This window comes from Tursiops truncatus, chromosome X, assembly GCF_011762595.2.
Source record: "Tursiops truncatus isolate mTurTru1 chromosome X, mTurTru1.mat.Y, whole genome shotgun sequence".
Taxonomy (NCBI): Eukaryota; Metazoa; Chordata; class Mammalia; order Artiodactyla; family Delphinidae; genus Tursiops; species Tursiops truncatus.
This window is the reverse complement of record NC_047055.1, coordinates 57532657-57746475: the sequence shown is the minus strand read 5'-3', so window position 1 is coordinate 57746475 and position 213819 is coordinate 57532657. Positions and strand designations below refer to the sequence as shown.

At 36.7% G+C, this 213819-nt stretch overlaps 2 protein-coding genes, 1 non-coding gene and 2 pseudogenes across 12 annotated transcripts; 4 read left to right on the top strand and 1 right to left on the bottom strand.

Annotated features, from left to right (window-relative positions):
* The first annotated feature begins 12611 nt into the window (after positions 1-12611).
* Positions 12612-37537, top strand: ZNF711 (zinc finger protein 711). 5 transcript variants are annotated; one of them, XM_073798989.1, is made up of 11 exons: positions 12612-12737; positions 14488-14615; positions 15563-15824; positions 16190-16294; positions 22808-23371; positions 28592-28747; positions 29447-29584; positions 31721-31858; positions 32725-32772; positions 34192-34335; positions 34862-37537. In XM_073798989.1, exons 4-11 carry the CDS (start codon positions 16216-16218, stop codon positions 36037-36039), a joined length of 2445 nt encoding a protein of 814 aa, XP_073655090.1. In that variant the 5' UTR covers positions 12612-12737; positions 14488-14615; positions 15563-15824; positions 16190-16215; the 3' UTR covers positions 36040-37537. The 5 variants fall into 5 exon arrangements, with proteins under 5 accessions (XP_073655090.1, XP_033705820.1, XP_019787774.1 ...); XM_033849929.2 differs by lacking the exon at positions 15563-15824; XM_019932215.3 differs by lacking the exons at positions 15563-15824; positions 31721-31858 and having other exon boundaries at positions 29447-29470.
* Positions 37538-40110: 2573 nt separating this feature from the next.
* On the bottom strand, positions 40111-143053 carry POF1B (POF1B actin binding protein). Of its 6 annotated transcripts, XM_033849924.2 has the most exons (17): positions 142666-143047; positions 123745-123819; positions 121366-121446; positions 118842-119018; positions 104442-104543; positions 83246-83376; positions 78602-78629; positions 77349-77423; positions 71526-71618; positions 70583-70696; positions 69406-69558; positions 68936-69055; positions 67156-67284; positions 66258-66340; positions 50614-50655; positions 44027-44141; positions 40111-42519 (listed from the first exon to the last, which is right to left on the bottom strand). In XM_033849924.2, exons 1-17 carry the CDS (start codon positions 142948-142950, stop codon positions 42514-42516), a joined length of 1809 nt encoding a protein of 602 aa, XP_033705815.1. In that variant the 5' UTR covers positions 142951-143047; the 3' UTR covers positions 40111-42513. The 6 variants fall into 6 exon arrangements, with proteins under 6 accessions (XP_033705815.1, XP_033705817.1, XP_033705816.1 ...); XM_033849926.2 differs by lacking the exon at positions 69406-69558 and having other exon boundaries at positions 142666-143053; XM_033849925.2 differs by lacking the exon at positions 123745-123819.
* LOC117310523 (U6 spliceosomal RNA) lies at positions 88764-88868 on the top strand. Its single transcript, XR_004524667.1, has one exon. It is a non-coding gene; the product is annotated as a U6 spliceosomal RNA (small nuclear RNA).
* Positions 93041-93904, top strand: LOC101333433 (small ribosomal subunit protein eS1-like; annotated as a pseudogene).
* On the top strand, positions 110701-111756 carry LOC109549481 (etoposide-induced protein 2.4 homolog pseudogene; annotated as a pseudogene).
* Positions 143054-213819: the final 70766 nt, after the last annotated feature.

Sequence of the window (213819 nt, the reverse complement as noted above, 5' to 3'; positions counted from 1 at the left end):
TTTTAAAATTTTGTCCTTAGTCTCTAAAATGGTAAGTGGTTCATATGAGTTCACTCCTTCTTTGGCTTAAATATTAGATCTTTAGGAGCATGTAAGCTCCATGAAGGCAGAGACTTTCTTGTTCATATCTCTATTGCCAGTGTCTAGAAGTGCCCGGTACTAAATCTTTATTGAATAAATAGGTGAATGAATGCGTGAATAACTGCTTGACTGAATGAATGACTAATACTAAGCCTCTATGCCTCAGGTTGATAAAGCCTTAACTTAGTAATCCAAGAGTTGTCCTTAGTCATTATATTTACTTTTTCTTATCTAATTCTCTCTTGAACCCATTCTAACTAGGCTTTTGTTCTCACCACTCTCCAAAAGACGTTTGGTTGAGATCACCAATAACTTTCATATTGCTCAATCCAATCATCAAATATTAGCTGTTATCATACTCAAAGTGTCTGTCAAGAGCATTTGATATTGATACAGTTGATCATTCCTTGCATTTTTGGTAAAATTTTTTTAAATTAATTTTGAATAAATTTCAAACAATTGAAAAGTTTACTTTCAAGCTTCTTCTCCCAGGTAAGATGGAGTAAACACATGCTTCCCTTTATCTCCTACTGAATTAAAATATAAAACGTGGACAGACTGCACAGAAAGCTGTTTGAGAGCTCTGAAAAGTAAACAACAACAAGAGGATCAGGGAAGAAAATCAGAAATCAAAGTACCAGTGAACCAGTGATTAAGTTTACCCTTTTTTACCCCGTCCAGTATTCCCTGGCCTGAAGTTGATATAACTTGAAACCCAAAAGTGAGAACTGGGAGTGCAGAGATAGAGAGCCATGAGAAATCCACTAGCTCTAGCTTGAGAGAGAAAAAGAGAATTCTTAAAGCTCAAAGAGAGTAAGGTAAAACACCATTTGTTTTTTTCTCTCTCTCATTTTCTTCATTCTTCATTGACCTAACCAAAACAAGTCTTTGTTAAAACAAAAATGTCAACATACTCCATAGGATATAAACAAGACCCAGAGTCTCAATGTATTACTCAAAATGTACAGGACACAAACCAAATTATTCAGCATATGAAGATCCATGAAAATCTCAATGTACCTGGGAAAAGACAATCAACATGTGCTAATGATGAGATGAAGAAGATGTTGGAATTATCTAACAAGGACTTGAAAGTGTCTTTGACAAAAATGTTCAAATAAGCAATCATAACACTCCTGAATCCAATATTAAAATAAAGTATCATCAAAGAAATAGAATATACAAAGGAGAATCAAATGGAAATTTTAGAACTGAAGAACACAATAACCAAAACAATTACAAACCCACGAAAAACTCAGTTTCTGGATTCAATAGCAGAATAGAGATGACAGGGGAAGGAATCAGTGAACTTGATGTTAGACCAGTAGAAATTATCCAGTCTTAACAACAAAAAGAAAAAAGATTGAAAGAAATGAACAAAGCCTTAGGGACCTGTGGGATAACAACAAAGTGTCTAAACTTTATATAATCCAAGTCTCAAAGGACTAGAAAAAGTTGATGGTGCTGAAAGAGTATTCAAAGAAATAATGGCTGAAAATGTCTCAAAGCTGAGTGGACTCCAAACAGGACAAACCCAAAGAAATCCAAGCCCAGTCACATTATAATCAAAGTGCTTAAAGCTAAACACAACTAACAATTGGAAACCAAATTTAAAAAAGAAGCAACAGTTACCCCAAAATGAAATATTTAAGTGTGTATCTAACAAAACATGTACAGAAGCTGAATTCTGAAAAATACAAAATGCTAATGAAATAACCCAAGAAGATCTAAAGAAACAAACATACTGTGTTATATGAACTAGAAGAATTGACAAAGTAAAGATGTCTATTTTCCTCAGAGATCTACAGATTCACAAATATCAATCAAAATCCCAGCAGGTTTTTTTATAGATATAGACATGGTGATATTAAAATAAAGGAGAATAGTTAATACCATTTTGAAAAAGAAAAAGTTGGAAAAATTACACTACCCAACTTTAGGACATACTAAAAAAGCTAAAGTAATCAGGTCTGTGTTGTGAAGGGTTAGATATACACAGATCTATGGAACCTAATAAATAAGACAGATATATACCTACATAAATATGGCCATTTGATTATTTACAAATGTGTAAAATTTCTTTGGAGAAAGGATAGACTTTTTAACAAATGTTGTTGGACTCTTTACTCATCGATATATGTAAAAATGAACCACAACTTAAATCTCACACTTTATGCAAAAACTAACCCAAAATAGATCATAGATATAAATGTAAGGCCCAAACAATAAAACTTCTGGGAAAACACATAGGAGAACATGGTTGTGAGCTGAAACTGGAAAAGAATTCTTAGAATTCACACCAAAGTGCAATCTATACAAGAAAAAGTTGATAAATTGGACTTCATCAAACTTAAGAACTTTTGCTCTGCCAAAGACACTTTGAGAAAACAAAAAGACCAGGTGACAATGGAGAGAAAATATCTGCAAATCACAAACCTTATAAAGGACTTGTTTTCACAATATATATATTTAAAACTATGAAACTCAGCAATAAGGAAACAATCACATTAAAAGATGGGCAAAAAACTTGAAAAGACACTTCACTGAAGAGATTATGACAAATGAGCATACGAAAGATGTTTAACAATATTAGCTACCACACAAAGGCAAATTAACACCACAATGAGGTATCACTACACATATAATAGACCAGCTGAAATAAAAAATAGTGATAATACCAACTGCCGGCAAGGATGGGGAGAAACTGATTAGAGGGTCCAGGTTATGACAGCCTGAACTCCTTTATAAAGTTTTCCATCAGCACTTCATCTAATGTTTCACCCACTGATGATTACTGCCTGGATCTGTTACTTCATTAAAGGTTGTAAAATGGTGAATTGCTATATTTATTTCTATGTTTATTCCATAGTTACTATATTTCTTGTGAAAAAAGAACTTTCCCTCATCAACCTAGATTTATTTGGTTGTAATAAAATAGTGTGTACAGGAAAAGCAGAATAAAATACTGAGTTATTTTCTTTTAATTGTTAATTGTCAGAGAAAGGAGTTGATGTTTTCTTTATTTCAAATGGTATCCAATGAGGTTTATCTTTGGTGGGCATAGGGGGGTGACCTCTATTTCTCTTCCAGTATCCTTAATAAACTCATGATTTTTTTACATATTCAATGTGTTTCAATCACTTAATAATCATGCAGTTACTATTATTTTTTGATGCTCCTGTATATTTTTTTAACATCTTTATTGGAGTATAATTGTTTAACAATGGTGTGTTAGTTTCTGCTTTATAACAAAGTGAATCAGCTATATGTGTACATATATCCCTATATCACCTCCCTCTTGCACCTGCCTCCCACCTTCCCTATCCCACCCCTCTTGGTGGTCACAAAGCAAAGAGCTGATCACCCTTTGCTATGTGGCTGCTTCCCACTAGCTATCTATTTTACATTTAATAGTGTATATATGTCCATGCCACTCTCTCACTTCTTCCCAGCTTATCCTTCCCCCTCCCCGTGTCCACAAGTCCATTCTCCATCTCTGCGTCTTTATTCCTGTCCTGCGCCTAGGTTCTTCAGAAAAAAAAATTTTTTTTAGATTCCATATATATGTGTTAGCATACGGTATTTGTTTTTCTCTTTCTGACATACTTCACTCTGTATGACAGACTCTAGGTCCATCCACCTCACTACAAATAAATCAATTTTGTTTCTTTTTATGGCTGAGTAATATTCCATTGTATACACGTGCCACATTCTCTTTATCCATTCATCTGTCGATGGACACTTAGGTTGCTTCCATGTCCTGGCTATTGTAAATAGAGCTGCAATGAACATTGTGGTACATGACTCTTCTTGAATTATGTTTCTCTCTGGTATATGCCCAGTAGTGGGATTGCTGGGTTGTATGGTAGCTCTATTTTTAGTTTTTTAAGGAAACTTCATACTGTTTTCCATAGTGGCTGTATCAATTTACATTCCCACCAAAAGTGCAAAAGGGTTCCCTTTTCTCCACACCCTCTCCAGCATTTATTGTTTGAAGAAATTTTTATGATGGCCATTCTGACCGGTGTAAGGTGAACACTCATTGTAATTTTGATTTGCATTTCTCAGATGATTAGTGACGTTGAGCATCTTTTCATGTGTTTGTTGGCAATCTGTATATCTTCTTTGGAGAAATGTCTATTTAGGTCTTCTGCCCATTTTTGTATTGGGTTTTCTCTTTTCTTGATATTGTGCTGCATGAGCTGCTTGTAAGTTTTGGAGATTAATCTTTGTCAGTTGCTTCATTTGAAAATATTTTCTCCCATTCTGAGGGTTGTCTTTTCGTCTTCTTTACGCTTTCCTCTGCTGTGCAAAAGCTTTTAAGTTTCAGTAAGTCCCATTAGTTTATTTTTGTTTTTATTCCCATTTCTCTAGGAGGTGGGACAAAAAAGATCTTGCTGTGATGTATGTCATAGAGTGTTCAGCCTATGTTTTTCGCTAAGAGTTTGATAGTGTCTGGCCTTACATTTAGGTATTTAATCCATTTTGAGTTTATTTTTATATATGTTATTAGGGAGTGTTCTAATTTCACTCTTTTACATGTAACTGTCCAGTTTTCCCAGCACCACTTATTGAAGAGGCTGTCTTTTCTCCAGTGTATATTCTTGCCCCCTTTATCAAAAACAAGGTGGCCATATGTGCGTGAGTTTATCTCCAGGCTTTCTATCCTGTTCCACTGATCTATATTTCTGTTTTTGTGCCAGTACCATACTGTCTTGATGACTGTACCTTGTAGTATAGTCTGAAGACCAGGAGCCTGATTCCTCCAGCTCCATTTTTCTTTCTCAGTATTGCTTTGGCTATTCGGGGTATTTTGTGTTTCCATACAAATTATGAATTTTTTTGTTCTAGTTCTGTGGAAAATGCCATTGGTAGTTTGCTAGGGATTGCCTTGAATATGTAGATTGCTTTGGGTAGTATAGTCATTTACAAAATGTTGATTCTTCCCATCCAAGAATATGGTACATCTCTCCATCTATTTGGATCATCTTTAATTTCTTTCATCAGTGTCTTATAGTTTTCTGCACACAGGTGTTTTATCACCTTAGGTAGGTTTATTCGTAGATATTTTTTTTCTTACAATGGTAAATAGGAGTGTTTTCTTAATTTCACTTTCAGATTTTTCATCATTAGTGTATAGGAATGCCAGAGATTTCTGTGCATTAATTTTGTATCCTGCTACTTTACCAAATTCATTGATTAGCTCTAGTAGGTTTCTGGTAGAATCTTTAGCATTCTCTATGTACAGTATCATGTCATCTGTAAACAGTGACAGCTTTACTTCTTTTCCGATTTGGATTCCTTTTATTTCTTTTTCTTCTCTGATTTCTGTGGCTAAAACTTCCAAAACTATGTTGAATAATAGTGGTGAGAATGGACAACCTTGTCTTGTCCCTGATCTTAGGGGAAATGGTTTCAGTTTTTAAACATTGAGAATGATGTTGGCTGTGGGTTTGTCATATGTAGCCTTTACTAGGTTGAGGTAAGTTCTCTCTATGCTTACTTTCTTCAGGATTTTTTATCATAAATGATGTTGAAGTTTGTTGGAAGTTTTTTCTACATCTATTGAGATGATCATATGGTTTTTCTCCTTCAATTTGTTAATATGGTGTATCACATTGATTGATTTGTGTATATTGAAGAATCCTTGCATTCCTGGGATAAGCCACACTTGATCATGGTGTATGATCCTTTTAATGTGATGCTGGATTCTGTTTGCTAGTATTTTGTGAGTATTTGCTAGTATTTCATCTGTGTTCCTCAGTGATATTGGCCTTTAGTATTCTTTCTTTGTGACATCTTTACCTTGTTTTGGTATCAGGGTGATGGTGGCCTCATAGAATGAGTTTGGGAGTGTTCCTCCCTCTGCTATATTTTGGAAGAGTTTGAGAAGGATAGGTGTTAGCTCTTCTCTAAATATTTAATAGAATTCTCCTGTGAAGCCATCTCGCCCTGGGCTTTTGTTTTTTGGAAGATTTTTAATCACAGTCCCAATTTCAGTACTTGTGATTAGTGTGTTTATATTTTCTCTTTCTTCCTGGTTAGTCTCGGAAGGTTGTGCATTTCTAAGAATTTGTCCATTCCTTCCAGGTCGTCCATTTTACTGGCATGTAGTTGCTTGTAGTAATCTCTCATGATCCTTTGTATTTCTGAAGTGTCAGTTTTTACTTCTCCTTTTTCGCTCCTAACTCTATTGATTTGAGTTTCTCCCTTTTTTTCTTGATGAGTATGGCTAATGGCTTATCAATTTCTTTTATCTCAAAGAACCAGCTTTTAGTTTTATTGATCTTTGCTATTGTTTCCTTCATTTCTTTTTCTTTTATTTCTGATCTGAATTTTTTTATTTCTTTCCTTCTGCTAACTTTGGGGATTTTTTGTTCTTCTTTCTCTAATTGCTTTAGGTGTAAGATTAGGTTGTTTATTTGAGATGCTTATTGTGTCTTGAGGAAGGATTTTATTGCTATAAACTTCCCTCTTAGAACTGTTTTTGCTGCATCCCATAGGATTTGGGTTGTCGTGTTTTCATTGTCATTTGTTTCTAGGTATTTTTTGATTTCCTCTTTCATTTCTTCAGTGACTTCTTGGTTATTTAGTAGTGTACTGTTTAGCCTCCATGTACTTTTATTTTTTACATATTTTTTTCCTGTAGTTGATATCTAGTCTCACAGTGTTGTGGTCAGAAAAGATACTTGATGTGATTTCAATATTCTTAAATTTACCAAGGCTTGATTTGTGACCCAAGATATGATCTATCCTGGAAAATGTGCCATGGGCACTTGAGAAGAAAGTTTATTCTCTTGTTTTTGGGTGGAGTGTCTGATAAATATCAATTAATTTCATCTTGTTGAATGTGTCATTTAAATCTTGTGTTTCCTTATTTATTTTCATTTTGGATGATCTGTCCATTGGTGAAAGTGGAGTGTTAAAGTTCCCTACTTGATTGTGCTACTGTCGATTTCCCCTATTATGGCTGTTAGCATTTGCATTAAGTATTGAGGTGCTCCTATGTTGGCTGCATAAACATTTACAATTGTTGTACCTTCTTCTTCGGTTGATCCCTTGATCATTATGCAGTGTCCTTCTTTGTTTCTTGTAATAATCTTTATTTTAAAGTCTATGTTGTCTGATATGAGAATTGCTACTCCAGCTTTCTTTTGATTTCCATTGGCATGGAGTGTCTTTTTCCATCCTCTCAATTTCATGCTGTATGTGTCCCTAGGTCTGAAGTGGGTCTCTTTTAGACAGCATATATACAGGTCTTGTTTTTGTATCCATTCAGCCAGTCTATGTCTTTTGGTTGGAGCATTTAATTCACTTACATTTAAATTAGTTATCGATATGTATGTTCCTATTAACATTTTCTAAATTGTTTTGGGTTTGTTATTGTAGGTCTTTTCCTTCTCTTGTGTTTCCTGCCTAGAGAAGTTCCTTTAGCATTTGTTGTAAAGCTGGTTTGCTGGTGCTGAATTCTCTTAGCTTTTGCTTGTCTGTAAAGGTTTTGATTTCTCCGTCGAATCTGAATGAGATCCTTTCTGGGTAGAAGAGTCTTGGTTGTAGATTTTTCCCTTTCATCCCTTTAAATATGTTCTGCCACTCCCTTCTGGCTTGCAGAGTTTCTGATGAAAGATCAGCTGTTAACCTTATGGGGTTCCCTTGTATGTTATTTGTTGTTCTTCCCTTGGTGCTTTTAATATTTTTCTTTGTATTTAATTTTTGATAGTGTGATTAATATGTGTCTTCGTGTGTTTCTCCTTGGATTTATCCTGTATGGGAGTCTCTGTGCTTCCTGGACTTGACTATTTCCTTTTCCATGTTAGAGAAGTTTTCAACTATAATCCCTTCAAATATTTTCTCAGTCCCTTTCTTTCTCTCTTCTGCTGGGATCCCTGTAATTCTCATGTTTATGCACTTAATGTTGTCCCAGAAGTCTCTGAGACCATCCTCAATTCTTTTCATTCTTTTTTCTTTATTCTGCTCTGTGGTGGTTATTTCCACTATTTTATCTTCCAGGTCACTTACCCATTCTTCTGCCTCAGTTATTGTGCTATTGATTCCTTCCAGAGAATTTTCAATTTCATTTATTTTGTTCTTTATCATTGTTTGTTTGCTCTTTAATTCTTCTAGGTCCTTGTTAAATGTTTCTTGTATTTTCTCCATTGTATGCACAAGATTTTGGATCATCTTTACTATCATTACTCTGAATTCTTTTTCAGATAGACTGCCTATTTCCTCTTCATTTGTTTGGTCTGGTGGGTTTTTACCTTGCTCCTTCATCTGCTGTGTTTTTCTCTGTCTTCTCATTTTGCTTAACTTATTGTGTTTGGGGTCTCCTTTTTGCAGGTTGCAGGTTCGTAGTTCCTGTTGTTTTTGATGTCTGCCCCCAGTGGCTAAGGTTGGTTCAGTGGGTTGTGTAGGCTTCCTGGTGGAGGGGACTAGTGCCTGTGTTCTGGGAGATGAGGTTGGATCTTGTCTCTCTGGTGAGCAGGACCACATCCGGTGGTATGTTTTGGGGTGTCTGTGACCTTATTATGATTTTAGGCAGCCTCTTTGCTAATGAGTGAGGTTGTGTTCTTGTCTTACTAGTTGTTTGGCATAAGGTGTCCAGCACTTTAGCTTGCTGGTCACTGAGTGGAGCTGGGTCTTAGCGTTGAGATGGAGATCTCTGGGAAAGTTTCGCCATTTGATATTATGTGGAGCAGGGAGGTCTCTGGTGGACCAGTTTCCTGAACTCGGCTCTCCCACCTCAGAGGCACAGACCTGACACCTGGCCGGAGCACCAAGACTTTGTCAGCCACACGGCTGCTAGTGTTGGAGGGTCTCCTGCAGAGGCGGGGGGTGGCTGTGGCTTACCATGGGGACAAGGACATTGGCAGCAGAATTTCTGTGATGTACTCTTGGCGTGAGCCCTCCCAGAGTCTGCCATTAGCCCTCTCTGACCTAGGTTTTTGTCTTATGGGGTAAAATTTTCAACATGTAGTTAAAGCTGGTCTTCCTAAAGCTGGGCCGCCTTCAGCAGCAACTTTTTCCAGCCCCTCTTGCTCTTGTGTACTTTTGACATGATCTCACTGTCTTTGATGGTTGTTTTGCTCATTGACACAACAGTATAACACAATTTCATCTTGTTTATTTCCTATCTCAAACCTGGAATTAGCTATTACCCCCAGTAAGTCCTCATACTTTTTCTGTGGAATAGTATTTAGAGAACTTTTTGTGCATCATTTTGTATATTTTTATCATAGACTAAAGGAAAAATATTTGTAGTCAATGTTGATTTAAGCTAGCTTTATTATAATGTTACTTAAACATAAATAACAGTAGAGCTATGTATAAATAAATATCATAGGCTTATGGTGCTTATACAATTAGAAAACCAAAACAATAAACAACAAAACTAATAAATTAACAGCATTAATGCTATGCATTATATTGTTTTCCTGAAAGTAAATTACATTTCATAACATGAATATGGCTCCACAATAGCATATTGAGCAAAGCTTATCTTATTGTATACTATGGGATGACTCACTTGCCCCACCACTTTATTCCAACTACCAAGAAATTATACTATGTACAGCACACCTGGTATATGACCAGACCATACAATTTACAAAGTCTGACTCCTTCATTTCATATCAACCTAAAATAATTAAAGTGGTACTCTCTGGTGTTGATGTGCTTGTAAATACAAAAACAAATGTGAGTGTTGCTAATGTATGACAGTGTTCAGTTACAAAGCAGTCTTCCAGATGATTCTGAATATGCTTATGTTAATTTATTTTAGATTATTTCCTTGGGAGATGGCCAGGTGCTGGTTAAAGCAAGAAGTCTAAGAGTTTTCAGAGAACAGGTTGAAGTTAAAGGGAATATATCTGATGACAAACTGTGACTTCGGAAGTACATGAGGAAGGAGGGACAGCAACATGTGGTTTCTAAATGTACCATAGCAAAACACTATTAGTTAGCCAAGACTATCAAGGGAAGTAGAGGGAGTGAAGTGAGAAAGCTACAAAACAAAGCAAGCTACAAACTACAAAGAGTTTATAGCACCTAACTAATATTGGTCTAGGGGCTATAGGGTCTCTGTCACAACTATTCAATCTGCAGCTGTAGCCCCAGTGCAGCCATAAACAGTATGTACACAAATGAGCATGGCTGTGCTCCGTAGAACTTTATTTATGGGCACTGACATTTGAATTTTGTCATTTTAAAGTGTCTTGAAAAATTATTTTTCTTTGAATGTTTAAAAACTATTTAAAAATGTAAAAAACATTCTTAGTCTCAGGCCATTAAAAATGCTGAAGCATGACTATAAAAGCAACACTTACTAATTAAAATAATAGCACAAACAGCCATCCTTAACATAGTAGTTAATTTACCCTTCAAATAAATATTGACCAAATATCTAAAAGATGTATGTTGGATCGTCTTCCACATGGTTGCCCAGCTGGGAGTCCTACAAGTCTCCTTCATTCCTTGCCTGAATATCATCCTTGACTTCCAGTGGGAATTGACAGTAATGTTTAAGCAGGGGAATGAGGTATCAGTTTTGTTTGGTTTGTTATGCAAAGTGATCTTTGTGGTGGTGTAGACTCTACACAGTAAAAGATATCAAGTGGAGTAAAGAGAGACTTGTAGCCGAGAAATGAGTTAGGAGGCTATTGCACAGACCTATTTGCTGAGGGCCTCAACTGAAATGAAATTGAAGTCAGGAAGCTTTATTTGAGATATTTTTCTGATCTGGTGATTTTTGATTTCAGGATTTGATGGCAAATGGACCAGATGAACAAGTTAGGAAGGTGTTGCAGTAATCCAGGTAAGAAGGGATATGAACCCAAATAGGGTAATGATATTAGGAATGGAAAAAATTGGATGAATTACACAGATATTAAGGAAGTAGAAGTCTCAGGACAATTTGATGGAAGAGGTGTTTGGAGAAAGAGAGAAGAGCAAGGATGATCTTCAGGTTTTAAAAATTATCTACCACAATGTACTGTTCACAAAGGTTTTTAATGTAGAAACCCCACATCTTTCTCAGATTTTTCCATGTCGCCTATTGGAATTGTCACTGGGAGAAGACCTTTCAAATAGTATTTGCCAGGGTATCCAATGCAGAAACACAGCATGGATGGGAATATACTCATAAAAATACCTTTCTTCATCTAGGAGGGAAAATAAAAGTGTAAACAAGTAATACCTACAGGGGTCAGCAAACTATTGTGCACAGGCCAAATCTGGACGGCTGCCTGTATTTTTAATGGCCTGAGACTAAGAATGTTTTTTACATTTTTAAAATTTACATTTTAAAAATAGTTTTTAAACATTCAAAGAAAAATAATTTTTCAAGACACTTTAAAATGACAAAATTCAAATGTCAGTGCCCATAAATAAAGTTCTACGGAGCACAGCCATGCTCATTTGTGTACATACTGTTTATGGCTGCACTGGGGCTACAGCTGCAGATTGAATAGTTGTGACAGAGACCCTATAGCCCTCAAAGCCTAAAATATTTACTACTTGGCTCTGTACGTAGACAGTTTGCAGACTCCCGGTCTTCTATAAGCCAGATACTGTTCCAGGGCTTTCACACCGTGTCTCTTACTTTTCTCAAAACCTTTAGTGGTATATTAGGTTATAGAGACATGGAGAAAATATCTAGCTGATGGAGAAAAATAACGTTTTATTTGTAAAATATTCAAATTATTTAGGCAAAGGTAATGTTACTTTTTCTTTTTCTTTTTTTTAAGGATCATACCCTTTCCCTCCTTAAACTCTGCTATTCATTCCAAATGCTCATAGTACTAAAGCTAAATTTCCAGAACATAAGGCCCTTTGCAAATGCAACCTTTTAGTCACATCGCATCACTCTTTTCCCCACCTTTCACCACTGAACTTCTCACTGTTCTCCCATTTTGTTCAGACACAAGCTGAAAGTGACACATTCAAGATATTTAATATTCACTTCATTTAGGTCCTTTGTCCACCTTTCCCTTCTATGCTTTTCTTCACTTTACTTTCTTTATCGAATTGTCTACCATTACGAAATATAAAAGAAATGAAGGAGGGAAACTGCAAAACACACAAGGGTTTCATTTGGGGAGGTAAACCTCTTATCACTCTGGTCAGCCTAATTGGTCAAATCCTCGAGGGTAGGGCCGATTTTTTCTTAACGGTATCCAACATCTATGAGAGGTTCAGTGAGTGGCCATTCAGATATTAATTCTCCCCCTCCCCCTCTTCCTCTCCTTTGAGAAACCTGGAAAATAGAAAATCTTCCCACGGAAACTCCTCAGGGTCGCGCCAAGATCGAGGCTTGCGCACTGGGTCTCGGCCGGTGGCACAGCCCCGGCTTGCAAGTCCGCGGGGTCTCCGGGCAGAAACCCAGCGCGGGCTTCTGGATCGACCGCGCGCGCGTGCGCGCTCCTCCCTCGGCCCCCTACCCTGCAGCAAGGGGAGCGTGACGTAATGCAACCTCAGCAAGTCAGCCGCTATATAAAGGAGGACTAGGCGGCGCGCCTCCCAGACGCAGAGTAGCTTGTGATTGGCTCGAGCTGCGGAACCTCGGAAACCCGAATGTGAGGAGCTTACGGATCCACAGCTGCCGCCCCCCGCAGAAATCCGGAGCGCGGTCAGAAGCCAACTGGCGGTAGCGGCTGCAGGTAAGGAGACTCCTGAGGAGAAAGTAGAGGGACTCGGGTCCGCTGCGCTCAGTGTCGTTAGCGTGAGTTGAGGAGAGGCTCCCACCCAGCGTGTAGTGTAGGACGAAGGGAACAATGGAAGTGGCGTCTAGTCCCTAAGCGTTCCCTCCCCCTCGGGCAGACAGTGTTTCTCCTCAGCAGCAGCGGGTGGCTGGAGGAATTGAGAGAATTACTTCCCCCTCAGCCGATCCGTTCTTCCCCAAGGCCAGAGCCCCCGGGGGCGAGAGCCGTCGTGGAGGCCGTCGGTGGTTTAGGGTGACGGGAAAATGGCGGAAAACAAAACAGTGAAGTGAAGAATGCGGCGGCCCCCTGGCATTTTCTCTCGGCGACCCCCGCCCCGCAATATTCCTCTCGGTTGCACTGCCCCTACCTCGCCCCCGCCCCGCTTCTGCCGCGAATGGTAACCTTGGAACGCGCGAGGGATGGCGGCGTTTGCGAGAAGGTGGCACCGAATCGGGCATTTTAGGGGCTAGGGAGCCGTCAGAGCCTGGGGTGGGGGTGGGGGGCCGTGTGCGGCAACTGTCGCCTCCGTTAAAACACCACCATTTTGGTTCCCAGCCGCCGTCTCCCGTGTAGCGGGGCAGAGGTAGCAGGAGGAGGATGAGGGGTTGGGCAGCACGGCGTGGGTAGCAGCGGTGGCGACCGCTGCACCAAGTGCGGGAGGAGGGGTAAGGGTATTCTTGTTTCTTCGCTCTCTTGACTTTCCACTGCGAAGGTTCTCTTGTTTGGTTGAAGATCCAGGCAGATGGGTAATATATGGGAGGGCACATGTGTGCATTCTGCTCAAAATGATTGAAACTTGGCATGATCATGAGAAAGGGAGACTTCTGCGGGAAGAGGGCTGCGTCCAAAGCTGCAATACTGCTACTTGCCAGGGCTCCTTTGTCTCCTATCTCTGCTAATACTACTTTCACATTCTCTTGCTCTGCCGCCTTAGGATTTCTCTCCTGTCCTTCACCCTATTTACATTATTGAGAAGCTAGGTCCTGAGTGAACTATGTTTAGAGGAGACGAGGAGACAAATGAGAGTAAAATGTGGGGGTGGGGTTGTCTTGTTTTGATTTGTGATTTCTGCTCCCCACATATTTATGGAAAGATGTTTACTTGAAGAGTGCTTGGTGGGTACCTCCATTCAATAAGGATGGGAGATACACTCTTGAGAAGACTGAGAAGCCTAGCTATCTATTGGCTGCTGAATCCTTAACACACTGCTGTTCTCATACCTCATTCATTATTGATCTTATTGAAACTTCCTATATGGGAAAAAGGTGCTCCAATTTATTTATTTGGTATTCTTGCAGTGTGATACTTCCCGTAATAGTTGCACTGTGTGTTAAAATTTTTACACTTCATTGAGCACTAGTGCAGATTTTTCTCTATGAATTTGGCAAGGGTAACGCTTGCCCTTGGTTGGTTCTCTTTTACTTTCCAAAATAAGGTATTGCTAGTGATTATTAAAATATGCTTTAGGGAAGATTTTGGTTTAATCAGGTGGTCGAATTCTAAGTGAAATAACGTTGCTTATGTCGTTTTAGGTAGTTGTTTCTGTTGCAATCCCTTCGGTTGCTTTTTGGATTAGCAGTTTTGAGCATATGAACCCTTCCTAATCTCACCCTGAACATTAAAGTGTAAAGAAAAATTCTTAAGTTGTGTAAGAGATTTGGTTTAAAATGTTTTAAAATATCTAATTGTGAATGTATTTTTACAATAGGTAAAAAGAACGTTTTTCCAAAGAAAGTAATGTAGTTCAGAAGGAAAAATAACAAAAAGAAAGTGCTGCAGATTTTGTTTTACAATATGTAAGAAAATCAACAGTTTCTTCAGGATACTCATATTAAGGTGATTAACAAATTACTTAATGTTTTATCTTTAATAATTAAACAAAATTAAGTGTTAAAACATTTTAAAGACATCTATAATTGTTCTATTAGTTATGTGATAAAGAAAGCAATTACTCTAATTAAATTTGGAATAGTACACTGTTTTAAATGTTAAAAATAAGTCCTTATGGCATTTTAATTTATCTCTCTGAAGCCCCAGGTAGTTTATTGTGAACTCTCTTGGCCCCTCTTGACTTCATTTTGAAGGCAGAAAATAATGTGGTATTTGAAAAAATATAGAGAAATATAGCTAAGAGTTTCTAAAAATTTGTAATTTTGCTCACACATGAAGTAATTTTGTTAGAATCATTTTAATATACAGATAAATAACCTACTGCTGTAGAATTTTGATATACATGACTCAAATGTTAATAAAGATTACTCTGTGAGACTTTCTTGCCTCTTTTACACCTATCAAATTTTGAGACAAGGGAAAAAATCTTAGTGATCTCTGGTACTTAAGGATAGATTAAGTTGTCTTACATGGCAGCTTTCTAAAAGTTTCTAAAACTTAATGATGCAACCTCATCTTTTGTGTGGTATAGCCCAATTTATTAAACATTCCTAACTAAAAATGAGGAAATGTTTTATAAAATTGACAGACTTTTTGGTTGATTTACTTAGAATCTTATGTTTGAAAGCAAAGTATACATGTAGTTGTAAGAAATACGTTGAGTTACAGAACCTGACTTTAGGTTCCATACGATCTGGTGATCTTAAATATAGGATAAGTCATTTGAAATGAAATAGGTTGAGCCCTTGCTTTCAAAACTAGCATGAGGCTAGTGTGACTTTATTAATCATTAATGAAAAAAATTAGTCATACAATTACAAGTAAAAGATATTCTGAAAGAACCAATTTACTAAATGTTTGTATGTGATTGATCTTATCTCCACTATATTTAGGAAGCAGTCATGTTTCATGAGTCCTCAAAACTGTGAGACAAGAGAATGTAGTAGAATAAGGCCAGACGTCCTTACTGGCTCAAAGAACTCCAGGGAAACTGGGATAGAACATTTTACATTATAAGTAGAACCCCGGGAGCCAGAGGTGAAACACACGTTTATCTGCAGAACTACGCTGCAGAGCTGAGCTGGGTCTGGAAGAAATGGATGAGAGCCACTGGATGAAATTCACTAATACTAGACACCTGAGTCCTCTAGTAATGTATAAATATCCCAACTATTGCCTGTTGTCATCTTGTTCTCTTTTTTCTTCTTATTTAATAACATTTTAAGTGGAACCTCAGTGCTACAGTTTTGTTCTTTTGCTTGCTTCTTTCACTTCCCTATGGCTCATCACCCTTACTGTGCTTATTCTCCATTATCTTTGGTTTACTTCCATTTGACCCTTCTTTTATTTATGGTTGTCACGTAAAGCATCTAATCAAGGTTTTTGCTTGTTTTGTTTTCCTTTGTAATAAGATTTGCACACCTGGTTGAGAGGCACATTTTCAATTGCATCATTTTCTCAAAGCAACTGACTTTGGCCTAAATGTATTTAAACTATTTTTAAAACCGTTTCTTTTACAGAGATTTGTGAATGAACTTTGCTAAGTATGGATTCAGGTGGTGGAAGTCTTGGATTGCACACATCAGACTCTAGAATGGCACATACCATGATTATGCAGGATTTTGGTAAAGCATTTTCTTTGTTATATTTTTTCTTTCTTTTTTAAAAGTCAGAACATACTAAATATCAAAACTGTATTGGGGAAGGGGAGAAATTACAATGAAAAATTGTTCTTTTGCCAGGAAAATACATTTGTAGGGCTTATTTTCTTAAAGTAAGGCGATTTGTCAGTAGTCTAGATAAAATCATTCTTATAATTTTGTGGGAAGGTTGAGGTAAGGAAACTTGGAATATAGTGGTAATATGTCATTGGAAATGAAAAACTCAGTTTGCATAAATACCTGCATCAGTTCTCATGTGTAGGAAATATTAAAATATAAAATACATTTTAAGTTGCATTGTTAATAAAGCTGAAAAAGGAAGTACTTCAGTCATTTCAAAGAAGTTAGTTAGATGCTTATATAGTGATAGAGGAATATCTTGCATTATGTGATTAATTATATTCTGATGCCATATCCTCAGAAAGTTGTTACTAATAGCATTACCTTTTTATTTTTTTTGAAAAAAAAATTACCTACTTTTGTGGCCAAGTTTTTCAGTAGCCTCTTAACAGTAGTCATTTTGATGAAGATGATAAGACTCGCTTGACAGTCAACAAAGAAACTGAATTTGGACAGGTTCAGTCTGAATGATAGAAGAGAGAGGTATCTGAAGTGTAAGAGGCGGGCATAGAGTGGTAAGAATTAAAGAAAAGATCAGAATGAGAGTAAAAAAGATAAATGGTAAATTGGGACCAAAAGTAAACAGAAACATGAGATACTGTGGAATTGTTAAAGATGAAATTAGGAATGGGGGATTACAACAAGTGATACTTTACTCAGTTAAGAAAATGCTCCTACTGTTTTCAGATAATATGGTTGAATATGTTATTTTGTCCTCTGTTGTAAAGCCCACAGTAATGAGAGCCAGAAGAACTAGATTCTAGTCTTGGCAGGCCTATTAAATTATCTGTGTAAATGGGCAAATTACATATTTCACTTTTATGAAGGGGTTGGACTAGAAAACATTTAATGTCCTCCCCAGTTCTCTGATTCCTTGACCTTTCTGTCTGATGGTAAAGGTGCAATGCGTAGATTAAGATTTAATATGGTGGGAATCGAGATGACTGTGTAGTTCATGAAATAGAAAGGAATTATGGATTTATTCTGCTGAAAGAGTCAGAAGTGAGTTGTGTTGATTATTGATGACTTAGAAGTGATTTTATGTGAAAAAAAAGTATAGGAATAAACTCTAGAAGAAGGACAAAAGGCTGAAGCATAAGAGATTTCACAAATAATTTTGTGAATTCTTTACTAGAGATAGTTTTTCAAATTCTGGAACACTTGAAATTCAGTGTGATAAATTAAGTTTTGGTTGAAATTTCAACTTTAATTTTTTACCTTTTAAAAGTAAGATATTTTTAAATGGAAGAAAGGCAGTATTTTCTCCATTTAATACAAAATATTACCTACCCTGTAGTATCTGGTAAAGTGCCAGAACCACCCTCACTCCTGAAGAAGTTGCCCATTGGCAAGTAAAACTTGATTCATTTCAAAGAGTGAAAAAAATGTCTGATTGGTGCTGGTGAATATTTGCTTGGTGTTCCTCTTACCTTTCTTTCCACTGTTCCTCCTCAATGTCTTGAGGTTTAATTAATCCCTTATTTATCTAATACTAAGCTTTCCAAATTCTAAAAATTGATTAGAAATTAGATACATTCTCTTTAAATTTTTGCTAACATCAAAACTTAGATATCTGCAATGCCATAAATTAATTATACTTGTGAAACATAAGAGTTTAGCATACATAGGTAGACCTAGCCAAGTAAACACATTGTGTGGCTCAGGATCTCTAAATTCTGTAAGGTTTTTGGTTAATATGAAATGGCTACTATATTAAGACTCTAGAAACAATAAATGCCGGGGAGGGTGTGGAGAAAAGGGAACACTCTTGCACTGCTGGTGGGAATGTGAATTAGTACAGCCACTATGGAGAACGGTATGGAGGTTCCTTAAAAAACTACAAATAGAACTACTATATGACCCAGCAATCCCACTGTTGGGCATATACCCTGAGAAAACCATAGTTCAAAGAGAGTCATGTACCAAAATGTTCATTGCAGCTCTATTTACAATAGCCAGGAGATGGAAGCAACCTAAGTGTCCATCATCGGATAAATGGATAAAGAAGATGTGGCACATATATACAATGGAATATTACTCAGCCATAAAAAGAAACGAAATTGAGTTATTTGTAGTGAGGTGGATGGACCTAGAGTCTATCATACAGAGTGAAGTAAGTCAGAAAGAGAAAGACAAATACCGTATGCTAACACATATATATGGAATCTAAGAAAAAAAAATGTCATGAAGAACCTAGGGGTAAGATGGGAATAAAGACACAGACCTACTAGAGAATGGATTTGAGGATATGGGGAGGGGGAAGGGTAAGCTGTGACAAAGTGAGAGAGTGGCATGGACATATATACACTACCAAACGTAAAATAGATAGCTAGTGGGAAGCAGCCACATAGCACAGGGAGATCATCTCGGTGCTTTGTGACCACCTAGAGGGGTGGGATAGGGAGAGTGGGAGGGAGGGAGACGCAAGAGGGAAGAGATATGGGAACATATGTATATGTATAACTGATTCACTTTGTTATAAAGCAGAAACTAACACACCATTGTAAAGCAATTATACTCCAATAAAGATGTAAAAAAAAGAAAAAGAATCTGAACTATTAATTTAATTGAGAAGTTTATTGGACCAGTTTCTTTTGAAGGATACTTTAGAGTTTAAATTTTACAGTAGTATGATTTATGTAATAACTTGTGCGTGTCTCAGTGTAATAGTTGCCCTTGGAATCTGTGCCATTGAATTTAATTGTTGTTTAAGTTTTTATTGCTGAAAAGAGTCCATATTGCTTTGGGACTTAAGTAGCAGAAAACCTTAGATGGTGGCCCAAGATGGACCCAACAAATACCAAATTTTATGCTGTCCTGGTGAAATTCCAGGTATTCACATTTAAATTAAATAACTTTAGTAAAAAAGGAAATGCTTGAAATAATGACTTGTTTCTTACTGTTATCTGGTTATCTAATTGATTTCACACTTTTTAAAAGTTCTTCATATCATTTATAATTTGCTACCTAGTGAGATAAATTTTAATGCCCTTTAATGTTGCTTACTAAATGCCTTAAATTTTAAACGAGTGACTCTATGGTAGGTCTTCTTATTCTTTCTCTTTCAAACTCTTCCTTTAGTAGTTACTCACTTGATTAGCCCTATAAATTCCTTAAAAAATAGTCTCTAGAATAAGTAAATTCTATTCTCCTCATTTAGGCAAGTTTAAAAAAAAAGCCAGTCTGGAGTAAAACAATGAGTTCAGTTCCCAGCTTGAACCTTGGGCAAGGTTATTTATTTATTTATTTATTTATTCATTTATTTATTTATTAACGTCTTTATTGGAGTATAATTGCTTTACAATGGTGTGTTAGTTTCTGCTTTATAACAAAGTGAATCAGTTATACATATACATATACCTCCATATCTCTTCCCTCTTGCGTCTCCCTCACTCCCACCCTCCCTATCCCACCCCTCTAGGTGGTCACAAAGCACGGAGCTGATCTCCCTGTCTGTGCTATGCGGCTGCTTCCCACAGCTATCTATTTTACGTTTGATAGTGTATGTATTTCCATGCCACTCTCTCACTTTGTCCCAGCTTACCCTTCCCCCTCCCCGTATCCTCAAGTCCATTCTCTAGTAGGTCTGCGTCTTTATTCCTGTCTGGGCAAGGTTATTTAATCTCTCTAAACCATAGTTTGTTCATATTTAAAATGGGGATAATAACACTCACCTTATTACAGAGTTCTGAGGCTTAAATGAGATAATATATGTAAAAGTATTAGGTTGCTTGGTGCATAGTACTCAATAAATATAGCTAGAGTATAGCTAAAATAAGTGACTTTGTTTAGAAAGTCAGTGAAATCTAACAGATGAGTTGATAAGAGGAAAGTGCAAAATTTAATAAAAGACATCTTGGATCTTGGTCTGAGTAATGTGCCAATACCCTGTGAGGAACCCATTAATTCTTGGTCTAAGATCCTTAAATTATTTAGTTCAGGGCAAACAAGGATGTTTGGATTTTTTTTGGTTTAGATCTGATTTATTTTGACCTGTAATTTCCTGCTAGAGTTAAAGACTAGGTAAACTAAAAAACACTTATTCCTTCTTCTTAGAACCCTCCCAAACAGATTAATCTGAACCCAAGCCAGCACTAGCATTATTCTATCCTTCCATCCTTCCCTAGTGTCTATTCTCAGAAACCAAACTACTCTCCAGCAGTGTTCTAAAATAAATGAGATTTCCCATATTTTACGTCTAACTTATGAAAAGATTTTATAAAATACTAATTTCATTGTTCATATACATAGAATTGCAATCCTGTGAATTTTATAGGGTTAACATTTAACTTTTCCCTGGTAAAAACCATATTTCCAGTCTGGTTGAATACTAAATTTGAACCCTCACCTTCTCCCTGTCTCCAAAAATGGCCAGTGGAGTAACAAGTGAATAGAAAGTACTTGTTCTGTACGTATTCCCTTTGTCTACCAGATTTTCAAGGTTGAGGCTGTGTCCTTTTGGGTAATATGGTGGTTTAGGTGAGAGTTTGAGAATAGTGAGAAGGCTACAGAAGGGTTGAAAGGAATATAATTCTGAAAGGCAGCTTTTCCCTTCTCACCTTATTTTTTGGTGTGTTAGGGTATTAGTAGTGTTTACTGGTCTCCATCCTAACTTGCTAACAAACTTCCATAATGAATTGGTTAATAATAGTGAACAGTGTATAACAAATGGTACTCTTTCAGGTATTACTGTATAGAAAGTGATCATTATGAAGAAAAGGCTTTGTACTGGATTATTTCATGTAGGTAATTTTGTTGTAACCTGGTCCACAAACTCTGTTAATTTGTTTACTATACCACCTCAGGGAGAATGTAACAGAATTACTTATGAAGGAATTTTACACTCTTACAGTATTTACAAGGGGGGTAGGAGTTGGTGTTTACCGTGCTGCTCAAGAAAAACGTTATTTAAAACTTTATTCCTGCAGATTTACTAATTTAGAATTTAATGCAATTTAGAGTTTGTATGTATGTTTTTTAAATAAACCAAATCTTTGCCTAAAATGAGTTGGTTCTTTTTCTCCTCAAATCAGATGTTAAAGGATGCTTTCCATTTTTGAATATAGTAATTCTTGTACAATAAAGAAGTTCAGGGACTTTTATGTTTATAATATGTATTTCTAATGTATTAAGCTTGTCATATTTTATTAACTCAATTTAACATATTAGCAACCTTTTATGTTTGTGTGCCCTTTTTATTTTAATTTTAATTTTTTGAAATGTTAAACTCACAGGAAGTAGAAAAAATAGTATATAGGGTCCTGTATACCCTTTACTCATCTTCCTCCAATGGTGACATCTTTATAATAACTGTAGTACAGTATCAAAAGCAGGAAATTAACATTGGTACATTATTGTTAATGGGACTACAGATCTCATTCAGTTTTCGCCATTTGTGTGTGTGAGAGTGTATATAGTTCTATGCAGTTTTATTTCATATATAGATTTGTGTAGACACCACCACAATGAAGATACAGAATGGCTCCATCTCCATATATATGCTATGCCAAAATAGTCACACACACCCCAACCCTTGGCAACTGCTAATCTGTTCTCCATCTCTATAGTTTTAGAATTTTGAGAATGTTATATAGATGATTCCATTTATACATTATACAGTACAGTAACCTTTGGTAATTGACTTTTTTCATGCAGCATAATTTTCTAGCAGTTGATTCAGGTTGTTGAATGTATCAATAGTTTTGTCCCTTTCTTTATTGCTGAGTAGTATTGCATAGTAAGGATGTGCCAGAGTTGGCTTAACCAACCATTTACCTGCTAAAGGACATTTGAGTTGTTGTATTTTTGTTTTTTGCTACTAGAAATAATAGCTACTATGCACTGTTATGGATATTTATGTATAGCTTTTTGTGTAAACATATTTTAATATCTGTGGGAGAAATGCCACAGAGTACAGTTGTTAGGTTGTATTGGTAAGCACATGTTTTTATAAGAAACTGGGCAAATTATTTTCCAGAGTGGCTGCTGCCATCACGTATGAGAGATCCAGTTTCTCTGCATCCTCACCAACCTGTGGTGTTATTGTTTTTTATTTTAGTTATTCTAATTGGTGTGTAGTGATATCTCATTGTAGCTTTTTTTTTACTTGAAAATAAAGTACATTATTTTTAAGGTCTTAATTTAGATTTTACTAATATTGTTTTCACCCATCTCCACCCCAGTTCCTGGTTGGTGATGATTTTTATTACAGTTAAATTGTCAGTGGTTCTTTAAAATGATAGTTTGCCCAGGACTGTTTCATATTTAAAAACTATTTTATGTCATCTGATATATACATACAGTACTTTTAATTAATAAAATAACTTTACTTTTTTTGGATAATTGTTTGTATTGTAGTGGCTGGAATGGCTGGTACTGCACATATCGATGGAGACCATATTGTTGTTTCAGTTCCTGAGGCTGTATTAGTTTCTGATGTTGTCACAGACGATGGGATAACTCTTGATCATGGCCTCGCAGCTGAAGTTGTCCATGGGCCTGATATCATCACCGAGACTGATGTAGTAACAGAAGGTGTAATTGTTCCTGAAGCCGTACTTGAGGCTGATGTTGCTATTGAAGAAGATTTAGAGGAAGATGACGGTGATCACATCTTGACGTCTGAGCTAATTACAGAAACTGTTAGAGTACCTGAGCAGGTTTTTGTGGCTGACCTTGTTACTGGTCCTGATGGACACTTAGAACATGTGGTCCAAGATTGTGTCTCAGGAGTTGACTCTCCCACAATGGTATCAGAGGAGGTTCTTGTAACTAATTCAGATACAGAAACTGTGATTCAAGCAGCTGGCGGTGTTCCTGGTTCTACAGTTACTATTAAAACTGAAGATGATGATGATGATGATGATGATGATGATGATGATGATGTCAAGAGCACTTCTGAAGACTACTTAATGATATCTTGTAAGTGAAACTTAAAGTCCATAATTACTTGGTAGAAACTGATTTATGTATAACACCGACAGGTTTTCTAAGATGGGGATCTATTCAATAAAAGTCATGGGGGTGATCTTTTTGAAAAATAATTTTTTTCAAAGCTGTGTTGTTGAGATGCTTTTTTGAATTTGTTCATGTTTTTAATTTATGAAAATTTATACCCACAATGGAGTAAAATAATGCAATTTATTAATATCTTAGAACAAAAATACAGATTTGGAAGGTTCAAAAAGAACATTAAGTGATGCAATATTTTAATGGTAAATATATATATTTCAAAATGGGAAGTTTATTTCATGCAACCACTGCTTTCTTTTTAATATGACAGGTACTGGAGATGTCAGTTCAGTTTTGCTTAGGAGTTTAAGCATAGTATGTTAAGAAATGTGTGATTAGTTTTTTGAATTAAATACTTGAAAAGTAAATAATCAACTCAGATTGTGTTCTACAGTTCTGCCTATGTTTGTTTTCTGTTGTCTATATATGTGTCTTTATAGTCCATGCAAAAATACTTTAAACATATTTATTTCAGACTGCTTTACGATGTCCTTAAGACATTCTATCTGAATGAGGAAGATAGAAATATCTTATTCTCATTTTAAGTGGTAAGTTTGCCTGAACAGCAACAATAATAAAAATCTCACGATAAGTTACTGATGGAGCTTGAGGAAGAAGTGGGTCTATTCTTTATAAAATTTGAAGGCATTCCTTTATTTAAAAAATCCCTTTAAAACTTAAATAATTTTTTATTTTAGAAAATAGAATATACAAAAATTAAATATTTTTTATATCATTCATTCTCTTGCCACCCAGATCCCTAACTTTTTATAATGGTTAGAATATTCAAATTGAGACTAGTTACTCTTTTTAACCATTTTCATTTATTTTATTTTATTTAGTTTTTCCCTTTTTTTCTTCATCACTTAATCTTTAATTCATTTTTTTACCTCTTGGTTTCTGTTGACCATTGAATCTTTCAGGAGTTAGAGAATAAATTGCCTTGAAATGTCTCAATGGTAATTTTAAAAGTCCTCTGTTTTTTCCCCAAGATATCTTCAAACTACTCAAGGGATAAAATTGAAGACTTAAAACAGACTGTTATCTTATTCCTAAATCCCTAACTATTCCTGTAAGGAAATCTTATCAGCAGCTGAGTTTGTCTTCTCTCAGTCTCTGAGGTGCATCTGAGATTTTTCCACTTTCAGACCAAATGTCACAATTTCTTTATCTTAGCAGTTGGTTAGGCTCTTCCACTTGTGCTAAGTAACTTGGAAATTAATATAGGATAACTGTATCTGTCTAAAGTTATCCCAGGTGTGCTTTTCTTTAAAAATACCTAACACCCTCAAAACATTTCTGGGTGATGATTTGCTTTATGAAAAGCTTCACCGGAGAAGGGAGGTTCCTTTAAATAATGAACCAATATAATGCATTCAAATTATTTTTTTTACCTATAAAATCAGTTTTTATTTCTTCCAGGAAAATAATTTTGTATAAAGCAAAACATATTGGTAGGGTCATTATGGGAGCGGTCATGAAACCTCACCAATTTCAGGGGTAAAAGAGAAAAGTTAACACCTTTGTATTTTTTTTTTTAGTATAATAGCTTTATTGAGATATAATTCACATGCCATACAATTCATTCATTAAAGGTGTGCAATTCAGTGGTTTTTCATATATTCACAGAATTGTATCACCATCACCATAATCAATTCTAGAATTTTTCTTCCCCCCAAAAGAAACCCCCATACCCTTGAGCAATCACCCCTGCCACTCCATTCACCCCTCAGGCAACCACTAATCCAAATTCTTTCTCTATAATTTGCCGGTTCTCAACATTTCATGTAAATGGAATCATATAATATATGGCCTTTTGTGTCTGGCTTCTTTCTCTTAGTATAATGCTTTCAAGGATCATCCATGTTGTAGCATGCATCAGTCCTTCATTCCTTTTTATTAATGAGTAATATTTCATTATATGGATATACAGTTTATTTATCAGTTCATCAGTCGATGGACATTTAGGTTGTTTCCACTTTTTGGCTGTTATGAATAATGCTGCTCTGAACATTCATGTACAAGTTTTTGTGCACATAGGTTTTCAAATGTCTTGGATATATACAGCTGGGAATGGAATACCTTTGTAATTTAAATATTACTAATTTTTGTTTGTTTCATCATTGCATAATACGGATCCATTACACATTGCCTCACCCCATCCCTGTGGTACATCAATACAGAGTTGACCCTTGAACAATACAGGTTTGAACTGTGTGGGTCCACTAATATAAAGATATTTTTCAATAAATATATACTACAGTGTCACATAATCTGAGGTTAATTGAGTCTGCAGATGCGGAACTACGGATACGGAGGGGCAACTGTAAAGGTATACATGGATTTTCGACTATGTGGAGAGTCAGTGCCCCTAAGCCCTGCATTATTCAAGGGTCAGCTGTAGTCTATACTGATGTCATATTCACCATATAATTTTGGTAGATGTAACATGAAAGGGGTACAGTAAAAAGCCTACTTAGTGTTTAAAAGAAATATTATACTGTACATTTTGCTAAAATGAAATTTTAATCAAATTGTACCAATGGGCTATAGAAGAATATTGAACGATAGCAAACTTTGTAGGGTTGGCAAATAATGCACCTTACTGTTTTTTTTTTTTTAAATTTTTATTGGAGTATAGTTGCTTTACAATGTTGTGTTAGTTTCTGCTGTACAGTAGAGTGAATCAGTTATACGTATACCTATATCCCCTCTTTTTTAGATTTCCTTCCCATTTAGATCACCACAGAGCACTGAGTAGAGTTCCCTGTGCTATACAGTAGGTTCTCATTAGTTATCTATTTTATACACAGTAGTGTATATATGTCAATCCCAATCTCCCAATTCATCCCACCCCCGCACCTTACTGTTTTAATGTTATATTTAGCACCAGTAGAATTCTGCGTTTTATATACTATTACCCACCTATCACTGGCTGGGATGTCATGTGGGTTGGGAAACAACACCGTGGGACTTGAATGTTGTAAGCCTTATAACAAAAAGGTTAAGCTTGAATTTTGGGTATTTTGAGTATTATCTGTGTAAAGAAGAGTCTTTGAGGATCTATTTCTAAAATCTGTTGATTGCCTGTTAAATCTTTGTTAACTTTGTACTTTCTATAACAAAGGGTATAGAATAAATCTTGGTGAAGTTGATGGTTTATCTCTTAAAACTGTACACTAACATATTTAATAACTTTATCATCTTCTATGAACTTAAAATACAAAACAAGTTTAATTACTCAATACATTTCAAAATTGTTCATTCTGAGGAATCTAATTAAGTAGAAAATAATGGATGCATTAAACTGTGGACCTCGAGGAAAGGTGTAAATGGAATCAGAATAGCACCAGTAATTTCAATACTTAAAGCAAAAATTATGGTACAAAACTTTTGAGAAATGACCAAACAAATGTCTATTTCATTTCATGAGCTTTAGTTTTGTGAATTACAGTTTTAATTCAGTTTATCCCAGGAGGAACTCTGATTACTTTTAACCATTGAAGTGTAATAAAGTAGTATTTATCAGATGAGAGTATTTTTTTCATTAATTTACTGTTAGTCCAACCTAAGAAATTCATATTTTGGACACTTTTTGAGTGTTTTATATCCTATGTCTTTATTTCCAAGAATGAGAAAGTACTTTTTTTCTGAAGACTTAACTTGCCTCTTAATTTTTTTAATGATCTCATTGTTTTATTCAACGTATTTTAAAAGAGAGGCTGTTAAAAACCAGTAATATCAGATTCTTCCTCATCCTTTTTTCTTTCATTTTAATCTGTCCCATTGTGAAAAAAATATTTGCCAAAAAAGTACTAACAGAATTAGGTTTATGATGGAATGAAAATATTTTTTTCTGTTTATTTTGATCATTTAGGTACTCTCTTTCATAGACAATAAACTATTTGAACTCTTAAATAATGTGGAATCATTTATATTTAACCACAAAGTTAAAGTAGTTTTACATTGTAAGAAGAATTTCTGAAATTCTGGTGTTTTCACCATTTTGAAAGGCCAAAGGAATATTTTTGAATTTGCATGTATCAAATTTGAAACTGAGGTAGAGAAAATCTAGACTTTGACCCATTTAGATCTTACTGAAATTCATATTTTAAGAGTACTGAGTTAAAAACTTTTTAATGTCACTTTATTCTGTTTTCAGTAGCTCTGGAATTGTTTAGATATAGTCAAGTCTTCATGATTTTGTTTCATATATGATACTATGATACATATAGTAGGGAGGAGCAGATTTTCAGTTTAGGTTACATTTCAGTTTTTATGGGGACAGGACAAGCATTGAAATAAAAAATGGTAGGCATATAATCTTTGGGGGAGTATATTGTTTAATATTTATGTTCAAAGAGCAAACTTTATGAATATAATGTATTCATTGCATAGTTTATGCACAGTATTCACTTGAAACTAAATGCTATTCTTAAAGAATCAAATTTTTAAGTATACTTAAAATGTAAGTAATTATTGTTTCTTTATTTTATATATGATTTGAAGCAAATCATACAATGGTAAACCTGGAAGTATACAAAATTTCTGATTTGAAGTAGCCTTCCATTGACTCAACAAGAATTAAAAGTATTTACTAAGATTTTATTTTCATGATTTCTGAAAAGCCCTTTTTATAAAATAATTCAAGTGTTTTCTATTTTCTCTTTTTTAAATACTAGATTTTATATGTTAATTGGTTTTAGATATACTGCTATTTAATTTGGGAATTGTTTATGTCAGCTTATTTCATGAGTACTATATATTTTATGTTGTAATTTTTGTTATTAATTTTGGTGTTAGGATTTAGCTTAAAATGTTGAATGTAATGGAAGATTATTTAATCTTTTCCCAAACCACTTTAATTAAAGCTGTATGGTTAAGAGTATTTCATATACATAAATTGAAATCTGTGATTATGTCTTTTATATAATTACGATCATGTAGTATATCTGTCTTGTATACATTTTTTCATGAAATATACCACTCTTAATGGTTGCATAATAGGTCATTAATTGAATATAGTGGGTAGGTGGTTAACACATTATTTCACATTGCACTAATACTTAACACCGACTAAATGTCAATGGTACTTTTTGACTGAAACAGTTTCCCGTTTATATTTTACAGTGGATGATGTTGGGGAAAAATTAGAGCATATGGGGAACACACCATTAAAAATCAGCAGTGATGGTTCACAAGAAGATGTTAAAGAAGATGGATTTGGTTCAGAAGTAATAAAAGTGTATATATTTAAAGCTGAGGCTGAAGATGACGTTGAAATAGGTACAAATAATAATTTTAATTTATTGCTATAATGGTTAGGAATTAGAACTTCTCTTTTCTGGAGACTAAGTTCTAATATTGCCTTCAAAGTGCAACTCTTATAAAAGGTTTCTTTGGGGATGGAATATTTAAAAATTATATATAAATATAAATCACGGATAGAGAACAAGTCATCTTAGATATTTTTAAACTTGAGTAGAAGATTCCAGTTGAAATTTCAAAACATATGAGTGGAGGGGATTTGGTTTAGAGAAGGAAATTATGAGTATTTAAGGGCAGGCTAGAGGCAGGGTGCTTTGGATTTTAATCCTAGTTCTTCCATTTAGCTGAGTGGTCTTTGGTGAATTACTTAACCTTCTTCTGCCTCAGTTTCCTCATCCATAAAATGGCCATAATGGTAGTAACTACCTTATAATGCTATTGTGAGGATTAAATGGGTAAATACATGTAAAAGACTTAAATAGTGCTTGGCATATACAAGTGTAATGTAAGTGTTAACATTTGTTGTTATTTCTTAGTGATGACTGAAAATTTAAAGTGCAATTTATAAGAAAATTCTCTTGACACTTAGAACTTTATGTTTGAATATTTGAGGGGGAATATTTTTCTAAAGGAAAATATTTTTATGTATCCTTCTTATTAATTTAGGGAATTATTCCATGATACTTACTGATTTTGATACATGTTTTAACTTTTAAGGTGGAACGGAAATTGTCACAGAGAGTGAGTACACCAATGGGCATTCTGTAGCTGGAGTGCTTGACCAGAGCCGAATGCAGCGGGAGAAGATGGTTTACATGGCAGTTAAAGATTCTTCTCAAGAAGAAGATGATATCAGTAAGGAAAAAAGGCACTGTAGTGACTTATCAGTAGTCATCATGCATTCTTAAAAAAAAACAATCTCATATTCAAGCACTACATAGGAACAAAGTTCAATAAAATAAATCTGACCCTTCTCTATAATTAATTTAAAGGAAAAGGGTCCTTTTGACAATCCGTGCATGCATGTATTGTTCAAATGAGCAAACGTAAAATACTGTGTCTGAGATACTAGGGATACAGAGATCAGCTAAATATGGTTCCTGACTTTAGGATAGCCCACAAATATGTAGGGAATTACTGAGAATCTACTTTGTGTGTGTTATTGAATATGTTGCATATGTATTATCTCATTTAATTCTCATAATTCATCTCTGAGGTAGGTGGTATTAGCCCTGTTTTATGGAAGGAAAAAGTGCTCAGGGAAATTAAGCAGTTGCCCAAGGCCATTCCAGTATTAAATGAGGAAGATAGGATTTGAACTCATGTCTGCCTAACTCTGCTGTCAGTAATCTTTGTACATGGCAGTGAACACTGTTGAACTCTCTGAATTTAGCAGTAGAAGGGCTAGCTGTTTGTTTTCCTTCTGCCACTGAGAGATTAGCTGAGTAAGTATTCTTCCAAGTCAAGCCACCAGGATTTTTACTTATTATGCCGTTGATGGTCTCCAAGTAGTTGCTGTTTAAGGTTTCTTGCGGCTGAGTACCACAGGGAGTAAAAAGCTCCTCACATTTCCTTTCCTGCCATGGTACACATTTCCTTATGAAGATGTTTTACTTTCTTCCTACTTTCTCCTCACCTCAGTGTAGGAATGCAGCCCTTCCTTAAGGTTTTTTCTGTCTTCTTGCCATGCTGAGACAAAAACGACTTTGTTTTGCCCTAGAAGAGCAAGAGCCTCCACTTCAGTGCATTACCTTGATAATAGTTAGCTTTATCTATACTGCACTATGATCCCCACTCCTCAAATTTCCTCCCCTAGAAGTCATAGGGAGCTGAATTCCAATCCCAAACAAACATGAATAATATACCACAGCTGAAAATGTCAAAACAAATGAGTCTAGAGAATTTGGTTAGAGAGAAAAAGAATTAATTTCTATTTGGTCTCTAGATTATTTCTTTTCTGTTTTGCTCATTGGTCAGGAGACTGAAGGTTAGGTTAGCTGATGCCAGAATTCCATAAGGATGTGCAAAACTTAGACCAATGTTTCCTTCTGGTTAATTGAAAGAAGGGAAACCTAGGAGAAAAGGGATACTTTTTCCCCACATTTTTTCCACATTTTTCAGTAGTGAGTAGGGAATTCCCTAGTGGTCCAGTGGTTAAGACTCCATGCGTCCACTGCAGGGGGCATGGGTTTGAGCCCTGGTTGGGGAAGTTCCGCATGCCGCACCTCGCGGCGCGGCCAAAAAAAGAAAAAAAAATTTAGTAGAAAATCCCAGTATGTGAATCAAAGGAAAAGCATAAATTCAAGCCAATTTTCTACTTAACACTTCAAATCCAAATGGATTATTTCACATAAAATATACTTACTGACCTTCTAGGTTTAAATTCTTTTATACTAATACTATGTTTTTTTAAATGTCTCACTTAACGCTTTTGTCTTCAGTAGGGTCTCTGAAAATCCTGCCTCTTAATGGGTGTCCACATAGCCTTGAGCCACCAGCATTTTATATTATAACCATATATTATGGTTTTACTTTCATTTTTAATTCTTTTTCAATTACTAATATTTTTGACAATTTTTCACTGCACGTACAGTACTGCATTTAATTTACATGTGGGATAGCATGGACCGCTTTTTAGTACTGATTCTATGGGAAATGCCTTCTGAGTTCTGAAGAACTGTCAGGCAGAATTATGGAATACAGCTTTTCTTATAAATTCCTAATGCCCAATGGACTGTGAAATCAGTCAATATATTTCAAGCGCACGTTTTATATAATCTAGAAGTCATTTTCGTAGGACTAGGTTTTAAGAGGAGGATAAGAACTTTGATAAATTACTGTTTCCTAGTGGCACCAGCCTGCGAAGTGCCTAATGTAATTTTTAAATTAACCAAATTGAAATCTTGAAAGTTGAAATATAATCGTTTGGAAATTTTTACCCATTTATTAAATACTTGGGGTTATAAACAAGCAATTATTTCTAAAATTTAGGTTGCGCTGAAATAGCAGATGAAGTTTACATGGAAGTCATTGTAGGGGAAGAGGAAGGAACTTCTCTCCCTGAGACTCAGCTTGAGGACTCTGATGTTAATAAAACAATTGTCCCTGTTGTCTGGGCTGCGACATATGGTAGGACACTGGCATTTTTTCACCTGATAAGTACATAACATATCTATTTGATCAGCCTTTAGGTCATTAAATATGCTGTGCTAATGCCCCCATGAGTTGGCTAATACTATAAAATGTTTTGCTGTGGACTGATTCATCTCTAGTTACTTACATAATTTTTGTACCACATATCTTGTGTTATTTACAATGAACCTTGCTTAATGCATTTTGTTTTTCAGTAGGATTTATTTTAAATCCTACATGTATAAGTGAGTGCCATAAAAAGTTTTATTTTTCTAAAATAGGAATATCCTTTGAAAATTGATCCTTCCCCTTTTGGAAAAACTTATTTTATGTTTTAACACCACAAATAATAAGATATTGGGGTTTTGAAAAGGAACAGAAATCCAAGTGTGCTCTTCTAGGAAGTACGTAATGAAAGGTAAATTTATCAAGTTATTTTTTCCCTTTCTATTTTATCTCATTCTTACTTAATTTACAAGATGGTCCAGGTATACTCTTTACTTTGAAAAATTTTGTTGTTCAAATGCATTAATTTATCTTTACTTGGTTTTTCCAAAGGTTCATTCATTCAACAGTCATTTATTGAGCATCTTCAATTTTGAGGGTATTCTGCAGAAATATCTACCCAGGTTTTATTTGAAAAGTAAGGTTGTCCTAGATGTTAGTAGTTCAAAGGATGCTGACAGCAGCCCTTATTTTCAGTGTGTGATATTATCTAATCTATGGGAGTGGAAGAACTCAACAACAAAAAAGTTTAATCCAAGGAACGGTGATCAAAGTAAGATTTTGTAGATTTAAGATGTGATCTACTAGTAATCATTATACTCAGTCTATCAGTTTTTAATTAGCCTTTTTTTTTTAAGGAGATGAAAGAAGAGTTTCTCGAAGGTATGAAGATTGTCAGTCATCAGGTGAGAGAGCATTATATGTGAGATGTAAGTTAAGTAGCTGGTTTTGTGTACTGCTTGGTAGATACAGAGTTATTAGTTTGTGTGTACAGACCCATTTGTTAGACTCTTACTTGCCTGGTCATATCTAGTTAGTTAGAAGAGTTTACCTCCTTGGGAAATTGATTAATTTATATAGAGACATAGCGTGTGTTATTCTGTGAATGCAGTTCATTTTAGATTTACCTCGTGATTTCCCTGGTGGTCCAGTGGTTAAGACTCTGCCCTTCCACTGCAGGGGGGCACGGGTTTGATCCCTGGTTGGGGAACTAAGATCCCATATGCCACATGGCATGGCCAAAAAATAAAAAATTAAAATTAAAAAAATAGATTTACCTCAAGATACAAATATCAGGCCACTTACTACATGGGCCATAAAAAAGTTACTATGGAAAAAATTATAAAATAGAAATTACTCTGACATGAAAGTAAAAGTTGCCCATGATATCAACCACTTGTTAATGTCTTCCTTGGGATGGAACTATTTTTTTAATTTCTATGGCAACCAGTAGATTTATATAGCTGTTACATAAAGCTCATGTGTCAGCGTAAATTTTTCTTTTTTAGTTTTGATACACTTCATATAGTGTTATTTATTCCATGGTTGATAGTTCTTTTTATTTTCTTACACAAGGAGACTTTTTCTAATGATAAAGTGTCTATTTTGTTTCTATCTTTAGGAGGTATTTGACTCTCTAACTGTAGATTTCAGGGGAATTAATGAGAGGCATATATATCACAGCATTTAAGCTAAACAGTTTCTTAGGGCTACATTTTTAAACTAAATTGCATAACACAAGAGACTGTGAGAACTGAGATTTTATTAAGTACTTTATTCCATATACACTGATCCCACTGAAATTGCAGTAGATTGCCTGCCACTTTTATCTTAACACTTAAAAAAATCAATCTTAATACTTTTAACATTAAGTAAACTATTCTAAAGCATAAATACAAGAAATCTGTTGTTTGTCATGTATTACAGTTACCATGATTGTACTGGATAACTGACATGTGTAAATTTCTTTGCTAAATCTCTTTAATTTCATCAGCCTTCATCAATGAGAAATTGATCTGATGTCAAGATTTTGTTTAGGATCATAAAATTCAGTTTCTTATGTTTCATTCACCTTATCAGTTTGTTCCTTTAGGATGAATAAATTGGGATATTTTAAAGTTACTTCCACATGGTATCGTATTTAAAGTATTTGCATATACACGTGTGTGTAAGAGTATAAAAGACAGAGAAGGAGAAGATGGGTGTACTTTGTGAAATTTAGTACTGCAATGGCAACTGAATGCCATGTCTTCTCTAATTCCTCTAACTAAAACCAAAAAAGTATAAATATATGTAGTTTAATAGTGTATCGATTTTTTTTCCAGGAAATGCTTTGGACTCAACATTAGAAAACAGAAGTAGTACAGCAGCACAATACCTTCAAATTTGTGATAGCATTAATACAAATAAAGTACTTAAACAAAAAGCTAAGAAGAGGAGAAGGGGAGAAATGAGGCAGTGGCAAACAGGTAAAATACTAATACATTACTCGATGAATATTATAATTACTTGAAATGCAGTAGTATTTTTTGTAACCCAAGAATATGCCAGTTGTTTGTAGTGTAGTTAGTCCTACTCCCATGTACCTACTTGTGTTTGATCTAAATAGTTGGGGTTTTTTAAATGTTCTACTGGTACTTAATAAAACTGTGCTTGTTTGCTTTTTACCCAAATGATGTTTTTAAAGAGAATTTTCAGGTTGATTTAACAATAAAGGGTGCCTATTTCTAGTTTACAAAGTGCATGTGATATAGCATTTTGGCAGGTGAATAGTCTATAGTAGAGTGCTGCTCATTACTTTTTAGTGAGCTACTTTATTATAAATTGCTTTCAATGTGCATTTTATCTTACGGGATCTTATTCTACTAGTACAGTTCTCACATTGTGAATGTCAGCTAATTTTGCCGCCTTTGTGGTAAAACTTTAAAACAGTCTGGCCAAATTTCACAACTTCCCTGTTTTGTTTTGTTGTTGTTGTTGTTGTTTTTAATCTAGCTGTTATAATAGGTCCTGATGGACAGCCCCTGACAGTATACCCTTGCCATATTTGCACGAAAAAGTTTAAATCCAGGGGATTCTTGAAAAGACACATGAAGAATCATCCTGATCATTTGATGAGAAAAAAATATCAGTGTACAGATTGTGACTTTACAACTAACAAGAAAGTGAGTTTCCATAACCACTTAGAAAGCCATAAGCTTATAAACAAAGTTGACAAAACCCATGAATTTACGGAATACACACGAAGATACAGAGAGGCTAGTCCATTGAGTTCAAATAAACTTATATTAAGAGACAAGGAGCCGAAGATGCACAAGTGCAAATACTGCGACTATGAAACTGCAGAACAAGGACTGTTAAACCGACATTTACTGGCTGTTCACAGCAAGAATTTTCCTCATGTTTGTGTTGAGTGTGGGAAGGGCTTTCGACATCCTTCTGAACTCAAGAAGCATATGAGAACCCATACTGGTGAGAAGCCATATCAATGTCAGTATTGTGTCTTCAGGTGTGCAGATCAATCAAATTTGAAAACTCACATTAAGTCTAAGCATGGTAACAATTTGCCATATAAATGTGAGCATTGTCCCCAAGCATTTGGTGATGAGAGGGAACTTCAACGCCATCTGGATTTGTTTCAAGGACATAAGACACACCAGTGTCCTCATTGTGACCATAAGAGCACCAACTCAAGTGACCTTAAGCGGCACATCATATCTGTCCACACTAAGGATTTTCCTCACAAATGTGAGGTCTGTGATAAAGGTTTCCATCGTCCTTCTGAGCTCAAAAAGCATAGTGATATCCATAAGGGTAGGAAGATTCATCAGTGTAGGCACTGTGACTTTAAAACATCAGATCCATTTATTCTTAGTGGTCATATCCTTTCAGTTCATACTAAGGATCAGTCACTGAAGTGTAAAAGGTGCAAAAGAGGGTTCAGACAACAAAATGAGCTCAAAAAGCATATGAAGACTCACACTGGAAGGAAGATTTACCAATGTGAGTATTGTGAATACAGCACTACAGATGCATCTGGCTTTAAACGACATGTGATATCAATACATACAAAAGACTATCCACACAGGTGTGAATTCTGCAAGAAGGGATTCCGAAGACCATCAGAAAAAAATCAGCATATTATGAGGCACCACAAGGAGGCTCTTATGTAATAAGATCAATATAAAGAAAGAAGCTATTTAGAAAATATGACATGCTACATGGAAAGATAATTTCATGAACTGTTTCACCTGGTTACAAAGCTTGATATTAAATCATAAATTTACATTCTTTTTACTAAAGATCTTAAGATATTTGAATTGAGAGGGGATCTCATAGCCCTTTGAAATTAAAGAATTTAAGGAGCACCATAGAATGGTTGCAGAAAACCTTATTGTCTATTTAATAGTATTATAAGCATAATTCAGCTACAGGGGGCAAGAGCAAAGACAACCACTTTATTTGACTGATCATACTAGAGACAGATGTTTCTGAAAAGATCATATCTAATTGAGGAGTTTAGCAATGCTTTGCTATCGCAAGCGTCACTTTTATGCCGTTTTAGAAATGGAGTGGGGAAATAAAATGCAGTCATCCATTAGTCACTTAGTCATTGAGCCTTTATATGGTACCTGGAAATTGAATTCCAGAAATGGCAAAAGTTTTGTGTATTCATCAAAAGAAATTTCACTGGAAAACAGGTTAGATTAATTCAATACTATTTAAAAGAATTTCAGAGCTGCTAAGATTTTAACACAGGATAGGATGTTTAAAATATAGCATTCTGTACTGAAGTCTAAAGATTAAAGTTCCCCTTTTTCTGATGTTCAAGTTGATTGTTGTTCAGTGTGGCATATATGACAGAAGTATATTTGAGTCAAATGTGGCTTTCTAAAATGGATGCAACAGTAATGTTGCAAAGTTAGCACTATATTTCTTAATGATCTAAAGATTACATTGAGAGAACACAGTTTTCTTAAATATTATGTTTAGAGGTTTTTTTAGGACAGTCATAGCAAGTATGATTGTTCTAGTCTTACTTGCTCTAATGTTTAAAGGTGCAATTTTATGCCATTATTGAAAATTTTGATTTTTAAAATCTATATACCATATTATTAACATGAATTTTCAATATGAGGCAGTATTTATGCGGTATTTAACAAAACACTATGCTGCCAATAGAACTTGGAGGTGGATATTCAGTTTACAGTGTATAAATTTAAAATATGCATCCCTTTAACAATGCTTCATGTTAGCATGCTGCAAATCAACATGGCGCTTAAAATAAAAAGCAGGTTTAGGGAAATTTAATGAAAATCCTGTTCATAAATGTAATGCATATGATGTGTATTTTTAAGTTTTAGTTGCTTCATGTTTACACTCATCTGTTAAACATAACTAAAATGTAATTTTACTTCATGCTATATTGTGGCTTTGTGTTTTAAATAATGTTCACCTTTCTGTTTTTGCACCAGATAGGAATCAGTTCCTTGAGAATAAATTTTTTATCTTTCTTAACTTCAGAATATTAAATTTGGAAATCTAAAATTGTGTGTCATGTGATTGTAAATGATGTACACGCTGTAAAATAAGATTGTCACTGTTATGTGGGATTATTATTTCTAAATGTTACTCATTGAAATGAGCATACAATAAAAAGCATTTATTGCACTTCAGGGTTTTATGAGTTTATTTAAAGTTGTGTTGCAGTGTCCCTCATTAAAAGACTTCACTTAAAATTGCTCTTAGGCAATTTTGTCTGCAGTTTAGCGTCTTGTAGGATTTTGTGCATTAACAACATGAGCTAGGAATTTAAACAATTATGATGACTATGGCATGATTATTCCTCAAAATTTTGTGTTTTTGCTAAAACCGTGATGGAATGCTTTAAAGTTGCCCATCTTAAGACTTGAGACTTAGTATTACAGAGGAAACTAAAAATTCTTAACCTGCTTAAGTAACACAATCCTGAAAAATGAATCTAATTATATTCCCAATAGACCAATATACATTCAAAAGGAAAAGTATTAAATCAAGTATTTGGGAAATATTTCTGCAAATGAGCGTAAAAATAACGTGCTGTATTCAAACTAGTCAGCATTCAGTAGAATCCATGTACCTGGATAGAATATATAGCACTATTGCTAAGACTCTTTGTCAATTGGGTTATTCTTTAATGATCACTAAGAGAAAAAGAAGGAATCTGTTAGCCATTACATGTTAGACCGGTGCTTTAAGCTTTAATTCTATAGAGTTCATCTAGGGATCTTGTTAAAATATACTAATTCCATAGGTGCAGGCCGGGGCCTACAATTCTGCATTTCTAGCAAGCCCCCAATGTGTTACCACCATAGAAACAGTAAGGTGTTAGACAAAGCCCCCAGTGTAATTCCCGTACACTTTGCCAACTTTGCTTAAACAAATATCTATGGGTGAGTACATAGAGGAGATCCATACTGAAGACTTGGCATTTGAGCTGAGACATGAGTGGCAGGAAAGAACCAGTCATGAAAATCTTGTGCAAGTGCAAGAGCATTCAAGGCAGAGAAACACACATGCAAATGCGAACAACCTGAAATGGTACCAGCTTTGGCTGGATCATGGTGAAGGGAGACTGATAAGGGATGACACCTGTGAGAATTTGAAATGGGAAGTCATTGGAGGGTTTTAAGGAAAGGAGTGATATGATGTGATTTACGTTTTGAAGATCACTGTAGAGGCTGTGTGAGGAATGTATTGTACAGGGACCAGAGGAAGCAGGCAGCCATGTGAAGAGGTTATTCCAGTTGTTCGTGGTCACAGTGGTGCTGGAGAAAAGCAAATGGATTTTCTTTCTTATAAATTGGGCCTAGAAAACAGCCAAGATGGACACATAAGAATTCAGCCCATGTTACAAACAAAAGAAAAAAACAGCCAAGATAGAACACATGAGAATTCAGCCCATGTTACAAACAAAAGAAAAAAAAGGCACTTTTCCAGGACAGTCCAGGGTCATTAGGGTCATTATGTGCAGATGAATTTGTCTGATTGTCACTTCTATGCGGCCTATACCATGATGGACAGGAAAATATTTAGAATTATTCAGGTAGACCTCTCCAATTCACGTCTCATACAGGACAACCACCAGTTTGAACCTTGGCCTTCCCTTAAAGATATGTATGATAGATGTAGTATGACAGATAACTTTTATTGTAAAATATCTTCAACCACATACAATATAATGAATCCCCATACAGCCATTACCCAGCTTCAGCAATCATCACCTTATGGCCAATTTTGTTTCACTTTTACTCTTCCTCACTCCTGCTTTCACCAACCTGCCTCTCATTGGTTTATTTTGATGCCCCCTTCTCTCACTGGCTTAATTTGAAGTAAATCCCAGACAGCTTTTTAAGAATTTTTGAAGGAAAACAGCAGAGATTAAGAACTGGACTTAACATCTCATCTACAAGAGACCAACCCAAGATTACCAAGACTGCCTGGCTATCATGTATTATAATTATGTCATACAACGATTCCAGTCTTCCTTTGTAGACTCAAAAGCAGTATGTCTTATTTTGTCACTAAAGATGAATGGTTTTATAAGACAGATGTAGTTGTTTATTCCATTCTTTGTTTTTAAAAAATATATTTTATTTATCCTAGGTTGGGCTTGAAATACGTTGCACTTTTTTATTGGACAAAAAAGTACTATGGAAATCCAATAAATTCAGTAATGGTGTGTGGTGGGAGAGAGAGACCTTGTAGGGAAGTCTTTTCATGGCTTATTATTTACTTTCGAGGGAATTATGTCTACATGTTATCTTTGTAGATTATAACAGGAAAGAAGTGAGAATGGCTTTTTGTTAAAAGTGATCTAAATTGGGTGGTGACATGCAATTTTTTGAGCTTTATTTTTTTCCTTTTGTACTGTTTGTGTAAAGACAAAGTATAACAGTTAAAGCCCCATTACAAAGATAGGAAGAATGCTTTATGGCATCTAGTTATGAACTTAGAGAATTACAGAACTTAGAAGACTAGGTTTGTAAGCAAATAAATTCTCATTTAAAGCAGAAACCTGCATCAACCAGAGGTCCAACTATGTTAAACTGCTGTCTCTAGTAGTCCACATCAGGATTATTTTTATAGTGGTGCTTGTTAGCTCTAACATAAACATTCACATGATAATAACTTCCTGACAAAAGTATACAGCTAAGCTAAAACTCCATTCCGCATGTTTCCTACTAGGACTTCCACAAAGACCATACAGATATATATATTTTATTTACACACTTAAACAAATTACTTTGCATGTCATTGCACAGTCTCCATTTTATTCAACATCTAAAGCAAAATATGCTGGGAATAGAAATTAGATAAACAGGCATTCCTCATCCAACAATATCTTTGCAATTTTCAGAGATAAGCTGTGCGAAACTTGTGAGAGGAAAAAATCACTAGTATTTCTATTGAGCTTAATCAAAAATTGGAAAAGAAATACATACATTTAACTTTGTTAAGTATAATAAGCACCTTGTTATGACCCCCATTTCTCACTATGCATGGATCAAGTGAGCCAATGAAGTGCTGACTTCTTAACTATCCCAAATTTTGGACACTTATTTTTATTTAAGAGTATTTTAGGAAAATCACACTTGTTCTAATTTTCAGACAGTTATGGTGGCACTTTTCTATCAAGCTACTAAAAACTTTCACTTATATGCAATGGGTAGATAACATGGCATAATTACAGTTACACATATGAGTAGTTAAAAGAGGAGAAACTACCCTGTTCTTACACCAAGGGAAAAAATGTAAGGACTACATAGCTCATAAAGAATATTAACATTTTCTATCACAAAATAACTAATAAGACTGGAATTGTATCAATCCACATTATAGAGCTTAACATTTAATATTTTTTAATATATTTTCTTTTTTTGGCCACACTGCACGGCATGGAAGATATTAGTTCCCCAACCAGGGATCAAACCCTTGCCCCCTGCAGTGGAAGGGCAGAGTTTTAACCACTGGACCGCCAGGATGTTCTCAAGCTTAACATTTTAGTTGAGGTATTAAAATAAAATAAGGCTTTTAGCTTCATGTCAAAACTTATTTGGATATTTACATAAGTATTAAAAGCATTTTCTCTCTTCATTTGTGGTTTGATTTCATGTAGTGCCTTATATGTTGCTATCTTAACAGTTTCTTAATATAATGGATAATTATTAGAATATAATTATAAGGAATGACAGAATTCTATATAGTTACTTGCAGAGACATTTCAGTGCAAAATCTCATTCACATGTAAACCCAAATTTATTTGTTATCTTAATCTATACTTTGTCAAATGCAAACAGTTTAATTTTTGCTAATTCTTAACTTTAACCAAAGGCCTTGACATTTTAAAAATTTATTCTTATCTACTACTGTATTTAGAAAATACTTTAGTTCACTTTTAGTAAGGTCATTAGAACCCAATTAATCAACCAACTTCTAAGTACATTAAATATTCTACTATAAAGTCTCTCCCAAGTAGAATACACATATCAAGTATTTGTTTTCGTTATTTTTATTCCTTAAGCTTTTACACAGTATTTCAATGTTGTTTTGTCTACTGCTATAAAAAAAAAAAGCCCACCTTCCTTCCACCAGTTACTATAATAGTAGTGTTACAGGTTTTTTGTTTGTTTGTCTGTCTTTTTGCGGTATGTGGGCCTCTCACTGTTCTGGCCTCTCCTGTTGCGGAGCACAGGCTCTGGATGCGCAGGCTCAACGGCCATGGGTCATGGGCCCAGCCGCTCTGCGGCATGTGGGATCTTCCCGGACCAGGGCATGAACCCGTGTCCCCTGTATTGGCAGGTGGACTCTCAACCACTGCACCACCAGGGAAGCCCAGTGTTACAGGTTTTTAAGGAAGTGGGTGGGCTCATTTGGGGATGATATGCTTCAAAAGAACAGATTTGCCAAGCTACTGATATGTACTTAGAACCATAATAGCATAATGTACAATTTAGTGGATTTAGGTATTTTAAAAAATATGCTTCCCACTTCCCTGCTTAATGAAATTAATCATCACCTTTGATTTAGTTCTGTCTCCAAGAGGTATGAATAGCATGTAATAAATCACCTCTTTTATTCACAAAGTCTAATGTGAGAAAAGCAAATATATGCTATATATACCATGCACTAAACTGTTGTTTTTAATTCAATAGTATTGCTTTTTGTTGTTGTTAAAACACAGTATTTACTCTTGTAGCTAAATTGCACATCTAATATCATAGAAAAATCTTCTAATGGAATAACTTGTAAAATCTCTACCCCAACAAAGTTAATTCAGTGTCTAGGAAGCACCCTATTGAAAAATAGTGGATTAAGTCCTACAGTGCCTGTAATTGAGTTTTAAAAGTGGTGTCCCTTGTAAGGCAATTATAGTCCAATAAAGATGTTAAAAAAAAAAGTGGTGTGTTGCTATACTGAATACAAAAATGTGATAGAAAGGATTCAGGCCTTATAAATGGTTGGAGAAACTCTCATCTGTATATCTAATTAATTCCATTAGACTTCCTGGGTAGTAGCTTCATTCAAAATATTGATTGGCTTTAGTTATGGAAAAATAACAAAGTACTAATGAAGACAAAAAAATTTCTTTTGAGTTGGAGATTCATTCACAGCTAGAAAAGAAAAAAAAAGTCAGTTTAGAATGGGTTATAATTAATTTAAAACATTGTAATTGTATGCACACAGTTGTAAAAATGATTTAAATTGATATGAATAATACCAAGGGAAATGTATGGCACAGTTTGGGCAGTTTTTATATGTATATTCAATGAAACAATGGTTTGTCTGACTTTAGCCAAAGTATATGTTTCAAATGATTTTAAGCACAAGGGAGGGAGATGTGAGTAGATTTACTCCTTGGTGTCATAGTTAGAAGTTAAATATGTCCAAAAGTCTCTGTTAATAAGTACAGATCTATCATCTGTGAATTTACTTAAATATATTTTGAATTTGCTATCAGTATCTAGTTCCTTCAGATATTGAGTTTGATGTTCATTGCTGTATGCTGTTAATGAAAGGAGAAGTAATGACTATTATTCTGTAGACCCTTTATTTGGTAGGTCTTCACATTGATGCCACCTCTGAGACACATGTGGTTAGTAGCAGCAATTGCTTCTCAGTATTAAATTTCAGAATCAAATAAACTTTGAGTGACAAATTTTAAATCCTATGCTGACTTTCTCTTGTTGCTCAACTGGTTCTTGGGCCACAAAGCACCCTTTGTCAATTAATAATTAGTAATAAATAATTCTCAACTAATTAATGACCTAAGAAGCACAATATATTTCAAAGCTTAAATTTTTATCTTAGGATTACTAAGTGTTGGTTGCTTTCAGTGATGATAGATAATCATGTATACAAGATTGATGGCTTTATTGTAGTCAGAGAAGTGCTTCAGAGCTATCAACTTTCTGAATTTTTTGGTTTATTCAAATATTTGAGCTTGTTCAACCAAAAGATAATTTTTTAAAAGTGAGTTATTTAACAGATATTTAATTTTATTAACTACATCTGTAGTAATTTATTAGTTATACATCTGTAGTATTTTATTAATGATAAATCTACATTTAAAAATTTCCTCAAAAGGTTGTACAGAATAATTGATTGACATACATTTATCTATTGCTCATCATGATATACTTAAGCATTTTAAGACTTTTATTGAAGTATAATAAACATAGGAAAAGTGCACATATAGGTGTACAACTAAATGAATTTTCCCAAACTGAACATGTATATGCAACTATCACTCAGATCAAGAAACAGCATATTATTAGTACCCCAGTAGTCCTCCTTTTGTTTCCTTCCAATCAGTACCCGACCTTGAGGATAACCAACCACTTCCTGACTTTAATAACCATGGATTAGTTTTACCTGCTTTCAGTACCTAAGAAGTTTTTAACATAACAAGACAAAGACTGTCATTTTCATAGTGTTAAAAGTGAGATTCTACATCATTTTAGAATGTCCTACAATGTGCAGGGAAGTCCCCCCACATCAAATTATCCAGCCCAAAATGTTAATAGTGCTGAGGTTGAGAAACTCTGCTAACACAACACAATGGCCTTAGGATTTTTTTCTCCCTAATTATATACTCGAAAAATGCCCAAGTGAACTTACACAAGTCCATTTGTCTTCTATTTTCTCAATCACAATAGTCTGTGTGTCACTACCTGGTGGTATATATTCATAGTCATCATACAGGAGGCCTAAGATAGGATATTGTGACCTGTACCTATATAGAAAAAAAAAGTTAGTTTACAAGCTGGACAAGAAAATAACTCTCATTACTTTTTAGTCACTCCTAGTTTGATCCTCCTTATTTAATTAATTTGGCTTTGAATGACTTTTAACTCTTTCTAAAAAGAAAATCACCTCTCAGTGGTACAAAGATTTACTATGGCTATTTTCAAGAGAGTAAGAGGGAAGTACTTTTGCTTCTGGCAATAATGGACCACTGGCTGCACAATACAGTGATCCCAGAGAAGGGAAGCAAATGACATGAGCACTACAAGTGCCTAGCTCATGGCCTGGAGTCAGAATATGTGGAGCAGAATACCAGACAGGAGAGAGCTACATAGTTGGAGAGAGGTCATGGGATCTGTAGAGAGTTCCCCCACAAGTCCTTGGGTGAGCACTGATCAGTATAGGCTTGTGAAAAAGCTACTGAGGCTAGGGAAAGAAGCACTGAAAAAGAGCACTCTTCAAATTCCTGGAGTTCACATAGTAAAGGGAACTCCAATCTGTGTTCCACTAACCAGAGTGGAAAGACCTCCTAATACCAGAGGGCATCAGGCAAATACTACAAAAGACTATCACCTTAGTAGTGAGAAAAATTACCAATGGCATTTTTCACAGAACTAGAACAAAATATTTCACAATTTATATGGAAACACAAAAGATCCCAAATAGCCAAAGGAATCTTGAGACAGAAAAACGGAGCTGGACGAATCAGGCTCCCTGACTTCAGACTATACTACAAAGCTACAGTCATCAAGACAGTATGGTACTGGCACAAAAACAGAAAGATAGATCAATGGAACAAGATAGAAAGCCCAGATATGAACCCACACATATGTGGCCTTATCATTGATAAAGGAGGCAATAATATACAATGGAGAAAAGACAGCCTCTTCAATAAGTGGTGCTGGGAAAACTGGACAGTACATGTAAAAGAATGAAATTAGAACACTCCTTAACACCATACACAACAATAAACTCAAAATGGATTAAAGACCTAAAGGTAAGGCCAGACACTATAAAATTCTTAGAGGAAAACATAGGCAGAACATTCTATGCCATACATCACAGCAAGATCTTTTTTGACCCACCACCTAGAGAAATGGAAATAAAAACAAAAATAAACAAATGGGACCTAATGAAACTTCAAAGCTTTTGCACAGCAAAGGAAAACATAACACCAAAAGACAACCCTCAGAATGGGAGAAAATATTTGCTAATGAAGCAACTGACAAAGGATTAATCTCCAATATTTAAAAGCAGCTCATGCAGCTCAATTTCAAAAAACAAACAACCCAATCCAAAAATGGGCAGAAGACCTAAATAGACATTTCTCCAAAGATATACAGATTGCCAACAAACACATGAAAGGATGCTCAACGTCACTAATCATTTGAGAAATGCAAATCAAAACTACAATGAGGTATCACCTCACACCAGTCAGAATGGCCATCATCAAAATAATCTACAAACAATAAATGCTGGAGAGGGTGTGGAGAAAAGGGAACACTCTTGCACTGTTGTTGGGAATGTAAATTGATACAGCCACTATGAAGAAAAGTATGGAGGTTCCTTAAAAACTAAAAATAGAGCTACCATACGACCCAGCAATCCCACTACTGGGCATATACACCAAGAAAACCATAATTCAAAAAGAGTCATGTATCACAATGTTCATTGCAGCTCTGTTTACAATAGCCAGGACATGGAAGCAACCTAAGTGTCCATCAACAGATGAATGGATAAAGAAGATGTGGCATGTATATTCAATGGGATATTACTCAGCCATAAAAAGAAACGAAATTGAGTTATTTGTAGTGAGGTGGATGGACGTAGAGTCTGTCATACAAAGTAAGTCAGAAAGAGGAAAACAAATACCGTATGCTAACACATATATATGGAATCTAAAAAAAAATTGTACTGAAGAACCTAGGAGCAGAACAGGAATAAAGATGCAGAGGTAGAGAATGGACTTGAGGACACGGGGAGGGGGAAGGGTCAGCTGAGACGAAGTGAGAGAGTGGCATGGACATATATACACTACCAAATGTAAAATAGATAGCTAGTAGGAAGCAGCCACATAGCACAGGGAGATCAGCTTGGTGCTTTGTATCCACCTAGAGGGGTGGGATAGGGAGGATAGGAGGGAGATGCAAGAGGGAGGAGATATAGAGATATATGTTTATGTATAGCTGATTCACTTTGTTATACAGCAGAAACTAACACACCATTGTAAAGCAATTATATTCCATTAAAGATGTTAAAAAAATAAAATGAAATAAGCTGTAAGGATATATTGTACAAAACAGGGAATATAGCCAATACTTTATAGTAACTAAAAATAAAATATACTTTAAAATTGTGAATCACTACATAGTGTACTTAAAACTTATTTAATATTGTAGATCAACTATACCTCAATAAAAAAATTTGGACTAAAAAAAGTACATATAAATGAAAAAAATAGCAAAAAATCATGAAGGGGAAATGGAAGTATACTACCATAAAGTTTGTATGCTACATGTGATGAGGTATATTATTTGAAGATAGACTGTGATAAGATAAAAAGGAATACTTTGAAACTTATACCAATTATAAGAAAGTAATATACCCAATAAGCCAATAAAATAGATAAAAACAATAATGAAAGAACATTTAAAATATCACTAAAATTGATATAGTTCTAAGCAGACTAGTTAGCAAAGAAAGAGCACACAATTAACTGATATTAAGAAAGAGAAGCTATCACCTCACACATGTCTTAGAACGGCTATTATCAATAAGACAAGAAATAGCAAGTGTTGGCAAGATGTGGAGAAAAGGGAACACTTGTGCACTGTTGGTGCAAATGCAAACTGGTGCAGCCACTATGGAAAACAGTATGGAGAGTCCTTAAAAAATTAAAAATAGAACTAGTATATGATCCAGCAATGTCACTTCTGGGTATTTATCAAGAGGAAATGAAAACACTATAATATATCTACACCCTCATGTTCACTGTGGCATTATTTACAATAGTCAAGACATGGAATCAATGTAAGTGTCCATCAATATTAGAATGGATAAATAAAATATTATATATATAATAAATGTATAATATATATATACATATATTTACACACATACTGGAATATTCTTTTTAGTTTTTTAAAAATTTTATGTTTATTTTTAAAAAATACAGCCGGTTCTTGTTAGTTATCTATTTTATACATATTAGTGTATATATGTCAATCCCAATCTCCCAATTCATCCCACCACCACCCCGCCCCACACTAGAATATTATTCAGCCAAAAATGAAGGAAATCCTACCATTTATGACAGCATGGACGGACCTTGAGTGCATTAAACAAAGTGAAATAAGTCAGAGAGAGAAAGACAAATACCATATTCTCTCACTTATACATGGAATCTAAAACAAATGAACTCATAGATAAAGAGAATATATTGATGGTTGCTAGAGGTGGGGGGTGAGAGTGGGCAAAATGGGTGAAAGTGGTCAAAAAGTACAAACTTCCAGTTATAAAATAAATAAGTCCTGGGGATGTAATGAACAGTGTGGTGACTATAGTTAATAATACTGTATTGGATAATTGAAAGTTGCTAAAAGATTAGATCTTAAAACGTTCTCATCACAAGAAAAAAATTTGTAATTATGGATGGTGACGGGTGTTAACTAGACTTATTGTGGTGATCATTTAGCAGTATACACATAGTGAATCATTATTTTGTACATCCAAAACTAAAATAATGTTATAAGTTAATTATATCTCAATTTTTAAAATTTTAAAGGAGATACTTTGTCTTGAAAACATGATAAAGGAGTATTATGACAATTTTATGCCAAGAAAACTTGATAACTTAGATGACATGCACCAATTCCTCGAGAGACACAAACTACAAAACAGAGCTGACAGAAGACCTCAAACTTCCGAAAAGACAAGAAAATCTCCACATAACCTGATAAGACAAAAGGAAAAAAAAAAAGGAATCAGGACAGGGAGGGAACTGGGAAAGAAGAAAGATTCCCGCACCTTGGAAAGTCTGCTCACCAGTGGAGAGATCAGACTGGATGAAAGGGGAGTTTCGGAGCCTAAGAGGGGAGAGCAAACAACCAGTTCGTGTAAGGCAAAATGGAGAGTAACCTGCACAGAGGGCTGGAACTGCCACCCTGCACTCCCCAATCTGAAACACTCCTCTGTTGGTGAGGGTGGGAGTTGGGTGCTTAAGCTCAGACTCTGAAGTTCGGTCCCAGGGAGAGGACCAGGGTTAGGTGTGGAAGCAGCCTGAAGAGGTCAGGCAGTGGCAACTGAAGGTATACCATGAAGAAGCCTTGGCCAACCAGAGAAACAAGGCACCATTATTGGGAGGCGCATGAGGAGAGGGATGTGACCACAAGCTTCTTTCCCTATGAGTGCTCCCAGTCAACAGGACACTGCCTAGAGGAGTTCTCAGGGTGGGCGTGAGTCACCACCTCCATCTTGGTCTCCAGAGGCAGGCACTGGCCACCTCTTCCAGACCCACAGGCAGACACTGGAACCCATCTGACTGTCTCAGGAGTGCCCTGATAGCTCTCACTACAAGGAAATCCACCAGTGGGTGCTGGGACTGTCAGCGTGTGCTAGGACTTCACCCGCTGTCCCAGGAGCACACAGAAACCTCTCACTACTAGGAAATTCATCAGCGGGTGCCAGGACCTGCCCCACTATCCAGGGAGCATGTGGATAGCTCTCGCTACAGGGAAATCTGACAGTGGGTGTCCGGACCTGCCCCACTGTCCCAGAAGGAGAGGGATAGCTCCCACCACTAGGAAATCCACCCAGAGTAGGGGCTGAAACCACCACTGAGAGCCAGGGGTTGTGTGACTAAGGAAGAAGAGCTGAAATCTCTCCTCGGAGCTGAACGAACTGTGGAGTTACACCTCTGCTGATGGCTTCCTAAATTCAGCACCTGTGAAACATCCAAAAGGACAACAAGAACTCCTGCACTTGGATGGATATGGCACTAGTAGCTGTGGGATTTGTGGGCATGTACACATGGGGAATGTGCCAGACCAGAGTCTGAGCAGCCTCCATAGCTCCCATGGCAGGTTCAGGTGAATGAATGCTGCAGTCCTAGGAACTGACCTCAGTGGATCTGTGCCAGTGACTGGGTGAAAAGAATGCCTGAGAGTCACCAGGGCCAATTGCTGGCATACCCACAGTTAAGGTGGGACCAAGAGCAGTGCCAACAACAGTGTACTTTGTGAGTCCACACAACGGATGAAAGGGGACACAACAGAGCACATTCACAGTGAACACCTCCAGAGGAGGAACACTCATTAGCTTCTCTCTCAGTGGGAGTCCTCCAATCCCACATACTTCACATCACACCGCAGATCAGAATCACAGCAAAGAAAAAGATCTAGGGACCTCTACTCCAACAAATAGAGAAGACCCCACCCCTCACAGGGCAGTAACAGCCACTGGGAGCAAAGGGGAGGTCCTCTCAATATCCAGGGCAGGCTCTGATCACCACAACACCAATCAAACACCTTACCAACGGGATAACAGCAAAAGCCAATGGACCAACCTCACCCACCAGGCGGCAGACAACAGAAGCAAGAGGAAGTACAATCCTGCAGCCTGTGAAAAGGAGACCACAAACAGAATAAGTCTGACAAAATGAGATGACAAAGAAATATGTTGCAGGCAAAAGAACAAGAAAAAAACCTACAAGAACAACTAGATGAAGAGGAGATAAGCAATCTGTCTAAAAAAGTATTCAAAGTAATGATAGTAAAGATGATCCAAGATCACAGAAAAAGAATGGAGGCATGGATCGAGAAGATACAAGAAAAGTTTAACAAACACCTACAAAAACTAAAGAACAAACAGAGCTGAACAACACAATAATGAAAATAAAAATACACTAGAGGCAGAGGACCTTTAAGAGGGCAGAGGAGTAAAACGTGGAGAACACCTTCCTCCCCACAAATACATCAAAAATACATCTACATGTGAAACAACTCCTACACAACACCTACTGAACACTGGCAGAAGACCTCAGACTTCCCAAAAGGGTGTGTGAGGAGAGAGCATTCAGAGCACCGCCTAAACGAGCTTCAGAGACTGGTGTGAGCCTCAGTTATCAGTGCATACATCACAGACGGGCATGAAACGCTAACACTGCTGCTGCAGGCACCAAGAATCCTGTGTGCAAGCACAAGTCACTATCTACACCACCCATCCCAGGAGGCTGTGCAGCCCGCCACTGCTAGGGTCCTGTGATCCAGGGACAACTTCCTCAAGAGAACACACAGCACACCTCAGGCTGTGGCAATGTCACTGCGGGCCTCTGCCACCACAGGCTCGCCCTGCATTCTGTACCCCTCCCACCCCCTGGCCTGAGTGAGCCAGAGCCCCCTAATCACCTGATCCTTTAACCCCACCCTGCCTGGGCAAACAACAGATGCCAGAGGGTGACCTACATGCAGAGGTGGGGCCAACTCCAAAGCAGAATCCCAGGAGCTCTGTGAACAAAGAAGAGAAAGGGAAATTTCTTCCAGCAGCCTCAGGAGCAGCGGATTAAATCTCCACAATCAACTTGATGTACCCTGCATCAGTGGAACACCTGAATAGACAATGAATTCTCCCAAAACTGAGGTAGTGGACTTTGGGAGCAACTATAGAATTGGGGTTTTCTTTCTACGTCTAATTTGTTTCTAGTATTATGTTTATCTTAGTTTAGTATTTAGAGCTTATTACCATTGGTAGATTCGTTTATTGATTTGGTTTCTCTCTTCCTTATATATATATATATATATATATATATATATATATATATATATGTATTTTGTTTGTTTGTTTTTTCCTTTTTCCATTTTTGTGAGTGTGTATGTATATGCTCCTTTGTGTGATTTTGTCTGTATAGGTTTGCTTTTACCATTTCTCCTAGGGTTCTGTCAGTCTGTTGTTTTTTACTATAGTTTCTAGCACTTCTTATAATTGGTGGATTAGTTTATTGGTTTAGTTGCTGTCTTCCTTCTTTTTATTAATTACTTAATTTTATTATAATAATATTTAAAATTTTTTTTTTACTTTAATAACTTTAGGGTTTTTTTTTCTTTTTTCTTTTCTCACTTTTCTTCTGAGCTGTGTGGCTGACAGGGTCTTGGTTCTCTGGCCGGGTGTCAGACCTGAGCTTCTGAGTTGGGAGAGCCGAGTTCAGGACAATGGTCCACCAGAGACCTAAGAGCCCCTCATAAGATCAATCAGCAAGAGTTCTCCCACTGATTTCCATCTCAATGCTAAGACAAAGTTTCTCTCAATGACCAGGAAGCTCCAGTGCTGGACACCCCATGCAAAACAACCAGTAAGACAGGAACACAGCATTACCCACTAGCAGAGAAGCTGCCTAAAATCATAAAAAGTTCACACACACCCCAAAACACACCACTGGACATAGTCCTTCCCACCAGAAAGAAAAGATCTAGCCTCAGCCACTAGAACACAGCACCAGTCCCCTCCACCAGGAAGCCTACACAACCCATTGAACCAACCTTACCCACTGGGGGCAGACACCAAAAACAAAGGGAACTATGAACCTGCAGCCTGCAAAAAGGAGACCCCAAACACATCCGGTTAAGCAAAATGAGAAGACAGAGAAACACAAAGCAGATGAAGGAGCAAGGTAAAAACCCACCAGACCAAACAAATGAAGAGGAAATAGGCAGTCTACCTGAAAAAGAATTCAGAGTAATGATAGTAAAGATGATCCAAAATCTTGCAAGTACAATGGAGAAAATACAAGAAACATTCAACAAGGACCTAGAAGAACGAAAGAGCAAGCAAACAATGATGAACAACACAATAAATGAAATTAAAAATTCTCTAGAAGAATTAACAGCAGAATAACTGAGGCAGAAGAATGGATAAGTGACCTGGAAGATAAAATAATGGAAATAACAACCACAGAGCAGAAAAAAGAAAAAGGAATGAAAAGAATAGAGGACAGTCTCAGAGACCTCAGGGACATTAAACACACCAACATGCGAATTATAGGGGTAGCAGAAGAAGAGAAAAAGAAATGGACTGAGAAAATATTTGTAGAGATTATAGTTGAAAACTTCCCTAATATGGGAAAGGAAACAATCAAGTCCAGGAAGCGCAGAGAGTCCCATACAGAAAATATCCAAGGAGAAACATGCCAAGACACACAGTATTCAAACTATCAAAAATTAAATACAAAGAAAAAATATTAAAAGCAGCAAGGGAAAAGCAACAAATAACATACAAGGGAATCCCCATAAGGCTAACAGCTGATCTTTCAGCAGAAACTCTGCAAGCCAGAAGGGACTGGAAGGACATACTTAAAGTGATGAAAGGGAAAAATCTACAACCAAGATTACTTGACCCAGCAAAGATCTCATTCAGATTCGAAAGAGAAATTAAAACATTCAGAGACAAGAAAAAGCTAAGAGAATTCAGCACCACCAAACCAGCTTTACAACAAACGCTAAAGGAACTTCTCTAGGCAGGAAACACAAGAGAAGGAAAAGACCTACAATAACAAACCCAAAACAATTTAGAAAATGGTAATAGTAACATACATATCGATAACTAACTTAAATATAAATGGATTAAATGCTCCAACCAAAAGACATAGACTGGCTGAATGGATACAAAAACAAGACCCATATACATGCTGTCTACAAGAGGTCCACTTCAGACCTAGGGACACATACAGACTGAAAGTAAGGGAATGGAAAAAGATATTCTGTGCAAATGGAAATCAAAAGAAAGCTGGAGTAGAAATTCTCGTATCAGACATAATAGACTTTAAAATAAAGACTGTTATAAGAGACAAGGAAGGACACTACATAATGATCAAGGGATCAATCCAAGAAGAAGATATAACAATTGTAAATGTTTATGCACCCAGCATAGGAGCACCTCAACACTTAAGGCAAATGCTAACAGCCATAAGATGGGAAATTGACAGTAACACAATAATAGTAGGAGACATTAACACCCCACTTTCACCAATGGACAGATCATCCAAAATGAAAATAAATAAGGAAACACAAGCTTTATATGATACATTAAACAAGATGGACTTAATTGATATTTATAGGACATTCTGTCCAAAAACAACAGAATACACTTTCTTCGCAAGTGATCATGGAACATTCTGCAAGATAGGCCATATCTTTGGTCACAAATCAAGCCTTGGTTAATTTAAGAAAACTGAAATCGTATGAAATATGTTTTCTGACCACAACACTATGAAACTAGATGTCAATTACAGGAAAAAATCTGTAAAAAATACCAATACATGGAGGCTAAACAATACACTACTAAATAACCAAGAGATCACTGAAGAAATCAAAGAGGAAATCAAAAAATACCTAAAAACAAATGATAATGAAAACACGACGACCCAAAACTCATGGGATGCAGCAAAAGCACTTCTAAATGGGAAGTTTATAGCAATAAAATCCTACCTCAAGAAACAAAAAACACCTCAAATAAACAACCTAACCTTACACCTAAAGCAATTAGAGAAAGAATAAAATAACCCCACAGTTAGCAGAAGGAAAGAAATCATAAAGATCAGATCAGAAATAAATGAAAAAGAAATGAAGGAAACGATAGCAAAGATCAATGAAACTAAAAGCTGCTTGTATGAGAAGATAAACAAAATTGTTAACCATTAGCTGGACTCATGAAGAAAAAAAAGTAGAAGACTCAAATCAACAGAATTAGAAATGAAAAAGGAGAAGTAACAACTGACATTGCAGAAATACAAAGGATCATAAGAGATTACTAGAAGCAAGTGTATGCCAATAAAAAGGGCAACGTGGAAGAAATGGACAAATTCTTAGAAAAGCACAATCTTCCCAGATTGAACCAGGAAGAAACAGAAAATATAAACAGACCAATCACAAGCACTGAAATTGAAACTGTGATTAAAAATCTTCCAACAGGGCTTCCCTGGTGGTGCAGTGATTGGGAGACCACCTTCCAATGCAGGGGACACAGGTTCGTGCCCCAGTCCGGGAATATCCTACATGCCACAGAGTGGCTGGGCCCGTGAGCCATGGACGCTGAGCCTGCGCATCCAGAGCCTGTGCTCCACAATGTGAGAGGCCACAACAGTGAGAGGCCCACGTACAGAAAAAAAAAATCTTCCAATGAACAGAAGCCCAGGACCAGATGGCTTCACAGGTGAATTCTTTCAAACATTTACCGAAGAGCTAACACCTATCCTTCTCAAACTCTTCCAAAATATATCAGACGGTGGAAAACTCCCAAACTCATTCTACAAAGCCACCATCACCCTGATACCAAAACCAGACAAAGAGTTCACAGAGAAAGAAAACTACAGGCCAATATTAGTGATGAACATAGATGCAAAAATCCTCAACAAAATACTAGCAAACAGAATCCAACAGCACCTTAAAAGGATCATACACCATCATCAAGTGAGGTTTATATCAGGAATACAAGGATTCTTCAGTATAGGCAAATCAATCAATGTGATACACCGTATTAACAAACTGAAGGATAAAAAACATATGATAATCTCAATAGATACAGAAAAAGCTTTTGACGAATTTCAACACCCATTTATGATAAAAAATCTCTAGAAAGTAGGCATAGAGGGAACTTACCTCACCATAATAAAGGTGATATATGGCAAACCCACAGGAAACATCATTCTCAATAGTGAAAAACAAACCATTTCCACTAAGATCAGGAAGAAGACAGGGTTCCCCACTCTCACCACTGTTATTCAACATAGTTTTGGGAGTTTCAGCCACAGCAATCACAGAAGAAAAAACAAATGAAAAGAATCCATACCAGAAAAGAAGAAGTAAAGCTGTCACTGTTTGCAGATGACATGATATATACATAAAATATCCTAAAGATTCTACCATTAAACTAGTAAAGCTAATCAGTGAATTTGGAAAAGTTGCAGGATACAAAATACACAGAAGTCTCTTGCATTCCTATACACTAACAATAAAAGATCAGAAAGAGAAATTAAGGAAACAATCCCATTTACCATCACATCAAAAACAATAAAATAGCTAGGAATAAACATACCAAAGGAGGCAAAAGACCTGTACTCAGGAAACTACAAGATGTCGATGAAAGAAAACAAAGATGACACAAACAGCTGGAGATATACCATAGTCTTAGATTGGAAGAATCAATATTGAGAAAATGACTATACTACCCAAAGTAATCTACAGATTCAATGCAATCCTTAACAAATTACCAATGGCATTTTTCAAGGAAGTAGAACAAAAAATTTTACAATTTGTATGGAAACAGAAAAGATCATGAATAGTCACAGGAATCCTGAGACAGAAAAACAGAGCTAGAGGAATCAGGCTTCCTGATTTCAGACTATACTACAAAGCTACAGTCATCAAGACAGTATGGTACCAGCACAAAATAGAAATATAGATCAATGGAACAGGATAGAAAGCCCAGAGATAAACCCACACACCTATGGTCATGTAATCTATGACTAATGAGGCAAGAATATACAATGTAGAAAAAACAGTCTCTTCAAAAAGTGGTGCTGGGAAAACTGGAGAGCTACATGTAAAAGAATGAAGTTAGAACACTCCCTAACACCATACTCAAAAATAAACTCAAAATGGATTAAAGACCTAAATGTAAGGCCAAAAACTATAAAACTCTTAGAATAAAACATAGGTAGAATACTCTTTGATATGAAGCACAGCAAACTGTTTTTCAGTCCACCTCCTAGCATAGTGAAAGTGAAAACAAAAATAAACAAATGGGATCTAATTAAACTTAAAAACTTTTGCACAATGAAGGAAGCCATAAACAAAACAAAAAGAGAATCCACAGAGTGGGAGAAAATATTTCCAACTGAAGCAACCCACAAGGGGTTAATCTCCAAACTATACAAATAGTTCATGAAGCTCAATATCAAAAAAACAAAAAAACCCAATCGAAAAATGGGCTGAAAATCTAAATAGACATTTCTCCAAAGAAGACATACAGGTGGGCAAAAAGCACATGAAAAGATACTTAGCATTGCTAATTATTAGAAAAATGCAAATCAAAACTACAACGAGGGAGGCTTCCAGGAAGATGGCGAAAGAATAAAATGTGGAGATCACCTTCCTCCCCACAGATACACCAGAAATACATCTACACATGGAACAACTCCCACAGAACACCTACTGAATGTTGGCAAAAGGCCTCCGACCTCCCCAAACACAAGAAACCCCCACGTACCTGGATAGGGCAAAAGAAAAAAGAATAAACAGAGACAAAAGGATAGGGACGGGACCTGCACCAGTGTGAGGGAGCTGTGAAGGAGGAAACGTTTACACACACTAGGAAGCCCCTTCGTGGGCGGAGACTATGGGTGGTGGAGGGGAAAGTTTTGGAGCCGCGGAGGAGAGCACAGCCACAGGGATGCAGAGGGCAAAGTGGGGATATTCCCGCACAAAGGATTGGTGCCGACTGGCACTCAGCAGCCCGAGAGGCTTGTCTGCCCACTCGCCCCAGTGGGCACGACTGGGAGCTGAGGCTCGAGCTTCGGTCGGAGCTCCGGGAGAGGACTGGTGTTGGCGCCGTGAACACAGCCTGCAGGGGGTTAGTTCACCACAGCTAGCCAGGAGGGAGTCTGGGGAAAAGTCTGGACCTGCCGAAGAGGCAAGAGACTTTTTCTTCCCTCTTTGTTTCCTGGTGCGTGAGGAGAGGGGATTAAGAGCGCTGCTTAAAGGAGCTCCAGAGACAGGCGTGAGCCACGGCTAAAAACGCGGACCCCAGAGACGGGCATAAGATGCTAAAGCTGTTGCTGCCACCACCAAGAAGCCTGTGTGTGAGCCCAGGTCACTATCCACACCCCCTTTCCAGGGAGCCTGTGCAGCCCGCCACTGCCAGGATCCCAGGATCCAGGGACAACTTCCCTGGGAGAATGCACAGTGCGCCTCAGGCTGGTGCAATGTCACACCGGTGGCAGCGCAGGCTCGCCCGGCATTCCGTGCCCCTCCCTAACCCGCCCCCGCCGGCCTGAGTGAGGCAGAGTCCCTGAAGCAGGGCTCCTTTAACCCCATCCTGTCTGAGCAAAGAACAGACGCCCTCTGGCGACCTACATGCAGAGGTGGGGCCAAATCCAAAGTTGAGCCCCGGGTGTTGTGAGAGCAAAGAACGGAAAAGGAAATCTCTCCCAGCAGCCTCAGAAGCAGCGGATTAAAGCTCCACAATCAACTTGATGTACCCTGCATCTGTGGAATACATGAATAGACAACGAATCATCCCAAATTGAGGAGGTGGACGTTGAGAGCAAGATTTATGATATTTTCCCCTTTTCCTCTTTTTGTGAATGTGTATGTGTATGCTTCTGTGTGAGATTTTGTCTGTATAGCTTTGCTTACACCATTTGTCCTACGGTTCTATCCATCCATTTATTATTTTTCTTAATAATTATTTTAATAACTTTATTTTACCTTACTTTATTCTATTTTACTTTGTCTTCTTTCTTTCTTTTTTCCCTTCCTTCCCTCCTCCCTCCCTCCCTCCCTCCCTCCCTCCCTCCCTGCTTTCTTTCTTTCTTTCTTTCTTCCTTTCTTTCTTTCTTTCTTTCTCTCTTTCTTTCATTCTTCTTCTACTAATTCTTTCTTTCTACTTTTTCTCCCTTTTATTCTGAGAAGTGTGGATGTAAGGCTCTTGTTGCTGCAGCCAAGAGTCACTGCTGTGCCTCTGAGGTGCGCAAGCCAACTTCAGGACACTGGTCCACAAGAGACCTCCCAGCTCCACATAATATCAAACAGCGAAAATCTCCCAGAGATATCCATCTCAACACCAGCAGCCAGCTTCACTCAACAACCAGCAAGCTACAGTGCTGGACACCCTATGCCAAACAACTAGCAAGACAGGAATACAACCCTAACTGTTAGCAGAGAGGCTGCCTAAAATCATAATAAGTCCACAGACACCCCAAAACACACCACCACACGTGGATCTTCCCACCAGAAAGACAAGATAGAGCCTCATTCACCAGAACACAGGCACTAGTCCCCTCCACCACGAAGCCTACACAACCAACAGAACCAACTTTAGACACTGGGGGAAGACACTAAAAACAATGGGAACTACGAACCTGCAGCCTGCAAAAAGGAGACCCCAAACACAGTAAGAAAAGCAAAATGAGAAGACAGAAAAACACACAGCAGTTGAAGGAAAAAGATAAAAACCCACCAGACCTAACAAATGAAGAGTAAATAGGCAACCTACCTGAAAAAGAATTCAGAATAATGATAGTAAAGATGATCCAAAATATTGGAAATACAATAGACAAAAGGCAAGAAACATTTAACAAGGACCTAGAAGAACTAAAGATGAAACAAGCAATGATGAACAACACAATAAATGAAATTAAAAATACTTTAGATGGGATCAGTAGCAGAATAACTGAGGCAGAAGAACGGGAAAGTGATGTGGAAGATAAAATAATGGCAATAACTACTGCAGAGCAGAATAAAGATAAAAGAATGAAAAGAACTGAGGACAGTCTCAGAGACCTCTGGGGCAACATTAAACACACCAACACTCGAATTATAGGGGTTCCAGATTAAGAGAAAAGGAAAGGGACTGAGAAAATATTTGAAGAGATTATAGTTGAAAACTTCCCTAAAATGGGAAAGGAAATAGTTAATCAAGTCCAGGAAGCACAGAGAGTGCTATACAGGATAAATCCAAGGAGAAATATGCCAAGACACATATTAATCAAACTGTCAAAAATTAAATACAAAGAAAACATATTAAAAGCAGCAAGGGAAAAACAACAAATAACACACAAGGGAATCCCCGTAAGGTTAACCGCTGACCTTTCAGCAGAAACTCTGCAAGCCAAAAGGGACTGGCAGGATATATTTAAAGTGATGAAGGAGAAAAACCTGCAACCAAGACTGCTCTACCCAGCAAGGATCTCATTCAGATTTGGTGGAGAAATTACAACCTTTACAGACAAGCAAAAGCTGAAAGAGTTCAGCACCACCAAACCAGCTTTTCAACAAATACTAAAGGAACTTATCTAGGCAAGAAACAGAAGAGAAGGAAAAGACCTACAATAACAAACACAAAACAATTAAGAAAATGGGAATAGGAACATCCGTATCCATAATTACCTTAAATGTAAATTGACTAAATGCTCCCATCACAGAAACAGATTGGCTGAATTGATACAAACACAAGACCCATATATATGCTGTCTACAAGACACCCACTTCAGACCTAGACACACATACAGACTGAAAGTAAGGGGATGGAAAAAGTTATTCCAAGCAAATGGAAACAAAAAGAAAGCTGGAGTAGCAGTTCTCATATCAGACAAAATAGACTTTAAAATAAAGACTATTAGAAGAGACAAAGTAGGACACTACATAATGATCAAGGGATCGATCCAAGAAGAAGATATAACAATTGTAAATATTTATGCACCCAAAATAGGAGTACCTCAATACATAAGGAAAATACTAACAGCAATAAAAGGGGAAATCGACAGTAACACATTCATAGTAGGGGACATAAACACCCCACTTACACCCATGGACAGATCATCCAAAATGAAAATAAATAAGGAAACACAAGCTTTATATGATACATTAAACAAGATGGACTTAATTGATATTTATAGGACATTCCATCCAAAACAACAGAATACACATTTTTCTCAAGTACTCATGGAACATTCTAAAGGATAGATCATATCTTGTGTCACAAATCAAGCCTTGGTAAATTTAAGAAAATTGAAGTTGTATCAAGTATCTTTTCTGATCACATGCTATGAGACTAGATATCAATTACAGGAAAAGATCTCTAAAAAATACAAACACATGGAGGCTAAACAATACACTACTTACTAACGAAGTGATCACTAAAGAAGTAAAAGAGGAAATGAAAAAATACCTAGAAACAAATGATAATGGAGACACGATGACCCAAAACCTATGGGATGCAGCAAAAGCAGTTCTACAAGGGAAGTATTTAGCAATACAATCCTACCTTAAGAAACAGGAAACATCTCGAATAAACAACCTAACCTTGCACCTAAAGCAATTAGAGAAAGAAGAACAAAAAAATCCCGAAGTTAGCAAAAGGAAAGAAAGCATAAAGATCAAATCAGAAATAAATGATAAAGGAATGAAGGAAACGATAGCAAAGATCAATAAAACTAAAAGCTGGTTCTTTGAGAAGATAAACAAAAGTGATAAACCATTAGTCAGACTCATCAGGAAAAAAGGGAGAAGACGCAAATCAATAGAATTAGAAATGAAAAAGGAGAAGTAACAACTGACACTGCAGAAATAAAAGAGATCATGAGAGATTACTACAAGCAACTCTATGCCAATGAAATGGACAACCTGGAAGAAATGGACAAATTCTTAGAAATGCACAGCCTGCCAAGACTGAATCAGGAAGAAATAGAAAATATGAGCAGACCAATCACAAGCACTGAAATTGAAACTGTGATTAAAAATCTTCCAACAAACAAAAGCCCAGGACAAGATGCCTTCACAGGCGAATTCTATCAAACATTTAGAGAAGAGCTAACACCTATCCTTCTCAAACTCTTCCAAAATACAGCAGAGGGAGGAACACTCCCAAACTCATTCTATGAAGCCACCATCACCTCGATACCAAAACCAGACAAGGTTGTAACAAACAAAGAAAACTACAGGCCAATATCACTGATGAATATAGATGCAAAAATCCTCAACAAAATACTAGCAAACAGAATCCAACAGCACATTAAAAGGATCATACAACATGATCAAGTGGGGTTTATTCCAGGAATGCAAGGATTCTTCAATATACGCAAATCAATCACTGCGATACACCATATTAACAAATTGAAGGAAAAAAACCATATGATCATCTCAATAGATGCAGAGAAAGCTTTCGACAAAATTCAACACCTACTTATGATAAAAACTCTGCAGAAAGTAGGCATAGAGGCAACTTTCTTCAACACAATAAAGGCCATATATGACAAACCCACAGCCAACATCGTCCTCAATGGTGAAAAACTAAAACCATTTCCACTAAGATCAGGAACAAGACAAGGTTGCCCATTCTCACCACTCTTATTCAATATAGTTTTGGAAGTTTTAGCCACAGCAATCAGAGAAGAAAAGGAAATAAAAGGAATCCAAATCAGAAAAGAAGTAAATCTGTCACTGTTTGCAGATGACATAATACTATACATAGAGAATCCTAAAGGTGCTACCAGGAAACTACTACAACTAATCAATGAAATTGGTAAAGTAGAAGGATACAAAATTAATGCACAGAAATCTCTGGCATTCCTATACACCAATGATGAAAAATCTGAAAGTGAAATCAAGAAAACACTCTCATCTACCATTGCAACAAAAAGAATAAAATATCTAGGAATAAATCTACCTAAGGAGACAGAAGACCTGTATGCCGAAAATTATAAGACACTGATGAAAGAAATTAAATATGAAACAAATAGATGGAGAGATATACCATGTTCTTGCATTGGAAGAATCAACATTGTGAAAATGACTCTACTACCCAAAGCAATCTACACATTCAATGCAATCCCTATCAAAACACCATTGGCATTTTTCACAGGACTAGAACAAAAAATTTCACAATTTGTATGGAAACACAAAAGACCCCGAATAGCAAAAGCAATCTTGAGAATGAAAAACGGTACTGGAGGAATCTGGCTCCCTGCCTTCAGATTATAGTACAAAGGTACAGTCATCAAGAAAGTATGGTACTGGCACAAAAACAGAAATATAGATCAACGGAGCAGGATAGAAAGCCCAGAGATAAACCCACACACATATGGTCACCTTATCTTTGATAAAGAAGGCAGGAATGTACAGTGGAGAAAGGACACCCTCTTCAATAAGTGGTGCTGGGAAAACTGGACAGGTACATGTAAAAGTATGAGATTTGATCACTCCCTAACACCATACACAAAAATAAGCTCAAAATGGATTAAAGACCTAAATGTAAGGCAAGAAACTATCAAACACTTAGAGGAAAACATAGGCAGGACACTCTATGACATAAATCACAGCAATATCCTTTATGACCCACTTCCTAGAGAAATGGAAATAAAAAGAAAAATAAACAAACGGGATCTAATGAAACTTCAAAGCTTTTGCACAGCAAAGGAAACCATAAACAAGACAAAAAGACAACCCTCAGAATGGGAGAAAATATTTGCAAATGAAGCAACTGACAAAGGATTAATCTCCAAAATTTGTAAGGAGCAAATGCAGCTCAATAACAAAAAAAACAAATAACCCAATCCAAAAATGGGCAGAGGTCCTAAATAGACATTTCTCCAAAGAAGATATACAGACTGCCAACAAACACATGAAAGAATGCTCAACATCATTAATCATTAGAGAAATGAAAATCAAAAGTACAATGAGATATCATCTCACAGCAGTCAGAATGGCCATCATCAAAAAATCTAGAAACAATAAATGCTGGAGAGGGTGTGGAGAAAAGGGAACACTCTTGCACTGCTGGTGGGAATGTGAATTGGTACAGCCACTATGGAGAACAGTATGGAGGTTCCTTAAAAAAGTGCAAGTAGAACTACCATATGACCCAGCAATCCCACTACTGGGCATATACCCTGAGAAAACCATAATTCAAAAAGAGTCATGTACCAAAATGTTCATTGCAGCTCTATATACAATAGCCCAGAGACAGAAACAACCTAAGTGTCCATCATTGGATGAATGGATAAAGAAGATGTGGCCCATATATACAATGGAATATTACTCAGCCATAAAAAGAAACAAAATTGAGCTATTTGTAATGAGGTGGATAGACCTAGAGTCTGTAATATAGAGTGAAGTTAGTCAGAAAGAGAAAGGCAAATACTGTATGCTAACACATATATATGGAATTTAAGAAAAAAATGTCATGAAGAACCTAGGGGTAAGACAGGAATAAAGGCACGGACCTACTAGAGAATGAACTTGAGGATATGGGGAGGGGGAAGGGTAAGCTGTGAGAAAGCGAGAGAGAGGCGTGGACATATATACACTACCAAACGTAAGGTAGATAGCTAGTGGGAAGCAGCCGCATAGCACATGGAGAGCAGCTCGGTGCTTTGTGACCGCCTGGAGGGGTGGGATAGGGAAGTTGGGAGGGAGGGAGATGCAAGAGGGAAGAGATATGGGAACATATGTATATGTATAACTGATTCACTTTGTTATGAAGCAGAAACTAACGCATCATTGTAAAGCAATTATACTCCATTAAAGATGTAAAAACAAAACAAAACCAACAAAAAGACTACAATGAGGTTTCACCTCACACCAGTCAAAATGGCTATCATCAAAAAATTTACATACAATAAATGCTGGAGCGGGTATGGATAAAGGACAACCCTCCTACACTGTTGTTGGGAATGTCAATTGGTACAGCCACTATGGAGAGCAGTATGGAGGTTCCTTAAAAAACTAAAAATAGAACTACCATATTACCCAGCAACCCAACTCCTGGGCATATTTCTGGAGAAAACCATAATTCAAAAAATACATGCAGAACAGTGTTCACTGCATCACTAGTTACAGTAGCTGGGACATGGAAGCAACCTAAATGTTCATCAAAAGAGGAATGGATAAAGAAGATGCAGTACATATACACAGTGGACTCTTGCATAAAATAACAAAATAATGCCATTTGTGGCAACATGGATGGACCTAGAGATTGTCATAGTGAGTAAAGTAAGTCAGACACAGAAAGACAAATACCATATCATATCGCTTATGTGTGGAATCTATAAAAAAGTGTACAAATGAACTTACTTAGAAAACAGAAGTAGAGTCACAGATGTAGAAAACAATCATTGTTACCAGGGGATAAGCGGGGGAGGGATACATTGGGAGGTTGAGATTGACATAAACACACTACTATATATAAAATAGATAACTAATAAGGACCTACTGTATAGCACAGGGAAATCTACTCAGTACTCTGTACTGGCCTGTATGGGAAAAGAATCTAAACAAAGAGTGGATATATGTATATGTATAACTGATTCACTTTGCTGTACACCTGAATGTTAACACAACATTGTAAATCGACTATACTCCAATAAAATTTTTGGAAAAAGAAATTAAAGAGGATCTAAATTGAAAAGGATCCCATGCTTATTGACCAGAAGACAGTTTTGTTTACATGGCAATAATACCTGAAGTGTCCTACATATTCAATGAATTTTCTGTAAAAATTCCAGTGGGATCTTTTTTAACAGAAATTAACAAGCTTAACCTAAATCCCATATGGAAAAGCAAAAGACCACAAACAGCTAAAGCTTTCTTGAAAAGAAAAGTTTAGAGACTCACACTCCTGCTTTCACAACTTCAATAAAATGCTATAATAATCAAGACAGTATGGTACTAGCATAAAGACAGATAAATAGATTAATGGAGTGAAACTGAAAGTCTACATATTTGCCCTTACATTTATGGTAGTTTGATTGACAAGGATGCCAAGTCAATTTAATGGGGGAAAGGATAGCATATTCCATAAATGAGTCTGGGACAACTGGATATCCCCATGCACAAGAATGAACTTGGATACCTAATTTACAATATATAAAAAATTAACTCAAATGGATCCTAAATCTAAATGTAATAGATAAAAATATAAAACTCTTTAGAAGACAATGTGGGTGTAAATATTAATGACCTTGTATTAGTCAATGGTTTCTTACATATGATACCAAAAGCACAAGTGAGTAAAGAAAAAAATAGATGTATTGGACTTTCTCAAAATTAAAAACTTGTGCTACAAATGATACAATCAAGATAGTGAAAAGACAATCCATGGAATGGAAGAAAATGTTTGCAAATCATATCTCTGATAAGGGACTTGTATCCAGAATATATAAATATCTCTTGCAATTCAACAATAAAATAGCAAATAATACAATTTAAAAATGAAGAAAGACTTTAGTCATTTCTTCAAGAAGATATACAAATGCTCAGTAAGCACATGAAAAAATACTATGCAACACTAATTATTGGAGAACTACAAATCAAGAGTGCAATGAGATACCACTTCCCACCCCTTAGAATGGCTACAATCCAACAGATGGACAATAACAAATGTTTGGGAGGATGGAGAGAAATTGGAATCCTCTTACATCACTGGTGGGAATGTAAAATGGTGCAGCTGTTTTGGAAAAGTCTAGCAGTTCTTCAAAAAGTTAAACAGAGTTACCATGTGCTCAGCAATTCTACTCTTCTTTATATACTCAAAGAAATGAACACATATGTCCACACAGATTTGTACCCAGATATTTACAGTAGCATTTTTCAAAATTGAAAACAGCCCCTAAATGTCCATCAGTTGCTGAATGGATAAATAAAAGGTTGTACATCCATAAAATGGACTATTATTTAGTAACAAAAATCAGTGAAGTACTGACACATGCTAAAACATGGATGAATCTTGAAAACATGCAAAGTGAAAGAATTCAGCCACCAAAGACCACATTTTGATTATCCCATTTATGTGAAATGTCAAAAACAGACTTTTGCTGAAACTATTCATAAAGAGTCACTTTCTATTTGGTTTTGCTAAATTGTTGAGATGTAAGCTATGGTCGTACTGCTAACATGAGGAGAGACCCTGCCTAAGAATGACGTCTATCCAGGAAAGAGCAGAGCCAAAAGATATACAGATTTCTGAAGACATATTTTGATCACACAAATCCATCTGGACACCAAGCAATCCCAATTACGTGAATTAACTAATTCCCAGTTTAAGTTGGGTTTCTGGCATGTGCAACTGAAAGAGCCCTGACTAATATGGTTGGTTAAACAACTAATTATTTGCTTTTCACTTTCATTGTATTTACTGTATTGTAAATACAGTAAAAGTGTGCTCTTGAATTTTATTGACCATAATAGCTATGTTTTTTTGTGAACATTCATTCTTCAGTAGAATTATTGGCCAGCAGAAAACACCAAACTCTGTCTAGGGGCATATATATCAGTTAAACATGCTATAACTTGGATTATAACATAACCAAAGTCATATCCAAATTTCATTAAAAATACATTACTTTCTAGTGGTAATAGTTGTCCTTCCACCACTGGAGGGTTGGTTATGAGATGAATATATTTCTTGTCTCAACTTCGAGAGTTCCTTACAAATAAAAGACAATATAATCATTTGAAAACCATAGAAACATGAGGTAAGAGGTATGTTTGATAATTTAACAACGTTACTAAAGAATAATTACTTTTTTCCCTTCCTTTTTAGCCTTGAGGTAAGAATGTTCCAATCCCACTTGTTGAATTCCATATAGTCTTGCTTCATGGTACCTAATCAGTTATATTATAAGTCTCTGCAGGAATCCACTAACTGGTTCTATACTTAAGGGATAACATGAGATAGAATGGGCATGATTCTCAAGATGAAGATGTGAAAATTTTTGTTCCAAAAAGATTTAAATGTGTATCTATAGCAGAAAAATATGAAATTTCAATATGGAAGTAGATATTGTTTCATAACAGAAAATCTATCACTGAATGTTACTACAAATACCATTTGTTCAATAACAGCAATACAACATTAGCCACGATTTGGGTAGTTTCTTCCTTCAGTACCTATTTTATGACAGATCTTGGGCTACATGCTACAGACATAGAAAGGAATATAACACAGTCCCTTGCTGAAGCAGCTCACAGCCTTATTGGGAGTTTGACTGCCAATGAGGTAGAAAATCAATGTCTTAAAATTATTAAAGGCACAATAGCACATATTTTTTGCTTCAATTCTAGCTTTCATTTGAATTATTTCTCCTGAAATGTGAGTCTTCTACTTCTCATAGGCACTCACATTCTACTTCATGAATAAAGTAAGTCTTGGAAACATGTCTTTTTATAGTTTGTGGGAAGTATTTATCCTACAGGGCTGAGTTGTATGGTTTGTCTCCACCTTGACCCCTTCTCTGTTACCTCCGATTGATGCTTTATAAGGGAATCCTTCTCTTCCAGCAAGCTTGTCAGTTCATGAATCTTGAATTGGAAGTCACTGCAACTTCCTTCTCTTCTTGAAACATCTTTTTGGTACTGATTTAATTGAGTCTAAGGATTTAAAAAGAACTAAGAATTATTATAATTCTCATTAACAAAATGGGTAACTGAGTTCCAGAGAGGTTAAGTGACATAAAGTCATACAGCTAGTTATGAAATGAAGAGCAAAATACCAATAGTTATAAACATTTAAAGAGCTTTATGAATGTAATATGTGAACTGAAATGCCAATTAGGAATTTCTCACTTTTTTAAGATTTATTGTTTATTTTTGGCTGTGTCGGATCTTAGTTGCAGTACATGGGATCTTCATTGAGGCTTCTACCTAATTGTGGCATGTGGGGTTTCTCTTCTCTAGTTGTGGCGCGCAGGTTCCAGAGCACATGGGCTCTGTAGTTTGTGGCAACGTGGGCTCTCTAGTTGAGGTGCACGAGCTGAGTAGTTGTAGCATGTGGGCTCTAGCTGCCCCATGGTATGTGGGATCTTAGTTCCCTGACCAGGAATCGAACCCGAGTCCCCTGCATTGTAAGGTGGATTCTTTGTCACTGGACCACCAGGGAAGTCCAATAAATTTCTCATTTTTAAAAGGTGACTTTACTATTTAGGCTTAAGCATTACTTAAGTAAAAGTCCTAGGCAACAAGAATTAAAATAAAGCTAAGAAAACAGGTACTTTATATTCCTTCAAATACTAATTAAGGAAAACTCAATAACAAATATTATATCATAATTTGCAGTTCACAACATATTCCTCCTGCATGACTCATCTCAGTCCTCACAGCAGCCCTCCGAGATAAGTATTATTATAATCTTTATTTACAAAACAGGTAAATGAGATCCAGAGACACGAAGGCACAACAGCTACTAAGCAACATAGCTGCAACTCTATGACAAGTCTTCTGACTGCAAATCCTGTCCATTTCCCTTTTTACTGCATTATGTGTGCACAGATGGCTGTTTAGGTTAAAGTGTTATTAGTAACGTTCAGATGGAAAATAAACCAGTGGAGGACATCTGCAAGAAACATCAGCAGACTTTTGAACAAATTCTATTTTGTTTCATTTTGATTTTTGGTAAAGACTGTACATTATATTTGGAGAGAAAAAACTGTGGTCAGTTTTTCTATTAAAATATTTGAGTTTATATAACTACAATTAGGAATCAGTAAATTAAGGGTTAGTCAATTTGACCTAGAATGACAAAATAAGGCAATGTATATTTATTCTCACAAATATCACCTTAATTTTGATGCCAATTACAGGTATATAATTCAACAATTCTTATCCATGTGCTTGACAAAACTCTTGCTAGCTATCATCCTTCAAAATCAAGTGAGGATATTTATGAAGTCAAATGCGGCTTCACTGGATAATCTTGAAAGTTGCTTGGCTGCATAGAGCAAGCTTTAGGCAAGATCATAAAGTGTTCCCCTGTCACCATAAATAAATAAATAGAAATTAAAAATCAACAACCCTGCACTTAAGGTCTTCTTTTGCTTTCCTAGAAAAGATGAAGCTAAATTACAAGACAATTTAACAATATTCCCTACATAGTGATATGTATTTAAAGAAATGGTTCTATGGCATACTCCTAAAACTCTACCTTTGGTTGATTTTTCTTTGTAGCATTAAACTTGAGACTATCATTATCTTATTAGAAAGTTTGTGCTGAACTGTGTATTTATGCAGTGTAGGATCTACATACCCTTAGTTTGCAGATCTCTCTATCTTTCTCCATTCTTAAGCTTTTTACCATCTCCATGTAATGGTTGCCAATCTCAGCCATTTTAGCCTGCAGCATCGGGCCTGTGCAAGTCTCTGAGAGCTACACAAGACAAAATAAATTTCTGTAGTTAGACTGTTATGAAGGAAACACATATTATATTACAAGACATTAATAGATGAAAACCACTTGATTAAACAAGACATTGAAATAATGAGAGTGATTTTTAGGAACTGCATTATACAGCTCAGATGGCAGTGAGTTAAGACCTAACTGCATGTGAGATCATCAGAAAGCAGTCTACATATTTTCTCGAGATGAATTGGATATATGTATATATATATATAATATATATATATATATATATATATATATATATATATATAGCCAATGCTAGGATTACAACCATATAACTAAGACAATAACACACATTTAAAACAAAATCTGAATACCTGCACTCTAAGATTTTTATTCTCTTGCTCTAAATTACGCTTACAGTATTCCAGTTCTTTTAGTTTATATTCTATGTCTGATAGTGTATGCCGAAGAGAAAGATTGTTTTCTTCCAATGCTTGGCATTTTGAGGTTGAGTCTTGAAGTCCTTGCTGTAAAGACACAGTAAATAAGACAAATGGATTCTACTTTTTGGGAGAGAGTGCTTTTAGTTGATTAATTCAATGAAACAAAGCAAATATTGATATTTTTCCATGCCCAGTTTTCTTATATATTTAACCTTAAAAGGTAAGTTAAGGGCTTCCCTGGTGGCGCAGTGGTTGAGAGTCCACCTGCCGATGCAGGGGACTCGGGTTCATGTCCCAGTCCGGGAAGATCCCACATGCCGTGGAGCGGTTAGGCCCGTGAGACATGGCCACTGAGCCTGCGCGTCTGGAGCCTGTGCTCCGCAACGGGAGAGGCCACAACAGTGAGAGGCCCGTGTACCGCAAAAAAAAAAAAAAAAAAGGTAAGTTAAATCAGCTATGAAAGACATCATTACCCTCACTTGCCTATCTTGAGTGAGAAGGAATCAAGATCAGATGAATTTTCAGTGTACCAATCTAGCAACCTGACTCTTGCTGCTTTTTGACAATACCGTAACCTGCCTTTTAGTAGGCACCAAAATGACCATATGCCTGATTATGTGACAAATGAAAACTCAGCCAAATTTGGGACTGTCATGGGAATGAATTTTAAGAATGGACTGGCCTCAGAGACTCATTACGATTTCCTAAGAATCCTCTCTGCTCAGGTATCTGGAGAAATCTTCTAGAGTTCATTCATTCAGTTATTCATTGCACAAACATGTGTTAAGATCTACAAAAACTTTTTTATTGACACATTAGTAGATTAAATGAACGAGTGAACTTAGATTTTCAATATTTATACAATTTTTGTCACCCAACAAAACAGATAATTGTGGATAGTATATACTTTATATCTAAAATACTTGGGGTTATCTATTTTTCTGAGAGGGCTTCAGTATTTGGAAATACCTAAAGCCACTCAATTCCCATATGAACAAATTGTTCCATCATATTTAATTTTCTGGATTATATCTCATAACTCCAATGTGCTAGTAATTGTGCATATGAAAAACTATCAAATTTATTATCAAAGAAAATGTCAACTTACCTGCTGCTGGCGATTATTTGCTCTCACTGATGCTAAGAGTTCTTCATACTCTTTTATTTGAGTTTCTTTGAATGCCAAGTCTTTCTCAAGTCTTATCTTGTCATTTTCCAGTGACTAGAAGCAAAATTATTTATGACTCAGAATTACAGAATCCTGTCAACAGTTATGTAATACAAAGACCTGTTTACATTGGAAGGTTTAAATAAGCACTTGTTTCATTTGTAATTGTTTAATAAAACGGAATTCTTAAAAGTTAATCAAACTATGGGATACAAAGGATTGAAAATTTAAAAACCTGCATCAATGGACATTTTGATGAATTGACTAATTGTAAGTACAATGAAGCAGAACCTTTTGAATTATTTTAATGTTTTTCTTCAATCTACAAAGACCCTTGTTAATCCCAGCAGGTGGTGAATTTTCAAATTAAGGTCTAAATGTGTTCATCAGAACCCAGAAACAAGAAAGCCCACTCCAAAGTCCCCAAGGAGTTATTCATTGTATGGAAAGTATTCTGAATGTATCTAGCTGATGTCATGAAGAGCACCAATTAAAATAGAAAATGTTAAGTTCTTAGAGAAAGAAGTTTTCAAGTATTCAAATAAATTCAAAGTATGCTTTATTATTACAGAAAAGGGGAAATTATGAATCAGAGTCAGATTATTGTAATTTCACAAACTACTCCCTGGTTTTAAGCATTAAATTACCTTAGCGGTAAACTAAGTAGTAAGTGTTCACCCAACTTTCATTTTCACATTGGATAATTCTTTACTCCTCTCTCCCAACCCCAATTAACTATTTCAGGAAAATAACTATATCTGGGTGAGCACAATGTTGTTGTGTTGTATTAAATTTTAAAAAGGTATACTGAATGCTTTGATTTCTATGTTATGAAGCTAGGATCTAGAAAAGATTTGGAAAGAAAAATCAAAATAAATGTTACTGTCAAGTCATTCTGAAGATTTCCAAGCTCCTCCCGTATGTTGCTGAATGTGGACAGCACTAGCCGGAGTGATTTATCAGACATACCCCTCATCTGGAGGAAGAAAATTATTGATGGTTTATTTTTACTAGCATTTAAAAATAGGCAGTATAAGTAATAATAATCTTATTTTTTCTATTCCTACAAGCAAACTTATTAACAGTTTCATTTTTGATATGGCAATATTAGAATAGTGATGCAGGGCATTTGGTCAATAACATGCATTAGTAATCCAAGCAATATCCCTGAAGAGTACCTGAAGAGATCATAGCTATGCTATTAAAACAAGGGTCTCTTATTTTTTCCATGATAAAGTATCATCTTTCTCATGACAGAAATGTATCATCAAATTCTTAAATTTACTTTTCTTCTCTATTTAAAGATTAGAAAAGATGAGACAGTCAACCTTCAAGTAATAAATTGCATCTCCCTAAGTGTGTTGTCAAATGCATAGATTTTGCCTGAGTTGAGAAGAATCTAATACAAATTAAGTTTAACCTTGAAGTATAGAAATGTCTCAAAATTTAAAGAGGGAGAAAAACCCTTTAACTAGATTAAACTCATTTCTTCAAAGAAAAGTGGTTTTGAAAACAGGCAACTTCTGTTTCTGAAAAGATGGAGCAGAAATACTTTTCTCTATTTTTCCTGCTAAGTCTAACTAAAACCCCTGCACTTTATGTATAAAACAAACATAAAAAGACTCTGAAAGTTAAAAAAGAAGAATGAAGTCTGGTTGAGAACATTGGGAGCTAAGGAATAATACGGAAGTGATTTCCTGGGTTTTCTTTTTGCTTCATATATGAGTGGTATTGGGCAAACCAATAACAAAGAAACACCAGTGGATACAGACAACAAAAGTCCCTAGAAAAGCCTGCTCTTTCTACCCAAAGTACCATGAAAAGGGCAGCCTAGCAAGGCAGATAGCATTTAGATAATAACCAGTCTACTCCAGCCAAACACCACAGAAAAAACCTGCAACTCTATTCTACGCCCACCCAAACCATCAAAAGCCAAGAAGGGAATGTAGACTCTCTCTCTCAACCTCCCTGCTTGGGTGATGTCAGAGAATTCTTAGTGAAGTGTCAAGACTTTCATCATTGCCCAACAGAAATGAGGCCACTCACATTGCAGTGTCAGTAGAGGCCAACAAGGGAACAGTAACACAACACACCTCCCCATCCAAACCAGGGTGTTTTCAGTGGAAGCCTAGTAGAGAGCCACACTTCCTACACCTGCCAAGGAAGAACAAAGAGCTACTCCCCCAACCTGTGTCAACAGAGGCAGAATGGGGAACCTGGACTTCCACCCCCACGTGGCAGTAACAAGTCATGCCCCTACTTCCCCTGTTGCTCAGTATCAGAGGAGGTCTGCTAAAACAGAAGATGTGAATAAGATCCAAAGTCAGAAAACAGTACCCAAAATGTCCAGGTTTCAATTTTAAAAAAGTCACTTATTCTAAGAACCAGGAAATCTCAACTTGGTAAGAAAAAAGGGTTAATACATGCCAACATCAAGATATCAGAAAAGTTAGAATTATCTGATAAGGATTTTAAGGCAGCCATTTTAAAAAGGTTTCAAAGTGACTAAATGTCCATCAACAGAGGAATGGATAAAGAAGATGTGGCACATATATACAAAGGAATATTACTCAGTCATAAAAAGGAACAAAATAGTGCCATTTGCAGAGACGTGGATGGATCTAGAAACAGTCATGCAGAGTGAAGTAAGTCAAAAAGAGAAAAACAAATATCACATAATATCACTTATATGTGGAATCTAGAAAAATGGTAGAGAAGAACTTATTTGCAAAGTAGAAATAGAGTCACAGATGTAGAGAACAAACTTATGGTTACCAAGAGGGGAAGGGAGGGGTGGGATGAACTGAGAGATTGGGACTGACATAAATACACTACTATGTGTAAAATAGATAACGAATGAGAGCCTACTGTGTAGCACAGGGAACTCTACTCAGTGCTCTGTGGTGACCTAAATGGGAAGGAAATCTAAAAAAGAAGGGATATATGTGTATGTAAGACTGATTCACTTTGCTGTACAGCAAGAAACTAACACAACATTGTAAAGCAAAGATACTCTAATAAAAATTAATTTAAAAAACACACCAAATTAAAAAAAGTTTCAACAAGAAATTGCAAAGATTTAAAACAAATAAAAAATAGAAAGTCTCAGCAACAAAACAGAAAATCTCAGAAAACAAACAGAAGCTATAAAGAGTAACTAAATGAAAATTTTAGAACTGAAAACTCAATAATTAAAAAGCAAAACAAAAACAAAAACCTCAGTGGATGGACTAAAAAGCAGAAAGGAAAGCATAGAGCAAAGAATCAGTGAACTTGAAGACAGAACAATAGAAAATACTGAGTTCTGAACATCAGAGAGAAAATAGGTTGGAAAAAAATTGAACAGAGCCTCAGTGTCCAGTGGGAGTATGACATATATCTAACATTCATGTCATCAGAATCCTAGAAGGAAAAAAGAAAGAGGGGGGAGCTGAAAAAGTATATGAAGAAATAATGGCTGTAAACTTCCCCAAATTAGCAAAAAAAATACACAGATTTAAGAAGTTGAGCAAACCCTAAACAGGATAGACCCAAAGAAATCCATGCCTGGACATATGAGGCAAACTTCTTAAAACTGAAGATAAATTTAAAATCTTAAAAGCAGCAAAAGAAACCTTAACTATTGGGAATAGCAATTCAAATGACAGCCGATTTCTCATGAAAAATCATAGAGGCCAGAAGGAAGTGGCATACATTTTTAAAGTGATGAATGAAAAGAATTGTCAACTACAAATTCTGTATGCAATGAAAACAACCTTTAGGAATGAAGGGAAAATCACATTTTCAGAGGAAAAGAAAAAGAATTTTTCACTAGCAGACCTACCCTTAAAAAAATGGCTGAAGGAAGTTCTCTGAAGAAAAAGAAAATGATAAAAGAAGAAATTTGGAATATCAAGAAGGAAGAAGTAACACAATAAGCAAAAATATAGGTAAATACAGTAGGCTTTCCTTCTCCTTTTGAATTTTCTAAATTATATTTGAAGATTGAAGCAAAATATATATATATATATATATATATATAACACTGTGTGATGTGGCTCTCAATGCCTGTAGAGGAAATATTTTAAAAATTATAAATGTGGAGGTTAAAGAAAGATAAAAGAAGCAAAATTTTCTGCAGTTCACTGAAACTGATAAAATGTTGACACCAATACACGGGGATAAGTTATGGGTATATAATGTAATACTTAGAGCAACCCCTAAAAAAGCTATACTACGTGATACACTCAGAAGCACTAGAGGTAAATCAAAATGGAATTCTAAAACATATTCAAGTAATCCACATGAAAGCAAGACAAAGAAAACAGAAACAAAAAACAGAACAAACAGAAAACACAATGGCAGATCTAGCCCTAACATATCAATAATTACAACTTGGTCTAAATACACCAGTTAAAAGACAGATTGACAGAATGATAAGAAAAAACATGACCTCACTATGTGTTTTCTATAAGAAATTCATTTCAAAGATAATGAAAATTAAAATATACATAATGAAATTTAAAAGTTGGGAAAAAAGATATACCATGCAAACATTAATCAAAAGAAAGGAGTGCTATTGATATTAGATAAAAATAACTTCAGAGCAAAGAAAATTACCAGGAACACAGAGGGACATTACATAATAAGAGTCAGTCCACCAAGAAGACATAGCAATCCTAAATGTTTATGCACCAGACAACAGAGCTACAAAATGTATCAAACAAAAACTGATAGAACTGAAAGGAGAAATAGACAAACCCATAGATATAACTGAAGACTTTTATACCCCTCTCTCGGCAACTGATAGTACTGCTTAGAAGAAAATGAGCAAGAATACATAATACAATAATTCAACAATACCATCAACCAAAGGATCTAATCAGCATTTATAGAATACTTCATCCAACAACAGATGCACATTCCTTTCATATACCCATGGAACATATACCAAAATAGATCATATCCTTGACTATCAAACTTAGCCATTTCAAAAAAATTAATCTCATATGGAGTATATTTTCTGCCCACAGTGGAATCAAACTAGAAATGAATAACAGAAAGACAATAGGAAAATCTCTAAACACTTAGAAAGTAAACAATACACTTCTAAATAATCCACCAGTCAAAGCAGAAGTCTAAAGGGAAATAAAAATATATAAAACTGAAAGAAAATGAAAATACATATCATAACTTGTGGGACACAACTAAAGCCATGCTGAGAGGATATTTATAGCACTAAATGCTTACATTAGAAAATAGAAAAGGTGTGAAATCAATAATCTAACTTTCTATATCAAGAAACTAGACAAAGAAGATCAAAATAAACCAAAAGCAAGCAAAGGAAGGAAATAATACAGACGAGAAAAAAAATCAATGGAAGTGTAAACAGGAAAACAATAGAGATCAATAAACTAAAATATAGTTCTTTGAAAAAAATCAATAAAATTGATAAACCTCCAACAAGACTGACAACAAAAAAAGAAAGAAGACACAAATCACTAGTGTCAGGAGTTAAATAGGGAAGAGTAATACAGACCCCACAGACATCAAAAGGATAATAAGGGAATATTGTGAATAGTTACGCACATATAAATTTGATAATTTAGTTGAAATTGACTACTTCCTTGAAAAACACAGATTACCACAACTCACCCAACACGAAACAGATCATTTGACTAGACCTGTAACTACTAAGGAATTGAATTTAGAATTTTTTTAAACTGCTGAAAAATATATATCCATGCCCAGATATTTTCACTGAAGGATTATACCAAATGTTTAACGAAGAGTTAACACTATGTCTATACATTTTCTTCCAGAAAACAGAAAAGGAAGAGACATTTACCAATTCATTTCATGATGCTAGATTATCCTGACACCAAAATCAAAGCAAATACAAGAAAACTACAGACTAATGTTTCTCAGGAACTTAGATGCAAACATTCTCAGAGTTTTTTGAGGAAATAGGCCTTGAATGCACTTTGGATGGACATCCTGCCACCAGAAATAATATCAAGGATGTATCCAAGATTCAGGTTCTGCAGAGCATATGTGTTCCCCATACCACTGTCTCTTTATAATACAGACTGTGTGCCACTAAAAATATTTCATTTAAGTTTCACAGATAAGATGTCAGGTCCAATATCTGGATGATCAACAAAGATTTGAGACCAAATATCAAACTTAGAAATTTGCCTCACTAGACAAAACTAGAGTATCTTTAGAATCCTTTCTTGCAAACACATGTACTCTTCATTTTAGCCTTATTTCTTTAGCACCTATCTTGATCTGTCTTGGTCTGTCTCTCCCTTCAGTGTAGGGGAATTTACTGCTGCAGTGGTCTCTAGCATTCCACAATTCTGGAAAATCAAGTCATTGGCCTTTCCATCTGCCAGGGGTAGGGTAGGGAGGTATAGAAAGTAGAATGGAGAAGAGGAGGGCAAATCCTATAAGTTAGAGTCAGGTTGTGCTACAGCAGTGAGGAGAGAATAAGGGCATTCCACAGCCCGGAATATTTCTATAATGATTTCCTGAATGCTAGTCATTCAATACTAGTGTTTGATAGTCTGACCAAACTATAATGCAACCCTTGTTTAATCAAAATGCAATCAACTCTTGTGAAATAGGAATTTTATTTGGGACTTTCTGTCCTTAATTAAAGGAAACATCCTGGGCTAGTGGTTTGTTAGTGTTGCCTTCACAGCCACTCTTGACCCCATCTCACCTGCAGAATATAGCGAATTTGCTGTTTTGTAAATTCTGACAATCCTTTAGGAATCAACGATTCAGTGTCTTCTGACTGTAAGAAAAGAGAGGCTTATCTTTCAACAGATACATTTTAGTGTTTTAATCAGAGGGTCAGCAGACTTTTGTAGAGAGGGACGTGTTTTTATGGATATCAGAAGATTACTTCACTTTCTGGGTAATAGTTGCCACAAACTTTACTTCTAGCATTATCAGTTCTTACTTTTTAAAAAAATCATTGTACTACATACACCATGGAAAGAACCCTGAATTACAGGAAGTTTAGGGGGAAGTTTGGGGCAATCAATCAGATGTCCCATTTCTATTTTTTAAAAAGAGCAACTTAAAAACAAAAGGGTAGTCACTTAAATCCCATTACCACTTTATTTCCGTGTATTTTTTAACAACTGGAAGTTTAGTTGGGTGGTAGATATGACACTTTAAAGGCTGATTTTTTAAATAATGAAAATTTGAGTAAATAAAATAAAATTAAAGGTTTACTGAGAATTTGCATAGAGCTGTGGTGACTTTTGAAAGATTATGATGTTGCCACAGCAACATTAAGAAGCTTCAACAAATTTTAAGTGAGAAGCTGAATTGAATTCAGTACTTCATAAAGACAATTTAGGGCTTACTGAATTATTGTAACAAATGCAGTACGTCAATACTTTGGAAATAAAGATGAAAATTAACATAAAAGAAGCCATTGTGATTGTTACTTTGAAATCAGTTCTTTCTCTATTTGATGACTTATTCCATTAAAAGTAACTATTACCAAAATGTATATACATAATATTTAGAATTGATACTTGAAAATATTTACTTCAAGTTGCTGGCTATTTGGCATGGGACATACAAGTTTTCGAAATACATTAAAACTAAATTTGCTATTTAATTAGTTAACGTAGATTTCAGTTTTGTAAAACAGAGTATGTAGTCAATGAACTTTTAAATGTTCTCATAAGCAAAGACAAGCTAAATCATAAGGTGACAGCTGATAAAACATTTTTTGTGTGAATGATTATTACTTTTACAATTATCACCTTTAAAGCCATTACAAAGATATAAATGGTTATATCATTTTAAAGGCAAAAGGATCATTATTTCTTTCACTAACCTGTTTCCAGTCTAATAAAAATACCAAACTAAAAACAATATTATTAATGCAAGTATCTGCTTTGTTATCTGCTTTGTTATCAACTGTATTTGATTTTCAACTCTTTTTGCACTTACCTCATCTGTAGACTCAAAGTCCTGTTTGCTGCAAGAATGAAAAAAAGAAACAGACAACCTTAGGAAAATATATACATTGATCATATATAAATGTTAGTGTTCTAAATATTTTACCTTACTTTTTGATATATAACATATCAAGTGAAATTTATAATCCTAATGAAAAATTTAAAGCTAACTAAAATGGCACTTGACAAAAATAAAGTTAATTTTCCTGGAATTAGCTAATCTATTAAAAATGAACAACATCCAAATAACAAGCCAATATAATATTCAGAATTACTACCATTCATTAACACCAGTTTATTTGTGACTAGATGTAGAAGTCTTCAGTTTGGCAAAAAATACTATCTGAGTGAACAAATAACAATAAGTCATTTTCTATTTCCACCTTATTTTTCTCCTTGTATTGCTCCCTTTTAATGCTGATTCCAGCTTCTCCCTACAGTGTCTTTAAGTTATTCATACCCTTTTAGTCAAAACCAAAACTTGTAAGACTTCGCAATCTACACTAATCATTCAATCTACACTACAGTATGTATAGCAATGACAAAGCTTAAAAGGATATTGGAATGTTTACATAGGGACATAGCCTTAAGCAACATCACCAAAATTCTAGTGGGAAAGTAGAATTTCCAGCATCAAAATGAAGGTTTGTCCATGAGGGTTGGAAGGCCCTTTGTGAAGCCATGTTAGGTAGGCAAATGCTGCAAGCGAATTGTTAGTGGTTATACCAGTCCGGCACTGGCTCCTTTGGGGAATGGTGAAAGCTGGGAAGGATACAGTTCTAGCGTTGCCAGTGGCAACAGATATGCCTTTATTTTTGCCTACTTGTTCCCCCTGCACTTCGTGGAAAAATTGGGTCCAAAATACATACGATGAACATACTTCTCAAACAAACAAACAAAAAACTGTACACATGTTCTGACAGCAAGACAAAGTATGTTAAAGTAAGACTATCTTAGGAAATCATAGATATATGACTGCCATATCGTCAGGTACAACAGAAACATATTTTAGAGATATAAGCTAGTACATTAGCTCCTACCTTTACCTTCTAAGTAAGTGCTTATGAGTAATATATTGCTTACAGAGATAAGTGGGTCACTCACTGTGCGAAACCTCTCGCATGCATTTATAGAAATACACAAGCTAATGTGGAGAATGAGAACTGAAGATTTCATTTCCTGAGGCATGACTGCATATGTGCAATTGTCTGTATGTATGTATGTGGTATTTCCTGGGTTGCTCAAAATATAAATTTTGGGGAGGCCCTAGCGAAAAAAAATGAAGTATCTTCTACTTTTTTAGTGTGTTACTGAAGTAACTGCATGCATATATTGGAAGCTAAAAGAAGTTAAAATATGACTCACAATGCAGGTATAGTAGTCTTGCATTACTGTTAACTGGAATTATTATCACAATATTAATAGACCTTTTATGTTTAAAATCCCAATTCCAATGCCAACCTAGTACACATGTCCCTAGCCACTTACTTCTTTCTACAAATAAGAAAACAAAACAAAGAAACAAACAAGGAGCAATCAACAGCACTTAATACTGGAATTTACAAATGTAACCAAAATGGTTTCATAAGACAACCTTTCTTAATTCTGACCTTCCAGTCTACTTATTGCTGAATTGCAATTTAGAAAGAGAAGAAAAGTGGAGACAAAGGGGTGGGAGAGAGAGAGAGAGTGGAAACAAAGAGAGCAGAGGCGGGAGGTGGAAAGACCATTGTGGATTATATCTCTATTCAGTACAAGGTGATGGTGACTATAATTACAGTGGGCAGAAAAAAAAAAAGAGAGGCACTCACTATGTCATCTCACCTCCTAGGAAGGAAGGAATGTAATAAGGAAAAAAACAAAAGAAGAAATAAAAGGCGGGTGGAATGAAGAGAAAGAAACTGACAACCTTCTGACAAACAAAAACTCTTAAGCACCAAAATTTTATGAGACCCTCTCCACTCTGGAGTGTTTACTAATGTGGAGACCCCAGCTTTCTATTTTCTTTTTAGTATTTTTAGCTACTCTAGAAATTAAACTCAATGTTTTTCAGTGCTTAATTACACATTTAGGTCACCCATATACATTTATCAAAACCCTCAATGACAGGGAGTTATTTCAAAACCCCAGATTACATCTCTACCTGGTTGGTCATTATAAAACAATTTAACTTCCCTTGCTCAATTACTTTGTCTACTTCTAATTAGTATGAGACTAATACATTTGGAATATATTTAACTCTCATTCTATAAACCTTTATTGAGTAGCGACTTTGTCAAGGCCATGTGCTCTGAACTGGATTTCAGCAATCCAAACACAAATATTATCTTGTCCTGTACGTGACACAAACATAAGTGATCTAAGGCAAAATTTGAGCAATGTAAAATTGGTCTAAGTCCTCCAACGTTTTCAAATTTGATGATTCAAAAATTGATAATTTCTTTAATGTGTCTGCAATATGTTAAATAATTTAGAGACACATATCTAGTATGAAAGGTTAAGTGATTTGCCTAAGGTAAAAAGGTTCTCCCATAGGTTCTAGTCCCAGATTTGCCACTTTTGTGGCCTTAGGTCAGTGGTTCTCATACTTTAACATGTATCAGAATCCTCCAGAGGGCTTGCTGCTTGGCCTTACCCCAGAGTTTTTGATTCTACAGGTCTGTTTCCAGACCTGCATTTCACATGATGCTCCTGCTGCTTGTAAGTACATGTCTTAAATAAATCATTTATTGCTTATAACAAATCTATGAAATAAGCATTATTATAATCCCTATTTCACAGATGAAGAAACTGAGGTACAGAGAGGTTAAACAGGTTGCCTGATATTACACATCTAGTATGTAACAAAAGCTGGGACATGAACCCAGGGTATGAACCCTGCATCTACAATCAGCGTACTTAAGAATATATGTCTCTATATGCTCTTGATTTTACCATGTGATACTTTAACAGAAATATTCACAAGACATGATTAATACACAGAAGAGGAACATCTAGACAAAACAGTATCTAGAGAAGGCTTTGCAGAAAAGCTGAGTCATGGCTTATAGGTATAAGAGTACTCAAAACTGTTTGAATCCATCTCAAGCACTTAGTAGCTATGTGATCTTAATAACTTATTCTCTTTGGGTGTCCATTTGAAACTTTCTATGGTTACTGTACAAATTAGATAATATTCAAAAAGCACTTAGCACAGTGTCTGGCACAAGAGTGGACACTCAATACATAATAGAGTACTCAGAATGAGGGGAAAGATTTTAAGGTAGTGACATTATGCAAATGAATGAATGTGTGAAATAGTTGTTTGGATAAGGGGAGAGGATATTGATTAGTATAAAACACTGATAAAGGCCTAGCTGAAGATGGAAACCATGCGTTAATAATTACCATGCGCTTTTCTCTGTGCTCAACTGCATGGATGTAGCATAAAGAAGGCATTCATTCATTCATTCAACAAATATTTATTAAGCACCACACTAAATCAGTCACCACACTAGGCACCAAGGAAACCAGGGTAAATGAAACAGCCCTCGGGGGGTAGTGTCTGAATTCTAGGGGTAGTGGGCAGTGAGTACTGGATAGAGGAAAAAAAGAAAACAATAGATAAAGCAGAGAGCTAGACTGATCCAGAGTTGGGATTTTGCTAAGTGGCAGGGACAATATGATAAAGAGGCAAGGCAGTTGAGGGTGATGCTAAGAGAATGGTTGCAATCATGAATAAGAAAGCAAGAAAAGTTGGGGAGGAGGGAGCTAATAAACAGAATTGTAATAAGCAGAGAGAAAAGAGAGAAGAGATTAAAGATCTCTGAGAAGTAGAAGAATCTAGTTGGTGAAGTTTATACTGACTTTCCTTTAACCTCCAGATTTTTCTGAGTTTATGGAGCTTTCCTAAATTTTGCCTGACAGATGACCACATATATGATGTGACTATGTAGTAGAAGGCAACTTTTGGAGTATAGCTTATGAAATTCATTTCATGACATAATGTGCTCTCATCTACACATGAATAGTTGATAAATTGTTTATGTTTATATATTTAAATAAGTATTATATATTATTATATAATATTATTGTATAATATACATATTTACATTAACTTATAAATAGATATTTGTATAATTTATATTTCATACATTATATGTAATATATAATATTAAAATAATACATGACATTTATAATAATACACAACCCTAAATGTATATTAAACTCTGGTCTTCATATGTTGAGCACACATCAATGGAAGATAAACAGTAGTGTGTTGGCAATGGGACTGTATCTTATATCATCAGTGTAATATCTTAAAACAAGTCATCGTATGCCACACATTTTTGGAGCTCCTTGTCTAAGTGGTTGCATTTTTCATCAAAGTACGTTAGAAAAGAAGATCCACGTAATTCTTTACTGACCCCAAAATAGCTGGTAAGATATCTTCAATGATTTTCATTAAGTACATTAACTCTTAAAATGAGATATTTCCTCAGATCTGCTCATACAGTTGCCTGTTTCCCCATTAAAAGTACTCAAGTTTTGCTGTAAACCTAAAATTGCTCTAAAAAATAAAGTCTATTAAAAAATACCAGGGTATTGTAAAATGTTTGAAAGCTACAACGCCAAGCAAATGATATATTTACAGTACCTTCCTCCAATTCTCTGCAAATGTTCTAATAAGCAGTGATATAGATTTGTATTTTTACGGCATAGATCAGCAAGCAACTCTCCAAAATACTTGGGGTCCAATTTTTCAGGGCCATCATCCTGAATTATCACCTGAAGAAAATATCAATCACAATTATAAACAATATTAAGTTCACAGATATTTTGCTGTGAAATGAAAAAAGTGAAATAACCTATTAATACAAGTAACTCATCACAAAGTCATCACATAAATGAAGCCACTAAATTTTCTTTGTAGCTGATGTATACATTTTTCAATATGGGAGGAATTTAAAGGAAAAGCAACATTGTAATGGCATTTTCAGTTTCATTTCACTCAAGCCTAAGTGATCTAATGAATGCAAACCTTGAATAATTTACATAAAAATTCTTGAATATAGATGCTTAAATGAAAAGTAAAACAAGTAAATCAAAATCTCTGAGTTGCTCATTATCATCACATGGCTTATCCATCTGTCAGTGTCATTCCACTGATCCTCAGGTTATCTCATTGCTATAGCTAGCCAGGTAGATAACGCCTTCCTGCCTCACCTCTCTATATGTGTTCCTTCCAAAACCATTAACTTTCCCAAGTAGAAAAGGGCATTTCTTTAGCCAAGGACATTCAAGTACTGAGCTCCCTGTTAGAATCTGCACACAAGTAATTTGATACACTTAGTATTTTGCCTATTTTTCTCTCTTAGCCAATTATAATGCCCTCATAACGCTGTGAAAACCATGGAGTTTTTTTTTTCCTTCCAGTTTAATTTGACAGAGTAATTTTATAGTTTCAAATTATCTTAAAGTATTTATTCCTTTTTTTATTTTTGCACAAATATTCTCCTGTCATTGCACTGTACACTAGTTAACATGTTGGGTATACAATTCTTTGCCCACATTAGTAATTTGTGCCATTACTAAAACTCTTGCTCTTGTGATTTCAGTGTGGCACCCAAATAAAGAGTCACAGAGCCCAGGACGGGGAACGATTTGCATCAGCCTCGTGTCTGTGTTCATAGATAAAAAGAGGTGTTAAAAGTTACCAAAGGAAAAAAAAATAGTTACCAAAGGGAGGTGATTTTATTTTGAGAAATGATAACAATAACTAATATTTATTTAGCTCTTACTATGTGCCAGCCATTGTGCTATGAACTTGACGTAAAGATTAAATGAGGTAATGTTCTCTTGTAACCACTACACAATATTGCCTCCCAGAAGACCTCTTGTGTTTGTTTTCTCAGCAACTTAGGAATTACACTGCCCCTAACTGCATTATTTTGGAGGTTAGCTGGGCTAGGAGTTGAAACAGTCAAGAGTTTGATTTTCTTATTGTGAAACCATGCAAAATATGGCTGAAATTCAGTTAATAAATTTTAATCAGTTAGAGAAAAGGTGAGAGCATTAAAATTGAAGAATGGGTTCTTTTGACCAAACAGCCATCAAGGTAGAATAGCAAGAAACAAAATTTCACTCCTTTGTATATATATTCCTCCTTAGTTGTATACAGTCCACAAGTTACAGTAACATTTGAGTAACACAGTAAAAACCAAAACCCACTTGGGTTCAAAAGTGTGGAGGGGAGAGGACAGACAGAAATCAGATTCTCTTCTGCTGTTAAGTCTTTGACAGGACTACACTCAATAATAAAATGAAATTTCCTAACCATAAGCTATGACGTGCCAGTTAGCAATATTTTCATTACTAAATCACAGGTCGGTAGATTTTAGTTTTATTGGAACTGTTTGTAGGTGTGCTTTGACATTTCTTTTAGAGCTGGCTCAAAACCATGTTCTTGTTGACTTGAAAAAGCCAAGTCAGGGAGCCTCCCAAGGAAACATGAATGTTTTCAGTCAGAATGGTAGCTCTAATGGATGGAGGTTTTCTCTCTGTGACAATATTGAGTTGATAGGATACTTGAAATAAAATTACCTCACATCAGCATTTCTGCCTGATGAATGAGAGCTATCTTGAATGTCAATCTAAGATAATAGCTTTAGCTTTCACATAAAAATAGGGCAGGAATACAAACTGTGCTGAAGAATAGTTGTTCCAAGATACACAAAATGTGATATTTCGCAAAAAATTACAAAAATTATTAAAGATTCTTCAGCATGCATCAATCAAATACCTTTAATCAGATCACTATTTGACCATAATAATGGCTAAGCAGTCCAACTCCTTGCGTCTGATTGATAGTAAAAGCCTCTGATTAGAATTACTGCCACAAACCCAAGGCAAGCAACAATGTTTAAGTGTGAAACCAGAGGCAAAGCAGCAGTCATTTTTCAGAAAATCTATAGAAAGGAAGTACCTTGTAAAGGAAAACCATGGGCTTCACCTCACTACTGCCTTGGAAGTTCTTGTCCTGTTTCTAGTCTGGAGTTTTGTTTCTTATTTGTGGTCTATGAGATTCCAGGTGTGGAATTTCTTTTGTTAGTATCTACATTATATAAACTTTGATATTCAAAGATGATACTTTTGACCAACCATATTTACAAAGTTCAGTGGTAGTGATTATAGAGTCCTACCGATAGTAGACACACAATAGTTGCAGATTTCAGCTGAGCTATCTATATTTTCTTCCCTGGCCCCCTTCAAGCTTAGTGACACACATTTTTGAGAATACTGTTCAGGACTAGGGATAGCCTGTGATGAAGGCACAAATCACAATCTAGTAGTAATCTCGTAGTAGAGGGTACTGGCTTAATTAAATTTATCCCCACTAGGTAACTGGCTTATGTATGCATTTTTCACCTATTTAGAATGGTTGCTTAGTGGATTCAAAAGTGCTTAAAATGCCATATTATATAAAAGCAATTATACATAAATGCCTAACCCTCTAAAAGGTCATGGACATGTTAACTAATAAGGTCTTCTGTGCTTAGACCCTCCTGGGTAGTAACTTTTTGCTACATGACAACAGAAAACATCACTATTAAGGAAAGTTTACAACGTATAGGTTGTAATAATAGGATAGGATAATAGGATTAATAATAATCCTAATAATAGGATAATAGGATTATTATTAATATAATATATATTATATTATATAATATATATTATATAATATATATAATATAATATCCTAATAATAGGAGAATAGGATTATTATCCTGCAAACCTTATATGGTGACACTTGTAGATAAATAAGGTTACTGCTTCATTAATTTTGCTTTGATTTGGGACGTTTAATAGCTGTCAGATAGATTGAAACCATAGTTAATCCAGTTGGCATTAATCCCCATGAAATGAAATGCATTTTATGTACAATGTCATTTAGCTAACAAGGTAAAAAAAAAGCAATAATTGGTCTCTTCCTATTTTGTACCACAAGAAGAAATCCTAGGAGAAAAAGTATCAGAATTTTAGGTTCTGAAAATCCTCAGTGCTATTTTAATCTCCATAGATATTTTAGTAAAGAAATGTTGCACTATACAGTACCTGGTACACAGAAGATTTTCAATAAATGTTGTCACTGAATTGAATGTACTGTACAATTATAATTCTAAAATGAAGACTTGACTCATAACAACAGTCCTGTACTTGAAATAAAGACCTAATTTAATTTCCTGTGAGTAACTCTAGGCAGAAAAGTGTTGCAATGAAGAAAGAATGGAAATTGGAGCCAAAAGTGGAGTGCCCGCTTCCTAGTTGTGGCCTAAGTGTATGTACTGCTTAACCTCTCTGAACCTCGGGTTGCTCAACTGTAAAATGCAGGTAATTTAGTACTTATTTTATAAAGTTGCTGGAGGTATTACTTTGGAGGGGGGCAGGTAAATTATTAAACTGTCATGTAAAAACCATCATATAAATAATGGTTTTATTTAACTTAACACATATGGACAATTGGTTATTTGAATAATGATAGGAGTGGAAGATGGTTATAAATTTTCTACATGACTCTCAGCTACTGGAGAGTAGAGACACTCTTTTTATACATTTCTTTAATTCCAGCACATACCATAGAGTCTGAGTATAGTAGATCCTCAGTAAACATTTGTTGCATGAGGAAGTTGTCATAAAGGATGCAATTTGGGCTAAATGTTAACTATAATAGATGGAAAAGCACTAATTGGAAGAGGTGCTTTAACAAGGCAACTGAAGGGCTTCCCCGGTAGTACAGTGGTTAGGAATCTGCTTGCCAATGCAGGAGACACAGGTTCGAGCCCTGGTCCGGGAAGATCCCTCATGCCTGGAGCAACTAAGCCTGGGCGCCACAACTACTGAGCCCACGTGCCACAACTACTGAAGCCCATGTGCCTAGAGCCCATGCTCCACAACAAGAGGAGCCACCGGAATGAGAAGCCTGCACTCCGCAACGAAGAGTAGCCCCTGCTCACTGCTACTAGAGAAAAGCCCGTGTGCAGCAACGAAGACCCAATGCAGCCATAAATAAATAAGTAAATATTTTTTTTAAAAAAAGCAGCTGAAATTGACTTTATCCGAAACCTAGTCAATGCTGTCCTTGCTCCCTTTTTAGTGTATATGTATAGCTTGTGACATGTTATTATAAAACAAGATGATTCTTCCACTCCTCTAACAACTAAAAATAAGTAGATGGTTTGGATTGTCATTTTATAATGAATCCAGGTGACTAATCTGTAACTGCTTAAATTATTCTCTCTGACTGGAAAATAAAATATATTTTCCTATAACACACGTGACTACTGAAAACTTATGAAGCTTTTTCTCATGAACAATGGGAATTTTGCCACTAATCATGTTTTTCCCCCTTGTGGCTTCCAGAAATCTCAGAGCCAAGTTTTTAGCCCATTTTTACTAATGACATGGAACTCTGTGGCCTGCATTTCTGTGTACTCTATTTTCCTTCTGGTGTTATTGCCCCATTATATTTACACTGTCCTTGACATTTCTTTTTCTGTTCTATTACATCTTATTTGTTCTTTTAAGCCACTCTAAGTACTTTTTGTAATGAAGCAGGAGATATATCCCAATGAAATTAATTTTAAATGAATATGTATTTTTTAATGCATAACTTCTTGGAAACATCTTTGTTGCTACTTTTGTCTCTTCTCCACCTCTCTGCCATTTCTCTATTCTGCCATTCCTTAGTATGTAATTTATTCAAGGAATGGAACCAGTTCTTTATTATGTAAGTAAAGCCAATGGAGGAACTCACTGCACATATGTAGTAGCTCTTTCAGTGTATTGATAATTTATCTTACATTCTAACATTTTTTCTTAACACAAAGGCTAAAATCTATACCCCCAAGCCACATGCAGGATTTAAAAGGTCTCAGTGGCATGATGCTTTCATTCATTCAGCACACATTTACTGAGAACTTACTAAGTACTGCCTTATGGTACAGTTTTAAGCACTACTGGGGGAAAAGACATAAGATACTGTCTCCTCCTCTCTCAAGGACCTTATGGTCTTTTAGAAGAGCTAAGATATGTATCTAAATAACTTTATATGATAGATTGCCCAGTTCATAAGAGATACGAAGAGAAGCACAGATCAAATGGTAAAAGAGTGCTCTCTTCTCTTCGGCAGCACATACACTAAAATCGGAACGATACACAGAATATTAGCATGGCCCCTGCGCAAGGATGACACACAAATTAATGAAGCGTTCCATATTTCTATGGGCGGGATGTGAGCCCCGGAGCCTTCTCCCCGTCCTGTGGTGTCTCCCCAGGTCTTCCACAAGCTGGCCTCCTACAAGGGCTGTTTGTTGTCTAGCCTCAGCACGATGCTGAAGACGTGGGTTAGACTGCAGCCCAGGGCAGTCTCCTGAGAGCCCTTGTTGCCGAGAAAGCCAACTGTGAGACACCTTGCTGGCTGCTTGGAGAAAAAACCCTAAATACCTGCTGGCCGAGTACTGCGAGTGGCTCCCGCAGGCCATGCAGGTTGACCTCGAGAAAGCCTGGCCACCCACCCCTGACTGCTGACCCAGTGCCTGCCTGAGGGGCCAAGGACTGGCCTGCGGTCCCAGGGGGACTGGCAGCGGCCGGTGTCCGGCACAGTCACCCTGACCCCAGACCGCGCCCAGGAGGCAAGTCGAGCCTCTGGACACCCTCGTTCATCATGGCTCGATTCTGCGCACGACGTGCTGCCTTCCCTGAGCAGTCTGACCCAGGGGTGACTTTTGTAACTAGTTATCACAGGGTGGATAATGGTTTTATCTCCCATGCTGGCCCCATTTTAAATGTGCTCTATGTACTACATTAGACCCTGTAGAGCAGCAGGGCTGCTGGGCAAAGGCAACCACAGGCCCTTCCTCTGCTCTCCGTTTCCTGTGAGTGTGGTGCACCCTCCCCACAGCCAGGGAGGGCCCCCAAAGCAACTGCTGGCTCCTGTGGAGTGGGTGTCTCCTCCCCAGGGGTCAGCCCCCCACTGGCTATATTACTGTAATAAACCTTAGCTATGATGACAACAACAAAAATGGTAAAAGAGTTATAGGAAGGAAACCCAACTTTCAGCTATATGAGAGTGGTTTTATGTAGGAAGATTCTTCAGACTATGACAACTGATTAGGTGTGAGGTGGCAAATGAGAGGGAAAGTAAAAAATAATCCTAAGGGACTTCCCTGGTGGTCCAGTGGTAAAGAATCTGCCTTCCAATGCAGAGGATGTGGGTTCAATCCCTCGTCAAGGAACTAAGATTCCACATGCCGCGGGGCAACATGCCAAAACGTGCCCGCATGCCGCAACTACTGAGCTCACGCACCTCAACTAGAGCCTGCGTGCTGCAAACTACAGAGCCTATGCACTCTGGAACCTGGGCGCCACAACTACAGAGGCCATGCGTCCTGGAGCCTGCAAGTCACAACTAGAGAAGAGAAAAACCACTGCCACAACTAGAGAGAGGCCTGTGCACAGCAACAAAGAGCCCACATGCCACAATGAAAGATCACACGCACCTCAACAAAGATCCTGCATGCCACAACTAAGACCTGATGCAGCAAAAATAATAATAATAAAATAAATAAATAAATAATCTAAAAAAAATAATGCTAATTTTTTCTTTTTTTGGCAGTACGCGGGCCTCTCACTGTTGTGGCCTCTCCAGTTGCGGAGCACAGGCTCTGGACGTGCAGGCTCAGCGGCCATGGCTCACGGGCCCAGCTGCTCCGTGGCATGTGGGATCCTCCCGGACCGGGGTACGAACCCGCGTCCCCTGCATCGGCAGGCGGACTGTCAACCACCGCGCCACCAGGGAAGCCCAATAATGCTAAATTTTAAGTCTGGTGATTAGTGCACTGAAGATATCATTAATAGAAATGGAGGGCATAGAATGAAAAGCTGGTATATGGTCAGTTGGAGGTGACTGTGGGACAGCCAAGTAGAGACATCAACTAGTCCATTAAAAATTATGGATTAGGGCTTCCCTGGTGGCACAGTGGTTGGGAGTCCTCCTGCCGATGCAGGGGACGCGGGTTCGTGCTCTGGTCCGGGAGGATCCCGCAAGCCGCGGAGCGGCTGGGCCCGTGAGCCATGGCCGCTGGGCCTGCGTACAGAGCCTGTGCTCCTTGGCAGGAGGGGCCACAGTGGTGAGAGGCCCGCGTCCCACACACACACACAGAATTATAGATTAGAGCTTCGGAGGGAAGTTTGGGGAGTTGTCCATGTAAAGGTGATATGTAAAGGTAATAGAAGTCAAACTTTTACACCATATAGTCAAGGCAGAAGGGGTAGAGAAAGGAGAAGAAGGCCAAGGGGATGTGTCTTTGGGGAAGATCTGATGAAACAAGGAAGAGGAGCCTGAGAAGAATTAGAAGCAGCAGTACAGTATAATGGAAAGAAAGAATATCAAGAATACAATGGATCAACATTATCAACTATTCCATCTTATTCGAACTGGAATAAGATGAAAATGAAGCAAAAAAGGAAGTGGAATTTGCAACTTAGAGGTCAATAAAAGCAGTTTCAGAAGAATGTTGAAACTAGAAACTGGTTTTCAAGGTGTTAAGGAATCTGTGGGTAATGAGGAAATGGCAGCAGTGAGTATGCCTTCCTCCTTCAGGGATTTTGCAAGTGAAGGGAACAAAAATGATTGAGATCATAAGTCAGTAGATTGATAGGGTTGCTAATGGAGTCACCTTGAAGACAAGGTTAGATTATTAATTCTCAAAGATCAGAAGAATCAAAAGTTCACTGAAAGTACGGTGTTGAAGGAGTTCGCATAGTGAACTCAAATTGTGGTCCCTGGACCAAGTAGCATTAGGATAACGAGTGAACTTGGAAATGCAAACTATCAAGTCCCAGCAATCTATATTTAAGCAGGTCAGCCAACTGATTCTGGTACACATTAAAATCTGAGTTCCACTGCCCATTCTTGGTAGAAGGGAAGGCTACCTGCAGAAAGTAAGAGAACAGCAATGGGACCTGGAGTGTGAAGAGGGAAAAATAAAGACTATATACTGAGGACTGGGGTGGCAAGTCAATCAGAATTAACTAAAAGGACTGTCTAGCAACAGAAGGAATCCAGCAAGACAGAGATAATCTGTACTAGACTAAATTGGCCTAGTTTGCGAACTTTCTCTAGCACACGAAGTCAAAATCTAGGTGCAGAGAAAGTGGATGGCAGTCTATCCAAAGTAAGAGATTAGCAAAATGAGGACTAATCAGAGAAGGCAACAATTTTAAGGGTTTCTAGCAAGAGCATTGTTGAATCAGCTGACAGGGGACACCAGCCTGGTTTGGAACTGAGGGCTGGAGAGCTTGTTGAGGGCAAGGCTCAATGGGAATTAGGGAGTAGGAGATGAAGTAAGAAAGTGATGATAAGAGAAAGAGAGATTCGGAATTCCAGATGAAACAGTTTCAAGTGATGTGGAGGTTCAAGGAGTGGCCAAAGTCTATGAGAGCTGAAGATGTAGTAGAAATGAAGAAATTAAAGGTGACGAAGAACCATGAGGACAGAGCATGAGAAAGATCTATCATTTGAGTGGAGAAGTTCTCATAGATGATTCCAGGGCAGGGGTCAGGGGAAAGTGGGGAGAAGATTGTAAGCGTGCCAGTGAAACTGTTGAAGGATGATGAGAGTGACTAGAAGGTCAGTAGTAGTGATAATATGAGCCAAGAGGAGAGGTGTATATGGATTGCAGGGTTTTAAAGAGAGGAAATGGTTGATCAACAAAAACCAGAAGACTTGACTGTATAAAATTGTACTGAGAGGGCTTCCCTGGTGGCGCAGTGGTTGAGAGTCCGCCTGCCGATTCAGGGGACACAGGTTCGTGCCCCGGTCCAGGAAGATCCCACATGCCGCGGAGCGGCTGGGTCCGTGAGCCATGGCTGCTGAGCCTGTGCGTCCGGAGCCTGTGCTGTGCAACAGGAGAGGCCACAACAGTGAGATGCCCGCATACCGAAAAAAAAAAAAATTGTACTCAGAAAATAATTAGCAATAGATACATAGAAAACCAAACAAATGAAAACATTTAGGGAATTATTAACACCAGCAAATAATAGTTATACTAATAAAAGCAGCAAAATAGTACACAAATTGGTTCAGCAGTAAATAATACTTTCATAGCAATAATAATATAAACACTGAATAATGATTTAGCCCAAAATATGGGGATTTAACTATACTGAGATGATGAAAGGGATGTAAACAGGTAGGTGGGTGATTAATAGAACTAAATCCTTATGTACCAGAATTACCAACAGATAATATACAACGTTGATAAATCAAAAAAATAGCAGCATAAGTATACCCATATTATTTAGCTATATGGAAGTAAAGACAAGAAGAAAAAAAGCTGAGTTGAAAATTGTTGCCTCTAACTTCCGCCCTTTTGGCTCTCTGAGCAACACCATGGCAGTCGGCAAGAACAAGCGCCTTACAAAAGGGGGTAAAAAGGGAGCCAAGAAGAAAGTCGTTGACCCATTTTCTAAGAAAGATTGGTATGATGTGAAAGCACCAGCTATGTTCAATATAAGAAATATTGGGAAAACACTATCACAAGAACTCAAGGAACCCAAATCGCATCTGATGGCCTCAAGGGTCGTGTTTTTGAAGTGAGCCTTGTTGATCTGCAGAATGATGAAGTTGCATTTAGAAAATTCAAGCTTATTACTGAGGATGTTCAGGGCAAAAACTGCCTAATTTCCATGGCATGGATCTTACCCATGACAAAATGTGCTCCATGGTAAAAAAATGGCAGACCATGCCTGAAGCTCACGTTGATGTCAAGACTACCGATGGTTATTTGCTTCGTCTATTCTGTGTGGGTTTTACTAAAAAATGCAACAATCAGATTCAGAAGACCTCTTATGTCCAGCACCAGCAGGTCTGCCAGATCTTCAAGAAGATGATGGAAATCATGACCCAAGAGGTGCAGACAAATGACTTGAAAGAGATGCTCAATCAGTTGATTCCAGACAGCACTGGAAAAGACATAGAAAAGGCCTGCCAATCTATTTATCCACTCCATGATGTCTTTGTTAGAAAAGTAAAAATGCTGAAGAGCCCAAGTTTGAATTGGGAAAACTCATGGAGCTACATGGTGAAGGTAGTAGTTCTGGAGAAGCTGCTGGGGATGAGACAGGTGCTAAAGTTGAAAGAGCTAATGGATGTGAGCCACCAGTCCAAGAATCTGTTTAAAAATCAGACTTTTAATGGTGACAAATAAAAGATCTTATTTGTGATAAAACAAAACAAAACAAAAGAGAAAATGGTTTCCTCTGGGCATCAGGCGTGCATGGAAAGGGTTGGGACAGGAACTTGCTGTTTGTTTTATGCCATTTAATAATATTTGACCTTTTATGCTATCTATATGTATTATTTTGATTAAAAAAATAAAAACTTTTTAAAAGAGTAAATAAATAACAATTCTTGTTTGCCACAGAACAAGAGTTCAAAAGGGCACAAGAGCAGGAGGTAGCTGGAGACAGATAAGGGTGGTGTTGGAGAAAAAATGGGTCCAAAACAGATATCAGTTAAATTTGGGGAAAGGATAGCAGGGAATAGAGTTTTGCACAAAAGACACTCATTTTCAATAATGGGGATGGAGAAGGCAATAAAGATGGAGAAGAGGGCTTCACTGGTGGTGCAGTGGTTGAGAGTCCACCTGCCGATGCAGGGGACATGGGTTCGTGCCCTGGTCCGGGAGGATCCCACATGCCGCTGAGCGGCTGGGCCCGTGAGCCATGGCCGCTGAGCCTGCGCGTCCGGAGCCTGTGCTGTGCAATGGGAGAGGCCACAACAGTGAGAGGCCCGCGTACCGAAGGAAAAAAAAAAAAGATGGAGAAGGACTGGAGTCACATGTGACTGAATGAGGGAACAGGCAGAAATGCTGAGTTTATTAAGCTAAGCAGCCCAGAGTTTCCATAATTAGTGAACGACTTATGTTAAATAAACATTGTAACAAGCTTCCTGGATACTTGTCAGAGAAAACACCTGACACTAAGATCTGTGCTGTCTTGATGTTGACAAAAATTAAATTTTCAAATGACAGAAGAAAGGCATCACAAGTTGGAGAATTTTCCATTGGCAATAGCACTATCCAAGTGAGCAGGACTCTTCCCTTGACATCTTCCCATGACTCAAAGTTTTCTTGGAAGCCTCAAGCCAAGTGCAAAAGAGTTGTACATGCAATATATATAATTATTTGAGTCTTTCTTATAAACACCACCTGTATAACAACTTGTAAAACGAGTCCAGCTGAGCTTTTCCCTGTCACTAACATATGTGAAATTATCTGTTCCTTGCTAATGGCAGGAAAATGATCACAGCATGTTATTCTTAATGTCCTCGGGGAAAGAAATGTGATTGGTGCTGTTTCGAATTTGAAACCAAAATAATGATCTTTCTAAGGAGAACCATGGAAAACATACATAAATTAGTTTTATTAGAAATATTTTGGAGCCAGGTTTTTGGACATCTAATTTTCAAAAATATTTTAATGCCTTTTGCTTCTTGGAAAGCACTTTAAAGGTGATTTAGTTTCATTTAAAAATATCATTACAGGGACTTCCCTGGTGGTGCTGTGGTAAAAAAAAATCCGCCTTACAATGCAGGGGACGCGGGTTCAATCCCTGGTCAGGGAACTAAGATCCCACATGCGGAGCAACTAAAGCCCGCGAGCCACAACTGAGCTCTTGCGCTTCAACTAGAGAGCCCGCGTGCCGCAAACTACAGTACCCATGCACCCTGGAGCCCGTGTGCCGCAACTAGAGAAGAGAAAACCCACACACCACAACTAGAGAGAAGCCTTCGTGCCGCAACGAACGATCCCACATGCCTCAACTAAGACCAGATGCAGCCAAAAATAAATAAAATAAGGAAATAAATAATAAATAAATCTTAAAAAGAATATCATTACAATGGAAACCAATTTTTTATTTTGATGCTTTGAAAGATTTGGGGACTGGGGTTGGGGGAGGAAAAGGCAGAGAATCAAACATTCATTTGTGTACCTAGTATGTGCTTGGCACTAAGCTGGATACTTTACATATTTTACCTCATTTAATCCATTGTAGATACACTGCACATTAAGTGTGATTCTCCCCCTCTTTTATAGATGGGGAAATTGAGGTGCAGTCCAGTTAAGTCGATTACCTCAGTCCAGTTAAAGTCAATTACCTAGGATCATGCAACTCAGTAGAATCAGGTTTTATAAACCCAGATAATTGAATTGAAAGTCTGTGTTCTTTCTACCTTATTATACTACCTCTGAATTACAATTTAACTCTAAACACAAACTGAAAATGGGTCATCCTTTAGTTTTAAAGAAGCCTAACTGACATCTGCTCTATTACTCTTCAGAGACTCTTCCACTCATGTGGAAGACACATGTAAACACCAAGGAGCCTAGGTGAGACAACTCATTCTCTGCCCTACTTTGTCCATGGGATCTGCACAATCGGGTTACCCCATCCCTACTCTGACCAGAAATGGATCCAATCCTGTGTAATCCACATAGGTGGAAATTACCAGCTCTAAGCTTCCCAGGGCACTATTCCATTTTCAGAAGCACTTCAACTTTATCCATATAAAATACTGAAAAACCAGAAGAAAAGTATACAAAAAGCCTCCAGCCTTTAACAAAGCTAAGTCGGAATCTCAAACTAAAAGATGAATAATAAAATAGAAAGTAATATATTAGTTACCAATCTCTGCCTATTTTCTAAACAGACAATATCTGGTCTGGTCAAATATATTATTAGTTGCACTAAGCTAATGAAAGGATATCATAGCATTACCATTGTCACTGTACAAGATTCTTAATCCTATGATATTTTTCCCATCTCTGATAATTGTCCCTCACTCCATTCCTACTGTCATTTTCCTAGTTTAAGTTTTACACTTTGACTACTGGAATATTTAGCTTTTAATAATCTCTCTGCAACTTCTTCTCTGTGGTATTTTTTCATGTTGTAGGCTTTATAGTTTATAAAGCATGTCAAACATATATTTTCATTTAGTCTTTACATCAACCCTGTGAGGTAGACATCACTACCAAAATTTATGGATGAGGATATTTCTGAGAGATTTAGTATCTATTAAGAACACAAAGCTTAGAAGGGACATAGCTGGAACTGGAACCCAGGTCTTCCTACCCTGAAGCTAGTCCACTTTCTGTTATAGAATGAATATCTCCCCAGTGGCAGACTATTAATCCACTGTCCTATTCATGTTTACCTTATTGACCAAGGACTCTCCACATTACTGACTCAACTTCCAGAGGGAACTCTCAATAAGCTCTGGAGTCAGGCTACCTATATATGAATCCTGGCTCTACCACATGCTAGAGCTATGCAAGCCTTCACAAGTAACTTAACTTCTCTGAACCTCAGTTTCCTTCTCTTGAACAATAAAGGCAACAATGATACCTTCTTCATCTGATCATTGTGAGAAGAAAACTAATCAATATTTCAATCTATCTTGTGCAAAGCTTCTAGAATTAACCTCCTAAATCATACCTATCAATATTTTCCTACTCAATAACCTTCAACCTTTCTCCATTGTCTGCCAAATAAAGTTCAAAATTTTAAACTTAACATTCGGGAATTCCCTGGTGGTCCAGTGGTCAGGACTCTGTGCTTTCACTGACGAGGGCCTGGGTTCAATCCCTGGTTGGGGAGCTAAGATCCTGCAGTGGGAAGGACCTCATGATCTGGCCTTAAGGTATCATTTTAACCCTACACTCTAGTACTCTTCATCTCATGTCTTCCTTGCCATACAAACCAAACCACTATTCCTGAAACCCAAAGTGTACTTTCCCAAATATATGACTTTTTTCATGTGATTCCCTGTTCTTAGGATGTCCATGCCACACACCACAATACCACGTTTGGAAATTCTGCTCACTCTTCAAAACCCAGGACAATCTCTTCTTCCTCAACAAAGCTTTCCTAGATCTCCCAGCTGAAATTAATTTCTTCTCTCTTCTGTTCCCAAAGCACACTGCATGATCCTCTTTTATAAAAGACAACACTTTGCTTTGTATAATGTTTTATGTGTTTGCGACTTTCCCCTATTAGACAATAAGCACCTAAGAGAAATGTGACAATGTCTTACCCACATTTGTATTTTTCATAGTACCTGGCATGAAGATTTAATGCTTACAAATAATAATTACTACTAAAAATTAGTAATTACCATTTAAGTACTTACCATCAGCACTCAACAATGGTTAAGTGCTTAACATACATGACATAATTTATTCTTACAATAACCCGGTAAGAAATGGATGATGAATCTTTATTTTATGATGAAGAAACTGAAGCGTAATGAAGTTAAGTATTAGACTGAACCGTATGAAACTGTTGCTCTTTGATCAACTTTGACCTATAAAAATGACAATTTCAAATTATTTAACCTAATAAAATGTCTTTCTAATGGCTATTACTAATCCATTTAATTTAAGAAATTCAACACCATCTGGACCATGTTTTAGAGTAATTCTAAAGACCAGTATTTCCATACATGATAATTTAAGGCTTTTTTAGATTGGAAAAACGTGGGTATTAAATTTTTTGTGCTTCTTTTTTACCAATATGGCCAAAGTGTATATTTCAAGTTTCAGTCCTTAGAAATAATCTCTTTCATATTTAATATAAAACAATCATATTCTTATGTGGGCAGGCTCCCTCTTTATTTTTTCTTATTCTTTTTCTTTTGTCTTTCTGTAGGAGTTGCCTATGAGAGCGGTCAATTTGAGCAAGCTATTCTTTATTAGAAAAAAATATGAAAAAATACAAAGGGTGGATTATTCCCCACAGTTCCAGTTATAATTGTTAGTTTTTCCAAGAAACAAGACAATCTTTTTTCCTTTAACACATGTATAACAGAGGTTTACAAGATTCTAAAGTATTCAGAACATAAATTAGTCACTGATGATTGCATCCCAAGATACTTCTTCTTAGCAAGTAAGTTTTAGTTTCTATTTTGTTGATGTAACAAATAATAAAATGTATGCCTATTCTGACTTAATATGCCATATTTTCAAAGAAAACATAAAAAAATAATGGTCACATGGCGACCATTATAATCATCTTAGACAATATCACTTCCAATTCATTATTCACTTAAATATCATACTTCATGAAAATATTTAATGTTGCACAACTGTTGGACCCATTTTAGAACTGAGGATCAGCTAGAAATTAAGTGTTCATTGATCAGTTCTTAACTCCCCTCATAGATTTAATGTATTAATAAACCTGAATTATTTTGTCTTCTGAGAAGAGATGGAAAATTTTGTTTTAAAAATGTCATAATACATATACCCTGAGAAAACCATAATTCAAAAATAGTCATATACCACAAGTTCATTGCAGCACTATTTACAATAGCCAGGACATGGAAGCAACCTAAGTGTCTATCAACAGATGAATGGATAAAGAGGATGTGGCACATATATATAATGGAATATTAGCCATAAAAAGAAACAAAATTGAGTTATTTGTAGTGAGGTGGATGGACCTAGAGTCTGTCGTACAGAGTGAAGTAAGTCAGAAAGAGAAAAACAAATACCGTATGCTAACACATATATATGGAATCTAAAAAAAAGTGGCTCTGATGAACCTAGGGGCAAGACAGGAATAAAGACACAGACGTAGAGAATAGACTTGAGGACACGGGGAGGGGGAAGGGTAAGCTGGGACGAAGTGAGAGAGTAGCACTGACATATATGCACTACCAAATGTAAAATAAATAGCTAGTGGGAAGCAGCTGCATGGCACAGGGAGATCAGCTCAGTGCTTTGTGACCACCTAGAGGGGTGGGAGGGAGACGCAAGAGAGAGGGGATATGGGGATATATGTATGCATATAGCTGATTCACTTTTTATACAGCAGAAACTAACACTACACTGTAGAGCAATTATACTCCAATAAAGATGTTAAAAAATAAATATATAAAAATGCCATAATAAAACATGAATCTTCATGGTATAACTCCTCAATATTTTGATGAAAAAATAATGTGGGTACCTATACAGTGGTGTGAGCAGTGTTTAAGAGATTATTTCAGTTTTACAAGGAATCAGCTCATTAATCTTACCTGCTCATGTGTATGGTTTGAGTCACTATGATACAGTTCAATTCCAGTGTTTGTAGAAATTGAATCACTTCCTGTGATGGTTTGGATTTGCTGGCTAGAATGGGATTGTTGATAGTGTAGAGAGTGGAAGATCTGGGGCTGTTAGACAATGTGATGATGGCACTGAACCTGAGGATAGCATTCCTAAAATACATGCACATGCCAAAAACAGTCACTCAGAATAAAAATAACTAATAAAAGAAAAGCCAACTGAATCCACTTTAAAAAATTTAATGTGTTCTTTCACAAGATAATTCAAGCCCTAGGATTTATAGTTTTAATAAGTGATATATTTTTTTTTCCAATTATTCCATTGCGAAAAATTGTATTGAACTCTATTTTTATTTGACCAGGTGGCTGTAAACATCCAAATACTTACCTAAGTTGGCTAGAGAATTGCATGTTCTGATTAAATTAATATTACAGTTATACTTAACACTAAAACTATAATGAATATTAATATTAATATTTCTTTGATGATTCAACAGGCACTTCAGGATCTAATTACAAAATAATACTGAAGATGTTGATGGATATAAATTAGAAAATAATATAATGTAGTGATTTTCAATGTCAGGAAGCATATTAGAAACACAGTGGGGGCAGGTGAAGTTCTTATGCTTGTGAAAATCAAGCATAAATTTAAAAAGATTGGAAAACAGTGACTAAGCCTTCAGATTCAGAAAACATGGATTTTAACTCTGATTCTACCACTTACTCTGTGATCTTGAGAAACTGTATATGCAACCTTTATAAGCTTCAGTTTCCTCATGTGTAAAAGTGGAGATAGTATGTACCTCACTGGGTTGCTATGAGGAGTAAATTAACTAATGTTTGTTAAGTGCTTAGTACAAAGTAGGTGGGTAATTAACATTTATTATTATTATTATCATATATTATCATTGTCATCATCATCATCAACTTAATAATCATCCACCCCATTAATTCTGCAGGTGAAAAAAAAATAACCATGAGGTCCAGAGAAGTAAGATGATTTACTTATAATGACACAAATAATTAATGGCAAAATTGGGACTGGAACTCACGATTTCTTGCTCAGAGTTCTGTCAGAACATTAAACTGAATTTGTACTGTCTTCAAAATATTTTGGAACTTCTTTTCAAACTAAATCTTTGCTATCTGCTTGCTTATTTACCATGGCTTTTTTCTGGTAAGTGTAGAGCACAGAATAAAAATAGATATCTGGTTATAGTTTGGGGGATTTCAGGTATGCTTGAATTTTCTATATTATTTTGTTATTATCCTACTTTGAAAGCAGGCACCCGAAAGCCAGTTTTCAAAGAAAAACATACTCTATTTGAATCATAATGCTACATTCATGCACGTACAATTAACTTTGAAAGTATAAATTCAATGCTCTATTTCCTTTTGACTGTTGGAAAGGTGACCTATATTAATAAAGTAAGGCACTTCAAATTTTAAGTTTTATATGGAACAATTTTCAAGCTATATTAAATGAAGAAAGCAAGATGCATAAGGATGAATATAATATGCTCCTTTTGTATAATATTTTTAATGTACATACATGTGTATTTACAAATATATACAGCTGCTTTTAAATGCATTAATAGAGCAAAAAACATTTTAAGAGTAACTGCCTCTGGGAGGAAGAACTGAGGGACAAGAGGATCAAGATAAAGAAGCTGTTTTTTCACTATATACATTTTAATTCTCTTTTCACACTCTTTTTGTACCTTTTTATACTTTTTATGCTTTGAAATTTTTTACCATGTATACAAATATCTTTTCATGTATACAAAAATTTTTTGAAAGAAAAAAATATATATATAAAGAAACACATTTTACAAGTAGACACTGCCTTGGTAGACATATAGATAATAAAGGTCATAGAATCAGTTCATAGAATTATTTTCTCTAGGCTCTTTTCAAATATGACCTACTTTACAAATATGCTAGCACTAAGTAAGAGCTCTACAGTTTAGAAGCCTGACTGTGTACTATCAGTAACTTTTGTACAAATTTTGGGGGTGAATGTATCATCTGTTCTTTTATGTTACAAAATACCTTCATACACTAGATTAGGATAAAGTCAGAGTGATAGTCAGAGAACACTTTCACCAGTGGGGAGCTTGTACACTACTGAAGTAGAATTCCTCCTGAAAAAATAAATGTGTCCCTTAAAAAGCAGATTAGGAAAAAACTTGAAAGGACAATAAATAAAACAAAACCCATTTCTTAATCATCTTTCTTTATTAACGCATCAGTTGAATAGAATGCTGACAGTTTCTCCATCTGGGATGTCTTGTGGTTTTCCTGAGCCTATTTGGCATCTGAACCACTCATTGGTACCACTAAAGTCTTAGCAGGTTTTCAGTTTCCATTCCTCACACCTGACTACTAAAATTATTGTTCCAAAGCAAGATATTCATACATTTCTCATACTTTTGAAGTATACCACAAGCTGAGTTTTTAATGTACAAAAGATCAAACATTTCTGATTTACCATATATCTTATCTTTTTTGCTCAAGAAAAATATACACAGAGTACAATTTATATGAATTGGATAATTATCTTGAAACTGACACCACTTTACCACCCTTCTACTATAAATACCTCTTTTTTTGGACAGGTCCCATCTCCTAAGAGCTAGTCCCATTTGGATTAGTCTCATATGACATTAAACAGGTTCATCCAGACTCTGGCTTTATCCAGCTCATCCCACTGTATTTCTGTCACTGAGGAAACTCAGTTAGGTCAAAGCAGTTGTATGCATGTTTCCTTTTACCTTGGGCAGCCTCCCATGGCAGTTCCAAAACTCCCAAATCATTTAAGTCATTAATAAGAAAAGTGGACATGTAAAAGTAAATATTCTAGTTAACAGTAAGTAGCAGCAATGTTCTATTAAAGGAATTCTTCTTTAATTGTTCCAGATGCATAGCAATAATAATGTATAGGATATTCAATATTTTCTTCTAGGGCCAAGATTTAGAAAAGCTGTTTATTCTCTTTGAAACAAGAAGTTGGAAGCAGCATGAAATGATGTGTCTCAAACATTCCTTCTTATTTAAAGTGTGTCAGACATTGTTTTGGTTGTCCAGTTAGATAAAGGACAGATGTTATAATCTGGTAGCTTGAGGAAAATGCCTTTTGAAGAACTAAAATATTTTGAGAAATTTTTCTATTTGGTATCATAATGTCCAGAAATATTCTGCAGTTCTTTTGGAAAATATGTATTTAATATGTACTCTACTAAACCCTTCAGACTATATACAGTTTTCCAAGCAGACTAGAATCTTAAAGATGTGGATATTTATGATCCTGAGAGTTTACTCTTTTTCATTTTTATTGGGTATCAAATGAGTAATGATGTATTAGTTCCTATGAATTGGGTAACAACTGCCCATAAATGCTCATAAAAATAAGACATGTTCTCATGCCAAGAAAAATGAAAAAAAGAGAATTTAGTATATTTTAATGTTGCAGTTGTATATGAGAAAAATGATTTTGTGATCAAAATTCATTTGATAATATTTAACTGCCTGTTTTGGGTTGAATTGTGCCTCCCAAAAAAAGATTCATTGAAGTCCTAACTCCCAGTACTTCGGAATGTGAACTTATTTGGAAACAGGGTCTTTACAGAGGTAATCAAGTTAAAATGAGGTCAACAGGATGGGTCCTAATCAAACATGACTGGTGTCCTCATAAAAAGAGGAAATTTGACACAGAGACAAACATGCACAGAGGGAAGACCAGGTGAAGACACAGAGGGAGGGTGCTATGTGACACTAGAGAATTAAAATTACACACCTACAACCTGAGGAACACATGAGGCCACCAGAAACTAGGAGATAGGCAGGGAAGAGTTCCTTCTATAGAGGCTCTAGAGGGGGCATCGCCCTTTAAACATGGCAATTTCATAGTCCTGGCCTCCAGAACTGTGAGACAATAAATCTCTGTTGTTTCAAGCCACCCAGATTGTGATACTTTGTTACCACAGCCCTAAGAAGCTAATACACTGTCCTAGTTCAAGAGATAAATCCCAGGATTTGTCTGGGCTGCGAATGCTTGTACCCACTGAGGAGATCAATGTGAAACCTCTTCTGGTTACAGTAACAACTCTGCTTAAAGGACGGAAGGGCAGGGGGAGAGAGGAGCTCTAGATGCCATGGAATTACCATTACCCTGCTGCAGTTTTGTACTCTGTACTTGGTCTCTCAATTTAGCTTAATGGAATTTCAAAAACTGACTTCAAGCTTTAGCTTTCTAGACCTTTTACAGTATACAGTATTTTACAGATCTGTTCATAGATAGTGTTCATTTAAAAATTCACTTCATATTAAATGAATTAAGATAAAATTGCAATGTTTTATGATTTTTGTGAGCCTCGTTTAAAAGAAACATACAAAGCATTGAGATATCTATATTAAGTTCAGATTCTTAATTTTCCCCGTGACTGGACATATCTTTATTTTAGTTTCCCTTTCAGTAAAATGCGGACAATACTTCAAATGAGGAAATGGAAATGAAAGTGTTAAGGATGATACAAAGGGCTGTAGATATAATGAGGTATCATTATATAGCGAGCTTGCCTGGCACTTGACAATTGAAGGTCATTTTAGCTCTATTAAAATATTCATAATTCAAAAGTATACACATAAAATAAGCCTTAAAACAAATTTCACTTACCGGATCCGTATTTAGCTTCTCCACTTTTTTTATGGTTTTTTCATAAATGACATTATTTCCTGGAAAGAAATGGCCTCCTCTTAGGAATGGTGACAGTGGTTCCTATAAAGACAGTAAAGACTGTGTTTTGCTTTGAAAGTTACCTTTTCAGAGGAATCTGAACTTAAGCAAATATGCATTCTCCAATAAAATCTGAGGTAGTGGCAGACTTTAGGAGGAAAGTGGAATGACATCCCAAAAAGGTTCTGAGAGATATAAGGATATAGTAATAAAAATAGTCCATTTTCTCAAACAGAGCAAAATGTATCTCCCACTACATTTTACTAAGCCTAACAGTGTTTTGGGGAAATTGGAAGAGTGGTAAAGATTTTTTTTCTGTTCCTAAGGCAAGATAAGTTTCCTCTGAGGTAGACAGGCATGAGGTCAACCTCATCTAAACTGCGTTCACTGGCAAGTTACTTTCTATGCCAAAGTATTATTAGAGAAATGCAAAATAAACATAATTCAGCACCACTGAGCCATAAAGTAGGTAGAACTGTATTAAAAATTTTTTTTCTTGGAACTCAATTTGGGTTCCCTTGAAGTGTACAATTCCTACTTGTGATTACAATCAAAGCTAAGGCTCTCAGTACAAAGTATGTTTTGAATACTGAGAACAGAGTAGAGGCTTTAAGAGCCACTGTATCTCCATATAATCAACTAAATTGATGTAGGATTATCCAAGTGCTTAGAAGTTGTCACCAATGTAATAATGGGTGGTGACATATCCAAGATCTGAAAGAAACCAGGAAGGGTTAATAAGAATCAGACCAGGAGTCCAAAATAAATGTACTGTGTATTATACTCCTCTCCTTTCTTTTGGTTTTCATATGACTTTTCACTTGTATAGGGAGAGTGAGGGTTATTTTGTTACAAACCACAAATTGCATTCATTTATTTTTGTAATGCAAGGGAACAGTAGAGAAGGGGATTGGCTAAACCTATTACCAGTTAATGTGCTTAGGACCATTTCAAAACCAACAAAATATGATAGCATTTTTGTAGTCTGCTATTGTAAAAACTGTTAGAACTGGACTAAAACACTGGTTGTTGAGAAAGCAAGACACTCTTGAACCCAAAGTATACACTTCTTGTATTCAAGTTTGGATAAAGGGTGCTTTAACTTAATGTTCCTGGGATACTTTGGTAAAACAAACATATAAGTGATTCATTTTGACTAGCTGATGAATTACCAAATCTAAAGATGGATATATATTTAAAAATTCCCCTAGAAACTATTTTGTGTTTGTTTTTGTAAAAAAAAGCCTCTTTGGTAATACATGTAACACATGTTTACATTCATGTAACATGTTTAAGAGCTTACTATTCACAATACACTTTGCTAAGTATTATAAGGCATGAAGCAAAGTTAGATTATTACTAGGAGCACTGAATATTGATCAGGGTTCAAACTGTAGCCAGCAGCCTATACTTGTAATATTCTCAAGCTAAGAATGGTATTTATATTTTTAAAGGATTGTAAGTAAAAAGAAGGAAGACCAAGACCCTATATTTCTAAAGGACTATAAGTAAAAAGAAAGAAGACCAAGACCCCATGTGGCCAACAAAGCCTAAAATATTTACTATATTGCCCTTTACAGGAAAAGTTTGCTAATCCCTAGTCTAGATGATATATGAACACAAATACCTATAATACAAGGGAGAAAGAGGCAAGGGCCAATAAAAAGTACAGAGAAATAACTTATGGGATGGAATTCAGAAGAAGAAAAACCAAGTTCCATTGGCAGTGCTTGGGTAGGTTACTTGGATCAGGTAGCATTTAAGAGAAGGTAAAGGTGGGCTTTAAATATAAGGAGGTGAAAGAAAATGGTATTTGAAGTGACGGAAACAAAGTCAAGACACCAAGGTTGGAAAAGTGTAAAGTTATATGTAGGGGTCATACTTGGCAGATGGAACTTGGTTCTGCAAGCAGTGAGATGCCTTTGAATGCTTTTAAACGGGGCTGTGATTTGAACATAGGTCTACTTCAAGAAGATTAATTGGGGAATGGAAAGAATACAGGTGAGGAGACCAGTTAGAAAATTATCCTAAATCAAGGACAGCACTTTTCAAAGAAGACTCCGAGGTCTTGAACCTGAGGAATCTACTATATGGTAAATGGGCTCAAAAACTAAAACAGTAAAAGTGGAGACACATGGAGTTTTCTGTGCTCCTGGTAAGAATCTAGGTCAGATTCATGTTTTTATTCCTCATAACACTTAGCAAAGTATATAGTGCATAGTAATCCCTTAAACATGTATTAACTTATGGCAAATAACTAGCAAAAGAACTCTTTTACAGCACACAGTTGAAAACACATGTCTGGAACTAAATGGGGATTTCATGGCTATTGTTCTAGATTTCAGAATCATATGTTTAGAAGTTCTAGTTAAAACCATGCAATTGCTGAAAAGGCAAATGAAGATCAAAGACAGAACTACAAATCTTCAGACATATGAGAATCATAAGAGAAAAATGTCATACAGTCAAGAGAAGAGAAGTTTTTAAGAAGCAATAGGAAGGTGAGTGAAGGTATAAATGCTTCAGGGAGGTCAACAGGTGAGAAATACAAAGTAGATTGGATTTGAACTACTATGAATCTATTGGATTTGACTACTAAAATTAATGGAAATAGGTATAATAAAAAAAATGTCTGGGTTAATAAAACCTATATTCAGTTCTGCCTCTATCACCTACGTGCTGTGGAAAGTTAGGTAAGTCATTTACCTTCTCTGAGGCTCAGTTCCTTTATCATAAGGATAGTAATGCAGGGTACTTTATGCCAAGCAAAATATGTATGTTAAAGTACCTTTAATCTGTCATGTAAATATATAAAAGGCATTGGTTTTGAATAATACAGTAATATAATATTTAAAATCAATACTGGTTTTAAAATAATTTATGAGAATCTTGTTAGAACTTTTCTAGGATATCGAGTTTAAAAATACACAAAAGTAAGCTTGTTGAGGACAGGAACTTTATCCATCTTAAATACCCCATAGTGAATGAACAGATGATTGGATGAGAAGGGACGATATGAACTTTTATATAAGGATATAAGCATCTTCTAATAGGGGAAAAAAATTTAACAAAAGCATGAAATTTTCTTCTCTATGAACTAAAATTCACTCTAAATGCTGAACCATTATTTTTTAAGAAGAAAAAGGACTTAGGTGCTAAGAGTATTAATTCTCCCTAAACTGTGTGTTGGACTTATTTTAGACGATCTACTGAAAGAAAAACTTCTAAATTTAGGGAACTATTATTTTCCCCAAATCTATAAGAAAGTAAAACCAAATATTAATATGAATAGATCACTCTGCATAAAACAGGTCAGCAAAATTAATCAAAAGTTTTAGATTTCTAACAAATGAGTTGCTAAACAGTTTCACTATTTGGTAGCTTATTTTATTTTTCTACCTGTACATTGGAATTGGTGCCAGACCCACCCTAAAATTTAACAGGTGTTTTCAAAGATGGCTGATCTTATAATTTAATTGTTACTTTTAGAACCTCTGGGAGTAGTTCTCACATCTAACAAAGTACATATTCCCCAGCATCCACTTTACTGTTTCCAGGCCATGAAAACTTGTTGGAGAACATTTTTTTAAAAAGATTTGCTGATGTGGTTCAGTACGAATTCAAGTTATCCAACTTTAAGAGGCCCTCCGACATTCATGGTCATACTTGTATTCACCAAGTTCTCTATAACTACTGTTAACAAAAAGTTTTTTTTCCTCAAAGCCCCATGCTCATGTTCGTTCATTCACCTTCTACTTACTGAGAAAACCAATATAATCTGTCCAATGAGATTCCTCCATTTTCCTCCCCATCTCAAAAATCTCTTCAGTTTCTGCTCGTTCCACTCATTATGGAATAACAGACCCCTCTTTTATCTGGAAGTCACTTCTCTGTCTGCACCTGGAATCCTATCCACTCGACTCTTCCAGAATTGTGTCCCCTTTCTTCCCTTTCTCTGCTGCATCGTAACTTTTCCTTACTACTAGTTATTTCCCTGTCTATAAATCTCTCAGATCTCCAAGATTCTGTGCTACTATCCCACCTCTCCTCCTTTGACCAATATCCTTTTTAGGAGAGTAATCCTCACTTATTTCCTCCACTTCGTGATCCAGTCACCCATTAACTTTTTGCATCTGGATTTTACCTCCACATGTATACCACAACTGCTCTCTCAAACATCACCATTGCTTTCTTAATGGTCAAACTCTATTTTCAAACCTCATCCTCCTTGGCCCTTTGGCCATTTGAGATGGTTGACCACCCCCTTTCTCTATTTGCTTCAGTTAGTCTGTGTTCACATCCCTCTCTGACCGCTCCTCTACCTGTGAAAGTGGTTCCTTCCTTCTGTTCCTTTAGAGTAGGCATTTTAGGTTCTGACCTCAACCCCTTCCATTACCCCTCAGTGATCTCACTCATTCCCACAGCTACAAAGATAACTTTAAGAGGAATAACTCCTATATCCTTATCACAAATGTGACCTTCCTCAAGTCACTTTTTAACTGCCTGTTGGGCATCTTCGCTGCCATGTGTCTCAAAGGCTACTGGTTCAAACAGATCTCAGTCTCCCCGTTTCCAAAACCAGCTTCTCCTCTCCCCTACTTCTTACTCCTTTTAATTGGGCTACCATGTTCCCTGTATCTCAAACTGAAAAGCTTAAGTCATATGTGACTTTTCTTCTTTTAACCCCAAATCCAATATAGGTTATCAAAACTTGTCAAAATTACCCCCAGAATAACTGTCAGAAAAGATAGAGAGTGACACATTTAGTCAGAAAACCTAAGCAAGTCACACTTATTTAAGCTTTTGTTTCCACATTAGTAAAATGGTACCAATAATGATGTTCATTTTAATATTTCCTTAAATACCACAATAAATCCTTTTCTGATTTCCCAAACAAATGTGTTATCTCCAGCCTCTGAACTTCAGTAAGACTTCATCTGTATTTCTCTTATGGCATCTATCATACACCTCATCATATATTTTACATAGCTGTTTGTGGACATAATCTTATTCCCCTTCCTGAGAGGAACTGTAAGCCCCTTTGATTCAGGAACCATGTCTTATTTCCTTTTATTTTCCAATTTGAAGGCTGTAGAGTGCCATTCTCAAAGTAGGAGTCTGTGAGTGGAAAATTAATGAAAATGACTAATATAAATTGGGTTATATCTACTGATTGAATAAAAATACTTCCCCATTTCTGAGTCATGTTATATACCAGAATGCATAAATCCCTTGACTAAAATGACAATAAATGGAAAATAAGGAAGATCAGGAGCAACCAAAAATAAAAAGGCTGAACAGAGTTAGGATATCATGAGAGAAGTGGATTGAGATCAGTTTAATTATGGGGAGAAGAAGTAAAGATTAGACAAACTGGAAGGTGAAAGAGGATAAAGTTGCCATTTAGGAGGCTCAGCTTATTATAAGTATTGTAATTTAGCCAGAATCTTCTCCTGAGGGAATTTAAAAGAACAAACAAAAAGCCATATACTTAGATAAATAAAATGTATCTGGACAGGATTTTCAAGCTGCTCTGCAAAACCAGTTAGATTATTTTTGTTTACAAAGCATGGGGATTGAAATTTGTTTTACCCCTCAATAATGTAGAGTTAAAAGCTGAAAATGTTAAAGTTAAAATGATCATTTTTCTTTAACCCTCTGCTGCATCTTCTCCCTGAGAAACTATTTGCTTCTTTGCAGTTGAACACAACCATAATGAGGCAGGCTCAGTGTTACAAATATGTTATGTACTTGCATACATAATTCTGATTTCTCTGCTTTTGTGATTACACTCTAGCTGGTGAGGATGGGGGAGAGAAGTGGTATGTGGGTGGGTCTCTGGATCCTAGTTCACCTACATCATCAATCATCCTTAATTCCCAAATGTTCCTCTCCCATATCTGCATTGTTCAATTTCAGTCCCAACTCTGCTGTTTTGTAACCGAATGGTTTGGGGTCAATTAAGAACTTCAGTTCCAAGAAGGTTGCAACCTTGTTTTGTTCACTAGTCAATCTCCAGTTCTTGGGGTAATTTTTGGTGCATAGTGGGCAATCGATAAAAATTCACTGAATAGGTGGGAGCTTCAACAAAAATTCAGATAGGTGGTAGTGGGCGGCCGGGCATGAAGGGGCAAAGCTGCCGGGTCCTTCATGGTGAAAGATTTGGGGGCATTTCTCTCTCCATTGTGTAGTTGATAGTTTGGGCAGTGAAGAGATGGCAGACAGTGTCAAAATTTTTCTACAGGACCTTGCCAGGGGAATCAAAGACTCCATCTGGGGAATTTGTACCATCTCAAAGCTAGATGGTCAAAGTCAACAGAAGAGAGAGGAGCAGCATCGAAGAAGGGCAAGCAGTGTCCTGGCTCAGAGGAGAGCCCAGAGTATAGAGAGGAAGCAAGACAGTGAACCACATATTGTTAGAATTTTTCAGTGCTGCACTTGGAATGGCGGAGTATTCTGGTTGTCTCCTCTTGTTTTATTGAGTGTTTATTCCTGTGCTTCAGTCAGCAGTGGGCCAAATTTTGGTGAACCATCACTCCCTCGGGATGTTTTGTTGTGGCTAGAATTCTTCCTCACGTCAATTTTCAGTACTCTTTGGGTGCTCCACGTTTGTGCTTAGCAAAGTTGTGAACGCAATCTGGTTTCAGGGTATAACTGATCTGGCATTCGAGGTATCAAGGATGAAGGCTCACCATTCGTTAGTTTCAGCAAAATAATTGCTGACATGCTCTTCAACCTATTGCTGCAGGCTCTTTTTCTCCTCCAGGGGATGTTTATGAGTCTCTTCCCCATCCATCTTGTTGGTCAACTGGTTAGTCTCCTGAACATGTCTCTTCTCTACTCGCTATACTGCTTCAAATATCATTGGTTCAATAAAGGAATTGAAATTCACCAACAGTTGTCAAACATAGAAAGAATTGGCCTTACTACTTTGCATTTGGTTTGCCCTCATCTTTCCTCAAAGCAATGCAGTACTCCTACGTTGTCAGTGCCTGCCTCTTCTCTATCCTCGTTCCTTTATTCATTATCAGTGTCTTCCCAATTGCACCTCTTCTCCTTGGTGGTTTTCTTAAGCAACAGATTCTTCTGCAAGACAGTCTACCTGCAGTCTGCCCTGAGTAGCTCAACTTCTGCAGAGAACTTCCCCTCACCTCACCCATGCCCTGCCAAGGCCACTGAGTCAACTGCCATCAAGAGGAGATGGGCGGGATTACAGGAGCACCATGGCAGCTCTTTTCCTTGTTCACCTCCCTGACCAGGGAAGGCAACAACTCTGCCAAGGGCCCTGTGCATATTCCGCTCTTTCTGAGAAATCGGGCATTTTTTGTTTAACATCTTTATTGGACTATAATTGCGTTACAATGGTGTCTTAGCTTCTGCTTTATAACAAAGTGAATCAGCTATACATATACATATATCCTCATATCTCTTCCCTCTTGCATCTCCCTCCCTCCCACCCTCCATATCACATCTCTCTAGGTGGTCACAAAGCACAAAGCTGATCTCCCTGTGCCATGCAGCTGCTTCCCACTAGCTATCTTTTTTATATTTGGTAATGTATATAAGTCCATGCCACTCTCTTTGACTCAGCTTACCATTCCCCCTCCCTGAGGCCTCAAGTCCGTTCTCTAGTAGGTTTGAGTATTTATTCCTGTCCTGTCCCTAAGTTCTTCATGACAATTTTTATTTTTTTTATTCCATATATATGTGTTAGGATACAGTATTTGTTATTCTCTTTCTGACTTACTTCACTCTGTATGACAGACTCTAGGCCCATCCACCTCACTACAAATAACTCAATTTTGTTTCTTTTTATAGTTGAGTAATAGTCCATCGTATATATGGGCCATATCTTCTTTATCCATTCACCTGTCGAAGGACACTTAGGTTGCTTCCATGTCCTGGCTATTGTAAATAGAGATGAAATGAACATGGTGGTACATGACTCTTTTTAAATTATGGTTTTCTCAGGGTATATGCCCAGTAGTGGGATTGCTGGGTCTTATGGTAGTTCTATTTTTAGTTTTTCAAGGACCTCCATACAGTTCTCAATAGTGGCTGTATCAACTTACATTCCCACCAAAAGTGCAAGAAGTTCCCTATTCTCCACACCCTCTCCAGCCTTTATTGCTAGTAGATTTTTTTGGTGATGGCCATTCTGAACAGTGAGAGGTGATATCTCATTGTAGTTTTGATTTGCATTTCTCGAATGATGAATGATGTTGAGCATTCTCTCATGTGTTTGTTCACAATCTTTATATCTTCTTTGGAGAAATGTCTACTTAGGTCTTCTGTCAATTTTTGGATTTGGTTGTTTGCTTTTTTGATATTGAACTGCTTGAGCTACTTGTACATTTTGGAGATTAATCCTTTATCAGTTGCTTCATTTGCAAATATTTTCTCCCATTCTGAGGGTTGTCTTTTGGTCTTGTTTATGGTTCCTTTGTTGTGCAAAAGCTTTGAAGTTTCATTAGGTCCCATTTGCTTAGTTTTGTTTTTATTTCCATTTCTCTAAGAGGTGGGTCAAAAAGGATCTTGCATTGATTTATGTCAGAGTGTTCTGCCAATGTTTTCCTCTAAGAGTTTGATAGTATCTGGCCTTACATTTAGGTATTTAATTCATTTTGAGTTTATTTTTGTGTATGGTGTTAGGGAGTGTTCTAATTTCATACTTTACATGTACCTGTCCAGTTTTCCCAGCACCACTTATTGAAGAGGTTGTCTTTTCTCTGCTGTATATTCTTGACTCCTTTATCAAAGATAAGGTGACCATATGTGCATGGGTTTATCTCTGGGCCTTCTATCCTGTTCTGTTGATCAATATTTCTGCTTTTCTGCCAGTACCATACTGTCTTCATTGCTGTAGCTTTGCAGTATAGTGTGAAGTCAGGGAGTCTGATTCCTCCAGCTCTGTTTCTCTTTCTCAAGATTGCTTTTGCTATTCGGGGTCTTTTGTGTCTCCATACAAATTGTGAAAATTTTTGTTCTTGTTCTGTGAAAAATGCCATTGGTAGTTTGATAGGGATTGCATTGAATCTGTAGATTGCTTTGGGTAGTAGAGTCATTTTCACAATGTTGATTCTTCCAATCTAAGAACATGGTATATCTCTCCATCTGTTTGTATTATCTTTAATTTCTTTCATCAGTGTCTTAATGTTTTATGCATACAGGTCTTTTGTCTCCTTAGGTAGGTGTATTCGTAGATAACTTATTCTTTTTCTTGCAATGGTAAATGGGACTGTTTTCTTAATTTCACTTTCCGATTTTTCATCATTAGTGTATAGGAATGCCAGAGATATCTGTGCATTAATTTTGTACCCTGCTACTTTATCAAATTCATTGATTAGCTCTATTAGTTTTCTGGTAGCATCTTTAGGGCTCTCTATGTATAGTATCATGTCATCTGCAAACGTGACAGCTTTACATCTTTTCCGATTTGGATTCCTTTTATTTCTTTTTCTTCTCCGATTGCTGTGGCTAAAACTTCCAAACCCATGTTGAATAATAATAGTCATAGTGGGCAAACTCGTCTTGTTCCTGATCTTAGTGGAAACGGTTTCAGTTTTTCACCATTGAGGATGATGTTGGCTATGGGTTTGTCTTATATATGGCATTTATTATGTTGAGGAAAGTTCCCTCTAAGCCTAGTTTCTGGAGGGTTTTTATCATAAATGGGTGTTGAATTTTGTCATAAGCTCTCTCTGCATCTATTGAGATGATCTTATGACTTTTCTCCTTCAATTTGTTAATATGGTGTATCACATTGATTGATTGGCATATATTGATAGTCCTTGCATTCCTGGGATAAACCCCACTTGATCATGGTGTATGATCCGTTTAAAGTGCTGTTGGATTCTGTTTACTAGTATTTTGTTGAGGATTTTTGCATCTATATTCCTCAATGATATTGGCCTGTAGTTTTCTTTCTTTTTGACATCTTTGTCTGCTTTTGGTATCAAGGTGATGGTGGCCTCATAGAATGAGTTTGGGAGTGTTCCTCCCTCTGCTATATTTTGGAAGAGTTTGAGGATAGGTGTTAACTCTTCTCTAAATGTTTGATAGAATTCCCCTGTGAAGCCATCTGGTCCTGGGCTTTTTTTTTGTTGGAAGATTTTTAATCACAGTTTCAATTTCCTTACTTATGCTTGCTCTGTTCATATTTTCTATATCTTCCTGGTTCGGTCTTGGAGGGTTATACCTTTCTAAGAATTTGTCCATTTCTTCCAGGTTGTCCATTTCATTGGCATACAGTTGCTTGTAGTAATCTCTCATGATCATTTGTATTTCTGCAATGTCAGTTGTTACTTCTCATTTTTCATTTCTAATTCTATTGATTTGAGTCTTCTCCCTTTTTTTGCTGAGTCTGGCTAATGGTTTATCAATTTTGTTTATCTTCTCAAGAAACCAGCTTTTAGTCTTATTGATCTTTGCTATTGTTTTCTTTGTTTCTATTTCATTTATTTCTGCTCTGATATTTATGATTTCCTTCCTTCTGCTAAATTTGGAGGTTTTTTCTTCCTCTTTTTATAATTGTTTTAGGTGTAAGGTTATGTTGTTTATTTGAGATGTTTCTTCTTTCTTAAGGTAGGATTGTAATGCTAAAAACTTCCCTCTTATAACTTATAACTCTTATAACTGCATTTGCTGCATCCCATAAGTTTTGGGTCATCATGTTTTCACTGTCATATGTTTGTAGGTAGTTTTTGATTTCCTGTTTGATTTCTTCAGTGATCTCTTGGTTATTTAGTAGTGTATTGTTTAGCCTCCATGTGTTTGTATTTTTTACAGATTTTCCTGTAACTGATATATACTCTCATAGTGTTGTGGTCAGAAAAGATACGTGATTATGATTTCAATTTTCTTAAATTCACCAAGGCTTGACTTGTGACCCAAGATATGATCTATCCTGGAGAGTGTTCCATGAGCACTTGCGAAAAATGTGTATACTGTGGTTTTTGGATGGAATATTCTATAAATATCAGTGAAGTCCATCTTGTTTAATGTATCATTTAAAGCTTGTGTTTCCTTATTTATTTTTATTTTGGATGATCTGCCCATTGCTGAAAGTGGGGTGTAAAAGTCCCCTACTATGATTGTTACTGTCGATTTCCCCTTTTATGGCTGTTAGTATTTGCATTATGTATTGAGGTGCTCCTATGTTGGGTACATAAATATTTACAATTCTTATATCTTCTTCTTGGATTCATCCCTTGATCATTATGTAGTGTCCTTTCTGTCTTGTAATAGTCTTTGTTTTAAAGTCTATTTTGTCTGATACAAGAAATGCTACTCCAGCTTTCTTTGAGTTCAATTTGCTTAGAATATCTTTTTCTATCCCCTCACTTTGAGTCTGTATGCATCCCCAGGTCTGAAGTGAGGCTTTTTGTACACAGCATATGTACGGGTCTTGTTTTTGTTTCCATTCAGCCAGTCTATATCTTTTGGTTAGAGCACTTAGTCCATTTACATTTAAGGTAATTATCGATATGTATGTTCCTATTCCCATTTTCTTAATTGTTTTGGGATTATTATTGTAGGTCTTTTCCTTCTCTTGTGCTTCCTGCCTAGAGAAATTCCTTTAGCATTTCTTGTAACGCTGGTTTGGTGGTGCTGAATTCTCTTAGCTTTAGCTTGTCTTTAAAGGTTTTAATTTCTCCTTCAAATCTGAACCAAATCCTTCCTGGTAGAGTAGTGTTGGTTATAGATTTTTCCATTTCATCACTTTAATATGTCCTGCCACTCCCTTCTGGCTTGCAGGGTTTCTGATGAAATATCAGCTGTTAACCTTATGGGGATTCCCTTGTATGTTATTTGTTGTTTCTCCCTTGCTGCTTTTAATACTTTTTCTTTGTGTTTAGTTTTTGATAGTTTGATTAATATGTGTCTTAGCATCTTTCTCCTTGGATTTATCCTGCATGGGACTCTGTGCTTCCTGGACTTGATTGACTATTTCCTTTCCAATATTAGGGAAGTTTTCAACTATAATCTCTACAAATATTTTCTCAGTCCCTTTCTTTTTCTATTCTTCTATGACCCCTATAATTCTCATGTTTGTGCATTTAATGTTGTCCCAGATGTCTCTGAGACTGTCCTCAATTCTTTTCATTCTTTTTTGTTTATTCTTCTCTGCAGTATTTAATTCCACTCTTTCATCTTCCAGGTCACTTATCCATTCTTCTGCCTCAGTTATTCCGCTATTAATCCTTTGTAGAGAATTTTTATTTTCTTTTATTGTGTTGTTCATCATTGTTTGCTCTTTAGTTCTTCTAGGTCCTTGTTAAACGTTTCCTGTACTGTCTTCATTCTATTTCCAAGATGTTGGATTATCTTACTATCATTATTCTGAATTCTTTTTAAGGTAGACTTCCCATTTCCTCTTCATTTGTTTGGTCTGGTTTGTTTTTCCCTTGCTCCATCATCTGCTGTGTTTTTCTCTGTCTTCTCATTTTGCTTAACTTACTGTGTTTGGGTCTCCTTTTCACAGGCTGCAGGTTCATAGTTCCCATTGTTTTTGGTGTCTGCCCTAAGTGGCTAAGGTTTGTTCAGTGGGTTGTGTAGGCTTCCTGGTCAAAGGGACTAGTGCCTGTGTTCTGGTGGATGAGGCTAGATCTTGTCTCTGTGGTGGGTAGGTCCATGTCTGGTGGTGTGTTTTAGGATGTTTGTGACCTTATTATGATTTTAGGCAGCCTCTCTGCTAATGAGTGTTATGTTCCTGTCTTGCTAGTTGTTTGTCATAGGGTGTCCAGCACTGTAGCTTGCTGGTCGTTGAGTGGAGTTGGGTGTTGATGTTGAGGTGGAGATCTCTGGGAGATATTTGTTGTTTGATATTACATGGAGCTGGATGGTCTCTGGTGGACTAATGTCCTGAACTTGGCTCTCCCACCTCAGAGGCACAGCCTGACAACTGGCCGGTGCACAAATAGCCTGTTATCCACACAGCTCAGAATAAAAGTGAGAAAAAAAGAAATAAAGAAAAAGATAAAATAAATAATATAAAATAAAATGAAATAAAATTAAGTTATAAAAGTTAAAAATAATTATTAAAAAATTTTTAAATAAAAAGAAAGAAGAGAGCAACCAAACCAAAAAAAAAAAAAAAAAATCTACCAATGATAACAAGTGCTAAAAGCTATACTAAAAAAAAGAAAAACAAAAACAGACAGAACCCTAGGACAAATGGTAAAAGCAAAGCTATACAGACAAAATCACACACATAAGCATACATATGCACACTTGCAAAAAGAGAAAAAGGGAAAAAAATATACATATCTTTGCTCCCAAAGTCCACCTCCTCAATTTGTGATGATTCATTATCTATTCAGGTATTCCAAAGATGCAGGATAGATCACATTGCTGGTGGAGATTTAATTTGCTGCTCCTGAGGCTGCTGGAAGAGATTTCCCTTTCTCTTCTTTGTTCACACAGCTCCTGGGGTTCAGCTTTGGATTTGGCCCCGCCTCTGCATGTAGGCCACCTGAGGGCGTCTATTCTTCACTCAGACAAGACAGGGTTAAAGGAGCAGCTGATTCGGGGGCTCTGGCTCTTTCAGGCAGGGAGAGGGAGGGATATGGGAATGTGGGGGAGCCTGTGGCAGCAGAGGCCAGCATGACATTACAACAGCCTGAGGTGAGCCATGTGCTCTCCTATGGAAGATGTCCCTGGATTCTGGGACCCTGGCAGTGGCAGGCTGCACAGGCTCCCAGGAGGGGAGGTGTGGATAGTGACCTGTGCTTGCACACAGGCTTCTTGGTGGCTTCAGCAGCAGCCTTGGCATCCCACACCCTTCTCCGGGGTCTGTGCTGATAGCTGCACCTCGCGCCTGTCTCTGGAGCTCAGTTAAGCAGCGCTCTGTATCCCCTCTCCTTGCTCACCACAAAACAAAGAGGCAAGAAAAATTCTCTTGCCTCTTTGGCAGCTCCAGACTTTTTCCAGGACTCCCTCCAAGTTAGCTGTGGCACACTAGCCCACTTCAGGCTGTGTTCATGCAGCAAACCCCAGTCCTCTCCCTGGTATCTGACCTCCACAGCCCAAGCCTCAGCTCACAGCCCCTGCCCGCTCCAGGGGGTGAGCAGACAAGCCTCTTGGGCTGGTGAGTCCTGGTTGGTACCAATCCTCTGTGCAGGGATCTCTCTTCTTTGCCCTCTGCACCCTGTTGCTGCTCTCTCCTCTGTGGTTCCAAAGCTTCCCCCCTCTGCCACCCAGTCTCCACCTGCAAAGGGGCTTCTTAGTGTGTGGAAACCTTTTCTCATTCACATCTCCTTCCCAGACGTGCAGGTCCTATCCCTATTGTTTTGTCTGTTTTTTCTTTTTCCCTACCCAGGTATGTGGGGAGTTTCTTGCCTTTTGGGAAGTCTGAGGTCTTCTGCCAGCGTTCAGCAGGTGTTCTGTAGGGGTTGTTCCACATGTAGATGTATTTCTGATGTATTTGTGGGGTGGAAGGTTATCTCCATGTCCTACTCTTCTGCCATTTTCAGGAATCGGGATTTTTGTCTCCAGTGCAGGTAAGGCAGAATCTTCCTGACATCAGTATGGATTTTAAACACCAGTGAGTATGAAAGGACCACAGGTTTTTCTGCAGTTCTTTTCTAGCATTTGCCAGCCCCCATGCCTAGACTGATTTGAATTTCTCCCTGTGCCATTTATCTTCCCACTTCCCCTTCCTGCCTTCCACCACCCTTTGATGAATGGGTTTTTGTAATTCTAGCTGTTGTATTTTGTGGACTTGTGATTTTTGTTTTTCTGTGAAGTACATATATTGGATGTGGGAGGTAAAGGAGGCTCTGCTGCTCCTGGTCACTCCCTTTATAGCCATCACTGTCTTGTTTCTTGTAACTCAGGTTACATTTGTTCTCTTGCTGCACTACAAGGAAAACAAGCCTGAAGAGATGGAACAGGAGTTAAGACCTCACAGCTAGATCCTCACAGCTAGATCTGCTGGGTTTTGAGAAGTGATTTTCTTTCTTCCCCTTCTAGCGGAAAAAGATTTTTTCACGGGTACATTTAACGTGCCCCCAACTATAGGGAGGTACCAATTTTGTACAAGTGCCATTGCAACACAGAATGCTCAGAGAACCTGAACTTTTAAACTCTGGAGGTCTGAACTTTACTGTTGGCCACTGATGGGTCTTTCTGGTATTGCAAAGGATATTGGGTGCTGCAAATAGGAACTGAAATGGTAAACTTATTAAACCCATTCAACCTGAGGGAAAAAAATTCACTGAATAAATGATAACTTCTCTGTGCTGCTGTTTTCTCACTTTTTTAGAACTAAATGAGATAAAATATGTAAATTGCCTAGCATGGAGTGTATATCCAATAAGTATTAATTCTTCCATTTCCTCATTAACTAAAGAATAAGAATGCATCCAAAGTCACATAAGAATCACTTGCAAAGAAGGCTGGAATTCAAATGATTCGATATTTAAAATCTCTCCATGGATATATCTTAGGCAAACACAATACTTCTCACATCGCGAAAAAAAAGTGCTATCTAGAACTAATTCTTTGAGAGCCAGGGATGTCAAGTGTAATATGAATTCAAATATGCATATTCCCCAGTTTATTTGTGAAAGGAAGAAAAAGAGAATGAGAGGAAAAAGGGGAAAGCATAAAGTGATTGGCTAAGTTGTAGAAAGAGGCACAGTCTCATCTCCGAGGCCTTCCTCATGTCTCCCTTCCCCCACGCACATTTTTCAGATTTTTTGCTTAAACATTTGATTCTGCAAAAGGAGCAAGCAGCTGCTTTACTATAATCACATTCTCTCTTGATTTTTACATAGATGTATGAAAACTCAAAGAAATGTCCAAAACAATCAACCCCTCCAACACAGAGCTTGTAAGCTCATAGGTTCACACATGCGCATGTGCACAACTGACAGCCTCTCTAGCTAAAGAGACATGAGACGATAATTTTTAAATGAATAAAGAAAAAAGATGGGAGATAGATAGATACAAGCAGAAGTATAGTATTAATATATACTTCCCACTCAACTAGACTAGTACCAAGTGTGTTACCCTAATTTAACCCTTTGTTTTCCACAGCTGAAGAAAATGATCAGTTTTATTTTTGAGAGAGAGAACTGTTTCCTGCAGTAGTAGAAAAATAAAATAAAGAGAAAAGCAAAGAATTGTGGTATTATCCGGGGCACAGTTTCTATTTGTGAAACTTTTGTCCTTATAACCCCATAGAAGAACCTCCTTTTGCAGCTAAAGTAAGGCCGTGTGTGTGTGTGTGTGTGTGTGTGTGTATGTGTTGAGGAAGGCTTATTACTATGGGAAAAATATTTTTCTTAATTTTCTCCTCAAAATGAGTCAAAGAATAATATCCTAGTTTGTATAATATAAAGTTAAATATCTTTGTAGAAAATATAATAATGTAATTTTCAAAAGACCTCATTTCTAGGCACAAAAGTTCATACACTGTAGGAAACAAAGGCATGGAGGCATTTTTGAACTTTTGACTTTTCATTTTCTTCTTCCTAGCCCATATCTCAATGGCAAATCTAAATAGACTAAAGACTCCAACTGCCGATGCAACAGGTGATAGTTTTATATGAAGCCTGTGAAAGAACTTTGTCCCTTTTTTCTTTGGTTCAAAGTGCACAAAGGGTGGTGCTATAGAAGCAGAAAGACTTTATAACCCAACAATTTCCATGTTACTTGGAACTGTTGCATCTCTGAGGCACATGGTTGTCTGGAGCTAAAGATGACTTTGTTAATATTAATAATCAGAAAGTAACTTTATAACGAAGAACTCCAACAGTCTGATATTAGGAATCTAGTAGCTGACTCACCCTTCTTGTTTAAGCTATCAACTTCTGAGGAATTACTAGGTTGTGACAAGAGTTTGCATGATATAGCTTACCTGTTCAGGATTTTGCACTACATATTGCCTAATAGTGGTCTGCGGATATGTAGTGACTTTCACTGTTGGAGAATGGAGTTCCTGTGAAGAAAAGATAAAAGCTGCATATAATCATAGTTATTTAGTGACCTTGCAGCCAGAATAATAGGGAGCAATTTTCAGAGTGAAATTTTAAAAACCATTTACATAAATGATGACATATGAATTTATGTTTTGGTTAATTTCAGTCTGAAAAACATACATGAAGGAGTGTGTTTATGGGCTCAGCACCATGCTAGGTATTTCTATTATACTCATTGCATAGTAATTCATCACACATTCCAAACTATATTTGATGAGAGTTTCAAAATATTTGTTTCATTGTAAATGCCCCCACATGATTAGAAGAAAATATAGCTTAATATTTATTAATCAGAGTTTCTGTTTGGAAAGGACATCCTATATTTTAAAAAATGAAAGGAGACGCAAAGAGAAAACTGTGTGTGTGTACACTTAAACATTTAAATCTTCAGTGTGGTGGTGGGCGAGGGCCATAAATAATGTTAAAAGGGAGACAAAACACAAGAACAAAGTCATTTGTAAATTTTGGATGGAAAAAGAGTGGTATCATTAATATAAAGAGAGTTTTATACCTCGGTGAGAAAAAAAATCTTCACACTAATAGAAAAATGAGCAAACGGTATGAAAGCAGAAAAGAAGAAAAGCAAACGATTAACAAACAACAAAAATTATTCAAACAAACTAAGAATCAAGTAAACATAACAAAAGAATACCATATTTTAACTGAGAAAATGTTAAAATAATAATGCTGATGAGGGCACAGTAGGAGGAGCATTTTCCTGTGGAGAGGGGAAAGATTAAATAATCATGCATAAGCTGAAATATGTAGCCATCGAAATAATGATCTTGATAATACAAATTTACATTAAAAACTCATAACATTATGTAAGATTAAATGAGAATGAAGATATAAAACTGCATATATGGTATGATCTTAATTTTTTATTTGAATGGAAGAAAACACAACAAAATGCTAAGAGTACCATCTCTGGGTAGGGGATGGGTCATGAGTGAATTTTATTTTTTCTTCTTTATGTTCTTTTGTATTTCCAAATTTTCTAGAAAAAACATTTTTTGTCAGAAGTAAAATTTACAGCAAACTTAATTATAGAGCCATTTATTATGAAAAATAACAGTAAATACAATTTTATGACTGGATTTCAGTGTAGTGAACAGCTCTGTGATTTAAGTAGACTTACTTTTCTGAGCTAATCCTATCTTGGTGGTCCATCCCATGGGGCTCCACTTTTAACTCAGTTGTAACCTTTATTCCACTGTCCTATATTTTGTTAGTGTGTGACCCATGTTAGTCTGAGGTCTTTGGGAGTAGTGATTGGTTCCTATTCACCTTTGTGCAATATTTGGTACACACTTGGCAGTCAGCAAATGTTTGCTGAATAAATGCATGACTCTAACTGACCTAGCTCTAGGCCAGGCCGAATTGGTACATGGTAGGCAAACTTTTCTTTGATAATCTTACTTGTTCTGCATAATATCACCTTTTCCTCACTGTACCCCAGGTCTAGAGACCAGCTTTTGTCCATTTGTCCCTTCACTATTCAAGTTCACATCGTGACACTTCAGTCTGGGCAGGCATGTTTTCTCAGAACAGTATCTTTCTCCCTCCTATCTTCCAAATCCTGCAGCCTTTATACTCCCCTCCTGTGTACTAACAAACTTAAGATGTCATATGGTTTATTTACTCAGAATTTACTTTTTAATATGTGGGACTAGCTCATTAAACACATATTTGTTAATATGGTATTTAATTATTATTACAGGTACCTACCTTTTGGAGATATAATGTGTACACTCAAAAATAATCTTAAAAGTGGGATTATTAGGTCACAAAGGTTAAGGGAACTTGAACTTGTGTTTCTTTCAAATCATGCACCTTGGAGAAGGGCTAGTTCTGACCCTGCAAGTTATTCTCTCTGGATATAAATGTACAGTATTATCATTCACAAAGCCACGTCCTCACTCAATCCAAGATCTAGGTACTTCATTTCTGCTCAGATCAAAGACCCTTAAAATATACATAATCAGTGGGAGATCCTTGGAGAAAAATAAACTGCACTCAAACAAAAGCCATCAGATTGAGTAGATAATGAAATTGAAAAACCTCAATCCACAGCACTTGCTTCACATTCCTATAATGGGCTGAGCTGACTTTCATATGTAAGGCTCTCCTTTCCAGTTTTATGTTCCTGAATTTTTGTGAATGTATAAAGTTTTATGAGGGCCTAAAGATCACTTAAACAGACAAGCAAGGTTTACACAAAAAGAAAGTAATCTGATCTAACCCATATCTTATTTTACCTGTTCAATATTTGGGGTTATATGTACAGTGCTTGGGGCACAAGTAGATATTTTCAGAGTTGTAGAATGAAGTTCCTGTTGATAGAAACAAAAGGGGGTTCAGAAACTGTTACTGAGCAGTGTCATTTAAATGTCTTAGGTTCTTGGGCTTCCCTGGTGGTGCAGTGGTTGAGAGTCTGCCTGCTGATGCAGGGGACACGGGTTCGTGCCCCGGTCCGGGAAGATCCCACATGCCGCGGAGCGGCTGGGCCCGTGAGCAATGGCTGCTGAGCCTGCACGTCCAGAGCCTGTGCTCTGCAACAGGAGAGGCTACAACAATGAGAGGCCCACGTACGGCAAAAAAAGAAAAAAAAAAAAAAAAGTCTTACGTCCTTAAGGTATTATTATTTCCTTTATTTTTATAATAATCCAAATTTGTCAGAAATAAGAACGTTATTTAGTGCTTTCTTAGATGATGTCCATCTCTCCAAAGAGCACATTACCAATTCCTTTGTCAGCATTGCAAGTAATCTAATGCAAAATAATTTCTAGAATGCTTTCATAACAGTACATACTTCTTTCACTTTTAGTTTGCATCCTTTTTTTTGCTTTTTTGAGAACTCGCCTGATGTATCCCCCAATGTTATTGTATGTCTGCAATTAACAAGATTTAAAGTTTAACAAACAAAAACATTAAATGTAAAAAAATCTGAAACCAATATAGGAAACTACCTTTGAAAACAACTAAGACTACTGCTCTTATATTACTTCAAGCTGATTTTTAATTATGCTTCATGTGATCTGCTTCTAGTTTAATTTCAAAGAGTAGATTCTAATGTTAAAGAATGATCCATAAAGATGAGAGTATGATTTTTGATAATGTTTAGATAAAATGTTCACTCTATCGATTATGCTGGCATTCTTAACATTTTTCCCAGATCAGCAAATTACATAACTTTATCAGTGTGCAAAGAGTCGACAGCATTACTCAATTTCTTCATACATTACTATAATTTACAACCAATTGACACAACTCCAGGATATATTCCTAAAACGATAAAAATAGTGTTTTCTTCAGATCAAGGAGGTATTAAAAACCAGAATCACAGACTTACAAGGGAAACACTGACAGACTCATATCAAAATATAGCTATAATGTAGGTGTAACTTGCTGTTCTTAAAACAGGACTGTGCATTTACTCAGACTGCCAAATGTTCTGCATGCTGTGGTTTTCCTTTTGGTTCAACTTGTAAGATTTTCATCCTTCCTCCCTCTGTTACATCAACAGCAATACTGCAAGCTTAATGTTTCTAGGCAGACTTTGAATAGGTTCCCAGATTTCCTGCTGGTAGCTGAGGATAATTGCTCAGACAAATGCACAGAATTAAAGACTTTAGACCAAAAATGTACGTGTTCTTCAGTTTAGGAAAATGGTTACAAATACAACCAAGTGCAGGTGGATTTGGCCCAGAGATCCAACAGGAATAAGTTCAGAAAGACAAAAAATGTGATTTTTAGTTATACAACAGTGCATGAATACACTCTAACATAAAAATTTATAAAGTCAAAAATCTTCCCTTAACCATCCTCTCTTCATTCAAATCTCTTACCCATATTTATACATATATGTATAAATAATATTTACTGCTTTTATTATTCTGCAATATAAGCCTAACAATATCTCATATTATAGATTAATGTCTTAATTCATTATTTTAAATTATAGTGTTCCATAATGTTTGTTTGATAGTTTATTTATCTATCTTTTTAAAATTGTTTCCAGGTTTCCACTATGCTGCAAAGAGAATCCTTGTGCAATGTGAGTACTTCTCTAGAATCCCACAAAGTGGAATTACTAGAGCACAGAGTATGTGCATTATTCATTTTAATACATACTGCCCAATTGATTTCTCAAATGGCTATGCCAATTCCACATCCATCAGCAAGTGTAAAATTACTCATGTGTGAAAGATGCTTTTATGAAAACTTTTAGCCTTTTTAGGCTGTAGCTAGTAATACTAGGGTTATTTTGAGAATACAGTTAATGCACACTGCCTGGTACCTGGTTCTATAGATGGTAGTTCTTTCCCCTTCCCTTTATCCTATTCAAATATGATGACATCAGAAAATTAAACAGAATGAAACTTCACTAGCTATGTGGAGTAGCTTTTAAGATAAAAGAGTGTACTGAGAAGTTTTATAAACTTGCTGAAATTAACCCAAGTAAGAATACACACACATACACAAATATGTGTGTGTGTGTCTGTGTATGTATCTTACATATTTAAGGCATATATTGATAGGCAGTTACTTTACTCAGATGCCAAGATAGCAGATATTCAAAAGGCAAATTGGTGTATTTACACAAAGACTAGTCTAGTGCTAAAATGAAGAAATTATTCAATCTTCTTATATTTGGAAAGCTGGTACATTAATTCCACAAATTATGCTTTACATAATTGTTCTGAGCCTTCATTATTAGAATTGATCTAGGCAAATGTGGCTTTTCCCATACAATCCTTATGGAAACGAAGGACAAATGGAATGACTTCAAAAAGTAAAATATTAAGGTGGTAGCTTAATATGGGTCAAAGAGATTAAGACGTATGGCAGTGACCAGAATGAGTTTAAATTACAGCAGTATTAGACTTATCATAAGATGGGAAAAAACCTATCTGAATATAAGGTATATTAATTTCAGAAAAACTTGCTAAAGAAAACCCTTTTCCCCTGAAAGTCTACGGAATTATGTAAGTAGGGTGAGTAAAGGTCCAAAATGAACATTGTCTTGATGATGGAAGTTACTTTCAGTGGCATCTAGTGCTAGGCAGGATTGCAGCAAGTCATCCCACAAGTAGTCATTGCCTATTCTACAGGAAGTGATCAAAAATGTTTGTGAATGAATGAATGGATGAATGAAGAGGATGTCTTAGTTTTAAAGGCATCTCAGGAATAGAAATCTAAATCTCTCTCTTGATAACCTACATCAATGTTTAATTTTCAGCATCACTCATCTGTACAGAGCTTCCCTAAATCCTTCATGTTGAAATCATTAAATCTAATGAATAGTTACATCTTTTGTACTTATGCCCTCTATGCCATAGCCCCATGTTCCTTATAACAAAATAACTGAAGGCTGGGGAAGGGGTGGTGGTGACTATCATAATATAGTGGAAAGAGTTCTGTGCTTGAAGTCCAGAGCCCTAGGTTCTACTTCTAGTTATACCACTATACCACCAGCCAGTTATGATAATGAACACTCATGCCATCTTCCTGAGCTTGTTTCCTCATGTGAGAAACGGGATGTGGGTATGTTTAAGTGTGGACTGGAGGATCTTTAAGCCTCATTCTATTTCCGACATTCTGTGAATATAAGAGATCACTCCCAGCTTATTTTTCCATACAGAAAAGACAATTTCAAATCCTTTCAACTTGTCAGTCTTGTTTTCCTTTGATGAAGATGATAATGACAACTAACACCTATTAAGAGCTTTCTATGCCAAATATATTACATAGATCATCTTATTTAACACTCAGAAAAACTGTCATCAGAAAAGTACTATTATAATAACCCCATTTTACATATGAGTAAAGTTAGACAAAGATAGGTTAAGTAGCTAGCTGAAGATCACACAGCTAATACTAAGGTGTTGGGATTCCAACTCAAGTAGCATGATGCTACTTAATCACTAAATCCAGAACTCATAACCTTAATCACTATACGTTCCCACACCTATAGCCTGCCTCATTATATTTTCTGTTCAAGTTGTGGAACAAAATTCTACTGTTAGATTTGAGTAATTTCCATAATAGGAGACTAGATATTTGACTCTTTTTATTATTTACTATCAAAAGTAACTTTTTGGTGCCTGAAAACAAGAAATCCACCTATAACTGACCGTGTGAGAGAATAGCCCTGATTAAATATTTTAAACTTCTACAAATACAATAGGGTTTTTTTTAAAGTAGACAGCATTATATATTTAGAGTGTACATACAGAACTCTAAACTTAATAAAACATTGAATTTTTATTTAATTTTCATATCATTTAAGCCCTTTGATTTTGCAGGAAGGCCCTACATTTTCTGATCAAATATTCAGCCTAGTATTGAGTCGTTTATTCCTGTGGCTCATATTTGCTAAATACATAAATATTGCCTGTTGGCAACATTCTTTAGGTAGAGTTTTGTTGAAAAATAATTTTGTTTATAATTAGTAGATTTAGGCTTAGTATGAAATCCAAGGGTGTTTTTCCCACGATGACTAAAGTCATTTTCTACTTTGGGAAAGTTGTAGCAGCCTTCTTCCCTCTTCCTCCTCCTCCCCACCTTTTTCCTTCTCCTTCTCCTCCTCACCCTTCTCTTTCCGTTTTTCTCCTCCTTCTCCTCTTATAAGTACATGTGGCATTACCAATTTTAAGATCAGAGTGGATTAAAATCAGTCTGCTTTTCTGGGATAATTTTACAACATCACTTGAGATAATTGTTCATACCTTTGTTTAACCTAAATCCGAGTTGGGATACAGGAATCAGATATCAGAGACTGTATGACATAAATAAGAGTCAAATATATAGATCAGGAATATCCAGTATAGCATGGTGGTTACAAGCATAGACCTAGAACTAGACTGCTTAGATTTAAATCCCAGTTCTACCACATACTAGCTCCATGAACTTGAGCAAGTTACATAGCACTCCTGTGCCTTTGTTACCTCATCAGGAAAAATGGGAATGATATTTGAACATTACTTACTAAAGTTTAAAATTAATTCAGTAGCTTAAGGGACATAGGCAGTTCCAGAGAGGCTATGAAACCCAGATCATGTGCTAAAAGAAAGGGAGGTGCATTTTTATTGAGGAGGGTTATTTCATAATTTTCCTCTATTTAAATATTTACTCTTTCAAAAAGTAAGGTTCTGGGGAAATTATATAAAGGATAGATACAGTCACCCCTCCGTATCCACAGGTTCTGCATCTGCAAATTCAACCAACGAAGGATTGAAAATATAAAAAAAATCTGGAAGTTTCAAAAAGCAAAACTTAAATTTGGTGTGCTCTCTCAACTATTTATATAGTATTTACACTGTATTTACAAATCTAAAGATGATTTTAAATACGAGCAAGGATATGCATAGGTTATATAAGATACTTGACAATCAGTTAGAAGAGGGCTTCCGGGAAGATGGCGGAAGAGTAAGACGTGGAGATAACCTTCCTCCCCACAGATACACCAGAAATACATCTACACGTGGAACAACTCCTACAGAACTCCTACTGAATGCTGGCAGAAGACCTGAGACCTCCCAAAAGGCAAGAAACCCCCCCACGTACCTGGGTAGGGCAAAAGAAAAAAGAATAAACAGAGACAAAAGGATAGGGACAAGACCTGCACCAGTGCGAGGGAGCTGTGAAGGAGGAAAGGTTTCCACACACTAGGAAGCCCCTTCATGGGCGGAGACTGCAGGTGGCAGAGGGGGGAAAGCTTCGGAGCAGAGGAGGAGAGCACAGCAACAGCGGTGCTGAGGGCAAAGCGGAGAGATTCCCGCAAAGAGGATCGGTGCCAACCGGCACTCACCAGCCTGAGAGGCTTGTCGGCTCACCCGCCGGGGCGGGCAGGGCTGGGAGTTGAGGCTCGGGCTTCGGTTGGAGCGCTGGGAGAGGACTGGGGTTGGCAACAAGAACACAGCCTGCAGGGGTTAGTGCACCACAGCTAGCTGGGAGGGAGTCTGGGGAAAAGTCTGGACTTGTCCAACAGGCAAGAGGCTTTTGCTTCCATCTTTGTTTCCTGGTGTGTGAGGAGAGGGGATTAAGAGCGCTGCTTAAAGGAACTCCAGAGAAGGGGCACGAGCCGCTGCTAAAAGCGTGGACCCCAGAAATGGGCATGAGACGCTAAGGCTGCTGCTGCCACCACCAAGAAGCCTGTGTGCGAGCACAGGTTACTATCCACACCTCCCTTCTGGGGAACCTGTGCAGCCCGCCACTGCCAGGGTCCCTGGATCCAGGGACAACTCCCCCGGGAGAACGCACGGTGCACCTCAGGCTGCTGTGACGTCATGCCGGCCTCTGCCGCCTCAGGCTCGCCCCGCACTCCGTGCCCCTCCCTCCCCCTGGCCGGAGTGAGCCAGAGCCCCCGAATCAGCGGCTCCTTTAACCCCGTCCAGTCTAAGCGAAGAACAGACGCCTACGTGGCGACCTACACGTAGAGGCGGGGCCAAATCCAAAACTGAGCCCCTGGGAGCTGTGCAAACAAACAAGAGAAAGGGAAATCTCTCCCAGCAGCCTCAGAAGCAGCAGACTAAAACTCCACACTAAACTTGATGTACCCTGCATTGGTGGAGTACATGCATACATAACGAATCATTCCAAATTGAGAAGGTGGACTTTGAGAGAAAGATTTATGATTTTTTCCCCTTTTCCTCTTTTTGTGAGTGTGTATGTGTATGCTTCTGTGTGAGATTTTGTCTGTATAGCTTTGCTTCCACCTTTTGTCCTAGGGTTCTATCCGTCCGTGTTTTGTTTGTTTGTTTTTTAATATTTTTTTTCCTTAATAATTATTTTTTCTATTTTAATAACTTTATTACATTTTATCTTACGTTATTTTATTTTATCTTCTTTCTTTTTTTCCTTCCTTCCCTCCTTCTTCCCTTCCTTTCCCCCTCCCTCCCTCCCTCCTTTCTTTCTTACTACTTCTACTCATTCTTTCATTTTACTTTTTCTCCCTTTTATTCTGAGCCGAGTGGATGAAAGGCTCTTGGTGCTGCAGCCAGGAGTCAATGCTGTGCCTCTGAGGTGGGAGAGCCAACTTCAGGACACTGGTCCACAAGAGACATCCCAGCTCCACACAATAACAAACGGCGAAAGCTCCCAGAGATCTCCACCTCAACACCAGCACCCAGCTTCACTTAACAACCAGCAAGCTACAGTGCTGGACATACTATGCCAAAAAACTAGCAAGACAGGAACACAACCCCACCCATTAGCAAAGAGGCTGCCTAAAATCATAATAAGTCCACAGACACCCCAAAACCCACCAACAGATGTGGACCTGCCCACCAGAAAGAGAAGATCCAGCCTCATCCACAAGAACACAGGCACTAGTCCCCTCCACCATGAAGCCTACACAACCCACTGAACGAACTTTAGCCACTGGGGACAGACACCAAAAACAATGGGAACTATGAACCTGCAGCCTGTGAAAAGGAGACCCCAAACATAGTAAGATAAGCAAAATGAGAAGACAGAAAAACACACAGCTGATGAAGGAGCAAGATAAAAACCCACCAGACCTAACAAATGAAGATGAAATAGGCAGTCTACCTGAAAAAGAATTCAGAATAATAATAGTAAAGATGATTCAAAATCTTGGAAATAGAATAGACAAAATGCAAGAAACATTTAACAAGGACCTAGAAGAACTAAAGATGAAACAAGCAACGATGAACAGCACAATAAATGAAATTAAAAATACTCTAGATGGGATCAAGAGCAGAATAACTGAGGCAGAAGAACAGATAAGTTCTTATTCCACAGATAAAATAGTGGAAATAACTACTGCAGAGCAGAATAAACAAAAATGAATGAAAAGAACTGAGGACAGTCTCAGAGACCTCTGGGACAACATTAAATGCACCAACATTTGAATTATAGGGATTCCAGAAGAACAAGAGAAAAAGAAAGGGACTGAGAAAATATTTGAAGAGATTATAGTTGAAGAGATTATAGTTGAAAACTTCCCTAATATGGGAAAGGAAAGAGTTAATCAAGTCCAGGAAGCACAGAGAGTCCCATACAGGTTAAATCCAAGGAGAAATACACCAAGACACATATTAATCAAACTGTCAAAAATTAAATACAAAGAAAACATATTAAAAGCAGCAAGGGAAAAACAACAAATAACACACGAAGGAATCCCCATAAGGTTAACAGCTGATCTTTCAGCAGAAACTCTACAAGCCAGAAGGGACTGGCAGGACATATTTAAAGTGATGAAGGAGAAGAACCTGCAACCAAGATTACTCTACATAGCAAGGATCTCATTCAGATTTGATGGTGAAATTAAAACCTTTACAGACAAGCAAATGTTGAGAGAGTTCAGCACCACCAAACCAGCTTTACAACAACTGCTAAAGAAACTTTTCTAGGCAAGAAACACAAGAGAAGGAAAAGAGCTACAATAATGAACCCAAAACAATTAGGAAAATGGGAATAGGAATATACATGTTGATAATTACCTTAAATGTAAGTGGACTAAATGCTCCCAGCAAAAGACAGGATCAGCTGAATGGATACAAAAACAAGACCATATATATGCTGTCTACAAGGGACCAACTTCAGACCTAGAGACACATACAGACTGAAAGTAAGGGGATGGAAAAAGATATTTCATGCAATTGGAAACCAAAGAAAGCTGGAGTAGCTATTCTCATATCAGACAAAATAGACTTTAAAATAAAGGCTATTAGAAGAGACAACATAGGACACTACATAATGATCAAGGGATCAATCCAAGAAGATATAACAACTGTAAATATTTATGCACCCAACACAGGAGCACCTCAATACATAAGGCACATACTAACAACCATAAAAGGGCAAATCGGCAGTAACACATCCATAGTAGGGGACTTTAACACACCACTTTCACCAATGGACAGATCATCAAAAATGAAAATAAATAATGAAACACAAGCTTTAAATGATACATTAAACAAGATGGACTCGATTGATATTTAAAGGACACTCCATCCAAAAATAAGAGAATACACATTTTTTTCAAGTGCTCATGGAACATTCTCCAGGATAGATCATATCTTGGGTCACAAGTCAACCCTTGGTAAATTTAAGAAAATTGAAATTGTTTCAAGTATCATTTCCGACAACAAAGCTATGAGACTAGATATCAATTAAAGGAAAAGATCTGTAAAAAAATACAAACTCATGGAGGCTAAACAATACACTACTTAATAACGAAGTGGTCACTGAAGAAATCAAAGAGGAAATAAAAAAATACCTAGAAAGAAATGAAAATGGAGACACGATGACCCCAAATCTATGTGATGCAGCAAAAGAAGTTCTAAGAAGGAAGTTTATAGCAATGCAATCCTACCTTAAGAAACAGGAAACAACTCGAATAAACAACCTAACCTTGCACCTAAAATAATTAGAGAAAGAAGAACAAAAAAAACCCAAAGTTAGCTGAAGGAAAGAAATCATAAAAATAAGATCAGAAATGAAATGAAGGAAATGACAGCAAAGATCAATAAAACTAAATGCTGGTACTTGGAAAAGATAAACAAAACTGATAAACCATTAGCCAGACTCATCAAGAAAAAAAGGGAGAAGACTCAAATCAATAGCATTAGAAATGAAAAAGGAGAAGTAACAACTGACACTGCAAAAATACAAAACATCATGAGAGATTACTACAAGCAATTCTATGCCAATAAAATGGACAACCTGGAAGAAATGGACAAATTCTTAGAAATGCACAACCTGCCAAGACTGAATCAGGAAGAAATAGAAAATATGAACAGACAAATCACAAGCACTGAAATGAAACTGTGATTAAAAATCTTCCAACAAACAAAAGCCCAGGATCAGATGGCTTCACAGGCTAATTCTATCAAATATTTAGAAAAGAGCTAACAACTACCCTTCTCAAACTCTTCCAAAATATAGCAGAGGGCAGAACACTCCCAAACTCATTCTATGAGGCCACCATCACCTTGATACCAAAACCAGACAAGGATGTCACAGAGAAAGAAAACTACAAGCTAATATCACTGATAAACATAGATGCAAAAATCCTCAACAAAATACTAGCAAACAGAATCCAACAGCACATTATAAGGATCATACAACATGATCAAGTGGGGTTTATTCCAGGAATGCAAGGATTCTTCAATATATGCAAAATAATCAATGTTATAAACTATATTAAAAAAGTAGAGGAGAAAAACCATATGATCATCTCAATAGATGCAGAGAAAGTTTTTGACAAAATTCAACACCCATTTATGATAAAATCCCTGTGGAAAGTAGGCATACAGGGAACTTTCCTCAGAATAATAAAGGCCATATATGACAAATCCCCAGCCAACATTGTCCTCAATGGTGAAAAACTGAAAGCATTTCCACTAAGATCAGGAACAAGAAAAGGTTGCCCACTCTCACCACTGTTATTCAACATAGTTTTGGAAGTTTTATCCACAGCAATCAGGGAATAAAAGGAAATAAAAGGAATCCAAATCGGAAAGGAAGTAAAGCTGTCACTGTTTGCAGATGACATGATACTATACATAGAGAATCCTAAACATGCTACCAGAAAACTACTAGAGCTAATCAATAAATTTGGTAAATTGGCAGGACACAAAATTAATGCACAGAAATCTCTGGCATTCCTATACACTAATGATGAAACATCTGAAAGTGAAATCAAGAAAACGCTCCCATTTACCATTGCAACAAAAAGAATAAAATATCTAGGAATAAACCTACCTAAGGAGACAAAAGACCTGTATGTAGAAAATTATAAGACACTGATGAAAGAAATTAAAGATGATACAAATAGATGGAGAGATATACCATGTTCTTAGATTGGAAGAATCAACATTGTGAAAATGACTCTACTACCCAAAGCAATGTACAGATTTAATGCAATCCCTATCCAGCTACCACTGACATTTTTCAAAGAATTAGAACAAAAAATTTCACAATTTGTATGGAAACACAAAAGACTCCGAATAGCCAAAGCAATGTTGAGAACGAAAAACGGAACAGGAGGAATCAGTCTCCCTGACTTCAGACAATACTACAAAGCTACAGTAATCATGACAGTATGGTACTGGCACAAAAACAGAAATATAGATCAATGTAAGAGGATAGAAAGCCCAGAGATAAACCCATGCACATATGGACACCTTATCTTTGATAAAGGAGGCAGGAATGTATAGTGGATAAAGGACAGCCTCTTCAATAAGTGGTGCTGGGAAAACTGGACAGGTACATGTAAAAGTATGAGATTAGATCACTCCCTAACACCTTACACAAAAATAAACTCAAAATGGATTAAAGACCTAAATGTAAGGCCAGAAACTATCAAACTCTTAGAGGAAAACATAGGTAAAACACTCTAAGACATAAATCACAGCAAGATCCTTTTTGACCCACCCCCTAGAGAAATGGAAATAAAAACAAAAATAAACAAATGAGGCCTAATTAAACTTCAAAGCTTTTGCACAGCAAAGGAAACCACAAACAAGACCAAAAGACAGCCCTCAGAATGGGAGAAAATATTTGCAAATGAAGCAACTGACAAAGAATTAATCTCCAAAATTTATAAACAGCTCATGCAGCTCAATAACAAAAAAAACAAACAACCCAATCCAATGGGCAGAAGACCTAAATAGACATTTCGCCAAAGAAGATATACAGACTGCCAACAAACACATTAAAAAATGCTCAACTTCATTAATCATTAGAGAAATGCAAATCAAAACTACAATGAGATATCATCTCACCAGTCAGAATGGCCATCATCAAAAAATCTAGAAACAATAAATGCTGAAGAGGGTGTGGAGGAAAGGGAACCATCTTGCACTGTTGGTTAGAATGTAAATTGATACAGCAACTGTGGAGAACAGTATGGAGGTTCCTTAAAAAACTACAAATAGAACTACCATATGACCCAGCAATCCCACTACTGGGCATATACCCTGAGAATACCATAATTTAAAGTGTCATGTACCAAAATGTTCATTGCAGCTGTATTTACAATAGCCTGGAGATGGAAACAACCTACGTGTCCATCATCGGATGAATGGATAAAGAAGATGTGGCACATATATACAGTGGAATATTACTCAGCCATAAAAAGAAACGAAATTGAGCGGTTTGTAATTAGATGGATAGACCTGGAGTCTGTCATACAGAGTGAAGTAAGCCAGAAAGAGAAAGACAAATACCATATGCTAACACACATATATGGAATTTAAGAAAAAAAAATGTCATGAAAAACCTAGGGGTAAGACAGGAATAAATACACAGACCTACTAGAGAATGGACTTGAGGATATGTGGAGGGGGAAGGGTAAGCTGTGACAAAGTGAGAGAGTGGCATGGACACTACCAAACCTAAAATAGATAGCTAGTGGGAAACAGCCACATAACACAGGGAGATAAGCTCGGCGCTTTGAGACCACCTGAATGGGTGGGATAGGGAGGATGGGAGGGAAGGAGACGCAAGAGGGAAGAGATTTGGGAACATTTTTATATGTATAACTGATTCACTTTGTTATAAAGCAGAAACTAACAACAAAATAAAGATACTTGAGCATAAGTGGATTTTGGTGTCCGGAGCAGAGGTCCAAATATCAATCCTCCTCAGATAGCAAAGGATGACTATACCTGCATACATACAGAAAAATATTTCATTCAGCTCTTTTCAAAAATTTTATGAATTTAATTCTTCTTCTACTGAAATTGTCATTCTAAACTTGTACTTTGAAAGTTTGTGGCTTCCTTTTTTGTTTCATTCCTATGTTTCCGTTAAAGCTGACCCTGTACTTTGGCAGCCCTTTGATCGCACATTTGCACCACCATGAATTTCTTTGAATTGTAATGATCTTAGAGGTAGTTCTATACGTAAATGAGTAGCTTGAATATATAGATCTGTAGTGTCCAGTAGAACTCTCTGCAGTGGTGGAAATGCCCTGTATCTGTGCCGTACAGTTCAGTAGTCACTAGCCACATGTGGCTGTTGAGCACTTAAAATGTGGCTATTGCAGCTGAGGAACTGAATAATTAGTTTTATTGGATTTGAATTAATTTAAATGTTAATGTAATTAACCACATACTACCCTACTGGAAGTGTAGCTCTAGAGGAAGTATTAAGTGCATTAGGTAAGAGGCAGACTGCAAGCAAGCTTTAATGTCAGCATCACTACATTTTAAAAAGGAAAAAACAACACACTAAAAAAAACTTCATTTCAAATATTGAGGTTCAAGTTCAAAGACTCTAAGAGCATGGGAACTTCCAAATTACTCTTTCTAAAGGATATTTATGCCAGTAAACATTATAAATACATCCCTGCTGCTCCAGTCTTTTGATCATATACCATGTTTCAGAAAATTGCTTTAATGGTTTTCCTTGTTAGTCTTTCTTAGCTAGTAGAGCCCTAATAAGCCTTTCAAGCATATGTGTTTACCTAATCTTCCCAGTGTCAAAGGAACCCTTACTTTATAGTTTATTCATTTAGTTTATTACCATAGTTTGTGCAGCTATCAGCTTTTGTTGGCTATATTTTTATAAATCAATAATACAAACAGAAAGAATTATCCAGTGCTAACTCTGTGCTGGACACTTCACATGTTATCTCAATACTCACTACAACTCTGAAGGAAGGTATTATTGTCCCCACTTTACAAATGAGGACACTAGGTCATGAGAGGTCAAGTCATTTATTCTGGGTAATACAACATTAACATGATGTGTCAGGCACTGTGCTGTGTAATTTTCACCGTATATTATCGCATTTGACTCTAGTAACAATCCTATGACTTAGGTGTTATTATCACCCCATTTTATAGATGAGGCAACTGAAGCATATAGCTAGCAAGTCCCTGAACCAGGAATTAAACCAAAGAAGTTTAAAACCTAAGCTTACACTATTAGCCACTACACTTGACTGTTTCATAGTTCAGTTCTCCCCAAGTCTACCTCATCAATGCACATTTATTATTTGTAGTTCTCTCTGGGACACTACACATAGATTCATTTGCATGGGCACTTTCTCCACACAATGTTCTCTGTGACTGATCTTTAGGCTCTACGTAATATGAACATTTTCAGTCAATACCTATTGGCTTTCATTTTCCTATTGATAGCTCTGATCAAAGAGTTCAAGACCTCGGTGCAATATGTAAGGGAGAGACAGCAAGACTGCTGGGAACGAGAATTAGGTAATAGAAAAGATTACATGCATAGTACAGGACTTTGTTCTTTAAATATTTGGAATCTTGTTGAAATAAACATGGCACTCTTTCATGTTGCCTAATTTGAATTTTAAAACTTTACTTAAAAACTAATACATAATATAATGTTCCAAGAAGGAAAACCATGGGAGCCTTCTATACACTTCTGTCAGTTTTAATGACTATGAGAATCACTGAAAGTAATAAGAGTGACTTAGGAAAAGGCTAGGCTGAATAGTTTCAAAAGAAGCAGTATCTTTAAAAACCACCTGAAATTTATGCTGACAGAATTTCCCAAGGCAAACGGCCATTTAAATAGGCCATTTAAATAAATTTTCGGAATAGTTTGGGAGATGCTTTTGTTAGAAACTGTCAAAGACAGTAACATGGTTAAACACTTGCCTTAGGTTATTGTTGAGATGCTGTTCTGAACTTTGTACATGAAGAAACATGTAAATTATAATGACCTCTGTTTATATGAAACAAACACTTCCTTAATTTAGGATAAAATCTGTGATTCTGTTCTCATGTAAAGAAAGCAATAGAATGTAATAGTAATAGAACTCCTTCCACTCATCCCTTCCCTCCAAGGAAAATCTCTCATTTAAGAGACCCATTTCTGGAGTCTTTCTTTTCTTGAAGGCAACTAGGAGAGAAAATAAAGTATACAGTCCCTTTGTAGCGCATGCTTTTTGACTTAATTTAAAAACTCAAAGTACATACGTTCCATTGGAAGCCAAAAAAGGATGGCTATTAAGATAGCTGCTGTTGTGAAGAAAAAGTTAGCTCAAATATACCTGTTTAGAAAGGTTTTCACTTTTAAGTAGGGTTTAAGAGCATGGCAAACTTGCAGTTATTTTACCAAGAATTGTCAAGAAAAAAAATTTGGATCACAACAGTTAAAGGAAAAGTTCACCTCCCTCCCCTTTGCCCCCACCACCTTTCTCTCTCTCTCTCTCTCTCTCTCTCTCTCTCTCTCTCTCTCTCTCTCTCTCTCTCTCACACACACACACACACACACACACACACACACACACAATGATAGCTCATGAGTGCCATTGACTCAAAACAGGCCTAGCAATTTATCAGACCTCCCTTAAACAAGAGACAATTGGCAAGGACATTTTCACCCAGCAATTACTTGCACTCAATTTCTATAGCTTCATTTAATTGTAAGTACAAAAGGGATGACCAAAGCTGAAAACTGGGCCTCTTTATCCTTTAACCTCATTGCTTTCTCAGGCAACCTACTTCCCTGAATAATCATTCACTTTAGTGACCACTCCTTTGAACAACAATTTTTCAAAGCAACACACCCATCCCCACAGAACAGGAAAATTTTATGATAGTGTATATAAATCCTGGCACAGTAAGGGAACTAGCCACTATCTCTGTAACCAAAGAAAAAGGAAAAAAGTCATGTAAACAAAGAAAAGCCCAAGCTGGGTAATTATTGAGAGCAGAGGCCATTCATAAACTCACTCACATTCTCCCCTGGGCTGCTTTCTGGAGCTAAATTTGGTTGCAAGTTTCAAATTTAAAAAAATGGTAATCCATAAAACACAATCTCTAAGAGATCCCTTCTTGCACCAAAATGTTTTATTCAATAAAATATTGATGGCAAAAGCACAAAATTATATTTTAAAATGAAATCTAAACATATAGGACACCTACAGATCAGGTCGTGTATATCTGTCCTCAATATGAACTCTCCCTGGATAAGCAAATGGTATTTATCCAGATAATCATGGTGCTTCTTATATAATAGGCACTTAATAAATATGTGTTCAATTAATGAATGGTATTAAAAATATTTTATTTTGATCAATTTCTCTCTCTCACAACAGAACTCTTCTGTATATGTGGAAAATATCTTGAACTTCATAAAAAACTAAAATTAATGGAAGAGAAATACATACGTTCAATGCATATTAACATCAATGCTGTTCATCTGAGGCAGTGTTTCATTCTGAGTTAATGAGGGTTGTTTAATATTTAGGCCTTTTAAAAGGTTGAGCCATAAGGTTTTTGTTTTCTTTAGTTTTATGTAGTTTCTAGAATTCCATTTATTTACAAGACTATATTCAGTTCTAAAATGCACATATGACCTTGATTACACCTGCTTTTGATTTTTTCCTGTTCATATGGATAAACTTAGTAATTTTAATTCTACCATCAATTTAGACAATTTCACCATACCTGGTTTCTATAGTCAGTTTTCTCTGAGAAACACTTTATCAGTCAGACAAAATAATAACTGAGGGAATCATAAAATATATCTGATAAATTTTAGACAAGAAGCAAAGCAACATTATATCTGGAGAAATTTAAAATATGTTTATGTCCATAAGCACTATTTTAGTGCACAAGAAAGGAAAAACGTGGGCCAAAAAGCCAGAAATAGAAAATACTAAAGTGCTGCAAAAAGCATTTGGTTAAATCCAAAATGTCTATTACATAAGCGAAAATTAAGATTCAGGAAGCAAAGCAGAGTGACATCAATTTCGGTTTCTCAAAGGGAACATATTTTACTACTGGCAATTATATATTTTTTTAATCTTAGGAATTCTTTTACTATCATCCAAACACAAAAATGCTAAAAACAATTCAAGTAAAAGTTTAATTGAATTCATGATAACTAACAATTGATTATAATACTTATCTTCCTAGCTGCCATGGTCACAAACTTTAGCATCAGAATAATTGCTATATACCAACTCAAAATGTCATTGAAACATGGCATATTAAGGAGAGAATTTTAAAGCATAAAACAAAAAGTGTTTTAAGTAATGTGTACTACTTGCTTGTGCTTGGCATGGTATATAATAAAGCTGCCACTACATTTTACTCATTTTGTTAACATGAAGGTAATTTCAGATCAATTTTAGGTTCTACTTTATATAATGCCATCCTGCCACTAAACAGGGAGAAAAGAAATAAAATAATAGACTAATAGTTTCCTAGTCACATTCTTTGTGGCAGCTATCTAAAAGTTTTCTTGCCAAATTATCTTTTAGTGGATTTATGAATGCCCATTGATATCGAACTCAGTTTGAAATTTTATAGTCAAATTTTCTTTCTAATTTCACTAAGAGAATGAAGATTCTTATTTTTTTTTCCTTTACCACATATCTAGAAGTTCACCTCCCTCTTCCTTACCCAGCCCTTTTCTTTCTTTTCAATTATAAATCACTTCAGACTTCACAACACCCTCCATTCCAATTTCTTTTCCCTGTTTCTGAGGCCATACTTTCTGTCCCTAAGGCTCTTTATAAACTCCTTTGGGGAACTACATTTCAGGATAGAGCTAGTCTTGTGAGGATCACTTAGCAAATATCAGATAGAAAGGTGAGTCTCGTAAAAAGCTCAACCAGCTTGGTCCCAAGAATATTAAAAAGGAAAGTTGAACCATGGAGTATACAATAAAGTGTGACCCTAAAAGTTATTCTGTGGTCAATGTTTATAATTTGCCAAATTTAAGCTTTTTAAATTTTTATCTATTTATTTTTCTTTTACTAGGAAGTTGATAAGAAAAGAGGTTAACGTATTTAAATAACTACGCCAGATAGGGTGATTTTAGCATTCGTATGATAATGATAACTGTTGTTTCAACTTCCCCATTGTTTTGGGGCTACTCAGGAACATAGGTGACACCCACTTTGTTGTTCATTAACATCACTGAATACTGGAATGTACATTTGCACTATTATTATCACAAACTAGTAGTTTTGACCTTTTATTTTTCTTCCCTTTGACTTCAATGCAGGTGGAGTTTTTCTCAAATAGGAAATTACTGACAGTGAATACTGGGTTTTTCTTCATATTTTTCCCTCAAATTAAGCTAGGAGTGAAATAAAACAGGAAAATTGTGGCCTTTGTAGTTGTTGGGTTACCTGTATCTTTTAAAACTTCTTTTTAAAATAGTTTCATTATATACTTTAGAAATATTGCTTCATATCCTAATTAAAATTATTGTTTTGGGAAAAATAATCCATTTTATTCCAGATCAGCATAACAATGCAACATAGGATATCATCCCGATGGTTGCTTTTTGAGCTTTTCACAGTACTACTTGTATCTTGAAACATAATTTTAGTTTGGACTGAAGTTTCCAGAAAGCTTAAAGACATGCAAATTTAATATAAAGAGAGTCAAAGATGAAAACAGACATAGAGCTGTTAATTTTGTATTGTCTTACAGTGTTCTTTCATACTCATTGGCAAGTTTATTAACACAGATACTGATGTTAAACTAACCCCTTTAAAAACAAATTTGTTTCATTTTAAAGGGTGTCTTAGACTTCCACAATTTTTAGCTTTCATGTAACAATTGCTTACATCTTGCCTTCCTCAATCTTATATTCACTCTTTCAATATTCCTTCTACTAATATTCATAAATTATCCACCTTGACTATGCAAGAACAAATGCATCATTTTCAAAAGATGAAACACATAAGACAATTGAAATAGACATTGTGCCTGTCACTTATCCTGGAGTAGCATCCTATTTGCTAAACACAAATAATTGCTCGTCACTCCATACATGCCATTGCCCCTGCACCGCCATATTTGATACAAAAAAACCTGTTTACTTTTGATATGAAGTGAATCAGTGGGAACCTATTTTATAAAAATGATGGTATTCTAGTTGAGGATTGCTTTGTGGTAGGAGCAAAAGAATACCTCAGGTCATATATTCCAATCTAATTCAACAAAAAATGAACCATCCTATGCTCTAGTTAGATTATGAAAATCACTGGAACTCATAAACAAATGGCTACAAGAACTAGTAAATGAAAGAACAGCCAAGAGATGGAATTTGGGTGACCGTACATTGCGTATATAGCTGCAATCCAAGAGATAATATCCTGTAGAACAGAGCCAGAGAAGCAGAAAGAAAAGAAATGAGGTTCAAAAGCAAACAAAGGCAACAAAGATTTCCCTTTTCTGGCATAGCTGTCTTTGTGGTACCTGGGAACGGTCGCTCCAAAGCAAGCTTTGGTAGGAGGAGGCAGTTTTGAGAGGGGAGCACACTTCCCGTGAGCCGATGGGGTCCAAGGCCTCAACCACCTTGTTCATGGGCCCACTGTAGGTCCTCACTCGCTCATACACTACATTTTTTTCTGGAGGCTGCTGGGCTTGTCTTGACTGATGGTAGCAGCGGTAATGCTGGGGCTGGCACTGCAGCACTTCTGGGGATTGCTGAGTCCCACAGCTGCTGCTGCTCATCTCACTCCAATAGTTTGAGCTCATCATCTTCTCAGTGGTCACCAAGGTACTCCCCAGATGCTCTCCCTAAGGAACAAACAGAGAGAGATCATGAAAGAAAGGGGTAGGAAAGCAGGCAGGCAGGCACACGTTAGAAGCCTTTTATCAACCACCTCTGCCTATAGTGGTGCCAGGGAGAGATGGGAGTTACCTGAGCAGCAGCAGAAGCAGGTCTGGCAGCTACAGAGGAGGCAGCAAATAAAGTAATTGAGTGCAAATGCAAAGTGGAACCACCCCGTGAGATTGTTCCAGGAAATAGTACTGCCACGCCCCTGAGGGGAGGAATCACTGGGTAGGTTTACCTGCCGGGAGAGGCCCTGCTTTGTTATGGAGATAGCTACTAGGCTGTCCAGTAGGGTAAGGAAGTCTGGAAAGAGCAGGAATGTGGAATTTCAGGGCTAAAGCCAGAGCTTCCAAATTCACAGTCTTGGAAATTCACTTGAACTGTAAATAGGCAAACAAAGACATGCCCATGCCAAAACTTACTGCAGAAAAAAGGTCACAAATATCACATGAAAGTGGCTTTCCCATGGTTCTTAAGCTTAGCAAAGGTAATTACAAACATGAGTATTATCATTCCAGAGTCCCAGACCAAAATAAGGGGTATTAGCCTAAGGACACATTAGTTTTCACAGATAAATCTGCATTCTTTGCAAAACCCAGCTAGTAATTGCAGTTAAGGGAGATTGCTATGAGGTTTCCTTCTAGCAACACTCTCTAATTTGTGGACCTGTTTATCTTGCTCCAGGCCTCGTGTGGCTTTCTAATTTAAATTGAGGAAGATTTGTCTAAATGATTAAATTGCTGTCTGTAGGTGGGAGATTTGGTCAAGAAAAATCTAACCATTCCAGAAACCCTTTGCATTTTAGCACTTATATTTATTGTTTCACATTTTTACAAAGGAATGTACCCTGACTTGATTTGTGCCTTAGGAAACACTGAGTTTGATTGCCTTTTTAATATCTAGTTGTTAAGGGAGCTGCAAGTCCTGAGAGGTGCCTTACCTGATATAATGAGATTAAATATGCTCAGCACTTATATTTATCACTACTTGAAATTACAATCATAAGGCCTACTTAACCACCAGGTTTTTCCCTGCAAGATATTTCAGCACCACGGAACTCTAGAATATTCACTGAGGGTGTCTTCAGAAAAGGGACATCTTCCTAGTGTGTATATATACCATAGAACCCAAGCACACCACCACCATTCTGGAGAGGAAGAGAATATCATCAAGCTGTCTAGCCAGGTTTTTAATCTGCTAAGTAAACAAAAGGTAGTGACTTACTGGTCATTCACTCTGACCATGCAAGAAGCTTTACATGGAATATCTGTCATCCTCACAAATTTATGAGGGTTTATAGGTGAGGAACTGAGGCAGAGACACAGAGAGGCTGAAAAACTTCCCAAAGTTAAACTACTAGTAAAAAATGAGTCTGGGATTTGAACATAGAGCCTATAGCTCTACTATATTATACTGCTAAGTAAAAATTTAAATTATGTTCTGTATCTGGGCATCCAATACATCTTCTAAGTGGAAACCTAAAACAGTTTTGAACCATTAGCACGTTAAGTGACTTTAAAAAGAATCTATGGATTTTTTATGGAGGAGAGGTATGCAAAACCGACCTTAAAAACTCTTTAAAATAATTTATTGTATATTTATGTTTATATTTGCATACTGTGTGCAAAGCTTTCAAATCTAATCCTTGTTCATTATAATGCTGTTCCTCAAGAATCAATGAAAATTTAATTAGGAACACATGACCTGCCAAACAGCCTAGCAAAATATCAGATCAATAACTTGTTAATATCATTAGCAGTATCATTTTGAATAAGCTTTATATGTGAATAGGGAATGGGTATTAAGTGGGGTAATCCAGTCAGCTCTGATTGTTGAAATCTGAACTTAAACTACACACAAACACATATACACAGTGCTGTTAATATCTGCATCCAGTGCTATTAATATCTGTATCCTAGTAACTAAAGTAAGAGATTGAGATGAAGAATAAAAATTCCTTCATCCATATCTGCCCTTCACATTTCTTGGATATATAGCATTTTGAGGCAACCACCTTAATGCAGTTGGGCAAAGAGTAAAGTGTGAAACTGACACCCTCTTTCAATTCCTGAGCCTCATCCATCACTTTTCCACATGCCTGGATATGAGGAAAAGAGAGCTTGAAGCTCAGGGATACTATATAAGAAATGAGATTAGACACTCTCTGGCAGACAGACTACATCTAAATATGAAACAGATGTTGACCACCCTTGCACACCTCAGAGAGACTTACCAATCATTCTCACCAAAGTTTGTGCTCCTTCTCTGAGAATGCATTTGTGCCTTCGTTGATCTGCTTCTCCAATTGTTTTATTTCTCCTTTATGCAGATAATGTTAATACTCACCTATTTTTATTAATAAATGCATATAAATTATTTGACCATTTAATAATGGTAATTGCTCTGTTTTCTACTTGAAAACCCAAGGGCTTGACACTCTGCATTCCTCAGGCTTCATGATTATGCTACACTTCTTACACTGGTGGATGAGACAGTAAGAGTTGATTTCTTATTCTCAGCTCCAGACTTGTTCAGAGAATCCTTAATTATATTTCTGGCAGTTATTTTGTTTCACTCAGTAATATGGATATTTTATGTTTAGTACTGAAAAAACCTCATTTATGATGATGAATTTGATTTCCCCTTAGACGTGATATCCCTTTAGAAGCTAATTCAGTTCTAACAGACTTTTAAAATCCTTTAGTGTTTTTGATTATAAAAATAATTTATTCTTTAAAAATTAAAATAACTGAAGACATGGAAAAAGTAGAAAATGAAACTTCCCATATTGATGGTAAGAGCAAGGGATAGAGTAAGGATCAGGAATGTCTGCCATATACATTACTGGTAATAAAAATAACAACATATATACACTACCAAACGTAAGGTAGATAGCTAGTGGGAAGCAGCCGCATAGCACAGGGAGATCAGCTCCGTGCTTTGTGAAGGCCTGGAGGGGTGGGATAGGGAGGGTGGGAGGGAGGGAGATGCAAGAGGGAAGAGATATGGGAACATATGTATATGTATAACTGATTCACTTTGTTATAAAGCAGAAACTAACACACCATTGTAAAGCAATTATACCCCAATAAAGATGTTAAAAAAAAATAACAACAGTGATTTGCATTTTGACTAAGCTGTTTCGAAGGTCATCTGAAGTCTTGACTTTACTTACCTCATAAAATTGTTATTAGGTTTAAATGAAAAAGTGCCTGCGAATTGTAATGCACTATCCAGATACAAACATTTTTAAATATACTATTAACAGATGGTGTTGTGTGATTTTTGTGAAATAGAAGGCTTTGAAAAGCAAAGCAAATATGAATGTCCCAAGAGGCTATAGGTCTGGTTTTTTAAAAGTTTAGCTACATAAAACCATTAAGGTAAAATAGTTCAGTTATTTATCAAAATTGATATACAGAACTATCTTAGAATATTAAACAATAACACTAATTATAAATTTAACACCAAATGAATTTTATAAGCATCAGCAGTGGAGTTTTCATTGTATAACTAATCCTGTACTCCACCTCTTGTTTTATGAGGCTGACTCTCAAATCTATCTCTAGCCCTGGCCCATTGCTTCAGGCTAATGGTGTAATGGTAAAAGATAGAGTTAAAAGCAAAGTTATTCAAATATTTTTACTTTTGATTTCTCTATGATCAGGGAGAAGTATGTTCGTATAAAAAGGGTCGACAAACAATGGTCAGAGGGAGCTAAAGGCCAAGGTAGTGAGATGATTGTAGGAAAGCACCTATGTTTTATTAAATAGGTCCAAGTCACTTGATCCAACAGAACTCCATTCCAGCCTTCTGACAGAACTAAAAGTTGAGCTTGCTTAACTGTTGTTGGGAAAGTTTAGACTAGGCAATGTTTCAGAATATCAGATATGAAAAATCATTGTCTTGATTTTTAAAAAACTGAATGGCGAAGTTTACATACTGAACAGTTTAGTCTGATATCAATTCAGGTCAAAAGTCTGTATTGTATTATCAAGTGTCTGATGATACACATACTTAGAATAGAGATAGTTGATACCTGAAAGTCCTTTGGTATCCCCTATTATGGTTTCTGAATCTCTGTCCTTAAGTAAATTTTAAGTGTGACATAATTTTGCTCAGAAATAACTAACTCCGACATTCTAAGAGTCACACTAGAGAAAATCAGACCTCGATTCTGAACAGAGTAAATAACTCCTCTGTATGATATGAATGCAGCTGAACAGGCACAAAGCCACTATGATTCTGGCAGATCCCCAGGGATGCCTGACCTTTCCTGTGAAAGAGATTATTTTAGAACAGCATTTCTCAAAGTGTGTCCTGAATAACACTAGTGTACAGCATGTTATACCTGGAAAAGTGTTTTATGACCAAATAAGTTTAAGAAACACTTGGTTAAATATATTGCAAGAAGTAGCTTTATTGACATAATTCTTATAGGCTTTCATAAGCTAATGGACACTGTGATATTCTAAATGGGTCAACGATGTTTAGATATTTTCAAGTTTTGTTGGTGATGAAATATATTTTGTGTGGAAAAACTTTAGTGACTGGTGCTTTTCAGACTTTTTTCTTCTCTATGTTTTTTTCTTGCTTTTTTTTTTTTTTTTTTTTTTTTTTGCAGTACGTGGGCCTCTCACTGTTGTGGCCTCTCCCGTTGCGGACCACAGGCTCCGGACATGCAGGCTCAGCTGCCATGGCTCACGGGCCCAGCCGCTCCGTGGCACGTGGGATCCTCCCGGACCGGGGCATGAACCCGTGTCCCCTGCATTGGCAGGTGGACTCTCAACCACTGCACCACCAGGGAAGTCCCTTCCATATGTTTTAAACTAAACTCATTAGGTGGAAATTCATAACTAGTTTATAATTCTACCAATATTATGAAAACGTACCAAAGACCATTTGATCAGCCATATCACTATTCCAGTGATACTTGAAGTTAGGTCCCTGAACCAGAAGCAGCAGCTTCACCTGGAAAATTTTCAGAAATGCAAATTCTTGGCCCCCACACCAGATCTACTGAGTCAGAGACTCTAGTGGTGGGACACAGCAATCTGTTTAACAAGACCTTCTGGTGATTCTGATGCACAAAAAAGTATGAAAATCCATGAATTATACCAATATGTTGGGGGCAGGCTTGGACAAAAGAGGACGGCAGTAGTGCCAGAGAGATGAGACTTCCTGTGTATTGGGTAAGAAATTGTAAGCAGCTCAGGAGTGGGCGATTAAAAGTCTATGAAGTGATATCTCATTGTAGTTTTGATTTGCATTTCTCTAATGATTAATGATGTTGAGCATTCTTTCATGTGTTTGTTGGCAATCTGTATATCTTCTTTGGAGAAATGTCTATTTAGGTCTTCTGCCCATTTTTGGATTGGGTTGTTTGTTTTTTTGTCATTGAGCTGTTTGTAAATTTTGGAGATTAATCCTTTGTCAGTTGCTTCATTTGCAAATATTTTCTCCCATTCTGAGGGCTGTCTTTTGGTCTTGTTTATGGTTTCCTTTGCTGTGCAAAAGCTTTGAAGCTTCATTAGGTCCCATTTGTTTATTTTTGTTTTTATTTCCATTTCTCTAGGAGGTGGGTCAAAAAGGATCTTGCTGTGATTTATGTCATAGAGTGTTCTGCCTATGTTTTCCTCTAAGAGTTTGATAGTGTCTGGCCATACATTTAGGTCTTTAATCCATTTTTACTTTACTTTTGTGTATGGTGTTAGGGAGTGTTCTAATTTCATACTTTTACATGTACCTGTCTAGTTTTCCGAGCACCACTTATTGAAGAGGCATCTCACACCGGTCAGAATGGCCATCAACAAAAAATCTAGAAACAATAAATGCTGGAGAGGGTGTGGAGAAAAGGGAACCCTCTTGCACTGTTGGTGGGAATGTAAATTGATACAGCCACTATGGAAAACAGTATGGAGTTTCCTTAAAAAACTACAAATAGAATGACCATATGACCCAGCAATCCAACTACTGGGCGTGTACCCTGAGAAAACCATAATTCAAAAAGAGTCATGTACCAAAATGTTCATTGCAGCTCTGTTTACAATAGGCAGGACATGGAAGCAACCTAAGTGTCCATCAACAGATGAATGGATAAAGAAAATGTGGCACATATATACAATGGAATATTACTCAACCATAAAAAGAAATGAAATTGAGTTATTTGTAGTGAGGTGGATGGACCTAGGGTCTGTCACACAGAGTGAAGTAAGTCAGAAAGAGAAAAACAAATACCATAAGCTAACACATATATATGGAATCTGAGAAAAAAAAAAGGTCATGAAGAACCTAGGGATAAGATGGGAATAAAGACACAGACCTACTAGAACATGGACTTGAGGATATGGGGAGGGGGAAGGGTAAGCTGTGACAAAGTGACAGAGTGGCATGGACATATATACACTACCAAACGTAAAATAGATAGCAAGTATGAGGTAGCCGCATAGCACAGGGAGATCAGCTAGGTGGTATGTGACCACCTAGAGGGGTGGGATAGGGAGGGTGGGAGGGGGGGAGACACAAGAGGGAAGAGATACGGGATCATATGTATATGTATAACTGATTCAGTTTATTATAAAGTAGAAACTAACACATCATTGTAAAGCAATTATACTCCAATAAAGATATTTTAAAAAAAAGTCTATGAGGAAGTAGAGGTGAGCTACAAACTTGGGTAAGAGTCTCTCTGTTCTATGTATATAAAGAAGTTAGAATAAGAATGAACTACAGTGTAGTACATTAATTATAGCTACCTAAGGTATTCTGATATTAATATTTTCATCTTAATAAAAGGAGAATATTGAAGGTTATATAGTGTAGTGTCGATGAGCATAACTTTGCATTCAGACAGACCTGGATTTAAAATTTTGCTCTACCACGTATTAGCTCTATGGCCTGGCAAATCATGTTACTTCTCTGAGCTTCTGTTATTCTCAATGAAATGGATAATAGCCCCTAACAAATGGCTTGCTGTGTAGATTAGATAAAATGCATGTAAAGTGTTTAGCATGGTGTCTGGTATCTAGTAGCTATACAATAAATGGGAGTTCTTAACATTATGTTCTAGATTTGGCTTGGGATAAAGAAAGAAAGGGCTTGCCATGGCTTTGCAGATAGAAACCTGCCTATAGTAGAAAGTATCATATGATACAGGTCTGACTTGAGAAAAGGGAAAACATCAAAAGTGGGGAAATGCCAGATGACATAGCCACAGAGAAGGCTCAGTCAACTTAACAAAAAGGAGAGATAGAATGACGCTTGATTGTAAGGTTTTCATTTATAATTTTAAAAGCTTGGCTAGAATGGAAGAGCTTAGCTAGAAGGTAAAGTCCCGTAGTGTCTGTTCTAGGTATCTGTGTTGTAATGTAGAGAAACTATAAGGAGTAATTTTAATGTAATCAAATTACTTAAAGTATATGTACAAAAGTATCCAAAGCAAACATAAGAAGGGAAATAATAAGAACTGAAATCAATAAGATTGAGAACAGAAAAACAATGGAGAAAATCAGTAACACCAAAAGATGGTTCTTTGAAGAAAAATCAATGAAATTGATAATCCTCTAACAAGATAAAGAAAAAAGTAAAAATAACCAAAATCATGAATAAAAGAAGAGATATCACTACTGACTCCACAGACATTAATAGGATAATAAAGTACCCTATGAACAACTCTATGCACATACATTCTCCAATTTAGATGAAATGGACCAATTCCTTGAAAACCACAAACTACCACAACTCAGACAAGATGAGATAGATAAACTGATTAACCCTATATCTATAAAAGAACTAGAATTCATAATAGTAAACCTTCCAAAAAGAAAAATGCTGAATTTCACCAAATATTTAGGGGAAAAATCAATACATTTTCTGTACAATCTCATCCAGAAAACAGAAGAGGAAGGAACACTTACTAATGCTGGTAAGTGTTTTGAGACCAGCATCAAAAGAGACAAAGACAATACAAAAAAGAAAACTATAAAACAACAACCCTCATGAATATAAACTCAAAAATCCTCAACAAAATGTTAATTCAAATCCAACAATATATAAAAAGAATAATATATTATCAACAAGTAGAGTTTATCCTAGGAATGCAAGACTGACTCAACATTTGAAAATCAATCAATATAATTCACCATATTAACAAACCAAAAAAGAAAAAAAATGTATAGTCGTCTCAGTTGATGCAGATAAAGCAGTTGACAGGATCCTACATTCATGGTTGATGATAAATCTGATAAAGGATATCCAAAAAAAAGACCTACAGCAAATATACTTAATGGTGAAAGCCTGAATGTTTTCCCCCTACAATCAGAAACCAGCAAGAACATCTGCTCTCATCACTCCTTGAAGTCACTGACAATGGAAAAAGGGAAGAAAACAAAATAAAAGAATTCCAAATTTGAAAGGAAAAGAATAAAACTCCCCTATTAGCAAATGACATGATTGTCTATGTAGACAATCCCAAGGTATCTGCAAAAAACCTCTTGGAACTAATGTAAGTAAGTTTGGGACGACTGCAGGTTGGTAAGATGAACATACAAAAATCAATAGTATTTCTATACACTACTAATGAACAAGTGGAAATTGAAATAAAAACAAACAATATCATTCACAATACCTCCCAGGGAAATATTAAAGTATATATCAAAAAATATATGAACTGTATGCTGAAAACTACAGAACACTGATGAAAGATATCAAACAAGGCCTAAGTAAACAGAAAACACCCCATGTTGATGGACTGGAAGATTCCATATAGTTATAATGCCAATTGTCTCCAAATTCATCTATAATTTTTTTAACATCATTATTGGAGTATAATTCCTTTACAATGGTGTGTTAGTTTCTGCTTTATAACAAAGTGAATCAGTTATACATATACATAAGTTCCCATATCTCTTCGCTCTTGCGTCTTCCTCCCTCCCACCCTCCCTATCCCACCCCTCTAGGTGGTCACATACCACCTAGCTGATCTCCCTGTGCTATGCGGCTGCTTCACACTAGCTATCTATTTTACGTTTGGTAGTGCATATATGTCCATGCCACTCTCTCACTTTGTCACAGCTTACCCTTCCCCCTCCCCATATCCTCAAGTCCATGTTCTAGTAGGTCTGTGTCTTTATTCCCATCTTACCCCTAGGTTCTTCATAACCTTTTTTTTTCTTCTTCTTCTTCTTAGATTCCATATATATGTGTTAGAATATGGTATTAGTTTTTCTCTTTCTGACTTACTTCACTCTGTATGACAGACTCTAGGTCCACCGACCTCACTACAAATAACTCAAATTTGTTTCTTTTTATGGCTGAGTAATATTCCATTGTATATATGTGCCACATCTTCTTTATCCATTCATCTGTTGATGGACACTTAGGTTGCTTCCATGTCCTGCCTATTGTAAATAGAGCTGCAATCAATATTTTGGTACATGACTCTTGTTGAATTATGGTTTTCTCAGGGTACATGCCCAGTAGTTGAATTGCTGGGTCGTATGGTAGTTCTATTTTTTAGTTTTTTAAGAAAACTCCATACTGTTCTCCATAGTGGCTGTATCAATTTACATTCCCACCAACAGTGCAAGAGGGTTCCCTTTTCTCCACACCCTCTCCAGCATTTATTGTTTCTAGATTTTTTGATGATGGCCATTCTGACCGGTGTGAGATGATATCTCATTGTAGTTTTGATTTTCATTTCTCTAATGATTAATGATGTTGAGCATTCTTTCATGTGTTTGTTGGCAATCTGTATATCTTTGGAGAAATGTATTTAGGTCTTCTGCCCATTTTTGGTTTGGGTTGTTTCTTTTTTTGATATTGAGCTGCATGAGCTGCTTGTAAATTTTGGAGATTAAACCTTTGTCAGTTGCTTCATTTGCAAATATTTTCTCCTATTCTGAGGGTTGTCTTTTGGTCTTGTTTATGGTTTCCTTTGCTATCAAAAGCTTTGAAGTTTCATTAGGTCCCATTTGTTTATTTTTGTTTTTATTTCCATTTCTCTAGGAGGTGGGTCAAAAAGGATCTTGCTGTGATTTATGTCATAGAGTGTTCTGCCTATGTTTTCTTCTAAGAGTTTGATAGTGTCTGGCCTTACATTTAGGTCTTTAATCCATTTTTAGTTTAGTTGTGTGTAGGGTGTTAGGGAGTGTTCTAATTTCATACTTTTACATGTACCTGTCCAGTTTTTCCAGCACCATTTATTGAAGAGGCTGTCTTTTCTCCACTGTATATTCTTGCCTCCTTTATCAAAGATAAGGTGACCATATATGTGTTGGTTTATCTCTGGTCTTTCTATCCTGTTCCATTGATCTATATTTCTGTTTTTGTGCAAGTACCATACTGTCTTGATTACTGTAGCTTTGTAGTATAGTCTGAAGTCAGGGAGCCTGATTCTTCCAGCTCCATTTTTCATTCTCAAGATTGCTTTGGACATATGGGAGCATATGTATATGTATAACTGGTTCACTTTGTTATAAAGCAGAAACTAACACACCATTGTAAAGCAATTATACTCCAATAAAGATGTAAAAAAAAAAAACGATTGGTTTGGCTCTTTGGGGTCTTTTGTGTTTCCATACAAATTGTGAAATTTTTTGTTCTAGTTCTGTGAAAAATGCCAGTGGTAGTTTGATAGGGATTGCATTCATCTATAAATTTAATGCAATCCCAGTAAAAACTCCAACAATATTCTTTGTATATATACACAAGTGGATTATAATACTTATATGGAAGGATAATGGTACTAGAATAGCCATAACCATACTAATTTTGAAAAAAAAAGCAAAGTTGGAGGGGACACACTACTCAATATTAAGATCTATTGTAAAGCTACAATAATCAAGACCATGGTATTGGAGAAAAGATAGATACATAGATTGATGAAATCAGAAGAGAGAGTCCAGATACAGACCCAAGATGTAAAGACAATTCTATGGAGAAAGGCAAGTCTTTTCAACAAATGGTACTGGAACACTGAATATACACATGCAAAAATAAAAGATGAACGTAAACCTGAACTTTTCACTATATACAAAATTTAACCCATAATGGATCATAGGCCTAAATCTATGAAACTATGAAACTACAGTTTATAGTTTATAAAAAAACTGTAAAACTATAAAAACTCATAGAAGAATACATAGGAACAAATTTTCATACCCTTGGGTAAGCAAAGACTTCTTAATTATGACATCAAAAGCAAAATTTGTAAAAGAAAAACTCACTAAATTGGATTTCACCAAAATTAAATCCACTAAATTGAGTTTCACCAAAATTAAAAACTTTGCTCTGCTAAGTACACCATAAATAGAATGAGAAGACAAGCCACAGTCTGGCAGACAATATTTGCAAATTGCATATCTGATAAAAGACTTGTATCCAGAATACGTTTTAAAAACTCCCGAACTTCAACAATAAGAAAACAAACAACCCAATTACTAAAGATGGACAAAAGATTTTGACAAATAATTCACCAAAGAAGATAAAAGGATGACAAATAAGCTTGTGAAATATGCTCAGCATCACGAGTCATCAGGGAAATTTAAATTAAAGCCATGAGATACCATTAAATACTTATTAGATTGGAAATAAATAGTAATAAAAACCTGACACTAGCAAGTGCTGACAAGGATGAGAAACAATTGGAACACTCTACCATTGCTGGTGGAAGTACAAAGTGGGTGCAGCCACTTTGAAAAAGAGTTTGGCAGTTTCTTACAAATTTAAATATAGACTTACCGTGTGACTCATCAATCACACTTCCAGATACTTATCCTAGAGAAGTTAAAACTTATGTTTACACAAAAGCCTACATGCAAATGTTTATTACAGCTTTATTCATAATTGCTCCAAACTGGAAACAGCCCAGAGGCCCTTCAACTGTTGGACATCCATACAATGGAACACTACTCAGCAGTAAAAAGGAATGGATTTTATACATGTAACAACATAGATGAATCTTAAGTGTACTTTACTAAGTTAAAGAATGCAGACCCAAAAGGATACATATTATATTATTCCATTTATGAGTTTATGGAAAAGATAAATCTATAGGACAATGGATACCAGGGGTTAGTGCTGAGAAGAGGGTCTGAATACAAAGCGGGTAGCATGAGGGAATTCTTTGGGGTATTGGAATTGTTCTTTATTCTATCAGTGATGGTGATTTCAAGGATTCATGCATGCATTAAAATTCATAGAACAGTACACTAATAGAAAATTTAATTTTACTGTATGTCAACTAAAAATAATAGTAATGAACACTTTTTAAAAAAAAATCCAGATAGCCATTAGCACTGGGATTATGACTTCCTGATGGGCAGGTCAGGCATACATGGCCCAAAGTAAGCCTTCAGTCTCCTTGGTGAGTACTTTCTTGAAGGAAAGGGATAGTATTAACTGTGAGGTCATGAATTACTAACAGGGTATATCCAAAGAAAACAGTTATCTATTATCAAGTAGGCATTCCTTACTCTGATGATAGGAAGAAGTCATTGGGGGGGGCATTTCCCCCGGTTTTCTGTCCTCTCAGACCTTTTTTCAAGACTCACCAAATGTGCATTTGTGTAGCTACATAAAAAGGTTGATATTTGTCAGTGTCATTCTTTGGGAGAAATTAACTACTTGTGAGTAGAGTAACCATGACTACCTTTCATTTTCTTCTTCTCCCTTCTCCCTTTTAAAAGCAAAACAAAAATATTAAAATTGTCATATGCTTCTGTATAGGTAATTCTGCAACCGATTAGAAATGACTATAAATATACACACGAGTCAGAGGTGTTACAGTTCATTCATAGTGTACCCTGCTAATTTTTATGATTTAAACAATAAAAAGTATGGCAATTAGTCACTTTCATTTTCTGTCAATGTTAAATGCAGCAGATTATTTAGGATCTAAAATAAACAGGTTTATTTTATTATAAATCAAAGTCAAATGGACATTCCAAGTGAGCTAACAACTTTCTTTTTAAGCATGGCATTTGCAACATCAAAATCTTCTATCTGCTTTATTTTTAGTTAAATTAGATAAAATTGAAGTGATTCCCTTAGAAAGGACATTTTTCTAAAGGAGCCATTTTCTCTAAAAGTCCAGATAGTAAATAATTTAGGATTTACAGGCCATAGAGTCTCTTACTTAACTACTCAACTTTGCCTTGCACTGCAAAAGCAACCATAGATGGGGCTTCCCTGGTGGCGCAGTGGTTGAGAGTCCGCCTGCCGATGCAGGCGACATGGGTTCGTGCCCTGGTCCGGGAGTATCCCACATGCCGCGGAGTGGCTAGGCCCGTGAGCCATGGCCGCTGAGCCTGCATGTCTGCAGCCTGTGCTCCGCAGCGGGAGAGGCCACAGCAGTGAGAGGCCCGCGTACCGCAAAAAAAAAAAAAAAAAAAAAAAAAAAAGCAGGCATAGATAACGTGCAAAGAAATGAAAGTGGCTGTGTTACAATAAGATTTTATTTACAAAAAAATGTGTCAGCCATAGCTTGCCAACCCCTGCAATATAGGGGATGATAAGTTTTCTTTGATGTTGCTGCAATGGATAGAATGGCTGAACAATGAAAATGGGTCTTTTCTCATACCGCTCAGAAAATTTAACTCCAAACGGGTCAACGACTTAACATTAGACCTGATGTCATAAAACTCCTGGAAGAAAATGTAAAGAAGAAGCTCCTCGACATTGGTCCTGGCAATGATTTCTTGGATATGACACCAAAAACAGAAACAACAAAAGCAAAAATGAACCAGTGGGACTGCATCAAACTTAAAAGCATCTGCACAGCAAAAGAAGCAGTCAATAAAATAAAAAAGCAGCCTACAGAATGGGAGAAAAATTTTGCAAACTGTATATCAAATAAGAGGTTAATATTCAAAAAAGAACTCACACCACTCAATAACAACAACAACAAACAGTCCAGTTAAAAATGGGCAGTGAACTAATTAGACATTTTTACAAATATGACATCCAAATGGCCAACAGATACATGAAGAGATTCTCAACATCACTAATCATCAGGGTAATGCAAATCAAAACCACAGTGAGATATCACCTCATACTTGTTAGAATGGCCATCATCAAGAAGACAAGGAAGGGACTTCCTTGGTGGTCCAGTGGGTAGGACTCTGCGCTTCCACTTGCAGGTTCGATCCCTGGTCAGGGACCTGCAAGCTGTGCAGCATGACCAAAGAAACAAAAATGAAAAAAGAAAAGAAAAATGGAGGATTCTCAAAATTTTAAAAGTTCATCTACCATATGATCCAGCAATTCCACTTCTGGGCAAAGATCAACCCAAATATCCAAGAATGCCTTGCTCTATTCGTAATATGGACAATTATGCAACCATTAATATTATATCATAGAAACATTTAATTTCATGGATAATGTTTATAAAATAATAAATTAACAAGTGGAAAAGTAGGTCACATAAGATGTGATTTCATTTTGGTAAAGAAAAAAATATGCATATATAGAAAAAAGACTAGAAGGACACAGCAAAATGCCATTTTGAAATAATGTATTTATAAGAATTTTTATTTGCTTTGTGTTTTACTGTTTTCCATATTTACTACAATTAATATATGTTTATTTTGTAATATGAAATATTATTTTAAAGCAACATTTATTTTTCTTTCCTAATTCTAGCAGTAATTCATGTCTACTGTAAAATATTTGGAAAACCTAGAAAGTTATAAAAAAGAAATAAAGCCTCTGTAATACCACCACCAGCAAGAGACTGTTTTGCACATTGTATATTAGGATGGTTTCATCCACAGGTAATAGAAAACTTGACTCAATGTGGCATAAACAATAAGTATATTTATTATCTTAATAACGATCCCAGAGGTAGGAAGAGATTCAGAGATGGTTGATTCAGCAGCTCAATGATATCATTATGTTGTTAATTCTGGAGGCAGAGGTGTCTCTCGAACCTGTTCTCCACAGTATCCTACAGCAATTTCCTCTTATGTTTATATGATACTTGCCAGTAGCAACCAGGGTTACAGGCTTCCTCATTCACATCCAGCAGCAGAAATAATATCCCTCTCACACAATCTGGAAGAACAAGTTGATTGGAAGCCCTTCAGTGGAACTGGACCAACTTGGGTCATATGCTCAGTCCTCGATCTATTAGACTTACCTCTGGAAAAAGAGGTAAGGTCTGTTTTCCCTGAGGCATATGAACTAAAATGGGAAAGAATGGATACCTAAACAAGATTGAGATTATTTAGAAAAGAGGAAGGGGAGAGTGATTATTAGAGAATCAACAATGTTTATTACATATATATTACTATTATAAAAATACATCACTTATGTATGTCTTAACATCTTCGTACATCTCACAGATCCTATAATCCTCTTTTGCAAAAATAAAAAGTAGTACTTGATAAATGTTTGATAATTTCTTGAAGACAAGTCTTTTATTCTACTTATGTATCTCCCTTGTCACCTAGCAGACTACTGGGAGCTAGAATAATAAAATCTGAGGGTTGGAAAGTAACCTAACTATCATTTTATTCTATGCTACTATGTTCAAGAGGTTCTCAAAAGTATGCAGCAAATATCTTTTTTTTTATGTGGACCATTTTTTAAAGTCTTTATTGAATTTGTTACAATATTGCTTCCATTTTTTATGTTTCTTTCTGTTTTTTTGGCCCTGAGGCATGTGGGATCTTAGTTCCCCAACCAGGGATTGAAACCCCACCCCCTGCATTGGAAGGCAAAGTCTTAACCACTGGACTACCAGGAAGTCCCTGCAGCAAATATCACTGAATGACTTCTTGGTTGGTTATTTCATCTATTTACTATCTCTTTAATTGAGAAGTTAGTGACTAGCTTTCCAGATGTTCCCACATGACACGGCTTCATCTCCTTCCCAAACTCCCTCCCTCCTTTCTTTCTTCCTCTCTATTTTAACATTTACTTATTAAACTGTAAGAAAAATGCACATTTGGTTAGAAAATTCAAATGATACAGTAGGGTATAAAGTAAAAACTGAAATCCTCCTGATCTTCCCCCACTCACCCCCCCATAGGTAAATAATGTTAGTAGTTTTGCATGTATTGTGTGTATTCTCCTAGAAATTTAGATAGATAGATAGATAATGTATGTATACATATATATTTATATGCATAGACACATATACAAGTATTCTGAAATGTGCTTTCTCCTCCAAATAATTTATCATGGGACATTTTTACATAAATATCATATTGAAAATTCTCACTCATAAAAAGCTGCATAATATTCCAGTGTATGGAGGCACTATAAATCAATCTCCATACTTGTGAACATTTAAGACCCATGTGCTTTTTCTGTATTTCAAGCAATGTTGTAACATATTCCAAACTATGGCCAAATTTTCAAACTCTGTTATTATACTAAATCTATAACAAATAAAATTTTATGCCTGAAAATCCTTGAAAACTGAAGAAAATGAATCTGAGGGATGCTTATCAATAAAAACGATTAAGCCTAAAAATATTGATTGTATACTAAGTTATATAAACAAGATTTTGTTTAAAAACCAAAATATTAAATAATAAAAGCAGAACTATTTAGTTGGGTAGGACCATTTGAAACAGATATTACTGAGCAGAAAATGACTCAGTTACTAAAGGCAAAAACTGCACAATCAAAAATTGCAAGTATACAAAGTATTCAAATTTAATAGAAGCAATAAACAGTGTGCAGTTGGATGATAAAAGCTAGATAAATGTGGTAGGGGAAGAGATAAGAATACTGAGAAAAAAATCACCAACACTCCCAAGGAGAATAGATTGACCACGTTCTTGAACTTTTATAGCAAGAGGTGATATTCATTAAATGATAATGTTCCCAGCATTGTCCCAATGTAAGTGTAATATTAGGTACAATCACCCTACAAAGATATATTCTGTCATAAAAGCTACTTTTCAAAAACAATCACCACTACACATAAGTATATACCATACATAACAGGAGATTGACTTGATCTAGATTGACAGGGAATTCCTTGAGGGTAGCAATGGTGTCTAATTACGTTTCTATCATCAGGAATATGGCTGGAATTGGCTTCTTTCTCCTATAGATGAATGTGCTTCACCAAGAGCAAGCATATAGACTCACAAGATATAGGTACATCACAAGCAATCTTAAATTTCTGCCTCCTTTTTGGTCTAGACCTAATGGAGGAAGAAAGCGAGAATCCATAGCTGGGCTAATGATTATAGCCCTCACCGCTACAGGTGGATATGGGATATACCCTGTGGCAAAGAATTGTGTAGTCTTCCTGATAGCCCGAGAGTTTCCAAGGTAATTGAAACCTTTCATATGTAGTTGGAGGAGGAATAGAACCTTCACTAGTGATACAGTAGTAGCCCCACTAGATTCATGATCATGATTGCTTTAGGCTGATCTACAGAGACAAACACTGGATCCTCACCTTTACAGGGTCACTGAGTGAAATGTTGATTTTCATGGATTTTTAATGAGGGTGGCCAGAGAATTAGAGACTTGGCTGCCATAATAAAATTAGCCTACCAACATTTTAAATCACATAGCCAGAAGCCAAATGCAAACTTCTATTTCAAACTTAGCATTGATATTTAAATTCAAACTTCTTTATTACAAACATGTTGCCTTAGTGGGCTTTATTATTTAAGGACTATAGCTTCAATTCGTTTATGGAAGTATCTGATAATCAAATAAAGAAAACGACATCATGAAGTAACATTTACTTCAGGAGGTGTAGAGTCCATGAAGGAATTTGTCTCAGGAATACCTTACTAAGACATAGTTTGAGAATGTTTATTACTTGTCTCATATCAAACCCTGAAACATAAGAGACTGGTAGAGACTCAATTTCCTTATCTAACTCCACTCTTAAAGGAAGTATTTAATTTGTGCCTCACAGGCCCAATAATTAGATATAAGGCCAAGGGGAAAGGGAAGGAAATTAACATTATTTTAAGAACCTACTCTGTGTTGAATTAGACAAGTTTTTTAACCAGAAAAGTATATCTCCTTGCTTTTGAATCCCTATGAATCTTTGTCTGATGATCCTGCATGAATTCTTGTAATAAGCTTAATTGGTCTCTCTACTTTTAAATTCATGTCTCCCACACCATCACTCTCCCCAACCATCCATTGTATCAGCACCATCTTTCTTTAGCTAGGTATCTGTTCAAAGCTCTTTAGAATCTCATCATTCTGCATAATCAAGTCTGAACTCCTTAGCTTTACTTTCAAATACCTGGTACTTTGCAATCAATCTTGATGTTTACTCACATATTCTCTCCCTGCTTCCAACTCCTCCCCACCCACCCACTGAACCTCCCAGCCCATGGATGCCTTATTATGGATGGCTATTGAATGTTATAAAGAAATCTCAACACTTATTTCTAACATAGGATAGTAATTAACTATCTCTTTTAAAGAGGTTATTTGCTGAATCAAACATATAGTGTTCTTTTATTACATATTTTATAATAACATTGACATTTCATGTTTTATACTTTCAAGGAAAAAATCTCCATTCTCCTTTCCAGTCCCATGGCCTTAATACCATCTAATTGCTGATAGCCCTCAACTTTACATCAACAGCCTAGTTCTCATATTTCCACTGCCTACTTGGCATCTCCACTTGGATATAATAGACATTTAAAACTGAACATAACCAAAACAAAACTTTCATTTCCCTATGAAAAACTCCATACCTGGTCCAGTCTCCTTCACCTCAGTAAATACTACTACCTTCCTTACAGTTGCCCGGGAAAGAATCTTTTCAGTCATTCATAATTTCACTCTTTCCTTCATAATCCACATATAAGCTGTCAGCAAGTCCTGTCAGAAATTTATTAAAATATATCTTGAATTCATTCACTTCTCTCTCTCTCCAACTGTATTATCCCTGTCCAAGTCACTATTATTTCTCCTCTGGACTACCACAAAAATCTCCTAACTTGTCTCCCCGTGTGTTATAAGCTGAATTGTGTCATTCCTACCCCAAATCTGTATGTTGAAATCCTAACACCCAGTACCTCAGAATGTGACTGTATTTGGAAGCAGAGTCTTTAAAGAGGTGATTAAGTTAAAATGAGGTGATTAGGGTGAACCCTAATCCAATATGACCAGTATCCTTATAAGAATAGGTCAGGGACTTCCCTGGTGGTATAGTGGTTAAAACTCCACACTTCCACTGCAGGGGGCATGGTTTCGAGCCCTGGTCTGGGAAGATCCCACATGCCACAGAGCAACTAAGCCCGTGCACCACAACTACTGAGCCTGCGCTCTGGAGCCCATGAGCCACAACTACTGAGCCCGCATGCCACAACTACTGAACCTGCGTGCTGCAACTACCGAAGCCCACGCACCTAGAGCTCATGCTCCACAACAAGAGAAGACACCACAATAAGAAGCCCGTGCGCTGCAATGAAGAGTAGCCCCCACTCTCCGCAGCAAGAGAAAGCCCACGAACAGCAACAAAGACCCAACACAGCCATAAAAAGAAAAAAGGGAAAAAAAAGAATAGATCAGGACACAGACATACACAGAAGGAAGATCATGCGAAGACACAGGGAAAAGACAACCCATCTACAAGCCAAGGAAAGAAGCCTCAAAAGAAACCATCCCAGCTAGCACCTTGATCTCAGACTGTAAGCCTCCAGAATTATGAGAAAATAAATTTCTTTTGTTCAAACCACCCCAGTCTGTAGTACTTTGCTATGGCAGACCTAGCAAGCTAACACATTTTATATTGGTTTTCTGTTGCTGCATAACAAAGTACCACAACGTTAGCAGCTTAAAACAACACCCATTTATTAGCTCACAGTTCTGTAGATCAGAAGTCTGGCATGACATGACTGTGTTCTGTGCTCAGAGTATCAAAAAGGCTGAAATTCACGTGTCAGCTGGACTGAGTTCTAGTCTGGAGGCTCTGAAGAAAAATACACTTCTGAGTTGATTATTGTTTTTGGCAGAATTCAGTAAGACTGAGGTCCCCATTTCCTCGCGGACTGTCAGCCAGGAACTGCTGTCAGGTCCTTGAGGCTACCTGCATTTCTTGCCATGTGGCTCCTTCATCTTCAGGCTAGCAATGCTACCAATCAAAGAAGACTCTGCTTTTAAAGGGCTCACCTGATGACATCATAGCCACTCAGATAATCTCTGTATTTTAAGGTCAGCTGATTTGGGACCTTCATACATCTGCAAAACCCTTTCACAACATTACCTAGATTACAGTTTGAATAACTGAAAGAAGGTACATCTTCCTCAGAGGCCCACAGTCTTGGGGGGCCATATTATTAGAATTTTGCCTAGCACACCCTGCTTTTTCTCTTGTCCTCATATGATCCATTCAGCACATGATTCCTTTAATATAGCTTTTAAAAACATAAAACAGATATAACTCCCTTGCTTGAAACACTCCAATAGTTTCCTATTGCACTGGGAATAAAATTGACCCCTTAACTATAGACTGGACATAGCTTTTTCTACTACTGTATCAACTCAGATAGAGTGCTTTGATCTGCAGCTGTGACAATATCTTAACATTGAGACTGATGCTTTTTTAGAATCTTCCACTGTCACACTCTGATCCCAGAGATTGTATCATATTTTCATTTATAATTTCTATATTAGTGACTCCTAAATGTACTTCTACAGCCCCAACCTCTCCTCTGATTTCTAGTCTCATATATTCAACTTCCAGCTTGACATGTCTGTCTAGATGTCTGATAGGAATCTCAAATTTAAAACATTCAAAACAGAACATTTTTTTGTCTCCCTCCTCCCTCAATAAAAGAACCTATACTTCCCCATCTCTGTAAATGCTTCTATCTTCAATAAAATTGCTCAGGGTACAAACTTCAGTCTTTCTTGATTCCTCTTTCCTTCACAGTCCATATATAATCCATCATCAAGTCTTATCAGTGATATATACAAAATATATACTGAATGCATCTACTTCCCTTTATCTCCACTTCCACTGCCCTGGTCCAAGTCACCATCTTCTCTTGTCTAGATTAGTGCACTATTACTTTAACTGGTTGCCCTGCTTCCACTCTTGCCCACTAAAACCCACTCTCTGCATAATAGACAAATCCTAATTGCTTAAAATGTAAATTAGATCATTCATCTTCACTATAAATTATCCAGTGGCTTTCCATTGGAATGACAACAAAATCCAAACTGCTGACTATGACTCCCCAAACCCTAAGTGGTCTGTCCCTCTACCTACTTCTCTAATGATCTAGCCACATTGGCCAAACTTGTTTTCATCTCAGGGTTTTTGCCTTTGCTGTTCTTTCAGCCTAGGTCTTCTCATGCCTGCCTCCTTCTCATCACTAGGTCTCAGCTCAAGTGTCCCCTTGATCTCCATACGTAAAATACCCTCCCAAACCTACCCCCATTCTTATGCTAGTCACTCTCTATCACATTTCTCTGTTTCATTTCTTCAGTATTACTTATGTCTATCTGAAATGGTCTTATTTACCTATTTAGTGTCTTTCTCTTCCCACTAAACTTATAAGTTCCATGAGAAGAAGAATACTGGCTGTCTGGTTCACTGCAGTATCCCCAGCACCTGGAATAGTGCATGACATGGAGTAGTCACTCAACAAATACTTATTGACTGAACAAACACATGAATGATCATATGGATTTAAATGTACTCTGTCACATTACCGAAACTTGTTTTTTGGACAGTGTTCTTCCCTAAAGGCAGCTAGTCATTTTGCCCTGACTCTCTCTACTCTCCACTTTTGGCCAGTCTCAGCTCCCATCAGTCTTAACATCTTCCCTCCTTACCACTGAGAACTCCTAAAAGGCTAAGTGATCAGGGCTGAGACTTTTTATTGGCTTTTAACATTATGTAAGTTTTGTGTGTACAATATTATACTTTGACATCTGTATACACTACAGTGTGCTCACCACCAAAGGTTTAGTTTCCATTTGTCACCATGCAGCTGATCCCCTTTATTCATTTTGTCCCTACCCCACTTCTCCTCTGGTAACCACTACTCTGTTCTCTGAATCTGTCTGTTTGTATTTGTTTAGTTTGGTTTGTTCATTTATTTTGTTTTCTTTTGTTTTGTTTTTATATCCAAAGAAGGCATACAGATGGTCAACAAGCACATGAAAAGATGTTAAACATGACTACTCATTAGGGAAATGTAAATCAAAACCACAGTGAGATATCACCTCATGCCTGTTAGAATGGCTATCATCAAAAAGGGCAAGAGATAACAAGGGTTGAAGAAGATGTGGAGAAAAGGGAACACTCATACACTGTTGGTGAGAATGTAAATTGGTGCAGCCACTATAGAAAACAGTATGGAGATTACCCCCAAAAAAATTCAGAATAGAACTACCATATGATCCAGCTATTCCACTTCTGGGTATTAATCTGAAGAATACAAAAACACTAATTTGAAAAAGTATATGCACCCTTATGATAATTGCAGCATTATTTACAATAGCCAAGATATGAGAATTTTAATAGTTTTTTTTTTTTTGTGGGTTTTGGTAAATGTCTACAATTAACTCCAATCAATAATGCACTTTTGGGCTTCTCTGGTGGCACAGTGGTTGGGAATCTACCTGCCAATGCAGGGGACACGGGTTAGAGCCCTGGTCCGGGAGGATCCCACATGCTGCAGAGCAACTAAGCCCATGCACAACAACTACTGAGCCTGCGCTCTAGAGCCCCCGAGCCACAACTACTGAAGCCCCCACGCCTAGAGCCCATGCTCCGCAACAAGAGAAGCCACCGCAATGAGCACACACACCGCAACGAAGAGTAACCCCCATTTGCCACAACTGGAGAAAGCCCGTGCACAGCTATGAAGACCCAACACAGCCAAAGATAAATAAATTTATTAAAAAATAATAATAATGCACTTTTTATCAGAACCATGCATAAGACAAGTATGGTGGAAGTCCCTGTTCTCAAACAGAAGATCCAATGTAAGGGCTGTTTTATTGTGATTTTAAATATACACACACACACACACACACACACACACACACACACACACACACACACATATATATATATACACACACACATAATTTTTCAGCCAAAATGGTTTTCTCTCTTAATAAAGGATTGACACCCAAGAAAGCCAGGGCTGTTATTGAAGAAAAATAGTGAGATTATTATGATACTAGAACCAATGGTTTCTAACTATTAGAAGCAACTATAGACACAACCTTCTCAAGAGAATCACTAGCAACCATGTTATTTGCCATCTTTGTGCTTTCAGGAAGGGACAAAAACAACAGCTCTGTGTTTGGTTAAAGGTCATAAACGCTGTCAATTAAGAGCAATATATCTGGGGCTTCCACCTGCCCACAAGCATGGGTTTCCATTCAACTATCTCCATTTTAACAAATACCCATCTCAATGGCTGGAAAAGCACTAAATTCTAGGTAGCAACCCTAATCATGTGCTGAAATACAAACTTCTCCTTTATAGTAGTGATACAGATGATTGATTACTTAATGAAACCATAGCAAATAGTGTAGTGTTATACTGAAATATTGAAGCTGTTTCTCACCTAAGGATGGAACAGAATCAAATATTATTAGCAGGGAAGAATAATTAGGAAATTAATGACATTGATTGTAGTTTGTAGCTCTATTGTAAAAAAAAATAATCATCTGTTAGCTTAAGATTCTCCAGGATTTGGGATGTTTTACAGCCTATCCAGGGCCACTAACAGAGAAATAAATATCAAGGCCATATAAGTAGCAAGTTAATCACCTACTTATTTTTTAATATCATGCAGTAAAATTGATTTTTTTTTCTTTTGTTGTACAGTTCTATGAATTTTTTTTATTGAAGTATAATTGATTTACAGTATTACATTAGTTTCAGGTGTACAACAGAGTGAATCTATATTTTTATAGATTATACTCCATTTAAAGTTATTATAACGTATTGGCTATATTCCCTGTGCTGTACAATATATCCTTGTAGCTTATTTGGTTTTTACATAGTAGTTTGTACCTTTTAATCCCCTAACCTTATGTTACCCCTCCACCCCTCCCTCTCCCCACCCACTGGTAACCACTAGTTTTTTCTCTATATCTGTGAGTCTGTTTATGTTTTGTTCTGTTTTGTTATATTCATTTTTCTCATTTTTTAGATTCCACATATAAGTGGTAACATAACATGTATACATTTGTGTAACCACCACAACAATCAGTGTACAAAACTGTTCCATCACTCCCCAAAATTCCATTGTCACCTCTTTATAGTCACACCTACTCCTAACTCCCATCCCTGGCAACCACTGATCTGTTTTCTGTTCCTGTAGTTTGATCTTTCAACAATGTTATATAAACAGAACAAAACAGCATGTAATCTTTTGAGACTGAATTATTTTACTCATATAATATTCTCCAGCTTTATCTAAGTTGTTCTTTCCTTTTTACTGTTGAGTATCATTTCATTGTATGAATGGACTATAGTTTGTATACCCATTTACCAATTGCAGTACATCCTGGTTGTTACCAGGTTTTGGCAATTATAAATAGAGCTGCTATAAATATTCTTTTATAGATATTTGTGTGAACATAGCTTTCATTTCTCTAGAATAAATACCAAATAATGTTCAGATTTAGGTCTACCATTTAATTATTTATTTTCTGTTTGTACCATCCATCTTTCTCTCCTCTGTTTCCCATTTCCTGTCTTCTTTTGGATTATTTGAATATTTTTTTAGTTTTCCATTTGGTTTTATCTATTGTATTTTAAGTATATCTCTTTACATAACTTTTTAAGTAGTTGCTTTAGGGATTACAATATATAGACTCACCTATTTCACAGTATATCTAGAATTAATATTTTACTACTTAGAGTGGAATGTAGAAACCATACCACCATACAAGTCCTTTATACTCCCCCTTTTCTGATGTTATTCTCATGTATATTACATCTACATACATTAGCAGCAGCATAAGACAATGCTATACTTTTTGCTTTCAACAGTCAAACATATTTTAAAGAACTCAAGAGAAGAATTGTCTATTATGTTTGCACATAGTTTTACTCTTTCCCTTGCTCTTTCCTTCTTCCTGGTGTTCAAAGTTTCCTTTCCTTTCTGTTTCAAGAACTTCCTTTAGCCATGCTTTCAGAACATTTCTGCTGGCTATGAGTTCCCTTAGTGTTCCTTCCTCTGAGAATGTCTTTATTTCACCTTTATTTCTGAATAATATTTTAGTCAGATATAGAATACTGGGTTGGCAATTCTTTTCTTTCTAGAACTTGAAAAAAAATGGCCACTTCTTTCTGACCTCAATTGTTTCTGATGAGAAATCTGCAGTCATTTGAATCATTTTTCTCCTGTAGTTAATGTGTCATTTTTCTCTGGCTGCTCTCTAGTTCTCAGAAGTTTGATTATGATGTGTCTGGGCATAGATTTCTTTGGTTTTATCTTGTTTTGAGTTTGCTCAGTTTCTTGATTCTGTGTGTTAATATCTTTCATCAAAATTGGTAAGCAGTCAGTCATTATTTCTTCAACTATTTTCATCACCACATGGTTTCTTCTCCTTTTCTGGAACTCCAATGGCATGAACATTAGCTCCTCTTGTTGTTGTACAGGTCCCTGAGGCTCTATTAACTTTTTTCAATCTTCTTTCTTTCTGTTGCTCAGATTGGATAATTTCTATTCATCTATCTTCAAAATCACTAACTCTTTGTTATCTTCCTTCTACTATTGAGCCCTTCCAGTGATTTTTTTTATTTTGGTTGTAGCATTTTATGTTCTAAAATTTCCATTTGGCTTTTCTTTTTGCTTTACGTTTCTTTGCTGATTCTTTCTGTTTATATTGGTTTAAGAATATCTATGATTTTGTGTCTGAGCACCATAATAATAGCTGCTTTAAATACCTTGTCAGATAATTCAAAAATATGTGTTACTTTGTCTTTGGCATTTGTTAATTTTTTTTCCTCTATGAGTTGAGATTTTGGTAATCTCAACTGGTAATTCATACGCTGAGTAATTTTTTGTACTTGTATTGTAAGCAATACTTTATGTGACTTTGGTTCTTGTTTATATCCTATTGATAATATTTATATTTTTGCTTCAGCAGGCACTTGATTTGGTTAAGTCAAGTGAATGGAGAAAAAACCCAGAGGATTTTTCAACAGCCTCTGAACTTTAGGGGTTCCCTTTTCTTCTTGAGCTAGAACTAGTGGGTTTCTCCTGGATCTCTTTATCTATGTCTCTATCTCTCTGTCTGTTTCTCTCTCTCAGTACTCACTTCCATTTAAGGCATCGTTGAATTCAGGCTACAGGATACCAGAGGAAAACAATGGTAAACTCACAATTGGTTCAGTGACATTTCAAATTCAAGTGTGCTTTCCTTTTCCTCCTGTTGATATTTACTTTTCAGAGACCTCAAATAGCTGTATCATGCATTATGTGCAAGTTTTATTGTTGCATCTATAAGAGAAAATGATTGCTATGTGTTTACTCCATCTTACCTAGAACTGGATTCCTTGCCTGTTTTGTTTGTTTCCTTGTTTAAGGGACAAGCATGAAACATTGTGGTGTAATGAAAATGTCCCATGATTCAGAGTCAGACTACCTGTGCTTTGTCTTATCAGTTGGGTAATTTTTGTAAAGTAGCAAACACACTGTGTCTTGTTTCCTCAGCTGTAAAACTGAAATAACAAAAGTATCTGTCTCAAAGCATTGTTGGGAGATTAAAGGAGATAAATGACAGAAGCAGAGGATATATTAAGAGGCATAGAGTAGACAGATTGAGAGACAGACAGAAACAGATGAAAAAAAAGACAAACAAAGAAATTGTAAGAAACAAGGGGGGACAGAAGCTACAGATATAAAACATTCCTTTTCCATCTTCTGCCAAACACACACACACACACACACACACACACACACACACTGCAATACAGTGTAGGTAAAGACACAAAGAGAATAAAGAGTGATAAGAGAATAAGAAGAACAAAGAGAGACATGGAGTCAAGAATGAATATTTGTCTTGCACTCTTTTGAAATATAACAGCCTAAACATTTTACTAAATTTCTTAGTGACATGGGCACTGAAAAGGCTATTATTGCCTTTGGGCTAAGTGTTTTTCATCTTCATTTCATTTCTGAGGTAATTAAAGTCTCATGAACCTTCCATGCTAGAATGTAAGCTCCACGAGGACATGAACTTTTTGTCTGTTTTGATCACTAATGTATCTCAAGTATGTGGACTATTTCTTGACACTTGCTTAGTTCTCCATAAAATGCTTATCAAATGCATGAATAATTCAGTTTATCTTAATTTAGGAATTTTTGCTATTGGCCTTTGATTGTTTAGTTTCTTGATGTTTGTGCAGGAAATCTATGCAAATTAATAATGTAAATACATTTTTTAAATGTTTATGTTATACTCAAAGAACAAAGTGAGATTTAAAATCCCTAAGTATCTTTCAAACATTTGTTATGTTAACTTTAAACTCTTTATAAAAAATCTATACACTAAAACAAATTTTATATGAAGTCCTTTATAATCTGTAGCTGAATATACTGGCTATAAAGTTGCACATCATAAAACTGAATTTCTATTTAAATGATTTATAATCTTTTTGTACCTTCAGATTCATGTCTCCAAATAGTCCAAAGAAGAGCTGATTTATTATCTACTAAAAGAAAAATATGGACTGAGCTTCAATTATAGTTGCAAAATATAGCATGGCCTAATGTTTATGTGACTATGCAGGTATACATTTCATTCACTGATAATATGAATCATTTAATATTCGATCTACTCAAAACCAGTCAAAGCTCTTAATGGTACTTGGAACATTTAGCTTGTGAAATTTAATTTTATACCTACTGGTATGCTGCTTTGTACCATTGTTAATCAATTCTTTGAAAATTTGCCAATCTTTTCTGCCCAAGCTAGTTTTTAAATTTCTTTACAAGATGGATCCAGTCACTGTTTTCTCTTGAGTCTTCCATAAGACCTCTTCCAAAGCTTGGTTCAAAGTAGTTTCTCAATTAAACATGTATTCATTGATCAATCTGGTCAACAAATATTCATTGAGGATCTTCAACTTTGTGCCAGTTATTTTTCTAGATATTACATGCAAATTAGTGATTAGAATCCTGCAAAAATGTGAATAATGCACTAATGGATTATCTTAGCTGATTAGAAACCAATTTATAGTTTCAAAAGTGGGAAAGTTGGTTGTGCTCCCTCTAAATGAGAGGGCCTTTACACAGAAAACACAGACTTACACTGTATTAGTGAAATAAAAGCAAATTCTAATTTCACCTAGCCCGAAAGTAAGAAAGGAATTCTAGTCTCTTATTACTCCAAGAAGGGTAGAACATATTCAGACAGCATAAAAGGAGGGTGGGCATCATTACAGGAGCCTTCAATTTGGCAGGGAATTTGGCCTGCTTTGTCAAGTTGGTCCAGTCAGGGGAAAAACAGCAATCCTCCCAGTGGGCCTCTGTAAATATATCCAGAAAACCTAGACTCAGGTCTCCAAAGAGAAAACAAGCCACAGGATCTCTTTTTTTTTTTTTTAAGGCTGAGTGTAGTCATAAGTTTTATATGGACTGTGCATGTAAAATTCTTTTAACAATCTTTAAAATTATGTTGCTAAGAATCAATCATACTCCTATATTTAAAAAATAGCCTTTGCACCTAAGTTCAGATCACCTCTCATAATAAAGTAAATTCAGCCAGATTTTAAGGACTATGGTCTTCAACTAATTTAGGTGACAGTATAATAACCAAAAGGAAAAGATAAAAGAGTAACAAATGAAAGAGGAACTCAGGTGTTAAAAAGGGATTATTCCAGGGACCAGTACCAATATTTGAATTAATTTATTATTGATCTTTCCTGCTATACACATTGATGACTATTCCTTCTTTAGCCATAATTATAGCACGTGTCCTATTCTCACGCTTCCCAAGTTATTCAAAGGACAGTACATTCTGCTAAGAGCTGACATAGAAATTCTTTTCCAGTAATTTAAATTTATATCCTAAGTTTTTTCGCTCTGTTTGGTTTATTATTTTTGGAACCACAGGAATAAAAGAATGCAGGGAGGAATTACCCAAATTACACAAAACTAACTTTTTCACCCACTAATAGATTAATTAATAACTTAGCAAATTAATCAACCTTCAATTTGAGATGTGGTCAAATCTTAAGTGAGTATTTTGATGTTTGCTACTTTAGCTGCCTTTCCAGAGTAGCAAGTTTGTTAGCTACCAAAATCCCAGCCTACAACAATGTAGTGATTATGATTTTGGGATCTATATTCAGACTTCGTGGGTTCAAAGTTCAGATTTAGAATCACCTAATTGTATAATATGGCAAAAATTTCTGAAGCTTACTAAGAACAAATTTAAAAAGTTCAGAACAATAACTGGTTCAAAGTAAACCCTCAGTGAATGCTAATCATCCTCCCTCATTTCCCACCCTCTTCTCCTGGCAAACTATTTCTCCTCTTTTAAGATCCACTTCAAATGTAATCTTTGTAAGGTTTTCCTCAGACTCCCAGGTATACTTGGTGCTCACATTGCCTTTTGTGAATGATTAAATTTGAGCAATTCCTGGGAATTCCCTGGCAGTCCAGTGGTTAGGACTCTGAGCTTCCACTGCAGGGAGCATGGGTTCGATCCCTGGTTGGGGAACTAAGATCCCTCAAGCCATGTGGTGTGGCAAACAAACAAACAAAAGAACAAAAACACAAACAAAAAACAAAACAGAAAACACCCCCAAAACTTTAGCAATTCTTATGATACTGAACTTGAATTATTCATTTGTATATCTGCTTTATCATTTGACTGTAAACTTTTAGCAGCATGTCTGGATGAGTTGGTCATGCCTTTTTCTGGACTTTTGGAACTAGCATATATTTCAGTTATCCCTTATCATATTTTATCGCAATTTGTTGTTTTTCTATCTATCTCACTAGATTATGAGCTGTGCCTTCAGTGATCTGCTCAGTACTTAGCACACAATAGATGCTTAATAAATCCCGGTTGAATACATGGATGAATGCTATGTAAGTAGCAAGTGGGGTGAGATGAGAATGTAGTACTAGAGATGGTACCAGGCATTTTATAAGCCATAAGAATTGCCGGGCTTCCCTGGGGGCGCAGTGGTTAAGAATTTGCCTGCCAACACAGGGGACATGGGTTCAAGCCCTGGTCCGGGAAGATCCCACATGCTGCGGAGCAACTAATCCCGTGCGCCACAACTACTGAGCCTGTGCTCTAGAGCCCACAAGTCACAACTACTGAGCCCATGTGCTGCAACTACTGAAGCCCGTGAGCCTAGAACCCATGCTCCACAACAAGAGAAGCCACCACAACGAGAAGCCGACACACCATAACGAAGAGTAGCCCCCGCTCACCACAACCAGAGAAAGCCCATGTGCAGCAACAAAGACCCAACACAGCCAAAATAAATTTATTAAAAAAAAAAGAATTGCCATTTCAAGATCAATCAATTCTTTGACCCAGTAACCATGATTTAAGACAATGGTTCTCAATTCTAGCTGCATGTTACAATCACCTGGGGAACTTTTAGAAACTAATGATGACAAGAACTTACCCCCAAGTGTTCTTATTTAATCAGTGTAGGAGGAGACCAGATATTCATAACGTTTTAAAAAACAGTTTTATTGAGGTATAATTTACATACCATAAAATTCACTCATTTAAAGTGTACAATTCCAGTAGTTTTTAATAAGTTTATGGAGTTGTGCAACTATCACCACAATCTAATTTTTGAATATTTCCATCAACCCACCCTCAAATCCCCCATCCATTTGCAGACACTTCCTATTCCTACCCCCAGCCCGGGCAAACACTAATCCACTGTGTCTGTATAGATTTTCTTTTTATTGAGGTATAATTAACATACCACACAATTCATCCATTTAAAGTATACAATTAAGTAGTTTTAGTATATTCTTGGATTTGTGCAACCATCACCACTATCCAATACCAGAACACTTCCATCACCCTGAAAAAGAAACCAATACACATTGGAAGTCATTCACCATTGTCTTTCCATTCCCTGGAAACTATGAATCTATTTTCTATATTTATGGATTTGCCTATTCTGGACATTTCATATCAATGGAATCTTACAAGCCTTTTGTGTTTGGCTTCTTTCACTTAGCATAATATTTTCAAGTTTCATCCATGTTTTAGCATGTATCAGTACTTCATACATTTTTCTGGTTGAATAATATTGCTTTGTATGAATATAAAACATTTGGTTTATCCATTCATCAGTTAATGAACAATTACTTGGGTTGTTACCACTTTTGGGCTATCATGAATAACGCTAGTATGAACTTTTGTGTATGCATTTTTGCATGAACATTTGTGTTTTTATTTTTCTTGAGTAGAGCCCTGGAAGTAAAATTCCTGGGTTAAATGGTAATTCTATGTTTAATTTTTTAAGAAATCATCAAAATACCTTCCAAAGTGGCCATGCCATTTTACATTCCCTCCAGCAGTGTATGAGTGTTCCAACTTCTCAACATCCTTATCAACACTTGTTATTTTGTTTATTTTTTCTTATAGCCATTATAGTGAGTGTGAAGTGGTATTTCATTGTGTATTGATTTACAATTCCCTAGTGACTAATAATGTTGAGTATCATTTCTTATAGCTTTTGAAGCTCCAGAAATCTGTGTTTTCTTCAGCCAGAAGTCAAGAATCACTTATTTAGAAAATGCAGGTCCAAGATTTGAAGCAAAACACTGTGAGATACTGTGTCTCTGAACTGGAGTTTGTTTGGATAAACGTCAATGATCCTCATGTGTGACAATAACTGGATGAGCTGGGGTCAACAGATGCCTCCTCAGGCTAAGGACATATATAGTGTAAAAGAATAAGGGTGACCTCTTAACTTATACCCTTTCAGAATGTTGACTTAATAATGAAGGTACTGACTTACTTCGAGGAAAATGAGAGTCAAGATAATGAAACTTGGTTTAGAAGTCTGGTGGGGGTAGCAGGTGAAGAATGATTGTAAGTGCAATAATGTGGGTGCCAGTGAGGGCCATATGATGGTGATGGCTTCTGGTACTATCATGGGAAACAGTGACAGATCTCTACGGCAAGATGACCTGTAACTGACTCAAGAAGTAAATGAAATGAAAGAGCTATATCTAAGTTTTTAAATTAGACTAGAAACAGAAAGCATGAGGTGCTTTTGTTTGTGGTCCTGTAATTGAGCAGATGATGGGTAGGAGATGAAGGAGGAAGTTTTTTCTCCCACTTCAGTGTCATGATTGTTAAATAATATCCTGGCTATCCATCTAAATGAGGCATAAGGAACCGTGGAAAGGAATCGGTAGCCAGGAAAGGTGATTTCATAGGCTATTATAGAAACTTAAAATGACCAACAAGCCAGAACAGGAACAGCAGACAGAGAGGTGAGAACCATTCATAAATGTGGGCAGCACGTGTGATTTACTAATGCATGAAAAACACCACAGGGTCTCCCTGCAAGAGAGATACCAGAAATAAGACACTTAACAGGACTAGATTTTAGTTGATGATCAAGAGACTATTTTGTTACAAAGTCACCCTATTTTACTATCATGCTGATGCTACCTGAATAATGGTTATGCTATCCTATTGAAATTCGTTCAGTCAAGGCAGATAGGCTACCTTCTAGCCTATTAATCAGTAAGAGCTATTTTCCTTCTCTTTGCTTCTTCCTCCTTCCCTCTCTATCTTCCTGGAAACTTCTTCCTCTTGAACATCTGAGGTAAATTTAAATTTGTCTTTTCCTTGTGGACTTCAGCTTCCTGGTGCCTATTAGGTAACTCCCAACCATAAGCACACTCCAGACAACCTGCCTCTCCAAATCTTGGCTTTGATTAAAATTTCTTCTAGTTTTCAACTGACCTTTTCTGGGCCATTCCCCCAAAGTGTTCTCTGTTACAATTTTAAAGAATCTATTGATAATATACTTCAGCTACATCATGAATTCAACTGGCTATTGTGTGCTAGCTGGGGAATATAGTCACTATTTATGTCATTATTCTTGGTGGGGGATTGCACTGTTATTTCTAAAAACTGGCTGATAAGGGATTCTTTAGAACAATATTGTTCAAGGTTGAGATTTTCCAATATGGAAAATATAAGAGCCAACAATAAAATAAATCAGGTGTAAATCTTGCTGGTGCCTATGTTTCCATTCAAGAAAATATACAATCAGAAACATTTTCAAATACAAAGGATAACCTTTCAGATAAAGATTTTTCCTTTTCTAGCTGATTTTAGCCCACAAGGATAAAAATCTACCTAGGTTGATCTACCCAGTATTTGAAGTAAGTAGATAAATTCTCGTGTAGGTTTGGATAGATTTAATCATTCTTACACTGTATTCATATTCTCTTGACAGAAAATCATCCAAATATGTGAATTCAAGCAAAAGTTTAAATACTTTCTTGCATTGTATCTTATGTTTGATTGTGATTCATTTTCTGAATTCTTTGTTGAATCTTATATTATTTTGTAGCCAAAGAAATGCATCTCACTTTCAAGGAGACATACATTTAACTCATTAAAAGACTGAGAACTTGGGACTATCCAATAGGTGGGAACAATGTTTCTCCTTACTACTAGAGAACTTAATAAATATGGAAGCAGGAGTCCATGAGGAAATTATTTAACAGAGGAGGAAAGAGGCCTCAGGTGACTTTGTCAATATCATACAGCTAGCTAGCAGCAGAGCTAGTGCTAAGAACTGTGACATCTTGACCCTTAGAGTTTTCTTCCACAACACATTGCCTCCATGCCTCCATATTTGTGAGAGATACTTGACGTCTATCTAGGTGGTGCATTGCCAGGACTATGGTGAGAAATTCAGAAAAACCTCCCAAGTCTGAGCAGATAACAAAGTATGAGTTTCATCACAGACAAGTAAGAATAAATGAGTTTGCAAGAAAATTACACAAAGTCCAAAATATTGGTAAAGAATTAGGGACTCATTATGGAAATATAGACATTATTAAGAAATGTGTTGGGAACAACCTAAGTGTCCATGAATGGAAGAATGCATAAAGAAAAGAAAATGTGGTATACACACACACACACACACACACACACACACACACACACACACCACAATGGAATATAATTCAGCCATGAAAGGGGAGGAAGTTTTGCCATTTGTGACAACGTAGATAAGCCTTGAGGGCATTATACTAAGTGAAAAAGGGGGAACGAGGGGAAGATGGCGGAAGAGTAAGACGCGGAGATAACCTTCCTGCCCACAGATACACCAGAAATACATCTACACGTGGAACAAATCCTATAGAACACCTACTGAATGCTAGCAGAAGACCTCACACTTCCCAAAAGGCAAGAAACTCGCCACGTACCTGGGTAGGGCAAAAGAAAAAAGAAAAAACAGAGACAAAAGAATAGGGAGGGATGGGACCTGCACCAGTGGGAGGGAGCTGTGAAGGAGGAAAGGTTTCCACACACTAGGAAGCCCCTTCACGGGTGGAGACTGCGGGTGGCGGGGGCAGGGGGAAGCTTTGGGGCCACGGAGGAGAGCACAGCCAAAGGGGTGCGGGGAGCAAAGTGGAGAGATTCCCGCAAAGAGGATCGGTGCCAACCGGCATTCACCAGCCTGAGAGGCTTGTCTGCTCACCCGCCGGGGCGGGCGGGGCTGGGCGCTGAGGCTCGGGCTTCGGTCGGAGCGCAGGGAGAGGACTGGGGTTGGCGGGAACACAGCCTGAAGGGGGTTAGTGCACCACGGCTAGCTGGGAGGGAGTCCGGGGAAAAATCTGGACCTGCCGAAGAGGCAAGAGACTTTTTCTTCCCTCTTTGTTCCCTGGTGTGCGAGGAGAGGGCATTAAGAGCGCTGCTTAAAGGAGCTCCAGAGACGGACGCGAGCCGCGGCTAAAAGCGTGGACCCCAGAGACGGGAACGAGACGCGAAGACTGCTGCTGCCGCCACCAATCAGCCTGTGTGCGAGTCCAGGTCACTATCCACACCCCCTTTCCGGGGAGCCTGTGCAGCCCGCCACTGCCAGGGTCCCAGGATCCAGGGACAACTTCCCCAGGAAAACACATGGTGCGCCTCAAGCTGGTGCAATGTCATTCCGGCCTCTGCCGCCGCAGGCTCGCCCGGCACTCCGTACCCCTCCCTCCCCCCGGCCGGAGTGAGCCAGAGTCCCCGAAGCAGCTGCTCCTTTAACTCCGTCCTGTCTGAGAGAAGAACAGAGGCCCCCCGGCGACCTACATGCAAAGGCGGGACCAAATCCAAAGCTGAGCCCCTGGGAGCTGTGAGAACAAAGAAGAGAAAGGGAAATCTCTCCCAGCAGCCTGAGAAGCAGCGGATTAAAACTCCACAATCAACTTGATGTACCCTGCATCTGTGGAATATATGAATAGACAATGAATCATCCCAAATTGAGGAGGTGGACTTTGAGAGCAAGATTTATGATTCTTTCCCCTTTTCCTCTTTTTGTGAGTGTGTATGTGTATGCTTCTGTGTGAGATTTTTGTCTGTATAGCTTTGCTTCCACCGTTTGTACTAGGGTTCTATCCGTCCATTTTTTTATAATAATTTTTTTATTTTAATAACTTTATTTTATTTTGCTTTATCTTCTTTCTTGCTTGCTTTCTATCCTTCCTTCCCTACTGTAGACAATGAATCATCCCAAATTGAGGAGGTGGACTTTGAGAGCAACATTTATGATTTTTTTCCCCTTTTCCTCTTTTTGTGAGTGTGTATGTGTATGCTTCCGTGTGAGATTTTGTCTGTATAGCTTTGCTTCCACCATTTGTCCTAGGGTTCTACCCATCCGTTTTTTAAAAATTTTTTCTTAATAATTATTTTTTATATTAATAAGTTTATTATATTTTATCTTTATTTTATTTTACTTTATCTTCTTTCTTTCCTTCCTTTTTTCCTTCCTTTCCTCCTTCCTTCCTCCTTTCTTCCCTCCCTCCCTCCTTTCTTTCTTTCTTTCTACTTCTACTAATTCTTTCTTTCTACTTTTTCTCCCTTTTATTCTGAGCCATGTGGATGAAAGGCTCTTGGTCTGCAGCCAGGAGTCAGCGCTGTGCCTCTAAGATGGGAGAGCCAAATTCAGGACACTGGTCCACAAGAGACATCCCAGCTCCACATAACATCAAACAGTGAAAATCTCCCAGAGATCTCCATCTCAACACACATACCCAGCTTAACTCAACGACCAGCAAGATGCAGTGCTGGACACCCTATGCCAAACAACTAGCAAGACAGGAACACAACCCACCCATTAGCAGAGAGGCTGCCTAAAATCATAATAAGTCCACAGACACCCAAACACACACCACCAGACGTGGACCTGCCCATTAGAAAGACAAGATCGAGCCTCATCCACCAGAACACAGGCACTAGTCCCCTCCACCAGGAAGCCTACACAATCCACTGAACCAACCTTAGCCACTGCAGACAGTCACCAAAAAAAACGGGAACTAAAAACCTCCAGCCTGCAAAAAGTAGACCACAAATATAGTAAGATAAGCAAAATGAGAAGACAGAAAAACACACAGCAGTTGAAGGAGCAAGATAAAAACCCACCAAACCTAACAAACGAAGAGGAAAGAGGCAGTCTACCGGAAAAATAATTCAGAATAATGACAGTAAAGATGATCCAAAATCTTGGAAATAGAATAGACAAAATGCAAGAAACATATAACAAGGACCGAAGAACTAAAGATGAAACAAACAACGATGAACAACACAATAAATGAAATTAAAAATACTCTAGATGGGATCAATAGCAGAATAACTGAGGCAGAAGAACGGATAAGTGACCTGGAAGATATAATAGTGGAAATAACTACTGCAGAGCAGAATAAAGAAAAAAGAATGAAAAGAACTGAGGACAGGCTCAGAGACCTCTGGGACAACATTAAACGCACCAACATTCGAATTATAGGGGTTCCAGAAGAAGAAGAGAAAAAGAAAGGGAGTGAGAAAATATTTGAAGAGATTATAGGTGAAAACTTCCCTAATATGGGAAAGGAAATAGTTATTCAAGTCCAGGAAGCACAGAGAGTCCCATACAGGATAAATCCAAGGAGAAATATGCCAAGACACATATTAATCAAACTGTCAAAAATTAAATACAAAAAAAAATATTAAAAGCAGCAAGGGGAAAACAACAAATAACACACAAGGGAATCCCCATAAGGTTAACAGCTGATCTTTCAGCAGAAACTCTGCAAGCCAGAAGGGACTGGCCGGACATATTTAAACTGATGAAGGAGAAAAACATGCAATCAAGATTACTCTGCCCAGCAAGGATCTCCTTCAGATTTGATGGAGAAATTAAAAACTATACAGACAAGCAAAAGCTGAGAGAGTTCAGCATCACCAAACCAGCTTTACAACAACTGCTAAAGGAACTTCTCTAGGCAAGAAACACAAGAGAAGGAAAAGACCTACAATAACAAACCCAAAATAATTAAGAAAATGGGAATAGGAACATCCATATCGATAATTACCTTAAATGTAAATGGACTAAATGCTCCCACCAAAAGACACAGATTGGCTGAATGGATACAAAAACAAGACCCATATATATGCTGTCTACAAGAGACTGACTTCATACATAGAGATATATACAGACTGAAAGTAAGGGGATGGAAAAAGATATTCCATGCAAATGGAAACAAAAAGAAAGCTGGAGTAGCAATTATTATATCAGACAAAATAGACTTTAAAATAAAGACTTTTAGAAGAGACAAAGAAGGACACTACATAATGATCAGGGGATCGATCCAAGAAGAAGATCTAACAATTGTAAATATTTATGCACCCAACATAGGAGCACCTCAATACATAAGGCAAATACTAACAGCCATGAAAGGGGAAATCGACAGTAACACATTCATAGTAGGTGACTTTAACACCCCACTTTCACCAATGGAAAGATCATCCAAAATGAAAATAAATAAGGAAACACAAGCTTTAAATGATACATTAAAAAAGATGGACTTAATTGATATTTATAGGACATTCCATCCAAAAACAACAGAATACACATTTTTCTCAAGTGCTCATAGAACATTCTCCAGGATAGATCATATCTTGGATCACAAATCAAGCCTTGGTAAATTTAAGAAAATTGAAATTGCATGAAGTATCTTTTCTGACCACAATGCTATGAGACTGGATATAAATTACAGGAAAAAATCTGTAAAAAATACAAACACATGGAGGCTAAACAATACACTACTTAATAACCAAGGGATCACTGAAGAAATCAAAGAGGAAATCAAAAAATACCTAGAAACAAATGACAATGGAGACACGACGACCCAAAACATTTGGGATGCAGCAAAAGCAGTTCTAAGAGGGAAGTTTATAGCAATAAAATCCTACCTTAAGAAATGGGAAACATCTCGAATAAACAACCTAACCTTGCACCTAAAGCAATTAGAGAAAGAAGAACACAAAAACCCCCAAAGTTAGCGGAAAGAACGAAATCATAAAAATCAGATCAGAAATAAATGAAAATGAAATGAAAGAAATGATAGCAAAGATCAATAAAACTAAAAGCTGGATATTTGAGAAGATAAACAAAAGTGATAAACCATTAGCTGGATTCATCAAGAAAAAAAGGGAGAAGACTCAAATCAATAGAATCAGAAATGAAAAAGGAGAAGTAACAACTGACACTGCAGAAATAAAAAAGATCATGAGAGATAACTACAAGCAACTCTATACCAATAAAATGGACAATCTGGAAGAAATGGACAAATTCTTAGAAATGCACAACCTGCCAAGACTGAATCAGGAAGAAATAGAAAATATGAACAGACAAATCACAAGCACTGAAATTGAAACTGTGATTAAAAATCTTCCAACAAACAAAAACCCAGGATCAGATGGCTTCACAGGCGAATTCTATCAAATATTTAGAGAAGAGCTAACACCTATCCTTCTCAAACTCTTCCAAAATATAGCAGAGGGAGGAACACTCCCAGACTCATTCTACAAGGCCACCATCACCTTGATACCAAAACCAGACAAGGATGTCACAGAGAAAGAAAACTACAAGCCAATATCACTGATGAACATAGATGCAAAAATCCTCAACAAAATACTAGCAAACAGAATCCAACAGCAGCTTAAAAGGATCATACACCATGATCAAGTGAGGTTTATTCCAGGAATGCAAGGATTCTTCAATATATGCAAAACAATCAATGTGATAATCCATATTAACAAAGTGGAGGAGAAAAACCATATGATCATCTCAATAGATGCAGAGAAAGATTTTGACAAAATTCAATATCCATTTATGATAACAACCCTGCAGAAAGTAGGCATAGAGGGAACGTTCCTCAACATAATAAAGGCCATATATGACAAACCCGCAGCTAACATCATCCTCAATGATGAAAAACTGAAACCATTTCCACTAAGATCAGGAACAACACAAGGTTGCCCACTCTCACCACTATTATTCAACATAGTTTTGGAAGTTTTAGCCACAACAATCAGAGAAGAAAAGGAAATAAAAGGAATCCAAATTGGAAAAGAAGAAGTAAAGCTGTCACTGTCTGCAGATGACATGATACTATACATAGAGAGTCCTAAAGATGCTACCAGAAAACTAATAGAGCTAATCAATGAATTTGATAAAGTAGCAGGATACAAAATTAATGCACAGATATCTCTGGCATTCCTATACACTAATGATGAAAAATCTGAAAGTGAAATCAAGAAAACACTCCCATTTACCATTGCAACAAAAAGAATAAAATATCTAGGAATAAACCTACCTAAGGAGACCAAAGTCCTCTATGCAGAAAATTATAAGACACTGATGTAAGAAATTAAAGATGAAACAAATAGATGGAGAGATATACTGTATACTTGGATTGAAGAATCAACATTGTGAAAATGACTCTACTATCCAAAGCAATCTACAGATTCAATGCAATCCTTATCAAACTACCTTGCATTGTTCACAGAACTAGAACAAAAAATTTCACAATTTGTATGGACACACAAAAGACCCTGAATAGCCAAAGCAATCTTGAGAATGAAAAACGGTACTGGAGGAATCAGGCTCCCTGACTTCAGACTATACTACAAAACTACAGTAATCAAGACAGTATGATACTGGCACAAAAACAGAAAGATAGATCAATGGAACAGGATAGACAGCCCAGAGATAAAGCCTCGCATATATGGTCACCTTATCTTTGATAAAGGAGGCAGGAATATATAGTGGAGAAAGGACAGCCTCTTCAATAACTGGTGCTGGGAAAACTGGACAGGTACATGTAAAAGCATGAGATTAGATCACTCCCTAACACCGTACATAAAAATAAGCTCAAAATGGATTAAAGACCTAAATGTAAGGCCAGACACTATGAAACTCTTAGAAGAAAACATAGGCAGAACACTCTATGGTATAAATCACAGCAAGATCCTTTTTGACCCACCTCCTAGAGAAATGGAAATAAAAACAAAAATAAACAAATGGGACCTAATGAAACTTCAAAGGTTAGGCACAGCAAAGGAATCCATAAACAAGACCAAAAGACAGCCCTCAGAATGAGAGAAAATATTTGCAAATGAAGCAGCTGAAAAAAGATTAATCTCCAAAATTTATAAGCTGCTCATGCAGCTCAATATCAAATAAACAAACAACCCAATCCAAAAATGCGCAGAAGACCTAAATAGACATTTCTCCAAAGCAGATATACAGACTGCTAACAAACACATGAAAGAAATCTCAACATCATTAATCATTAGAGAAATGCAAATCAAAACTACAATGAGATATCATCACACGCCAGTCAGAATGGCCATCATCAAAAAATCTAGAAACAATAAATGCTGGAGAGGGTGTGGAGAAAAGGGAACACCCTTGCTCTGCTGGTGGGAATATGAACTGGTAAAGCCACTATGGAGAACAGTATGGAGGTTCCTTAGAAAACTACAAATAAAACTACCATATGACCCAGCAATCCTACTACTGGGCATATACCCTGAGAAAACCAAAATTCAAACAGTCATGTACCAAAATGTTCATTGCAGCTCTATTTATAATAGCCCAGAGTTGGAAACAACCTAAGTGTCCATCATCGGATGAATGGATAAAGAAGATGTGGCACATATATACAATGGAATATTACTCAGCTATAAAATGAAACGAAGTTGAGCTATTTGTAATGAGGTGGATAGACCTAGAGTCTGTCATACAGAGTGAAGTAAGTCAGAAAGAGAAAAACAAATACCATATGCTAACACCTGTATATGGAATTTAAGAAAAAAAATGTCATGAAGAACCTAGGGGTAAGACAGGGATAAAGACACAGATCTACTAGAGAATGGACTTGAGGATATGGGGATGGAGAAGTGTAAGATTTGACAAAGCGAGAGAGAGGCATGGACATATATACACTACCAAACATAAGGTAGGTAGCTAGTGGGAAGCAGCCGCATAGCACAGGGAGATCAGTTCAGTGCTTTGTGACCACCTGGAGGGGTGGGATAGGGAAGGTGGGAGGGAGGGAGATGCAAGAGGGAAGAGATATTGGAATGTATGTATTTGTATAACTGATTCACTGTGTTATAAAGCAGAAGCTAACATACCATTGTAAAGCAATTATACTCCAACAAAGATGTAAAAAAAAAATAAGTGAAATAAGTCAGACAGAGAGAGACAAATACTGTGTGGTCTCACTTATATGTGGAATCTAAAGCAACAACAAAACCAAAACAAAACAATAAAACAATCTCAAAGATACAGAGAACAACAGCATTGGCGGTTGCCAGAGGCAGGGGTTAGAGGTGAACAAAATGAGTGAAGGGGGTCAAAAAGTACAAACTTTCAGTTATAAAATAAGTCATGGATGTAATGTACAGTATGGTGACTATAGTTAATAATACTGTAGTGTATGTTTGAAAATTAAGAGAGTAGATCTTAAAAGTTCGAATTTAAGAAAAAAAGTTTGTAACTACCTGTCATGATGTATGTTAACTAGACTTATTGTGTTGATCATTTTGCAATATATACAAATATTGAATCATTATGTTGTACATTTGAAACGAATATAATTTTATGTGTCTATTACATCTCAACAAATATTGAGAATGGATTGTCTTAAAAACATAATAAATGTATTAGGAAAAAACTACAAAGCTTTAACATTGTTTAATACAAAACCATAATGTATGTAACTGGAACACTATATCTGAGTTTAGTCACTATGTCAAGTAAAACAGAATAGAAATTTCTGGGAAAAGTTATAGGGTGGATAAGAAAATTATCTAAGGTATAGAGACTTCTGTAAAAAATCTTTCCAGGCTAGGAAAGTACAGAGTGGGTGGAAATAAGACAAGTATTTATTAAATTTTATGAGTTTATGGTTTAGGTGAACATATTCTATTAGAACTGGAAACTTGAAAGATGTAGTTTTAGGACTCTTTTTTTTTTTTTTTAACCAGAGATTTAGTATGTTAAATGAATTATTTCTTGGCCACATATTCCCTGTCCTTGTTACAGTCCCCTCAGGGGCTCTGGCACATGCATCGAGGACTTAAAAAGTAGGCAGCTTTAAGGAGCCACCGTAGTAATGAAAAGTGTAACATGAGGTGCAAAAATACCATTTGTAGCATCAGAGAGTAACAGATATCCCCCGAATTTCACACCCAACTTCCTCCCCAAGTTAGTACAACACATGATATGTGAGTATGGGTTTTATTGTGTGACACATCCATGGTTTAGCTAAAGTGGTTAGACTGATTGATTCCACAGATGTAATAGTGCTCAGCTTTTATGCTCTATCTTATTGAAAATGTGAATTTCACACTGTCACAGAACAAATAGAAGCATGATTTACATTAAGTACCTGATTTCAGGTATTTTTGATAAGTCCATTGCATTTCCAACAGTTACAAAATTTTTGCTCTGGGAAATGGGGGTATGTGATGTGATGTGTGGCCACCTCTCTTTCCCACACTTATGGTAAAAGCAGTGAGAGAATTATAAAAAGATTTATTCCTCTTCTATGTTCTTTGTTTTAAAAATAAATTTATTTATTTTATTTTTGGCTGTTTTGGGTCTTCATTGCTGTATGCAGGCTTTCTCTAGTTGTGGAGAGCGGGGGCTACTCTTCATTGCAGTGCACAGGCTTCTCATTATGGTCGCTTCTCTTGTTGTGGAGCATGGGCTCTCGTCACGCAGGCTTCAGTAGTTGTGGCACAAGGGCTCAGTAGTTGTGGCACACGGGCTTAGTTACTCCGTGACATGTGAGAGCTTCCTGGATCAGGGCTCGAACCTGTGTCCCCTGCACTGGCAGGTGGATTCTTAACCACTGGGCCACCAGGGAAGCCCCTCTTCTATGCTCTTGTTTCTCTCGGTGTAATACAGGGAGAGGCTAATTAGGTGGCCCGAGTGGGGGGGGTGGTTATTCTGTCTGGTAAGCGCCTTTAACTCTCGAGAGAGGGGAGGGAGGATCTAAGAAGACGGAAAGCAAGGCTTTCTTGCTAGAGTTATCCTTAAGCTCTAAAGGTTTCAGGAAGGACAGTAGAGGGAATTTTATTGACCAGCATTGTTAAGCAGAGCAGGAAAACAGACACAGTTTAAGACCAGAGTCCCTGTCCAGGAAAAGGTAGCACATCTGGCAGAGGTGGAGCCAGTGAGGTATTTCTCAGGAGCCAACCAAAAGACATAGACTGGCTGAATGGATACAACAACAAGACCTGTATATATGCTGTCTACAGAGACTTACTTCAGACCTAGGGACACATATAGACTGAAAGTGAGGGGATAGAAAAAGATATTCCATGCAAATGGAAATCAAAAGAAAGCTGGAGTAGCAATTCTCACATCAGACAAAATAGACTTTAAAATAAAGAATGGGGCTTCCCTGGTGGCGCAGTGGTTGAGAGTCAGCCTGCCGATGCAGGGGACACAGGTTCGTGTCCCGGTCCGGGAGGATCCCACATGCCATGGAGCGGCTGGACCCCTGAGCCATGGCCACTGAGCCTGCACATCCGGAGCCTGTGCTCCGCAATGGGAGAGGCCACAACAGTGAGAGGCCCATGTACCACAAAAAAAGAAAAAAAAGAAAAAAAAAAGAAAGAATGTTACAAGAGACAAAAAAGGACACTACATAATGATCAAGGGATCAGTGCAAGAAAAAGATATAACAATTGGAAATATTTATGCACCCAACATAGGAGCACCTCAATACATAAGGCAAATGCAAACAGCCATAAAAGGGGAAATTGACAGTAACACAGTAATAGTAGGGGACTTTAAACACCACTTTCACCAATGGACAGATCATCCAAATTGAAAATAAATAAGGAAACACAAGCTTTAAATGACACATTAAACAAGATGGATTTAATTGATATTTATAGGACATTTCATCCAAAAACAACAGAATACACTTTCTTCTCAAGTGTTCAGGGAACATTCTCCAGGATAGACCATATCTTGGGTCATAAATAAAGCCTTGGTAAATTGAAGAAAATTGAAATCGTATCAAGTATCTCTTCCAACCACAACACTATGAGACTATATATCAATTACAGGAAAAAAAAAAACTGTAAAAAATACAAACACATGGAAGCTAAACAATATGCCACTAAATAACCAAGAGATCACTGAAGAAATCAAAGAAATACCTAGAAACAAATGACAATGAAAACAGAATGACCCAAAACCTATGGGATGCAGCAAAAGCAGTTCTAAGAGGGAAGTTTATAGCAATACAATCCTACCTCAAGAAACAAGAATAATCTCAAATAAACAACATAAGCTTACACCTAAAGCAATTAGAATAAGAAGAACAATAAAACCCCCAAAGTTAGCAGAAGGAAAGAAATCATAAAGATCAGATTAGAAATAAATGAAAAAGAAATGAAGGAAACAATAGCAAAGATCAATAAAATGAAAAGCTGGTTCTTTGAGAAGATAAACAAAATTGATAAACCATTAGCCAGACTCATCAAGAAAAAAAGGCAGAAGACTCAAATCAACAGAATTAGAAATGAAAAGAAGTAACAACTAACACTGCAGAAATACAAATTATCATGAGAGATTACTAGGGGCCTGCCTTGAATGAGGGAGTCAGACTTAGGGTAGCAATAGTCCAGCAGCTTTAACCCACTTCCTCTCCCCAGTCCACCTAATGCTCCTCAGCACCTTTTATAATACAGAGGAAGGGAAGCTGAAGAATCATAAAGCTGGAGTAGAAACTCCTCCAGGCATCTTCCATGCCCATGCTTTCACAGGTAAAAGGGACCAGTTGCTATATTTTCCCCCTTAATTTCTAAAATAATACATGCTTATTGTAGAAAACTGGGAAAACACAGGAACGAAAAAAATAAATTAAATCATCCATAATCCCACTACCTAAAGACAAATGTCATTCCAGTCTCCTTTCATGCATATGCATAGGGATTTAAAATCATATAGTAATCTGAACATGCTGTCTTGTTATTTGCTTTCTCAACTAGCAATAGTTCACAAATATTTCAATGCCAACACATATTACATTTCAAGTTTTTAATAGCCATGTAATAAAATTGTATCAGACTTTATTCAACAGATCTCTTGTTGCTAAACATTTACTTTGATATTATAAACAGATTTTATAAATATTCCTATAAAGAAGGCTTTGTGCCTTTCATAATTATATCCTTAGAATAAACTAACTGTAGTGGGTAAAATGGTATATATTATTTTGTTAAATATTTTTGATTTGCCCTTTGGAAATACACAAAATTGCACATCTACTATTAGCATATGAGTGTGCCAAACTCACTGTACCTTTCCCAAAGAAACACAGATTTTGTTCTTTGAGGAGAACATACAGATTACTGAATTGGACACTACTTCATTAGACATTAATACTACTAATAATAGTTACCATTTGTTGAATGTGTTTTCTAAAAAGCATATATTTTCCCCTAATTTTTAAAATCATCTTAAAGGAGAATACAGATTAATGAGATACTAATAGTACAGATGTGTAGTGAAAAACATATATTGCAATCTATGCTAATTATATGTGTTCACTAGGAGAAATAGCTCAAGATGAAAGTTGACTTTGAAGGTTACTGCAGGAAAGCTTCTTGCATAAAGAATAGTCATTATTATCATCTTTACCTAAGTAATCACCAGGCACATGCTATTGAATTAAGTGCTTCATATGCTTTACTTAATGAGAAAGGAAATAAATGACTATTAATTTTCCACATCATGGAGGTTGCAGTTTTAGGAACTGCTGAAAGAACTCAATTCTGAAGATAGTATTTATCTAGCCTCTCCTTTTTCCTAGTGCCTTACCTCTAGCATGGTTTTATTAACTTCTTAAAATCACTGAAAAGGTAATTATTTTGAAAGAGGTCAAAGGCCTATTTGATTCATTTCTGCACTGACACACCAATTAAAGGCATGAATGTAATCAAATGTTGTGCTTAGTCAGAAAAAGCTTGAAAGAAATCTATTCTAAAAAATAAAAGTCAACCTCACAAATGGGTGAAAGATGTTTTATTTTTAATTAACATCTCTATTTGGTTTGAAAAAGGAAGCTGACTGTAGGCTATCTGAGAATGATTCTTATCTGTTACAGTAACATGGATTGAGTAGAATGGTTGCCCATAAGGGTACTGAAAATTGAACATTAAGAAATTATCTTTGACTCAGTTACTATTAAAGTTAACACCAAAGGTCATTCACAGTTATTTCTATATGTCTAGGTATTTTCTCATTTCTCTAAATTTTGAACTAAGACACAATATTTTCTCAATGTTCATAATATCTCCTGGAACAGCTTACCAAATTATGAGAAACTGGCATGTTATCTTACTGGTTAAAAGATAAACACATAACCTGTGTAAGATTTAGCAAATAAAGCTTTTATTAAGGAACTAGGTGGGGCACTGTTGTTTAGGGTGAGTTCCTAAATTTAAGAACTGCCTTTGTCCTACCAAACACTTCATTAGAAATTTGTTTCCAACTGGAATGTTCTACCACATTAAGGGAAATTTCAGACAAAGTGTTAGTAATTAGCTGATGGTGTGTCACACCCAAGCATGTTCTCAGCCAATTTTTTCTAGGTTTGTGAAAACAGTCACACACCAGACATTTATCTCAGATAGGTACAACCATAATCATGTATTTTATGAAAGGTCATGCCGTCTCTTTTTTAAAAGATTATCTGACTCAGAGCTCAGCAAAGAGGTCTTGTGGAAGTACAGCCTAAGATGGGAGGAAACAAACATGGATTAGTAGTTAAATAGCGCAGTCAGTTCTCAAATATTCCTATTCATGGAAGAAAAATAATAATGCAGATTCCAAAAAATAGAAGATAATTAAAGCTTCTCTACATGAGTGTGAATAACTTAGGGTAAGACAATTTTGAGAAACTGGTGAGGAGGGTAAACCTCAGTCAACTGGATGTCAGGTCCTGTAACTAAGACCAAAAGATGATGGGGTCCCTGGAAGTCAGGGAAGAATTAGAAGTGTATGTAATTATGCATTTGTGTGTTAGAAGGATTAAGACACCATGATTTGGGTTTTCACTAGTGGTCTGGGGCCAAATGGAATAGAACTGCCTGCTATCTAGCTTTGGGACCACATTCTCATTATATATTTCTTCATGCTCCAGGCATTCATCCTTATGACACGCTCAGTCCTACCACATTCTTGTTGATTGGGACCCTTTTGCAGATGAATTAAGAGCAAGATAAATAAAATCATTTTCAGATACAAGACATTATTCATCCCTTTAGAATTTGGGAAAAAGAATTACAGGGAGAAGAAATACTAGTATTGCTACTATGGAAATTGTATGGCCAAAAAGTCACTTCAGGTTTTCCCTCAATTTCTATAAAAATTTACCTTCATTATTCCCAAGTCCCTCATTGTGATTTCTGAGATATCTAATAACTCAATTATTTTTGACTTTTAATTCATTACAGTGTTGCTCCTTCCAGTGTCCATTCATCATCAACTGTAAGATCTTTGTCTCTATTATGTCTCATAGTTTTTTCTGCTTGCTTTTGAGACTTCTTTTGTTATTTTATTGGATTTATTTCACATTGTTTTGGTGTCTCACTTTTTACTTTGGTGACTTCCCCCATTCCAATGTTTTCCTTTCTTATAAACATAGATTTTGATTTACAATGGTTCATAGAATCAAATTTGTTTAATGTGCTTAGATGACATCAGATTTATTCTCCCTTGATTGTAAATAAAAGTGAGAGAAGATGGCACCATCTAAATATTAAAAAATTCCTCCTACCTTGAGAACATTCTCATTTAGAATCCATTTTTGTTTAGATAATTGCCAACAATGTATATATTTGTCTTGCCCAGTGAAAAACAAGATAGGACAGGAAGAGAATTAAGATGTCAATACCAAAAATCAGCCTATATCTTTGAAGTAACTAAAGAAGAGAAGAATGAGACATAGGGGACAATAGCAAGGTATCACTGAGCCCCATTTTATAGGTTTAACTCAACTCAGACAAATTAAATAGAAAAAAATTTACTGATTGGATTGCTGAACCACTCTTAGTAATCTTGAGCAAATCATGAAAATCTGTAGATGCCAAAAGCCTGGAGTGTTTGATTCTGGAAATAATTGACAACCAGATTTAACCTTGATCCTTAAAGAAGTCAAGAAAATAATATTGTGGATGATTTATACATACTTAGACGAGCTCTAGGAGACAGCAAAGGTCTGTTGGTAACAAGTCATACCAAATGAGTCTATTTTCTTGAGTTTCTTTCCTTGATGGGGTGACAAGATAGGTAGTAAAGGAAATGCCCCAGATATAGTATATCTTATTCTCAACAATTCATTTGACAAAGTGTCTCATGATGTCCTAGTAAATAAGATGACAAAAGAAAAGCTGGATTGAACAACTGAACTTCAACAGGGTTGATTTGTGTTATTCTGGAAAGACCTCTAAAATGTTGTCGTACAGAATGCTGTTCTCTTTGGCATTTTTATTATTATTTGGATGAAGATGCAGAAAGCAAGTTTATCATGTATGTAAAAGTAACAAAGCTGGGAAGGATAGTAAACATTCTGAATGATAAACTCAATATTGTAAAAGATGTTGAATGTTTAGATCAAAATAGAACTTTATGAAAATGCTAGAAAAAATGCACACCCATCCAGAAAAAAGAAGAGGAAGAAAAATGATATGAAATTGATAAAAAGAAATGTAGTAAGTATAAATGTAAAGTTCTGTGTTTAGTTTAGAAAATCAGAGACCTGAGAGAAACTTGACAGCAATTCATGGGGAAAAAGATGTAGAATTTTATTGATCACAAACATCCTTTGAACCAACTAATACAACAAAATGAAACAAAACAAAAAAGTGAATAGAATTTTAGGTGGCACTAGTAAGAGCCTAGTGTCTAGATCTGTAAAATCGGGATAATAATAATAATAAATAATAATGATGATGATGATACCTTCCCCATAGGGCTCTTGCAAAATGAGAAAATCCATGTAAAACGCTTGGCACTGGGTTAAGTATAAACATTCATACACTAGTTATTATTATTATTAACAAGAAATACGATAGTCCTACTTTACTTGTGTCAAATCACATCTGGAACAGTATGCCCATATGAAAGTTACTGAGGAGGGTAGAAATATTGGAACCAATACGAGGCCTGGAGAAAACTTGGAGTGGGGAAGATGAGATAATGATAGCCTTCCAAAATATTAAGAGCTAGTGAAGAATAATTAAATTTACTTTTCATGACTTCAAGCATTACCAGTAGGAGAGATAAATAGGTAGAAGGCACAAGGAGACTCATTTTAGTTCTATAAGGACAAGCTTTCTAATAATCAGAGTTATTCAAAGTTGGAATGGATTACTCAGGTGGTGGTGAGTTTCTTGTCACTTGAAGTAGTCAGACAGATGCTGGATGACCACCTGGCAGTAAACTCTGTAGAAGGGATTCTTGAATGTGGTGTATTTATGCATTCATCCATTTATCAAGTCCATCATGAAACAAATAGTTAAGGAGCCCCTACAGTAGGTCACTATTCTGATAAGCTCTAGCGGACATCTAAGGCTCTTTCCAAGGTAATGATTACATGATTTTGAAGAAACATGTTATCTTAAGCTTTCACAGAGGGACACCTAAGCTCCATGTAGGGACTACTTTTCTTAGAACTTACTTCTGTTCCCTACCCGCAACAGCCCCAACATCACTTATTGCAAGAGTAAATAACCCGGTCTCTTATTCCATTGTCTGCACTATAAACCAATGCCTCACGAATCACATCAAGTTGAAAGCTTTGCCATTTCAGCAGTGTGACTGTTTTTTCCAACTCAGCTGTGCCAGAAGGGTCATCCATAGTTTCCAATTCAAGTTTTGCTGCTCCTGTGTGATGTTTCATGTTGAAATGACATTTTCTTTTCAATGTAAACATTTTTAGAAACATGGTGAGGAGATTTCAGTGTAACAAATGTAGCAGAATAGCTATGCCTAGGCTGCTGGGTGAAATCCTTTTTTGAAACAATGTTAGAACAAAGAAATTCACTCTATGTAAAAGGAGAGCTAGCTTAGAAATCATAAACGATATTCACACACTGTGTTCCAGATGAGGTAGTCTTCCTGCTGTTGTCAGCAATATTTGCTGCCAAATCCACTAACTGCTTTAGCCTGACCTTGAGTCGATAAACAATATAATCTTTCATGCCACATCTCACCAGCCTCTGCTAGTCAAGAAAAGCATGCTTCTTTCATAATTACATCACAAATGAAGCTTGCTGTACTAGAACAGCAAAGCACTTGAATTGAAAATCTCTTGTCCAAGACTTCCTAACCAACAAAGCAAAACAACCCCCCTCAAAGCCCCAAACACACAAGGGAAGAACACGGCACTGGGTGACGGGTAAGAGCAGTTTGAACACACACAATATGCCTTAGGAGTAACAGGATAGCACAGAGGTGAGAAGACTGTGACAAAAATAGTCAGTGGAATGAAAGCATAAGAAACAGCTGCAGACTGTTCTTATAAGACTTATAAACAGTCTTATAAGAATAAGGCTTCTTATTCCCAAGAGAGACTTGGAAGTAGTTTAAATGTTGGTGCATGTTCTTTTTTCAAAGGAGGCAAGTAAGAAATTTAACAAATTTTAATGTAAGTGTAAAACATTAAAATAAATAGAAAATATTGTGAACAGTTCACACCTTCTCTCCCCACCACACTCTCAGGCCATTTTCTATGCAGCACACACATAAGTAGTAAAATAATGGCAATTGTCATTCTTCTCTATTTGCTTGGAGTAAGTTGTTCCTTGCCCTGGTCGAGTGACTATTTGCAAGGCTATTCTAATACATTTTTAAAAACTGGGTAGACATTTGTATCCACTCAGCAATACCTGTAATGTCATCATTTCCAAAAGAGGCAGCAAAGTGAAAGGTTATCAATTTAGAAATATTAAAATAAGTCAACAAAGCAGAACTTTCTAGCATAAAACAAAATGAAACGGCTTAACACTGCCACTTATTCTGTCCCTTGTATGAAGGACCAAATGATCCTATCATTTTGTTTCAGGAGGAATATTAGGATGGTATAACGGAGTTGTCCTTGGTGGGAGGGTAGTATGACTGGCATAACTTTGCCTCCTTGAGTGAACAGTAAACGAACAGAAGGGAGTATAATCAGTCACAGTTACATAGAGCTTCATGGCCAACAGAGAGGAGAAAAGTTAATGGTTAAAAGGTTATAAAATGCATATAACATGAAGATCAGCAATGTGTGTTCTTCCTCCACAGAGACTGTAGAAATAGGATATAAGTTTTGAAATGTTGGTTGATGAGGGTTTTTTAAAGGGCCTTGATTTAAAACATCAAATAATATGCTAATACTTAAAAATGGGTAAAATGCTTGAGCAAATAATTCACAAAAATACAAATAATTAGTGAATATCTGGGAAAAAATCACCCTCACTGGAAATCAAAGGTAAAAATTAAACCAATAATAGGATATTGTTTTCCCCTGTCAACTAACCCAACATTGTCAGTATCACTATCATTATCTCAGCCAGTCTTAAAAATGTTGGCGTCCCACTGACTCTTCTCTTTCCCTTACCTCCAATATCTAATCACCAAGTCCTTTAGACTCTTTGCAGTGCCTCATTATGTTTCATTCCCACTGTAAGCACGTTATTTAGAGCCTCAAAACTTCACTTCTTGACTATTGCAGTTGCTTATTAACTGGTCTTTCTACCTTTAAATCTATCCTATACAACACTTTCACGTCAATCTTCCTAAAACAACATTTTATATGGGACACTCCTCTGCTCAAGGGTGAATGTTCCATGAACTAGTGGTTAAAGTAAAAACCACTCCAGCATTTACAGCCAGTACTTATTTAGTGCTTACTATGGGTCAGACACACACACACACACACATATAATTTCCCAACACTATGAGGTAAGCAGCATTATAATCCACTTTTACTGGTGAGAAAGCTCAAGATAACACAGTGAGAAAGTGGTAGAACTATGTCTTGAAGTTTCCACTCTTATAAGATATTTCTACTTCCAGTTCCCTGAACACAGCCCTTGAATCCCTGCCTTGGTGTCTTTGTTCATTCCATATTTTCTGTCAAAACAGTCATTTCTTCACTTTATTTAACAAAATTCTGTCAATCTTTTGAGACCATGTTCAAGCTTTCTGTGACTGTTCCAGCCCAGACTACTTCTTCCTTCTTCATAGTCCTCCTTCATTCATAGTCCCATAGCTCTTGTCCTTATCACATTTGGCACTTACTGCAGGGTACCTATGTTGTTATTTATTTGTATATCTGTTTTTTTATTCATTCTGTTACCTTAATTAGATTAGAGTCCACTTGAGGACCAAAATCATGTCATATACTTTGTTTGACTTATCCTGTACCTAGCACAGTGCCTGAGAACAGTAGATGCTGAATAAATTTTTACTAATAATAGTAATTCATTTGTTTATTAATCAATATTTACTAAACATCAAATATATGTCATTCTAGGTTCTGAGGAAATAAAGATATAATTAGAACGTTGTCTCCTCCCTGCCGCCAGGGTCTCACAGACTGGAGGGAAGAAAGACTTGTAAATGAAATATTACAGTGATATGATGAGTGCTGTATGTATAAAGCACTATGGTAGTACAGGAGAAGTGTTAATCTCTGACTAGGGAGATCTCATAACCTTTCATCTGGTTGTTACATTAAGTCCAGTCTTGAAACAGAAGTTCATCAGGTAGAGAAGAGATTTCTAGTAGGGAGAAACAGCATATACAAAAATTTGGGGGCAAAAAATCATTGTACACTTGAATTGCAAATAGTTGAGTGTGGTTGGAGGGTAGGGTTTGTAGATGGAGGTAGGGAGATGAACCTAGAAATGTAAGTAAGGGCCACAGCATCAAGGGACTTGTATGCTGGACAAAAAAGTATGTTTTTTATTGAAACACTAAAATTTCTCCATTCAGTTTGGCAGCTGGAAGGCCCATTGTGACCCTAGCAAAAGAAATTTCAGTGGAGAACCCTAAGCCCAGCTTACTCTGGACCCTTGGCTCTTCTGGAGGCTAATGTGTCATTTTTCAAGTCTTTACTCCCTACGGAAAGCTAGTTGGCAATTTTCTTTATCAGTTATGGTAGCCACACCTGCAAATTTGGAATTTCCTAAAAGTTTCATACACATTCACACTTACACGTTTTACTCAAGCTTTTCCAGTACATTAGCTTCCACTTTCTGCCCCACAGTCAGACCCTGCTCCTGCTTCTAGACTCGGCTTAGATGTGGTCTCCTCTGGGCAGCTTTCAATGATATAGACCTTGGTGGCCTGACTCCATTCTGCATAAGAGGTTATTCATAATGAGCTCTCAATAAGCTTTTATTAAATTGAATTTACCAGAGCAAAAGTTTTGTTAAAGAAATAGAATATATCAATTAGTAAAAGATTCTTTAATGAAAGCAGTGTTTACTCAATTTTAGTCATTTAATTATCACCTGTAGGATATCTGCCATCTTCACATACCACCTATGTTACCTACTTAATATTCATGAAAATTGACTCGCTTTATCCAAATTGCCAACAAATATATTAACAAGTGCTCAACAACACTAGTCATGAGAAATACAAACTAAGACCACATTGCACTCATGAATAGACCTACCAAAATGGCTAAAATGTCAAAGACATGGCATGAAGTATGGTGATAAGGAGCAACTGGAATTCTGGAACACTGATGGTGGAGACCACTTTGGAAAAATGCCTGCTTAGCTGAAGGCATGCATCTTTTGACTCACCAATTCTATTCTTAGAATTTATCCTACAAATATAGGCATGTTCACCAAAAGACCCAGTTGAGAGTATTCACAGAAGCACTATCTGTAATATACAAATATCAAAAACAGCCCAGGGCTTCCCTGGTGGCGCAGTGGTTGAGAGTCCGCCTGCCAATGCAGGGGACACGGGTTCGTGCCCCGGTCCAGGAAGATCCCACATGCCGTGGAGCGGCTGGGCCTGTGAATCATGGCCGCTGAGCCTGCACGTCTGGAGCCTGTGCTCCGCAACGGGAGAGGCCACAACAGTGAGAGGCCCGTGTACAGCAAAACAAAACAAAACAAAACAAAAAAACCAGCCCAAATGTCTTACCAACAGTAGAAATACATAAGTGAGTTATGATGATACTTACATAATGGAATTTTATACAGCAATGGAAATGAGCAAACTACAACTACTTGCAACAACATGGATGGTTTTCATAAAAATAATGTTGAGAAAAGGGGACAGATACATAAAGGCACATGCTGTAGGATTCCATTTATATAAAGTTCAGATAGAAGCAAAACAATCTATGATATTAAAAGTGTGGGTAGGATAACTGCTGGGGAGTTATTACATTGATAGAGACATGAAGGACTTTCTGGGATTCTGGTACTATTTTGTTTCCTGATCTGGGTTCTGCGTACCAGGATGTATTTACTTTGTGAAAAATCTAATGATCTATGGTTTTTGCATCTTTTCTGAGTATACCATATACTTTAATAAAAAGTCTCCATCTGAAAAAAAAAAGAGATTTCAGTGGAGTTACAATGTGGAAGCCAAATCCAAGGAGGCTGAAGAGTGGACAGACAATGAGAGAGAAGCAGTGGTGAATTTAAAGTACTATTTCTACACAATGGCTATAGAGAAAGTAAGACATATGACAGAGAGAATAGAGGATTGGGGGGGGGAATTCTCTGGGGAAGCTTGAGGGAGGGGATATGTGATGGACTTTGGGTTCTAAAAAAAATGGGAGAGGATAATATACAAAGCACAGGCAAAGGGATTATTTAGACTGGAACAGGAAGAGAGAACAGGAAGATGGAAAACAGGAGAAAATGGGTATGGATGTAGATAAGTCTATAAGTATGGAATGATTTACTTAGAGATTATAGCCTAGTGGCTTATGAAGGAGGTGAGATATTTTGCTGAGACTGGAGACATGGGAGTTTGTAGGTGACTTGAAAGGAGGGATAGATAGAAGGAAGAGTCTTGTGGATGGATGTCAGGTAGTAGATGAGATGGTGGATGGTGCTGTCTGGGCTGAGGGATGGAGGAAGGAAAGATCAAAGGAGTCTGGTAATCTGATAGAAAAGCTATGGGGAGTCAAAAGACCAGAGATATTCATAAGGTGGAATATGAGTGTCGCAGAAGGAAGGAAAGGAGAGAACAGAAAGGTTAGAGGTTATTATAGTCATAGAGTGGGATAATGAAGTTTAAAATTTCAGGAGTCAACCATTCCTAGGTAAAGATGAGTCCATGGTTTGATCAGCAGATGTGGCGGTAATAAGGAGAGCTGGGAAATAAAGAACTGTGAAATCTCAGTAGATGCTGGATAACCTTCAAAATATATCTCAAATCAGACCATTCCTCACCAATTTCACCACAACTACTTAGTGCATGCTACCATCAGCACTAGCCTCTTAGTTGATCTCTTGGATTCCTCTTATGCCCACTCCCTATCCCCCACTCTTGTCAGCTCCTCACACATTGGCCAGAGTACAAATTAGATGTGCTCATGCTCCCTCCCTCCTTTTCTCAAAGCCCAATATTCTACTGCCTTCCCATTACACTTACTTGCCTATAAGTCTTACATGATCTGACCCCCAACCTTTTCAACATTACCACCTAGCACTTTTCCTGTCCTGGTTGTGCTTCAACTGCACTGGGCTCCTTGCTGTTCTAAGAGCACAGTATGCATGCCTTACAGGCCTTAGGGCCTTTGGACTTGTTCCCTATGCCTATAATACAACCTCACAACCATCTCTGCAGATCTCCGCATGACTCCTCCTCTTAACTTCATTCAAGTTTATGCTAAAATCTCCCCACAGAGAAGCCTTTCCTTAACTATCCTATATTTTGGATACTAACTCCTTTTCAGATATATGATTTGTAAATATTTTCTCCCATGCAGTAGGTTAGGCTTTCATTTTGATGATGGTTTTCTTTGTTGTGCAGAAGCTTTTTAGTTTGATGTCGTCCCACTTTTTTATTTTTGCTTTTGTTTCCCTTGCCTTTGGAGTCAGATCCACAAAAACATCACTAAGACCAATGTCAATGAGGTTACCACCTATGTTTTCTTCTAGGAATTTTATGGTTTCAGGTCTTACATTCAAGTCTTTAATCCATTTTGAGTTGATTTTTGTGTATGGTGTTAAGATAATGGTCAAATTTCATTCTTTTGCATGTGGCTGTCCAGTTTTCTCAACATCATTTATTGAAGAAACTGTTCTAGTATAATTTATTCTTATTTTTGTTGTGTGTGCTAGAGATATCTTTATGTATGTCCATACTTATCTGCATCATGGTGTGAGTGAGGGAGAATGGAGGCAAAGTTAAAGGAGAAAATTTGATTCCCATAGGAAACAGTTAAGTTGCAGCTGAAGCCACTTTTAAGCAAAACTGTGGAACAGTGCTTAATGTAAAGCATCCTCTATCTAATTGGTGTAGTTCCCAAACTCTTATTCAAGCCGCACTTCTCATTGGTTCCATGATCTCATGCACTTGACTAAATGAGTGACAGGTTTATTGTTCCAGTTTCCTGGGTTAGCTTACTGTGAATCTGGATAATTGCAATAAGACTACATGAGTTACCTGTTTTCTATTTTCCCTCTAACAAAGGTAGTGAAACCAGAATGGCAAGTACATTAAAAACAACCCAAACACTAAATGTACCACTCACTTCCTTTTTGTGATCTTAAACGTATGAAATGGCAAATATTTAAATTAACTCTACACAATACAATCTCAGTTACAAGGTCTTTATCAAGAAGAAGCAAATCATGCCTTTTCATTAACCTTACTTTCCCAGATCTTTCAGGAAACTCTACATTAGCCTCACCTTGTCTTCAAATAAATGTTCATTTTTTACCACCTTGGTAAACATGTTAATTTATATTAATTTATAACCACCTGTACAAACCTTTATATTTGTAAACATTCCAAAGGTTGTCCTGCAGACCTATGTTGTATGTTATGAATTCCATTGAGGTTTCCTGATTGGCAGTGCCTTTTATTATTATATTTTTAGTATGCACCTCATGGTTCTTAATCTAGAGTCTATCAAAAAGTGGTTGCTTAATATATATCCATCTCTGGCCTCACCCCCTGTCCCCAAGACTTATATATCCAACTGCCTATGAAAACTCTGCTTGGAGGCAACTCAAACTTAGTATGGACAAATAAAACTTTCAATTATCCCCATCTCAAACTGGCTCCTCCTCCAGTACTTCCTGAGTCAATAAATGTCACTACCATTTACTAAACTGCTAAAGTTAAAAAATCTAGGAGTCATTTTTGACACTTCTTTTTTTTCACATCTTTATTCTAATCCAATCCATCAACAAGACGCGTCAGTTTTACCTTCAAATTTTATCCAAAATCAAGACACTTTTGACCATCTCCACTACTATATCCCCAGTCCAAGCCACTATCAACTCTTGCCTAGACTTGCTTACATACTTTCAGTAGCCCTTCACAGGTCTCTTTGCTTCTACTCTTGACCCCCTACATTCTATCCACTACACAGAAATTAGATCAATCTTTTAGAAACACACACCATGTCATGCCACTCTCCTTCTTTAAATACTCCAATTGCTTCCCATTGCACTGAGAATAAACTCCAAACTCGTCTACTGTGGCTTACAAGACTTTACATTATTTAAGCTCTCTGACCTGTTTCCCATCAGCTCCCACCACTCAATCTTCTCCAACCCCCATGGCATTCGTACTGTTCCAAGAACACAAAAACTCATTCTCTGATTTAAATTCTTTCTACTTGTTTTCCTTTATGTTGTGCAAACTCTCCCCTCAGACTTTTGCATGGCTTGATAACTTTCTTCTATCAGATTTCTGCTCAATTATCACCTCTTCAGAAAGACCTTTCCTGACCACCTTTTTTTGTTTCTTTGTTTTTACTTTTCCCCCTAGATTTATTGAAGTATGATTGAAAAATTAAAATTGTGTATATTTTAGGTGTAAAATGTGATATTTTGGTATACACTGTGTATTCATGTATACACTGAAAAATGATTACCACAGTCAACTTAATTAACATATCTATCACCTCACATAGTTACTTTTTTGGGAGGTGAGAAAGTTTAAGATCTACTCTCTTAGCAAATTTTAAGTATACAGTACAGTATTATTAAGGATAGTCAGCATGCTGTACATTAGCTCTCCAAACTTATTCATCCTGCGTAATTGAAACATCGTACTATGACTAACATTTCCCTCACCCCCAGTCCCTGGCAACCACCATTCTAATCTCTGCATTTATGAGTTTTAAACAGCCAATGGACAGCAAGTTGCATACAGTTGCATGTTCACAGATGTTTCTTACTGGGTTTGTAAACTAATGTAGTGTTAGGTTCCACATTTATGTATCTTTTCAGCCTAGTGACTTCATTTTCTCTCTTACTAGAGAGAAATCTGGAGAGAGAGGGAGAGAGAGAGAGAGTGACTAAGAGAGACACAGAGACATGTTGACAGAGTGGGACAGTCAAAGAGACAACAAAAGTGATAGGAGATAGAGGTGGATTGCAAAGGTTCATGCAGACTTTACACGAAAACTCTCAAGAAAATGGATAAACTTCGTAATGTAAAGTCTACTGAGAGAGAAAAAATGAGGGGCATGGGGAAGATTCCTGAGGAACAATTGACTGGTTTTTTTTGCGGTACACGGGCCTCTCACTGTTATGGCCTCTCCGGTTGCGGAGTGCAGGCTCCGGACGCGCAGGCTCAGCGGCTATGGCTCACGGGCCCAGCCGCTCCGTGGCATGTGGGATCTTCCCAGACTGGGGCACGAACCCGTGTCCCCTGCATCGGCAGGCGGACTCTCAACCACTGCGCCACCAAGGAAGCCCACAATTGGCTGTTTTATATTCCATTGCATCCGCCACACTGAGTCTTAGATATGAAGCAGAAACAACACATAATTTTTCACCAGAACTGCAGTAATATCAGAGTTACTTAATAGCTTTATAACCTTCAGTAACTTTACTTGGTCTTCTTAAGTTTTAGTTTCTTTATCTGTAAAATAAGGATATTCCCATAGACCTGGTATAGTAACATTTCCTAGTTCAATAATACTTGTTCAATAAATGGTAGCTGGTATCACCATCATCAACACGAAGTTACCTGGAATGCCCCCTAAACTGACCCCTATGACAGTTATCTTGTCCTTAAAACCACAATTCTTTTCCAACAAGGAGTAAAAGCTAGATTGGATGAGAGTTATCCTGGGACAATCTCGTGTAGCACAACTGTCAAGTATTGTTCATTTGCTCCCTAAGAAATATTTTCTCCTTACATTTGTTAGCTGTTGTAATTCATATTTGTGTGAGTGAGCAAAAGTTCATGTGTGTGTGTATATGTGTGTGTGTGTTGGTTTTGTGAGCTATTTAATCAAGAACCTCTAATTAAATGTCATCATTATTACTGTATTTACTGAAGTGATGATATTATTTTACTCTGCAGAGCAGTTGTCTGTTTTGTAGATTCATTTATTCAGAATATGAACCCTCCTTACTTCATAATTAAGCAACTAAGTGGGCTTTCAATTCCTGATATCCCGTTATTTAACCTAGCCATTTATGAAAGGGAAAAAAGAGAAAACTAGAAAGAAAACCACAGAAAGCAAATGAGGCAAATACTTGCAAATCATGGAATGTTAAGAGTCTAAAGGAAATATAGCAATTATCTAAACCATCTAGTTATACAGGAGAAAAATTGAAGTCTATATAAAAATAAAGAGTAAATTTTTAAAATCAAACCAGGCTTCAAATCCAGGGTTTCTGATGTCTAATATAATGATCTTCCTTCTACCTAGCATCCCTGCTTAAGGATATGAAACTGAGCAGTAACAAGAGTTCTGAAAAGGAACTATTCATTGAGAGCACTTAGGTCCACTTCAGGTTGCAGAACAAATGAGTAGAGGAGAACACCATGGGAAAACAGATGGGAAAATAAGAGTAGAGAAGGGGTGAGTTCATACCCTGCATTGTTAGCAACTGGCTTCTTTAGTTTGAGGATGGGGTAGGAGCAGCAGCCTTACTGTATGATCGCTCCCAGAACTTAAGTTCTGGAGTGTAATTTGTAACATGAACAAATGAACTTCCAATGCAAATTAAAAAAATTCTATCAACCTTGATTTTATTTTCTTTATTTTTTATCACAGTTTCAGTTTTTGGTGTGTGTCCCCTGAAGTTGGAAAATATGTACCAAATATGGATTGAAAAGAATCTTCCTCTTTCATTCTCACTGGGCTAAAAAATAGTACTTTGTGTGTGAGCGTGTGTGTGTATGTCTGTGTGTATAGCAGTAGTAGTAGAATTCGTAAACAAATTAGAATCCCTAACATAGTCTGAAGATAGCTTCTTTTGAGCTTAAATGATCATCTTAAAGATTTTATTTAGAGGTATTAAAAGATAAAATTTTGCAGAAAGCTCAGGTTTTGCCTGCTTGTTTGCTTTTCCTTCCTTTCCCACAGAATGAATTCTGATGGTTGACTAGATGACTGATGAATTGTGATGATATCTAAGTTATGACTGCTTTGTAAGAAAAAAAGTAGAAAATGTAAGAGAAATTCTGTGGATGATATGGGGAGGGAACTGTCCTTTCAATGTATTATAGTTTTGCTAGTCATGGCATGATGGCATTATAGGGAGACAGTGGGTATGTAGAAGAATTTATGTTCACTTACTCTGAGACAAAATAGGGTTTTTCTTCAGAAATTTATTTTTATATAACATAAGTCAGGCTTCAGCCTTTCACGTTTGTGGTTGAAGTGGAGACAGGGTGCCATGAAATAGTTGGACTGCTTAAATTCTTGATGGATCTCTAGTTTACTGTATAAAGTAGGCTTTTTCCAACCCACAGTTTTTAGTTATTTATAATTATGTTTATTGCTGTGGTAATGTACTATACGGGCCTACATAAAATTGCTTTATTTGATGTACTTTATCCTAAGTCCCTATATTCCTAAAAGAGAATCACTTAAAAAGCAAACTATAGCGACTCCCATCGTGGTGCAGTGATTAAGAATCTGCCTGCCAATGCAGAAGACATGGGTGCGATCCCAGGTCCAAGAAAGTCCCACATGTCGTGGAGCAACTAAGCCAGTGCGCCACAACTACTGAGCCTGTGCTCTAGAAGACACAAGCCAAAACTACTGAGCCCGCATGTCACAACTACTGAAACCCACGTGCCTAGAGCCCATTCTCTGCAGCAACAGAAGCCACCGCAATGAGAAGCCCAAGTACTGCAACGAACAGTAGTCCCCACTGGCTGCAACTAGTGAAAGTCTGCTCAGAGCAATGAAGACGCAATGCAGCCAAAAGTAAACAAATTAAATAATTAATTATTTATTTTAAAAGTGACTACTTGAGAAGATAAACAAAACTGATAAACAATTAGCCAGACTTATCAAGAAAAAAAGGGAGAATACTCAAATCAACAGAATTAGAAACGAAAAGGGAGAAGTAACAACTGACACTGCAGAAATACAAAGGATCATGAGAGATTACTACAAGCAACTATATGCCAATAAAATGGACAACCTGGAAGAAATGGACAAATTCTTAGAAATGCACAACCTACCAAGGCTGAACCAGGAAGAAATAGAAAATATAAACAGACCAATCACAAGCACTGAAATTGAAACTGTGGTTAAAAGTCTTCCAACAAACAAGAGTCCAGGACCAGATGGCTTCACAGGCGAATTCTATCAAACATTTAGAGAGGAGTTAACATCTATTCTTCTCAAACTCTTCCAAAATATAGCAGAGGGAGGAACACTCCCAAACTCATTCTATGAGGCCACCATCACCCTGATACAAAAAACAGACAAATATGTCACAAAGAAAGAAAGCTACAGGCCAATATCACTGAGGAACATAGGTGCAAAACTCCTCAACAAAATATTAGCAAACAGAATCCAACAGCACATTAAAAGGATTGTACACCATGATCAAGTGCAGTTTATCCCAGATATGCAAAGATTCTTCAATATACACAAATCAGTCAATGTGATACACCATATTAACAAATTGAAGGAGAAAAAAACATATGATCATCTCAATAGATAGAGAAAAAGCTTTTGACAAAATTCCACTCACATGTATGATAAAAATTCTCCAGAAAGTAGGCATAGAGGGAACTTACCTAAACATAATAAAGGCCATATATGACAAACCCACAGCCAACATCATTCTCAATGGTGGAAAACTGTAACCATTTCCAATAAGATCAGGAACAAGACAAGGTTGCCCACTCTCACCACTATTTTTCAACATAGTTTTGGAAGTTTTATCCACAGCAATCAGAGACAAGAAAGAAATAAAAGAAATCCAAATCAGAAAAGAAGTAAAATTGTCAATGCTTGCAGATGACATTATACTATACATAGAGAATCCTGAAGACTCTACCAGAAATCTACTAGAGCTAATCAATGAAATTGGTAAAGTTGCAGGATACAAAATTAATGCACAGAAATCTCTTGCATTCCTATACACTAATGATGAAAAATCTGAAACTGAAATTAAGAAAACACTCCCATTTACCATTGCAACAAAAAGCATAAAATACCTAGGAATATACCTACCTAGGGAGACAAAAGACCTATATGCAGAAAACTATAGGACACTGATGAAAGAAATTAAAAATGATACAAACCTATGGAGAGATACACCACGTTCTTGGATTGGAAGAATAAACATTGTGAAAATGACTCTACTACCCAAAGAAATCTACAGATTCAATGCAATCCCTATCAAACTACCAATGGCATTTTTCACAGAACTAGAACAAAAAATTTCACAATTTGTATGGAAACACAAAAGAACCCGAATTGCCAAAGCAATCTTTACAATGAAAAATGGAGCTGGAGGAATCAGGCTCCCTGACCTCACACTATACTACAAAGCTACAGTAGTCAAGATAGTATGGTACTGGCACAAAAACAGAAATATAGATCAATAGAACAGGATAGAAAGCCCAGAGATAAACCCATGAACATATGGTCACCTTATCTTTGATAAAGGAGGCAAGAATATATAATGGAGAAAAGACAGCCTCTGCAATAAGTAGTGCTGGGAAAACTGGACAGCTACATATAAAGGAATGAAGTTATAACACTCCCTAACACCATACACAAAAATAAACTCAAAATAGACTAAAGTCCAAAATGTAAGGCCAGACACTATAAAACTCTTAGAGGAAAACATAGGCAGAACACTCTATGACATAAATCACAGCAAGGTCCTTTTTGACCCACCTCCTAGAGAAACGGACATAAAAACAAAAATAAACAAATGGAACCTAATGAAACAAAAGCTTTTGCACAGCAAAGGAAACCATAAAGAAGACAAAAAGAGAACCCTCAGAATGGGAGAAAATATTTGTGAATGAAGCAACCAATAAGGGATCAATTTCCAAAGTATTGAAATAGCTCATGCAGCTCAATATCAAAAAAACAAACAACCCAATCCAAAAATGAGCAGAAGATCTATATAGACATTTCTGCAAAGAAGACATACAGGTAGTCAAAAAGCAGTTGAAAAGATGGTCAAGATCACTAATTATTAGAGAAATGCAAGTCAAAGCTACAATAAATTATCACCTTACCCCAGTCAGAATGGCCATCATCAAAAATCTACAAACAATAAATGCTAGAGAGGGTGTGGGGAAAAGGGAACCATCCTACACTGTTGGTGGGAATTTAAATTGATACAGCCACTCTGGAGAACAGTATGGAGGTTCCTTAAAACACTAAAAATAGAACTACCATATGATCCAGCAATCCCACTCCTGGGCATATATCTGAAGAACACCATAATTTGAAAAGATACATGCACCCCAATGTTCATTGCAGCACTATTTACAGCAGCCAGGACATGGAAGCAACCTAACTGTCCATCGACAGATGAATGGATAAAGAAGTTGTGGCACATATATACAATGGAATATTACTCAGCCATAAAAGGAAATGAAATTGAGTTATTTGTAGTGAGGTGGATGGACCTAGAGTCTGTCATATAGAGTGAAGTAAGTCAGAAAGCGAAAAACAAATATGGCATGCTAACACATATATATGGAATCTAAAAAAAATAATGGTTATGAAGAAACTAGGGGCAGGACAGGAATAAAGACGCAGTCGTAGAGAATGGACTTGAGGACATGGGGAGGGGGAAGGGTAAGTTGGGACGAAGTGAGGGAGTGGCATGGACATATATACACTACCAAAAGTAAAATAGATAGCTAGTGGGAAGCAGCCTCACAGCACAGGAAGATCAGCTTGGTGCTTTGTGACCACCTAGAGGGGTGGGATAAGGAGGATGGGGGGGAGACACAAGAGGGAAGAGATATGGGGATATATGTATATGTATAGCTGACTCACTTTGTTATACAGCAGAAACTAACACAGCATTGTAAAGCAACTATACTCTAATAAAAATTAATTACAAGAAAGAATGAAATAATGCCATTTCAGCAACATGGATGAACATAGAGATTGTCATACTGATTGAAGTAAGTCAGACAGAGAAAGACAAATGTCATATGATATTCCCTCTAAGTGGAATCTTAAAAAAAGGCTACAAATGAACTTACCAAAAAACAGAAATAAAGTTATAGATATAAAAAACAAACTTATGGTAACCTGGGGGTAAGAGGGGTAGGGATAAATTGGAAGACTGAGATTGACACATACACACTACTATATATAAAAGAGATAACTAATAAGGACCTACTGTATAGCACAGGGAACTCTACTCAATACCCTGTAATGGCCTATATGCGAAAATAATCTAAAAATGAGTGGGTATATGTATATGTTTCACTGATTCACTTTGCTGTACACCTGAAACTAACATAACATTTTAAATCAACTCCAATAAAAATTTTAAAAAAACACATAAGCTATCTGAGAGAAGTTTTCTAAAAGGAAAAGGTTATGAATTCTAACATAAAAGTTATACACCTCATAATTCCGTCCAGTTTCACTTCAACTTAGCTAACAACCAACCAATGGACCTCCACATGCAGAGCTTCCTGCCTAGACATCATTAGGAAATGAGATGCAGTGGAGAAAACAAAGACATTAAGGGTGTGTCTGCATCATGCATTGTGAAATAATTAATTACTGCTGCTTCTGTGATCATGAGAATTCCAGGTGACATTTCTGCCAGCCCATTAAAGCTCATACTGTGATATTAAAAATATCTGAGCTATTACCTCTTCTCCAATATAAATTTTCCTCCATCTCTTTCAAAAACACCAAAAAGTGAACTACAAAGGGCCCTAATAGATTTTCACATAGCTTTGGAGTCTCTAAGATGCTCCCTCACTCACCATGGGGTTCATATTGAAATATAAACTGGTCCAATTGGCAAAGATACTCCACGATGGTAATGCGTGAAAAATGTTGAGTGCAGGTAACAACTGGAAACATAGGGGGTGTGTCACAATTTTAACACTTGAGTGTAAACCCAGATATAGGAGTCAGAAAGCATCAAACCAATTAATTCATCTGCTGCCTCATTTTCTGTGTTTAGTTGCTTAATTTCAGGGCTTAAATCTTGTATGATCTTACTTCGTTTTAGATGGAGTCTCTGTTTTGTAGATATAGAAAAAACTACTGATTGAACCTGTGCTAACTCTTTCAAAATTCTTTGCCCCCGAAAAGAGAAATGACAGAGATAACAGAAGATGATCACAGAAGATATGATAAGATGAATCGAGTGCTTACCATATTTTGTGCTATGCATAACCTTGACACTCTATGCCTCATTTAATCTTCGAAACAATTATATAATGTAGATAATGTAATTATCTGCATTTTACAGATAAAGAAAACAAGGGTAACCAAGATTAAATTGATTGTCCAAAGCCACACAGCTTTAAGTGGCAGAGCTGGAATTCAAACCAAGATCTATCTGAGACTTGGGACAATACACTGAAAAAGTAGATATCATAAAAAAGAATTATTCAATTAAAATTAGTGCTTGTATATGGTGCTACTATAAATGAACCCCAAAGAGGTCATCTTCATAGCATAATAGTCATACTAAGTTATTAAATTATAGAGTAATGCAAAACCTAATCCAGACTACCCACTCAGATTTTAGATATTGCTGACAGTCATGGGCCAGCTCTTCAGAGCATGATATACTGAAGTTATATCCCACTTCAGAAACTTTCTTCCTCCTCTTTTAAGTACCCAACTTTGAGTTTTATAGAGGCTGCATTGTAACACTTTGCCTATTCTATATGTTCCCATATAGAATCGGGCTTCCCTGGTGGCGCAGTGGTTGAGAGTCCGCCTGCCAATGCAGAGGACACGGGTTCGTGCCGCGGTCTGGGAAGATCCCACATGCCGCGGAGCGGCTGGGCCCGTGAGCCATGGCCGCTGAGCCTGCGCGTCCGGAGCCTGTGCTCCGCAACAGAAGAGGTCACAACAGTGAGAGGCCTGCGTACCACCAAAAATAAAATAAAATAAAATCTGTCTATGAAATGATTAAGGACCAAAACAATTCCTAAATTCTTACACTAAAGTGTCGAAACCAACAACAATGTGTTTTAAAGTTAAGGCCCTATTGATACTTATTTTTAAAGTGTTATTTAAAATAATCTGTTTATATTTCTATTACCTATTCTAATGATTAACTTGAACTAAGTTCTCCTTTGATTTCCTTAGAATCATTAATACTTATCAGAAAACAATGACCATGTTTGTTAATTTGTATGCACAGCTTGCTTTGTAAATTTTTAATTTCTTACATATTTTATAGCAGAACACTTCTTATACTTAAGGTACAATGTAATATTTATGTTCATAAATGACTACCCAGCACAATAGATGTTAAAATGGTAATCTGTGTACAGAATATTGCTAACAATACTTTCCAGTCATCACTTTGTCTTTTATCTTGAACAGTATACATCCTAACTAATAAAAAAAGGCAAAATTCTCTGAACAAAGTTTATCCCAGTATGAAGGGTTTTATACCTGATTAATATAGTGACTCTGGGTCATCAATTGAAGGCTAAATTATCATTATCGTCATCATTGTGTAGGATGGTTCCAGGAAACTTCTTGAAGCATAGTGCTTAATCAGTGCAAACAAGTTCTTCAAACACCCTCTCAATGATGACAGGAAGTATGCCATGAGTGGAGCCATAAGCAATCTGATGCAATGGCACAGACAAGCTAGGTTTCATTTTCTCTACCTATTGTGGTACAAGACCTGAGTTGAATTTTGTCTTTCACAAAAAATTGTATCATGATATTTCTATATTCTACTACAGGCAATGCAATTGAAACCATTTCTATATTTTCATTTTCTTTTTTAAATTCTTTTTTATTTATTTATTTTTTAAACATCTTTATTGGAGTATAATTGCTTTACAATGGTGTGTTAGTTTCTGCTGTATAACAAAGTGAATCATCTATATGTATACATATATCCCCATATCCCCTCCCTCTGTGTCTCCCTCCCACCCTCCCTATCCCACCCCTCTAGGTGGTCACAAAGCACTGAGCTGATCTCCCTGTGCTATGCTGCTGCTTCCCACTAGCTATCTATTTTACATTTGGTAGTGTATATATGTCAGTGCTATTCTTTCACTTTGTCCCACCTTACCCTTCCCCCTCCCTGTGTCCTCAAGTCCATTCTCTATGTCTGTGTCTTTATTTCTGTCCTGCCCCTAGGGTCTTCAGAATCTTTTTTTTTATTTTTTAGATTCCATATATATGTTTAGCATACGGTATTTGTTTTTCTCTTTCTGGCTTACTTCACTCTGTATGACAGACCCTAGGTCCATCCACCTCACTACAAATAACTTAATTTCACTTCTTTTTATGGCTGAGTAATATTCCTTTTTATATATGTGCCACATCTTTTTTATCCATTCATCTGTCAATGGACACTTAGGTTGCATTTTTCTTTATTAATTTTGATAAAAGAGTTGGATTGCAACACTTGATTTTCTTTTTAAAAAGATTATTTCGGACCATTTGTCAAACACTTTTGTTGAAGACAAATGGGAACCTTCATGATAGCCCTTGGTTTCATTTTCTCAGTACCCATGAGTGTTGTCATGGTGACAGCATGTGTATTTTTTATACTTGTCTATGTATGGCCCACAGTAGGCACTTGATAAAGCCTCATTGAATGAATGGGTACATAATCTATTAAGGATTCAGATGAAAATATAGATGAAAATATACAGTATGGGAGATGTGTCACCCCTGTAAATTGGCTAGTATATTAGTTGGGTCCATGTTGGTATCCTGGATCTTTTTTTTCTTACTGTGCACATTCTCCATAGATTATCTCATATGCTGTCATAATTGGAACAACTATCTCAGTTTGTGACTCTCAAATCTCTATCACTTCTCTTAGATATTTCTCCTAGGTTCCAGATTAACTATCCAGTTGCTTACTGAACACTTCCACCTGGATATTTATCTCCCATTTCATATACAACACATCCATATTTGAACTCAACTCTATCCTCACATCTCAAATCGGTTTTTCTGTGTTCCCTGTCCCAACAAATGTCACCACTGTCTATCTAATTGTCCAATTAATAATCTGGATGTCATCTTTGATTCCACCTTCTCCCTCATCTCCTACATTTAATCAACTGCTGACTCAGGTTGATTCTATCTCTTTTTAAAATTTATTTATTTTTGGCTGCATTGGGTCTTCGTTGCTGCGTGCAGGCTGTCTCTAGTTGCGGTGAGTGGGGGCTACTCTTCGTGTGCTGCATGGGCTTCTCATTGAGGTGGCTTCGCTTGTTGAACTGCATGAGCTCTAGGTGCGCGGGCTTCAGTAGTTGTGGTGCGTGGGCTCAGTAGTTGTGGCTGGCGGGCTCTAGAGCGCAGGCTTGGTAGTTGTGGTGCACGGGCTTAGTTGCTCTGTGGCATGTGGGATCTTCCCAGACCAGGGCTCGAACCCATGTCGCCTGCATTGCCAGGTGGATTCTTAAACACTGTGCCACCAGGGAAGCCCTGATTCGACCTTTTTAATAAGTCTTCAGTTTATCAATTTCTTTTCATACTCACCTTAAATAAAAATAACATTATTTCTTACATGAACTACTGCAAAAATCTCTTAACAGGTAGCCTTTCTTACAGTTTTGCTCCTCCCCAAATTCATTTTCCACAGAGTAGCTAAATAGAAACACTCAGTTAATAAACTCAAAAAGCATTTTACCATATAATAACCAATAGACCAGCTCATATTTATTCACCAAGCTTCAGCTTTATTTTCTTTTTACTTTGATTTTGGATAAGTACAATTTTCATGCTTACAGAAAATCCCATACTTCACTTATCCTGGTACTTATCACATTATATCATAATTATCAATTTACTAGCCTGCATACCCCCATAGATTGTGAGCTCCTGGAAGGCAGGGGCCAGGTCTGTTTCATATACATGTCACCTAGCCAGTACTTGACACATAGTAAGTACTTAATAATGATTTGCCCTGTGAATAAAAGAAGGAAGAAAGGAATGAGGAAAAGAAGGGAAGGAGGGAGGAGGAATGATGAAGGAAAGAAAGAGAAAGGAAGAAAGAAAGAAAGAAAGAAAGAAAGGGTTAAAACCATCCATCCAATTATTCCAGTTTTACTCGAGGCTGAGAGACAAAGTAGTGGAGTCTTTAAAAGGCATGGATGTTGTTCAGAGTCTATACGTCATTGGAATCAATCAACTGAGGAAATGGGGGAATTGGATATGCCTTCAAAAGAGGCTTTTGTTTTTTGTTTTTTAACATCTTTATTGGAGTATAATTGCTTTACAATGGTGTGTTAGTTTCTGCTTTATAACAAAGTGAATCACCTATACATATATATATACATACATATATCCCCATATCTCCTCCCTCTTGTGACTCACTCTCTCCCACCCTCCCTATCCCACCCCTCTAGGTGGTCACAAAGCACCGAGCTGATCTCCCTGTGCTATGCGACTGTTTCCCACCACCTATCTATTTTAAATTTGGTAGTGTATATATGTCCATGCCACTTTCTCACTTTGTCCTTCCCCCTCAAGGAAGGGGGAGGGGGAAGCTTATCCTTCCCCCTCCCCATATCCTCAAGTCCATTCTCTACTAGGTCTGCGTCTTTATTCCCGTCTTGCCCCTAGGTTCTTCATGACCATTTTTTTTGCTTTCTTTTGTTTTGTTTTTTAGATTCCATATATATGTGCCAGCATACAGTATTTCTTTTTCTCGGTCTG

What these genes read in the sequence shown, in the direction of transcription:
- POF1B (XM_033849924.2), bottom strand. Translation starts at nt 142,950, where the DNA reads ATGATGAGCTCAAACTATTGGAGTGAGATGAGCAGCAGCAGCTGTGGG. An exon ending in AAATTCGCTATATTCTGCAG is followed by an intron (nt 71,619 to 77,348) that starts GTGAGATGGGGT and finishes TTCTTCCTCCAG; the next exon opens with ATGAGGGGTATGTCTGATAA. An exon ending in GAGAGATCTGCAAACTAAGG is followed by an intron (nt 67,285 to 68,935) that starts GTATGTAGATCC and finishes TTAAATCCTTAG; the next exon opens with ACTCAATTAAATCAGTACCA.
- ZNF711 (XM_033849929.2), top strand. Translation starts at nt 16,216, where the DNA reads ATGGATTCAGGTGGTGGAAGTCTTGGATTGCACACATCAGACTCTAGA. An exon ending in AGACTACTTAATGATATCTT is followed by an intron (nt 23,372 to 28,591) that starts GTAAGTGAAACT and finishes TATATTTTACAG; the next exon opens with TGGATGATGTTGGGGAAAAA. An exon ending in TGAAGATGACGTTGAAATAG is followed by an intron (nt 28,748 to 29,446) that starts GTACAAATAATA and finishes TTAACTTTTAAG; the next exon opens with GTGGAACGGAAATTGTCACA.